The following is a 265,160-nucleotide window of genomic DNA, read 5'->3' on the forward strand; positions in this document are numbered from 1 at the left end:
CTGGGGTAATGGTTGGACTTGATGATCTTAAAGACCTTTTCCAACCTAGCTGATTCTATGATTCTGTAATTTGGTAGCAAGTCCTATCCTGGACAAATCACACTAATCCAAAATTCCTCTGATTCCTTTCTTGGTGTCCTTGTACAGCTCACAATGTAACACCCTTTGCATCGGTATGCTTTTCACCACCTCTCCTATACACCAGACAGCCACTTGCAGCAAGACGGTGTCAGGGGTACACATCGGAGCAACACCCTTCTGCAGCGAGGGAGCGGGGTGTTCACATCCTGTCTGTTTGCAGTAGGTACAGCTGGGATGGTGCTAAGCCGTAAACCTGTTAGAAAAGGAGAATGAAGGAAAAAGCAGGAGCTCAGCCGGTAGAGAGGAGACATGATTTAAATGGTATGTCAAGATGAAATTATTATTGGACACCTTTAACCATTCTTTGTGGTCATCTTTGTGTATGAGCACACAGGCAAAAGAGACAGATTCACAAGCATAATTTTTTAAAATTTCTTTGAGGTATGATTAGGAATATTGTATTCATGCAATTCTAAGGCAAAAAGTTTGTGGAGCTTTGCTATGCAAATTACTCATCTCTATCTAATATCTTGCAAGGGTTTTTCCCCCACATTTTGCACTATAAGTTTTTCATAGGAAGTAGGGACGTTTGGGGAGATCAGTACCAAATTTGCTATTGTCAAGGCAACCTGAGTATATAATTTTATCCTGCTAAAAGTGCTATAAGCCTTTTGTACCAAACAGTGATTTTCATAAGTAATAGTGCCCTCTGTCATTACAACAAAATTATTAGCTAACTGAACAGGGTGTAATATGTTGAATCAACCATATTTCCTCACGATGCATACTGGAATTATTTGAAGGTTTTCAGTGGGAACGCCATCTCAGTAATTTACCTCTACAGCACTTGAAAAGAAGCAAAGAATAAAGAAAAAACATGTAGTTACTTTTATAATAACAACCTCAGTCAGCAAGGCACTTATGGGTCCTAAAACAAAGAAATGAGAATGCATTCACCAGGAGGCTAACACATATCACAGCTGTCTGCTGAGACTGAAGTGAACAAATTCTTTTGTGAGCCTGTGCAAACCTGAAGTCAAAAGCCCCTCTCACTGATGTAGTGCACAGCACTGTACATTGACATTAGCTATTGTTTGCTCAATAAACTGCCTTGCAATAACATGTTTTTACAGAGGCCTTACATAAGCGAACATTTTGATGAGTGATACAGTGGTGCTTACAGTGGTGCAATCCAAGATGGATTGCAAATATTTATTTCAGTGTCTCCTAAGAAATGCATTGGAAAAAGAACCTCTCTTCAAAATTGCACAGTGGCTTCATTGACCTTTCTCTAATATATTTCTAGAAAGTGTGGCACTCAGCTAAAAATAAAATACCTTCAAATTACAGTTGTACTGTAGGTAAAGTCATCTCTTCCAACTGATGAGAAGGTTATTTCATATCACACACCTATTGCAGGTAATACTTTGGGGTTATCTCTTTATGATGCTACCTCAAATTTTGATACCACTTCAGAGTTCTTTAAATATATGGCCCAGAAAACCAGAGTAAAATATGTTAATAAGGTTGAGGCAATTGCAAGCCCATATGCAAATGGATGGATATATGCAGTTATGCCAAAGATGGTGTTAGAAGAAAGATAACTGTGAGGCTAAACACATCTACAAATCTAAAAAGTAGCAGCGCTGATAAACAAACCTCACTGGTCCAAAACTACATCAATAGCTATAGCATTGCTTGAGGTTAAATTAATGCATGCTGGATGTAACCATTCTGCAGCCCTTACACGGGAGTTTCTTTAATTATCTGAGAGAGATGAGCACGTTTTACATATCACCTTGAAACACAAACTTACAGCAGACTTGGCTGCCACAGCAAGGATGGCTTTCCCAGTTCAGTAACTGAACCAGCTGTAATCTTTTTCTGTCAATACTGCCTAGACAAAGGTGATGCCCTTTCAAGCAAAATGCCAAAGTCTGATCCACTTACCTCACTCCCATCTCAAGTTCAATAAGCATTGCCTGCTTCTCCAAAGTATGTAACTATTTGGGATGCCAAAGTCATATGATTTTGAAGGTTATTTCTTGTGACAGCCCTTGCCTTTCTTCCCCAGCCGGAATACACAAGGCACATCTACACGATACAAAACAGTGTGATGCATGCATCCCTGAACCAGCCCCAGCTTCAGAAGAAATGCAGTAACGACCTCACAGCATGCTCCCAGACTAACTAGCTTTGTCGTGATGGCTAAACAGCACAGAAACAGCCACCATAATGTGGGTACAACACTTCCAGAAATCAGGTAGGCACCTTTGCATAGACAGGTAGACACCAGTTTACTTAGAACCTAGTTCAAGTCTTTCCAGATCCAGTCTGGCTGCAAAGAGGAGTCGTGCAGACAGGAGACATGCATCTGTGGTAAATGCTTCTCAGGTAAATAGAAGACTCATAACTTCCTATTCTTACCTCTTTTTGGAAGGGTTAGTAAAAGCATTGAATATTTTTAATCTTGGTATGCAAACTTTAATAATTACAGGAGGTTGTCTCTCTACAACCAGCTTGGCAATTGCACAGTTCTTTGTTGCACAGTGTGGATTCATTCACATTATTATTTTCACAAAATAGGGAGAATTCCCTTCATGTTAAATCATAACAAGCTTTGTTAGGGAGTTTGGGGGATTTTTTTCCTTATCTGGGTCTTCATATACCTGCAAATCCCAACAGATATCCTTCTAAGTAACATCCAGATTATTAGCATGTAACAATTTATGCTTCATAAACATTACTTTTCAATTTAACAATGTTAAATGTGAATCAGAGTGATTTTCTTGTCTTTTCTAGCATTACCTGAATTATTCTGATACCAGTTCCCAGTACCCTGTTATACTGGATACAATTGGCTGTAGCAACTTCATGTCTAAACCTCTATTCTTCCACCAATTTACTGCATTTGGTCTCAGCAAACTCTATGCCTGTTGTTAGAGATCACTGCATCTGAAGAATAGGTAACATATGGCAAGAAAAAAAACACCCAAACAATTACTAAGCATTATCACTTATTTAGATGCAACATTCTCTGATGAGTTTATCTCAATTAAATAAACACTATATAGAAATTATAGAAATCATTGAATAGTTTAGGGTGGAAGGGCTCTTCAAAGGTCATTGAGTCCGACTCCCTGCAATGAGCAATCTTCAACTCTCAGGTTGCTCAGAAGCTCATCCAGCCTGGCCTTCACAGCAAGTATGTCACCTGTGGTCTTTTTTCCCTTCTCTGCAAAGGGAAAAAAAAAATATATATATATATATGTATGTATGTGTGTGTGTGTATACGTATATATCTGCCTACATTATTGCTGGCAACATTTTTTCACTGTAGCACCAAACGTGGTATATTTTATTTCATCTGTATTTTTGGCTTGTGTGAAAGTCTAAAGAATCTTTTCAATGCCACAATTAGCCTTAACCTGATATAATTCTGGCCTCTTGATTAAATTTTCCAATCCCCAAATAACCTTTCTATACCATTCACCATGCTGTCCTTGGCAGGGGCAGGCAACCTGTACAGATACATGGCTGCCCCCTGCTGAACATGCAAGGAGTGATACTTACATTCAGCATTGTTTATAGTAAAAAAACTAAGTTCCTTTACTCATACTTTTAAATACTCAACTTACGTTTCCCTAATAATTTCATGTGGTTCCTCAGCTATCACCTTAACAATCACAGGACACCTTTTGTGTCAGGATTTTTTGGTGTGGGGTTTGGAGTTTTTTTTGGTCAGATAGGTATCTAGCTTTGAAACTTATTCCAGTGGCCTTTTGTTAACTCCTTGTTAACCACTTTTTTTCTCTAAGGTTCACGTTCCCCTTACAAATCATGTCTGCAACTGGAAAAAATAATTTGCCTACCTTGGGGGAGGCAAAATTCACTCATTCTTCAAAACATTTCTTATTTCTTTCTTTTTACATAACAAATAGGACTTCGGAGCCTTTGTAATTCACTGCTGCTAAACCCACTGCTAAATTTGACTGTTAACAGTTGGGAAGACTAAATGGCTTAAAGCCAGCTGTTGTTAAAATAAAGCCATCCAACAATCTTCTTATTTTGTAGATATAAGTACTTACAACTCCTCCTCCTGTTGTTCCCCACCAGATTCTGGTGAATCTCAACACAGCAGAAATTTTAGCTGCGCCATTTTCACGTCCTTGAACTTTCCTTGTTCTCTTCATGTTCCAGTGTCACGTAGTGCTCAGTCAGTGGAGATCAGCTTCTCTGGTGATAGTAGAGAAACAATCTTTCAGTGTAGGGGAGGGCGCTATTGGAAATAATGAGAAAAAAAAGTGTATGATCATATGAAAATATGAACTTAATTAGTAGGTATCTGAAATAATTAACTTGAAGGCAGCGTTATCAGCACGGAAAGTAATTCATATTACCTAAAATAAGCACTTAGTTTAGCTGATCTAATGTCTTTCTGTAGTCAGAAAATCTGAAAGAAAGAAAGAAAGTCCTTCCTTGTGCAATTCAGAGCATTTAAGTGTGACACACTATAAATCACCCACCAAGTTAGCCTTTTTCTGCACAATGAAGGCAGAGAGAACAGTGTTAATTTAACTGTCAGCAGCTGGTAGCACTGAGACATCCTTTGCTTCCACTGCAAGGATACTGAAGAGGAGGTGGATTATGGAACTTAATGGTGGAACAGGATTCATAGATTAAAGATGCTTGAGGTGATACTACTGGTTGTTTAAAAGAATTGTTCATGGATATGCCCGTTAAAGTATAGACTGCTTTACATTACCAGTGGCAATGCGCCATTATTGGCACATATAGGGAGCAGTCCCTACTATGACTGTGTTTTCATATTATGTGGGAGAACCCAAATGCATTTGGATGGTCTCTACTGATTTTGCAAGCCCTGAAAGGTTCAGAATGACTAGGTGTATTCCAGGTAGGTCCAGGGACCACAGAGTAGCAGTGACATTTAGGTACAGTGAATAATTGTTGACTTGTTTAGCCACACACCAACTGGGTACTGCTGCTCCCTGTCATCTCTGTAAGGTCTGAGAGCTGGATTTCATAACAAATACAGATATTTAATATTTTATCTCACTGTCTGTGTTACTGCAGAATTTGTCAGCAGCCACTGTTCTAAGCTTTTGTTCTTACTCTTCTAGACTTGCAGCATGTTGGTCCTTTATTTAGATATGATTTACTTGTGTAAAGCGTTTGACACTGTCCCACACAACATCCTTGTCTCTAAATTGAAGAGACATCAATTTGATGGATGGACCACTCAGTGGATAAAGAACTGGCTGGATGCTGCATGCAAAGAGTTGTCGTCAATGGCTCAATGTCCAGCTGGAGACCAGTAATGAGTTGTGTCCCTCAGGGACCGGTGTTGGGACTGGTCTTCATCGCTGACATTGACAGTGGGATTGAGTGTGCCCTCAGCAAGTCTGCTGATGACACCAAGCTGTGTGGTTTGGTTGATACACTGGAGGGAAGGAATGCCATCCAGAGGGACCCTGACATGCTTGTGAGGTGGGCTGATGCCAACCTCATGAAGTTTAACCATACCAAGTGCAAGGTCCTGCACCTGGGTCAGAGCAATCCCAGGCAGAGCTACAGGTTTGGTAAAGAAGAGATTCAGAGCAGCCATGCGGAGAAAGACTTGGGGGTGTTGGTTGATGAGAAAATGAACATGAGCCAGCAGTGTGCGCTTGCAGCCCAGAAAGCCAACCATATCCTGGGCTGCATCAAAAGGAGCGTGACCAGCAGGTCGAAGGAGGTGATCCTGCCCCTCTACTCTGTTCTTGTGAGACCTCACCTGTCGTATTGTGTGCAGTTCTGGTGTCCTCAACATAAAAAGGACATGGAACTGTTGGAACAAGTCCAGAGAAGGGCCACAAGGATTATCAGGGGACTGGAGTATGAAGATAGGCTGAGAAAGTTGGGGCTGTTTAGCCTGGAGAAGAGAAGGCTGCATGGAGACCTCATAGCAGCCTTCCAGTATCTGAAGGGAGCCTATAGGGATGCTGGGGAGGGACTCTTCATTAGAGACTGTAGTGATAGGACAAGGGGTAACGGGTTAAAACTTAAAACAGGGAAAGTTTAGACTGGGTATAAGGAGGACATTCTTTCCTGTTAGGGTGGTGAGGCACTGGAATAGCTTGCCCAAGGAGGTTGTGAATTCTCTATCACTGGCAATGTTCAAGACCAGGCTGGACAAAGCCTTGGGTGATATGGTTTAGTGTGAGGTGTCCCTGCCCATGGCAGGGGGGTTGGAACTTGATGATCTTAAGGTCCTTTCCAACCCTAACTATTCTATGATTCTATGATTCTAGGTATCTGTGGAAATAGGTATTATACTCTATACTGACACATTGCAGGAATCAATACATAGAATCATAAAATCAAAGAAGTGTAACATCTCTCAGATACTCATTTTTAATATAACTTATAGTAAATGTATGCCTTCAGTCATAACTACAATTTCCTATTATGCTATAATGACATTCTTGCTAGTAACACAGAAGATACTATTAATATATTGTAATTGTGTCACAGAATATCATTCATGTGCAAATCAGTTTGCTTGAATCCAGTGAAAAAGAAAGAAAACAAACATTAGGATTTGCTGATTGAACATTGAATGCATATGTAAAATCTTTCAAAAAAATATAAAAAAAAATTAATGTCTAATTTTCTTGTAGAAACAGCAGGGACTACTGATTAACTACAAACAGTAGTTTATGCTACCATATACACTACTTTAAACCCTTTCATGAGTGCTTTCATTTGAGATGAGGAGGCACTGCTGAATTCAAAAAGAGTGTTTGACAAGGGTCCTGTTTCCCACTCCATATACCTCCCCTGCCTTCCACTCCAACTTCAAGCTTCATGCTAGTTACCTATACCAGTTTCAGGTGAGCTCACATTTTATCAAACGCTGTTGTAGCTGTCTACTATCTATGACAACACTTTGTAGAGTCACAACCTACCAATGGCACATGACAGCATGTGGCAGCATGATGCTGTAGACTACTAGGAAGCACTGTAGGCAAATAGGATATATTTGTAATGAAAAATACTTGATCCTGAGGACCTGACATCTACACCAGACATGGTTAGGGTTTGTCTCTTTATTCAAGTTGGACTAGCTTGTCTTCTTCCCCATTAACAAAACACCAATCTGTGGCTGATGAGCATTAAGTGACTCTGGAGCATTTCTGCTAATGTTTTGCCCCAGAAGAATCCAGTTCACTAACTTGGATACTGCTCCAGAATGCAAACCAAAGAATAGTGGATGGGGACAGTCAGCAGGTGAATTTAAAAAGCACACCCCGATATGCACTAACACACTAACATCAGCTTGACACTTTAATGCTGAACTTCCTCTTACTCAGATGCATTTATTCTTCTGCCAACTAACTTTTGTTTAAGTCCAGAACTCAATATTAAATTCCCTTTCAGTCAGGCATTTTTATAACAATACGAGCTACAAAGGAGCCCTTTTTGAATTGGGTCTTTGGGATGCTGGCATGTGATAAATACTAGATAATAAGCATTTAGCAATTTCACTCTAGAGATCCTTTTTCAAAAGGGAAATCTAAGTTAAATCACTGCCAGTCAATGATGATTCATGACAGCATAAGGATACTTATGCCATTTTTCAATGGAATGTTATGCTTGCATAACTCAGGAAAATGTATGTCTATATTAATAGCCTGCATGTGCAATCAACTCAGTCTCTGTCTACAGAAACACTATTTCCCTGCAGTCAATCATTCTTTCCAATGCAGCACACCTGGGCTGTTCAGATCAGTTATTTAGCTCAGTTATCAAAGGTTTCTAGGTCACCTTGGGCACATCATGCAGTAAAGCCTGTGGAAACAGTGGAACTTGTAGTGTTCTAATATTGTAGCAACAGAGCTCAGCCAGCGTAGCATTTGGTATTTTAGTATTTTAAAATCAAGACTTAGAATATCAGAACAGACATAACAAAAACTCAGTCAGGAAAGGTTTCTTGGCTGGAAGGAATAATTTCAGAAAGGACCAGAAAAAGAAAGAAAGAGGTTAATGTCACAGAACAGCTGGTATTTGAGGCAGCTATTTTGGATGGAAAAATTTTTAGAACTCAGTTTAATAGCCCCTACCTTGTGTCCAGAGATAGCCTACACATGCTCATTGCAGTGCCAGACACCTATCTTAGATCCATGCCATTTTGGAGGCCAGATAGACTATCCTATGGCACCTCCAACAAATACTGATGCATGCACAGCTGAGCTGAGAACCTGTCTTGCGGACAGGGGTCCTGAACATAGGTTAGCTGTCTAAGCTTACATCCTAGTTCTAAGCTTACATAGTTCCCTAAAGGTTAGCTTGCTAAGCTTCCATTATTGAAAACAGGGGCTTGAATCAACTGTCTGAATGAAGAGCAGACACAGGCAATTAATTACTCAGGAAACAATAATGTTAATAGTGAATAACCTAATCTCCATAGTTAACTATTTGGAGTTTAGATATACCATTATTTTATAGTAAAACTCAAATAATGCATTGACACCATCTCTGTGAGGAATGTGAGCCTGTGATCCTGTAATATTATCGCCCCATTAGATAATATAGAGTAAAAATAACCTAAAACTAGATGAGATTTATTTTAAACTTAGCTCAAAAAGAGCTAGAGATGTATGCTCCATGTTAAGTGAAGGTAAAGTTTAGATTGCATAAGTAGTAATCTATAGAACAGCACACTCCTTGAATACGCATCCTTAAACTATATTTGGATTGTAGCAGTTTCTGCACCTAAATTTGTCAGCAGTTGATCTGCAGTTCTTCCAAGTCACCACTCTGGGGAGACTGTTAACCACCAGCACTCTCACGACAAAGCGGCTGCTAACAGGCAGAGCAGCTAGAGAAGAATTTAACTGAAGCCTTAGAGAAACTGAAAGAAAAATAAACCAGCTTTCTCAATCATCATCACCACATTCCTATAACATGTCATTAAGCTTCAAATTCTGAAACCAAAAAGCGGCACTCCTCCTCTTGGGGTAGTCAAAACCGATAGAAAACAATGGGCCAGAACTGCTTCCAAATACAGTTTTCAGACTTGAATTCTGGCTCTGTTTATACTACAAACATTACTAAGTTTCATATGCCAAGAAGAACTGTTAACACTATATTAGCTGGTTTTAAAAGCGAGCTTGTGTGTTGTGGTTCATTTGTGTTGCAGTAAAAAAATTCCTCATTCTGCCGAAAAGGATTTATTTTTATATAAAGATAACAAACCCAAGCATTTTAGGGCTGAATTACTTGCAATATTAGAGGAGACATGTTAGTTAAGCTCAGACTTGGAATTCATATACACATTTGTACATACATACATAGGTACACACACAGATAGAAAAAAAACATTGTAACTTCACCTTTTGAAAACTCAAAGGCTCTATTGAAGGATAATAAATTTCAACAGTACACATATCCAGCTCAGAAGCATTAAATTCTTCATCCTTCCTAGTTCAGGCAACCACAATGTTAAGTGTTAGAAAAGTAGCCTGTTCCTACCATAGCACTTCTGTAAAATACTAAATCTGGTTATTACCTGCCTCGCTCTAGCATAACTGCAACAATCCCTCAGCTGAATCTCCTTAGGTCCAGCAAAATAAAATGCAGATCCTCCACCTTGAACTTGGAGGCCTGGGCCTGGGAACAGGGCAGAAAACTGCACAAGGTGGCAGGACCAGTGAAGTGCTGCACATTTCCATACGTAAGGAATGCAGCCAACACCTTACAAAGGTAACAGAAGCTGGGATGATAAGGAATTACAGAATGAGTAAAGGCTGCAGCTGCCAAAATGGGATCATTCTGTTCTGCACAGCTCCCCTTCCTGGCCACATGTTGCTTTTTCTTCTTTTATGCCACTACTTGCTCCGGGAAGCTGATCCAACTACATTTTTTTTCCCCTGAACTTGTTTCCAGTCATATCAGTTTCTGTATCTGGCATATCAAGCTCTGTGCTAACACAAAGTGGGAACAGCTTGCCAGAGGGGGCTGCCCATTTCAAAGGCAGCTGATGCTTGAATCGGCTTCAGTAACACTGTAAAGCTGTCCATTGGGGGTGGGAAGGGGAATGCAGACAGAAGGAAGCAGAGAAACATAATTTTGCTAATGAAAAAGAAACTCACATGTTTTCTATTTAAAACGTCTACAACTGCAGAAAGAGTGCGCTGCTTTAAGCACTACTTTGGATGTGTGAAACTTGTCATCTGAGAAGTCCTTTCTTCTTAACATAGACCAATTTCTCTTCAATTATTCAATACCCTCATATTTAAGGGTTGAAGATGTACTATTACACTATCCAAGATTAAGATGATGACTATAGGAAGGATATTGTTTGAAGACAGAAGCTTTCTCAGGTTTGTGAATGAATCTGCTAATACGCGTCACTTTGAAACAGAACTACAGCCCTTTTTTTAAACCTAGATGCGGCAGTTTTGCAGCTGCACACATTCTCAGTTTCCATGTATACATCCCAAGCTGTGCACATGATGGGACGTACAATGTGTGCTGAAGACACTTGAAATTTGGCTGACGTTATTCCACAAATCTATTCCTTGGATATATGCCCAAACAATTATCAGTTTGCAATTCTAAGAAAATGCATGATAATAAAATTCCTGACTAAATTGTAGGAATACAGATGAGGAGAAAAACCCAGACTTAGAGAGAGAGGACCAAAGAAAAACATCTCATCTTCTCAGAACATTCCTTATGGATAGCTATCTCACTAAGATAAATTATATTTTTCTATTCTTAAAGTAGGTTATAGTCAACTGATACAAGTACATGAAATTTCCTATTACACAATGAATCTGTTGAGATAATAAGTACCAGCTGGATTTATCCCCAACAGCAATAACAGCATGTAGAGAATGATTATAATGTAACAGATTGTGAAACAGAAGAGATGATTTCACTTGTAATAAGGCCCTTATGTTAATACAGTGACAGAAGTGAGAGTTTTGCTTGTACACAATGCTTGTAGCAAGGCCCTCATGTTAATAACTTATTTCAAAGGTAAATTCTCTGAAAACATTGCCTATGAACATTTTTAGGAGCTTGATTACACATGCAAATGTGGGAAAATGTGGGCCCAGTGCTGAATGAAGCGGGGCCCCTGGTGACACAGGACAGGCTGAGGTACCAAATGTCTTCTACACCTCAGCATTTTCTCTTAAGTCCATCCTTCAAAAACCATAAGGTCCAAGAAACCAAGGGGGGAAATCTGGAGTGAGGAAGATGTACCTTTGGTAGAAGAGAATCAGATCAGAGAATACTTAGGTAAACTGGACTTAAGTCCCTGAGCCCTGACGGGATGCACCCACAAGTGCTGAGGGAGCAGGCACATGTCATCATGAGGCCACTACGGGCAATCTCTGATTGATCATGGCAACTGGGAGAAATGCTGGAAGACTGAAGGAAAGCAAATACCCCTCCTGTCTTCAAGAAGGAGGACCCAGAGAGCTATAGGCTGGCCACCCTTACCTCAGTCCCTGGGAAAGAGATAGAGTAGCTAATCCTGGAAAGTGAACAGAAGCATACCCTCAGAAAGTTTGCTCATGTCACAGAACTGTGAGGACTAGGTGATACGTCAGTGGGTAATGCTGCCATTCAGAAGGACCTTGACAGGCTGGAGAAATGGGGTGACAGGAGCTTTATGAAATTTATTAAAGGTAAGTGTGAAGTCCTGCACTTGGGCGCGAACAACCACATGCACCAATATATGCTAAGGGCTACACAGGTGGGAAGCAGCTTTGCAGAAAAGAGCCTGGAGGACACCAAGTAGACCATGAGCAAGCAGTGTGTACTTGCAGTAGAGAAGGATAACAGATTCCTGGGATGCATTAAAGGTGTTGTGATTTTGCCCTCTGCTCAGCACTGGTGAGGCCACACATGGAGCATTGTGTCTACTTCTGGGCTTCCCAGCACAAGAGAGGCATGGACGTACTGGAGAAAGTCCAGTGAAGGGTCACTAAGATGATTAAGGGAATGGAGCATCTTTCCGGTGAAGAATGGATGAGAGAGCTTGGCCAGGTTTTTATGATTCTGCGATTCAACCTGGAGAAGAGAAGGCTTAGGGTGGATCTTATTCATGTGTACATGCCTGGAGGGAGGGTGCAAACATGAGATGAGAAGCCAGGCTCTTTCTGGTGTTGCCCAGTCACAGGACCAGAGGCAATGGGCACACATAGAAACACAGGAGGCTCCATCTGAGCACAGAGAAATGTTTTTTTACTGTGAGCATGACTAAGCACTGGCAGAGGTTGCCCTCCTTGTAGATATTCAGAAGCTGGCTGGACACAGTCCTGGGCACCTGGCTGTAGGTGACCCTGCTTGAGCAGGGAGTTCTACCAGAGGACCTCCAGAGGTCCCTTCCAACCTCAGCCATTTTGTGATTCTGTGAAAACTTAGACAAGCTGTGCCTTGAAAATGCTACATACTTTTAGCAGGCAAGAACATGCGCACAGACAAAGCTAAACATCATGCACAAGGAGTTGGCGAGCAGAGCTGCAGAAACCCACTCCAAATGTCAAGCAGCTTAGAGGCAGATCTGTGTTCAGCAATGAGCATAAATGCAAACAGTTTAAATTATTTGTCAAGGAAAGTTTTTGTTTAAATCCCTGAGCTGAATTTATTTCATCTCTAAGCTTTCCAAAAGCCATTCTGCTGAGCAGCATTTACACTCGATTTTGAGACCTTCAGAGCTATTTTAGGTTTTTGACAGATTTTGAAGTTGCCTGTTTAACCATAGCTGTTGGTCCCTTCTGGAGCAAAGTGGGTTTTGTCTTGCTATTGGCAATACTTAACAGGTCACTGTTCCTGTGTGTCTCCTACTAATGAAAAGTATTTGCAAATTGAATTTTTACTTCTAAAGTCAATGTCCAAGTAGTCAAGTGGAACACCAGCTTGGGAGCAAAACTGGTGGGAACATTGGCCTGTTTGCCAAAAGTCTGCATACCAGCTTTCATCCAAGATAGCCTGCTGACCACCAAGAAACTGCCAAGAATTCAGTGACACACTTGTTGCTGATAGATCAAGTTCAAAACAGTCACCTGCTGTCAGCTTGCATGATTTGTTTTCCTAAACAAGGCTTGCAGCATTTGGTGCGTGTTTTTTCCAAAAAGCTTCAGTACCCAGATTTTGCTTCCCTGTTCTGGATACTATAATAAAGCAGCTTGAAACAGGCTTCTTAACAACATGTTTTGCAGAAGGCAACCTCTCCCCCAAGCATTTAGTTAGTACTGAAGAAAATCCATAAATTTTGATAATCCTAAGAATGTGTTTAAGATACTACTCTACAGTCCTCAATAACCGGGATTTTCTGTGCTCCACTGTACTCACATACAGCTTCTGCCTCTTTGAAATGTGACAGCATCCCTCAGATGTGTAATTAGTGTTCTTCTGAGCTGTCCCGTTTTTAGGTTGTCTTTTGATACTAGCGCAGCAACAGCACTTGACGTACTTCCCTGCCATGACCAAAAAAGGTCAAACTGCATATGGCTTGCAATGGCACACTAATGAATCCATAATGGAAAGTCAATATAACTGGTATATGATTAGAGAGACAAGTACTTTGTTCTAGAAAAAAGACCTCAATTGTAGAGATTACTTATAAGCTAGTGGCTATGTTTTCCTGTGATAGGAGTGCATTGTTGATGCAGTAAGGTTTGGACACACAGACACATGTTCCTTTAAACCCTTATAAAGAGCAATTTCACTAACTCATCTCAGGTCATGGGCTCTATCTTCAGAGTAACAATCTCCAAAAGTAAACAGGATACATATGCTTTCAAAACCTGGGCTTGAAGGCACACTACTCCAAATAGAATAATAAAGATGCTAACATTGGATTAATTATTTATAACAGCTTAAGTAGGAATACACAGTTTAGAGCATCTCATTCCTAACTCTTCCATTCTCCCTGGACATGTAAACCACTGCCAAGAGCTCAGAGCTGGCTCATGATCACCACTTTAAGGAAAAAACAACCCAACAGGAACAAAGAAAAAAGATACCAAAACATCCACTGCAATTCTAGCATCTCTGAAATTTACACTACAGTAAATGGTACCTCTTTAACACACAAGCGCTCACCATGTGTGGATAACATACCATTTTCAAAAATCCAGATGGATCCTAGCCTTTTTTCCTACCTTAGGAGAAGATTCAAATTTCTTTAAGAAAATATTAATTTAAAATCGTAGAATTTTGCAGCAGCACCTTTAGGGGAAAAAGAAACAAAAACAAAAACAAAACAAAAATGCCAAGAAGTCATCTCAGGATTCTTAGGCAGACGTATGAGACACTTACAAAGTAGAGAAAGTAAAATAAAGCTTTTCAGTTATCCCCAGAAGTGCAGTACCGCACAGTCAGCACAGGAGGTCTCTAGCACACCCAGAAACTAATCGTTCGTCCTTGCCTTGTACATCGTTCGCTAAGAATAGCATTTCCGAGGTTAGCTTTGAAGTCTCGGACCTCTCCCCAAAACAGCTAGGCCCACATAAGCAAGATGTCTCGACCTGCTGGCCACACTTCTTTTGATGCAGCCCAGGATGCGGTTGGCCTTCTTGACTGTGAGCGTGCATTGCTAGCTCATGTCCAGCTTTTCATCCATCAGTACCCCCAAGTCTTTCTCTGCAGGGCAGCTCTCAACACTGTAATACCCTTGCCTTTATTGATACCAGGCATAGCCCTAACCCAGGTGCAGGACCTTGTACTGGGCCTCGTTGAACCTCTTGATTTTCACATGGGCCCACTTCTCAGTTCATGCAGGTCCTTCTGCATGGCATCCCTTCCCTCAGGCATGTCAGCCATGCTGTTCAGCTTTGTGCCTGCACACTTACTGAGTATGCGCTCAATCCCAGTCTTGCTCGTCAGTGGGGATACACTTTCTTTGACCTTCCTTTTCCAGCTTACATACCTAATAGAGGCCCTTGTTATTAATCTTTGCATCCCTTGCCAAGTTCAGCTCCATCCATGCCTTGGCTCTTCAGACCCCATTCCTACCTCACTGGGCAGCTTCCCTGTAGTTTTCCCAGGATACCTGTTCCTGCTTCCAATGTCCGTGCGTCTCCTTCTTGCCCTTTAGTTTGACCAGCATGTCTCTACTCAGCCATGATGACCTCTTGCCTTCCTTTCCCAATTTTTTACATGTAGGGATTGAGAGCTCTTGTGTTTTATTGAAAGCATCCTTAAAGATCTGCCAGCTCTGTTCTGCTTCCTTGACCCTGAGGGCAGTTTCCCAGGGTCCTATTGACTAATTTCTTGAACAGCTGGAAGTTTGCTTTCCTAAAATTCAGGGTCCTGACTTTACTCTTTGCTTGACCCATATCCCTCAGGACCGCAAACTCAATCAGTGCATGATCACTGCAGACCAGGCAGCCTCCAATTTTGACATCACCAGTTAGCTCATTTGCATTGGTGACCATCAGGTCCAAGATTTCATCCCTTCTGATAGGGCTATTGCCTGGCTTAAGAATTTATCCTTGGTGCATTCTACGAGACCCCTAGATAGCCTACAGCTCACTATGCTACTTTTCCAGCAGATGTCAAGGTGGTTGAAGTCTCCCCACAGGACAAAAACCTGTGAGCATGATGCCAGGACTAAGGCAGCTTTGTCAATAGGCTCTCCTTAATCAAGCAGCCTTTAGTAGACACTAACCACATGGTTCCCTTTTGTTGCCTAGGTCTCTACTTCTTATCTGTAAACATTTAATCTGCTCAATGGCTATTCTTCAGAGGTGGGTCTTAATATTCTATTTCTTGCTGTAGAAGGCAACCCCTCCACCTCTCCTTCCTCACCTGCCCCTTCTGAACAGCTTGCAGTCACTGATAGCCTCACTCCAATCATGGAATTTGTCCTACCAAGTTTCAACAATGGCCTTTCTGAGCCTGGCAACACCTCTGGTGTAAATTACAGAGGAGGCAACAAACATGTCAAACATACTGAGCTTGGCTTGAGTCTTGTTTGTCCTGAACTCTAGTCACCTGTAAACATGTCGTAGACATAGATGGATTATTACTTACTGCCTTTTTAGATGAAAGGGAGACCCAAAAAGAGCAATGATCGGAAGGCAGAATTAGTCTATCAAACTATACACATAAGTCAGCTTTATGAATGCAGGTAATTTGATTTTAAAGCACAATATTTCACAACTGTTTTCTTCAGGTATTAATTCCCATGGCACATTTTGAAGCAGTATTTTTCTCACAGTATTTTTTTACACCCTGTTCTCTGAATTGTATTTTGTTCATTGTTTGGATTCCTTTTATCACTGATTCATGACAAGAAATGAGATCTGTAAACTAAAGAGAACCAATCTCATCTGATGGATGTTTCTAATACTAATGGCCAGCAAAAGAACTGTTGCCACCCTGTCTTGCAAACCTAAGTGCCTTCAAGGTTTTTTTTGCATGCATTACCCATGCTCTGCACGCTTGTGGTTTGGCCAGAATGTGAGTGTACCTAGAAAGGCTCCTGAGAGAAGGTCAGATCAGTGTGATGTCCGTTCTGTGGTTTGGACTAATTACCTTCCTTGTACACTTTTCTCCTTGGAATGAAACATGTTATTTTGCAATGAAAAGTTGGAAGCACTAAGGTCACTGTTTGTGACAGGTAAATAGTAAAGACTGAAATAAGTATTACATTTGTTCATATTCTCCAGGCCATTATAACAATACCAGTCTTAGTCATTCCATCACTGTTTTTCTTCCTGGATGAAGAGGTCAATAAATTTAACTGAACTCTCATCTTTGAAGAACACAGTTCATTGTAGCACAAATAAATGCTATGTCATCAACATGCAGCATTCTGTAAGCACATCTTTTTAGCAGATTTATGAAAGGTATTGATTTGGTGCATCTGGCCAATTCCATGTTTCTAAAATCCCAGCACATTTCATTTATAAAATAATATTTCAGGTGAAAGAAGGTGACCTTCACTGAACAAGCAGTGGTTTTAAAACTGTTTAAGTGTGCATGCATAATTTAAGAAATCTGCAGAGAAATGAGCTTTCTTTTTCTTTTTAACCTTGGCAATGCAGAGTAAGCTTTGACAAAGAAAAAAAAGTCGTTAGGAAACAAGAGTTACCCACTGGTATTATTTTATAAACACATGCTGGCTTTCTCAGAGGGTCTCCAGTCTAAATTAAGCATCCAAATTTGACGTAGTAAGCAAAGGTAAAAGCAAAGAGGGACTGGAAGGAAGGGCAGATTCTGCTGCTACAAAACAGTGAAAGCTCAAATGTGAAACAAATATTGCTATAGGTTAAATTTACAAAGATTGCAAAATACACAGCTGAAGGGAGGAGGAAAGCAGTAAAATAATGTATAAGCCATTAACCTACAAACCCCAAACTCCCAAACAGCAGCAACAGCAATTTATTTGACAATCGTAGGTGAATAATCAAAAGGACACCACTGACCAGACAGCTAAGTCAGCTTTATGCCCTTGTCTCCACAAGGACACAAGGCAGGGAGGGATACAACAAGGCTCTGAAAGTGGGCCAGCCCACAGCAGAGCCTTCAGCCCATCATGCCACAGGAACTTGAACTACAGCTCATTTGGATAAAAGGGGGACATGACCGCTTTCAGCAATTTGCATTCTTTCCCTTATATTTATGTGTGCCTTTCATTTGTGCACACTTTTAGAGAATCAGAAACCTGCAGAAGCTCGTGCTTCAACCACAGTGCTGTTTTGTAGTGGCTCATGCCAATAGGAAACCTTCATAAGTGCTTATAGGAACTGGGGGCACGGCCTTCTCAGCTACAGAGCGCAGGTTGTTCTGGAGTGAACTGGGAATTTCTGATGTGGAAAAAAAACTGTAGCAAATCATGTAGCCATTGGGATAGCTCACTAGAACGAAGTATGGTACAGGCCTACACCTTAATAAAACAGTGCTTCAGTTCTGAAGCTATCGCTTATATAGCTGCAATTTCAGGGAGCAGAAAGGGAGAATCAAAGGAAGATTAACTAACAGAAAAGAATTAAACTTCTGCTTGTAGAGATCTTGTTAAAAACATAGCATTATTGGTTTTCCACTGATTAGAAATAAGCATGTTTCTTCAAGGTTTGAAGCGCTGAGAATGCAAACTACATACTAGATAGTTATGCACTTCTCCGTTTGGCAAAGACTGGAAATCAGGACTAAGCATGCCCTGGTAGCAGAAACATCTGTAAATCTGCTACGCAGTTTCCAAACCACAAAAATTATTTGTTTATGAACATCTTGTCAGGACACCCAGTATCATTAGACAGTAAGGAAGATCGTTTTAAGAATATAATCAGCAAACAAGACATTACAGTACAAGCTACCATGAGAAATCATAAGTTCTTCAGGCGCCTGTGAATTGGTTGAAGAATTAAGAGTTCTATCAGTACAAGCTAGGACTTCTCAGGATACAGAAAAATCAACATTTTCATTCACAGCCATCTGTCTGCATGCTGAGATGCATCCTTAAGACAAAATGTCCTGCTTGCTGGCCAAAGACACTAACTTGTGCAAATGAAAGTCTGCCCAAGGAAAGCTCATCTTAAGGGTCAAGTGTGTCTTGTGCATACAGAATTAATGTGCTTCAAAACAAGAGAAAGAGATGGTGATGCCTGAACTAGCACCAGATGCAAAGAGGGACTTAATATTAGCCCATTAGCAGGAGCAAATGCATTGAACTGCAGTGATTTCTTTAGCAATATGTAGAGGAAGAAAGTGAAATTTCAGCCAAAGCTATTAAAATTATGAGGCCACAATCATCAGGACAAAACCACAACTAAGGACAAGTTTACAGCTTAGGAAGGAAGAAAGGCCAACACTGCAGGTAGTATAAAAGCACCTTATACTCCTGATTTCAGTTCAGAAACCACAATGACCCTAAATCTGAAACAAAAAAATCAAAAGAGTAGTTAGGCAAGTAAAAAAACCCCAACCTGTGTCATGCCAGTTCCCATGAAAAGCATGGAAAAGATCAAACACAAAACTACACCAAAAAAGTGTGCTTATGCTCACCACTCTGAAAAGCCACCTGTTTGAAGAGCAAGCGCCAGAATGGAGATGTCCCAACTAACCAAATGTTTAATACAGAAAGTAGATGTAGTTCAGTCCTGTACAGGTCATTAATGACATTATTTTGGAAAGAAACATGTTTTCATGAAGAACTGGTCAAATGTGATTAAAAGCAACAGAAATGTGAAGTCAGAAAAACTAGACCCTTTTAATTACACACCAGATGCCTCTACCTTGTAAGACAGTTTGGATTTGAGAAGACAAGCCAGAACCAGCATCCGTGGCAAGTCCCTTGCTTCCTGGCCCCCCCAACTCCCTGTGCTGGTGCCACACTCTGTTTGTGCCTAACAAAAGATTTCAGCAAATTAAAAAACCATTCTGTATTCATCAGATCACATCTATTGCAAGTACACCAAAGTAAGCGGTATGCTACAGATACACAGAGGGTACTACATAGAAACCTGAACAAACCAGCTTTCAGGAAACAATTGAGAAAAGGGCTATGCATATGCAGACAAAGAACTGAAGTCTGAATTTGCCCTGCCTGGGTACACTCCTTTCAAGCTTTTTGAGCACTGAAGTGCTGCCTCCTTCCATTGTTTCTGAAGACTGCATACAAAACACACTTCGGGAGGAAGGAAATGGGTGGTACTGTGTTCTACAAAGGAGCAAAGAGAAGCTGTGTGAGAAACCAGCTAATACAAGCAACAGGAAGAGGTTAACAGGGAGGGAGAATTGTGCATCTAAAGAACAGCAACTGAGGCATGAGAAGGAGGAAAAGCACATATATGCCGAGAAAAGAAGCAGCTAAGTACACTCTTTCTTAGTCAATAAAGCACTTGAAACATGAATTATTTCTTGAATCATGTTCAAGAGCAATAAGTACATAAGCCTTATTAACGTGAATTTGCTATGAGTTTTTCACCAATGACTGACTTGCCAAATGAACTTCCCATGGACTGAGACACACAGAGCATGCAAAATTTCAGTTTTGTGATTTTGCCAAACACAAAAAATATTTCAAAATTCTTCAGAAACTTTTATGTTCAGCCTTAACCACAGAGGAGCCTCCATCAGTTTTCAGGTCTGTTTGTTAGGTTTAAACAGTTGCACTGTGCTAATATCTCCACTTACAGCATACAGATTCAGAGGCATTATGCAGAGCCATGGGACAGCCAAGCTTTTTATCTCAGGGAGTCATAGGAAACAGGACTCCAGTTTTCCTTGGAAGTTTTGTTTCACAGACCTTTGAGCTTTCTTATTCTCCTGTAACCTTTTCTAAAAGGCACAGACTTTCTCAAAGCACAAAGCCCTGAATAAAATTCTTCAGCCAAGGTCCCAGCTAACATTACATAGGGTGAAAGATTCACTTATATCGTAAGTTACCCAAGATACAAAAAGTGTCCAGAATGTGCGTTATCAACAAGGGGAAGAAACATGTGGGACAAAGTTACAGGATAACAGAATAACAGAACGAAACAATTTTTTAGACTAACTAGAAAAACCTAATCCTCTAACCCAAAACAAAATTAGGAAAGTAAACAAAGATTAACACAGCAGTATTTTCAAGGATGGAGATGAAAATCAAAATTGACAGAAGTCAGGCTGAATTAGACATTATCACTGACACAAAAAGCAAAAGATTCTTCAACCAAATAAATACCTCAAAACCAAAATGAGTCATCAAGGCCGCTGTGTGGCCAGGAAAGAACAGAGCTCAGGAATAATTCATCTATAGCTACCTAACAAAGTGAAACATTCTCCTTCAATATGGAAAATGTCATTAAATACAGAGACTAACAAAAACGGTCAGAGTATGCTGGCCAAAAGTTTTGACAGAATAAGCACTATCACAGATTGAATAATAAGATCCGGTGAAGCTACCATGCGAGGAGCTATAGCAGGTGACTGAAGACTGACAAACATAAGAGAAGTGGGGTGAACAACCTGTCAGCCTGACCTCATAAAACCTTGAGAACAAGTCTCAGAACAGAAAACTCTTTACAGATCCTGGACTAAACACACAAAGGAATAAAATGAAGGTAGAGATGGTATCAAGTAAAAGAAACTACATACCTGCATGGGAGGTGGGAAAAACCTGTGCTTAAACTGTGCTGTAAGAAGAGGAAGTAGCAGTTTGGAAAGGGGCTACTGCTGGAGTTCTTGATGACCAAGTTGGGACTAAATTTACTAATTAATAATGATCATCATAGCGCACAGAGTCTTGACACAAACAGAACGCTTTCAGGGTTTTTTGTTTTGTTTTGAAATAGCACCACAGTCCCCCACTTTAGGTGCACCAAATATTTTAAGCTTAGATATACAGATGTAAAACATGCATGCTTCTCCAGATGACCACAGTTAAACCATTAAAGCAGTACCTTCAGTACCTCAGTTTTTATGTTGATTCCAGTGTGTAATATACTTCATAAAGAAGCAGCCTTTGCCTCAACAAGATTTATTAAAAAAATACTTCATAAAAGAGTATAGATATTGAATGATATAGATATAGTATTGAATGATGTTTCTTCAAACAAAAAAAGAAACTTCCTTAGGTTTCAGTTTTCCATGTGATTTTGTCAAATGCAACACTAAATCCCAGGAACTAGTAGTTTGTCTGCATCTTGCTGCAGCCACACAGTAAGTACAAAATTCATATTACATGTGCTAGAACAACTATCAAATCTATTTCACAAGAAGACATACCTTAGCAGGCCTTTATTTCAACTGAATCTGTTGCTGCATGAAGTGTTCTTCATCTCCCAATCCACAATGAGCTACACGTATTAGATCATTAGTGTTGTGGATGTCTGTCCATAATGTGTTCAGAAGGGAGGCATGAACGGGAGGATAGGGAATCAAGTACTGTATCAAGTATATTGAAAAAATATTTACAAATTTGCAAACAGTTCATAAGGGGAATTACCTTTATTATTACCAAAGGACAAACTTGCAGGTAAGACAAGTAAAAATGTACTTTCACTCTACTAATGTCAGCCACTAGTAACGCTGGTTCTCTAGCCTGTTAAAACATACTCAACAAGTACAACCACAGATTCGCAGAAAGTAGTTCCACTCACAAGAACACCATGAAAATCTGCATCTCCATAACTTATTTCCGTACCCTCCTAGAGATTCCAGTGACAGAGAATCTTAACAAGTCCTGTATTTTCAATGCTTTTTAACTTTCTTCTGATTGTATTCAGTGTGGACTGTTTCTAGGGTTATGTTAGGAAGACTTAAATCTAAACAGAGCATTTTGTTGCTTCTCTTTGCAATGAACCAATTTTAGATTTGGAAACACCTGTCAAGCACTTGAAAGCTAAATGGGATACAGCTGATAATAGCTTTAGCAGTGACATTTTGACCCGGTCTTCTGCATTCTACTGAAAATAAGGACTTTAACCCCTGGAAAAAAAAAAAAATAAATCTACAGATTTGACACTGAATTAATGTCAACTTTTATTACTGGGGATGGTACTGGGTGATCTTCATTGCTTGAAATACCTTGTTAGGTAAAAAAATCAAATGGATCATTTCGAAATGTTGAAACATGTATTCCTTACTTTCACACCATTCAGAACATAAAATCACCACAATCATTCCTTTAATACTGTTTACATTCAATATATACCTAAGACCATAACTACAGTCCTCTCTTGGCACCTCAAATGTTCCTGCTGGGGACACATAACACGTAAGTCATTCTCATTCAGCAGTACACACACCAAACTTTCCAGGAGTTATCAGCAGCACAAGTATATATCAAGAAAAACTCCACACCAATGGTTTGCCCACATCACTTGGCAATTTCCCTTTAATATTAATACACAGAGAAGTAAATTTTTTTCATAAATTTGTTCAAGTATGTGGAACATGTAAAATGCATAAGAATCAATATGGACTTCATTAATGTTATATTTATTTATTTTCCAGCTTCATACAAACTGGATGTAGAAGCATAAACATAGTACATTTCTACCATTTTCAACAAAAATATAACCAATATGTACAATTATTGTATTAAAAATACAAAAGGGATACAGACTCCACCAATGTCTTTCTAAAAGACATACAGGTACAAGTAGTATCAAAAGTATGAGGAAATCACCAGTTAATTGTACATTCTGCACTTGACATCACAGAGCGAACTGAGATTAGCAGTCCTATGGTCTACAATTACTTAATGCTTATATAACATTTGTGCAACTTGTGATAGAGCTAGGATTTTGTATTTCTATATGCACATGAGGTCCATAGCCTTGAGAATAAAACTGGCAAATAATGCATATTACATGTAAAATTACAAATGCATAATTGACAATGGGATATATAAGCAAATAGACAAAAGCTATGATTACAGGAGAGAGAATTAAATAAAGCACTGACATTTGTTTGATACAGTGAAAAAACACTGCAATTTGATCTTTAAAAGTTGAAGCTATTTACGTTTATCTACTGATCAATATGATCAGCTGAGTTCAATGGAAAAAAAAAAATATCCAAGACCAGCAGTTCCTCACATTTGAGTACTACTCGGATTGGCAGCCTTCACTTCTCCGGAGTCTGTGCAAAAACAACACAAAAATAGAGGGGAGGGTCATTTCAGTCATTATAGGGTTAATAGCAGCTGTGAGCAGGTGGTTGCTACACATTGGCCTTCTCTACACATGCAGTGTTCCATGAAGCCATTAACAGTTGTGACTATTTCTGCATTGCAAAGGCTGGGAAATCTAACCATGTTATTTTTCATTACTTAAAGGCTCGTTTATCCCCTAATGCCAAAGTCAATAGATGGAGGTTATTAGATCAGTGTTAACAGCTGACATGAGCTGTGACATCCCAACTTCCTTCACTGCAATGTTATCCAGTTAATTTTTCTTTCAATATACTACTACCTCGTAAAAATAAAAATAATATATAACTTAAAGGTGGGGTTGCCATCTGTCTCATTAGAATGGGACACTTTCTTTTCTAGTCTGCCATCCTGTATTCCACAAGGCACAGGTATGAGACACACAGTGTCCTCTTTCCATCACCAGCCAGTTGCAAGAACCTGTTTCTACATTTAGACCTAGCTGAGGGTGCCATTCCCGCTAGCATGTCCAAACTTCTGAAGATTCCAGGGTGGGGCACACTAAGAGTGAAGTGAGATGGTCAAGGAACGGTAGCATCCTATAACCTTTGCCTTCCCTTCTGCCCTGCTCAGCCATGTGACAGCAACATTTTTTCCAGGAGCTCAGGCTGGCAACCCTACTTACAGGTATAAAATAATACTGTAATCACTATGCAGATGCAGTAGCTGATTTCCAAAATGCAAACATACAAAACCGTAACAAAGGCATTGTAAACAAGCAAATAAGCACTGCTCCTTGAAGGATTTCAATGCATCTCTCTCTTTGTAGGTTAAAGGCCAATTGTAATTTGACAACTAGCTTATCTCATTATCCCAATGAGGCTAAGTGCTAGGATTGTAATTGAAATCTACATGGAAGATTTAAAAAAGAAACCCTTCCAGGCATTGGGAAGTGCAGCCAGAGTTAATCATCCTGATGTGATGATCTTGGAATTTGGAATGATACTGTGTGATGTGGCAGACAGCGACAGTGGTAGCTTGGAGATTGCCGCACTGTGCATTTCAAGCAACACAGTTTGAAAAGTGCCAGGGCGATTTCTTCACAGTATTTCACATGCAAGGGGAGAGGGGACAGAAGGGGGAGGGGCAGAGGAAGAAGCCCCATGCTGCTTTAAGGCAGGGAAGGAGGCAAATAGGTCCACCATCCTTTAACTATAGTTCCAAGGCTCCTATTCTAGGGACGTCTTCTTGTGCTCTCCTTTAAGGTGGCTCACTCTGGATCCAGAAAAGCCCAAGTCTTAGACAGCAGAAACTTGTTCATCTTCTGCAAACACAACAGGATAGGGGAAAATAGAATTTAGTTCATACAGAACAAGACTGCTACCGAATGAAAAAAACCCTGTATGGTGCTTATGTTTTTTCCATTTTGTTGTATTAGGTATATAATTCAAACCAATCTAAATATCTGTACATTTCAGGTCTCATGAGAAGTATTCCTTCATAATTTTGTCCTCAAAGGAAATAAGACAATTGTTATAACTGAGCTAGGTGCAGTTCCTCAGCCTGAGGAACATAAGAGCTATGCCTAGATATCCAATAGCTTCATAAAGCTATCTTACATTTTTCCCTGAATATATATCTGTGATTTCTTTAAATTAAGATTGCATCAAACCTGAGAACAGCTTTAGTCAGCATTTGTAGGAACAATTAAATGCCTCTGACATGGTAATTTTCAAAGTTTGTGGCAATTCGATTAAGGTAGACTTTACTTTTTCCATCAGGTTCCACTGCAGAGTTCATTCTACATATAAAGCCTTACTAACTAAGCATTAAGGAGGGAAGGGGAATGTTAGCCTTTCTTTCATTAGCAAAACAAAGCATTCAAATGTGTAATTTGGGCACTGCCTGCCTAAATTTTGAGCACTTAGCCCTAAAGATGTAATCTACCTATGCTTGCACTCTGTAGAAAAACAGAAAGACTATGTCTATATAGTCTTTCTATCATTATAGCTGAGCTGAAGCATAAAGAAGCAGACAAACTTGGGCAAGCGAGGGAGCAAACGAGTAGTGGGCTCATTATATGAAGCAGTTGGTATAGAAGAGCCAGTGTCCACAGCGTAAGAGTTTCAGATAGAATGTGAGTGATTATCCAAATAAGCCTGACCAGCAATGCTCTATGGGACAGACAGGCAGATATTCTACAGACCAGGATAATTTTTGACCATTAAATATATGGCTAGTGTCAAACACTAGGTATGCTGGAAGCCTGAAGGGCAGGCAGGCCTGTACCTGGTGAACAGAGGCACTGCCAGAGAAGTTGCCTAAGCCAACTGCTTGGTTGACCAAAATGCAGGTGGACCTACATTCCAAATATGAAATTGTATTAAGAATTAACTGAATTCCTCCCCTTTCAAAAAGTTAATAGCAAGTTTTGAAAGATGAAAGAGAGCCAGATTATGGCAAGAATTTCAATGTATGAACGCATTTGTGTAATTTGCTTTGTGTTTGTGAAAGCATTGACCGGTTTTGCATGCAGGTCACTCAAAATCTAACAATTAGAAATTTACCATCTTCCTCTGCAGAAAACCCTTGAGATGGATAGTGAGCAAGACGTGGATCTGACTCATTTGGTTTATGCCACTGAGGTTTGTTCACAGGCCTGTTAGTTGAATGGCCATGTGACTGCTGCTGCGGAGTTGATGTCCCATGAGTCTCACATGTCCGTGCCACCATTCTAGACCTCTGAAGTGCTATGTTGTAATCTGGAGGCTTTCTGGTTGGATGGGAACCACCTTCTGCAAACTCAGCAATAGGTATTCCAACATATCCAGGAGGAGTTGGAGGTGGTTCCCGGTATCGACCCTCTTTTCGTGCTGCAGGAAAAGTGACAGATTATTATGAGTGATAGTAAGAGGAAAACTGCTCAAAGGAAAACAAACAGCGAAAGTTAAATAAACATCAATGAACTCAACACCCCAGGAGGTGAAAATCTGAAGAACAAAAGTTAACTAATACACAGTAGACAATAAGGTCTTGAAAAATAAACCATGCAAGAAAGTATCGAATAAACAACACAGACAGGGTTTAGCTATTCTTCCAGTAGTGAAGCACTAGTCTAATAAAATTCACCAAATTACACAGGGAATTTGCTCAAACTTAGAAACTGAAGCTGTTCTATGAACCATATAGAGTAAAACATACACTGATCTAAGTAATGTGCAAGACTCAGGAGTCCACATAAGTGGCAAACATCAGGAATACTGACATGTCCCCAGACACAAGACTATCTTAATCCTGAAGCTGGGCTTTGTACCTAACATCTCTTTTGTTTTTAGCATCTTGCAGGGGGAGGGAAGGCACCTGGTAAATTATTTTTTTCTACAAATCTTACTACTTAATGAGACATAAGCTACGGTTCCAAAATGTAAGGAAGTGCATACTTCCCCTATACACTACTGCCCACTGCTCTTATGTTAGTATTATCTCCAAAATTAAAACTTGAAAGTATGCCTTTAAGAACAATGATTAAATATGATTTTATATAAGTGATGGAAAGATCACCATGTAGTTTCTGGATCTCATACAGGCATAACTGTTTACCTGAATAAGGCTTAACTCTGGGCATACTTAGAAGTTCTACCTTGCAGAGAACTTCTAGGGAGGAAACAGTGATTAAGAAAGTTAAGCATCTGCAGGGATGAACAGCAAATAGGTGTGACTATTTTGGAGTTACGTTTGGTTAAAGAAGTCAGCTGGGACTTTGATACTGAACACTGTGTGGGTCTGGCCCTTCAGTACATGACCACTTAACTCAAAGTGCAAAGGCAAACATGGCATGAAAAAACACTGACATAGACAATTTACACTCCACAGCTTGTCATACACTGTATATTCTTGCACAAGTGGTGATGACAACATCACCCTGCATTAGGCAGCATGGAACTGACTGAAAGTATGAGTTTCAAATGGACCAGTGCTACTTGGATGCAAGTTTTAATAGACTAAAAATAAAGCCTTGGTATTGTAACAAAGCCAAGTAATTTCGAATTGGATATAAATATTTTTCTTGGACAACCTGTTTTAATGGAACAAAGCAGTATGAAGACGTTTCTGAGAAACTGTATTCAAATATTTCTGAAATGCAACTGATGCAGAAGAAATTCTGTAGAAAAATTTTATTGAAATACTCAAGAGATAAATGTCTATTCAATGCAAAAGAATCGTGAAAACAGTGGCTTATGTTGGGACAGTGACAAGCAGTTATATTTGCAGTATAATTAATTAATAGTACTGAAGTGCATGGAATGAGTGGCTTAAATTTTCAGATCTTCCATTCTTTCAAGTCTCTAAAAATGTGGCAAGCACTGCCTTGAGAGGCAAAGTTTGGAAGCATGCTTGTTCCACATTCTGGTGGGAACCAGGGGTATCAGTGAGTAAAATTAGTGAGTAAAATTAGTGAGTGGTGTGAATCTGAACCTAAAGTCTTGAACTGAATAGCTTTCTTCTCTTCATAGTTCAAGGATTCAGATCTGTACCCAAGCTCTGAGGCAATGGGCTTTTGCTAAGCAATATACTGTGACAGAAAATGGAAAAGCAGTTTATCACAGTGGTCTCAGCATGCCTTCAATTTGGCAGACTTTTTCAGCTGTGTCAGTGCAAAATGGATTTAAATAGTTCTTCATATTAACCTGAAGAAAGGCAAGCTGAAGCGGAATGAAAGGAAGGCAAGAGACAAAAATGTAGAGCGCTTGCATGGCCTAAGGACTGGGATGTGCAGAAGGAACAGTATGAGAAAAATGTTAACCACTGCCAAAGACACCTTCATATATTAATTTATATATTATTTGATCTTTCTTTTGCTAAATGATTATAAATCATTCAACAGCTCTAACTCCTTAGGAACCTCTTCGGATTCAGCAGTCCAAAGAAACACTTCTGTTGGTATTTAAACACAAAGTGATCCCATTTTCAGAAATAAGGTTATTCACAATTATTAGGCAAGTCATACAGATGTATAAAGTAAAACACTTCTAAAAAAAAAAAAAAAAAGAGGCCACATTTATTAAGATTTCCAAATATAGAATGTGGAGTCTTACTGTGAAGAAAAATTCACATTGCAGAACAGACATCTAAATACATCAGCTATCAGCCTCTCAATACACTGTCCAGCAGCTGAGCTGGCTTTTTGATGTATGGCAGGCTCTCTAGAAACACAAAGGTGCTGAGACTTAACAGTAAGTGATATTTTCCCTAGCAATAAATGCACACTTAGAGGTAAAAATCTGAGAGAGACTGAAAAATGTTCAGTTTTGCCTTGAAAATTAAATAAAAAAAAATCCAGGCAAAACAAATGCAGTTTTAGAACAATATGAAGAACCGTAAGCAAATTAATTAAAATACTTCATGATAAACAAAACTTAACTTACCAATAAGCCCCTTTGTACTACTTGACGATACTGCTATATGAGTGGGCATTGGAGCTGGCTTTGACTCCTCTGCTGGTACAGATGTTAGGCTACTGGTTTCAGCTTCACTTGAAACATCCTTCCCACCCCTCCGCTTTATGGTACCTGTATCACCTTCCGAGTCCTCTCCCCAGTATCCTGTTGAGGATGCCCAGCTTGCTCTGGACTGTGCTTGATCAAGGCCCTCCCTGCCTTGGCTCTGCCTGCCATACTTTGTGGCATGATCAGGGAACATCAGCTGGTCCATATGACTGCCTGAGGCCCACAGTCCTGCCCCATCGCCTGAACTATCGAAATGAGCATGTCCAAAAGGCAGAGTCTCCCAGCTTCTCTGGTGCTGTATTGTTTGTATGTTGTCATGAGAACCACTCGAACAAGAAGTCCAACTACCACGGCCACTGTCAGCTGCATCAAGTGAAGCTCTGTCCCCCTGATCCTGTGACAGCTCTTCTGTACTAGGAGAAGAAAGCACAGTTGCTCCAGCATACAGGCCTCTAGTCTCTGACAGTGGTGCATATGAGCTAGACGCACATTGACAAGGGGGAAAAATAATAAAAATAAATAAATCCAGCATTGGAATTGGAGATCATTTACAACACATGAAGAATTCAACAATCAAGAGAAAAGCAAACATACTCGGGGGAAGGCGAGGGTTGGAATAGATGACCTTTAAAAGGTCCCTTCAACCCAAACTATTCTACAATTCTATGATTGAAGATTATGATGCAATTCATAGTATTATTTACATACATTAATGACTAATTCCATTTTGAGAACAGAACACTTCCCTCTCAATTTTGTCCTCAACAAAACAGTTACTGGACAGATAACCTGACTTCACTGGAGTAATTTCAAAAGGTAAAAACCCAACTTTGCAGCAGCCCTTTGGGGGACAGACTGATAGATAGGTTCCTTCTGTTTTCCCAGCCATGGGAAGCAAAGGGTCATAACTTAAAGAGTTTTAGCAGGAGGCAGCTGATACTCAGGTTTAAGTTTCAGCTTTTCAGAATTTATTTTCTGCTTAGGAAACTATGAAAACCAACTTTTAAACAGTTCTTGCAAATGGAAACTTATTTTAACCTTCATTTGGAAACATATGCGACTTCATGGAGCAAGTATGCTCTTTATAGCCTTTCAGGAAGTAAAAAAGCCTGACACTATCACTTTACATAGTAAGAGAGAAAACCAATAGTGTCACTTTTGTTCAGCAGCTATCCAGGCTCCTGGGATTTGTCCTTCCAGGGCAGCTTGCTATGCAGATTAGAAGCCTGCTCTTCCACATATTTAAGACAGCTGATTAAAGAGGTTGTATAGCCTGGTATTCCCAAAACTGAACTATACCATTCTTAGAACAGCCTTACCATGCACAAGACCCCACAGGGTTAAAAACTCTGAAATCATTTAGAGGATTGAAGCATCCAAATAACAGGTCAGAAAAGTAAATGGAGACTAAATAGGATCCAGACCTCCAGTTATTTTCAGACCAAGGCTCACTGCTAGACAGATTCAGAGAACTCCTCACAGCACTAGCCTCCCCACCATTACAGAAGCTAATTACCTAGAAAATTACCTAAAAATCCAGCAGCCTAATGTAAATTTTAGCTTCCAATTATTGTTGACTAGAAGAGATATTCAGGGTAAAACATTTTTGAGTTAGATAAATACATACTTTTGTATGAAATAAACTGCAAAATTACTAGCTTGATCACTGAATAACTGTATGAATAATTTCTCACCTAATTCAGTTGATTCCCCATCTAGAAAACAGGCTATGATATTAGTCTGCCATAAAGAGGATAATCTACAGCGCTACTAAATACTCAGATGATAAGGTCTACTGAGATAAACTCTTACTTCTATAGACCTCATCACATACTCAAGAGTGCAAAACTTTCTCTTCTCAGAAAAAGGAACATTACCACAAAACATGGCATTGAAATATTAATTTTTTAAATCAGTGGAGAAAAAAATAGTATTTGAGAGAGATACAGGGAAAGGTACATGAAAAAATATAGACATACATGCCACATAAGTATGAAAGTATAAAGTAAGTAAGCACAAATAAAATTCCTACCCTAAGCTGTATTGATCTGGTTCAATCATGATTCTTCTATCAATCCTTCCCACACCAAGATTTGTCTCCACAATGCTGACAGAATGCCTCTGTCTCCTCTCATCATGCAGAGAGACTGGCATAGAGTCAAAAGAGGAATTGCTGACAATACTAGATCTGGAAGAAATTTCGCTGTGACCAGAATCTGAGAAGTTATCCACCGTGCTGCTAGGAGCCAAAGTATAGCCTGCAAAGGGAATGTCACGTTAGTCATACTCTCCGAGAAGACTACTCAGTCCTTGCCAGGCAGCTGGCAGTACTGCTACCATAGTAAATCAAAATTACAATTACATTTACACAGAAGCAGAAGATATAGATAGATAGCAGAACTATGTAACACTGTGTATTCTGTCTCTTATGAAGAGATTTAAGATTGTGGGAACAAGCACTACTTACTGAGAAACCAACAGCTCACCTTCCTCCTTCTCTGCCCTCCTCTCCCAAATAATTTTCAAATGAATCATTATACTGTATGCCCACATTATGAGATCTCACTTCTCAAACAACTGCCTGCATGTAAACATTGCCTCCAAGACTGGAATGAAAGAGGTGCCCTGGACAATATTACTGCTTAAAGTACTGCAAGGGATCTTCTTACACAGTTTTTTCTGTTCTGCAAAGCTACACTTCAGAGATGAAGAGCAGGTACAACATAAAGCCCAGATGTCAGGGCTGATTGCTTGTTATGTTTCTTGGCTAAGATGTGCCAGATTTTCAAGCTTTCTTTGTGGCTCTTTGCTAACTAATTGCATTCCAAATAGCATATATTACCAGAATTATACTATAATTTGGAGGTAGCACTGACACTGCCAGACTGAGATACAATCTGCAAACCATGTCAGAGACAAATTCAGCAAATTCAGCTTTTGTTTTAGTATTAAACAAAGTTGTGCTGAATGCTCTTGCCAGTTAAGTTAAAGATCATTAACCAACATACTTCCAACAAGTAACTGCAGTTTTCATTTTCCGCTTTGTCTACAAGTGTCAAGATGACTTCAACTGAGCCATCCCAATTCATTTGCTAAGAACATGGAATTAATACTGGCATTTTTGTCTGAAAGAACACACCAATAGCTTCACATCACCACCAAACCAAGGTTGTTTTGTTTTTTTTTCCATAATCATGTTTAAGATTTGTGTTTTGCAAAAAATAACTACTTTTCCCACTATGAGCAAAGTACAGAATCCCAAATCCTTTTTCAAGGAATGCACAGGCATTACCATATTTATAGATATTCACTATTTGTTCATGTAGTATCTGAGAGAAATCATGATACTAGCTTACAAGGACTGGAGGTGATAATCTATGTCTTCTCTACATAACATCCACCTCCGTTTGATCTTACTAAAAATCACTTCAGTAGAGATTTTGGATAGGTATTCATATTTTCTTGCGATATTCATCTCTCCTATTTTCAGATCTCTGCTAATCCAGTTGGACTTATTTTTTCCCTTTTGTTTCCGTAAGTCCTTATATTTTCCCCCTTTTGTTTCCGTAAGTCCCACCTATCCCAGAGGCCATTGATGAATTGTTATCCTTGTTACTGTTCTCACTTCCAAGAAATGAGGGGAACTAGTTAGGTCCATCAGTCTGGAGCCGTAAGGCCTCAACTGCCATCTACCATCTTAAAAACAGGGCTTAGCTATCCATTTGATATGAAAGTAGGAAAAGCAGTATATATGAGTTCCAAATCCTTAAGATCCCTGTGCAGTTTAGGGACAGTTATTGCTACACGAAAGTCTCCAACACATCTCTAGCATTCTGAACTTCTATTATGAGAACTCAACCTCAATATATGTCTTTTACCATAACTTTATATCATTCAACTATTAAACTGGACTTTTATTATAATCTTAAACAATAATTTAAAGTTATGTGCAATACAACTACGTTATCATACTTTCATGGAGACTTGTTGTTTGAACTACAGGAAAATATCTCTGTTCTCTGTTTTGTCTATTCATAACCAGAACATGTACAATGAAAAAACAGGCTTAAAAAACAAGAAGAAAAAAACAACAAAACCTTTTAAAGACCTAAATTCAATTTAAAAAAAATACCTGATGAAGCCACTTAAAAAAACCATAATCAAGAAACCTGCAATGTGTAATAACATTCCTCAAATACTCAAATTTAGAACCTGGGACTTGATTTTAGAACATGGGACTCAATCTGGGAGGCCAGGTCTACTGGGTGCTGGTGAAGCTGGTCTAGGGGAAGGGTAGTTTTGGTAGAAGGCTTTCCAGGCTGGTCAAGAAAGCTTTAAACTAGATGTGTTGAGGGAGGGGGGCATCATTCCATCCCAACACACCCAGTCAGTTGACAGCACCTATAATAAATGCTTGGAGCAATGTAGAGATATTCCAGCTGCTCCAGTCAATGAGCCGGCTTCATTTGGAGCTCGGCTCAGACGCCTCTATACAAATGTCTGTAGAATGGGGAACAAACAAGAGGAATTAGAGATGTGTGCACGTCTACAGGGGTATGATATAACAGGCATCACAGAAACATGGTGGGATGGCTCCTATGACTGGAGTGTTGGAATGGAAGGTTACAGGCTCTTTAGAAAAGACAGGCCTGGCAGACAGGGAGGAGGAGTTGCTATTTATGTTGGGGACAGGCTGGAGAGTATGGAACTCTGTCTGGGGACAGGTGAGCAGTCCACAGAGAGTTTGTGGGTCAGGGTTAAAGGGAATATAGCTATGGGAGACATTGCTGTGGGGATCAAGGAGAACCTGTGGATGAAGCACTCCATAGACATATAGGAAAAGCCTCATGCTCACAGGCCCTTGTTCTCATGGGTGACTTCAACCATCCTGATACCTGTTGGAGTGACAGTACGGCCCAGCACAAGCAGTGCAGGGGGTTCCTCAATAGCGTGAAAGACAACTTCCTTCTGCAAGTAATAGAGGAGCCGACAGGAGAGGTGCCATGCTTGACCTCGTGCTCACCAACAGGGAAGGGCTTGTTGGAAATGTGATGCTCCAGGGCAGCCTTGGTTGCAGCGACCATGAGATGGTCAAATTCGAGATCCTCAGGACAGTGAGAAGAGCGTGCAGCAAGCTCACTGCCCTGGTCTTCAAGAGAGCAGACTTTGGCCTCTTCAGGAACCTGCTTAGTAAGGTTCCATGTGATACAGCCCTAGAGGGCAGGGGGGCCCAAGACTGTTGGTTGATATTCAAGGATCACCTGCTGCAAGCTCAGGAGTGTTGCATCCCAACTAGAAGGAAGTGCAGCAGAAGGGACCTCCTTGGATGGATAAGGAGCTGCTGAGGCAAATTTGAAGGACAAGAGAGGCATATAAAAGGTGGAAGCATGGACAGCAGGCCTGGGAAGAGTACAGAGATGTTGTCCAGGAAGCTAGGGACCAGGTTAGGAAAGCTAAGGCCCAGTTAGAATTAAACTTAGCTAGGGGTGTGAAAGGTAAGAGGAAGGGAATCTTTAGTTACATTGCAAATAAAAGACAGACTAGGGGCAACATGGGCCCTCTCCGCAAGCTATCAGTAGAACTGGCTACCCTGGATTTGGAGAAGGCTGAGGTTCTTAATGACTTCGTTGCCTCGGACTTCACTGGCAAACGCTCTGACCACACCACCCAAGTCTTAGAAGGCAGATGCAGCGACTGTGAGAATGAAGACCTTTGGCCCACTGTAGGAGAGGAGCTGGTTCAAGACCATCTTAAGAAGCTGAACATGCACAAGTCCATGGGACCTGGTGAAATCCAACCACCTGAAGGAGCTGGTGAATGAAGTTCCTAAGCCACTGGCCATCATATTTCAAAACTCATGGCAGTCAGGTGAAGTTCCCGATGACTGGAAAAAGGGAAATATAACCCCCATTTTCAAGAAGGGGAAAATGGATGACCCAGGGAATTACAGACCAGTCAGTCTCACCTCTGTGCCTGGCAAAATCTTGGAGCAGATTCTCCTGGAAGGCATGCTAAGGCACATGAAAATCAACAAGGTGCTTGGTGACAGCCAGCATGGCTTCACTAAGGGGAAATCCTGCCTGATCAATTTGGTGGCCTTCTGTGATGGGGCTACAGAACTGATGGACAGGGGTAGAGCAGTTGATGTCATCTACCGGGACTTGTGTAAAGCGTTCGACACTGTCCCACACGACATCCTTGTCTCTAAATTGGAGAGACATCAATTTGATGGATGGACCACTCAGTGGATAAAGAACTGGCTGGATGGCCACACACTGAGTTGTGGTCAATGGCTCAATGTCCAGCTGGAGACCAGTAACAAGTGGTGTCCCTCATGGATTGGTGCTGGGACCGGTCTTGTTTAACATCTTTGTCGGTGACATGGACAGTGGGATTGAGTGCGCCCTCAGCAAGTTTGCTGATAACACCAAGCTGTGTGGTTCGGTTGATACCCTGGAGGGAAGGAATGCCATCCAGAGGGACCTTGACACACTTGTGAGGTAGGCTGATGCCAATCTCATGAAGTTTAACCATGACAAGTGCAAGGTCCTACACCTGGGTCGGAGCAATCCCAGGCACAGCTACAGGTTGGGCAGAGAAGAGATTCAGAGCAGTCCTGCGGAGAAGGACTTGGGGATGTTGGTTGACAATAAAATGAACATGAGACGGCAGTGTGGGCTTGCAGCTCAGAAAGCCAACCATATCCTGGGCTGCATCAAAATGAGCGTGACCAGCAGGTCGAAGGAGGTGATCCTACCCCTCTACTCTGCTCTCGTGAGACCTCACCTGGAGTATTGTGTGCAGTTCTGGTGTCCTCAACATAAAAAGGACATGGAACTGTTGGAACAAGTGCAGAGGAGGGCCACGAGGATGATCAGTGGACTGGAGCACCTCCTGTATGAAGATAGGCTGAGAAGGTTGGGGCTGTTCAGGCTGGAGAAGAGAAGGCTGTGTGGAGACCTCATAGAAGCCCTCCAGTATCTGAAGGGGGCTTATAAGGATGCTGGGGAGGGACTCTCCATTAGGGACTGTAGTGACAGGACAGGGCCATGGGTGACATGGTTTAGTGTGAGGTGTCCCTGCCCATGGCAGGGGGCTTAGAACTAGATGATCTTAAGGTCCTTTCCAACCCTAACTATTCTATGATTCTATGATTCTAAATATCCAGTGTTTGAATAATGAGGCTGCTAGTACAATGTTGTGTATTAGTTATTTGAATCCTGAATATCTGAAACCCGCCTTTTATATACAGGTCACATCCCATCCAGATGCATGACACAGCAAATAATTCCTCTAATAGGCTAGTATGCTGTACAAAGATCTTTCAGTCCACTCATCCTTCCACTGGCAGGAAATATTGATGATGAGGATATTTTTGTCAGAAGCAGCTGCAGTGGGAGTGAACTTCTGCATCAAATCCTGTATCACATCAAGATATCTTTCATGGCTTTTGTTAACCATGGGCTTTCAGGTATCCCTGAAATCAGGTTCCCAGGTATCCTTTCACATATCTCACTCTGCACTGAACTTCCTGCACTGTCGCTGACTATATGTGACAAAAATAGGAGCGTCAGCAATAATTTATCCTGAGCGTCCAAATGCTTTCTCAGAAGTTTCCAAAGTCTATGAGCTTCAAAAGGAAACAGAATGAAAAATATTGAATGCCTAATACCTTTCCTTGGAGAGCTCTGTGGTGAAGTAGGAGGTGAAGACAGCTGTGAAGATGCACTTGAGACTGTGTCTTCTGATTGTTTCTTGTTACGTTCCAAACTTCCTTCTTCAGATAATGAAAGAATTTTCTTTAAAGCTTGTGGGGAGTTAATGCCTTTAAATAGAATTAATGTAGGTAGATATGAAGCCCAGTAGAAATACATCTTTCTGTTTCACAATGCATTTATAGAGCAGACAGCACACACGAAAAAAAACTTTTTTTTTTTCCTGGATATTTGTGAGTTTCTGACACCAGATTAAATTAAGCAAAATGTCTAAACCTATTCCTGGTTTAATATAGTAATTTATAGTGCTGCATATTAGTGCAGCTGGTCTTTCATTCTGGCCACCTGAAAGAAATACTTTGTCAGAGAAAACACAATGCAGATTTGGTGTTTCAGGATGCTGCCTATATAATTATACAAAACAAGGATATGTATAGTAATGGTTACTGAGGAACTTGAACTAAATTATGTTGAATACAGACACACATACAAATCTCACTGTTTAGTGAAGGTTTATATAGTAAGAATTGAAACTGTTCTCTTGTTTCTTTTCTATTCAGAGTAGCCTACAAGGTCAAAAAAAGATGGAAAGACGATTAATAAGACCAGGTTTACAAAACAAGGCCATCCTACAGCTGCCCTTCTGCCTTTCATTTTTGAGAACTATCTCTGCAGCAGCTTATTTTGGGAAACTAAAGAGTAAAAACATTCTAAAGATGAATTATGATGTAGAGATCTAGGGCATCAAGAATTGTTTTCCCTCAGGCAACATGTATCCTTTTTTCTTTTTCCTTCCCCTCGAAAATTCACCCTGGGACAGTCTTTAGAGTGAAGATGGAGCTTCCCTGACAGTTTTTGAGGTAGAGGTTATTTTCAGGAATTCTACAGAATTTATCTTTGATCTGCTGGATCAGAATCCTGCTAGCAATAATTTACAGCTGCTTCATCAACATAACCTAGCAGTTTTCCAAAACACTCCCACCATGAGTAATAACAAAGTCTATGGAGGTTCAAAGTCCTTTTAAGATTAAAGTTTAATGTTAAAATCAACAAGAGCTAGATGAATAATGAATTGTTTCTTACTTATTTTGCTGCTTCCAATGTTTCACTAGCAGCCTAAGCAGAGCACAAGTAAAACTAATAAAAAGGGAAATCAGAATTAAGCTTTTCTGAAATCACCACCATCCTGAAATTACCTTGCCAATAGGAGGGGCCACTTATGCTACATATACTTATTAGGAATATTATCGTACTACAAGTGATATGTAAGAAGTTCTTTAATAATGTATGTATCCTCTGTACACATGCTGGGACAGATTTGGAAATCAGATTAGAAAAAATTCCTATAGTCCAGTACCTACGATCAACATACAGGTAGCAATGACTGAATAACAACAATTTAAAAAGCACTAGGAAGCAGAAGCCAAAGGGACAATTCTCAACGTGAATCTTCAGGCCTACCAGTTTCAGCAAGCCTGAATTTCACATTAAATGTTCAGGTTCTGAAAGAAACACCAAAACTTCTGACGCATCTCAGATGGACAACTCAAAAGCTCCAATTCACTAATCCCTTTGGAAAGGTTAAGCAAAATGCCAGGGTGGGCAGTCAGAAACATTCATTCCTTCCAGCTGCTAGTAATGGGTAAATACTTACACTGATTAGACTGACAGGGTGCTTTCCTCAATTTCTTTCTTTCCATTTTTAAAGAAAAGAATTATGCATACACACTGCATGAAGTGGCATAACCTGCTTATAAACCTACCAGAAATAAATGTCTGAACCTTATTTGATTCAAAAGGCCTCCCTGACATAAACAAACAAACTTCAGAGTATTAAACCGAATGCTTCATTGTTCCACTTACCAAATGGTGGGAGGTCTTTGACTGGCACTTTCTTGCGGGAAGGATAGAGAGATACAGCAGGGACCTGCAATGCTTGGTTTACTTTATGTTGCTGCTGTTGCTGCACTTTCTGCTGGATGCCTGCCCGGGGAGCCACTGGTGATGTTTCAGATTTTCCAGATCGCTTGTCTCCTGTATTCTTTGGCACTTGGCAAGAAAAGGGAGAAAGCGCAGAATGAACAGCAGTTAAAATATTGTGGGAGTTTCAATCTGAGCAGTGTAAAGCACTCAACTAATAATTAAAAGGTGCTTAAATTGTACAATTAATGCAGCAGGACAGCTTTACAGAGAAAAGATGAAGAGGGAAAGAGGTGGAGATTTAAATCCTTTCCCTCTTAATGTTCATATTTTAAATATGTACATTATCAAATGTATTCAACTCTCTTTCTCAGAATAAAACTCTCATAAATGACTACTGTTATAGTTACCAAAAGCGGAAGTTATACTGGGCTATCATAAGGACTCCAATTACTACTTTTTGCTACCCTGAAGGAAGAGAAGGGCATAAGATACAGCATTCCCTCAATCAAAATGAAACCAATATCCAGGATAAGGTCCCTCTCTGCTGCAGCCAGGTGCAGCCCTTCAAGTGTTTCTGAAACATTTGGACATAAAGAAATCCCCTGTTCCCTCCCAAGACCAAGATATCCTGGATGACCAACTCTATTCACACCAATAGCCTGGGTACATCAGAACTGTGTGGGTCCTCCATACCCTCTGTATGGAAAAATCTAAAGAATCCTTTTGCACCTCATCATGACATCATCTGAAAGCCTCATCTCCTATATAAATGCTATGCTTCTGTATTATTAATCTCCAAGATGATTTCCTTAAGATTTAGAGATGTTTAGTACTTCAAAATAACTAGACACATCATTTCCCACCTCATTGTCTACTTACTGTTCCCAATTACTTCCTTAGAGAATACGTAACAAATGACAATGCTCACATGTGTTGGTGGCTGGCTCACACTGCAGAGACAGTGTCTGGAGGCTCTCTTCATCCATTTCCAGATCCAAGTTTGAGAGATACTGCTTTACTTTCCGGGCCATCTGAGCATCCTCATACAGTTTTTTAGCATTAAGGAAGGAGCTGCGACGGACCCGCTTTTTATGACCCCCTGTTTGTGCGACATCCAGCACAGCTGCATTCGTACTGCCCTGGCTGAGAGATCTGGAGTGAAGGGGTGCAGGAGAGAAGACAAAAGAGGGGAAAAGTATGACTTAGTCCAACACAGTATCACTTGGTAAGCATGAAACGTGCAAAAGATTGCATGAATGTCAGTCTACGGTCAAAGCTTACATGCCTCATTCCAGTAAGTCAAACAGCTATAACAGACAGAAAGATGAGGGTCAAGAAATTGTTTTACTTGGTTACAGGCACTATTTTAATTACACAAATATTTTAACCTATTCTGCTCCAACTAGGCAATATCACTTCACACATCTAGAAAAGCATTCAAGCTAGCTCTCACGTAAGCCAGCTACTGAGAAGACTGGAGCATTAGAAAAAGCTCATGCAGAGAGGCAATGCTGACAGAAGACTATAGCCGAGGTTTGAATTTCAATACGTATACAGAAGGCATTTTGAAAACTCTCTAAATACTTTTAAAATCAGACTGTATACAAAATATGCAGCCCAGTTTTACAGAACCAAACTTCCTTGTGACTTGCAAGACTGAAGACAGCTTTTTGTTAAATAAAATGATCAGCTAGTTTATGATGAAACAAATGTCATGCACATTTCAATGTATGTATGCCTATATGAAAGCTATACATTGTTCCTGAATTGTTAAAAGTGATGGCTGAATTGTAACATGAAAATAATTTAATTTAGCAGATACTGTAAGTTTTAACTTTTGTATTTGTGACAGTTGCTTATTAGGGATAAGAAAGTTTAAAAGCAATTTTCAGCTGTTGCAACCTTGCCATTTTACAACTTCTCTTTTACCAAAAGTCACTTCCTTTGGGAATTTACACTGGAGGTGTGAAAGGAGAGCACCCCACTCCTACCTACAATCACTTATAATTTACAATGTTTGTTTTTTAATGTCAAAAGCAAAAGCACTCCTGGATGAAAATGTATTGTCAGTAAAAAAGGGTTAACAAAAGAAAAAAATATCAAAGCACCAGAAAATTAGGTAGCAAGTAGGAACCAATGCAAATGGTAAGGGAAGAATGAATGTCTGTGCACGTTGTCTCCAACCACTTACCCCAAACTCCTCCATTTCTTCTTCCTGCAAGTGAGAGCCAGGAAGAGTAAAGCATGGGTTTAAGAAGAGACAGAGAAAGATCACAAGCTCAGAAAGAAAAAGACCAGATCTCAGGACAAGCAGTTCTGGAAGCCCACAAACATTAAAAAGAGCCTTGATTTGGGCATACAGTCAGATATTACAAACTCTTCCAGCTCAAATTAAGAAAAAGAGTATGCAATAAGCTGGTCTAACATGAAGCCAAAGAGCATTCACTCCCACATTTTCTAACACTGTTTCAGATACATTCCCACTTCTACTAAAGCCTTATAGCTGGCACACATCAATGTTAACATTTCAAACAGATTAATATGTGGCGTTCAAGACAGTATCTCCCCCTCCTTCCCACTAATAGAATCTCATTTTCATGAAGTAACTGGCAGCTAAGGAATAATATAAAACATCTTAATATACACTGATAAACACAAAATGTAATTGTTTCTCCAGTTTCAGAACACCACATAATTTCAGTAAATTGTTTACAAGAAGCAAAACAACTCATACTGCTCCAGTATAACAAGGGACACTTGAAAAGCACCTCTTGTTGATACCTAGCCTTCTGTCAGTTGGGAAAAGCTCTAAGGAATCCCACTTACCTCGTTCTGAACATTAAAGCAGGATCCATGTTCACAGACGCCATACGACCGACATGGCGTATCTCCTTCGCAATCATTCTCAGCTTCTCAAAATTGACCAAGCCCTCCACTTTTGAATCATTTCCTACAATTAGCAATTAACAACATCAGTTATCACGTAGCAAAGCCAGTTAGTCAGCTGGTAAAAGATGACATACTTGTGCATTTACCTTCATGAAGGAATGTAAGGTCTTTTTTGATAACAGGAAACAGGGGGATAATGGGGGGCTGTAGATTTTGGCTGTTAAGGACATTACGATATTTTGCCATATTCCTAGATGGATCAAACAAGTCCTGTAGATCTTGAAACAGTTTTTCATACTTGCTTGGAAGCTTTTCCCAAGTAGTTCGGAGCCTCGCAACTGGTGCCAAATTCAGGCCACTTGAAACAAACAAACAATGCAAAAAAGTTCAACAATTGAAAGAAAAAATACATAGAAAACAACATGTTAAATTTTGTATGGGATAAATATCATATAGCCAGAATAGCGTAGCACAACAATGTCAGTAAAGGAACAGAAAGTGAAAACTTCCTTTTGCCAGCATACATCATAGAACAGTGAAGATTATTTTTATAAAAGCTAACAATACTGGAGATATCTGCATGGATGAGTAACTATAGAGAGCATGTATTCACTCTTACTACTTCGGAACAATGTTTTAAATTGATAATGATATTATAACCTAGGAGCACCTCAGGATCACCACTTATTTCCAAATTACCAGACTGGAAGAAAAAACATCTTCCACCTACATGACATTTAGGTGGTGACAGCACAGTGATCCACCTTCTTGCTTCAATAATCCACCTGACTTTGCTGTGTCTAGATCAAATTGTTACAACAGATTCTATATATTTGAGGTTATTTTGAAGCTGTAGCTGGTACAAACTTCCCCATCACCACCTTTCATGGCATTGCCTGTATTGCTATGCATTTCTACCTATGGGAAAGTTTGGTTTGTAGAATCTTTCCCTCGCGTTTTTCCTAGCAGGCAGGCTGCTTTTATTTATGAAAAAACAGAGCTAAATCTTGAGATTTTCATGTCTCAGAGAGACTGACTGATTATCAGCATATTTCCTTGACTTTGGAACCTGCCACATTTGATTGAATGGGTCAAAATTTGAGGTCTTCAGAAAAAAAATAATCACATTCAATCTGCCGACTAAATGTGACACAGGCTTGTACCAGAGACAGTGATACAATTGTCATTTTAATGCAACTTACTCAAGCTTTTTCAGAAGAGGCAATATTTAGTGGTGTGTTTTGGGGTGATGTTTGGCTGGTTTTGGTTTTTTGGTAGGTTCTTTCTGCCTAATTTAGAAGGCTGTTAAAGGGAATGTGAATGTTTTAAAAAATGCGCATAAACACACATTATCCTCCTTTTCGTTCCACAACTAAGAAAGGTTTTCTGCCTGAAATTGGCAGTGTTTTTTATATTCTTATCAAAAGAGCTTTATTTACAGCTTATTATAGGGCATCATAGTCTGCTGCTATCAGAGTTCCATCCAAGAAACTACTGATACAAAGAAAACCAAGGCCAACATATCATGGCTCAATGAATTCAAGATACTGGGAACTATGCATACAATGATGAGCTCTGTTTAGGAAATTAACCCACTCATTTATGACAATGTTAGAATTTTTCTTCATATAACTGCTGTTTCTTTATCTTATCTTTAAATAAGTGCAGTAGTTTCTCTAATGCCATGTTCACCAATGACTCTTGCTTCAACACCTTCAGTGATAAGTACATAATAGTAGCATTCCAAATAATATTTCAGCAAACATTTTGATGTCACGTTCAGATTACTGATAACTGCCATCTTTACTGGATTGCCAAGTGTTGACGTTAGCAGTATTAATTGGTTTACTCTGTTAAATACACATTTTGGTTTAGACTAACATAAGTAAGACTTTGCTTTTCACTCAGAAGTAAAGTTATTAAGGGGCAGTACCTAATGATGGCAAACATCGAGTTGAAGTTCTTGCATTCTCTGCAGTGTAGTGCTATCTTAATGAAATGCTTTATGATCTTCATCCTTTTCAGCTGGTTAGTTTCTCTTAGAATCTCAGAAGCTACCCAGAATGTTTCTTGATTTATCACCTCTTCAAACTTTTTTAGATTAGTGCAACCTGTTTTTGATTTCAGTTTAAACAAGTCATCTATGTATTCCGTGGGTTCAATATTACGGAATAGCTCAAAGTTTCTCATGGACAGTTGGGTAGCCACCTCAACAGTACTGAGCTGTAGTAGGGAAATTTGACTTTCCCTTAGTAACTCTTGAGCATCTTCATCTGAACAAAGAGTTTCTGTTTCCATGTTGTTCTTCAGGTAATACCTGTAAAAACAAAAATCAAAAAGATGCTAGATATAATATATTCAAATACTAGTGAAAGTCATAGTAATGATCAAGTTGGAATCATAGAATAAATGGAATTTCACCATGCCTAGATATTAATAAGAAGTTGCATAAAGAGCAATTTCTTTTAAAGTAACAGAATGTTAATAATTAAATAACATTTCTATTAACAGAATTTTGACTTAATAAACTGGAGCTCACAGTCTCCAGTCTCACCTGCCACTCAGTTGTATCCTGTCAGCAAGCTTGGATAACTGATCCGGAAGCCTCCTTTGCTTGATTACACCCTCAGGTGTGACAGAAACTTCGCATAGTGAATATGCATCAGGAGTTGCAGTGAGAGCAAATTCCCTGATAGCCTGGATGACCACTTCTTTTGCTGTTGTGTCTTTACTGATCATGATGTAGCGACTTTGCTGATCTGCCTTGAAAACCCTCAGAACTTGATCTGGCAAGTCTGGGAAAAAAAATTACATTCAAGGTATGCAATTTAGTAAAGCACAAAGGAAAAAACAGTTGTAACAAGAAGAAGCAACACTATCAGTTACGTTGAGTCTAGTTAAGTCTAATTACTAGTGCTATCAGTTTTTACTTCGGTATCATTGTTTCACATCTCTCCTCATAAAACATCTTTTTCGATTAATTGTTTTTTTTTTAATTAAAGACTAGTTCTATTAACAAACAGGAAAATAAATTAGGCTATTCATGGGGCAAAACAAAAATATGTTAATGTTTACAAAGTTTGGACAGAAACACTCACGAGTACTCTGATTTTCACACGTATTGAGTCCTGGTAAATTCCATTTTAGTCTGAGGAAAATCAAGGACTCTACCCTATAGACTGACACGTAAGAACCTTAAGGAAATCAGGTGATAGGAGTGTCAATCTTCCTAAGGGTGTTCTTAAGACAATAGACTCATTTGCCTAAATATGACACTCAACCCTGGTGCCACATACAAAGGGAAGGTGTGTACATGTAAGTAGCTAGAAAGGTGCATGTATAATGGCCAGCATGCATGTATACACAGATAAACTGCAACAGTATTACTGCATGCAAGTATTTAATCATCAAAAATATTCTATCCTTGATACACCTTTATTATTATGATTTCAATGTAAGTAACAGACTGAAAACTTGCTCTTTATTTCTCAAAGTGTCTGATGACAAGAAACTTTCAGTGAATACCTACAAGGCAGCTGCTTTTAGGAAGTCTGGGAAATTAACAGCCTAACTCCACCTGTTGGATTTGGCATTTCGATAACCTATAAGGAAATATCAAATCCACATATATTTTGATATTTCCGTTAGTGTATGGAAATCAAGACCCATTAGCCAACTGAAGTTGATATAATTGTATTATTTAATAAATAAATAAATACAGCTAAAATTGTACAGCTACCCACCACTGGATTTTTTACAATAAAGTATTTTTAACTGACAAATACTTTCAATTAATTCAATTTCTTCCCTCTGGTACAAATAACCTTTTCTAGTTTTGTGTGGCATGACATCTATTCTTTCTTTAATAAATATATTTTGAAAAAAAAATTCCTTTTTTTTGAGATCATAAAGGTCACACAAACAAGAAAATAGGGAAGAATAGAAAGTCTTCTGAATCTACAGCCAAAGAATTATCATTATGAAAAAAAAAACACTGAAAAAAACAACTGCCAGATGAAAACATGCTCTCTGATACAACCACAGTCTTTTCTTACAAGACCTGACTGTGCATAACATGTATTCAAGTTACTACAGAAAATCTATTCAGAAACAGAAATCTTGTGACAAAAGAACAAAAATTAGCATCTTCCCACTGCTGCTGCATGTCTCCAAAATAATCATTTGGAAACCATTAAAATTAATTTCTCAGATAGGAATTGATTTACATGCCACAACGGCTGCTTAAGTTTAAATATATCAGTTTACACATTTCACACAACTAAGCCTGTAACTTTTAAGCTTACAGTCGTATTTTTGCAGCTTGAGAAGCAGTAATACTGAAACACATTAGAATTACATTGATGACTTAATCATCAGCTACAGATAACAGGTATCAATACAGGCGAGTTTTTAGTCTTTTTGTAAGTTTTTGAGTCAATTGTGCAAATAGCTTATAACCAGCAAGCTAATTTTGCCTTTTATCACCAACTCTACATTGACCCATCTTCCTTCAGTAATTGGTCGAAGAGAGATACAAAGCAGCACCTGAAATAATTTCTACATTCTTTGACATCTTGAAGAAGGCAGACTCCAAAGACACAGCCTTTCAGAGATGTTAATAAAAGCCAGAGAAACCACTCTCCAGTGGTCTCTTATTGCCTCTTGCTGTTACCAAAATACTTGCCACTCAAAGAAATGCTATGAAGGTGGGAAGCTACTGTAAACAATACCAAGGTGAGAACTTGCTTAACACTCCCAAGAAACAAATGCTTTCTATAAGGAGAAAATAACCTGCTCTGCTGGATCACTGAAGTTAGCATGAAGAAACGCAGAGAACAGCAAATAGAAAAGTATTATCTTTGCACTGTATTTTACCATCCAATTTCTCAGGCTGCGTACCTATCAGAGCTGGTAGCAAAAGCATTACAGAGAACACAGAGAAGTCTGCTAGCAGTTGAAATGATTACAGCTATAGCAATGGTAGCAAGAAATTCAGCACAATAATTCTAAAATAAAACAGCACTTTAGAATTGTAATCACCTCCCTTCACTACTTTTCAAAGAAGGAAACTGGAGTGGCAGGCTGAATAATGCAATGCTGTATCAAAAGCATCTAGTCCCTCAGAAAGCTTGGGGGGGGGGGAACCCAAAAAAGTAACAGTGACAGGCTGCTCATCATTACTCTATTATTTTGACTTCCAATCGAACAGCAAAGACAGCACAAGAGAAATCAAAGTGCTATTGACTTTATGAGCATTTAAAAATAAACCCTAAAAAGTATATTTGAAAAAGCCTGAGCAAATCAGAAGAGAAACTAAAATGACTTTTTGCATATTTCAAGCTGTTTTTATTTTCTCCTCATAAAATACCCCTTCAAACTGCCAAGTTGTATTTTGTCCTGAGGGATATCCCCTAAAGCCTCGAAGGACAGCTGTTATACCACTTCTCCCTTTCTTCTCCAGTGCATTCAATTTCTTACAAGCTGCCTCCACCTTTCATTTAGAGCAAAGTAATAAAAGAAATTAAAATTGAAGGCTTTAATTTTTTTCCAAGTTGTGAAGTATACAAAGTTGAATATATAATTCAACTCTGCTATCTACAATGCAACCATCCCTAAGGCATGTTAAGGTATATGTCTTTTATTTTAGTCCCGCTTTCCCCTCCTTAAGGAAAAATTATACTTGTGAATTGCTTTAAAAATATTCAGTGTGTGGAAATTTGCCAAATTTTTAGCAAAATTAAAAAAAAATAAAACTTTTTTTTATAAATGATAAAGCTCAAATTACTTAATATGTTTTCTATAAAGACAATGTGAAAGCAGTTATTAACACTGGAGCAACAGCATTACACCATTATTTATCTCCTTTCCTCAAAGCAAACAGTAGAACATCATTCATTTGTTAAATTTATCCAAACTCCATCTGTGACTGAAGGACCTTCAGACCTGTAATGGCTTTCCTTCTCAATTAACGGAGTTTGTTCAAGCTGTGGGAGACAGTGATGCCCACAGCTCTGGAAATTAGCTGTAGTGTTGTACTCAGTATTAGGGGTACATTAATTACCTAGAACTGTCTGGTCTAGGTAAATGGCAAGCTGGAGAAAAGAATCTTCACTCATTAATAGCTAAAGTGACGAAAAGAAGTTAGACTTATTGATAAAGAATATGGACACAAGGTTAGATAAAATAGGAAAAAAAAAAACAATCTTTCCACTCTCTCAGGATCAATCTTAGGCACTAGCACAAAAATCATACATCACCTTCTTGTAGTGTTCTCTAGCCCTATATAAAAACGGAGGTGATAGTGTCAAAGTTTTGAGAATGATGATTGCACCAACTTGGCAAGCATGTAGGATGATGTTTAAGTACTGTCACTTTAGGTAAGGTTTGAAAACCCTCAGGCTCAGGAGGGCACTAAATTTTCAGCTCTACTTTTGAGTAATACTTTAAAGATTAGACTAAAATAACCAAGTATCGGTACAGCTACCACCACCATATCCTCGTCCAGCAGCTACATTTTAACAGCAAAGATTTGGATACTTAACTCAGAGGTTTCCCACTAAGAACCTTCCTGCAGTCAGATAAGAGCCCAAATCCTAACCCCACCAGGATCTCCAGCTAAATCCTTCTCACATGATAAGGCTCTCAAGTTTCTTGAATTCTCCCCCCTTTTTCTCCATCACTCTCCCCCATGCTTTGTTCCTGTCTGCTAAATGTGTTCATTTTTAATCCATTTCTGAATGGGATTTTAAATCACTTTATATAGAAAAAAAATGAGCATAAAGATGTAAGGCAGGGTGACTAACAGGGAACTTTGAAATTCTGCCCCTTATAGATGTGGTACAAGACCATGTAAGTCTGTTCAGAAAAAGACTGAAATGCAGGTCCTGTGTCCCAGTCCAGTGCCCTCTTCTTTACTGTAAGCTAATGATCTACTGCGCTTTTTGAGAATACTGCACTCTTGCAAAGACTGATCTACCAGGGAAATAATACCAAGCAAAGCAAGTTTTATGGCCAAGAGTATTCAATCAGTAAGAGGCACTCTGTATGCAACATACTTAAGTAACAGACGTCTAATATATTTGGGTAAAGTATATTGGAACAAATGCAATAAACCCTAATGCATTATTATCTATCTGGCTAATCAGGGGGGGTTACAGCATACAGTTCATAAAAACTCACATGCATCTTTAGACTCTGGAAGTCCATTAAAAAAAACCCAAACAATGAGATCAATGAAAGGAAATTATAAGGTCAAGGGCAACAACAGAAACAGATCTTTACCTGGAGTAGTATTGAAGTCTAAGATACGATGATGAGACTGCAGTAGATCAGGATTACTGGATGACAGGGTTCCGCTGACAGGTAAAGCAGGAGGAATGTGCTTTGTTTGCCTCAGTCCCACAATGCTGTCATCTTGAGACTGGCCAATTCCAATGTCACTGTGTCCAGAAAGAAATACAGTCAAGATTTACAGACGTCCAGAGCTTGGGCTATACTAGAGATGTAGGGACTCTATATCACTACATTTTCACACTTCCAATTATCAGTACAGTAATCACTATTTAGAAGTTAAAATACTTCAGACAACAGTGCTTGCTGTCTCACTTTGCCAGTAGCACCTGAATGTCCAAAGTGATGAGATGTGCCTGCTCACACTGCCAGAAGATCCTCATGTTCACCACTAAACTCTGAGGAGCTGTTAGGCTTATTATTTTTTGACAATTACAAAATGTACACTCCAAGCCCCGAGAGTGATAAACACTCAAGTCCACTGAAAAAAGGTTCCTGGATTCATTCTCAATCAGAGGTTAAGTTGAATCTGAACATCTGTATTTTTGTACTTCCACATAAAGCACAAAATACTGTGACAAGCAGTGATTATCAGCTCAGCACACAGCACTTTTATTTTAAGCCACAAGCAGATAAGTCTTCTCTACAACTATAAGCATTCCCAGAAACTGAAATACTGTCTTTCAAGTAGGAACTCCACATGCGAAAAAAAAAAACCAAGTAAACAAAACCTCCCAAAGCCCCTGAACCTCAAAGTGCTTTCTGGTGGCTCTAGACAGCTTTATTGCATATTTCATAAATGTGCCAACACCAGAATTTTCTCTAAATTAAAATTAAATTAAGACAATGTGACCCTCCCCCCTTATAGTAATAGTTTCATTTGCATTATGTATTCCTCTCACTGTTTGTCAGTTTGATATGACCTTATCTCTATCCTGTGCATCATTACCAAGGCAGCCTCAGTAAAGTGGATCAACTGACAAATGCTAGTTTAAAAAAGAAAGCAATTTTCCTAAAGTTCTTCTTGATTCTAAACATTCTTATACTAAATTGGAACATATTTACCTTACACTCACTTTACACTATTTTAAAAACTTAAATCAGAATCTGAGCAAGTTCTAACTTATGCAAACAAGAAATGAACCCCAAAACTTTCAGACACAAATAGCAACAATAGAAAACCTCAAGTCCCATAACGATCAACTGCCCCTGCTGTTAGGTAAAATATTTTATTATGCTGGTGACAGGAGATTGTGGTTTAAAAGGAAAGGCATTTCTATTCCTTCCTGCATGCATTTCCTATGCAGGGAGATAGCATTAACTAAGAACTAACTTTCCTGCAAAAGGACAGAAGAGATAACAGAGAGGCAGAGGTCACTGAATGCTTATTCCTTCAAAATGCAGTATACTGTGCATCCCACTGCAGGGCTGCAAACAGGGGAGAGGGAGGCTGCTGCTTTGTCTGGGATGCGGCACTATAGACCAGGGACTCTGCTGGAGATGGAGGTGGGGGTTGTGTTTAATCCTTATTTGGAGCAACTGAGCCTACAGCCCACAAAACCACTCTGGATTAAAAGAGTAAAGAATGAAGAGAGCTCAAGTGGAGTCTGTAACCAGAATAACACTTCAAGAGCTGCCTCATAGCTGGTGGAGTGAAGATTTCCCAGTAGATGCAGAGTAAATGGTGCTCTTTGCTCAGGTCAGGAAGTTACTTGACATTATTTGACTAAAAAGCAAGACTGAAGGAATGGATTACATCCTGCTCAAACTGATTCACCCGATACTGATTTAGTGTCTCACAAAGAGACAAGCTCCATCTAAGAGTGACCTAATTCCATTTTAAAGATTGGTTTTATCTGGATACATTCTGAAGGCACTGGAGACCCACAGTATTCACATTCAAGAAAAGGTGGACAGTTTCATGAGTCAGCTAGCTTATGAGATGAAGTCTTTAAATTCCTACTTTAATTAATGAGTAAATCAGCTTTTTTATCCCTCTTGATTTTGGTATTTAAATGCATGTGAGAATAGGTGATATCCCTTAATATATGCAATACCATTAAATATTAGGGAAAATGAGATAGAATTTTCTACACAATAGGGGAAAAAAAAGCATAAACACGACAGTCTACATACAGCTACACATCTCTATGCAGAAACCATAGACACAAACAACTGAATGTCAACAGGCTTTGCAGACAAATTGCTATATGTAACGCATGCAGTAAAGCTAGCAAAAGGAGAAGAAAATAGGTCAAGTGTACTGCTTTTCTAAGTCTTACCCAAAGAGGTCCCTGCACAGAAAAAGTGCAGAAATGAGGGGAATCAGAGAAAAAAAAAAAAACAAACCAAAAAAAAACAACAAGAGAATTTTATGCCAAAGTTGTGCACAATGGTGAACAAAGAAAAAAAAAAAAAAATCACACCTAACAGTATGCATGGCTCATCAGAGGAACAAACATATAAGACCACTGAAATAAAACGTTCTAAAAACAAACAATATAAAGAGAAGATTCACATGTTCTCCTCTACTGAAAGGTATCTCTGTCAATTTAAGAAATATCCATTACTTGGATATAATAATGCATATTCAATTTAACCTTTTTATTACTAGTATTCTATTCATAATGTTTCAGAACAGTATTGCTTTAGTTGAGAATACCTAACATTACCTTAGTTAAGCAAACTTTTATTTAAAGTAATACCAGGAAAAAGTCCTAGATTTTCAGCACAAGTGTCTTTCAGTGAATTTACATAGAACAGATTTCTTCCTCAATGGGACATGAAAAAGAAAACATAAATTTACACATCAACTACCCTCTACAATTAACTTTTCCAATTGATGCCATCTGCCTTGGCCAAGAATCAGATTCCCATAAAATCATAAAACTCTTTCTTCTATGATTTTCAACAATCCTTATCAGAATACAATTTCTAAAATGTGTTCATAGAATAAAAGATACCAGATACCGTATTTAGCTTTCATTAAAAAAATACTCAAATCTATCAACGAATCCAAGTTAAACTTCAGTCTCCCTTATGGCAGTACTCAAAATTCTGACAAATCACTGGAATGTGGATAAATTGAAGTAATTTCTCCTATCAACCACTTGCAAGTAAACCTGTTTGCAGAGTTACTTTGAAATTAATTGCCTGGTAAGCTTCCAGTCCCCTTAAAAGAAAACAGTAAATTACATTAAAAGGTATTTGTCTTATCGCTTTATAAGAAGCAAAATATGTCCATACTGATGTCAGGAGCTGCATTATTAGTTGTCTATGATCATTTAAATATTCAGACTAGTATCTTCTAGTGTATTTTTTTAGGTGTAAGCATGGTTTGCATTAATAAATTAAAAAGCATCATGACAAATTACAAGTATCATGAAATTATTAAAATTTAACACAAAACACATTTAAGAGGAAATATAAAACTCACTTGTATGGTTTCTGAGGCAGAATACTGATTCGAGTCTTGTCAAGTATCTTCTTTAATTTATTTCTTCCCCCAACAGTGTTGGCTTTACTTTTCTTATTTACTTTTTCTAATCCTATGACCTGCTCCACATCAACAGCAAGGTCTGGGATGGAATAACGACTCGCTTTTTTAATATCACCAATTTTAGGCAAGTGGGGAGCTCCATTTCTTTTTTCCTCTGACAACCGTGTTAAGAGTTCTTTAAAAACTACACAATACAGAAAAAGGGCAGAAAGAAAAAGAACAAAAATGTAAAAGAAAGCTCTGCACAACAGACCAGTTCAATATTAAACATTACAAAAAAAAAATCAATTAGGATATTCTGTCAATTCAAGCATTAAATTAATTTTGACGCAAGACTTTAAAAAACATTTAGATTTTTAAAAGGACATTCATTTTCTGTAGTATGAATCAGTATATCAATAAATCAGCCCAGCCCAGAATAGAAATATACGAGATGACCACATGGTTGCATGGATGGTGCCAACAGAAGGACTGACTTTTCAAGCTAAGGATGTTGTCTTCTACAGAATAGTAGCACAGGTAAAAAGAGCACACTAGATCAAAATGAGATAGGGAATTATCTGTTTAAGGCAGCCTTAAACAGCTAACTAGCAACAAAGTAAGTTATTAAGGACCAAAAGAAAAAAAAATATCAGAAATCAGAGGGGAAACTTCAATAGTCATAAGGAAAATATGAGAAAGTATGAGACTACTGAGACACTCTGCACATTTGATAGGGCTGTTGTGTCCATTTGCCAGATAGGCAAAAATCCCTCTCAGGCTCCCCTCAGCTTCCTACCAAAAAGGCATCTCTGAAGCAGAATACCTGAGGAATTTGTGAAGTATTTTTTCTACTGAAACTTTTAGCTTCAGAGAAGCGCTGATATATTTAAATAAATCACACAACACTCAGCTGGAGATCGAGTCTCCATATATCAATGGAAAAATCATCTGATGATTTGTAATAATAAATGAAAACTGATAATTAAACCCATGGAATTGCAGAAGTGAGGAACAAGTGCAATCAGCTAAGGATGAGTATTATGGGCTAGGTTTTACTATGATGTGTTTATTAATTTTGTTCTTAATATTCCCTTATCTCTAAAGGTGAACAACAAATAACCATGAGAATTCAAAAGCTTCAAATATGACACACAAATAAAAGTGGAGGAGAGTAATCTGAGCCAATAACTACTGTCAAATAGGCTGGAGAGACAAATCAGACACAGACTCCTGTTAAAAGAAAACGAAACTCTGTTTAGGATTAAGGAATACTTTAAACACTGAAAGTTATCTGTTTTAATACTCTATTGTGTTGTGATTTCAGTATTTGCAGTAGAACAAGGTTAAAAACTTAGAAAAAAAAAACAACTTTTGAAGAAATTGTCATTTGTCTTAATATCTTTGTCCTGGGTTCATCAGTAGCAGTCATTTTTCTCCTCCTTGGTAGCTGGTGCAGTGCAGTGTTTTGACTTTCAGCCGGGGAACAGAGCTGATAACAATGATGTTTTGGTTTGGCCAGGGACTTTGTGAGCCTCATGCTCTGCCAGGGAGGAAGGGAAGCCAGGAGGAAGCAGAGACAGGACACCTGACCCAAGCTAGCCAAAGAGGTATTCCATACCACAGCACGTCATGCCCAGGATGTAACTGGGAGTTAGCCGGAAGGGGTGGGAGTATGCAGGGTTGGAGGAGGTATGGGTTGGTGCTTGGTCAGGCTGGGGGTGCAAGTTATCGGTTGGCTGGTGCTGAGGTGTTGTATTCTCTTCCGTTGTTATTTCCTTTATCATTGTTATTACTGGTGGTAGCAGTAGTGATTTGTGCGATACCTTAGTTACTAAAACTGTTCTTATCTCAACCCATGGGAGCTGCATTCTTTCGATTCTCCTCTCCGTCCCTCCGGGAGTAGGGGGAGGGCAAGATGTGTGGGGAGTGAACAAGTTACCTGACTGGGTTTAAACCACGACAATCTTAAATATACTAAAGCAACAAAAGCAGCATAAGATTCAAAAATCTAGTGTGTGAAGGATGCTAACACAGAACTTACACATAGAGAAACAAGCATGGCTAAACAAGTGTATACAGATATATGAAGATATGCCTTAATCATTGAAGACAATTGAAATATTAGAATCTTTAATGCAAAGAAAAAAAAAAAAATCCCAGGAAAAAACTTTGACAAATGACTTTCAGAAATAGCCTAAGCATATTTAATCATCAGTTAGTGAAGTGACATCCTGTGGTAATGTTCTGCCCTACTTACTTGCAATGAAGAACCTTATCCTGAAAAAGATATTTGGGGAACAAATCACTAAATTATACAAATAAACTCAAGTATTCTGTGGTAAAAAGCGAAGAAAACCCACAAACTATTACTTATTTATGATGCTGAGGTCCTGACCTCCTTAAAGGTTCCTTCATGACTGCTTTAGTACTTGTTAGAGGGAGAAGTGAAGCGAATAAAGTCAGAGGGTAGCAAGATTGTTTTCACCTAGCTAACAAGAAAGTTTTTATTAATCTTGTGGCATAGACTGAAAAACTATGAGCAAATTCAGCAGACAGATTGAGATCACTGATAAGCTGAAATTCCAAGAGGCTTCTTTCTTGGGAAAGGACTGTTCCATCCATAAGCATGTTTTATAAATTTGAGCTAAATGGTCACAATAGTTTCTCTTAATCCAGAAACATGCACTTGTGAGAGTTAGGTCACTTCTTCTCAGACCCTATTTATAATTTTTTTCCTCTTCAATTATGAATTAAGGACCTGCAAGCTGCTTTTTTTCTGTTCTCCCCAGTACAGATGTGTCTCAAACAAAACTATTTTAAACTGTTAAAAATAATAATTTAAGACTCCATCTAAATTAGAACAGAAATTAGAATAAAAAGTGCTCACAAACTTACCAAATAAATTGGTTTTCACAGTGATAGACAGATGAGTGTTATTTCTAAGGATTTCCATGGCTTTCGACAGCTGAATGTTTTCAAAGTTTTGACCATTCACTTCCAGTATCTAAAAATACAGAGGTAATGTTACTTTTATTGAGTGAAGAGAAGGGGGGGTGGGACGGAAGACATTTGAAAATACTACATACCTGGTCTCCACGTTTCAAGCCTGCTTCTGTAGCTTTGCTGCCAAAATCTACACTGTCAACAAAGATTCCAAATCCCTTTTCCGACCCTCCCAGCAAGATAAAAGGCAAAGGGGCTTCTCGAGATGGCTTTGTTAAGGTTATCAATCTTCTCTTAGCTTTAGCAGCACAAGCAATGTTTAACAGCCTCAAATGTCCACCCATTTTCTACAAGAGAAAAGCAAATTGAGTTATATATAACAACAGCGTGTCCACTCTTGCCATTCCACACTGTCAGGAAAAAAAACCCTCACTTACCTCCCTCTCCAAATTGTTCTCAAATTCTTCCAGAAATCGAGTCATAGCAGGATCTCCTTCAAAATCATTGAAGTGATTGTTCACCCACAACAATACTACCCGTGTAACCTGGAAATTAATCAAGAATATAAATATTCTCTAGGAATAACCAGAACAGCACTAGTGTCAAGATTTTTTTATACTGCTCCTTAAAGTCCCTGTAAATTTCCATTGGAATCCTAAATATTTTTTATGTATACACACACCCTCCTCCCACCCCAACTTAACTTTACTAATATGCAATGGAGGGCAGAATGAATTAAAGTTGCTTTCACTTCTATAAGCAATTGAATATTGTACTTCATAAAGAATACTGTGAGTTAGAAAATTAACACTAGCTGTATCAAATCTGATTACGGAACAGGACACACAGGTACAAGGCCACAAGTTTGATCAATTTCTGACTTATTACAACAATTTCCTGTTCATGTATATTTCCAAATCTGCTTAATTCTTCAAGCACGTGATCATAAAGCTTCTGATGCTGCTTTATATTGGCTTCTGAATCTCACAAATCTTTAGATAAGCCACTGTTAACCTTATTAAGCAGTTATCTTTGTAAAAGAGCTATTGTATGTTTAGAAACAGGAAAAAGAAGCTATAGTGAGAAGCAGAAAAGAAGTTTTAACAACGAATAAATGCAATTATTTTCCTTACAGTCAATCTTTCAGTTCACTACTCTTCCCTTCTCTCCACCCTTACTACCTCCCAAGCAACTATGATTACCAAGTTCAGAAGGATCTTAGCTGGTATTTTACAGTTTGTTAGGAAAACACCCTAAAAGAATACTATCAATTGAAGGTAAAGCCACAAAATGAGAGGTGTATTTTTAAAAACTACATGCTTGCACCATTAAATTATAGCTTTATATGAAATTTGACCTGGAATATCAGCAGCACTTGTCCTGACAAAATACAGATTTTTATATCTTGAATTAATACTGATTCACACTATTCTTAAAATGAATCCAAAGCAGTTGTGCCACTCAAAGTTATCTCTAAAAATACAGCTGCATTTCTTCTGTTATGCTGGGAAAGCAAATTAGCAGGGGAAAACCTCTAAACATTTTAAAAAAGAGCTTAAGAACAAGATCTCATGCAAATTTTAATCAGCTAAAGCTAACCCCTCTCTGTTCTTTTCGTCTGCACAAAATCTAAACCTCTGCAGCCTCTTATTCTAAAGGTCTGACAATAGGCATCCAAAACCAAACCCTGCCACCCTCATATACGCCCTCATATACAGTTTCCAAGTAGTTTGCCTTTTACCCCAGAAAAGCAAGTGAATTCAGATGAAATATCAAATTTATTGACCAAACTAATCAAGCACTCCCAGAGTTCAGATCTCTAACAGGAGCAGCTGCACAGCACTACACGCTGCAGTTCCCAGCCACAAGGATGTAGGCTAGGGGTAGCATTTCTGACATATTTGAGATTTTTCCACCTCTGAAATTGAAGATGAACTTCCTTTCTGTTAAACATCTGTGGCGTTTTTCATTCATGTGGATGACCCTGGAAAATCCAGGCACTGACTGGCTAAATTTAGGCTCATATCTAAAATTGGCTGGGAAGTTATAAGCTGTACTATGTAATATATTTTAAATCACTACAGAGATGGCTTCAGTATCAATGCTGCTTTCAAAGTTGGAATTCACTGAGGTACACACAAACAACACTGCACTGGAAAGGCTTGAATGGTGATTTACAGAAGAATGCTACTATGTCACAACCAGGAACAGCATTAGAAGAGGATTAAAGCTGTAAAATACCCTGCTGCTGGGCAAAACAATCAGTAAGGGTGGGTCTCAAATGTCCCAGTCTGATTACTGATCATTCTCAGGTAGTTTTACCCTTTCCCTCTCCTCACTGCCTATCAGCCCCTAACATAAAGGAGCAAAAATTTTCCAGATTCTTTGCTCCCCACTTGCTTATCTGCACTTGTCCCAAGCTGTTCTCCAACTCTTGCCTTTCTGTCAGTGCTAGTGGATGACAGAAAGGGTTGGTTATTGAGATGGGAGAACAAAGAGTCGCTCTTTGTTGCAGGTTTTCAGACCTGATGCCAGCAACTGTGATGGCACATGGTTTTACAGAGGCTGGGGAGATTATCCATTGGAGGGCAAGAAAAATAAGTTAAAGATGAACTACAATATTACAGCTCTGAGTACCGTGCTAAACAATATTAGCAGCAAAGCCCATCCTCTCTGCCAAATGTAAAAGCCTTCCTCCAAGGCGCAGCAGATATACCAGCATTTCTAGAATAAATACTCAGATTTAAATAAAAGTTGATTTTTTTTAAACTTATTGACATATTTCCATTTGTTTCAAATTTTAAAAAAGTATCTGGAAATTGAAATTTTTACTAGGGTTTTTTTTTACATGTGAGAAAGTTGCATATGAGTGAAAATAAAAAATTTGCAGTGCAAAACTGAAGCCCAGCACAGCCTCAACAGACAGTGTGCCAAAACTGGGTATACAAGGCCTTATTCTTCCATCATGGCAGTTCTGCTTAGGGAAGATTGCTTTGTTGTATCTGGGTTGTGTTTGGGGTTTTTTAATGCTCTATAAAGCTCAACACATTCTTAACAATACATTAACTATATTTTCTTGTCTCTTTTTATAAAAGGTCACAAAGTATTTGCCAAATTGCATCATGTGGTATTATATACGGAAAACACAGAACTTAAGTTAGATGCTCAAATTTGAAGACACAAAAAGGGATACAAATAGCCTATATTTCAATGCAAATGGTAACAAGTATGTAATTCAGGGGATTTCAACCTTATCCCTGAGGCTGGGGTCATTGAACCACTCCAACAACTTTTTGCCCACTTCCATTGGGCTGGAAAGAAAGGTCCGATATGTCAACAGGAAGTCTTCTATAAATGTTGGGTCTACCACAGAGTGCTCTTCCACCAAATGCATTGTTAACCTTTCAGCTGTTCCCTAGTTAAAAAAAAAAAAAAAAAATCTTAGTTATTAAAGCAGATTTTCAACAAATGCAAATTTGGTTTCTTATACTGAAGAGGTATTACACTAGAAAGAATACTGGCATACGCTGACCTATGAGATAAGCAAATGTAACAGCCTAACCATTCTGATAAGAAATGTAAAAAATTTATGTAATTAATTTCTATAGAAATCATGTAGTTATCAGTGTGCATAATTCTAAAGAGAAAACTAGAAATATTAACTATTTTTAAATATATATCTTACAATATACATATATATGACCAAATCCTGAACCTAACTTGCCAAGTTAAGCTTCTAGAACACAGACTTTTGCAAGACACTCTCTCCTTTGCTTTTACCTTGATGACAATGTGACCTTTTCTTGTTCCAGTGCGATCAAGCTCCCTGTGCTCCTTCACCATCACAATCTCCCCTTCCTCTTCTACCTTCTGCATATTCTTCTCCACTTGATTGAGGATGCGACAATAATCTTGCTGGGCTATACAAACAAACTGGAAAGAATCATCGCGCACCAGTATTAAAATGTAAAATCTTCCAAAAAGCATTTAGACTTAAGATGCAAGTACTCTATTAATAGACAAGATAAAGTACTTTCAGTGAGCCAAATTTGTTACAGCAGTTCAGCTGTAGTAAGCAGATAAATACACAATCACAGTACTTCCACTACAATCTTCCAGTTAGAAGAGACCAAGATTCATCAGAGCAGAATGATTTAGCATTATCAGCCATTTTTGTTTGGCAGCTTTGACCTCCCCTCTGCTGGAGATGAAGCTCAATATCCTAGCTGGTATTTTTTTTCTCCATGCAAGCTTTCATGTGGTATTTAGAAGGGTTAAAGAGATTGAAGGGAAAACCTATATTTTATTTATTGCATTTATTGCTATTGTAAATTATTTCCATTTTTCATGTAAAGTCAGTCATTAAGAAAACTAACACTTAACTACATAAGTGCAGGCACACAGAAACAAATTATTTCTGGATTAAAGCATATAGCAGGAAAAATATTTTCTATGATCATCTGTTCAGCCAAGAAAAAGTGCAAAAATAAATGAATATTCTTGGCACCTGCACTGTGCAGCTATAATTAAAAGCACCCACTAGAATGTAGAAAAAGAAAATACTGTACAAACTATGCATTGACTTCTATAACTTATTAAAATTTTACACCTTTGTCTCCTTTTTTGGGCAACAGTGAACTGTCTTTTTATATGAACTTAGATATTTAACTGAAAGGAAATAACAGTGTTTCTTCTGACTGAATATGTATGTATGCACCAGGCTTCTGGGCCTCAAGTTCTGGAGAAAGCATGTTGACAAACCTCTTCAACCAAAATGATCCTTGTCCAGATAAAGAGAATTCAATTTCCCAGACTGGGTATTCAGGTGCCATACTTCCAGCTGTTGTTCAGGGTTACATACCAGAGATTTCACATATATGCAGTTTAAAACAAAACTGCATCTGGATATCAAATTGCATTATGCCTATATGTTTGTGATTTTGCACATATTACAGCACGACACTCTACCTGGCAGTCATCCACTTTGGTTCTCATCACTCCTTTCATATATTCCTTTTCCATGGTAGGGGAAACACCAAAACTGTTCCCCATGCAGAGTATCTCTGTTCTTCCATCAGGGTATGTCACCTCCACAGAGCCATTCAAAATGACTGACCAGGAATCCAGCTACAAATTAAATGTCACAGGATACATGAAAACTGAACCATTTAACATTGTAGTACTGCAGTATATAGATACTACCCTCACGATTTTTCCAAAGGAAAAGTTACTTTTTAGTACCTATTAAAAACATTTATAAGCTAGTTTGCCTAAAATGTGCAGCTATTTCCAGTTTACGAAAATTGGGATCTTAAGTTTACCTTTAAGAGTTTATGTAAGACTGTAAAACAAGAAAAGTTTTAAAACACCACTTGAACAATGAAATAATAAACTCCCAAAATCAGCTCCATTAGGCAGGAAGCATTTTTTACATTATAAGGAATATTTTCTCATGCTCTTACTGTATAAGAAATGTTGTGTGAGTGCTTAAACAAAAGCTTTCAAAATAATCCAGAATAAAACCAGATTTAATTTACCTGCTCAATGTTACCTTTTTTTTTTTTTTTTTTTTTTTTGGCAACGAAAGGGGACCTTAACCTTGTGGAATCTGGGATGTCTGGTATAATAGGAGAGTCAAAAGCCACTTCTACTGACCTCTTCCCCATCGTTTAGTACAATAGTTCCTGCTCTCTCCACGACTGCAAACACCATTACAGCACAGAGCTCTCTCCTCACTGACATTGTCATGTTGGCAAAAGCAGGCAATTGATGCATGAATTCCAGTAGTTGTTCTGAAGGAGAAAAAGCCCACTGAGTCATGCATGTCAAAACAACAAAGAGCAGTAAAGACAGTTCTTCAGCAAGATGCCTGAGGCTACTTAAGCTAAAATGCTGCACAATCGTTTCTGTATACTAATAAATCATATACAGTGGCCTGTTGTAATTACTGGGTATTCTGTAGACACAGACTGGCTGGTCATATCATCAATAGAAGCTCTGAAAAGTAAAAGTCAGCATAATGGAAGAACTGTAATGCAACTGAGAGCTCTGAATACAACCAATGATATTTGTAATACTCCAGCCACAGCAATAACTCCCTTAAGACTACGACAGGCCTAAATAAAACACAGACATTAAGAAGGAAAATTTCACAAAACAGCAAGTTCCTTGGTAAAGCCATCCCCTCCTTCCTAGGCTTGACTTAACAGTAAATTGCACCCATCATCCAGCAGATTCACAAAATTCCCTTTCGATGAACCAGACAGTATTACTGTCTTAAAGGTGACTACTGCTGCCCTGTCTTCTGTGTGCACTGGGGTTGCACTTGTACTCAGCAGTGAACTTCTCCCTTATTTTCATTTTTTAATGTGGTCCAAAACTACAGAACTCAATTTTTCTTGGTAGTCCTGCTGATGGATTATATGCCCTAAATGGCAGGCAGTTTTGCATTCAGTTTGATCTGAAAGTATTTTTTTCCTAAGTCTTTGTTTATGCAAAATCACGGAATAGTTGAGGTTGGAAGGAACCTCTGGAGGTCATCTGGTCAAACCCACCTGCTCAGGCAGGGCCACCTATAGCCAATCGCATGCCCAGGACTGTGTCCAGACAGCTTCTGAATATCTCGAAGAAAGAAGACCTTTCTACCACCTAATTCTGTGCGCTTTCCTCCTCTTTGGCTGTATTCAGTCCACTGGCTGAATTTATCGCATTTATGAATCACCTTACAGAATAAACACTAAACTTACTGACTACAAAAGCCAATGATTAAAATAAAACCTCAAGCTCAGAAAGTTTTCAGGTTTTGATTTTTTTTTTTGCTGGAGAACAAGTTTGACAGTATTTTACTACATTGCAATACTTACCAATGTCATCATCTGTCCTGTCAATTGGGTCTTTCTCCAAGCAGTCTCTAACAATATCTCTACTCATCAAAGGATCCGATGCCCTTTCAATGTCTTCTTCATCATCATCATCCTCAGAATCCACTGCTGTCTCTGGCAACCCACTGAGATCCATATCACCAGCCTCACTTTCTGTAGCCTAAATTAACGTATAAACAATAAAAAAACAATGAAAACATTCCAATGTGTTCTCCACTGCTACAGTTTTCTAGTTAAGTTTATAAAAATGAATTCTATCACCTAACACATCACTCAAATTCATGCTTTTTTTATATTGCTTTCTTTTTTGCATATGTTTTAAAAAACACCTAATAATTAATCAACTCAAAACCATTGTTTAAACAGTACTTCTAACATTTGTTTCAATCAATCAGCCACACATAAATAGGATTCAACAGACATTGTTTAATCAGTAGGTCTTGGGAGAACTGAAGGCAGTTACATTTCAAGGAACAATTTCTTGGAATATTAGCTAAATGTAATTTTTTTTTAAATCAACAGTTCATTTAAAACAGTTTCTGTTCCTGCCCCAACTTTTTATTTTCAGACACTTAGAAATGCAATGTAGTTTTAAGCAAACAGTTTTGGGAAATAAGTACAGCATCAAAATACTACAGGAATTTTGTTATCTCCCAGTAACCTGTGACTGTATTTTTCTTTTGTATGCATGTTAAATATGGCTTTCATTTCCTGATAAATTGTATAAAAATTTACAGATACAGAAAAAATATGAAGTAACTGCTTAAGCACCACAAATGGACTACAGAGAATATCTGCCAAACTTAACCTCCTTTAAACTGTATTAAAAGAAAGGAAAACCTGGTCCATATATAGCCTGAGATCATTAACATTGCACCTATAGATAAATACATTTTAGTAATTCAGTTTTAAGGCCAAACACTTAATAAATCCCACAAACATGTGTCTGTCACGGCTGATAAAGATCATTTTTCTTGGAACCTGATTTAATACCACAGCAGCTGCCAAGACTCAGCTACAACCATTTTTAAGGAAATGTAGGTTTCTAATGAGCAAGATTTAAGCCATGGCTTGAGAAATCAAGTTTCACGTGCCTTATAGGGATGGTTTGTTTCTGAGACTCTGGAAACACACAATGTATTCTACTTTTAAAATGCTACATGGGGCAAACACAGCTACTAAAGCCTGTTTTATTGGTCTGTCTCTCACACTGGCAGAAAAAAAAAAAACAAACAATCACACAAAACTAAGTCAACCTCCAAACACAGAGAAGATAAGACAAATTACTTTGGTATTTTCATAGAATCATCTTCCCTATGCCGCCTCACTAGATGTGGCTGACATCTGTTACTTTAATGCCATCATATACAGCCACCTTATGAATAGTACCATATGGCTGGAGATGGATCAGGGCAGCTAGTGTCATCCTTAGATCCTTCTGTCCTACAGCACAACACGAGCTTTGTAACAGGGTCTTGTCAATACAGAAAGCACCTTCACAGTATTCAAATCATTCTCACTTTGTGTTGCTTGGTCTTTTATTGGTGTTGCTTGGGATTTTTTGTTTTGTCTTTTTAAGAAAAAAATGCTAGGTGCTTCCTAAGCAGGATAAAGAAAGATGTTAGTGACATACAAACAAATCACAAAAGTGATAGCACTGACAGCAGTATTTTCATTACCAGTCTTATTGTGTTTAACATGCATGCTCCCTATGATGCATTTGAAAGAGCTGCTGTAACTACTCTTTCAAAATAGCCTTCATCAAAAGTGACTGGTGGAAAATTTGGTGACTATAAGACAGTAGACACACAGCTTATGACACCAATCTGTCAGAATCAGAAGTCTCCAACAGCGACAATTCCAATGAAGTGGGACTGACTAATTCACAGTCAATATTGCAAACCTTCCCAGATCAAGCTCTCTCAAAAGCACATTAGTAAAATGAATGCAGAACTAAATTTAGTCATAAAATGCTATTATGCATAAGAAAATTCCACATACTGTACAAAATCTGCTTATTAGAAGTTATTTGGCTTTCTTTAAATCATAAAATGGGACAGAAGTTGAAGCTCTATTTTCCAGAAAAGTTGATGCTATTTTAAAAACAATTCTTAAACTTGAATTAAATTCAACTTTGTATTCAGAAAATAAAAATACTACTAAAGGCTACAATCATTTCCTGAAGATGAACACTTTTTATAGAGCTAATTAGATCTTTTCAACAACTGAAGTTATTAGTAGAAACCTGAATGATAAAGCAACTACTTCTAACTTACATATCAAAAAATACAAACCGCTGCAACATAGGAACTCAGACTTCAATGCAACAATCCACAGAGTGATAAGAAAAGTTATAATGTAGGACACCTTTAAAAATACACCTTATCTTTTGGGGGGAAAAAGTAAATTCAAGGAGCTTTCTCAAAATGTTATGATTATGCAAAAGTTAGCAAAGAAACACAAATATAGCTTTTCCACTTAGTATGCATTTATAGCAGTGAAGAATCCAACAGTTCATCCCACAAGGACTCCTTTTGATAACACATGCAAAAGGTTTTGCATCAGCTTTGTTACATTATTAAGAATAATTGGATCTGTCTTTATGGTAAAAGCACACACCAATTTATCTACATAACCATTGCAAAAAGCTTCTTTAGGATTAGTAGCATCAAGTATGACAGTAAGTATTCAAGGTCATCTTGCTGACATGTTAAACTTCATAACCCACCCAGTTTGAGTACTTTTGTACTTCTTCATGTTGGAAAAATCAAGCATGTCCACAAAGGAACCCTTAGTTATAAAGCAATAGCCATGCATTGTGTAACACTAAAAGGAAAACCTCAATTAGCTCCTTTGAGCATAGGGGATTCCTTCTAAACCTCAGAGTGGAAAATCCCGAACACAAGATGAATACCCAACAGAATTTGTACAACAATCAATCATGAGGCTCAGAGCTTCTCAGGGCATGTAATTAAGGATTAAATAAACCTCAGAAATCAGTGCTTTCATAGGTGCGTGTTGTCTTTGTTTCTTGAGTAATAAGAGAAATTAGCTTCACTTAAATAAACCTAAAGAGACTGCATGTAAGAAAAACGCTGGATGCAGCTTGAAGTACAAAACAATGTCTCTCCAGAGTCTGAATACCAGCTGCGATAAAAATTTTCTTCACAGTTGGAGAGATGGCAAGAGAAATTTGCTGAAGCTTCAAAGGAACCACGTAATAGTGGCAGCCTAATTTTTTATTTGTCACATCACTAACAAGAAAGTCAGGAGACTAAGACAGACATTTCCAAGCCTGAGGTGAAGATTTATTTCACATTTGGTACCTAAGGAGAACCTGCCCAATTTTAAGCAGTGTCTATAAAGGCTAATATTGTACTAATATAAAAATGGATGCTCCAACTGCTAAGGATCTCTAAGTCCAAAATCACTTCTAGATTTGAGTGAAGACAGCTAATCAAGAAAATACAGTGAAATAACTAGGCAAGGATGTAAAGGAGCCTTCTGTAAGTTCTTAGTTAGCCTTTGGCTCCATGACTGATTTATTAGCTTGAAATATTTCCTCCTGTCATACAGAAACATCAGACCCAGTGTCTTCACAGGCTGAAATAATGTCTGGGGGTTTGTTTTATATTAGCTTTCAACCCACTGGATAAAATTTACAGTATCAGTAAATTACCATGAAATTCAATCCATGTAATTATGTATTTATTTATTAAATATTTATACTACAATCCATTATAGTTATTATATATACAAATAATAAATCTAAGGTAGTAAAATAATTTTTCATACTCTGCTGATATGAGTGCAAATGGCCATGAAATATCTTAAAACAACTCCTTTAGTCTAAGATCTTTACTGCACTCTCTCCTCATATTTGTTCTTTCCTAATCTACAACAAAATTTACAACACGGCAACCCACATCTCACAGGAGTCAGCCTGAGCAGTTTTCCTCCCTAGAGATGGAAAGATGTAACAAATCCAGACAATGCACACCAGGAACAGCATCCTCCCCTATCACCAACTAACTGCTGCTTTCACTAAGCAGAGCGATGTTTGCTGACACCACAAACATACAGAACAAGGACTCTGGAAGTTACTCATAGGCTACATAAACTACAGAACAGATTAGAGGACCTGAACTCACCAGCAGTATTAAGGTACAGCACAGGACTTGGCCAAAACTGTGGAAGGAGTTCAGTAGGACACAGTTTACCTGAGACATTTCAGATGGTCCTGTGTTACCAAGAGCCCTGCACTGCAGAGGCTGCTACAGTCAAAAAGGATGACTTAATCCTAAGGTAATAAAAAATAATCTCTTTATTTTGCATACAGTGACTTAGGGGCAGGCTGCATAGACGCCCTGGTTTGAGAGATAAAAGTCTGGGCTCTCTCAGGAAGGCTTTCTGGATGGTGGACCCTATCAGACCCGTGAGAAAACAAAGCTGACATACTGAAAATTTCCAAGCAATACACACATCCTGGGAGGGTCTCAGAAAGGATGTTCCCAGTTTCCTGCACCACCAGGAGTATCTGGGCAGACACCAGAGGGCAAGTAGGACTGGCAGGAAGCCATCAGGCTGAGGACAGGATAAAGCAAAGAAAGGCTAGCAAAGGAAAGAGCTGAGCCAACACAACACCACCTTCCCAAAACAAGGAAGGGGAATAACACACATTCACAGGCTTAAATCTCCTTGCTCTCAAACTGGGTTCATCATCTGGTAATATATAGGACAGGTATAGGAAGCATTTAGGAGCATATAGGAACAGGTATATGCTTCCATATAGGAAGCATTAATTAAGCGTGAGAAGCAAGAGCAAGCAGTCATACATGAGGAATGATTTGCTCTGCCAAGTCAACACAAGACAAAAGCAAAGTATTGTTCTTGGCAAAACAAGCCAGCACACAATCTATTAACATTCAGCATCCCCTTCCTCTACAGTTACATTACAGAGTTAGTCACTTTGTCAACTTATTTCCTAAAATAAAAGTAACAACACTTAAGGACCTTACTAATTGGCACCTGAAATATTTTTGAAACTTGGGTGGGGTAAACATCAAGGCTTATTTTGCTAAATTGTTCCTATCCTAAAAGGAGTTCTTTCATGTGCAACATTTGATAAACAAATATAGTTACAGCATTAATATTTAAAGGAAATATTCTCAGCTCAATGCTGAAAGCATCTGAAGATTCAGCTTCATGATTTATTCAAAAAAATCTTAAAAGGCCATGAACACAGTTTCACTGCAAACAGCTGTTTTTAAGGCTACAGAATTAAAACTTACTAGGCTGCAAAACGTGACATTACCTCAGATTTCACCAGTAAAGATCTAATTAATAGTATAACTTAAAAAAAATATATTTTATTTATCAACTGCAAGATAAGATGGCAATCTTTCTAAATCCTTGTTGCCTACTTAGCCATAATGAACAGAAGTCCACTGTACTGAACAGAAAAATACTATTATATACAGATCATAAGAATCAGAGGAAAAACTGACAATGAGCTTTGCCTAAGTTTTACTAAATTTGAAGTAAAAAAAAATGACTTGTAGATGACTGGGTTATAGCTTACTGTTTCTCAATGAACATGTGCAAGAGAATTAGAAGGCAAACAACTGAGAGAGAATGACTGAATCAATCTCTTGGTTTCAAAAAGTCTTTCTGTTTATTTAATCCTTGACTTGAATTCAAACTGCAGCCACTGTATTTTGTTGCTGGCTTTTTTGGCACTACTTTAACCTAACTTAATGTTGTTACATTACATTCCCCAATGACTGAAACTGAAGTCAGAAATTAATGATTTACCACAGTAACAGAAATCATTACGTCAAACAACACTTGGTACTATTTGGTTAAATTCAATAATTTAAGAACCTTATCAGTTTCCACACATGCACTTGTCAATTAATCTTCTTTAAATATGTGTACTAACACAAAAACATGGGGCTACATTCCACAATACATTCTCATATTTCCTGATGTTGATATGGGCATTGGCTATTTAACAATTATTTTGACATTGTACAATTACACAGCTGTCAATACATCTTCAAGAGGTCTTTAAATGAGGTATTAATTGTAGATAAATTGCAGAACCCAGATAATACTTAAGATTGACAGGAATGGAATATTTTTAAATTAAATTCATATACCAGGTTGAACGTATTTCTCTGAAGTTTCGGTACAAATGTACAGAACTGTACAACTGTTTAGTTTTACTTTCCCAGAAATTTAGTGATCTTTTTCCACAGTTATGAAAGTTTTGCTGAAAATCTTTGCAAAAAAACTATTTTCAACTTATCTAGCGAGTAGCTGTATAACTATAACTATATGCCACCTACAACTGTGTCTCTAGAGATACCTGTTATTTTTATGTTAAGGTCTTTGGAATGAAAGGTATGAAAATCTGTAACACTTGAAGAACAAAGCTGATTTTACATCTTCTTCACCCTCACAGTATAAACCTGACTCCAGCTTCAAAGTAATCGTCCCCTCTTTAGAACAAATTCTGACAAACATACTTGACTGGCATACGCTATGTCTAAAGTATTCAATTACTTTGACATTTTTCACAAAAATAAACCTTTGCATTACTGCAATTACTGTCTAAATTGAACTGGGGCTTTTTTATAGCCTCTTTTCTTCCACAGAAAAGCCTACAAGCTTATTCCCTGAAGCAAGCTGCATGCTACAAATATGCTTACAACTGAACTTGTACGTATTCATATAAATGCTTTCCCCATTGTTAAAATGGCTATTTGCCATTAAATTTGCATTTTTTTAAGTACCCCAAACAAACATTACTCCTCTTTTAGTAAACAGTACTTCATGTAGGAGCGGTCTTGTTAATTTTTTATTAGCATTTTGATAGAACAACATTTTAATTAGATTTGATTCCTTTTTTTTCAGAATAACAGATTGCTTTATTTCCTATCAGGGCAAATGCTCCTCTGACATGGCAAAAACTGTGTACATTAAGTGCAAGATGGAGACTTCCTCATTTTATTTCATTTTGATTTTTTTTCCAGTTTATATTTAGAGGAAGCACACATACCTCCAAGTGCTCCAGGGACACCCTCTGGATCAGTTTCACGGTAAACCTCCAAACTCAAGCTGCTCCAAATGAAGAGCACAGAACTTTAACAACAAGAAGCCCCCTCAGAAAAACCATTTAACCTAAGTGTCACCAGTTCAATGTCCCCATCTTTCCCAGAACAGCCAGGGGAGAAATCACTACTGAGGGCTGGCACCAGACCTCTATGTGGTGGGGAAACTGGAATATGCCCCTCAAAAGTCAGATCAGCACAAGCTGCTCACTGTGTATTGCTTTCTCCTTGGCTCTGAAGAGGTTCTCTATTTTGAAGCCAACACATCTAAGAACTGTAAAATACAGGATCAGGAAGAAAAGTCCCTGACATGACAAGGTCCCAAACCTATAGTTTTGAAATTCTGACCTGTAAACACCACAGCTGCTGTTATATGTATGGCAAATCAGACAGAGAAAGACAAATTGAAGTGCTAGAGTCAGGAACCGAACCACTTCGCCTCCTAGGTCCCACCACAGACATCTGCTGGAGAGGCCACACTGGCTGTTTATGCTAATATTCAGGAAGATTTCCTCATCCAAATATCACAAATTACAAAAAAAAAATAAAAATCATCAAGCACAGTCTTGATAGGTTGCAAAATGCTATCTCTCTACACTGTCAACTCATATCCTGACAAACTATGGCAACACAAACCATGTCATTGTGCTGCAGATTACTTGTCAAGTTTTCAAACCTAGAATCATAGAGTGGTTTGGGTTGAAAAGGACCTTAAAGGTCATGTAGTTGCAACCCCCCTGCCATGGTCAGGGACACCTTCCACTAGACCAGGTTGCTCAAAACCCCATCCAACCTGGCCTTGAACACTCCCAGAGATGGGGCAGACACAACTTCTCTGGGCAACCTGTTCTACTGTCTCACCACCCTCATAATAAAGGATTTCTTCCTAATATCTAATCTAAATCTTCCCTCTTTCAGTTTAAAGCCAGGACCTGACCAGACTGCCAAGACTTCTCAAATATGATGGATAGTGACTTAGGAACTTTATCCACCAGTTCCCTCAGGACCCATGGATAATAAAATCCTGAAATTATTACGATTCAGATAAAAATTAGATCTTTTTAAGTCTCTTGAGTGGTTCTTCAGACAAAAACTGAGAATAGACAATAGCACAGGGTTTGGCTATAAACGTCAAAACTGTTGGCATTTGCACTTCACATCAATATCCATTCCAGTCTTACCTGGTAGATATCAGAAAGGCTGCTGCTTCCTGAATCACTAGTGATGCTACATCCTGAGTGACTAGATGAAACGTGGGTCACCTGTGGGTGGAGACTGTCAGTAAGGTGCAGCTTTGTGAAATCTGCAGGAAGCTATAGGTGGAGCAGAAAAAGCATCATTACAATTTGAGGTAAATAACACAACAAAAGGAATTAATATAAATTTATATCACACTTTATTCTGTGCCAATACCAAATGAATTAAGAAAACTAATGGGGCTTGAGAATGCTGCGTAAAATTTTGAGTTTTGCAGGTTTTTTAATTCATGCAGAGGTCAGCAAAATACCACCAAATTGCTGCAAATACAAGATTTTTAAAAAACATGTCTCTGAGGACAAACAACAGTGAAGCAACCACCCTTATACCAAAACTCTTCAGTATCTTGCTATGGGGTTTCACAGAATTAAAGCGCAGATTAATATTATACTAGTTTCAATATCAATGGCTTCCAGTAAGGGGGTTAACAGCAAGTAAACAAGCACTGTTCTGGGCTTGGCTAACTCCTTTGCCTCTGATGTTAAAGTAGAGTCAAGTAAAATCCAAGCCACTGACCTATCTGTTATACTTCAAGTGAAATAATAGGATGCCAAATGGGAAATGTGGGAAGACTGACACAATTGCAAAGAGCTACAATCCTGAAATGCGTTTGCTTACACACAGTGCTGCAGGATAAATTGAGACAATCTATTTGATGCACCAAGATTTGTGATGTGTATTTTTACTACTGCTTTATGCATACAGCTGCCAGGAAAGTGTTTTAAGTAAACACTGTCAGACTGCAAAGTGAATTTTGATAAAGTAAGGTATTTTCTGTCTGAATAAATATTTAAATGCTATTTAAGGGGCAAATTGCTCCTCTTCCTAAGAGCTTCCCTAAGAAGCTTGCATCTCACCACTAGTTAATAAAAGTATATTAATGTATCAAGTTTGGAATGCAATAAAGGCTTCAATAATTAAAAAAAACTTTTCTCATTAATTTCTTTTTTATTTCTTTCAGTTCAGGAAAGATAGATACTCTCTACAGAGTGTGTTTGTACCAGGAATGTCACACAAAGTGTATTCACCCATGTCAGTTACAAATGCTACCTTAGCACTATTACCATTCTCCCTGGATGGAAATGAAAATAACACCTCATTCAGCATTAAGATGTAAGTTGTCGATTGGTATAAAAGGTTATGAGAAAAGAAATCTGCAACTCACAAGACAGTGTGCTTGAGGAAATTATTAGCTCTATACAAATAAAGATACTGAATGATTTTACTGCTGTTTGCCTGGTTTACATTTGTTTGGTTATGGAACATGCCCTAAAAGAACCTTGGCTTTAGGATTTGTGGTGAAAGCAGACAATTGGAAACCTTAGTCTTATTTAAACTGACTGGCATTTCCTACATTCTAACACACCTTCCTTATTACACTGCACCGGTGTAGTAATGACTGCAACAGTGACAGCAAAACTGGCTACATTTTAAACAATTCTTTCTTAGGATTTCACAAAAGAGGAGCTAAAACCAGGAACCAGACATTAATAACTCTAAAAAAGCTTCAGTAGGCAAAGAGCTAGAGTTGACCTTCATATACTAATCAACAAAGGGTGGGCAATTAACAAAAGCAATAGTCTAACACATGCAGCCATGGATGCTGCCTCCAGAAAAATCTGGTTATGCTCACCACTGATGATGATATACCAAAAGGAGAAAATACAGCATTAAGGAGTGTATTATTCACAGTACCTGTTTAGAATAGTATCTGCATTAGGATAGTAGCAGACTACTAATGCTACTTCCTTTTCCAACCCGTAAATTTGAATTATCCCCAAAATGAAAAGTACATACTGATATTCAAGCCACTACATCAATTTTTTATCATTATTTGAGCCATTTTACAAATAAGTGTACATTTTGTAGGCAGAATGCATAGTAAGTGAACCACCACAGCTTTTGCAATGTGTCAATGACTAATCCCAGAAGTACAATCTCTTAAAGCACTCCAGGCTAATTTCCAAGTAGAAATCCTACACATTATTTTAAGATACATATACAAATCAATTAAGATTCACACATTTAATGGTAGCTTGCACAGTATTTCAAGGGGTTTACATTTTATAAAGTAATTACTTTATAATCACAAATAAATATTAACTCCATAGGGAGGTGCATGTCAAGACAGTCTTGCACCAAGCCAATTTTTTCATAGTGCCCTGCAAATATCTCCATGTCATTAACAATTACATTTATTTTTTGTCAATGCAATAACAATTCTTAAGAACCTCACATCAAAGCAAATCCAAAAACTCAAGTCAAATGACATTTAAAATAATGACTGCAATTAGTGTTTTAAATGAACAGCAAAGATTTAGGCTTCGTTATTACACAGGCAATAGCAAGGGGCAGGAGATTCCGCAAAAGCAAGACTTCTATTTTTCTTTTTTTGGCTGTAGACAATCAGCTGAATGTTTGGTTATTATTGGTTTTAGAATAACTCCTCAAGTCAAAGCCATGCTGCATGAGCTGGACTTGCCAAGTGGTGACAGCACAAAATCAGAAGCAGGCATTTTACTTAAGGCAACTTAACTAGCCACTTTGATCCTAATCAAATAGGACTATGTACAAGCAGAAAGCACATGCTCACATCTTTGCAGAATACTACGTCTCTGTGCTACATGCCCGAAAGCAGCATCCACTTCGACTGCCCCACCCCCAGTAAGTTAAGGTGAGAATTTGCGTGAGGAAAAGAAAAAGTACAAAAATTAAGTAAGCTGAAACAGTTAAACGATGAGCTTAGTGAAAAGTGTGTGTGAGAAATACACACATTTCTATCTTAGTCACAAACTGCTATTTAAAACATTTCACATACAGAGCTGTACACAACAGGGAAAAAATGTAAAGCATGGATGACACGACAAACCACATGTGCTTAAGTCTTCTGTGTAAGTGTGGTGGATTGACCCTGGCTGGATGCTGCATGCCCACTAAAGCTGCACTCTCTCTCCTCTACTCAGCTGGACAGGGGAGAGAATACATAACAAAAGGCTCATAGGTCAAGATAAGGACAGGGAAAGATCACTCACCAATTACCCTCAGGCAAAAAGGACTTGGGAAATTAGTTTAATTTGTTACTAATCAAATCAGAGTAAGATAATGAGAAATAAAACCAAACCTTATGAAAACCCTTTCATCAACCCTTCTCTTCTACCTGGGCTTATCTTCACTTCCAATTTTTTCTACCTCCTTTCCCCGAGCAGTGCAGTGGAACAGGGAATGGGGGTTTGTTCAGTTCATTACAGATTGCCTATGCTGCCCCTTCCTCCTAAGGGGGAGGACTCCTCATGCTCTCCCCTGCTTTAACATGGGGTCCCTCCCACAAGCAACAGTTCTTCATGAACTTCTCCAGTGTGGATCCTTCCCACAGGATGTAGCTCTTCATGAACTGCTCCAGCATTCCAACAAACTGTCTGTCTTGGAGCCGGCTGGCATTAGCTCTATCAGACACAGGGGAAACTTCTGGCAGCTTCCCACAGAAGCTACCCCTTGTATCCTCTGTTATCAAAACCTTGCCAGGCAAACCCAATATAGGCTACACTGGTCACTCAAGGAACACAATGTTTGGTAAATGGTTTTAGGTATGCAGAGCAAGAATAAAATGCAACATTCAACAACCTCAGTAGTGCCAGCAACCACCACAAAGGTGTCTACCCCAAACCATGATATTTACATCCTATTCCTTACTTGCAGTGGAACACAATTAAAAAAAAAATACCATAATGAAATCACATGACTGTACCCACTGAAAAAATGGCTAGGAACAATAAGCTCTACTTTCAAGAAACATATTACAGTTAATTTCACCACAACAGGTATATCGGCATTGCTACTGAATTTCACTTTGTTACAAAATTTTCTGTGCCTATATTCAGCTATCATGCCATTTAACAGTTCAGCACTAACTTTAGTATTTATAAAAACAAAACCAAGGGTTTTCTTGCATATAGGCTAAATCTGCACATCCTTTATCCTCTACACCATGCAGCAATATGAGAAAGTCTAAGGACATACCCGTTGCCTCAGCAACATCCCCTATCACCAACTGAAGACAACACAAATGGCATCAGAACTGAAGAGCCATGTTAAACTCTTTTACCATTTTCATTAAATGATGACTGGTTTTAAGGAGTCATTCAAAGTACTAAGGATCAAAGGCAGCTTGTACTTTTCACATAACAAGCATTTAGTTTTCTGCAACAATAAACTACAGCTTTGCCGAAGCCAGAAGCAACTACAGTATTTCTTAACTTTATGACTGAACACTTGGGAGTCACAGCATCAGAAAGGACTGAGACACAGTAAAAACACAGAAAGGTAATTCAGACAAATTAATGCATGATTTGTTCTTAAGAAAACAGTTTCAAAATACATTATATGTACATTGCATTAAATAATTAGTCATTATAAAGGTCAGATAGCTGTCCTGATAACCTGTTTTCAGGATAACCTTCATAAGTGAGAAACATTACAGCTGCATATGCATAGATCTAATGAAGTATAACATGGGAACAGAAGTTTTTAATACAAAACACAAGCTGATAAAATGGATAACACCAAAGACCTAACTTTAATTTGACAGAGGTCAAAACAGCATTTTTATAGAAATACATGTAGCTCTTATTAAGTAAGCAGCACATGTGTATACACACATTCAAACAGTTTACACACATGGATAGAAACAAAGGGAAAAAGAGTACATCTCAGAACTCCAAGTTTTTACTTCTTGAAAACCCTGAAACAAATGAAAACTTAAACAATTATGTGAAACTAAAGGACAAAGAGTTATCTCCATTTTGAACTGTACAATACCTTAAGTTTTATCACATCTTCCTATCTTAAAAGCAGCATTTTATTACTTCCACCCTCAAAGTGAGTCACCACTTTATGCATGCAAAGTTAACAATTACTTTGCTCTGAATATGTTCCTCCTATTTTAAGAACATCATCATTTTCTCCTGCCCTACAGTGTGTCTTTCTGTACAACAAAAGACAGTCTCTACTGCAACTCAAGAAATTCTTCGGCTTCTCCTCCTCTAACAGCATTTTAAAAACAGAATATATTTTCTGCATATTTACTGGACAAGAAATTAAATATAATAAAAGCATTAAAAGCTATGAAAACTGAAAAAAAAATATCAGCAAAATGATGCCAAAACTTTTCTTCATTTAAATAGTATTCCTCTGTAGTTAGGCTTTATTTTTGTTTGTTGTGAAGGGGTTTGTTTTTTAAATGCAGTTAAAATGTGAAAACAAGTATAAGAGCAACGATGGGAAAGATGGACACAATAATTGAATTCTAAAATACAAGAGGAACTCTGGTTGGAGAGCTCCAATATACCACTAATTTTAGAGCGAACAATAAGCATTTTACAAACAACATTTTCTACCGAAGGCCAGTCAGCACTTTATGAAATATTAATCAAGCCTGCAAAGCGACTGAAGTATAGCTGCAGAAAGATGTAATTAAAGAGAACAAAGGTGTAACATTTCCCAACGAATGATCATGTAAGTAACCAAGTGCCACTGAAACAGGCCAAGGAAGTACAGTAGACTTAGGGCAACACAAAATATCACCTTTATAGCCTCTATTTCCACATTCTGAAATTAAAGAAATGCAAGCAAACACTGATTCTTCAGCCTCTAACTACATGCATCCAAGTGCATAACCTATAGTACCTCTCCACTAATATGACAGAAGCTACCATAAACCAAAAGTTATTTCTTTTATAGATGACAGTCCAACAAATCTAAATAAGTAAGTTAGAACAGTTATTTTGCCATTTTGTATGTTTTCGTAGGAAGAGTAACAGCAGCCAAATAAAATAAATACTATGCCTTAGTCTTCTTCCCCAAGACAGTAATTGTAATTTTTTTTAATTTGCACTATAAGAGGGTTGATAACCAACCTAGTATTCTTCAGTATCCTATAAATTCAGTAACATCTTATTTCACTATTTTATATACATGTTCATTTTTATATTAAATGTCTGCAAGTCTGTTGTATGTGCTTTAAGAATACACCCAGATTTATGTTATTTAATGACTGAAGGAAGAAATACTTCTAATAATGGTGGGTATTTATCAACATGTTATTTCAACATAATTCTTTTGCTAACCAAGAGAGACATCAAGGAAAGCATTTTCATGGTTCACTGATTTAAAACACAACAGTCAATGTAAGTAATTAAGAATAATAAAGTAATTTCTATCGATTCTGTCTACAGACATGATGCAGTCTGACATGTTCAATGAAGAGTTAAATTTCAAATAAAAGTTTGAACTATATACAGTTCAACTTAGAATGCAATTCCCATGGAAGTAGGATTTCCTTGTACTTAGGGGTGGGATGGAAAACATCAGGAGTATCTATGTATTTTCTCTGAAAACTCAAGCAAGAGTGAAATAAAAACCTTCCAACTTGAATTATGTCTTCTCTATATCACTCACTTTATACAATAGTATCTTATTTTGAATCTCCAAATTTTCCTCAAATAGACATGCTTATGAGAAACCATGGCTCAAATTTCATGAAGACATACTCTTAAAAACATTCTTCATCTTGCGTACAAAACAAAGCACAACCCATATTCTGAAAATAGTGCAGTCGGGTACTATTGCTTTTACAACAGTTGTTTATATACAAAGCCCACAGCAGAATACCTTTAGCAAAAATACAAATGATAAGGATCTTTTCTGCAAGCTCTTCATATTTTCTTCCGCCTATACTTTGCTATAGGTAGCCCCTCAAAAAACTATTTAGAGGTTTAAGCTAACACAATGTGCGCTGTTGGTCTCAGGGAAAGACTGAGATAGAGCGAGCACACAGTTAACTTCATTTTGTTTCTCAAAACACACAACAACTGCCACTTACTGGACATCTCATAGCTCTCAGCAGTTAATCCTATGAGCATTTCATGCATCGAACATAATTATCCTTTGCTTGAAGGATTATTGACTTCTGCAGAGGGACAGAGGTGGGGAAATTTAAATGGGTGTCTGGGGAATTAACAAAAGCTCTCAGGGGCAATCCTTTTCAATGGAAACGTATGAAATGCACTCCTGACACAAACCCATCGTTATTTAACCTCTCTATTGTAAGACCAGATCTGTTAGCTGCTCTTTCTTTGACAACGTTTATGTCACAGGTTCAATGCAGCATTTTATATTCAAAATTGTCTTCTTCAGGAAATCTGCCATAAACATTATTCCTTGAGCAAACACAGATGCCAATGTATTGGCAACAACTCAAATTATGTATAAAAATTAAAAAAGGGAGTTGGGAATTGCATCATACAGGTATTTACCGTGCCTATGAACCAAGAATAGAAATGAAAAAAATGCAGAATAGATTTGAACTAAATCACACTAAACTGAACTAAATCCTCCTAAACAATTTTCCAAAGCTCTTCTCAGTTGTTCGAAATTCTGAACTCAAACCATTATAACATATTTACAATGAACAGAACAAACACACAAGATCAGAATATTTTTATTTAGAACTTTACTCAGAAATCTACCTCAGTCAGAAAACACCTGGTGAAAGTATAACTTCTTCGCTGGGCAACAAAGGACAATTTAGTAATTTTAAAACATGGGATCTGTGATGGCTTTAAAGTTAGAGCAGTTCTGCTCCAGGGATCAAACTAAAGAGACTGTTCTACAACTGGTTTGTCGGTAGGTAAGCATCTAAGTACTGACAAATCTCTGATGACATTCACCACATGGAGAACCACAGTCTGCTAAAAAAATTCCCAAACAGTGCAGCAGAAGTGAAACCTTGCAGAAGGGAGCATGCAGGATTTTCAGGTCTTCCTCCTCTTTTTTCATTAAGTATCTGGTATTTTACATTAATCAGTTTGGTTTGTTTCAAAAGTGATCAGATTTAGATCAGACCCCATTCTTCCTCACTTTCAACTACTATGAAAAGCAGAATCTCTATTCCAGTGTATTACATCTGCACATTTACAAGAGCCTAACATATCACTCTTGGTAGATTGCCGCTGGCCCACCAAGCACTTGCATTTAGAGCTTTAACAGAGCCTGCACAGCCTACACCAGCATACAAATTAACAACTTCCCAAAGATACTGAATAAAATTGGGAAGGGAATTAGTATTGTGGAAATATACATGATGAAAACTGACAACTAGGGACAGGCACACAATGACCACTGCCATGCAGGCTGAAGGAAATACCATTCTGAGGCATTTCAATTGACTTCTGGAATATCTCTAGGGTAGGAGTGCAGAAAATTGAGCTCAACCACTGAACTTCAGTAAAAGCTCCCCATTATTTAATACCAACAGACTTGGAGGACAAAAAAAATAAAAAAATAAAGCCTGATTTTGCAGAGATTTCTCTTGGGAATAACTGATTTTCATATTAACATAATGCATGTTCTAGTTGATGTTTTTCCCACAGTTAGATATTTCTAAATACTTCCTCTTGTGGCTATTCGGGTGTTTAGTATGCTGAGAACTACTGCTGGGTTGGAAACTGACTGTTCTAATTTCAGGACTTCTGGAGGCTTATAAGGTTAAATTTTGAACTCTTTGGCCTGTTACAAGAAACTGTGAAAGAGGAAGGAACAGAGAACCTGGTCAGAAGCTTTGCTTCCACAGGAAACCAGACAAAAGATTTATGTCTAAGGATGTAAAAGCAAAAAAAGTTCAAGAACACTTTATGCACACACGTATGTTTACAGGAAACGTGAATTGAGACATTTTAAGTGAGATGTTTTAAATCCTGCATAACATTTAAACAAAGAGGTATGCTCACGCATACCTCATGTACAGACTCATTTTGGGTTTAGACAAATCTGCCAGGGGGACATAAGAGATGCTGAAGAGCAATTACACCAGCAGGGATAAAACTGATAGCACCTGCATCCCCATTTTATTTTCAGCTTTAAAGCAGCACTCAGGATTGAAAACCACTACAGACAAGTAAAGAGTCTAGCCCAAACATGAAAACATCTATCCCGGGCACATTTTAAATGGTTACACCAAATACCTATGATATGTATACAATTCAAAGTGTTGAAGCCTCCAACAGTAGGGTGCTTTTACACCATGTGTTGCCTTTTTGTTTTATACCCAATCATGGAATATTTCATTTCATGAGTACAGCACTCTAGCCAATCTAACTGAGCTTACTTAAGTTTTTCAGACACTCATGAGGGGATGGATATTCTCAGTTTTGAACTGCAGCTGTTTAAACTGAATTACTGCAGTGTACTACTAAACTGGAGCACTGAATTTTACTGCACTAACTTATAATAGTAAAAGGAATTAAAAAAAAAATAAGTGCTACCAAGTGATGTTTATTTTTTAAAGATGGTATATGAAAAATGATAGGTACAGGAAAGATCTTAAAATTCCCCTCTTGCAAAGTGGAGGGAAAAAAAAAAACCAAAAGAAAACCACAATGTGATGGTAAATCCTGCTTGTATCACTGTTAGTACAAGGGATGAGCAGGACACTCTTCTGTTAGCATACATTCACTGCTACTTGCAGTTAAAGAAATACGGTACAGTATGTGAAGATGTGAGATCATGCATTTTGAAACAAAAACCAAGAACCTGGGAACTTATCTGTCAGAAATTACTGCTATAAGACTTTCAGTGTATCAGCTTATCAGAAAGTGACTGAACTGTTCAGGTGATGCAGCAGAAGGATAACCCAATGAGATCACAGCACTCATCATACAGAAATTCTGTGCTCTTCTCCATGGCCGCAGCAGAGACCTTATTTGGAAATGTTAAACACATTCCCAGCTTCATGTTTTCAATAAAGATGGACTTAAAGCCATGAGGACAGAGTCAGAGAACTATCAGGATTAACAGAAGAAAAACTAGTATTTGATAAAGTGCAAGAAAAGCACAGCTTATTTAGCCTGAGCTGAGAGAGGGTATGATCAGTATCAAGAAATAGGAAGGAGGAAAAAAGTATTTCTAATAAAAGGCAATGAATGTCAAATCAGTGTCAAGCTGAAAGAACCCTGCTACCTAATAAACCACAGAGAGTCTCAAAAGCAGACTCCACAATAGCTGTGTTGGAGAAGGCTTTCAAACCAAAGCTAAATGAAGCTATGAATGTGCTGTACAACAGTGTTTAATGGCACTGACCCAGAAAATCACTTCCAGATCCACGTCAGTCCTTCAAACAGATAAATCTGGTATCATTCAGAAGCAGACTAACCAAAGGAGTTAAAAAAAAAGACAAAAATCAACATGATTAACATAGTAACATTTTAGAGTTTCTTATTGGTAGCTTCTTAGTAAAGACCTAAGTATTCTGTATACTTCCCAGGAAAATGCTTTTAAAAGATATCAATACACAGGGAGTTTCCGTGGACAGATGCAAAACCTAGCGATTTCTTTTTTTATACTCAGTCTTACCACTACAAAGCACCAGGCTAACTGAAAGAAATGTGATGAAAATTTATAAAAACATGACTATTCAGAAGCAATTGATCAAAAATTTTGTTTGAAGTCTGATGGTTGCAGCCAAGTCAATGCCACCCTTGGAGCTTTAACTAAAGGATTATCTTTGCGTTATAGTTTCAAGGAATAGTTAATGAGAAAAGTGGTTGGTTTGTTCCCAATACGATGACTTTGGTTTTCAGTAACTTAAGCAGTAGGAGAGAAATGCATAATTCTCAGCTAATAACTAGCTCCAAATATGAAATTGTGTACTTGATCTATTTGCTTGCTCTACAATGGAAATTCCCTCCTTTTTCCTTGTCTGACAATGAAAGATGCACACTCTGCTTCATCCCAAACAAAAAAAAAATAAATTGAAGAACTTCAATATTATAAGATGTGTATCTCAACACACAAGGAGATATCAGGGCACTTGCTAAACCTTGTTTTAAAGAATGTTCTGACTGTAGCATTCTTTAATACAAGTCCAAAATTGTATTACCATAATCATTGGTTTCCGATTGCTAATTGCATAATAGTGAGCAATTAAAAACAATGAAAATTTTAAAGTGCTGGTCCAAAGAAGAGGCAAATAATTTTGCTTAAACATTGGGACGTTATTTTTGAAATAAGGCAAACTTTAAAAGAAGTGCTACTTAAGAACATCTTAAAGTTTAGAAATAGTACTTCTGAGACAAATGCTAGAAGGCTTTGTGTTTGCAGTATAGCGTAATGAAGGTAATATCTCACTGTTTTTCTAGATAATGTAAAAATAGCACGGCAAGGCAACTCAAAATATTTTAAAATGACAGGTATTTCCCTTTATAAGTAACCAATGTTGCAAAATCTTAAAATAGTATGATTTTACCTTATCTATTTTTAACGTTGTACTAACATGCTAGCAGCCAAACAGCTCTATTACTTATTTTATGAGTTTTGAAAGTGCAACTGTACTCATGTCATGGCACTATAACAGCAGCGGATGTTGCTGTAAAACTCCTCAGCTTTGCTTGCTCAGTATTTCACATTTTCCCTCATATGGTAGCCAAAGAAAATTAATGATGATTTTTCACACTGACACAAGCTTTTAAAACTCTATGTGGTATCATGCATTCCTAATACCTCCAGAGTTTCTATTCTGTCACACAGAACAAGATTCCAACTTCTTTGAACTACTACATATTTACTAGTTTAGGCAAATGACCTACTTGTGTGTGCTCACTGTGATCATAGCAAGGGAAAATGTAAAGGACCATTTTTTGCCATTTCATCGGAGTCTCTAGGAAGCACAAAGATGTCCCCTAAATTCTGGAGCACAGTGCAGCAACACCTGTGCAAAGCCACTTAAAATTACTGACACTGATCAACACAGAACCATCTTTTATATTAATAAAATTTCTATTTAATTCTAAAATAACCTGCACAACTTTTCTCTGTAGTCTATGTGGCAGTTATTCAAAACTGTAATATCAAATGTTAAGCTCAATGAGCCCTCCCTTCCTCACCCCCTTTTCTAAATCACCTAATTGCTACAAATGTCCACAACAATATATTCAAAAGATAAGTAAAACAGGACCTGATATGGAGCCAGCTAAAACCAAGGCTGCTTTAGAGCAAGGAGACATCGTCAACTGAACCACATTATTCTGCTTAAAATGCTGACATTCAGATGTGATTTCCCACAACGTATCTGTGTCTTTGCAGGTGTGCACATAAGAGTTTAAATCATCCCTCATTTTCCTGCCTTTGGTCAACAGCATACTACTAAAAAACACAATCCATGTAGCAACTTCTACATTCTACTGACACCATGAAACATATTTAGGAAGAGATTTTACATCACAGATTGCAAAACTGCAGAAAAACAAATAGCACAGAAATCTAGGACCAACACTGGAAGCCTGTTCTACAGATACAATTAGTGAACTTCATCTTTTTTTCTCCCACCTACCAGAATATAAGCTATGGAGACCCAGGATGTGTGCACGTGCATCACCGACTGCACAAGGTCACCTTGCAATAACCAGAAAATTTGAGAGTCAAAACTTAACTGCTGATTTATGACAGCACTAGAACAGTCTTTGCTATAACACTCCATGCTGCCAGAGATTAAGAAGGTTAACTTCTTTTATATAAGGGGTAGACGGTTTAGTTATTTACTGCATTAAACATGCTATCTCTGTGTGCTTAATGAATAAAACCCCAGCTGGAACACTGAACCTCCACTTAAAAACAAAACAATCATATTACTCTAACTCAGGAATTCCTAAATTTAGTTTTCCCTGGGTACCATCATCAGAGAAAGAATAGGAACGTACAACACTAGTGGAAGTGGCAGGTGTAGGAGTGACATTTAGCTGTCTAAACAACCTCTTCCTTCAACAGGAAAGAGGCAGATAACTAGATTTTCTGTATACTACTGCTGACATGCATACCACTGTTTGTGAAAATGTGCTTTAGTATCCATTTATTTAGGAATAGCAGCTGTAGTTGGGGACCTTGGACCTCTGCTGAACAGAAATATCTGAAATCCTTTTCACTGAATTGCAAGAAATCACTCGTGTTCCCATGAAGCTTAATAAAAACCATTATCAACTAAAAGAACTGACTGTTTTGAGAACAAGCAAGACTGAACAGGACAGAAACTGGAATCAGACCGCATAAGTCACACGCCAACAGGTAAGGAGGGGAACACTTAGGGTACTGACTTCTACAGTTATTAACAGAAAGTAACAATGCTTTAATTTTGTTTGCTTTTCATTCTGCTCCTACAGCTGTGAACAGCTTCACTTCTAAAAGAATCAGTACGAGTCTTCCCTGTTGCCTTAAAAAAATCCAGTGGACCACCACTTCCAGATGCAAATTTAATTATTTAAGTAGGACACTTTATAAAGGCTCTGAAATCCATAAATTCATGCATTTCCTTTTCCTCATAGCTCCTTAAAAGCAAGGACAATGGAAAAAAAAGATCTTCTATATTATTTATGGATCTTTCAAACAAAATCCCTCTACAGTCAGCTGCTAATTCAAAGGCCAAAAAACCTAACTAAAAAATCCACGGGTGATGTGGGTCAAAACTGAAAAGGCAAGCACACCAGGGAGATACATCCAAATCTGACATCTGGCTCTTTCCTGAGCAATCTAGAAGAGTAAAGAGCTACTGCCTGCCAAGTATTTCGAATATTTTATTTTCCTAGCTTGTTATCATGAATACATTAAGATTTAGAGGTCAAGCTATACCTTGAATGGGGAAGCAGCAGAGGCAGACAATGTACAATGAAAGCTTTGAAGAACTTTTAACTACTTACATACAAGAAAAAAAAAGTTAAGAGCAGAGAAAATGTAGTTGTGTTAAAATGAGAACAGCAATGATGGTTCAGCAAAGCCAGGATACAGCTAACTAAGAAATAATTCCCACAATTCAGTTTAAATTTCCCAAAAATCTGTAATGGATTCTCCCTCCCTCTCTCTCCTCCCCCCCCCCCCCCCCCCCAACCCCCACGAAGGTACAACGTCCTTCATCACCCCATTTTCAAGCCATCAATCCCACTACCAATATTAAATTTATGGTCTAATTCTGCAGCCACGTTCTCTCTCTCACGCATTTCCATGCCCTTTCAAATCATCCCACATTAGATGTTCTGATCCACCTTCCTGACACTAATGTAACTCCAAGGTATTCGTTAGGTTGGCTGGCATGCAACAGCAGATAGGCATTTAAGAAACAATGCTGTGGATGGAGTCCTAAGTGCACAACCCAGCTCCCATTCTCCTGGCTCTGCAGGGATAACAGCAGCACAGAACAGTAAAAGCCTATTTTTAACTATAAAGCAAGCCAACATGACTAAATACACAAAGGGAGCAGACCTACAAAATAGCACAACGTCATTTTTATGAAATCATTCTTCAGAGGAGAAAAAAGAAGCAGCTTTAATCCATTTTTCTTACTTGCAAAGTCACAGTTTGGAGTCAAGCTTTACACTAATAAATCCTACCCAGCTGGTGTGTCCAAATGACCCAGCGCACAGCGCCTGTGCTTGTCAGCAAGCAAGCTGACAGGCTGCACTCAGATAAAATGAGGCAATATTTATAGACTGAGTGAAAGAAATCACAGGTTGAGGAATTTGACCACTGGGCTATTGTCTGGGTTTACAATGTGGCTCCTGGTTGTCCATACAGCTCTGAAGATCAGGTAACTGTAGTTACCATGAGATGCATTACCACTACCGAACATCAGCATGTTGGTCTCCAGCCAACTCTGGGTCAGTTGAAACAAGTTATCTGCAGGTAGAAAGTTACAAGTGCCACATGGAGCTCCATTTTATGATTGCCGTAGCACTTGTTAGCTTATTAATAGACACTAAAGGCAGCTCTAACATAATACTTAGCATTTCTTTGCATCCTAACTCACATGCTTTTGTTCTATTTTTTTAATGCAATTGGCTCTTGATTCAAGCTAAAAAGCTGGGACTGAAAGAGAAGGCTGAAGAGAAGTTTTCATATTCCTGGTCCAAAGGAGAAGTGTCATCTCCCTTACAAGCTGCAAATGCTATGGAGGTATGCATATATTTGACTGTACAGAGTCACAACCATCTTCATATTCAAGGCAAAAAAACTTCACTCTATGTCAAATTGTTGTTTACAGTTGTCACTAACTGGAACTTGGGCAACATGTAAGGAAAAATCAGAAAGCCCTTCTGATTTGAAGGAGGGGCACTCACACCCCCATCCACCAACCAGCACAGGGACTGCAAAGCACAGGAACTATGGAACTTGCAGTAGGTCAAACTACTGTATGCCTCTTTAAGGCACTCCAGACAGGCTTTTGTAGAAATGGCGTATTATATGAGACACCAATCTGCCTGCCTAAACACAGGATTCAGGAAAGGCCAGAAAACTAGCCAGTCCAACCTGTATGATCAGACTACTCCCCCAGTAAGGAAAATCTTTCACTTTTCATGGAAAGTGAACTAAACATGCTTGCATTTTGTGCTCCAACATTTGCAATGGAGACCATGGATCACAAGAAGACTGCTGCCCTTATTTTTATCTTTTTGACCAGCTTAAGGTTAGGCTAAATAGAGAATGCCAGGTTAGCTAAACACGTCACATCTGCAGTGATACCAACTGTGAGTTTAAACCACGACACCAACCCAAAAAAGACAGGTAAGGGCATTCTGCCAAAGGCTGGACCCACATTCTTGCACACTTCCATATTGCACCAGCCTAAGAAGCAAGTCCCAGCATCACAAGTGTAAATTACAAGCAACAGTTACACAAAATTTCATCCTATCTTCCAGTTACTTCACCAAATGCAATTGACTGTAATCCTTCATCTTTTCCAAGAAAAAAAAAGAAAAAAAAAAAGTGAATAGCTCATCTCCACCGCTGTATCTCAGCTGTATTAGGGACTAAGTAGCAGCACTATTTGGGTCAGGTGCTATATTAACATAAGGCTATTTACCTTCAGCATCACCCACAGAAAAGCACTGCAATCTGTTGTCCTTTATCTGCCCTTCTAGCATCACCATACAAATACAGGTTTGGGAAGGAATGACAAACACAAATTCCAGCTCCTGGGCATACGATCAACTTTCACAAGCAACCCACTGAGCAGGGACCCCTTCAGTAGAGTTTATTTTCCCTGTGGTTCTCAGCTGAATCATCATCACCTCAAAACGAACAGCAAAAAAGACTACTGGCAAGCCGACAAAACTGGAAGAACTACCAACCAGCCAGCACTGGGATACCGTAACGAGTGTAGTTAAATTTCAGTAGCAGATTGACAGATTAAGCATGCAGAGGTTAGAATCCTAAACTCCTGCAGGGAGTCATCCCACCCTTCTCTAGCACCACAGCTACCAAGCTTTCTTAATTACAATATGAAAATAAAGTGTGGCAGGTGTATGGTTCTTTCATCAAGGGTAAATCTTGAGAAATTAATGTGTCATTTTTCTCAAATCTTTAACATTAACTATACTTATCATGTAGGGTCTTCACAGTCAGTAGTACTTTTCATCCACTGGCAATAAGAACACTGGAAATGCTGCTTCAGTATTACCCTCACCTGCATGAATTCCTGAAATACCCTACAATCAAGGGATATTTTTTTTTTCTTTCTACTAGTATCACTCCTATTTATTTTTAAATGCATAGAATGCTAACAAGAATACATTCGTAATAGTAAGTGAGAAGAATTAATAGTCTGGTTATGCATCTGCTGTTGCAACTAAGGTATCAAAAATCTAAATTGGACTTTAATAAAATAATCCTGAGATCCTGAAAAGTATGTATTTATTTCATTCAGACGAAAATCACACCACTGTGTATTCATGAAAGGGTTAATAAAATTAGTTCAGCTTTTCAAACATCAAGGATGCTGTTAAGAACCAATTTGTAGCAATTTAAAGCCTAGAATACACTAAGGAATAAAAAAATACCTAAGATAGCTGAAGAAAAACAAATAAGCTTTAAATAAGCTTAAATGAATTATACTTAAGAGTTTCCAGTGCCAACATCATTCATTATCACAGAGAGCTGATGGTCTGAACATAGTTTGTTTATCAAGTTCTAGTTTAGAAATTAGAAATCATGGTTCCTAATGCTCATATTGTTAAATCATGTGCAGTTATCTTTTGATATTTCACTGATTTTACAGACAACCTGTAAACCTATCAAGTATAGAAGTATTTCACAGATGAGCTTCAGGTCATTTCAGCAGAAGATACAGAACATGAGACACTTCCCCTTGCTTTTGCATACTGGAGTAGTACCAGCAGCAACAACCACAACTGCAAAACCAAGCAAGACTACCGACAGTGGTTTCTAATTCGCTGATAAGCCACAGATATTTCTTTGCATATCACTGAGAATTCCTGCCTTAAATAACTAAAAATGAAGTTTCCAAAAACCTAATTTACTTCATCTTACTGGGATATTTTTAGAGGTCCATTTGCTAAACTGACGGGTTTATGTCACTTGGAAATTGCTTAAAGCTCAAGCATATGTACCACTGTTAAAATTCCTGAGCTAGTATTCTACAAGGGAGCGCAAATATTTTGCAGGTGAAAGAATCAGCTTTAGATACTGAGGCACAGGATTTCCTTACGTGACTCTGCTTGCTTCCAGTTACAATGGACTTCATGTTACTCTATGCACACATTGCTAATTCCCTGATTTTTTTAACCTATGCTACTTAGCACAACACAATCCATTATCTTCTGCTTTTTTATAGCTTCTATTCTTCCTGTGTTTTTATTAATTTGTATGATCAGGAGCAAATCAACAGCACCTTAAAGCACTTATGATTTTTTTGTTTGTTTGTTTCTTTTGATGTTTGGCTTTTTGATTGCATGTATTTTATTTTTATATTTTGGGGGTCTTCATTTGTTTTTTTTTACTTGTTGGGTATCAGCAGCTCTCAATTTCAGCTGGATTTTCAGCTGAAGATGAGGAAGGAGTGCCAAGAACTCAGTAATGATAAACAGCGTTTGTCTGCTGGTCTCAAAATAGCATTTTGGAAAAAGCTGACTCTCCTTTTCAGGTTCACACCTGTATTGTGACTGCAAATGACACGTTTCCAGGTGCTCCATCATAAATACCACTCCAATACCACCACTAGATTTGGGCACTTTATTATGTAAACCAGAACCAACAATACTGATTATGTTAGTCAAAATTCTCATTATGGGGCCTGAATTTTTCCTACTTCATAAACTTGCTGAACAAATGCCCTACTGTGAGATCATCTACACCAACTACCTATGTTGACCTGAAAAAAATTCAGGTACTTCTTAGGAAGGTAGAGGAAGCACTTTTGCGCACACGCACACAATATACATAGAGGTGGTAGCTTTTTTTGATATGGTTTCTTTTTTTTCATTCTTTTCCTCCTTTCTCTTAAATATGCTGAGCAATCCCCAGGCCTTGAAACAGTAACAGAAAGATGGCAGGACATGTCCTATGAGCCAAGGATGCTTTCATTGCCATCTCTGCAGGCAGCTAATGCTTTCACTGTCATTCCTATGAAATGACCCAAATTTTGCCATTTATAAGCTTTTGAGAAAAATCTGCAGTTAAATGTTGTCTTGGAGAACAGGAATTTAGCCAGGCTCCACCACAGATCTCTGGTAGGATGCCAGGCAAGCCACTTAAAATCAGCCTTTCAAATAATCATTAGGCCATGGGTGCCTGAACTGGGCCAATACACAGAAATTAAACTAATATAATCCATACTTTTAACACTTACTTAGGCCTAGCTATGCTGAGGAATAAGCATCTTAAGTTCTCAGAATTCTGTCCTTAATTTTTGCCAAATATTTGCTTCAGCAGAGCTATCTGAAAAATTAAGACAATGCCACCCCTGCACTACTTTAATGAATCACATTAACACTGTGGTGACAAACACTTTAAAAAGGCACAAAAGTAAAAAGAAAAGATAATACTTTCATCTTCCGAGTAGAACTTGACTAGTATGCCAAAACCACAACCTGGCCTGTTGAGCAATGAAGCTAGCCGGAAGTATCAAACAGCTGCTCATTAAACCAGAGCTATCCATCTTGAAAAGAATCTTATGGAAGATACATGGTTATGTAATTAAAGACTGTATCATAATGCACCTATGAAGAGGTGAAACACTACTCCTAATCATATGAAAAATCCACAACTCCTTTATTGGCCTTCAGAGAGGATACTTCTTTTGAAATATATAAATTAAAAGGAAAGGAATAATCAGAAGGGGCCAAACCAGAAATCTGGTTTCAATAAATGATAAAATAAAGGTGCCTAACAAAATCAGAAAAAAACCTGTATCAAGTCCCAGGGCAATGTAATTCATTAAAATGAACAAAATCACCATCATCAGCAGCTGCAGTAGCTAACAGGTTACTACCTAGTTGAAATTCTTTTTTTTATATCTATTCTTTTCCGGATATATATATATAAACACATAAAAGACTACCAAGTACAGCCACCTGATCACAAAATCACACCTCTTTCCCATGTGTTATTCGTGCTGTGCAAAGCTCATTCAAAGGACAAGTAACTATCCCTAGCTACACTTATTGTCTGAGCTATAAAATAACACTGATGATCTCTTCCAGTAACATAAAATTATGCTTATTCTGTATAGTCCTAGATTTCTTAGGAAAGCAAGCTAGCCAGTACCTTACTACACATCAAACTAGAACAAGTTTATTTGAACAATTCCCACTCAAGACTGTTCCTCAAAATACCACTCCCTTCTCATTCCTGGGAGTGAGGGAGCACCTAGCACTGTGCCACAAATCTTCATGAACTAAAATAGAATAACAAGCCAAGGATTTGACTTGCCACTTTTAATATTTTTCAGCAATTCAAAACAGGTCAACTACACCAAAAGACTGTAGCACCTACATGATCGCTAAAGGACAGTCACTGGGCTGGCAGTGAAAAATATCCTTTATTAGCAAACTTCATTTCAATAACACTCAGAGTAAAAATGTAACTTAAACTTTCTTAAAGGCTGTGCGTAAGTCACTCCAAAGTACTCTGCAATTCATGAGTTGTTAATCATTACACAGTCATGAAAGAACTACACATCTCAAGTCACATTTTAAAAAACCATTATACCTGTCAATTTTATTTCTTTGAAGACCTTGACTAAAGTTCCTATGAACACCATATGCAAGGAAGGGCACAGGAGAAATGAGATAGAAAGATAACATTTTAGAAGGCCCAAACCTACAGTGGGAACCTTCTTGCGCTAGACTTTCATGTGATTTTTTTTTCACATAATAAAGCAGGTATAAGAGGCAATGTGTGAAACTTTTCAAGGGATAGTTGTTTCAACGTCTACAAAGCAACTTTTTTTTTTTTTTTTTGAAACATCACTCAGCCTCCTAACATCTAAGTAATGAAAATTATAATGAAAGCACTACAAAGCTTGCTGAGAAGACTCTAAAAACCAGCAAGGACACAGGCAAACAGAACGAACCTAGTGAAATACACAAAATCTAGTTAAGTACACTAAATACAAGAACTAAGCAGAAAAACTTTTGCAACAATCCAGCTTACAATACTTTGCCATCTTTCACCGAAAGCATAATCCCTGTCTAGATGACAACAGTTGTGTATGAAGGAACACCACCTATAGATCAACATAACCTTCAAATAGGTGTCTGTAACACTGCTTCAGACTCTTCCCATTTATAAAACATGAGGCATGTAGGACCAGCACACTTGACTGATGCTGTTGATTTTATTTCTTATATTAAATAATGTAGGAAACACAACACAATTTCTTACTTTTCCTCTCTTCATTTTCACCACGATGAACATAATGGCCAGCTTGCATTCCATTTTCACAGAACAGTAGATTTAAGCTACAACCCTCATTCCCTAACTAAACTAATGTGAAATTAAGATTTAACAGCATTAACTAAAATTAATTCACAGAATTTTGTGAAGCCTTGCACAAGAGATTTTTGCATCCAATTCCAGATTGTCCCAGCAAATCAAGCCGTGCGACTCTAGGTGGGGATGTCACAGAAGTAATTAAGGCTTTCTCCTTGAAATAAATCAGATACCAAGAAAAGATTTAGGATTCTGGGAACATACTAAAATGAAAATAACATCACCAAAAAGTACTAATTCAGTAAGTTTACCTTTTAGACAAAGCTAGATAAAGTCTGTATACACTGAAACTCCAAGGTTGCCTTTCCTCTCTATCAAAAATTCACATCTTTTGGTCCCATTTTCCAAGCAAAATAACTTCTACCTGGAGAACAAGCATGGAAAGTTTCATTGCCAAAATGGTGTTTTTCACTGAGCTATGTTGTGTTCTAACAGTTTCATCTTAAACTTCTATATAAACTCTAAACTATGCCTTTTGTTCATGCAAATTCTGCAATTGCATGCCAGCCCTGTGTCAACTCTTTCTCTTACATATATGTGGACATTTCTAAGGTAAACTAATTTTCTTGTAAAGCAATACTTTGATCTTTTCCCTTTTATTAATCCTGCATCTCTACAATTTAATTAACTCAAAGTAATACAACTAAAATATGACAGAGCATGCAACATAGTGTCTCTAAAATGCCAGGTTAATATTTTTCCTCTATCTATAAGCAATTCTTTTACATCAGTTAGACTTGCTGGCTTATCAGAATCAATCTAGAACTTTTCATCAACATTCTTTGGAGAGTACAAAGAGAAGGAAAACCCAACAATTATGCAGCTTTCTCATTTTATTCCTATTTGCAAATTCAAGGTATCCTATCCTATTTCAGGTTCTTCAATAAGTTCAGGAGGAAATTAATTTTATTTATTTATTTTTTAGATTCAGTTCTAAATATTTCATGAGCAGCAAATGATTTGGTAACATGAACTCCTTTTATACTCAGAATGTAATTAAGAAAGGGGAGGAAGGAACAGTCTACAAGAAAATGTGATATGTCTGTTGCATGCATAAGAAAAATCCACTAGACACATTCTGAAATGTTTCTAGGTTAGTTTCCATATTTCTACACAATCTAACTGAATTCTTGGAGAAAATGTTCCTCCTTTAAAAAGTTCCTGCTATCACATCTTCCCAATATTTACAATTCTTAGCTGTATACGCTGAACATACTGTACACACTCCCTGCACATTCTAAACACACGCAGTATGCACATAACATATATAAAAATATCTTTCCAAGAAACAAATTGTAAGATTGAAAATTATATTGAACCATGTAAAATCTGGCATGAAGATTTAAGTGTGCTAACTGAGCAGTAAGAATCTACACTTCTACAATCTTTTTATCGTGTAAAACCTAAATATCTAATTCCTGACACCTGAGGCCTTTTTAAATAATGTTTGCTCTTCTGCTTATGAATGCATTTTTCCCAAACAATAAACACAGGCAGCCTATGGGATTAAAGCATGACAAAGGTGTAGCTGACTCATGGGATCAATTAGAAAGCAGCAGTACTTACGCCTTTTGTTCATTCCATGTTTTACTAACAGTTTCTGCATTTTCAGCATAAGTGTATCACAGATGTTAAACGCCATGCTACAAGGCAACAGCACACAAGTACCATACACTAGGCAGGATAAATCTATTCTTATCACCACCTACAATTATATCACTTGTTATACAGTTTGCATATTTCTTTAAAGTTTTAACAAATGCATACTGATTTTAACAGAATGCTCATAGCTTCTTGCCCCATTAAGGTATGCCAGCATTTTTTCAATCAATTTTTAACATTCAAAATGAACCTACAGACTTCCCTTTTCTAAGCTAAAAATAATCTTAAATACAACCACCGACTCTAATGCCACAGCAGGTACAGCTTTCCCTCAAAACCCACTGTTAAACTCACAAGCAGAAAAGCCCGCAAGCAGGACGACAAGCAGTTTCAACCTCCATGCAGTTTGCCAATGACAGGTTATTGATAGAACAAGCAGAATTTGCAATACTTACTGAGTGTTTCTCCTGCTGGCCCATAACTCCATGGTTAGCTGGGATTGCAAGTGGTTTCATAATGAAGAAACATAAACTGAACTGAATTTACACATCATGTACCAATTTCTTATGGATGGCAAGTCACCCTCTACAGCATTAAATTAAAAAGAGGAGGAGGGGGTGAAACCAAGCTGGAGCTAAAAGTGTCACTACTGGTAAGCTCAAAACCCCCCTCACACTTGTAGTGCAGAGCAGCAATCCAAACGACAGCGTTAGTCTCCATTTTTGTAACACAAAGTCTAAGCGTGTCAGGACATACAGAGCCTGATGAAACCCTACATTATCCAGCATTCATCCAGGGGAACAAAACCATTCCCTAAGCCTGAGGAATGGAAAGAAAAGAAAAAGGAGGAAAAAAGCTAAAATGGCTGACTGCACAGAGACTCCCTCAAAAAGGCTTAATACAGTATTATATTAGTCAGGGTGCAGGAACCAGCCTCCAGCATTCAGCCAAGCATTGTTAATACTCCTGTTTCATTTGCAATCACACACACTCACACACGCTGCCTCCCCCCGCTCCACCACTACCCTCCGCTCCACCACTATCCTCCACTCCCCCAAAATCTGGGCAGAGCACGCAAATAGGGACCTCCTCCCCTGGCTGCTAATGATGCTGACAGAGTAGTGACCAGTGATCTCTGTTCCACTCAGCTAACCAAGTTTGCACAATTAATCTCAGCAGCATGACATTGATGGACATTTAATTTTATGATGCCTGTTCCCCGCAATCAAGACAAGCATGTCTACTGCCCAAAGAGTCGGCAACAAAAATACAACACAGTTACACACACACAAAAACCCAGAGAATCATGAGTCTGAATGCAATACGCCAATATAATTACGTTATTGTGCTTACTTTGGAAGACCATGGCTGCAGGCAGTTGGCATAGCAACGCACAAGGAAAGCCATTTCCTGGGTAGAAAGAATGCTTCCTTTTCTAAATAAAAAATTCCTCTTAGGATACAAACGGCATTGCTGCTTCCTGCAGAAAGCAAAGACACTGTAGTCTGTCTCTTAACCTGCACACAGGCACACACTCAATGCAGTTCGAGTGATGTAAATGGATTTCTCTCTCTCTCTCTCTCCTCTCCCTCCCTCACCCTTTATCCACCGAAATATTCAAGTCAAATGGAAGACACATTCCTTGAGGCTCACCCACTCGTATACTTAACCATTTCACTCATTAAGGTAGGGATGGAAAATGCAGATAAAACAGCAAGCTCTTGCCTGTATCTGGTATCAGCCTCTGAAGATCAAGGCAGCCCCATAGGGGAGGGATCCGTTCCCTGCTGGCTCCTAAGAATATTACTGAAGTCAGGGTGGGAATAAAGACCCACCTTTACCTCGCCAAATCCTGAGCTGAACACGACTTTTCATGAAGATGAGGATAAAGCAGAGGGTTTGACATCACCTCCTTTTTCCCCACACCCAAAAGAGTGTTGCTGCAGAGCTGTAAACATTGTTATCAAGTATTTATAAACAGTGCACTTGAGCTCTCAGATTTTCAGCAGCTTTGCCACTATGCAGGCCAGAGATACCCATGGGCTGTGGCAGATAAAAGTCCAAAACCCTTTAACACATCATTTGAAGTCTTTCTGAATATAGCTCCTGCTTCTCTCTGCACACTGAATACACAAATTCCACTAAAAACAAACGGGGAAGCAAGAGCTGGAAGAGATAGACATACATAGGGCTTTTATAATTTCCTTTACTGATTGTACTTGAACTCAGAAATTTTCCCAGTCACTCCCATTTACACTATACCACTTTCCATGTTATACCAGCAACCACATACTGCAGAGGAGCTGAACCATGCTCAAGCAATAAACTAACTTTCAGCCCTATAGAATGTACATCTTAAATGCCATGAATTCCAGTCACTTGACACAGGGGAAACCACACCAGGGTATACAGGGACATGTCAATCTTCCATTAGGCTGCCACTTCAGGACAGCTGTTTGTAACACATTCTTTAAAATCAGAGATCATCTGTGCTTTAAGTAACTTCAAAGTCGGGGTTGGTTTGTTTGTTGTTTTTTTTCTTTTAAGAACGCACAGAAAAAAAAAAAAGACTGAGCAGTTGTTACACAGGCATAAACACGCAGGAAAAAAAATGAATACTACAGAATACTATGCCATACAATCTGCACCTGCCTTCCACCAGAATAGCCTGTCCACTGATACTGAGTTTAGTTTGTTGCACAGTGATTTCTTTTGGTACTAGCAATGACTGCTAGTAAATGAGGCCATAAAAATTAATGGAAATGATCTAGTAAGGCAAGAAAAGATCATGAAATATCTGGTCTATTTTTTGCACAGCTATTCTAAGGACATCATTTCGTACACACCACATTTGAAATGTAATATATTTAAACTTATGAGAGTTTAATGACACTTGTGCCCTTGGTCTTCTAGTATATGCTAAATGATAAGTTACTCTTCAAACAATTGAATTACAAAAATTACTTTAGAATTGCTGCAATTGTATTGTGCCAGGGCAACCAACAGCTGATTTAAAAATGTTAAATTATGCTTAAGCCTTGTAAAACAGTCTAATACTGAGCACAATCAATTTTCTGATGAAGCGCTGACCAGAAGCAGCGGAAGTTATTCATTCTAGGAAGTTCAGACAAACCCTCTCCAGTACAAAATTAAAAAATAATACTTGTTGACAAAGCAATTAAAACCCTCTTGAGTCTGATTTGGTGGCCTTGCGGTTAACACCATAAGCAGAGTTTGAGCGTGGTGTTTTACGCTCATGTCAGGAAAAATTAAGTTCTGCCAAGACAGAAACTCCCCACAGCACACCACTTTCTGAACTTCATTACTATCAACATGCATCTTACTCTGCATCAGCTTGTGTTGTTCTGCATCATTTAACCAAAATCTAGCCCTGGTTTCTGTGGGATAAGTCTTGAAGAGTAACACAAAACCATAAATAAAACCACTAAAACAATACTAAAAGTCAAAACTTCTAGATGACAATGCCATGAAATACTTCCTTACTATTTATGCTGGTCACTACTATACACCCCTACTTGGTGTCAGGAAATTAAGTCAGAATGTCATACATTAATACAAAATTTAAATTAAGCTCAAAGCCTTGGTGGCTTCCAAAATAGAAAAAAGCCTCTTTATGCCAAAAAAGTAAAAAGTGCTATTTATATAATTAGGTGATGAAAACACAACTCACAGGCAATCTGTGAATCAAAATAATTGCAAGAAATAATGGTTGATTCCATTTCCCTATTCCTTCCTCCTCAAATGCCACCACCTTCCAGGTTCAGTGGCGCATTGTGATACTACATACTGTCCATTCTCAGTACAGAAAATAATTCCATATAAATTATATTTCATAGAAAGATAATTAAAACAAAAGTTCAGTGAACTGTTAGATGTTTCAGTGAAGAACGAATGGAATTTAAATCAGTGTAAGATACCAGAACAACGTATCCTGGAAAATTTCTATCATAAACAAGTATGAATAGTTTCTATACAACTTAACTACAACTTTGCGTTCATGTGTATTTCAAAACCCATGTAAGGACTCCGTGCTTAGACTTAAATTTTGAGAAAAAAGCAAGAAATTTTTGGAAATGTTTTTAGGCCATTAATGTGAGATGTTAATAAACCTGATGTGCAACAATTGGACATGATGGACTATACCCAACTGCTTTCAAAATAATGTACTTAGAAGAAAGCTGGCAGCTCTTGGTAAGTCACACTTAAGAAGGTTAAAAATTACCTTTCAAAAGTAACTATGAATGTTAGGACATCCTTGGACTACCCACAGGATTCAGGATTCATAAACTGTAATTCTGAATTCCAGGTAAGAAATGGCAGAGATCTCAGCACCATGTATCATCTCACTGCAATGCCTCTCAACTATTTCATGCGCTAGAACATAATCTCCCCCGATACTATTTTCCTAAATAGTGTCAACACCGACTGGAGCATTAAACCTTTTTAGGTTAACGACAAATACTGCAACAACAGATTACCTCAAATCTTCAACTTTAAGCAGTCACCTTAACTCATAACTATTTACAGGAGTACTTTAAATTTTATAAAGATTACATACACAAAACCCATTCTTTTCCAAAAGTACTTCAAAACCAGAAGTTATCAGCACATTTTCCCCTTCCCTTTAAGCACATTCTAAAGTATCATTTCCTTCATGTTCAAAAACTTAGACAAAAAGCAACAGAACACTGTAGGGTCACCAAATTTACTGCCACTTCATGACTCCAGTAGCTAGAAAACTGGGGGGTGGCAGGAAGTCAAAGAAATAGAAAAAAAGATGGAAGAATAAGGCAAAAACCCCACAACCACTACATGTCCCAAAACCATTCACAGCAAAGGGACTATTACATGAATATTACACAGTTGCGCAGGTGGAATACGCTTCTAAATTTTATCATTTTATCTGTCTCCCACTGGCCTTGTGAGAGAGTTTGCTAAATAGGATCTGATGCTCACATCAGCTTTAAAAACACCAACTGAAACCACGAAAAATCTGGAACAATAATTCACTCCAAACGCTACAATACATTTATATGTCCCATACAATCCAAAAGTTTTATTCTCATGAATTTAGGCAAATTTACTGCCAGTAATTAAAATCTCTGTCCATATGACCCAATCACATGCAAGCAATTTCCTATTTATCAGGGTAACACAGAAAGGGGATGGTCCACACACACCTGTCATATTTTCATTTTCTCAAGAACTTTGAGAAACTATGTTGAATAAAGGGAAATTACCACATCTGCTCTCCAAGGTGAATTTCAATGACTAAAATACCACTTTGGCCAAAACGCGTGGATAAAGCAATAGTATTTGCCAGTTTAATTTTATTCATAATTCTGTGGCATTATCATTATAGTAATATTGCACCATGAGCAACACCAAAGCAACAGTTACAATGGAGTGGTGTGCGCAGTTTTGATAACACATTCACTAATGTTACAGACCATTTGAACAAATGCCCTTCTGTTGATCTGATGCTGCAAATGAATCTATAATACAGATCTTTAAAATAATGACAAGCCCAGAGCAGTCATGCTGTTGCCTCAGCTGGGTGGATGTGCCATAGGCTGCCAATCTTTCCTTTGACGGCAGACTCATTTGTCACCTTCTGTGCACAGCTCTGTTTTCAGTACAGCTAACTTTCTGTTTGCCTGCCATCCAACTTAAAATAGGAGCAAATTATAGTATTCATTTAAAATACTTGCCATTGAATTATCTTTAAATTATGTTAGAACAGACATGAAGAAAACCTATAACTGATGGATACTCATCCCAAATGTGACAAGATGTCCCATTCCTAGTGGATCTAATTTAGCTTGAGCAACTTCAGCAAAGGCTCACTACTATAGCAGAGCACACAAACTTCTCTCTGGACAATGTATTTATTTATGCTTTAAACATAACATTGCTTTTAATATAAACAAAGACAATATATTTATTTATGCTTTAAATATAACATTGCTTTTAATATAAACAAACTATTAAAGATCAACACAACTTTTGTGTTCCTGCAACACTTATAAGGTGTTACTTATTAAATTTTACTTGCAAGATCAAAATCATGTTTAATGTGTATGGTTGTGAAGTCATTTCATGTGATGTTTAGCTGATTTACCTGAGATTTTAGAAAAAGCGAAGGGTTATTACTTACATAAGCCTAAACCTTAACACATATAACATGGCTTTAAAAATGTAATTTCATTATTAAATGTATTTTCATTATTAAATATTAAAAATTAGACATTAAAATTTGAGATCTTAATGACTTCAATTGGCAGAACAGTCAGAGATTAATTTCTTTAACTGTTTCAAGTACTGCAGGAGTGGAAAAACTACAGACTGTCAAGACAGATGAAGTTTTCCCCAATCTTCGTAGCATTTTCTCATTCTGGTGTAAGGACAAGAGATAAAGATAACATCCTAATTAATCAGAGAGCATGAGAATGTGGTTTCTGCTTTTAAAATGTGAAGGAAAGCCTGAAAGCAAAAAACTGAACACTCCTTCAAGGTCAAGAACGAAGATACTGGGCATAAAGGACAAGCAAGGCTGCTTTACCAGATGTAGATGATACCTTGACATCCATACCTGCTGGGATGAGGTTCACTACTGAGATACAAATCACCTCACTATCTTGGAGGAAAAGCAAAACAAAAAAATACTCACAAAATACCCCACTTATCATTGTGTCCATAATAATTTCACAACAGGAATCCAGAGACACGAGTTCTTCACTTATGCGAGGCATCCCAAAATAATGCATAATAATGCAGGAAAACTTCATGGAAGCTGGATAAATGAATACCTCTTTCATGTGTATTCTACTGCTGCACTGTTAAAGGCAAGAATTTACCTCAGAAAACTCCCTGACTTTTATCAACTGTCCACGTTCTAGACTGTTACATTCTTTACCAGCCCCACAGAATCGTGTTACCTGAAATAATCAAACATGTTTGAATTGCAAGGATGATTGTTCTGGTAAGGAACTGAATGAATCTGAGACCCAAAGCAGGGGAACAAATATTTAATGTTTCATTTTTAAACATTAATGGATTAAAACCAAACAAAAAAAAACAGATTTTTCCAAGCTTCTCTAAATGCTAGCTGTTTTTCTGTTGCTTTGTATTGCTTATTTGTTCACTGGGAGATTTTGGCAGCAGTGGAGGGGGAGTATTTATTTGAAGAGAATACAATATACTTTCTAACAGCTTTTCTTGAACTTATTTAGAAACTTCAAGGAGTATCTGAAACTCATCACTATGTTCAAGGTGCAGACATAGACAGGACTGACAGGAAGCCTCCAGTCTGCCAGTTAGGTTTCCAGATTCCCCAAACAATGGTGGAAATTGTATGTTATTTTTACTACCATATTTGATGTTGAGACCTTTCTGTCTATCTTTTTGAATGTTTATTTGGACATGTCCTGGGGTAACTAGCTACTTATCTCCAGTATTTTGGGGAAGTTTAACTTAGAAAAGGCCAGTTGCTGTTACAGAGGATTTTCATTCAATTCAATCATATGTTGTAAGGAAGTAACTTTTGTTTTTGTCTCCAGCCACAGTCTTATCCAAGGAGACTCTCCAAAGAGCATACTCTAGGGGCTGCAAATTAAACTCAACACTAAAACAGTTTACCAGTATAAGATCATTTTCTTTTTGGAGAACTCTTACCTCATGCACTGCATATCCTCCCTTGTGTAATGCACCATTCACTAATACACCTTGAGAGCTTTGTGCTCTGGCTCTAGCAACTGTATAGAAATCATTTATCCAGACTTTCTGCTTTTATCAGTAACAAACCCCATGCAACTTCACTTGTCTTTTGTTTTTAGAAATAATTAGGAAGCAAAATGAGCCAATTTTTTTTAGATAGGAAAAAAAGTCAGAACACAACATCACAACATTCAGGTAGAGAGACCTTAATACAAAATTCTAAGAAACGCTTTTTCCCTCTCCTCTTCCCCAGTCAAATAAATTAGGGAGCCAAGTACCAGCAATTAATGGATGTCCCGTTCTGTAAATTTAACACTACATTTTCCCCTTGCATTTACAAGATCAGTTACCTAGGTATAGACGTGCTAAATAAAAGTCTGTGGAAATGCACCTCCTAGATTGAGTTTCCCTAATACTTTGATTTTACACTGTTTTGTATTCCAAGTTTACTACTCAAAAAGCTGTCAGTGTGCTTACTTTGAAGATGATCTTTAGCATACCATGGATCATTTGCAGACTTTAAAACCAGTTAGCTACAGGCCTTTATACTCTCCAAATTGCAACATTCAAGAGTGACACAGAGAATGTAGTTTAGTGATATGAAAAGGAAAAATATTTTACATTTTAGCACTGCGTGCATAAATACACAGAAGCAGATACAAACAATGCAAAACAGAGCAAACAAGAGTTTTTATGCCAGCCACATGAACAACACCCATAACATCTGTCGGCTGTTCCAGGTGCCTGTAGAAACTTTTCTATCTGAAAAATCAAAGATAATTAAGGCTAATAGTTCAAAACTGAAGCCCAGTTCCCCATACCCATTACTCATACAACAGAATGCTAACACTTTGACTACATCTTACATAAAACAACAAAAGCCTTTTTTATGAAAAAAGGAAACAAAATCTTCCTATCAGAGATGTGCAAATACCACAAATTTTAAAAGTGCTCCAGAATTCTTAACCTCACATCCAAGAACAACTTTGCTTCACAGCAACCTGAGTATGGCTAAATAAGCATCTTAACAGGGCAGTGAAAGAGAGGGAAAGAATTTACATACAAACGTTGTGGTAAATCCAAGGTAACTACCTTCCTTTACTCGGGACTTGATAGCTTCCCTGAACCTGTCACCTACTGCAAGACACAAGCATGGACAATGGCACTCACACTTAACAGGACTAGCCAGGGCACTGTAATATATACATCTACCCAATAAAGTAAAAAGGGTCTACACATTTGAAGGGTTTATCTCAGATTACTTAGTGTTTACATAAAACAAATCATTCCACCGTTTTTCCTAACCAGCACCTTTAGCCAAGACAAATCTCTGTTTAAATTTTAAGACTAAAACTACCTGAACAGTGTGATGGATATTGCCGCATCTTCATTGACAGCTCTGAAAGCACTTTGAGAGAAGCCTGGTATATGCAACTTGGGCTACCGAGTCTCAACTAAAAGCTTAAAAGCAGAACCATGTCGAATGTGCAATTACCATTGTAACAAATGCATTTCCTTCACTTTAAACAAACACAGCTATGAAAGAAACCAAAGAACCTCATTCGCTTTCACCTCAAGAAACCCACCACCACTAAATTAGCATTCCAGACACAACCTCAAAGATTTATCTCTGAGACCCTGGTCAACACCCTTACTCCTTAAGCATGTTTTCAATATCTAAAATGTTTAGTCTTAAGGAATTGGGGCACCTTTAAAAAAAAATTATAAAAAAAGAATTCACAAATAGGAATTATGCCATTATTTCCACATAGAAAAAGTTACAAGTGGCACAAAGCTTCTAACAAATGAAAATCCAAGCTATGTTAAACTAAGTTTATACAATTTACTTTTAATTTACTATTACCATTCTAATTACTTCCACAATTTACTGTTTAAGATCATGACATCAGACTAGAAGCCAGGAGTTTCAGGTTACAATTCTTGTGTTATTACTAAACACTTGCATTGCCTCTAATCATCTCCTTCCTTATATCAAACTAATTTGATACTCATGCATTAAAACTCATCATGGAAGGGTCATGTTTAAACGTGTTGGAACAGGTTCCAGTTTTTACTAGAACCATCATGCATAACATCAACATATCAAAATACATAGGAAACAGTCTTGTCTTTCTCCCTTCCACTTCACCCCTTCATAAGTGATAACTACAACAGTAAGGAACAAACATATGTCGGCTGTCCAAGGGAAAAAAAAAAGTATTTGCAAATACAAAATCAAAAATGCAAGAATAGCCTTCTGGACCTAGAATCATAGAATCATTTAGGTTGGAAAAGACCTTTAAGATCTTGAAGTCCAACTATTAACCTAGCAGTGACAAGTCCACGAAGAAACTGTGTCCTAAGCACTACATATACAACACATCCTTTAAATACCTCCAGGGATGGTAACTCCATCTCTTCCTTGAGCAGCCCATTCCAATGCTTGACAACCCTTTATGTGAAGAAATGTTTCCCAATATCCAGTCTCAGCCTCCCCTGGCACAACTTGAAGCCATTTCCTCTTGTCCTATGCTTGTTACTCAGGAGAACAGACAAACACCCACCTCACCACAACGTCCTTTCAGGTAGTTGTTGAGTGGTAAGGTCCCCCCTTGAGCCTTCTCTTCTTCAGGCTAAACAATCCCAGGTTCTTCAGCTGTTCCTCATCAAACTTGTGCTCTAGACCCTTCATCAGCTTCTTTGCTCTTCATTGGACATGCCCCAGAATCTCAGTGTCTTTCTTGTGGTGAGGGGCCCAAAACTGAACACAGTATTCCAAGGTGTGGCCTCACCAGTGCTGAGTACAGGGAGGGGACAATCACCTCCCTAGTCCTGCTCGTCATATTATTTCTGATGCAAGCCAGGATGCTGTTTGTCTTCTCCAGACATTCCACCTTTCCACGTTTTAATTCTATACATACTTCCCTAGTTGCTCAGGATATTTAAAGTACTACTTAATTAATTTTTTAGAGCTTTGCAATTCGCTCAGCAAAATAATCATTTAAATGATTCAAATGAAATACAAAAGCACTATTAAAATTAATGAAAACCTTTTGTGGAAAGATTGACACCTAATGCTAATGATTTTATCTTTAAGTCAGTATATCAAGCACAGCTTACAAAAGAGTGGCTCAGATGCTTGGGAAAAACGAACTGACAGCTTCTTTATATGCTTTAGCGGGCAAATGTCTACATCAGGACTATCTCTCATGATGCTTATCTGTATAGAAATGCCAATGTTGAAAGGACCTTTATTGGTATTTCACAAACATACTGCATAGGCAGATCCCTTTTTCCATATGCACTTTATAGGCAAACACTGTGTCTAAATGAACAACCTTACACTAATGAGCATATCCTTTTTTTAAAAAAAATTTAAGAACACGAGTGTGTGACTTTTAATCTTCCTCAAGAAGTTCAAGTGGTAGAAATCCAATATTTGTATTTAGTTACATTATACAACAATCAGTTTAGAAAAGAGTTATGAAAAATTCATTTTTCTTCTGCATGAATAACTCTGCTTTGATGACAAGCCTCACATTTAGTTTTATGCCCTACATCTCTGAAAAGCAATCTTTTATATAATATTAAAAAAGTACATCACAAGTCAGTAACAGCAAAAAAATTATGCTACTCTGGAAAATCTATGCTATCATTAACCAAAGTTTCACATATGTGTGGTCATAAAGTACTAGCAACCCTACAAGCTGTAAACAGGACCAAGTGCTAGTAGTATATCTAAAATCAAGAAACTTGGTAGTATTACTGACACTTCAGTAGCAGAAAATACTGCATAGATTCAATGTTTCTCTTTGAATTTTCAAATCTAATCACAATTACAAATACAGTTATGACATCAATGTGAGCACTTCCAAAGGGAATGGAAGAACAGTAAATCCCAATGGATATATAAGTTCTGCAGCAGGGATGATGTAATAGATAAAAATAGACATCCTCTGACAGAAGCTGCAAGTTGAGTAAATAACACACTGCATGTCATTAATTTTGCATTAGCTTGCCAGAAGACATTACTGAAAGGATTATGAACTAACAATTTTGTTTTGCTTCGGGTGCTACACAAAATAAAATGATAGCATTGCTCATATATTAACTATAATACATAACATAATGCATAACTTTAAACAGTACAACACAGCTGAAAGAAGAAGGCTGAAAGGTTGTTTTTGCCACAGAACACAGGGGTGGGAATTGTGTACTGACATTATTACATTAACAGTGGATGTTCCCACACAGAAACACCCAACTTCTATGCAAAAAAAAAAGGTTAATGGGAACCGTCCAAGTCATCTCAGGAATTTCATATTTCAGACAAAATTACCCCACAATTCTTGCAGTGCCTCACTTCAAAATATACCAGTTTTATGTAATATAACATAGTTACACACTTCAGGAATTAGCATTACTGCGTCTGTTCAAATATTATATACACAGCCTACGTATATTTAGTATTTTGTACCACTCCCTAGTATGATGCATGCACCAATCTCATTCCACATCATGAATATATTATCACCATCACGCAACAATAAAAACAGTCGCTTTTGAAACTGCAGACTGAATTTTGTAAATTAACAAAAGCAACTAAACAAATATTCCTGGTAAAAGGACACTATTTTTTATTAATGATACAATCAGTACAGTATATTTTATTTCAAATATAAACACTAGAAATAAATAATAGATAAATTATTTTATACTGAATTTGTTATCACTAAAGAAATCTGTTTGAGCAAAGAGACATACATTATTTGTGTAAAAGTGTGATTAAAACACCCTGGCATACCATGCTACTTCCCATACAATACAATGTAAATTTAGGTGTGTGTACAATTATGTTTTGAATTACCATTTCTTTTGCTTACATTAATTTGTTTCAGAAACAAGAACAGAATGCAAGCAAGATGACCTTTTTGCTTTCATTCTGCATATGCCACTTAACAGATACTTTTTGGCTTTCTTTCTCTTTGTTATTCATACTTTTCCCCTCTCCTGAGGGGGACTAAAGGGACTATCTGAGGGAACGCTAAATTAGCATTGCATTTAAAAATTAGATATATTTGAATAGGTTCAGCTGCTACAACTCATGTGAGCCTCTAAAGCAAAACCCCTTAAACATCCTGCTTCCCCAAACGTTTTTGATGACCAAGTGTACCTGACTGGGATACCCGATAGTTTTTCTGTTTGTAGTTTTCCTTTGTAACTTAATACTTTCAAGATCAAGGATTTTTAAAAAATTGGTCTTTTTCCCCATGATCTCTTCATATTCTTTACATCCTTGTATAAAGTCAGGCTTTCAGTGTGTCCGCACTTCCTTTTTCATTGCCCTATCAAATAATTTTCCTGGAGTTGGCAAATTAACTCAGATTTGATTCTTTCTTCCCAAAAGAAAGCTTGCTTTTTTTTTTTTTGCTTTTTTTTTTTTTTTAATGTGAATATTCATGATTGATTCTGTGGGTTGCTTTTGTTTTATCAAGTGAAGTTATATTGGAATGAAAGTTCTAGATAATCCTAATAATCATCAGGAACATTAAAAGCTGCAGCTATTTACAGGTTTGAAAGATTGACGGTATTCTTTTAAACTGATTTCTTGTAGATTGAGTATCTGACAACTGTTCCTACTGATCCAAACTAAAATAACTGAAATTCTATATGTAATAAAGATGACTAAGTACACTACTCTCTTGGCAGCAGTTTACTGTGTAGAATACAATGCACTAACAAGAACACATTTTATCCTAGAATTATAGAATAGTCAGGGTTGGAAAGGCCTTTAAGATCACCTAATTCCAAACCCCTGCTATGGGCAGGGATGCCTCACCCTAGACCGTGTCGCTCAAGGCTCTGTCCAACCTGGCCTTGAACACTGCAAAGGGATGGAGCATTCACCAGTTCTTCGGACAACCTGTTCCATTGCCTCGCCACCCTCACAGTAAAGAGCTTCTTCCTTATTTCTAACCTGAACTTCCCCTCTTTAAGTTTGACCCATCACCCCTTTTCCTGTCGCTACAGTCCCCAGTGAAGAATCCCTCTTAAGCATTCTTGTAGGCCCCCCTCAGATATTAGAAGGCTGCTACCAAGATATAACAAAAAACTGTGAAGTCTACATGGTCGAGAAGCAAGCACATATAAGGTATTTCATGATCATTTGTAGTGGTCCATGGGAATACATCCAGTAATACATATTTTACAACAAACATAAATATACATGCAGAGAAGCAATTGTATTGAGCTTAATGTTTTCAACATTAAGTGTCATTGGAAATTACACTGGACATATATAAAAGTATAAAATAGAATCAGCTTTTTTGAATTCTCATCAACTATATTAGCCACAAGAAACCACTTCTTTTCCTCTTGTAAACTTCCACATCGCTTCAGTAGCCTCACCCACTGAATAAAGGAAAACAACTAAGTTTTGGCATGAAATTCAGGCAGAAAAAATTAAAATTCAGATTTTTTTAAATCCTTCTTAAATGTTATATGATATATAACAGCTTTGTTGATTGTTGAAATGTAATTTTGCAGACAAAGGAAAAGGCAAATTTGTTTCATAAAAGAGAACATTCTGAACACAAATTTTCGATCCTGGAATTTTAGACTCTCAGCAGACAATGTGAATGCAAATTTTACTAGGAAAAAAAGGATACTTTGCCAATGCTTTGCTCTAACTATTAGCTATAAGAGAAAATTGAGTCAGCAAGCAAGGTTTCTACAGTTTAGTACTACATGAGCAGGGTCAAATACTTTTTAAAACATAATATAAAAAAAAAGCTAGAAAAAAATCTTTTTTTTTTCAGGAAGTCATGGCTGCAGATGAGACCTGACTCAGCAACATTAGACATGGTTTCATTTCCACCCTCTTCTTATGCAAGTTTTCAGTCACGCCCCTCAAATAAAGTCCAGGACAATACTTGTCTGCCCTTTACACATCAGCGTGATGACTGGCTCTATAGCACAGTGTGCGAGGATAAAATAATTACATGCTTGTAACTTGGGGAAGAAGCTGGAGTTATTGACGGCTCCATACCCACTGCTCTTTTCCTTCCAACACCAGATAAACGGATTGTCACCTCATGTGAATCTCAAGCTAAATAGGATAAAAAAAAGGCTACTAAAAGGCAGAAAGACCTTCTGCAAGGATTTCAGCAGCTGGCTTTAAAAAGACCGGCTGAGGATGCACTAGCAGCAATTTTCATAAGCCTGTTAACTAATTCAAATCTGGAAAGATTCTCAATAATTCAGATCTGGATAGAGTAAAGCACCACACACTATACTTCTTGTTCAGGGCTGTTCACTGGTGCTTCAGTGTTTTATTTACAGACCTACCTGCATCTCTATAAATATTCCCCAGTAAGCTTTGATATTTTGCCTTTAGCAAAGAAAAGGCTATGGTACAGACTAGTAAAAGCTCGCATATCAGTTTACATACCAAGTCTAAGGCACAGGAGATACAGACTATAACAAAACAGGGAGTTACAAATTACTACTCACAACCTCTATGCTACTAAAGAACAGCATCTTATTTTCGACAAACTTATTTTTCCTTTATGAACTTTTGCAATTTACACTAAATATGTCATGCATTATATACACAACAACCAGCTCACCAGCACTCAGGCTGGGTATGACCATTCCGCGCAGAGGCACTGAAACAGCCACAAAGTTTATTAGCACAAAGATACTACAAGGAAGTCTATCCTTATTTAAATTCACTCCATTGATGAATATGCTACTTTACGGTTTAAAAAACAAAACAAAACAAAACAAAAAAAGCACAAGCAGCCTAAAGTAGAAGAAAAGCCATGTAGGTACTCAGAAAAAAAGTGTGGACCCAGAAAAATGGGTCCGCACTCTTTCAGTCAAGTCACTCAAAACAAGGGCTTTTCATTAAAAACTTTTAAGTAGCCTCAAGTATAGACACACACTGAAAGAAAATCCACATTCAGAAGTTAAATCCTATTTCTATTATTAAGTAAGGTGTTAACATTAATATTGTTAAAGGCAGTTTCTGACACAGCAGAAGCAGAGGTAAAAATTTGCTATCACAAAAACCTAAACAAGGTTTTCCAGATTCAAGCAACAGCTCAACCTAAACTTAACAGGATTTTTTTTTTCTTCCCTGAAAAATAACAGATCCATTTTACCAAAATACGAATGGTGGCAAAAAGGATGCAATTTTATCAGCACACTAATTTTATTCCCATACATTAACTTCCTATTTTCCTCACCCTAGAAATCAGCAACACTTGTTCCAAAAGTAATATGCCTAAGTACAATACATATCTAAATGCTACAAAGTATTTCAAATTCCTATCAGAATTTGAGAAGCACATTATTACTCTTAGACATAATGTTTTAGTAACCATAGGTTACTTGGGATCATTCCATTGAAAAACTGGTGAGCACTGATCTGAAGATAATGAACTGGATTCCTAGAACAACTAACTGTACCATACACATTGAAGAAAGGGAGAACTTCAGCACAGAAGTCACTTGCCTGTGATAGTGGAACCATGCTGAAATTTCAACCCTCTAAGTCTTTTATATAAAGAAGTGAACAGCACAATGTGATACAGAAGGAACTTTTAAAATAAACACATTTCTTGATAAAATATCAGAATTGACCAAAATAATGTTTGAGAAAAGGAAGAATTTTGAAGCTAAACAATAGTTTTGTTTTCAGTTCTATCACAAGAGATTTCTCAGACATAAGAGTGTGGGCACTTAACAGCTTGACAAGACACATTCTTACCAAACATTGTATTTGGTGGATGTTCAGTAGTGGCAGTGACAAATGCAACTACAAATACAAGTTAACTTTAAAAGATGCCACTCAGATCTTCAGATTACTTTGCATTTGAGATCAGATGTCAGGGAAAACTTCTCTATTTTGTTTGGTTTGATACCATTCAAAAGACACTCAGGCACACTTTCCTCCCTAGCTTGACAAGCAGGCTTCAAATAATGGCCAATTACACATACTTTGTTAGGGTCTACAAAATCCAGCTACTTTATGCACATAATCATAATGGAAGACAAACTAGAAGCACTCTTACAAGTTTTCAACTAACAGAATCTTTCTGTTGCTACTTTGGTGCTCATCTTGTCACACTATAATTTGCCTGTTCTACTGACATCAAGGTAACTAAACAACAACAGGGGGACTACTTTTAAAATCAAAATCAAAAATTAAGTCCTTTGTGTCATGGAAGAGATGCTTGAGTAAAGTGTCTGACAAACACTAAGTATTTTAAATATACCCTTTGCTTATTGTTCTGCATTTTCTCTAAATCACAGACATCAAAGCAAGGATCAATCAAGCTGGGCAAGGGATACTGAGCTGTCACCAAATTCCACATTTGCATTAGTATTTTTATATCACAGTGAGACTGCTGAAGTATCAATGCAAAGGCTAGGAGGCAATTTTAGTCATAACATTGCATCAGAATTATGATATCACACCGCAAACCCACAAGTAAATTGTTAGTGGACCATACACAGTAAGTTACAATACCTGAGGTTTAGTGCATTCCTGTGAGCCAAAATGAAATGAATGCCATATAGGAGGAAAGGAAAAGATGAACATTATCAGACATGCCATAGTACATTCCACCACTATGAAGATAATGTTAAAATTATGTTAATGAAGGTCCATCATCCTCCCTACAAGTTGACTCTGTTGCAGAAAGCCATGCCACAACTGAGAGCACTGCATTTAACTCTTGAAAAGCACAGCCATGCATCTTCATGTAAGTTCTATGTTATGCTCTACGTTTTCATAAAAATATAGAAAACTTTCTTCAGAAAAGACTGTCTGAACTTTCTGAAGGAAAGCATTCAGAGACCACTGCAAAAAAAGCATGAACAATTTATCAAATTAAAAAAAAATCATTCTACCCAGTAGCTATGGATTTAGAGAAAATAAAAGAAAATATGTGAAGATTTTGAGAATGCTATCAAAGCAGCTTTACTACTTTGAATCTCATGTACCTAACACTAAACCAAAACACATCCACACGGAAGAGCAAACTTGAAAACAAATGCATCATATTAATTCTTTTTCCATTTTACTTTAGCACATTATTCACTGCAATATCTGAACATCTGCATGGTTTTAGAAGCTTCTTTCCTTATCCAAAATTAAGAAGTAGAACCAAAAGTGAGACCTTTACAGATACTGACCAAAGAATGGATGGGCAAAAAGTCCACAAGATCTGCGCTATATAATATGTTTGGAATAGCTATTTGTTTCAAAAAACCTGCTTTCTTCAGTGAATTTTTAAGAAAACAAGATTAAAAAAAATGAGGTCAAGGGACATAAACTAGGAAAGGCAAACAGACAATGCAGCCTTTAACATGTATGGTTAAAACAGTAGAAATATTACTACTTGTGTATGAAAGAACAATGTAAAAAAGATCACCAAATACTGTAAAAAATATGAGGGAATGGACCAGAGACTCTTGACTACATTGTAAAACTCATTTGAGAATATTTGACTCAATTTCCTTTGGGACAGGGGAAATTTAGTCATATGCATTATATTACATTTTTTTAAGCAGCATTTGTCTGTAATTATTGCAAATTTTACAGTTTATTTGGCAATCTCTTCAAACTCAATATGAAATCTTGCTTGCAATGAACTTCCCAACACATACATAAAATCATTATGAACTCACACAACAGAATGGCACACAATGGACTTTTGCTCTTAGTACCAGTTAAGCTTACAAAAACTCATTAAGCATACCTAAAGTGAAATTTATACAACAGGCAAGGACCTACAAATGCAAATGGCACTGTCTGTAATCTAAATATTGCCCTTCTAGAGCTAGATCAAAATCACACTAGAGCTGTTTGCTAAGCACAACATACACATATAAATAATATGAATTAAAGTAATTCTTCCTGTAATTCCTACAAAGTACAGTACAGCATATTTACTTTTTCAAAAAAACAGACAAGTGTTTCATCTTCAAACCAAGTGAACTGGCTCAATCCGTTTTAAATTTAGAGGCAATTAAAACCGCACTGAAAATTAAATTATTAAAATCTGTTGTATAAACAAAAACAAATTGTTGGCATAAAATGTAATTATTCAGCTCATGAGGAAAAGCCTGTATAATTAACAGATGTAATCAAACATCTACACACTTAGAGACACACATTGAATATACAGGGAACTGGCAAACAAGTCAAGGAATACCGATAAAGAAGGAAAAATGGAGAAAACCTACAACTGCATTGGATCAAAGACAGTATTTTAAGAACACTAAAGTTCTAATACTGCAAATTTACATGCATGTGGCTTACACTGTGCAAAATTTCAGCCCAACAAACTCAATTAGATTAAATATGCACAAAGTTATTTATGCGCATGCCTTTATGGTTCTAGGTTTGTGGCCCTAAACGAATAAACTAGAGCCAGAGACAAACAGCCTTTCTAGTCTTTGGCTTACGGTTGAAATCAATACCAAACAAACATGTTAATCTAATAGAGCTTTTCTCAATTTAAAAGCTATATAAAATGTTTCATAGAATAAATTTTAATTAGCAATTTATTTTAATCTCAAGAGAAAGCCTGAAAACTTTCAACACTGAAGATTACGCCAAAAGAAGATATCAAGTGAAATGACCAAATGATCTCCCTGATGATGGGCAACCTATGCAGCTCACGGAAACCAAGTGAAAAAGGCTCTTGAGGCAGACACCAGTAAAAGTAATTTGACATTTAAATTCTGAATTCCAGAAAGAAAAGACATATTTAATCCAAACTTTTGGCCTGCTGCAATGCAGCACAGTCGTTTTCAGGCAACAACTGTTATATGCCAAAGAATGCTTCACTGACATTTTAACACTGTACACTAAACTATTTGTACTGTAACTTCATAGCAAAAGGAAATGAGAACATAGTTTCTTTCACAATTTCAAATAATGACTGGAACATTAAGAAATCATACATGACATTCACACTCTAAGAAACTGTAGTTCAACTCTGTAGTTGAACTGTAGTTCAACTCTGAACTAAGATTTAAGGTGCACACATGTTCATGTGTGTTCATCTATTCTATGATTCTATGTACTGATGAAGTCAAACTTGCACCATTTTAAGGGGAAACCTCCCTACAGAAGCACACTTACTTAAAGATACCAGCAAGTTTAGCCATTCTGCTTGTTTCATTTTAGGTAATTTTCCTATTTATATTCTGGGAAACCATAAATACAGACAGCTTACCGTATGGTAGCCTCTAGGTAGAGGTGGCTTCCCCACGGGATAAGGGTCAACAGTATCAATAATGGTTTGTCGCTCTCCTTTTTGGTTGATTTTCCTAAATCTTCTTCGAGACTGCCTATGAGAAGCTTGACGTTGAAAATACTCCTCATTTTCATCCATGTAATCAACCTACAATAGATGCAAGAGAGTGTCATTTCCCCAAAGAAATGTTTCTTCTTGTAAAAAACACAAGAGGAGAGGGACTATACATCAGGGACTGTAAGGGGTAATGTGTTTAAACTTAAACAGGGGAGATTAAGGTTGAATATAAGGAAGAAGTTCTTTACTGTGAGGGTGGTGAGGCACTGCCCAAGGAAGCTCCAAGTTCTCCATCCCAGAGAGTGTTCAAGGCCAGGCTGGACAAGGCCTTCAGCAGCCTGATATAGTGGGGGGTGTTCCTGCCCATTGCCTGGGGGTTGGAACTAGTGATCTTAAGGTCCTTCCTAACCCAAACCATTCTATGAGGCTGAATCCTATTTTTCAAAACACAACAGTTAGCTTTGAATTTCCTGCATTTTTAGCACTAAGAGTGAAGCCACAACTATAAATAAATAAATAAATAAATAGATAAATAAATAAACATTAGTATGAACTGCACCACTGAATCATTTAATACAACCACTTTTCAAAATTATCCCGTCCTTCCATTCTTACTCTTTAAAAATACAAACATTTCACCACTCATTGCAAAAAGAAAACTGGTATGAGAAAGTATTTGGTAGCTTTCATACTAATCCCTATTTGTCACTTGGTCTCTTCCCTAACCAACCTATAGAAAAGGCTTCACTCTTCAATAAGCAGCATTGGTATTGTTATTCACTTCAAATATTCTGAAAGCATAAAAGAAAGATTTCTAATAATAATAATTTCTAATGGATTTGCCTGAAAACAAATCACTTTAAAGCAACTTTGGCTACATGGGATTTGGAGAAGGCTGAGGTTCTGAATGATTTCTTTGCCTCAGTCTTCACTGGCAAAGGCTCTGACCAAACCACCCAAGTCTTGGAAGGCAGATGCAGGGACTGTGAGAATGAAGACCTTGGGCCCAGAGTAGGAGAGGATCTGGTTCGAGACCATATTAAAAATCTGAACGTGCACAAGTCCATGGGTCCTGATGAGATCCCTCCGCGGAACCTGAAGGAGCTGGCAAATGAAGTTGCAAAGCTGCTGGCCATCATATTTGAGAAATCGTGGCAGTCAGGTGAAGTTCCCGACGACTGGAAAAAGGGAAATATAACCCCCATTTTCAAGAAGGGGAAAATGGATGACCCAGGGAATTACAGACCAGTCAGTCTCACCTCTGTGCCTGGCAAAATCTTGGAACAGGTTCTCCTGGAAGGCATGCTAAGGAACATGAAAATCAACAAGGTGCTTGGTGACAGCCAGCATGGCTTCACTAAGGGGAAATCCTGCCTGACCAATTTGGTGGCCTTCTATGATGGGGCTACAGAACTGATGGACAGGGGTAGGGCAGTTGATGTCATCTACCTGGACTTGTGTAAAGCGTTTGACACTGTCCCACATGACATCCTTGTCTCTAAATTAGAGAGATATCGATTTGATGGATGGACCACTCGGTGGATAAAGAACTGACTGGATGGCCGCACACAAAGAGTTGTGGTGAATGGCTCAATGTCCGGCTGGAGACCAGGAACGAGTGGTGTCCCTCAGGGATCGGTGTTGGGACCGGTCTTGTTCAACATCTTCGTCGCTGACATGGACAGTGGGATTGAGTGCGCCCCCTCAGCAAGTTTGCTGATGACACCAAGCTCTGTGGTTCGGTTGATACACTGGAGGGAAGGAATGCCATCCAGAGGGACCTTGACACACTTGTGAGGTGGGCTGATGCCAACCTCATGAAGTTTAACCATGACAAGTGCAAGGTCCTACACCTGGGTCGGAGCAATCCCAGGCACAGCCACAGGTTGGGCAGAAAAGAGATTCAAAGCAGCCCTGTGGAGAAGGACTTGGGGGTGTTGGTTGATGAGAAAATGAACATGATCTGGCAGAGTGCACTTGCAGCCCAGAAAGCCAACCATATCCTGGGCTGCATCAAAAGGAGCGTGACCAGCAGGTCGAAGGAGGTGATCCTGCCCCTCTACTCTGCTCTTGTGAGACCTCACTTGGAGTATTGTGTGCAGTTCTGGTGTCCTCAACATAAAAAGGACATGGAACTGTTGGAACAAGTCCAGAGAAGGGCCACGAGGATGATCAGGGGACTGGAGCACCTCCTGTATGAAGACAGGCTGAGAAAGTTGGGGCTGTTCAGCCTGGAGAAGAGAAGGCTGTGTGGAGACCTCATAGCAGCCTTCCAGTATCTGAAGGGGGCCTACAAGGATGCTGGGGAGCGACTCTTCATCGGGGACTGTAGTGATAAGACAAAGGGTAAAGGGTTAAAACTTAAACAGGGGAAGTTTAGATAGGATATAAGGAGGAAATTCTTTCCTGTAAGGGTGGTGAGGCACTGGAATGGATTGCCCAGGGAGGTTGTGAATGCTCCATCCCTGGCAGTGTTCAAGGCCAGGCTGGACAAGGCCTTGGGTGAGATGGTTTAGCGTAAGGTGTCCCTGCCCACGGCAGGGGGTTGGAACTTGATGATCTTAAGGTCCTTTCCAACCCTAACGATTCTATGATTCTATGAATCTAACAACAAGAAGAATAAAAAGTACCTATTAGGCACATCCCAATATAAAAATAGTTTCCTCAGTTTCAGAGTCTTCAAAGTAATAGTCCTAAACTACTACACAACAGTATACTGCAATGAAAATATCTGAAGTAGAAATTCTGGTTTTCCTGAAAAAGAACAATCTTTTTAAACTAATTTGGCTGAAAAGCAACATCTCTTCTATATTGACACTAGTAATAGAAACCTTACTCCAGACTGAAAGCGGGGAGAAGAAAACAAAAGACCAACTTTCAGCATTTGCTCTATATTGGAATTCAGTTAACTTCAATTCCACCCCCCAGGGATAAACAGTATTTCTGAAGACATACAGAAGACCTTATAAGGCACCCTGCAAGGTTCCTCCATATTTTTCAACAAGGAAAAGAAATATTAGACAAAAGACTCCTAAGAGTTTGCAGCATATCTGTGTCAGAAGTGTCACATCCTCATCAGCTCATGTCACTAAATACAACTTCCAGTGTACTAATACAAGGGGATGAGCACAGTTCCTGGTTCACCAGGCAATCTGGTAACATTTACTCCATCACCACTGAGTATCTATTTCACAGTCACATGCACACCCTACATCTTTCCCGCTTCCCCTCCCCACAGAGGGACCCATGCAGCCCCGAGACGGAAAGTTACTGTGCCTGACAAACACCGGGCATGGGATTCTTTCTATTCAAGGTACATTTATTCCTTTGACAGGCTGAAGTTTTTCATTTCAGCTTTCCCAAAACTCCAGAGGTAGTTTTTGCAGTTTTTTTTAAGACTGAGGCAGCACATGTGGGTGTACCTGGCCCTGACCCAACATTATCCATCAGTCCAGATGTAAACGAAGTAAAGTTACAGAAAGCTTTAGTTAGTGATAGTAAAAAAGGCAACTGGCATTTCTCACATATACCTTCTCTGTCTCCTACTGTGTAGTATTAGCTCTGTAAAATGACTTTTTTACTTAGAATTGGAAGGGGGAGATATATCATCAAACATCCCACAGAAAAAGCTACCATTACACAACCATCTTTTTTGTTTACAGTGAAATCACAAAGAGCTTAAAACCCGCAAAAGCAAGCTTTGTATTTGCATGAAGGTAAGTTAAACAGCTACTATTTTTTTACCAATCAACTTTAAACAAGCAACCTGATCTCTTCCACAAGCCTAAAGCTGTGCCACAATTTCCTGCGCTTCTGCAAGTTTTACAGAAACAGTCACTTTTTAGGAAAAAAAGTGTTTAGTGTCACAGCCTATATCTGAACTATAACCTATAATACAGACATGACAATTATCTAAGCTGTATATGAGCTGATTGCTATCTCAATGACAGAGGAAAAACCAAACCGAAGTTTTAGTTTTGTAGTTAGAGATCAAGATCAGAGACGATGATGTTCTGCCACTGGACTACAGCAGATACTGCTAACAAAATAACCTTCACCCAGAAGACAGGTAGAATTTTAAAATGTTCAAAGCGCTTCCTAAACCTCAGGCAGCTGAGAATAATTCAATTCAATCAAACATTTATTACTTAAGGTAACCTGAGGTTAATACTTTAAAGCACCTATGCCTACCTTTAACAATAAAGCAGCTTTAAGAAAACAAAAACAAAACAAAAAACCCCACAAACTGTTCTGCTATTCTCCTAGCACAAGAAAGCTTCAGTTTTACAAGAAATACTGTAAATATTACAAAACACCTTTATCACTCAAATAATGCAAGTATGTGTGCAAAGAATGCCAGAAAGGTACGTATGACATCTTGGATTTATAAAAAGATAATGTGCAAAACTGAAGACTCCAAGTTTTTTTGGAAGTTGAAATGTTACCAAAGCTGGTCTGTAAAATTTGAAAGCAACTGAAGGAAATTCTTACCACAATCATTTCAGATGGCTCCAAAACAATGCATTCACAGCCACGCCTGAAGCTTCCTGCAGAACGCTTGCCAAAGCTGAAGAAGAAAAATACTTGAATCAGAAAAAAACCCAGACTATAACACAACCCGTGAGCATATTTACATCTTCTCCTGATACTGTAAAGCATAGAAAAAATGTACATACCTCTGAACAATATAAGTTTCATATGTCCTTCAACAAGCAAATGATACCTGAGGACACCAAGAGCTGTGCAATTTGTATTTACATACTTTTCTAAGAATATTTGCTAAATAATTCTATTAACACTAAAATAAGTGTCAATCAAGTGCCGTCTACTGACGATGCACGGTTGATTCTGAACTACATTACAGAGTTTGATCAAGTATCTTCTGACATTACAGTATTAAGTTTCCTAAGCTATCTGCATTTCTATAACGAAAGCTAACTAGCATACGAAGGAAAGAATGAAAAGGCTGATCAACTATAATTACTCCAATAAATTAATAAAATAAGGATGCTTAACATTACAGTATTCCCAAATTGAACTGATGAGGACAAAAGTTTGTTCTGCCTTTCATGACACATTCCCACCTCGGTGCTGTAATTAAGCTTGATACTAATTTGCTTCATGTGCTATAAAATAGAAAGCTATTTTAGTTTCAGTTTCTGAAGTGCTCTGCCTGTATTAAATGAATGTGTCTCCACAAGTTAACTGCAAAGAATCCTCAAAATGCCAGCAGTAAGGGTGGAATGCAGAGAACCAGTACATAATTCAGTGAAATACAAGACCTTATGGTTATTAGATCCTTAATTGTACACTGTCTGAGTGAAAGAAAAGACAACCAGCTGAAGTTTGTTTCTGGTTATGTGTGTCCACCTCCAGGTAGCTCATATTTAAGCCAGTCTGGTCAATGCCATACTTCTCCCATTACAGAGAGGAAGGCAGGACAGATTAAATAGCTGGAACCCCAGGACCCCTCTTGTAGCCTGCCTGAAAATTTGCCAAAGGCCAATGTAACTATCTAGTCTTTCCCTGTCTTCAACCTAGCACTTTGAAATAGGCATGTGAAACCTTCATATCTGAAGGTCACAGGGCAACAGCTATTAAATCAGTTTATGAAAAACAAACCAGACCCCTTAAAATTGTAAAATCTGAATTGAATCCTGTAATGCATAGTAACAGTGACATGCTTAAGCTTTGATGCCTGTGGAAGTAACTTTTTTAAGCTGTATTTCATAACAAGCAAACTGAAGAAGTTCATACACCATTTCGAACAGTCTGTCTAACCAGTTTATCTCTATTCTCCCATCCTGTCTGGCGATTAGTAGAAATGAGCAATTTAACTTGCTACCCAAACGGCTAATCTCTTGACAACAGCACGTTTACAGCTCAAAAAGGCAGCAATCAGATATTGAAAAGAAATGCCAGCTGTGCTTATTCATCAAAATAATAATCGCATTTAATGGTACATGGGAGTTCCACAATAGAAAAAAATCTCCAGAATACTAGGCCTCTTGAAAAGAAACATTCAATGAAGAAGTCTCTTGGCAAAATGCTTATTTTCCTAGAGGCAAACACATGCTTCTTCCTATAGTCCAGCAACAAAACACAGAGTGCTTTACTCTACAATGCCATCTTGAATTTTATACAATTTCAACTACTCTTAAAGATACTATAAAATGAAACCATTATCTTGATTCCCTAGACTGTTACAAAAGTGACTTTTATTAGCCTGATCCATGCACACAGTTTTTCCGTAAGGAAAGGTGGGAGAGACAAGAGAAAGTAAATCAATTCATTGATTGAAAAATAACAATGTAAAAAATGTTTAGGAAGTCAACTTATTTGATATTCTAATTGAAAACAAAAACAGAAATCCTTATCCCCTCTTTGTAACCACTGGTTTTGGTCTAGAACATATTATTGCTGTATTTTTTTGCCAGCCCATTTTCTAGCCTCACAGCAAGCGCTAATTTCAACAGAAATTGCATATACACTTTACACTCCACCATTCTTTTCTTCCTCTATTACTGTCTGCAAGTATCAACTTTGAACTTCTGCCCATTTCAAATTGCTGCTGACATCCAAAAGTTTCAAGTTTAGCAAGCACAGTAAAATCTAAAAACTGTGTTTTGGATGTGCCTTTCTATTCTTGCATAACTCATTTGGATTCAGCACAAAGGAAAAGGTAGTCAACATAATAAGACAAAAGGCATGTACTAAATTACTATAAAAACAACTCTTTATTTCTGATCCTACTAACACACTGGTTCTCACAGCAAATAACCATGTCATTGCTGCACTGCTCGGATTCCTACAACAGCAAGGAATTTATTGGGGCAGACAGCACATCACACGTATATATTATCTTTGACCAAAGATTGCAAGGCACTTCAGGCTGCAAAGAAACTCTCTTATCTTTGTGAAGCATTGTAGACAACAAGACAAGTAAATCAAGACAGAAGAAAGTTAAATGACCTTTCAGATGTTGCAGTTCTTTTCTGAAATATGCCATATCAGCTAAACTTCCTAACTTCCAATCTGCTGCTGAAAATTCATCATCAGTAAGGAATTCATGCAACCAGAGAAAATTAGAAAACTCTTGTGACTGTCCACTCTGTTTCGACACTTCAGAAGTGTCCAGCTCTGACTATGGTAGAACAACCACCATGTTATTGCATACTATCTGTTGCAGAACCACACTTTGATACCTAGACAGTCATACATGCAACTTTGAGAAAGTACTGTGAGCTTAGGGCACTGTCAATCCTATGGTTTCAGTTCAGAAGACTGATATCAAAGTCAGTAAGCTTTATCAAAATTAATTTCTCAGAGCTTTGCCCAAGAGCAAAAACCATCAAAAAAAAAGAAAAATAAGGACTTCAATGACACTCTTGTCTACCCGAAATCCCTAGCTGCAGTAATCAGACATTGGGTAGAAGAAGCCACCAAACACACTTGATTTAAATGAAAGCAAGTTATTTAAAACACCAGTAAGCAGTAAAAAGAAGCAAATACCCAACACATAATACAGTTTGTTTGCAGAGCTGATCAAAAGCCCAAGCTGTAAAGCCTTTTATAAAATAGCAGGAGAGGAACTTCATACAAGGGACCACAAGCTGGCATGCAAGCTGGCTTGAGGGATGCTAAGTATCACACACAAACAGTAGCAGCAAATAAAGTTTCAGTAGAAGGGCTGACATATCTTCATAATACCAGCTCTATTTCAGTAACTTTTGTTAAGACACTGTTCTTTCCGAATTTTGATGACAGCTTTCCTATAGAAAATTGGTTTGCCTACCCAGATTTGTCACAAAATACAGTCTACATGAGCACTGGTTAGCTAAAGTAAAATGTATGAGCGTGTTTCAATGTATGAAGGATTTGATAAACTTATTTCCTCCCTTACTATAGCGTGAAGTAAGCCTGTGGATATATGATTTCAGTATGGAGCTTAAGGTTAAACCACATTTTTTATTTTAAAACGCAGTAGAGAATTTTACATAATAGACACTTCATGCTTGGTTGTACCATATCATTCCTTAATAATTTTAATTAAAATTATCTTAGCACATTAAGATACAAATCTTCTTTTCCTACATAAGCCTTATTAATTTCAACTCCTAAAAATAGCTCATTTGCAACTATTAAGTCAGTGACACACCTGAGGATCCCAGCTTTGCAACTATTTTCTCTAAAACAATGATGTGCAGGAAATTCCACCAAAGGAAACTAAGGTAGTTTAAAGTTATCTTTGCAACAGTGGCTGTCAATATGAGATGTAGAGGTTATAGCAGTAATTTAGATAGCCAGAAGGCTGCCAGGTTAGGATATTGCTGCCTCACCTAAAATCCCCAAAGAACCTTGTTTTGCAGCAGCTTTTCCAACACTTGTTTTTTCTGGCTACCACATAAGCTCTGACTTGAGGTTCCCTGAGTATTAAACTTCACAGATGCTCTCCTCAGCACCTGTCCTAAAGGCATTTCACTTCTGGAGTTATTTTCTATCACAGTAACATTTATTCCCCATAAACCTACTGAACCTATGATGTGCATATAAAATGACTTAAAAAACCCACAACCTTAAAGATACACAAAGCAATTTGATTTGCAGGAATCCACTTTACAGTAGCAATTTTGAAAGCCAATGATAAATAAAAATCCACTCTTGGAAGGTTATGTGTTCTCCCCAAGCAACTGTTCCATAACTGTACCATTCCCTAAAGCAACTGACAAAAGTCTAATTTCCCACTTCACTATTCAAAAGCATTATTTCCAAATAAATTCATTAGTAGTAGGAAAACCTTTTGCTCACAATGTGTTTTCAATATAGGTATTTTAACCTATATAAGTAATTTACAACTTCATTTTCATTCTAATACATTCTAAAATTCAGTTTACACTGACTAGTTAATAGAAGACAAGTTTTAAGTGAAAGCTAAGGGTTTCCATGTTTCCCCAAGTTTACACTTTCAGTTTTCATCAGAAAACCCTTTGCAATTATAAAACTACAATCAGTAGTATGTCAGTAGCTCACAGACATCATAATGAGAATACTTTTACGACTCTTCAAATTTAATAGATGCACTAATAAAACAAAACAACAAAGTACCTCAATCAAATGAAACACCTAAAGCTACAAGCAACACATTAATTTTTATGAGCACTTACGCACAGAGACAGCCAAAAACTTTCAGGTATTGAAGGTGACTTGTTCTACCCTTTCTATTATCATCATGACACTGGAGGACAACTCAGTTTTCTCCAGACATGACCCATCCATTTCCCCAGGTCCCCAGACATACTCATACATGCGCACATAGATGCTCTTTCCAAAGCTCTCAGGAAAGGTGGCAGCTACTGAGGACAGAATATTTCCCTGTCAGCATTCAGCCCTGTCCCCTTCCCTTGGGCCTGCACATTCCTGTTTTCACGTCAGCCCACCTCCCAGATGGAAAGCTATTTCTCAGCACTGGAATGTGAATGAATTCATCAAAAGTGATGCAGAATCTGAAGTCAGCTCCACTGACAATGAAAACTGAGAAAAGGTTTCTCAGTAAGAAGCCCTTTTATTCCTTCCTCAAAGATCTCTCACAGAAAGCCCAATTTCACTTGTGACAGCTATTTTTCAAAAAGGACATACAAAATTTAGGGGTTTCCTCTATAATGTGATTTTAGCCTTTATTTCTTTTGTTATTCACTACCTTGATTAGCTTAAAGTGATAATTAATTCACCATTGAATTACAAGTCTACATAATAAAGTCTATAATTAAATTACAAGTCTATAATAAAACTACATCTAAGTCTCACAAAAAAACTTCCACAAATTATGGTCATCTATAGGATGCACATTCTTCAGCCCGTTTTAAAATGCAAGATACTGTTACAGTTTTATGTATTTTTTTAATGCCATAATTGCAACAAAGTTTAGTTTAGAATAAACTATTTAACTGGCACTTCCTCTAAGTCAAAAAGCATGTTGCATTTTCACATGCTGTAACACAAGAAACAATAAAAGTAACACAGTTTCTTGTTTCGCAAGTTCTTAGAGTTTTCTGTGGTACATTTCTACAGGAAAATAAATTCCATGTAAATTTTGCTTAAAAAAAATAAATCAAACTACAATATATTAAAAGTAGAAATATTATGGATGAGAATTGCAATGATTTATGTCAAAACACTAGAAAATCAGATACTCAAAAACATTTTGTTCTGAAATTTTCATATGGGACATGCAATGGGCTTAACGTCACCACTGGAATATTTGCCAATGCATAAACCAAATATTCCAAACTCTTTTTGTAAAAATTACACTGCTTCAGTTGACATCTACATTTAGGAGAATCACAGAAACTACCAAAATGAAATACAGAGGTACTGCATTAAGCGTATTTAGAATGCAAAGTTATGTAAGCCAGTGAGTCTTCATTTGCTTTTAGATAGCCCTCACCTTGCAAATACTATTACTACCATCACTACTTATATTCAAGTGCTCTCTAATGCGTTTCCCCATCTTCCCTCTATCCTCCACTTTCAAATCGTGCTTCCCAAACTTGGAGCACAGTGAAGCCACCATTCCTCTGGACAGTGCTGCATGGCACTACTTCCTCCTTACAGTTCCATGACCTCAGCCATGACTAGCAGCTGCTCTCCATCACTGCATCAATTATTCTCCGATGATACAGAAACAAATATGAGCAGAATGTCTGGTCTCTCACAAATCCCAAAGTCAAATCTTAATGCAGTATTCAACATTTAACTTGCAACAACGCTAAAAAATGTTAGCTTTAGTTCTAAAGCAAGCCAGTCATGCTGAATTCCCAAATGAAATACTATAGAGCAGTAGTTAGTAGATGTCTAGATGGACAAAAAATGGGGACTATCTTCTATCTGCCACTTCCAGAGATAGTAAGGGATTCAGTCAAGTTCTTCCTCCTCTATCTTTCTCACTAAAACCTATCACATTTCATTGGTACCTCCACATCAGAACGAAAATCAATCCCTCTTAATGGCTTATTCTAACCAAGCTAGGTTTAGCAGGGTTTCACAGGAATAGGCTGTGAGAGCCAGACTCTTCATCCACCCAACTTGCCCTTGCCAGGTATTTTTAAAAGAAAGTTACCATTCAGTAGTGTGTATACATGCACAAGCCATCCCTAGGGGGAGGCTTAAGCGTTCTGATGAAAACTAAGTTTGGCATGGCCATTTTCTGACCCCTCAATAAAAAACAGACAGAGCCCTTCATGTATAGAGAGCAGCTCTGACGCAAACAGCCCTCCGCTGGGGATGATGCAAGGAGGTAGCAGCAGACCTCCCCACACTTAGAGCTGTACACTGGGAACTATGAAAGCAAGGGTTTGTCAGCTAAAAGACAGAGGATCATTATGATTTATCTTCTGCAAAATATAGGCTGGCTTCTTCAATTCTCACTGAATTAGTGCCTGTCTTTTAGGAAAAGTAGGCAAATATTCAAGTGAAGCCCAAGATGCTTCTGACATGTATTAAATATTACTTTTAATTAAAATTGGAGGTCATCTGCAAATCAAAATAATCAGTAAATTCACCTTTTTTTCCTTTTAATATATTGAATTTTCACAATGTTATTACAGATACCACCTTTTTCCCTTTTTTTTTTTTTTTCAGCAAGAGCAAATAGCTACTTTATAGAAACGCTCTTCAGCTGAAAGGAAAACTGAAATGCTGGCAACTGGAATCTGAGTTGAAGAGGCATTTGCAGACCTGTCACTGTTTGCAAATCCTGGAGACATGAGCTGACTACATACCATGGATAAGGATGATTAGATTTATCCAGTGTCGTATGATAGCTTAGATGTTTACAGTCTCAGATACGACAGCTCATGTGTCAGGGAAGGGACTCACTTGCAATATCACAGCTAAGTACATGCCACTTAATAATACTTCGGGAGGCATGTTTCTCAAGATTGAAAAAAAAAAAAAAACTTCAATGGTCACTGCAGCTCCTTGCTTGACCTGGGACGCAACTACCCTCTGCCAGAACAGGGATCACAGTGTCAAGGACAATAACCTCACTGCTCCAGCAGGAAGAACCCAGCACGCTAAGACAGAATACCTGACAACTAACCAGTCCATGTGAAGGACACAAAAATTACATGATAAGCACATTTACAGTATATTAATGCTTTAAATAATTCCTGCTAAAAATGTGTGAAACTTAATTTACACTCCAGCTGAAAGCTTTAGTAAACTTCTTCAGTATTTTGAACATGTTTAGTTAGCATCCTTAGAGAGGACAGACTGGAGTACTTTATCTACACAATACTTGTAGGGATTTCTTTATTTCTTATGTAAATGCAACCCAGATCAGATGTTGCATTAATCTGGTAATCTACAGCTGACTACTGAAAGCACTTCAAAAGAAGTTCCTGAAAACCCCCAGCGAATAATTTGAAATTGGGTAGATTCTGGAGGTTTGCTTCCAGAGAAGGTCCCATCAGTCAGCCCCTGAAGCATATGCCTTGTGATCTTCGTTTTCTCTTAGTAGAGACTACTGTTTTGAAAAGTGTCATTAACATCCTAGTGAGTTGCAAGACTGAGTATGGCAGAACTTATGACCCTTTCATAAACAAGAGAAATGCATTTATGAAAATCAAGATCTGCATCTGTAAACTATACACACATACATAAACAAAGCTGGATGTAGCAGTTAACTTTGCAGCCTCCCTAGTACAGAAAGCTAGAAAACAGGTACCTCATTGGAACAACTGACAGAAAAGATCCTTACTTGGAAAAAACAAAAAACACAAAAATCTCCTTATTTTTAAATTCAAAGTTCTCATTTTACTTTGGAAAATACTCAAAGGTGAAAGCTTTTTCCCTAACTTTTTTTTTAATATTCCTTCTTTTTAAAAAAAGAAATCTGTTTTCATAAATGGTTTCAATAAAGACAGCTTTGCTTATGCTTCATCTTAATGATGTCTGTGTTGCCATGGAAATTACTCTGACATCACAAGATCTACATAATGGTCTCAAAGAACGAGAAGTAGTAGGAAAACATTACTTAAGAGGCAAGACCTTGTCTGAACACAGTGTGGCTTATTAACATTCATGAAATTCATTAAAACAGAGGAGTATTTTTCCAACCTCATATAAAGCCTTTAGATGTTAAATCTTAAATGAAGACTTTTTTCCTCTCCTGAAAAATATATAGTAAGCTTTTTAAAATCCTCCTATAGATTTTCATAATTAGAAATTGACACCTTTTTTTACAAATATTAAAAATTAATGACATATCAACCAGGGTTGTAGTAGTAAAATAAGACCATATATATTGACATTTTCCACCCTACTTACACTCCTAACTCATTCAATACAAGCAGTTCATTCACCTGGAGGGTTAAACACGCCCTCAATAACTACTTTCCATAAATCTTATTAGTACATGTATTCAAGATATCTTTGTAACAATTTCCCTATAACTGTAAAGGAATTAAAAAAAAAAACAACAGTGAAGTAATAGTTATAATTTTTAGCTATTTAGATTATAATGTTAAAATAAGTTATCCCTCATTTAACGTGCTGTTTTTTATCTAGTGTCCCTGGATTTATCTTTCAGAAACATTTAAAAATTGTAGTGTCACCCAAAAAAAAAAAAAAACCTCTCAGGCATTTTAGTCTTCTACAGTATGGAAAAATATTTTGTTAAAAACACCATTTGTTGAAGAATTATACTAGCAGAATCATGCTAACAATCAAAACAATAATTTTGATTTTTGCACATAGTTCATTTTGTTGTTATTTTGGGGTAAGCAATGACCAGAATTTCTCAGTTCATTAGACTCATAAAACTTGGCCCAGAGACCCTGACACTATGTAAAACAAACACGATCTTTCTTTTGCCCTCAGCAGGAATCTCATAATGTAGTTTTCTAAGGTAACCGAGGAGTTTTTTGACATTCTGCAGAGTTGTACAAAAGCTGTAAACCTTCAATACTAATAATCAGAAGGAACCTTAAATCAGAACAGATTGCAGAACAGATTATCTCACCAACTGCAGTATCAACTGTGAAAGAGCAAGCTTTCTTCTGACAGATATTTTAAATTAAACATGTAAGTAGTAGTGAATATCCACGTATAACAGGTCTCACATTTAACTTGGAAACAGCCATGAAATTCATTACAGAGAATTTTCCCCTCAACTTCTCAGAAACAGCTCTCATTTTTTTTCCACACCCTCATAATATTCAAGTAATTTATTATCATTTCAGATAACAGGTTTGCAATACTAAACTCAAGCCTGAAATTTTAGAAGAAAGATACCAGTATAAGTGAGAACTGTTGAAATTAAATAAATATCACAATTATAATGTACAGAGGAACAATAACAGCAAAAAGCAAAGATTAACAGTGCTTACAAGACTGATTACTTGCTGTTCTCAATTACTTGAAATTGTGACATGCTCCATTTGAAACTCTAATGTTGGGATTAGAAAGGTGTCTCTAATCAATGAAAAACAAAATACGTTAAAGAGTGGAGTCAGCAATAAAAGAAACATATGTTTTTAAGGACAGCTTTTGTTTGAGCACATTTTAAAAACGTATCAGCTAAGCAGCACAAAAATTTTCATTACGAATATCTTTAGGAAAAACACGTTTCAGTGGAATGAACGTGTTTCCCATCCTGTCGATCCTAGAGAGCATTCTAAAACATTCCTAGGAAAAAAGAAACCAACAGAACTCACCCCTCCAGAAAAAAGCAACCTTCCCCTCCATCTCAATTTCAGCACTTTTTTCAACACTAATTAGCTACAATTTTAACCCTCGCTTTTTAACATTTAAAAAGCTGGAATGCAAGAGTTGGTATTATTCATAGATGTCACAGATTCCTCTATCAGCTACCTTAATGGATTCTTTCCTTTCTCTTGTTTCTTTCTCCTAAAAGATTAATCCCCATGAACCTAGTCTGTTAAACCATTCTGCTTAATTTCAATTTTTCCTTAAGGTCTTTTTCAGTTACTCTGAGCTATTAAGATATATTCATGCTTACATATAAAAATTCTACTATCCATGTTTACACAGCTTTTGTTTTCCTTTAGCATTGGCTCTATCCCATACTTACACCATATTGAAAATTTTTGAGTATACTTAATCTGTACAGCAAATACAAAAAATTACTTAAGTTGGTTCACAGGCAAGACTTGTCATAAAAGCAGTGATTTGGATTTATAGTTAGATTGGTTTTATATTTCTAAACATAATTTTGTCATTAAAATACATGCATTCAGCTTTTTAGTATTTTTAGACAACTGCAGTTTCAATAGGGAAGATACTGACTTGAATAAAGCACAATATAAGAACAGCCAATGTATGAAGTTTTTCTGAATATTCTACCAACACACCTGAGCATCAGAAGATGATCCAGACCATATCAAGTCCATCATCAGGTCTTCCATATGGAAAGAGAAATCTGTAACTCTGGGATATACACCTACAAACTAGCACAATGCTTGCATTTGTGAGGGCTTCTTAAGTTGACTTTTCTTCTACCATGAGTATTTCCATCCCTGAAAACCTCCCCCACCTTCAGAGGGATAGAAATATTCAGGCTCACTCAGAAGTTATTCAGGTCATTTGACACTTTCTGCTTTGTTGTTACCCTCTATCTCCTATTACAAACTTGGAAGAAAGCCTGGTAGCACTAGACCCACTACACTAGATTTCTATTTTTATTTTCAAAAGATGCCAGCGTAATAGATTAAGCCCCTTAACATTTTATCAGCTGGGTAAGAGGAAAATTCCAATAGTGTTGAAATAATTGTTTTGACAGGAACAATGCCAGACACAACCCAATCTCATCATTCAGGAGCTGTGTCCTCTTCTATTTCCCAATACCCCAGATACTGGCAGCACACATGGAAGATGATTAAATTCAAACCCCAATGAACTTTTATATTATTCAGCAGAAGACAAACTGGGTGGGATAAAGCAAAATGTATGTAATGCCAAATTCATTTAGCTGTAAAAGTAACTATTCATATTTTTAAAAACCTGTATACCAACTTCTTAGCAAACAGTTAAAAAAGTTTCAGATGACATTACTGGTACAAGTAGCATGTGCTCTGCATCATGAACTTTACTGTAACAGCAGGTGATGTGACAAGACAACGACCTGTTAATTTATGGCTCACCTAATTCAGCTACAGCCAGAGCTGTCTAACTGTCTAAGTGAGGAAGCCAGACTCGGAGATCTTGAAACCCTCCCTGCTAGCCAGCCCTCAGGGAGCTGAGGTCAGGGATAGACCCATGGCAGCTCCAGTTCCTCCAGTACCTCGCAAAGAAGGTGGCAATGCCACCTATCAGTGAGCTCCAGGCCTCACTAGTAACACTGGCCACAATACCATCAGGAGATGAACAAGTTCAAAGCAGATGGCCAGATCAGGCACTCCCAATAGAACGGTCAATCTTGCAAACAAGATTTCTCCAGGAGTTTAAGTCTAAAAAATTAATCACAGTTGCATGCACTGTGATAGTATGATTTTGTGCTTGCAGGTAAAAGGAAACATTTCTACCCAAGAGGACATACACAGTCTTTAGGCAGATTCAGATGGTACAAAGCAATTAGTGTTACTTTCTCAATGTCTATTTAAAATCCATTAGAAGTTCATGGTAGACATACACTCAGTCATAAATGGACTGACATCTCCACTACTTCTCCCAACTCCCCTCTTCAGTTTATGATCTCAGTCTTTCCCAGATTAGACTGTGACATCACATTCCATGCTTCAGCTTCAACTGACTGACTGTAATGCTTAACTGAGGCATTCAAAGCAGACAGAAGAAAAGACAGCACCAGGGGTCAGCCCACAACAGTACCATCATACCGTGGCAACAGTGGTGAGCATGGCTTCAGAACAGCACTAGCTGGATATAGAAATAAAAAGCAACATATAGGTCATGGTAAAATCCAGCAGCAGCAGCTAGCTAAATAAATAAATAAATAAATAAATAAATAAATAAATGAAGTTCTATATTAAAGAGCAAGAGTTGAAACCATAGCCTGGGAAGTTATTGTTCTTCACAAAGATCCCACGTATGGTCTTCATGTTTCCATAATGATGATGTTAATCCTTATCCAGAAGCAAAATTAGGAAACAGGGGAAAGTTGAATAAGCTTAGCACAGCTCTTGATCAACTCCCTCTGCAACTTAAATAACTCAGCTAGCAACTCCCAAAAATACAATCCTAAGTCTCTTTCAGATCATTGTTCTAAAACTCTCAGTTTCCTGCTTGGGGGGAAAAAACAAAACCAAAAAACTTTCTATGGTATTTTGCTTTAAATGCTTGTATACGTTGGTTACACTAGGTTTGCTCTAAGTTTCAGCCAAGAATAGCCATTATTAATAAACACTAACTTGCAAATATATTAGGGTCATACACTGAGAAATGTTTTTTCTCATTGTAATTAAAGCTATCAATATAACTTTACTTACTGAAAGATCAAGCAAAGACAGTTCTCTATTAAAAATATAAACATATCATTAGTTACATATATGTAAACTACACCAAACAGCATGTCCCAGGCATCAGAAAAAAATAGGATGTCTGTTTCAGGATATAAAACTGTACAAATGCATGTACATAGCCAAAAGCTCTGCTCCTGCACCATTATACTCACATGCATTACCTGTCAAAATGTAAAACAAACAAAAAAAAAAACAACAAAAGCATAAAAACAAACCAAACACCACCACCAAAAAAGAAACATACCCAAGCCAAAATCGTTAAGCTTTCTTCTGAGAGAAGTTACTTTAAGTTAATTGGACACACTTGGACAAGGACAAATAATTTCTGCACAAATTGAATTCTGTTATTGCTTTATATGCATTCAAAACAAGTTCATAATTTCTTCAATGGCTCTCCAAGAGAATTTGATATTCCATTCCATTTTTCAAGTTGTTTCAGTATAGGAAAGACCAGAGGGCTAAATCATCAATATTTAAAGAGACACATCCCTTTTAATTTTGAAGACAGAAAAAACAGATGCTCTCTTAACTTCAAAGCTCAATCTTTAATTAGAGGAAAAAGCTTAAATAATTGCTCCTGTATGTAATATTTGTGAACTTGCTAAAGGGAGCACAGCTCTCCATCACCACATGAAGTGGTGAGGGGAGAACTGGTTGGGTGTGGCAGTAAGGAAGGAAAAGAAGAGCCTACAGGAAGGAAAGAGTATAGATGAGTGAGTAAAGACAAGAGCAAAACCAGGTTTGCACATGGCAAGTTGGTACCGCAGTATGCCTGAGCAGCACAGTACACACCACCCAGACAGCCTGGGAAGAATTCTATGAGAAAAGCAAAAAAAATGGGTACTTTTCAGAGCCCACCAGTCTCACAAAAACTGCCCAGCAATTCTGTATTTTATTGCTGTTAAGAGTTAGTTACATCCTCCAGTCGTGGAGGCCACAGACAAGCAGAAAGTTTGCTGTGGGAGATCTAGGAGATGTTTTTGTAGTGCAGCTCCAAGTCAAAGAAGATGAAAGACCATGGTAAAATTTACACTGGAAGCAAAGTCCTGGAACTAAAACCACACAGAAAGTCCGAGCAGCTGAGCAAGTGTGATGAGAGTATGGAGCAGACCAAGAGATGCTGGAGGCAATTCCAGAAGATATTTTGAGGAACTGTCACATTACTGCTGTTAGTGACCACATGAAAACACAGGAGAGCCAGGACAACCTTCTGGGAGTTGCATTTTCTACTAATTTATTTTCTAGACTTCATAAATAAACCTCATTTTACCATGTGAACTGCTTCAGGGTACAGATACTCAAGGGAAACAGCAGTGGGAGCAAGAGTTAATTTGTGCTAGCTTGTTGGTTGTGGTGGGAGTGGGGAAGTAAGGAATGTTTAGTTTCATCTTAATATGTGCCTGATACGTTAAAGAAAAGGAATAAGTATGGAAATTGTTAATAGTAAGATAATGGGGGTAGAAGAAAATCTTCCTCACATTAAACTGTCAGAACAAATTTCACTGTTGCAATCCACAAAAATTAAATAGAACAAGATTAAGCTTTACTCGATGTCTCAAAAAAAGTTAGCTTTAATTGTTCAGGTCAAAATTCTTTAAAACTCTGAATTCCAAGTTTTCCAAAAACAATAAGTTAACTGAATAAAATCAAGCCTTACCTTTGGAACACTATTTGCTAGCTGATGGCTTGGCATTTAAACAAATTCTATCTAGACTAAACTATATTTCAGAAGGGAAATAAAACAACACTCATGCTATTTTCACAAAACAGACATGGTTTAGATGTTAAAGTTTCCAAAGCAAGATACTCAATTTAGGACTTCATTTATTCCAATATTTCATCTTGAACACTTTTAAATTTTTTTTAGTTTTGACTTAAAGACTTGTCAAGTAACTAGTTAAAAGCAGTTCTACAAGTCACTCAGTAGATTATGTAACGTTGGCAAAATTGACAGCTATGGCACTCATTTCAAACTATTGCAACTACCAACTATTTGACTCTACATAGTACATTACAAAGCTGATTAGTTTTTGACAGCTATACTATTATTTATTTCTGTCTGAGTGGGAAGGCAGGAGAGTGGTCATTTCTTATGCTTTCAGACAGCTTGGTTGTTTGGGGCTGCTTTGTTATTTTAAGACATTCTTCTTCTCCAACTATATATTATCTGTCTGCCAAACCTAGTCATCACTGCCTCTCTGCAAAGAATTTTAAATGGTATCTAACACTTGGAATCAAAGATGTGGAGACAGTGGATTTGGGAAAAAGAATAAAAGTTTACCTGACATAATACATAACAAAGGAGCATTTACAGTGTTATCCACCAACTAGAGGATGCTGTATCTGAAACTAATGCAACTAAATTAGCCAACAGAGGCTAATACAATACCCAGATACAAGTAATATGTTGAACATTCGCAGTCAAATGCACTAAAGTACTTCTACATTTCAGCTATAAATCTGGTAATAGCACTCCATCCTTTTCCTTATAGGCTCACATGCCAACAGTCATGAAGTTTCGAGTAGGACAGAAATCGGCACAGGACTGTGAAAACACCTCCGAGGTTGCAGGCAGATTTATTCACTAAGGCTATCTGAATTGCCCTAACTAGGTACTACTTTTACCCTGCCTTGTACAGACATAGATTTTAAAAGAGTGAAATCCAACAAAGAACAGCAAATGCTCTTGAAATTCAGAGGGGCGAGGGGAGAAAAGAACATATATTTTAAATTTCGCCAGCTACTGCCCAGCCATCATTCAATGAAGCTGAGCTGGACAAAGCCATAAGGACAGGCAAAGGGAAGACTGCAGTCTGAGCAGCACCAGCAGCTCCCTAAGTCCCACTGGGAGGGCTGGATGCAGCTCAGAGAGCCTGTGCAAAAGCATTTACTGCGGGTACATGGGGTAGGCTGCCAGAAAAGCAAGAATAATTTTAAGGTAGGGAAAAAAAATTCGGAGTTTTGGATGGTAAGATGTTTGGGAATAGGAAGGTTGAATTACTTAAAAGCTCTGGGAAAAGAAAAGTGAGGGAAACAAGAATTTTCTGAGTCACGCAGACTTGGAGAAAGCAACATACTTCTTGCTTTCTGCTCCTACACAGACTTTGCAGCTCCATCCTGCTCTCTTACTCACAAGCTTTACAAGTGGCAAAATTATTTTCTAGTGGTGCTCTAGATGGGCAAAATAAAATGGATTAAAGTGGAAAAAAACCCAAAACAAACTACCACTAAAATAGTGTAAATATAAATTTACAATAAGCTTCCTCAAATGACAATGTTTTGGCCAAACAAGATCAAAATTAGATGATCTCTACCTGGCAATGTTTAGGTATCTTCCAATTACCTGAAGTTAATGATGCATCAGGATATTGCTCCATTTGCTGAAGCACAGTAAATTCATTTTAACAGCAATAAGCCATCAAGACTCCCAAATTATGCAATGCTCAAAAAGGCTCTTAAAATTATTACTCCCTGTAATGTAAATACTCAGTTTAAGCAGTTATCTAGTAACTGCCTTTTGCCCACTTCTGACTCTACTCTCTAGATTTCAAAATACCACTATCAGTTCTTTCCAGACCGCAGCTTTTCACAAGATCTTACTGCCTTTTTAATAGGGCACTGTAAAATTTTACATTAGTATTGCTGCTAATCGGTCTCAGCAACAAAAAAAAAACCCACAGTAAAAAAGGTCACTGAATCATACAATGGATTGCACTGGAAGGGGCCTTAAAGATCATCTAGTTCCAATCCCCTTGGCTATCATTTATTACCCACCAGAGGTCCAAATCAGAAATTCAGCCTGGGTGCCCTCTCACTTTTCCCAGGTTTCCTATTTGTAGATGAGCCCAAGGCCCAGATATTGCAGCTTTCTCATTTACAAAGTAAAACTCCTTATTAGCCTTGCCTTAAATTTAAATAAGATCCTCAACTACCTTTCAATAACTATAGATTTTGAGCATAAAGCCTCTCATTAGAATGACTCTGGGTTTGATCTCCAGAAAAACTTGCATCTTTAAATTAAACTTTCTTCATTTTGCTTTCACGGACTTATGTTATCTTTGTTAATTAACAGATTGCCTCTCTTGCGTTCGGTTGCCAAGCTACCAGATTTGACAGCTGTTTGTCTCCATCCACAACTATGAAACTTTTTCTAATTCGACACTTGCAGTTCACCAAGATCTCAGACACTGTCGCAGATATTATTTCTGAATATCTCCAGGTGAACAGCCCTGAAATGCTCTGCTTAAAGTCACAGAAAATGCAATTTTCTGTTCATTCTTCCAGGAAGAATCTCAAGCTCATCATTTATCTTATTAAATCTCACTTCTCATCAAGTGTCAAAAGATGTCTGAAGCACAACCACTGTTGCAATTCAAAGGAACAGAATATTCCTGCCACAGACTATATACAATCACCCTACATTAATTCAGATATCATACATTCCCTCCCCTGGCATCTCAAGATAGAACTTTCTGCCAGCTTTTTTTCCTGACATGTTGCCTGTTTATGGATGACATACGGGACAATTTTCTTCCATCTGCCAGCAGCAGGGATCCTATAATCTGTTGTTGTTCTACTTTTTACAATAACCAGTTTTGCACCTTTAGCATATACTGTTTGAAGGTGCATCAAACATACCATTTTATCAGCAGTGCCTGCCCTCTTACAGACACAAGACACTCACACCAAGAACATGCCACCATCAAACAGAAGTCACAGGACCAGCATTGCCCTCCCACTGAAAGGCATATCTGAACATCTAATTTTTCATATGCCCATCAACACTAGCTCTGAAGTGGTTTCCCACTGTTTAAAACTGTAAGGAAGTTTCTACTACTTTCATTCCCATCATACCATACAGAGACAGGTCATTCTTTCATTCCGCCTTTCACAAATTGTATTACATGCCATTTACTTCAAAGGAGCCTTTTATAGCAGTCTGAATGAATATGCATGTAACCAACATTTTAAAGTGATTCTGCTCTGCTTCCACTAAAATGAGCAAGCTCAGCCACCTTAGTCTGAAATCCTTGCAGTCATTTGTATTTACTCCATAGCACAAAATATAATTTTTTTTTACTGTAGCAATATAAATTTTGAGCATCTCGTACTCAAACTTATCATGTAAAATATCACTCTTTGTTGCAAATCCATTCACGTGAAGCACAACCTTAAGCAGAAGTAGCAAAATTTACGCATACGCTAAAAAAAAGTATTGAAGACTTTTACACAGTAAGTAAAGCCTCATGAAAGCATCACAAGCTCTATTACATCCTACGATTCAAAGTTTGATTACTTACAGGAGCAGATTACTTGGTACTTCACTCCATTTGTTAGGTATTTGGTGGTTTTATTTTTAAACTGACAGTTTCTGCATGACACTTTGGATGTTTGTACACTGTCCACAATGATGTGCTTCCAGTTCTAGCTATGGGCATAAAACTATTACCACAACCAGCTAGTAAAGGTAAGCAAAGCATGTTTATGTGTGTCCTTTTCTGTTTCATTAAGCACAAGATATTGCCTTTCAATTCTAAAAATTCTCTACATTTCATGATTTATATTTAAAATACAGAATACAGTACATTCATAACTGACATACCTGCTTCGTGGAAGAAACATAGATTCTTTAATGAAGACTGAACCAGAGAGCAGGATATACCAACAGGTACCAATATCATCAGGGCTGGAATAAAAAAAAAAAAAAAAAAAAGAGCACACAATTTAAGATATTTGATTTAAGTTACCCACAACACTCTCAAATTTGCTGTATTAGGAACAAAGAAGCAAAAACGCTCAACATTATGGAAGAAAGTCACAGTTCAATCATTTGCAAAGCAATTCTGTCAAACTATCCTGATTTCCACCTAAAAATATATACAGTATTAGAATGCCTCATTCATTTCCTTCACTTTTGTAAAAGCATATATCTATCCATTTGGTAACAGCACAAATCCAATTAAATATGATTGAAAGTGATTAAAATGAAGTCAAGCTACAGTAAATATACTATATTATATTCTGTTGAATACATTACTTTCCTCTTGCTGAAGAGACTGCAGCATCTTCCCCACTACAATTGAGGCTTCCTTTCCCAATTCTAGCCATCTCATTCACCCTTTCTTCAAGACAGAAACTTGCCTTTCAGCATCAGTTTGCCTTCTCATAAGTTAAGACAGCACTGGCTGCACCTGCAGATGGTAAACCTAGACTAAACCTAGACTTGTTAGTTAAGTTTATCTTCTGCTGCTATGCACTGCCCCTTTCATGGCTTTTCCTGGCACAAGAATAAATTCCCAATAAAAGAGAGAAAGAGTTTCTTTCCCCTCTTTTTATCTTATAGAGGAACTAGATGAGGACTTCATCAACTAGACCCAGTTAATTCCACTGTAGATTCAGATCTTGCTCCTTGAGTAACACAAAGTCATTTTCATAGACTTAGACTGTTCTTGGATAAGTTCAAGCAATGTTTAGACAGGAAAATAAAATGGTTTAAGGTTACTAGAAATAGCTGCAATAGAAGTCTTGTGCCATTTCGACAGTCAACACTATGAAATCTGTACTTTATTTCAATTTTTACTACTCCTACTTCTTCCAAAGAAACTCACTAATTGGATTCAAGTACGCTGTTATGAACTGCACAAGCATTCTTATCTGAAAACCACATCCCTAGCAACGCTAAGAGTTGCAGATTACTTAATTAATCTGTAGCACCTTCATTTTTAAAATTACATGTCTCAAGTCTTTAACAACAATTAGTTTAACTTCAAGCAAGAACAGCCCACACCTTTTAATGACAATGACAGCATAGTATTAAAACCCAATCTTAAATCTAAGTACGCTATGTACATGCTAGCAGTGTGGTTTTCATTTGAAGAACTTCAATTTAAGAAGTACCTACACAGCGGGGCCCTCAAAACAAAGAGTGCGATTTCCTCAGCACTCAGTGCATTATGCTTTCTAAAAGAAAAGCTGAAGTTAGGAAGAAAGGGAGGGAGCTGGCCTAAAAGAGCTGAGAGCAAAGCAGCAAACCAGTTAAGTCTAAAAACATGCTCCATTTCCATTTTACACTATGTAATATAACCATGAGAGAAAGGACAAGCATCAGAAACATGAAGAATTAACAGAGGAAATTGAGGACACTACCTAAGACCAAGAACACAAGAACTGATTAAGATAATACACCCCATATTTCTTTTCTACCAGCCTGTGACCTGACCAGCGAAGCCACACTGGTCAGCCAGAGCCACCAGTATAGAATTAGCATCTTCAAAAGGAAGTCATCAGGAAATACTCCTTTATACTGATATACACTGTCACAGCTAAAACAACAAACCATTTTGATGTACATACTTGTGCACTAAGCTGCCGTTTCTGAAGTGCACTTCACATGCTTGCTTCTCACATGGACCTATATACTCTTAAATCTGTTAGTCTAGAAAAATCAACACTGTACGTTAGTACAGAGGACCCAGTTAAAGCAGATGAACTCAAGAAAACCATCACTTCAAAAGCATAAACATGCACCTAAGTTACACATCTACAATTCTATAATCTACTAAACACTCCTCCCCCCCCCAAAGTGAGTACTAAATTGATAGGCATACCACCAGCATTGCTACTGAGCTGAAGTCTACTGGATTTTTTACCGTTACTGGTTTTTAATAGGTGCCATTCTAAATACAAATAAATATGCATTAATTAGCAGAGTTGAAAGGTTTTAAAATAGATGTTTTCAGCAATGGCTATACACTTCGTGGTTTCCCATATTGCTGGAAAGTAACTCTATTAGGATGTCAATGGTATTTTTCCCATGTGGATTACACCATATTGTATTATTACATAAGTTTTGTGGGTGTGGGGTTTTTTGCGGCTTTGGTGTTTTCTGCTGGTTCTTGAGGGGTTTTCCCAAAAAAAAACCTGGTAATTTGATTAAGTACGTAAGCGTAGGTTGACAGAAAAGAACCTCATCTGGGGTCAGAGGGTTTATAACTTTAAAGCAAAAATAATCTAGAAGAGATGTTTATACTTTTACAAAAAGCCATTTCCATGCATAACTGAAGCAAATATTAAAAAAAAATATTTAATCAATAGAAAATATTTTAAAAACTTGCACATTACTAGATTTGCAAAATTTGCCTCCTTTCTTTAAGAGCTAATCAACACTGTCAAATCGCCTATTTGTAAAGGCACTGAGGTTGCTTTTCCCGTTGGAGATCTTTTATCTCCAAAGAGAAAGGCAGCCACTGGCTTTCACAGGCACCAGTCAATATGCTTAATATTCAAATTCTTAATGCTACCTTTGAATGCACCTTTGAATCATTTAACAAACAACTATAATGATTATACATTTAATTGCAATAGTTTAGTTTTGTTCTTATTTGATCACACACAGCATGACTTTTCACTCAGTTTAATCTTTTTTTTTGCCAGTTCACAGGTTTATCCACTTTCTCTGCAAGTTAGCTCTTTAACAGTTGCTCCTTCTCACTTATCTGTCATGAACATCATATTTTACCCACTTTGTATATAATCAACAGGCATCTGTTCATTTCACAGCTGAAAGTGCTGATTAAAAAAAAATAAATCAGACTTTAGGAATACTATCTTATTTTCTTATAACAAAATAATAATATTATACTTATCCTTATTTTCCTTTTGCTTATGTGTACTTTGATAATTGTTTTTGGTTTTACAGTCATATTAGAGAATTTCTAAGGTACTTGCATCATGCATCTGAACACTGAACTCAATTCCTTAATTATCCAAAACCCCACTTCAATATTGCTGTGTCACAATAGCATAATGTTACTACAAAATATGTCTGTATTCAAGGTATCTTCCCCAAAACACACTGTGTGTTCTTTTAAGCTTTCATTGGCAACCAAAACATTGTATTTCCAAAACAGTCTTCAAGAATAAATAATGTGCATAGATTTTCATTCTCTTTGTTTCTTACAACTACCAGTATTTAAATATAGTCTTGAACAAAACATCTGAAAAAAAAAACCCCACACCACAAATATAGCAAACACATTCCTTCCTCAAGAACACACGTGATTCCCTCAAAAAAAAACCACAAACAAATGAAAGACTGATCTATTCCTTTCATATGAAAATATATTTAACTCCTGCACTTCTCAACACTTGCTACACTTTCAGTTGTTTAGAACTAAGGCTCAACAAAACCATTTGGCAGCCAGCTTTTGCTAGACAGTGCTGTTACAAAAAACACGTGCAATTCTTTCATTTTAAGGATCCTGGCTTTCCACAATCCTATTTAAACATCAGGTGGCTTTCAATCAAATTCCCATGTTTTCTGTACTACGCTTGACATTTGTTCATCAACAACGCATTTGCATTCTTCAGTACTTTTGTGCCTGTAATGAACAACAGAAGGAACTACAGAAGTCTATACTGAACTACAAAGCATTTCTTTAAGCCACGTGAGCATTAACTAATGCAAATACTATTTTACCCAATGTAGAATACTCGCATTTGAAAGGTTTTCTTTGCAATCCCATTTTACACTTTGTTTTTAAACATCAAAATTGAGTTCTAGAGAATAAACTGAAGCCTAATTATGGAGTTTTCTTTCACTGCTAGAATACTGCCGATCTCTGGCAGCCCACAGAGCTATCTAGAAACAATATTTGTCCTCCTAAAGATACTTCTGTCAAAGAGACAACAGCAAATTGTGCTTAAAAGGGTTCTTTTGTGGACAGGACACAGCCCTGACTGGGTCCGCAGAAGGGTATTAAGTCCATGCAAGCACTTCATCCAGAATTAGCTGCAGTAGGACAGATATTATGACTTTCCCCCAAAGGCATCCTTAGAGGTAGATTGGGGTTTTTTTGGCCTAGCAACAGTTGAGGTGAGGGGTCAGTAGCACCTGTCAGTCAATTTGATGTAGAAAGTAAATAAATTTGGTTTTGGCTTGGTTTATCCATGTTCTGGATATTCATCTGGATAAAACTCAGGACTGTTAAAGTTATATTGCATACCGAATGCAGCACAGCTATCCACTTCCCCAAGTTACAGAAAGCAAGATTTATTACGAAGAAAGTAAGATGACACAGGGAATTTATCCTGCAAGGAATCAGAACTAAGTCAACCCTGAAGTCACACATTAAGAGGCAGTCAGAAGACCAAAAAAAAAATTAATACATGTAGTCATTTGTCCTAGATATATGAAAGCCAGTGAAATCTTGGTGACGCAAACTTCCACCCATCCTTTACAGGGCCTACAGGACCATGACCAGATTCAAGACACTGGCTGCACTACAGTGTAACTTGTGTTAGTGCACTAGGTCTAGATTAATGCCTGTGTGTCTATGTGCACTCAAAGCATTTGACTGCAGTGCAAAGGAAAGAGCCCAAATCTTAAGAAAAGCAAGAGATTGTAAACAGAAGATAGGATTTGTATTCTGTGAAGACAACAACAAAAGGACTTGGGTATCAAGATTTAACATTTAAGATTTCTTACTGCTACTATGGTAGAGCTACCCAGGTTCTAGCAGCAGCCTTAATGTGGTACAAAACTGAAAGCCAATTCCAAAACAGCAACCAATGTGCTGACCTTATTCATAACTGCACTGAAATTAGTTGCGTAAGATTTTAAGAAAGCTACTATAAATCTTGACTCTTGTGTTATCACACCTTTGAGAGCAGGGGATTTCCTGGGGAATCTATATTTAATTTCCCAGAATGCAAGAGATCTTGATTTACGGGAATTCAGGAGCTAGAAACAGAAGTCCAGAGACTGGATTGCAATGCCTTCCCATCATGTTTCCCTCCCCAGCTTCCTTGATGTAGTCCTTTTACGCAACTACAACTTGCATCCAGACAGCACACCTCTCCACTTAGAAAATGACACAAACAGCTGAAGGCAGAACTTAGCAAAGTAACTTCATTCACTGATTGTTTTGTTTGGAAAATTCAGTTACATAATTATGGAGTGGCCTCTGATGACATCACTAGGCTGTCACTGCTGATAAGGGTAGACAGTATTTTCAGACTTAAGGCTTCATATTTTCTAGCATATTTCTGACTGTTCTTTGATACTTCAGAGGTATTCAAAGTTCAAACATCAGGAAGCATTTATAAGTCTCCGGACTGCCAAGATCCAGTGAGTTTGCGGGTTTTCTCAGAGTCTTCAGCAGTTGTATTAAAATCTTCATGCTATTTATTCCACTAGAAGGAGCAGCTTCCTATTCCTAGATCCCCAAGTAACTACACACATGCTACTTAAAACTGAAGTTTTATTTTCTGAAAATAACTATTTTATTTTGATTTAAAGCAATCTGCAGGCCTTGTACACAATGTTGGTAACTATAAAACTGAATCAATATTAACAGCATATCAAAGAAAACATGCATGAAAAATAACTTGTTTCTATACATGTCTCTCACACATACTGGTTCTTCACAGCATTTGTCTACAGTAGCCCAGGTGTTCCAATTTTACATTTCAAATTTCCTGATCACATAAGATGCTCAAAAACCTTCCAAAATATTCAGCTACAAGACAGATTTAAGTTCATCTGCTAAAAGACCCAATAAATATCAAATATCTACACCATCTCTGGTGTCTCCCTCTATTCTATTCTCTACCAAAAGGAGCATGACCAGCAGGTCAAAGGAGGTGATCCTGCCCCTCTACTCTGCTCTCATGAGACCTCACCTGGAGTATTGTGTGCAGTTCTGGTGTCCTCAGCAGAAAGAGGACATGGAGCTGTTGAAACAAGTCCAGAGGAGGGCCATGAGTATGTTCAGAGGACTGGAGCACCTCCCATAGGCTGAGAAAGTTGGGGCTGTTCAGCCTGGAGAAGAGAAGGCTGTGTGGAGACCTCATAGCAGCCTTCCAGTATCTGAAGAGGGCTCATAAGGATGCTGGGGAGGGACTATTCGCTAGGGATTGTAGTGGTAGGACAAGGGGTAACGGGTTGAAACTTAAACAGGGGAAGTTTAGACTGGATATGGAAGTTCTTTACTGTGAGGGTGGTGAGGCACTGGAATGGGTTGCCCAAGGAAAATGTGAATGCTCCATCCCTGGCAGTGTTCAAGACCAGGTTGGACAAAGCCTTGTGTGACATGATTTAGTGTGAGGTGTCCCTGCTCATAGCAAGCAGGCTAGAACTAGATGATCTTAAGGTCCTTTCCAACCCTAACTATTTTACGATTCTATTCTAACAAGCCATAATGTATCATTTTTCTTTAAAACATCTTCAGAAATAGCCTCATTTTAATGAAAGCAATCTGTTTAATTCTCAATCTCCATCAAAATGAGATGTAGCACTACTAAAACCTCTGGAATAATGAATCACATCCAGCACATGCCTACTTGTGTGCATTTGGTTCAACTGAGATAAGAAACGTAAGTATGTACAGTGGCAGGAATTTGCAGGTCTTTGTGATGACTACTGTCCAACATGTTTTAATTGTGTCAAATAACTCAGTGCAAAATGCAGCACCTGGACTTGAAAGCACATACTCAACTGAAGTCTCTGCTGCCCTGACCACCTTCTTGTCATTGGTTTCTCGGCTGTCTCCGTTAGATAGCACTTGAAAGGAAATAAGCTATAAAGCACTATGCAAGTCTCAATAGAAGCAAACATGGAAATGGCTTCCATATAATTACTGATTAATATTTCTTTTAAAGGAAATATTTACCGTAAGACCTAAACAACAGAGGTGGTGTTCTCCCTCCAGCTCTGGACTCAGTAGCCTAGCAACACCAGGTGCTGAAAGGACTCCTAACAAGTCAAACATCAGAGCGCAAAAATACTTTCCAACTCAGAGATATTTTCCAAGCTACTTCATAAAAAGGTCATGAAACTGGCAAGAACAGATTCTTCATTGTGAAAGAGCTAGTTTGAATTATTCTCTCCATAAATCATTAAAATTCTGACTACTACAGTATTCATTCAAGTACTATTCCTACAAGCTCTAACATTTGTAACAGTTGTGATAAAAACTTACATTACAATCCAAGATGCACCTAGCAAATTACATTTTCATGAAATCATACTCAATGTTATTGAAATCTGTATAAATTTCAGAAAGTAAACACAGAGTAACTCAGAACAGAGAGGAACACAATGAAAATTTGACAGGTTAGAACTGGGATCTCATTCAGGCACTTAAGCACTACACAAGAAGAAATTGGAAAGAACAGTGCTCTCCAAGTTTATGCTCCACAGGATGTTATTTCAGCAGATTAATCTGTCCCCCTTTGCTTATTTTGATTATCACCTGTATGCAAAAAGCTATAGGCAGTTTATTGTTTTAATTGTCGCAATTACACATTAGCCCTGAAGTACCTTGGGATGTCAAACATGTCTAAGTTTAATGATTCTCTCAGGTAGACATCTCATTGCCTGAAGATCCTGCCCACTAGTACTGTTCTGTTGTAACACTCAGAATAATCAGGAGCTTGCTTACTTACATTGTCAGCACTGTCTATAACCCTGCTTAATAACCTAGTTAAGCAGTCACCAGACATCTGCCAGAGCATTTTAGATGCTCGTAACAAGCTTTAGATGCTCTCAATTAAGAGGTATATCCCAAACACAGAAGTAAAACGGACTGGGTACTTACTGAACCAGCCACACACAATTTTCAATACCTGAACATTTATTCTTACTCCAATATTATCTTTTATGAATGGACACAAGATGAAAATCGGTGTCTTATCTTTTGGTACTGAGAGTGGGAAATAAAGAATGAACCACAAGAAACAAATCTTCAGTATTCATGAAAACAAATAATCAGAAGTATATTTTTCTTTAGAGCACTTGATTTATTTGAATTTTTTCACTTCTGAAATAAAATCAGTAAAATAAAAACAGAAAAATCAGTCAAACCAGATATCAGAAATTACAGCAGTGTTGGTAATGTGTGCCAGTCTAAGACAGCTGGTTAAAAAGACAATCAGTAAATACATCATGCAAATATTCACAGGCAAGCTAATTGACCTAATGTCATTGAAGTCTTGGTATTAAACTTGCACAGTGAATTAGCCCTTAATATAAGAAGAGAAATTTGGAACACAAGAAAAATCATAGTCTCCTAAATCATCAGGAAAACAAAGTATTAGTAAAGTAAAATTATCTCACATGCAAACCACTCTGAGGACAATCAAGACAGAAAATTCTGCTATTATATCTTATACCTTTCTAACATTTCTCCAACATCAAAGCCTTTATTCTCAAAATTACAACAAAGACATGATAGGTTTTTAATGAAACATTTACAGTAAAAAAGGTGCAAATTAAAACCTCCTCAAGTAAACCTTACTTCAGTCTTCATTCCAAAAAGCCTCAAAACCAGGTAAAGTACAACACAGAAATTTAGAATTGGCTATGCAAAGCCAACAAACTATAACACGGATCACTGACACAAGAGGAATTAAAGATGTCTGCACGTCTACAGGGATTATGATATAATAGGCATCACAGACACATGGTGGGATGGCTCCTGTGACTGGGGTGTTGGAACGGAAGGTTACAGGCTCTTTAGAAAAGACAGGCCTGGCAGACAGGAAGGAGGAGTTGCTATTTATGTTAGGGATAGGCTGGAGACAGGTGAGCAGTCCACAGAGAGTTTGTGGGTCAGGGTTAAAGGGAATATAGCTATGGGAGACATTACTGTGGGGATCTGTTACAGACCGCCTGATCAAGAGGAATCTGTCCATGAAGCACTCTACAGACAGACAGGAAAAGCCTCACGCTCACAGGCCCTTGTTCTCATGGGGGACTTCAACCACCCTGACATCTGTTGGAAGGACGGTACGGCCCGGCACAAGCAATCCAGGAGGTTCCTCGATTGCGTAGAAGACAACTTCCTTCTGCAAGTAATAGAGGAGCCGACTAGGAGAGGTGCCATGCTTGACCTCGTGCTCACCAACAGGGATGGGCTTGTTGGAAATGTGATGCTCCAGGGCAGCCTTGGATGCAGTGATCATGAGATGGTTGGATTTGAGATCCTCAGGACAGTGAGAAGAGCGTGCAGCAAGCTCACTGCCCTGGACTTCAAGAGAGCAGACTTTGGCCTCTTCAGGAACCTGGTTACTAAGGTTCCATGGGATACAGCGGCAGAGGGCAGGGGGGCCCAAGACTGTTGGTTGATATTCAAGGATCACCTGCTGCAAGCTCAGGAGTGTTGAATCCCAACCAGAAGGAAGTGCAGCAGGAGGGCCAGGAGACCTCCTTGGATGGATAAGGAGCTCCTGAGGAAAATTCAGTTGAAAAACGAGGCTTATAAAAGGTGGAAGCAAGGACAGGCGGCCTGGGAAGAGTACAGGGATGTTGTCCGGGAAGCTAGGGACCAGGTTAGGAAAGCTAAGGCCCAGTTAGAATTAAACTTGGTTAAGGATATTAAGGGTAACAGGAAGGGATTCTACAGGTACACAGCAAATAAAAAACAGACTAGGGAGAACATAGGCCGCCTCTGGAAGCTATCAGTAGAACTGGCTACCCTGGATTTGGAGAAGGCTGAGGTTCTGAATGACTTCTTTGCCTCAGTCTTTACTGGCAAAGGCTCTGACCAAACCACCCAAGTCTTAGAAGGCAGATGCAGCGACTGTGAGAATGAAGACCTTGGGCCCACTGCAGGAGAGGATCTGGTTTGAGACCATCTTAAAAATCTGAATGTGCACAAGTCCATGGGTCCTGATGAAATCCATCCGTGGATCCTGAAGGAGCTGGTGAATGAAGTTGCAAAGCTGCTGGCCATCATATTTCAAAAATCATGGCAGTCAGGTGAAGTTCCCGACAACTGGAAAAAGGGAAATATAACCCCCATTTTCAAGAAGGGGAAATGGATGACCCAGGGAATTACAGACCAGTCAGTCTCACCTCTGTGCCTGGCAAAATCTTGGAGCAGATTCTCCTGGAAAGGATGCTAAGGAACATGAAAATCAACAAGGTGCTTGGTGACAGCCAGCATGGCTTCACTAAGGGGAAATCCTGCCTGACCAATTTGGTGGCCTTCTATGATGGGGCTACAGACCTGATGGACAGGGGTAGAGCAGCTGATGTCATCTACCTGGACTTGTGCAAAGCGTTCAACACTGTCCCACATGACATCCTTGTCTCTAAATTGGAGAGACATCAATTTGATGGATGGACCACTCAGTGGATAAAGAACTGGCTGAACAGCCGCACACAAGAGTTGTGGTCAATGGCTCAATGTCCGGCTGGAGACCAGTAACGAGTGGTGTCCCTCAGGGATCGGTGTTGGGACCGGTCTTGTTTAACTCGGTGTTGGGACCGGTCTTGTTCAACATCTTCGTCGCTGACATGGACAGTGGGATTGAGTGCGCCCTCAGCAAGTATGCTGATGACACCAAGCTGTGTGGTTCGGTTGATACCCTGGAGGGAAGGAATGCCATCCAGAGGGACCTTGACACACTTGTGAGGTGGGCTGATGCCAACCTCATGAAGCTTAACCATGACAAGTGCAAGGTCCTACACCTGGGTCGGAGCAATCCCAGGCACAGCCACAGGTTTGGTAAAGAAGAGATTCAGAGCAGCCCTGTGGAGAAGGACTTGGGGGTGTTGGTTGATGAGAAAATGAACATGAGACGGCAGTGTGCTCTTGCAGCCCAGAAAGCCAACCGTATCCTGGGCTGCATTAAAAGGAGCGTGACCAGCAGGTCGAAGGAGGTGATCCTGCCCCTTTGCTCTTGTGAGACCTCACCTGGAGTATTGTGTGCAGTTCTGGTGTCCTCAACATAAAAAGGACATGGAACTGTTGGAACAAGTCCAGAGAAGGGCCACGAGGATGATCAGGGGACTGGAGCACCTCCTGTATGAAGACAGGCTGAGGAAGTTGGGGCTGTTTAGCCTGGAGAAGAGAAGGCTGCATGGAGACCTCATAGCAGCCTTCCAGTATCTGAAGGGAGCCTATAGGGACGCTGGGGAAGGATTGTTCATTAGGGACTGTAGTGACAGGACAAGGGGTAACAGGTTAAAACTTAAACAGGGGAAGTTTAGATTGGATATAAGGAGGAAATTCTTTCCTGTTAGGGTGGTGAGGCACTGGAATAGGTTGCTCAGGGAGGCTGTGAATGCTCCATCCATGGCAGTGTTCAAGACCAGGCTGGACAAGGCCTTGGGTGAGATGGTTTAGTGTGAAGTTTCCCTGCCCATGGCAGGGGGGTTGGAACTAGATGACCTTAAGGTCCTTTCCAACCCTAACTATTCTATGATTCTATGACACTATTAAGAATCTCTGATTCAGTGTCTGCTTATATAGAGCTGTCTGCCAAATCCTTCAATGTATTTGTTTTAATGATACACATTGCTTAAGAAACTCCCCATGGAACATGTACCCACAACACAACATAGGAATTCAGATTTCTGATCTACTGCAGCGCAGAACTGGCAGTACCCCAACACTAGAGTGGCAACTGTCCAACTATCAGAAGGTGGAATACACCCTTAGGAATACTTTAAGACAAAAAAAAAAACAAACAAAAAACAAAACAAAACAAACAAAAAACCAGCCCTAATGCAGCAGGTCTTTGCATTATTAAATATACTGCTGCATGACTTCCACAAAAACCTATGGATGCACAAGCAGAATGAATATATATTGCCTGAAGAGGTCTACCTGACAATCTGGATTCTGACCCAGAGAGAAAATAGAATCATTTAGGTTGGAAGAGACCTTTAAGATCATCAAGTCCTACCAGGTGTCTGTAAGAAAGATGGGGAAAGACTTCCACAGGGCCTATTACAACAGAATAAGAGCTGATGGTTTTAGACTAAGAGGGGAGATTCAGGCTGCATGTGAGGAAAAAATTCTTTACAATGAGGGTGCTAAAACACTGGCACAGTTTGCCCAGGGAGGTGATGGATGCTCCATCCCTGGAGACACTCAGGGCCAGGCTGGATGTTGTTCTGGGCAACCTTATCTAGATGAAGATGTCCCTGCTCATTGCAGGGGGTTAGACTAAATGACCTTTGAAGGTCCCTTCCGACCCAAACTTTTCTAAGATGATCTGCTTCATAATCCTGCCCAGCAGTGAGGTCAGCCTCGCTGATAGTTCTTATGGGCTCTGGCTCTTCTAATTTTTCTCCCTGCATAATTCCATGACACCCCTGTAGTCCTCTTAAGTGGCCTGCCCCTTCTTCTAAAGGTCATAAACTCTTTTCTTTCCTGAGTTCCAGCCAAAGCTCTCTGTTCAGCCAGGCCAGTTACCTCACCCCTGGCTCATCTTTTGGCATATGGGGATGATGTGCTCCCTGTGCCTTTAAAATTCTCTTCTTCAAGAATGTTCAGCCTTCCTGGACTCCTTTGCCCTTCAGGACTGCCTCCCAAGGGACTCTGTCAAACAGGCTCCTAAACAGGCTAAAGTCTGCCCTACACAAGTCCAAGGTAGCAGTGCTGTTGACCTCCCTCCTTACTTTTCTGAGAATCAGAAATTCTACCATTTCATGATCACTGTTCCAAGACAGCCTCCAACCATCAGATCACCCTCAAGTTCTTCTCTGTTCACAAACAGCAGGCCCAGCACATACCTTCCCTAGTCAACTCACTCACCAGCTGTGTTAGGAAGTATCTTACACACACACCACAAACCTCCTGGACTGTTTTCTCTCTGTTGTATTGTATTTCCAGATGCTTCCAGCAGACATGTTCAGAATTTACTGTGTATTCAGAGCATTTCCATTAATTTTCAGTGTCTCAGATTTCTATAAGACCAAGGAAGCAATCTTTTATAAGGGCTCTCTGAAATCAAAAGCATCCAGTAAACAAGGACAGTAAATATAAAAATGTGACCCAAATCTCCACAAACAGATGTATTCTGTCTAAAACACAGAAATTCTGATTGAAAGTATTAAAGCACACAAGAGAATAATTTTACTGATAACTCCGAACATCACTAGTGGAAACATCAGCTTGATCTTCAGACACTCTTATATCAATTCCTTTCTGTAGTGTTTTAGGTTTTAAGTTTTACGTCTATAAGATACAAACATATATACCTATAGATCGCATATATTGTATCCATATCGAATAACTTGTTTTTATGATACCACCATCATAGAACTTCTTGAGCACATACAGAACATAAAAGCACTTCTTCACAACACAAATGTATGCATCATAAGACAAATTTCAGCGAAGTGGTCTCAGCAGAGCCGAAGAAGAATCTTTTAGCTCATTTTTGCCACATTTCATTGCACAGTTAAACCAGGCGATGCAGAAATGTGCAGCAACTTTGGCATCACTATTTGTTGTTTTGTATGAACTGCTCCTATCTTCCTACGGGTGTTCAGGGCAATATTCTACTGTGAAAGAACACTGAATTCACTAAATGTCATATTTATTATAGGACTTAAAGTTTGACCCTTAGATACCCATTCTTAAAGACTACTCATAGATAGATCTACTTCTCACCTGTCCTTGTGCAGAACTACTGTACATTAATTGCATAGACCTGAAGCTGCAAATAAAACTACAGCTTAGTCATAGACACACCCAGATGCTTTACAGCTACATCCAAAATGCCTACTTGACTTTGTATAATACACAATATCTGCACTTATGAGAGCACATCTCCTTCCTGGAAAGAGCATCCTCCTGAGGAAGCTCTGCAAGGACCCTGCCAATCGCTGTCCCAGGCCCACTTCCCCAGTGCCTTTAGGTAATCCTTTAATGCAAAATGTCCCAAAGCTATGCAAAGCTGATGCCCTCCAGCATTTTTCAGACATTCTACTCTAGCTCACAAAAGGCACTAACATTTTCATCTAGGAGAACTGTAAGCATCTGAGTAGCACCCAAAAAGTCATATTCCCTTATTTCCTTTCCAGATTTCGCTTCAGGCTTTGACAGCTGGGACAAGCCAGCTCTGGAGCAGGCCACATGGATAGCCCAAACCAAATGGGTTTGGGTCTTGTGATTTGCTATGGCGATGTAATTCAGAAACCTTGGCTAAGACTGAATAGTGATATTACAGCTACGAGGCCCAAGAATTTAGTTCTAAACTTGGACACATAAAAGAAGACCAGCTGAAATTATCTATCTTTATCCTTTTTACAGCCTTCTCCACTTCTCATCACCTATTCTCTCCTCACCACCCATCCCCATACAAGCACTACAGTCTTAACACGGGTGGAAGTTTTTCATCAGATTGTATGACAAGCAGGGAATGGGGAAAAAAGGCAAAACAAAACATAATTGTACAAATACATCTATTTGTTACACATCCTGCCTATCATAGCCAGTAATTTGGAAACTACAGGTATTACGATTTCTCAATTCAGCTGTGGACATTCTCTGTAGGAATAAATCTTATTTTACACTGAACTTTTTCCTCTCCAATCTCCAGTTTATATGTACAACTTTTTTTTTTTTTAAATACAGTCCTCTGAAAGCACTGAATTTCATTAAAGCACTGAACACTGTGCAACTGAATGAAATAAAAGCACACAAACATGTTGATGTTAGACAAGAGCTTTTTCCAGCCATAGACACTAACACTACGATTCACTTCAAGATGTCCAAGAGATAACTAATTATTCTTTAAACACTTGTCCTTTTCTAAGAATCAATGCAATCAAAACGAGTTACAGTGCTACAGATTGAGAAATTTATTACTGGTAAGAGCTTAAATCCAAAATACACATCTTGCAATCTTCTCATTAAGAACATGTGGGAGGTAGAACTATATATCCTATCAGGCTTTTATTAGAAGGAACTCCAAAATCTAAACCACACTTTACTTCACAATAACCTGAGTTGGAGTTTGCTTTGTCTTAAAAAAAACAAAACAAAACAAAAAACACAAAAAAAAAGAAAACCACCAAAAAAAAAAACCACACAAAAAAACTATGTTATAAACAACAACGAAGTTGGTTCCAGGTTCAGCTGCTCAGAAACTAAAAGGAATGCAGTCACAAAAACATGTTGTGCTACATCATGGCATTCAGAAACACATGAAACTTTATTACCGAATTACTCTGGACAGCAGGTCATCAAAACCTAAAATTTTTAATGCCAAATCCAGTATCTTTAGAAAAGAAAGTAAGAGAAGCTTAAGGACATACAAGACTTTCTTACAGAAATAGTAAGACAAACACCACTGATGCACAGAGACAGGAATCACATACAGCCCCTGCATGACAGTGTAAGAGAAAAAAGGGGGTGCTTCTTTTAAAGGAGGCATATTCATTTTATTAGATGCAAAATGTTTAGTGCTAAAGATTCCTCTCTGCCATCATAGCAAACATTTCAATTTTGATCTGAAAAATTTTGTCCAACTCTCAAGAGGTATACGCACTCTCTACAAATCTGCTAAAACTTTGGTTTCCAAAGAAAATGCTAATTAGAAACTTACTGTTGGAAATGTCAACAATTACTATTATGCAGATATGAAAAAATTACCGTATTTCTTCTTTGGACCACTGATTATACATATATATGTATGCACATATTGATTGATTAATGGCTTGGCTTCGCGAGCAAAGATTTGGCAAGGGCTTTAACCACGCTTACTGCAAGCACGATGACCAAGGGCAAGTGGGATACGCAAATCTGGTTGGAAAAAAGGGTGCTTCAGCAATCAGGAAGTGTCCGACCAGGACCTTCATCTCCTGCACAATCTCGAGCTACCCATGTGCTGGTCCGCCCGCATGCAAGGTTGGATCTGCAGCTTCTCATGCACCTTGTCACCTACCGTTTAGATCCTTACCCATCCATACAGACAGGTGAGAGTGAGCCCTTCCAGCCAGCCCAGTGGACTTCTTAGGTGAGGCGCAGCTTGCGCAGAACTGGCCCCACCCTTTACACCTGAGGTTTAACTGAACATATATATATCTCAAGCGACTGAACTAAGTATTTTTTTAAATGGTATCTTTAAATAGATTTGAATAAAAGGTAGCAGGTAAAAAAAAAATAAAATCAAATAAAATATCAGGTATGTGTGTCAAGTAAAACTCAATTCAGAAATTTTTCCAGGCAGATTTTAATACCTGTTATCATTAACTTCACATCAAATTAAAGTAGTATGACGACTGGCAAATGAAGAATAACTCAAGCTGAACTGCCACTTTTAATAACCCAGTTTCCATTTAAACAGTGAGATGGCCGTAGGGTTTGAGAATTTGTCACTACCATGTACACCCGCTGATAGTAAAGTAAAGGCAGATGAGATGAGCTCATTTTAAACAACGTGCTCTATTTATTTTATCCCTTTGGTCATAAAAAAAAATCCATAGAGATATTATGAAAATTAAAAACTCCTTTTAAAAAATAGAAGAAAAAAAAACACTGTGTCTGTACAGAGCACAGATAATTCTTTTCAGCATTTCATACATGCATTAGAAAATCAGCTTTTTATAAGTACAGCTGACAGGGCAGATATGCACAAAATTTTCACAATGAAAAAGTTTTGATCAAATAAACAGCATCTATGTTAGTTTTTATGTTAGTACATAGGGATGAAGTTTTAGCTTATCCACATTGAGACATTAAGTTCTGCCACAGGGATGACAGGACAGGTCAATTAACAGCTTCAACAGTTGCAGCTATTTTAATAGATTTTTCTATTGAACACAAGATTAGCACCCAATTTCAGATTTCAAGGAAAGTCATGGGGGGGGGAGAAAAGGAAAAGTTGTAACTTAGAGACCAAATGTAATGCTTTTTAACACCTTAGCGTTCATGATTAAAATAAGAGATTCAAGTGATAAATGCTGCATGTTCAATAAAAAAAACCACTAAGTTGTATGCTATAAGTTTATTTCCTATAGCTCATAACAGAGTGGATTGATTCTAAACTATCATACTGCTTATCTCCTGTAGCGCTCAAAGAATTTTTCCAGTGTGTGTACTATAAAACTGGAATTCTAGGGTTTTTTTAGGGAAATACATCTTCACACATGTTGAATTTGTGAGACAAAACAAAGGATTCCTCCAAGTTCATTATCCTAAGAAAATAGAACAATGAAATTAGGCTCCAGGTTCCATGGGATTTTCTTACCAAGTAGATCTCAAATTTTTTATTAGAATAAAATGTAAAGCTGTAACTCAAGAGTAACAGAACATATATTTCTGGCTTCAACATACTGGTTTTTTTTTTTAACTCAATGTCAACTTTCAGGTTTAGTCCATTAAACATTAAATCAGAAATGTGAAATGCTAGAACAAGCACATTTTGCATTAGCATCAATATCCAGAAACTGCTAAACTGCCCATTAAATATACTGAATAAATCATGGGGAAAAAAATGTCAAGAAGTGAGTAAATAGGAATGACAGGCAAACAACCAAAGTGAAGATGAAGTCACATGAAAGGAGTGACAAAGGAAATCAGTGCAAAAGAATTGCAAAAAGCACTTCAAGTTAACCCAGATTTCACAATTTTCTATTAGTGCATTTTATTTCCTGGCAACTTTTGCCTGCCTTGAGTATATGCACAACTAGCAGCCTTGATCCTTTCAGCATGTAATTTAAATTAAGTCAAGAGTTAGAATAAGCCAAGATACCAGGTTTAAACAAAAATTCTAGTACACATAATGGACACAAATCACCTGCTTAGAAAAGGACAAACCAGCACAATTGTCACTAGCAAATTAGTCTGCAAAATGAGCGAATATTACATTGGTCTAAATGAATTTATCTATAGATTTTGACCCTGTACAATTTCCATACATGAATGATTACTGGGTTTCATTAGAGATTAGTTTCACTTTGCTGAATGGTCAAGGTTTAGCATTAAAATTTGTTCAATCACACCTTCCTTCTGATGTCAGTGTAGGAAAAAATACACATGTATAAAAGAAGGCACACAGGTGCATTCTTTGTACAATTAAATGTTCAAATAATGCCAGATAACACAGACAAACCTGCATGACTAGGGGCAGTAAGTGAAAGTCTGATTAACCTTTTGTTTCAGTAAGTGGCTTTCATAAATGCAGCAATTGCAGTCCTCAGATCTCTACTGTAAATCTGGGCTGACATTAGATCCCATCCCTGTTAATTATAAGCCATGTTAGATATGTCAATTTGGCACTTCTGGCACGAAAAGCTGGTCGCTACTAGTTTGACAAAATTGAAGCGAGACTAAATGACAACATATTCTAATGAGAAGACATCCCATGTACTATAATTCTATATAGGCTCACTGGTTAAAAAAATTAACACAACACACATCACCAAGAAAGAGTCACTCCTAGCTCCCTTCTCTGGCACCAGCAAATTTCTGCACTGACAGTGAAAACAAAGTGGTTCGTTTATGTTTACAACTGTGAGCTGGGTGAGAGAGTTGGCATTAAACACTGTCCTTAGCACAGCTGAAATGAATTAATCCTTTGAACATTATACAAAAGGAAGCAAAAATACTTACTAGTATAGAACTTCATTTGCTTCATGCCTTTCATATCTAACAGTTTCACACATCAGTCTGAAAGAGAAGAAAAGAAGTCATTTTTAATTATGATTCCTGTAAGTGTCACAAAGACTTCACTTTCTGAAGTTGGTCAGCATTTCCATCATGCCTCCAGCTCTTGAAGGAACTAACCACCAATTTAAAGCTAAGCTGACTTTTAACTTAAGAGAACAAATCATTAAATCTAAGCATTTAATTTATTAGGTCATCCAAGATCAGATTTGTTTTAAGACTCTAGATGTAATTGCTCCCATAAAAAAAAAAAAAGTCTGGAAAATAGGTAAAGTGATAATGGTCTCATTTTATAAAGTGATCTGACAAAATTCAGTTGCTGTATAAGGAAACTATTCAGAATTTTAGAAAATGGATGGAAATCTATGATATGTGACACTAATCAGATATAATAGGATATAAAAACTGCTCCCTTTTTCAAGTCAGATAAATCTGACTATTTATCAATAAGATGAAACAAGGTATTATGTTGCAAGGTAAACTGATGCTTCTCATTTTGCAAAAATTCAGCAACTTAAAAAGTTTCCATGAGATTTTAATGCTGAAACCCCAGAGGGTTCAAAGCGGAGAGAATTTCCTGCAGGAAAATCCTCTGTCTACAGGGGAGGATTAAAGAACTTTTGCATTCATGGTCTGCCTGAAAAATGTGCCATAACAGACAGCAACTATAACAGAACTTACCAATATTAGGAAATACATGTTACTTTGGGACAAAAAAAAAAAAAAAAAAATCAACATGCCATTTCTGTCTACTAAGGAAATGGAGCCTGTAAATTGCTGGGGAAGACGGGTGGGAAGGAAACAACACCCCCCCACCCCCCACCCCCCCCCCGCTTCCCTTGGACTTTCTCTGGCTCTAAAACAGGCTGCAAACATCAAGGCTATTTGACAGTCAGACAGAGATTTGCCTCAGAGGCTCATGTGAACATTCAAATGAGGAATTGTATTTAAATTTGGGAAAGAAGTTCTCATTCCTCACAGGATCAATCATCAGAACCTCAGCACACCAATGAATAGTTGCCTGCAATGATATTCTAAGCAGACAAATGTGCTCAAGAATTCCTGCTCAGGCAAAAATCCCAAAAACGTTTATCTGAGGCCTGGAAGAGTTGGTCTGGGTTTGATGCGACTTTTAAAAGGCTTCTTACTGCTATCTCTCATCATTTCCTAGATCATGCATTTCAATAGCCAAGAGGCTCCAATAAAAGTTACCTTAGCACTCATTTGTTTCATGATTTTGCTTATTAATTCAGCCCAAGTAATAATGTTTTTTCTGTCTAGAAGTGGCAGGCTTATTTGATTTAAAAAAACCTACCATGGCCTTTCCCCTGTCTCCGTATTTTAGATCTACTCTTTAGACTATCTGTGAGATCCTTTCTTATAGGCAATGTCTATACTGTATGTAATTATGTATTATGATTTGTAGATCAATTTCACTTAATGAAACATCTTGCATCCTGGCACAGCAAAAAAAACTTTCTGAACCACAGAATCTTTTCTTATTCAGACACTGGTCCCCGCCATAAAATCAGGTCTTGACAAAATTCTTTACAGACACCAAAAGCTACTGCCTACTTCCACCTCCTGGATTCTCATCATCTCTCTCTGATCCTGCATTTTGAGACAGAACGGGGGATGGTCATGACGTTACTGGTGAGACAATAGCAGAAGAAAAGTCACTGCTAGAAGTAAGATTTAAAAATCAAAATGCTGCTGAAGGCCAGTTTGTGCTCTGCTGGTCTGAAACGATACTGGGCAATAGGCCATGTAAGAGTAGGAGTTACAGGAAACAGAGTCACTTTAACAAGCAAGTTTTGTCCCCCTCGAATCCAGAATGAAGGAAGTACATTCTTGATAAAGTCATGCAAGTTGACCACTGACACTGCCCCAGTTTGGTCCCATTATGAGGGCAGTAATAGGGGAGAAAATTCCTCTTACAGAATGTAGCCAAGTGTTTCAATTCTTGTGTTAAAAGTTACATATAACAGTGACCAAGTAGTACAAACTAAATTGCTTCCTCAAATACTTGAAAAATTTAATTAGTTCTGGTTAATACTGGTGTCTGATTTTTGCTCAAACATGATCTTTGTCTGCTTCCTAAACAAACCTAATAAATTCAAGATGAGATCATCAGCAAGCTTTAAGTTATTCACTACTAGAGGCTATATTTAATACATTAGTTTTTAGTGCATCTCAGAGGGTTTTGTGGCATCCCACCCCCAAAGGAAATGTTGTATCCTAAAGGGTACTATAAAAGCTGTCTGTCCCACATCTGCTGAGAGCCCAGCCTTTTCCATGTATGGTACTGTAAACAGAAGCTCTCTTCTAGGAATTCACTGTGCTGCGAGAATGAGTTCCACACATTCCTCAGCAAGAACCTCATTCTGCACAGGAAGCCAAGAAGCAAATACCATGCAACCATATGTGCGCACTTTGATCTTTGTAAACAAGCTAACATCAGTTCAACTCCAGCTACGCAAAACTTGATGTGCTAAAAGACTTGCATACAATTGCATGGCACAAAATACTTTAACTGAATGGGATTGTGGCCTCCTTCCAAAGCAAAAGTAATTACAGAAACTCCTTTGAAGTCAACAATTCACATTTCACGTTGCAATGTCTTGAGCACTTTGAGGAAAAATAAAACCTCGCCTTATATTTTCTCCAAATTACAGAATACTGGCTGGGGAATGTGCACTCTGACAGAATGACGAAGCAAGAGATCAGAAATTGGAACCTAAACCAGCATTAGTCAAAGTTCCTTCAGCATCTTCAGATGTGGCAAATGTTGGCAAATTCTAGGATGCAAAATAACAGTAATTCATCCTCTTTCCCTGTAGAGCATACAGGAGATGCACTGGCCTTCTCCTCTACCTGCCAGCCTCACACCAATCTCCCAGTACCCTTAGAAACCTCTGCTGTAGATGTCTACGTGACAACAACTGAAACAGTAACTTAAAAATCAAGCAAACACAAGTCTTTACAAAAAACCAGGAAGTCCATCTGGAAGTTCTTACTTCAATTTATGAAGCATTTCAATTAAACAAAGTGGTGACATTTATTAGTAATCTTTTACTAAGTATCATTTGTATACATAATTTGTCAAAACATCCACATGAAAGCAAATATAAACTGCACAGAAGCTGAATAACAGACCCTGTTCTTGCGATTATTATGTTACATAAACAATTTGGACTATGTATGGACTTTCATTCAGGATTGGAACTTGTACCCTTTATGTAAAGCATTTACTTCTAGCCCAGAAGTTTGGAAAAAAAAAACACATCCACAATAGAAATCAAAAGAAACAAATAAGCATACACATATGCACACATACAAGGACAAAGTCTTAGGACAATAAAGAACGGAAGAATTTGATGCAGTGATAGCCAGCTTTTCAGTTTGAGGTAGCATACACAAGAGTAGTGCATAGTTACCAAAGCTACTGTTCCTTTGATTTGTTAGTGCATTAATATACATATATGTGCGCGTGCATTCAGTGATAAAGTACCATACCTTAGCTGATGCTCCCTCAGATTAGACAAAGCTTCCATTCCATGTAAATAGGAATATACGATCTCCAAATCCTACAAACATAAAGAAAACATTATTAGGATTCTCAATTTGGTACAGGCTGTTAAAATAGTTTCTGCAGAGCATTCAGAGCTCTCCTAATAGGGGCAGCAGAAATATTTGAAATAACACATTTACAAGAGATTAAAGACAAGTTGCAGGAATACCTCTGATTCTACTTTGGAACCTGACATTGAGAAGAATGATGGTATGTCCACATCAGAAAATACAAACATAGAAACCTTTCTGCTTTTGCTGTCATTACATCCAGGAAACAAGCCTGGTCCATAATTCCAGTGAGCTACTTTGCAACTACCACTGTCCTGCTTCTCAATGCCAACATACCCAAAAACCTTATTTTATAAAGCAAACTCATAGAAACTTGTCTTTTCATGTTCAGAAGAAAAGAAGTACAAAATAGTCTAACAAAATACCACATTTACATAAACATTTATAAAATTGTATCCTCTTCAAATAGAAGGTAAACCACAAGCTTCACCAAGAAGAAAAGTTGGCATGAACAGAAAATTCTTGGCATGAGATAATAAGAAAATCATAAAGACAATCATGGTTCCATGAAGTGTTACATTCAACCATTGCAAGCTTCCAATATCCACCTCACAAAACAACATTAATAAAGACATGAAAACAACACCCAAGACTAAAACTTCCTAAGATGCGGCTATGGAAACACTAATGTCAGTCTAGAGGCTTTGCTAATGTTATACAGCACTTAAGAGAAAACTTCAGTAGAGCCCACAACTTCTAGAGTGATTCCACTTTTGCTTATGGATTTCATGCTGTTTCATCATCAGTTTTTTAAAACTTGCTAGTTAAGAGACAATGTATTATCCCTAATTCACTGAAAATCAGAGCAGTAGCTTGCAACCAGTAGTCGATGCTGACAAAGTTGAGAATAAGCTAACAGCACTCTCAGTAACAATACCACTCTCATAACCTACAGTAAGATGATGTTTTCACAGTATCACAGTATGTTAGAGATTGGAAGGGACCTCGAAAGATCATCTAGTCCAATCCCCCTGCCGGAGCAGGAACACCTAGATAATGTTACACAGGAATGCGTCCAGGCGGGTTTTGAATGTCTCCAGGGAAGGAGACTCCACAACCTCCCTGGGCAGCCTGTTCCAGTGTTCCGTCACCCTCACTGAGAAGAAGTTTCTTCTCAAGTTTAAGTGGAACCTCTTGTGTTCCAGTTTGTACCCATTACCCCTTGTCCTATCATTGTTTGCCACTGAGTAGAGCCTGGCTCCATCCTCGTGACACTCCCCCTTTATATATTTATAGACACTTATAAGGTCACCCCTCAGTCTCCTCTTCTCCAAGCTATAGAGACCCAGCTCCCTCAGTCTTTCCTCATAAGGGAGATGTTCCACTCCCTTAATCATCTTCGTTGCCCTGCGCTGGACTCTCTCCAGCAGCTCCCTGTCCTTCTTGAACTGAGGGGCCCAGAACTGGACACAATACTCCAGATGCGGTCTCACCAGGGCAGAGTAGAGGGGAAGGAGGACCTCTCTCGACCTACTAACCACCGCCCTTCTAATACACCCCAGGATGCCATTGGCCTTCTTAGCCACAAGGGCACAGTGTTGGCTCATGGTCATCCTGTCGTCCACTAGGACCCCCAGGTCCCTCTCCCCTACACTGCTCTCTAGCAGGTCGTTCCCCAACCTATACTGGAACCTGGGGTTGTTCCTGCCCAGATGCAGGACTCTACACTTTCCCTTGTTATATTTCATCAAGTTACTCCCTGCCCAACTCTCCAGCCTATCCAGGTCTCGCTGGATGGCAGCACAGCCTTCTGGCGTATCAGCCACTCCTCCCAGCTTAGTGTCATCAGCAAACTTGCTGATAGTACACTCAATTCCCTCATCTAAATCATTGATGAATATATTAAATAATACCGGTAATTCATGTTTTCAAGTAATGGAATATATCAAAGCTATAAATTTAAAAAGATTTGGTCATTGGGAAATATTTGCATATATAAAATTGATCATGAAGTACAGAAATACTGTTTTCAGACACAATGAAACGATGCTAGATGTGGTATTTGGGCAAAAATGTTAGGAATGGAGTTGCACAGAGAACTTGAATTTAAGTAAGAAAAATAAAAATAAAATCTAGTTAAATACTGTGCTTGTTTAAATCATGATACAGCTCAGAAAAGATACCAGGAGTTACACTCAATGGTTAAGACTAAATAGGTGTCTTTCATTCAGTATTGAAAAGAACATCTTTCACTTGCACTGAAAAAAAACACAAATACTCAGTTTGAAAAGTAGAAGAAAAGCACAAGCCAAAACACTGATTGCACTTCTATTCTGGTCCTTCTGTGCCCTTGCTCTCTGGAGGCTTTGGTCCTCCTGTGAGGAGCAGAGGACACATCGAGGATAAAAGTAACTATGCATGGTTTGGGATGGAGGGAACTTGCACACAGAAGGCTTAGAAGAGAAAATACAGTAGTTGCTTGCCTTCTGCCCATGCACTCTACATGCACACATCCCCTTTTTTGTTAAATACTAATGAAAGCATGCGAAAGGACTCATCTGCCACAGTCCGTGACCTGCTCATTTGTCACACAGGCTGGGGGTGAGCAGAGGCTCCCAGGAGCAGCATCAGGGAAGATGCACCCCAACAGACCCCATGCACCGCTGCTGCTCACCAGACGTGCCAGACTGTGAGGCACAAGCCATCAGCTGCCATGGGAAGCTGGGTGTGGATCACTGAGGATCAGATCCCTATAGCAGTGGATTACGTGGAAAAGGTCTGGCCACAAGGTACTACTGTAATTCATTTCCAACAAGCAGACAGAAGACTAGGAGAGTAACCTTCTGCCACTAGCTTGCACGGCAGCTTTAGCTGCAGTGAAGGTTTCACAGACGGATGAAGAACCATTAAGGATGCTGGGTTACAGGGATTCACAGACCTAAAAGTGGAAGTGCGTCGTAAAAGGCGCCCATGAACATCTGGTTTCCAAAACCTAGTGACCAACCTTGCAGATGTACAAAGCCATCAAGAACACAGGTTATGAGTGCTCTAGAGAAATGCAGCTGAACTGACACAGAACAGGCAGGACGCATGAAATCACTGAAGGGAGTCATTCTGACCAGTTTCACAAGCAATTGGCAAGGTAACATTAGTGACCACTTCTTAAAAAATAATCTTTATTCAGAATACAAGCATACTTATCAAATACTGGCAAACACAACATTCCACAGGTGTCCACAACAGGAACTGCAGGTAGTGGAGATACTTGAGTTAAAAAAAAAAGCAAAAAATCTTTTAAAGAAAGAAATCCAGAGAGATCTGAAAAAAACAGAAGGTAAGAGAAAAAAAAAATTTTAAAAACCCAAACCAAAGTACAGCTCTGCCACTGCTTCCATCAGGGTTACTGGCTGCACCCACACTGGGATGATAAATTTGAAGACATCTTATCACAGAGAAAATTAAAGTGGGGACTTTGGTTTGCAAAAAAAAAGCAGCAAGAAAACAAGAGCCCAGACAATGGGGTCCTACCAAAACAAAATCATTGCAGCTGATGTGCACTGGCTGTTCCTGAAAAGTGCTGCAGGCCGTTCTTTAAGCCGTATCTTTCGAGAAGGTGTCTAGCAGGGAACAGCACCCCCTAGCATCAAAAGTATGGCACTGAAATGTAAGTAACAACCAGCATTATTCCTTTCAGTTAAATTCTCTGTAACACTGCAATGTACAGAAAACTAGAGTGACAGTCAAAAGAGCTGAATATGTTTTCATACATTGTCAGTAGACAATGCATGCTTCTTGTCAGTCTGTAGCACTGAAGAGCAGGAAAGCGATTTGATGAAAAGTAATCATAGTATCAAGTCATCGTCATTAGGTCACCACTGTGTTCCGTTTATCTCAGGAAAACCTATGCTTTGCTTACTTAACAAGCACTCAATATCAAACATAAGTAGCTTTTTCAATTTCTTAATTACAAGTGAATTAATGGAATGTGAGAGTCCTTCCGAAATATTTGCCCCAAATGTTGTAAAATCCTGAAGATTCCAAATGCTTGAAATGATGGTTTAATGAAAGCTATTTCGCAAAAATAACACACACACATAAAACTAAGGCATGTAAGCTATGACAGTTTGTTAATTTTGATATTCTATCCACTTGACAAAAAGCTACACTTTTGAAATTCTCAGGAAAAGAAGTTTGCCTTTTGAGAAGGATATGGCCTGTCTGTGGGATTTATGCCAGCTAGCTGAGCAAATTCAACCGCATTATGACTTACACAAACATTTCTGCTAGCACGCAGTGTTCCTGAAAGCTGCCTCTAACTAATCCAAGGAGTACATAAAAGCATGCAAGTGATAGCAGCAGTTTGATGGGGTTTTGTACTCAACACGTGGACTCAAATTGCCACAAGGTGGCAGACTGAGACATCAGAACTTCAGAGAGCTATTCTTTAGTTTTTCCCTTTATCCTTTAAAATACAACTTTATAACAGTTTATGAATGTCAAGAGGAACAAAGCTAAACCTCATGCTACAGCTGGTTAAATGTTCTGCTCCGGGAAGGACTATTTATACAAAAGCACAGAGGAACCACCAGCTTCTTGCTTTCTTGTTCTATCCAACTAGCAGAACTTAAAAACCCAATAAATTTACCAAAAGCAATGCAAAGTAGCTGGTCTTGCTACAAGAATCAAGTTCTACCCATAGGCTGTGGCAACAGATTGAAAAAACATCTCAATGGAAACTCCAGAACCAAAAATTAAATGCAAAGCACAAATAATTAGTGCAGGTTTCAAAGCATGTTTTCATTTAAATTAAGGCTAGAAGACTGAAATCTAATCTACGCTTAAATTTGTCCTGCAGCCAGAGTCGTATGCTTGGGTTGCTGTGTATGAAGCAGCCTGAAATTTGTTTAATTCACTGTTATTTCTTAATTTGTTTGTTTCTGTGGTGTCAGCTGCCCCAGTTTAAAGTTTCAACTGTACTTTGAAACAAGATGGAGAGACTCAAGTTTTAACACAGCTCAACTTCAATTAGAGCTGCAGAAACACATAGGTCTGCAACCTTACCTCTGCTCTCCAGTCTAATAAAAGTCTGAGTATTTATGCCCAGACATTGCTATCCATTTCATTTGTGCTTCAAACGTATTTGGCAATGCCAGTTGCACAAACCAGACAAACACAAACCAGAATGTTGGCCTCAAATTCATACTAGCTTAATGAAGAATTTTTTTACTTTAATAAAGTGATAGAAATGTGAAAATTTACTTCTTTGGACTGAAAAAGTTAAGCCTCTAAAAATCGCAGACTTACACTGGTTTCAGTCCTGGTTTGCATTAAGGTGTGAAACTACAGGCCTAATTCAACTATTCATCCTTGCCACAGTTAAAAAGCAAAATGCTGAGCTGAGAAATTCACTGCTCTCTCAGAAATTCACTCATTTCTGTGAAGCAGCAAACAAGTGAAGAGAAGCTTTCATCTTACAATAGTTTGGTGTATTATAAATCAAAGGGTAAAAATAAAATACAAGCTAATTCTTTAATTCACTGCCTTGGAGGATGAAAAAAAGGACCTTTTCAAAGCAGCTAATATTCACCTTAGGCTCAAAAAGATCTGCCTGCTGAGTCTAAAGCAGGTTTTGAAAGGCTGATCTTTGGTAACTAACTCATTCTTTACGTCCCCTGCAGCCACCCATCAGTGGCACAAGGCTGGGTGAAGAGGTGGTCCACAGCCACTCCTCACCACGCCTGGCAGCTCCAGACACCAGCCCAAGCCCAGGTTTCACTGCTGTGAAAACAGGAGGTCCCACCCTGTCCCTCCCCGCTGCGCCCCTGCCACCTTCCCTGGCCCCAGGACAAATACCTGCTCACAGGGACCAAACTTCAAGCCTCTCTGTTGGCAGCATCTGACCCATGAGGTCCAGCATCAGGGTCATGGAGGTAACAGCTCATGCAATGGGGAGAAGGTGGGACCTTAAAGTCCTTGATGGGTTTAAACAGACCGTGAAACCGCTGGCAGAAAGGGAGGCATTTGTCATTTCTATATGGCTGACTAAACAGTTAGCTCCAAGTGAAACCTCCCTTTTCTCATCAAGTATTTTAATGTTTTTTGCCCCAAATCATAATATACTAAGAACAACAATGGCATTTTTTTCTTCCTAGTGAGCAATGAAGCCACAATCCAAACCCAGGCTGCTGAAGTCCTGCCTCTCTTTCCTTGTGGCCACAGTATCCTTTTTAAATCCTTTTCTTCTCATATACAGCAACTGAAATAATTTGACTCTCAGCCACTTAGGAAGCTGTACCAAGCATTTATATTTTCTTTTTTTATCCTCTAGCATTGATTTAGCACCTGTCCATCTGGCTGCCTGCACTAAGGCCAAAGCAATGCCCGCATCGCCAAAAGAAAGAGACTGGACTACAGCAACATCAATCTCATCTGGCTTAAACAGAAATTTGTGTGTCCTCAGAAGAGCTGTGCCTGCTCCCGTGTGGGTTTGTTCACATCTGATTCACACTAATATGCCAGGCTGTCATCAACAGCAACTCGGGAGACATGCAAGTTACTGCTTTCAGAGACAGCAACCTCCAAAGGAAAGGCAGGGCAGCAAGGGGGGGGACGGGAGGGAAGCTATGTCAGTTATACCAGTCAGACCTATCTCCCAAGGCAATACTTTGCCCCAGGGGTGCGCTCTCAACTTGCAAATATTAACCTGCGAAAGGACAGCAGCAAAACCACAAAAACTGACTTAGACTATGACAAATAAATCCAGTATTGCAGATACCAAAATCCCTGCCACGCACACATGAAGTATTCATCTTCACCTCCAGTTTCCCAGCACTGAGAAAACAACAACAAAGCAAACTCTCAACTGCTGTGCAGGAGCATGCCCAGGTATGTGCAGACTTATCAGTGAGCCATACTAAGGCTAATTTGTTGAAGAGATTAAAATGAAGTATTTGTCATGTACTACAAATTTTTGACATTCTTTTTCTCACATCAGCACCTTCATGTTCGGGTGGAGGGTGCTGCCACACAGGAATCCTGCCAGAATCCAACCTATTAACATTATAATTTAAGATAAATTATTCTTTCTAACTTCACTGTAAGCTACCACAACATTTTCCTGCAAGCCATTCTTACCAGTTTACATACAGATCTGTGGCTTAACAACACTAAGGCAAAGTATATAGGAAACTATTTATTGACTCAATGCTGAACTGGCAGCTACACAGATATATATGAAATATTTAAGCATGTGAAATTACATGTCAAATGACCCAAATTGGTACTTCTATGAATGAAATCCCATGGGCCATATTTTAAGGATGAATACAGATTATGTAATACACTTTTGTAAATTTACCTGAAACAACTATTTCCTTTAAATCAGCCTATTTTGTAGCACATAAAAAACTGTAAGCTATCAAAGACTAGAAGCTCATTCCAGAACACAGAAAAAACTCCCAAATCTTAATACATTCAGTTTCTAAGCATAGTCTAAGGTGTAAAGCTAGGTCTGTCAGTTTTGCATACTATCAACTGGTATTTCCTTTAGCCAAGCTTGGCATTTTTTAGAAATGACAGAAAACTTTCAGAATCAACCCTTTCTAATGATCTCATGGAAGGGTTGAAGAAGTTCCTATCCTGTTCATCAACAACACTTAGCAATTTCAGATGTGATTTGCTCTTCTCTACTGCTGTGGAACTCCTGTTTTCCTGCCAAGGGCAAGCCAGACCTATCCAGTCACCACCCATCCCAACACAGCCCTCCCTTTCCCAAGGAGAAAAACCATCAGCTCCTAGACAAGCTGCAAGCCTGGAAACTCAAAATTCATGACACAGATTCAAGAGGACTCAGCTCAGCAGAGTTGTTCTGATAGGCACCATCTATCACACCACGTTGCCATTATCATTGCTTCCTTTTGCCTGGCACATGAAAAATGTAAGAAGTGAAAGGGTGGGAAGCAATAACGAGTAATGTTCAAGACAGGTGGGGAGCAAGGCCAGGTACATGGGTAGGAAGACAACTATTGTAGTAGAGTAGCTTTGCTATCGCCAGTTTGCCATCCACTAGCCTAGTCTACCTTTCCATCAACTTCCTGTTCCAGGCTTGGCTTACCTCAAAACCGCAGCTTTCCATGAAAATGTTGAGACAATTTGGAACTGAGGAGTTTCTAAAAACAAATACCTTCTTACTCATACTCCAAATAGATAACTAGGATTTAAAGGCAATTTTTGAACCTGAAGGCCTGTTCAAGTCCTCAAACGCCAAACTGGTTACCTGAACTTCAGCCAAATGTATTAGTGGCCACTAAGGTTCTGAAAAAAAATACCATCTTAAACCTATATGAATTCGTCTTGACTAACATGCATTATATTTCAGGAAATTCATGACAAAACATTACTCCACAGTAACCAAGCATTTAGTTGCTTCGGAATCAGCCTTCATCAGAAGGGGAATTTACAGGTTACCAAACCAATCCAAGTCTTCCATCCTCTGCTTCAGCTTGTATCGATCTTGTTAAGACTTGCTGACACACACAAATCATTATTTTTAGCTCCACTGTGGGAAGGGGATAGGGACATTTGTGCTGGGTTATGGGTGGAATTTTAAAACTTCATTAGAAACAGGAGGAACAAGCAATTTTAGTCTGGAACTGAAGTATCTGCACATGAAGCTAATCAGGATCAACTCCAAAACCTTGTAAAGAAAAAGGAGAAAACCCATTTTCCTGGTTTGTCTCAGTACAGACAAAAATCTGCTTCTCCAAAGACTTCAACTGCATTACTGCCTTAAAGTCAGAGCCTGGAGAAACAACACAGGATCACAGTAAAATAGCTGTAGAGAAACAAGATGTTTCAATGTGATCCTTAAATCAGCCTTCCTGTCTTTCAAACAGACTTTGTTTTGTGAATTTAAAAGAAAAAAAAAAAACTCCCTCAAAAGAAAATTATATTTTACACTCACATTACATGTTTATTTTTGCATTTTAGATTCTTTTTCTAATTGGAAGAGGGTTTAAAACCTCTACTTCCCTGTAATGCCTCACAGATTCACCTGTAATAATAAACCAGGCTTTGGTTTTCAATCTTGCCAGGAGAACCTGCTCAAAGGTATAAAAATGAGTGGGAAGGTTCAATGACCCACCCACACTAACAGACTTTTAACACTGGCTCAAGATTAGTACAACTGATCCAACATATCCTGCTAGTCATAAAGCTTTTAGCCGAATAAAGAAATTAAGACATTCATGAATCATCCCATAAGATGGGGATAAACGTGGAAACGGTAGATGGGAAATTAAAGCCTGCCATCTTGTAGGAGTCAGTGAACAAACTAATGAGCATAGGAAATTACAGGGTAGTGCCATGCATTTCTTTTCTGCTTTCCAGACTCTCAGAAGTCAGACAATTAAATGCTTAACACAAAAGCCCAAGTTCTGTAGTCAAAAATCCAAAAGATGGTCGCATATCCAAATGCAAACAAAATGGTTTCACTACAAAAGATCTCTCCTACTGACTGCAGAGTCCATAATTATGAAAGGCACTTAAGTTACCCACCATTAAAAATATGTAATTGCCTTTTCAATATTTATAGCCAACAGTTGGAAGCTTGTATTAAATCTGTTCTACCCATTTTCACATTCATTTCGCAAACATTCACATCTTTTGTTGCAGAGCATGCCAGTTCCTAGGGCTTTTCCTTGTCTTTTTATTGGTAATGCTGAGGAGAATCTCGAATTGTTCTGAGGCAGCATGTTATTTTTCCCATGTTGTCCACTAGCTATATAAAATAAGACTCAATATCCCACTATATGAAAATCAATCTTGTGCTAACAAATATATCAGTTACTGAATACAGTGGGACTTATTTTTAAACAACTACATGTAGCAGAGATGAGTTTTATGTAAATTTATCCAAATACAGAGGACCATAACGATTGGCAGCTTTTAAATAACAAAATTCGTTTAAAATAAATAAATAAATTGGAAAAAATAAAGTGACACACAAAGCACTTTAAAGGACCTCAGGAGAACATCAGCAAGAGCAATCAGGTTGGCAAGGAGAAGGAGACCACAGTATATCAGGTAGGGCTGCCTACTAAAAATAGGGTTAGCAGTTAGCTGTGCTTGGGGGATTCCCCAAGAGCTGTCAGAGCAAGATTAAGATATGACAACTCTCAGATACTTTTGCTGGGGGTGAGGTTTTTAAAGTGCTTATTAGTCTACAGGTTTTAAAGCAGCCAGGGTTAATACCCATAATACCAGTCTAAGCACAAGGACTGTAGCCTAGACAATCTAAGCATAACTGAGCCAGCCAAACTGCCATGAAGGAAGTACATCACTCCAGACTTGGCCTAAATGAAATCTTCATACAATTTTCCTTATAGTGGGCAAGAGCAATCTATTGTCTGAAAAAAAAAAAACATTCATTTCTGGAAAGCCTGGGTCCTGGTACTTCAAAATCATAGCCAAGTAGTAACCACAGCTTCAAGTATTCCTTCTTCAAATGCATGATTTGGACCAGACTGGTCAAGGGCTATTGGACTGGAAATGGGCTATTTGGACTACAGGGTTGGATTAGACCTGAGAGGTCCCTTCCAACCCTAACAATTCTGTGATTCTGTGATCATTAAAATACTCCCAATGATATATGTTTTGCAGTATACTGACTGGTATTCACAGCATACCAGATTTGTTAAATGTGGCAGGTATTCCAAATCACAAGCAAATAAGTCACAGTGAGATTAAAGCGCTGTCTTTTGTCAACTAATCTGCAGTAACTGCTCATATGAACAATTTAAGTTTCCACTGCAAAGAAACTTTGTGAATTTCACAATGGGCTAAGCCAGCAGTGTTGTTCAGTTGATGGAGGGGTATCCCAGTAAGCCACCACTGCACAATCACCTGCGTCCATCTGTCTGCACCTGAACTTGTAACAGGCCCCACTGCTCACATTTCATCTGACTTTTCAGGCATACTGGCATTTTACCTTGCTGTTAAAACAAGACCTTGGAATGGACCTCCTTGTGCCACTGGGACCAAGTAGCTGAGCAATGAACAGGGGGTTTCAGCACTGTCCCAAGTGCTGAATATCATCACACTCCACCCTCTGCTCATTGCATTTTTCCCTTGTCAAGAAAAAAAAAAAAAAAAACAAGAAAAAGAACACACAAAACAACAAAAAAAAAACCAAACAGACCCAGACGCACAAACCTCACGCTCTGTTTGAGAAAAAACCCAGCCAGCCACATGCTCATTTCCAGAATCACCCAGAGCATTACAGGTACCTCCAGTTTGCAAACTGAAGTCTTCCAGAAGCCCCCAGTGCAGGGGAGACCCTGACCACCCCTCCCGAGGGATTACTTGTTGCAAATGACCACCACCAACCCAGGGTTGAGCGGGTCAGGAGCTCCTGCAGCTCACTGGCTTATTACCATGACAGCTTGTAACCAGAAACAAAAGGAACCAGCACGCGCCTGCCAGGATTTGAAACAGAAATATCTCGGTAGTACTATAATCAACAGAAAATACAGTGAGTTATTTTCTGTGGCTGGCCTACAACCATTTTCTATTGCTGGCTTACAGCCAACCAAAGCAAAAACACAAAACAAAACAAAAATAAGTTTGCCTTTCCAACCACTGAGGCAACAGCGGTATTTGCTGAAGTAAAACTGCACTGCTCCTTTTTGCTTTGGACAGTTTTGGTTTTGATTAAGAAAAACCATGTTGCTCAACTTCTTTATCAATTAAAAAAAAAAAAAACAACTGATACAATAAAAGCATGGGGGGGGGATATTATACTACAACTAATTACAAAGGTTTATACCCTGACATACATCTTTTATATTCATGTGTTTGAATAAAGCATTAAGATTCACTTAGACAGACCCAACTTTCCTAACATTCAAACATGCGACTCTTCTTAGTTCAGCTCACACTTTAAACAAAAGCTTTGTCATTTGGTTTCATGTTTTAAAAGTTATTAGCAAAATATCACATTAATTTATTTTTTTGGAGCAGCTGAACTTACAGCAGCATAACTCAGAGCATTTCTTGCAACAGACACTAATCTTAATTGAAGTATCAGCAGTAGGTCACGTGAAAATTATTCCCAGGCTATCAGGCAACTGATCACACTGAAGTATGTATTTGCATGGCAAATCAATCCTCACCCAAAAAATTCATCTCAAAAGCTGCTGGTGGTCACATCCTCCCAGAGCTGGGATGCCTCTTCTGTGCAAAGGAGGCAAACATTAGAAAAAAGCTAAAATACTTTCCACAGAATAATCTCCAAGCCTGAATTTATTTCTTAGCCTAGGTATCTCCCAAAATAGAGGTTGCATTTAAGTATCTCCAAATGTTTATATTCTGGGTTTGGTTTGGTGGGGTTTTTCCTCCTCTTCCTATGAGCAGTGTTGTTTTGTGGGGTTTTTCAAACACCTGGGGATGAATCAACTTCCACCTCTCAGATGGGCCTACCAGGGAACCCTGCTCTGATCCAATTTGAGCAAATTTTTGCACTCTTAGGAGCAGAATCAGCTAAGAAGTTTTCATATCAAATGGGTAAAACACCCATACATGTCAAGCATCTGTAGTGTTATGGTGATTGTGAAGTATGGCCTCTCTCAGGTGACCCCCTCTGCAACCTAAATGCAGCTCTGAGTATCATAAAACAAGACAGAAAAAACAAGCTAACAGATTTCCATTGCCAAATGGGATGGACCTTATCTCAGGCCCTGGGAGAGCATCTGATGCCTCAGTGAGCCAGCCCCACTTGCCAAAGCCACCTTTCTCTCTGACTCGGGCTAATGCACCAACCCTTTAATGGTCCAAATCCAACAAGCAGAGGCTATGCATGCCCCCGCAGCCAGCCCATGTGAGGCTGCCCTGGCACGAAGGGCACGTGGGACCACCCTGGCTTGGTGGCAGAGCAGGCAGATGAGCTGGGTTAAGCCCATCTGTTCCGCCTTTAAGATGAAGTGACACAGCAGCTTCAGCTGATGTAACGGATCACTGCCCTTACAGGGAAGGACTTGACTCTCTTGATTCAGTCCTTACCCAGCACTGCACCCGCAAGGAAAAACCATCAGACACAGCACAGAAAGCTTAAAGTAAGACAGAAGTCACATGGTGAAACTTGACTGGAACACTCTGCCAGCCCCTAAAACCCTTCTGGAGCAAACAAGCCATTGAAACTGGGTTGGCTGAACTGTTAAACAGTACTTGAGGCAATCTAGAAACACCCTTCTCTTTAACATCCTCCATTAGCAGCTCTAGATAGCTCTCTCTCAGCACTTTGAAATCCCTTTCATCTCATCACACCTGTTGAAGGGATCTATTAGACTTAAATCCACTTCCAGATATCAGACAGCTCAACACAAAGACCTAACACCTATATTGTTCGTGAAATCTCCACCTCAGTGGCTTAAAACACTGAATTTGTACCACGGGTTACAGAAGTGGTCATAGGAACATGATTTCCACTCTATCGCAGTTATACAAGACCCTGAAAAGGCTAGAAATTGTGAATTTAAAGCATCTATTGCTTGCTCTGTTCTCTCACTTGGCTGGCTCTGTATTTTTTGTTCAATTACCCCACCAACAACTGTGAAGAGACAGATACTGCCAACTATTTCTTTTCAACCAGGGGCTTCATAGTTAAGAACACTAGGCAACCCAAATAGCAGTGACTGCTTGCAGCTGGTCCACAAACTGCCTGCTGAACTACAGTTTAATTTCCATTAACTGCTAACAAGGTATCTGTCACATCACAGCTGATTATTTATTTATTTATTTACTTACTGACGTTCAAGAATGTCCTTCCATTTGTCAGACTAGTTTCTCCCCCTCACTGGCCCCAACAAAGATATTTACAAGTCGGTTTGTGGTGCAGCTGCCAAATGACCAACAGCAAGTGTTGTGGTATGGAGAAACCAAACACAGGGACACATGAAAAGCCTGTCCGAAGGACAACAGCAGGCAGTCTCAGAATCTTAATCCAACCCATATTAAAGGGAAACGGGTTTTTCAACCTCCACAGGCTTTCCAGAGTGGTACCATGTCACATGCGTTGCTCAGTGTAACTTAAGAGATGTAACACTGAATTCTGTGTGCATAATAAAGTACATACCTTTGGTTTCCTAACAAGAGTATTTTGGCCCAGATGTTAAGAATCATTATTTACAAACTTTTAAACTCAATCTTAATATGGAAAAGTTTACAGGTTGTTTTGCAAACTAATTTAGACTGAGCATATGAGAGCCACCAATCTACCAAATCTTAACAAGATACCGCTTATCAGCTGATGAGCAATCAACACTTGCTCTTAAACACTGAATGCATACCTTCACAGCAATTTAAAATCATGTGTTTGAACTCTAAACTTGGACATTAAAAGCATGCACATTCCTCCTTAGAAATTACTGCTTATCTCCTGAATTAGTAATTTACTGCTGAGTCTGGTGATTCACTTTTAACACTAAAAGCAACTCCAGAGCTCAGTAAAAGCACAGCAGTGAAACATCACACCCTTCCCCAAAGCACTCTGACTGACAATAGGTGTGATCTGTCCCATCAGTGTCCCACAAAAGCCCTTGCAATGCTATTAGAAACCCAACTGTAAACAGGATTGAGCACCACATCAGTATCTAAGCATTCCTAATATCATACTAAGAAATATGACCAACATTAATTACCTGCTTGCACAGACCTAAAACATCCTAAAACATGGAAAAGGCACAAGCACGTTTCCACTCCTTTTCCTGAGCCTGGCACGAGAACATAGGAATGACAAACATGATTTCAAACAGCAGCAAACATTTCCTAAAGATACAATGGCCTTGGATGATACTGGATGACAAGAAATGAGAGACCTGTGCAGAAGCACTGTAGATGCACTCCTGGAAGGTCTCCAGGAGCGAAGTGGTAGCCTGGGGCCTTATTCCAGAAGCGGCTGCACAGACTTGTGGCTGTAGCATGCTCACCATGAGCTCTGGGCACAGAGGAAGACGGATTATTAGTGACAGTGTGACTAAAAACAGAGGACTCCGACAAAGACTGGGCATGGTGACTGAGATAAATCGGCTCCCAGGCTGCAAAGGGCTAGGAAGGAAAGGCACAAGGACACCACGCCCGTGGCACAAGGAACCTAGATCCAGACAACCTTGTTATTAGCTTTGGCCTCCACTGGCCTTCTGCTGGTACCGGTAGAGCTAATTACTGTTTCTGCTCTCTGCTCTCCAACCCCGATGGGAAGGGCTCATTAAGTCAGGGAGCTTGACAATAGCCACCACAGTCACAGTACATACAGACATTCTCTGCTGCCGAAATAAGCAACAGAAACCCTGGAGAGTGAGGTGCAGAAGGCAGATACACAGGGAATCAGCTCAGAAAAAATACGGCTGGATGGAAACTAGCACTGTGGAAGCCCAAGGTGTCTCTGCATCCTGTTCACTGCCCCCAGGTCTAGAAACATAGTTCAGGAGTTACTCACATGGTTCCTGCATCATGACAAACTTTCCCCAAAGCACGCCTGCTGCCTCCAGACAGTGCTGCGTCTCGACTAAAGCATCTAGTGGGACCTGGCTTCTCTTTGAAAGACCATCACAGCATGCGTAATCCAGATAACAACAATCCAGAGAAGCCTGTAAACTTTGAGACCTTCTCAACCAAACAACATCCTGAGTTACATTTGACACAGATTATGATTATTATTTCTAGTGTCCAGCATATCAAAGGATGGTTTTGTCTGTCAGATTTTATCTATTTAATCTGCAGGTGGTCAGTAGTCTCAGGTAAATTGTCCAGTTCAAGAAAAAAGTACTCAGACTGTAAACTTTTCATCCACAATGAGAGATACAACTACAGTGCTTTCAGGTTACGAAGTCATTGCTTCTACATGCAGGACTCATGCATTACAACCAAGGGCTTCTGACAAAAAAAGCAAGCAAAAAAAAAAAGGCTTCTACCTTATCACATTAGCTCCTTCACCTTCCTTCCTTCACCAGCATTTTTAACCCATTTCACCAGTTCTACTTTTTCAGAAAGATCTGAGGCTTTTTGCTCCTTCACGAGCCTAGCAATTGCTGTGGACTGGCAAATGCATCTACCATTTGGCTTTTTCCTCATCTGTAATTCAAAGAAATTGATTAAATTTCTATTACATTCCCTTCTGTAGTTTCATTAATACTAACATTTAGCCACCATGGGAAGATACATGCTTGATGGCCGGCACAAAAATGAATTAGAGGTATCAAAGCAGCTGCTACAGGGCCAACAGCCCTAAAAAACTACCAGGGGAAGAAAGAACTTGTCACCTCTCTTGGCAGTCTCAGATGCTAGAAAAAGACTGAATGAATGCAGCAGCAGCTCCAAGACCCCACACATTTTATGGCCAGCCAAATCCTGCAAAATCTGGTAAAAGTTCTATGCAGGTTCCAACTGTACTTTCAACTAAAGCTTTTTGGCAATCATGAATGTATGGGAAGCAGCCAGAAGCTCTAGAACAAGCACATCAGCTGAATATATCTATGAAAATAATCAGAAATGCAAGCATTTTCTTCAAAGTTTTGTATATGATTTATGGCTGTTCTCAAATAGGGGATACCACAGCCTCCTTCCCTTCCTCACTCTGAGTGCAGCACACCAAGACTTCACTGCATACCCTTGTTATTTATTCTCTCACAACTGAACAGACTAGAATTAAAGCCAGATTTGGCTGTGGATCACTGTCACAAGCAACAGATTCCAGCAATCCGCAGTTCATGTAACACCTTGACTCCACTTTGGCCAAATCCTAATTGCTCACTTCCATTTAGTACACAGAGTGGCCCAAAACTTGCCTTGAAAAAGCATACCCTTTGGGGGAACCTGCATTCTAGTGCCCTGCTAAAATGGAATTCTGCCCTGGAGGACTGGGAATGCCTTTTTGCAACTTCCCAGAGACTGCTTTACGATCACAAGCTATGTACTGATACAGCACATGTACTATGTGCTCCCTCCTGCCAGCTCTGCTCGCGTGGGTACTGCAGAGATGAAAGACCACACTGACAGACAGAGACAGTTGCTCCTCAAGTTTCCACAGCAAGTCTTGCCAGAGGAGATTCTCCAACGTTACAGTCATGATTTAGCTGGCTCTGCAGTTGTCTCACCCAGGGGTCAGTTCTGCACTTGCACTCCCTCTTAGTTTGGTGTTTGGTTTTTTTTTTGGAACGCTTATGAATGAATTTAAAAGTCAAGAACAGCAAATGCTCTGTTTTGTCAGAGGGTTTCTTGGTGTTTTATTGTTTTGAGTGGTCTTTTGTTTGTCTTTCTTTGTTGCTGTTGTTTGGTTGTTTGTTAAGCATTGAAATACTACATTTTCACTTTACAGTATCAAGAAATCATGGATTTCTACCCAAATTACTTGAAATGACAGAGCAGATATCTTTATTTTCTTTCCAATGGCACATGAAAAAGTCTAAGCTCAGGATTGAATGCAAGAACACATACTCTCTGAAATTATTAACTTGCACTGTGAACTTACAGAAGGTACAAGCTGAGTAAGAAGTAAGGGGTTGGCTATTAGAGGTTAGCTATTTACTAGATTAAGGTTACAGTCACACACAGTGCACATATGGGCCACAGCTGGCCACAAGAGTATATGCAAAGACTATTTGCCCTTCAGTGAACTAGCTGATAACTCCAGGTAGTTTAGGGTCAACAACATGTCCTTAACTCTACCACGGGGATGGTGGAGGTGTCGGGCATTTGCAGGAATGGTCACAACAGTGAGGGTGCAAGGACACAACACTATGCTCAGGCTACTGCAAGGAACTCTACAGTTAACTTTCTACTGTGCTATGTAATAGAGCTTTCTGGAATTACTTTAAAAAATAGTAAGTGCTTTGAGAATTAATGATACCATTTTCATATTTTAAACAGTGGACTAAAGGTTTTTTTTTTCAGCAGCAATGTTGTATCCTTAAACATTTCTTCTTTTTAGGCTTTGGCTCTAGCTGAGCATCTTGTGGCATTGGTATGGTCTCACTTGGTAACTACTGGATTTTATGAAAGGCCAACCAGTCTTACTTGTGCTGCAAACGAACTAGAATTTCCAAGCGACAGGGGAAGGGGAACAAATACCATATTCAGCACTGATTCCAGGGACATACCTGAAAAAGAAAGCTCAAGTTCCAGCAATAAACTAATCGAATTGCAGCAGGCCTGATTTCACAGACAAGTTTTCAAAAGTTACTTAACATTTTCTTTCTCATTCAATTAAACCTAAGAAGTCTTAAAAAAATCATTTTAGAGAAGTAATTTTATGGAATTATAAACATTTATCAGAACAAAACCTGGTTTTAAGCTTGATTCTATGTCGTGGCAGAAAAAAATCAGCAGTATGCTAACAGCTTTACAGAAACTGATTAAACTTGCAAGCATGATCAAAAAAACATGAAAGATAATTAAAAGAAAAGAGATAGCAACAGCTAAGATGGACACAAAGGCCTTGTTTTTCAAAGGTACACACCAAACAAGTGAGTCAAGGGCACCATCTTTTATTTCAATACATTTATTCTTTTATTTGAAGAGGCTTTTGCACACAACCTGTATGTGCCTTAATTTTTGCCACTTTTGAGCCTGCTAGCTAGTTTTAAACATATTCTATGATACGAAAGATTTGTAACAGGAAGGGAAGAAATCAAGAAACGCAAAGAAATTGGAAGCAACGAGCTAAAGTACTTGGAAGCACACAGAAGGCACAACTAGGGAACATCAACCACTTGAAAACACAAATATTTACACACATTCTTATGCTCACAGAATATCTTCTTTTTAAAAATTAAAAAACCTGTCAAGTACTTCATACCAACACAAGTGACCTGAAACAAAAGTTCAGCTTTTCCAGGCTTTCTACATTAAAGTTAATATTTAATACCGAGTTTTCCTTAGTTCTGTTCTTAAAAGTGAGCTCTATGCTAGCAAATCAGAGCACTCTACTCACTTTCAAGTTATAAAATATGCTTTTATAATCAGTTACAAATAAAAGGTGACATCAAGAAAAAAGGAGCTTTATTAATTTTTAAGTAAACACAGCTTATCCAGATTTTCAGATCTTGTAAAAAAGCGACACTTAGATCTCTGATAGGTAACATTTTGCCTAAAAGACAAGGAAAGAAGTAGCCCAGGCTTTTACTCTTGGCTCTCATGGCAAGAGCTGGCAGAGGGCTCAGGGGGTGAGCTGGAGAAGCTCAAGCATTTGGAAATGGAAGACCAAGAAGTCAATATCTGGCTGTGTGACAAGACAATTTTCTGGCTGTAATCTCATTCTCTTAAGCAAATTAAAACAAAGGAAAAAAAAAAGCTCTTATTGCCCTTCTGGCTAAAGGCATTTCATTCACTTGAAGAGCCTGCTGTTTGAGTACTTAATATGACTATTACCAAGAATAAGTTTTATTTCTGACTTCAAGCCAGCAGAGGAAAGTTTAAGAATGCACTCACAATGCTGAGATACCTCACATATGTCCAGGTTGACTCCTGGAGTGTGCTTTGTTGGCAAGTTCAAGCTTTACTAAAAACAACAACATACACTGCATACAGAAAAAAAAGTTATGGGTAGACTGTTTACCCAAAGAATGCAGAAATCCTGACCAAGCAGCATGATGTGAAACAAAAGAACCCTGTATTCACTATTCACTTGATACTAAAAAGCAACCTAAAACAGTTGGAAGCAACAGAAAAATGCTGAAAATTAAATAATTGGAAGCAATATACTGAAACAGACTTGCACAAAACATGCAAAGATTTCCTCACCAGAGATATTCCACTGCCTGTTAGTACCTGGCATTTTTCTCCAGAATGTTCTATCAATAAAAGGCACGAGGAGGCAAATCAAACAAGATCTTTTGATAAGTACAAATTTTTCAGCAAGAAGTGATATCATGTGCTTGTCCAAAGACCTATGTGCCATTCAAGAAGAACCACACTACTGTAGAATACATTTTGCTCTTGATTTAGCCTGGCAATAGTTCACAGCTTACAAGCACACATAGAGAAGTATCAGAAGATGCAATAAAGTACCTGCACTGTTTAAAAGTCTGCCTTTTTCTTTTAACATCTTCTACATGAACACATCAACACCAAATCCCACAGTTTATATGGCTTTAGAAGGTACTGTTTCAGGACAGTATCTTGCTAAAACTACTTATAAATATGTATAAGCTTTTTATGCAACATGAAAAGCAAAAGTAACCAAATAACTTCTTACTGCTAATACAGTGGTTATCTCCACTGTTTCCTATTTCACCATTAGAAACCTTGGGAAAACAATAACTGTTTTGAGACTAAGCACAAAGATGTCCTAATTATCAGAAATCCCTCAACAAACCTAAACACCAGAGCAAGATTAATACGGTCACAAGACCCAGAGATTAATCTATTTACCAAAGACCCCATGCAACAAAGCAGTCTAATACTAAAAGACTACTGAAGCTAGATTTTCAACAAGATAAGAAGGGTCAAGAGACCTAAACAATGCAAAACACCTCCTAATAATGGCTTATTCTAAAAATAAAAATATGTTGCAGAGGAAAAAGATATTACCTTGCTCACTTTTAATAACAATAATTAAAAAAAAATTCTCATTTAAAAAAAATCCCAAACTCTCTCAATGGGCTAAATCAAGAGCCAAACTTACTATAAACACATTACAACATGAGGCAAGTAACAAGCCAACCAGAAAAATAAGTTCTTTGTTTTCCATTACCTTTAAAGTTCAAGAATGGATTAAAAAAAAAAAAAAAAAATGCCATACCCAACTTCCCCACCACTCCACTCCCCTCCAGATCCCCTATTTTGGAGCAGCATTGTTTCAAATCAGTAAATGAAAGCGGAGGGACGGGAGGGAGAAAAAAAAACCAAACCTCTAATTGTAAAAACATTATCTATTTAGTATATTCTACTATTCAGATATGGAATTCTCTCCAAAAACTATTATAACCACTTCATAAGGAAAGAAAAACTACCAGTGTTAGAACATAAACTTTTTACTAAGCTCAAGGAAAAAAAAAACTGATCAGCTCAAGCTAGCTGAAGAAAAGGCGGCTCTGAGGTACCCTGACTTGATAACCACCTGCAAGTAAACATCACATGTCAGACTTCCAAATCCCAGTTCAACAGAAGGCGGTACAGTGAAATTTCATAACCCAGAACCTGGAACAAGACCATAGAAATTTCAAGGGCTATTGGAGCCTTCCTTCTTTTTCTTGTCGATCAGTAAAAAACAAACATTCAGCCAGCTTACCCATAGGATTCAGGAAATTGGATCACTGACACCAAGACCAGATAGCTTTCAAAAGATGCATTTCATTGTAAGTCACAGGTATGATACAGAAGACACCCAGAGGAGCTCCTGTATGTTGACTGATCTTAACACGCACTTCATTATTTAGTCAAAGGCTTCTACTTGCACAAATTTTAAATGTATGGTCTTAAGAAAAAGAGTACTTCACATGAAAGACTTTAAACCAACCTAGTGCTGTTATCACTTGAGGTTGCACTGAAAAACAAATGCTCACTCTTAATACTCCTGTCCTCTCATATTTTCCATTTAGCAATTATTATTTCTTTTTTATTTACACAGCATGAGCTAGATGAGAAACACCACACAGCTCCTAAGAGCACACGCTACACAAGGCACAAGGGGGGCGTACGCTGCACTGAGCTGTATTCTGTGCTTCACAGGCTGTGGTCTTTAAACTGACACCACTGAACGCCTGACTGAAACAGGATGGGGAAAGAGATCCTGGATGCTCATCCACAGACTTTCAGGGACCTGTAACGAAGCTCAAGATGCTCTCCTAAGCCTGGGAGAGCACTCCCATGAAGGCAGAAATCTTCCTTCCTTCTAGGGCATCCAACAGAGAGGAAAAATGAGGATGACAACAGAGGGATTAGCAACCTATTACAGTCCCAAATTCCATGCTCCAGTTTCAGAGGCCAGCCAGCTGGTCACAGATCCCAGAGGAGCATTTCCTAAAGAGAACTGTACCACCAGACAGTGCCGCCCACTCCCTGCTGCGTCCTCAGCAATCCCCTGCCCCAGTGACCCGGTGAAGACAGTGCAAAGTACCTGCTGATAGACCACACTGCACATCAGGGCACCCCCAGGCAGATAATGCGCCTGAGGGGAGTGTGCAAGTATAAAGGTTTCAGTGGTGGAAGAGGAGTATAACAGGGCAGGGACATTTCCCTACATACCGAACTAATGTTCAGTCCTCAGTCGTCAGAAATTAGAGGCATGTGGAAACAGATCTTTGTAATGAAGCAAAACACTAAACGCAATACAAGAATCCACGAGTAAACTCAAGGCTATACTATAGCTTAAATTGTCAGCACTGGTAACTTCTACATGTACACCACATCTAACACAAGTTTAAGAGCAGGTTGTACCAGCCACATACTCCCTTCCTTTTAGTGTTAAATAATTATCTTTAATAATGCTTTTGTAGTTGGCCTTTGTTTTCCCACAGTCTCATTAACCTGGTGATTTGAAAACAATAGAACTTCTTGCATGGGAAGACAGAGGATGCAGCTGCTTCCATCTATAAATAAGATGTTGTTGTATCAGATGTGACTGCTATTGTTTCAGCAGTCCGTTGGTTACATGAGAAGATTAGAAGTAAGGGTCAAGGTGTAATTTTTCTTCCCCTCCTCTCTCTGAATTGAGAGGACCACTATCTTAAAAAAGTACCAAAAAGGTGAAGAGAAATACAATAGTGTGAGTCACCTACATGCACTCGAGCTTCTTGACACATGACAAACCCAAACAGTAATGACAGAAACCACTAAATAGTGGAACTGGTTCTGTATTTTAATATTCATTTATCAGATTATGGAGCTGTCATACTCTGCACAACCAACAGTACTTTAAAACACCTCTGGGGAAAAAAAAAAAAGTAAATCTGAGCTTTCATTAAGATTTTATATCCAGAAGGTCTATCAGTACATATTTACTTGTGTTTTAAACATACCTCTGATTTTCAAGGAGGACATACAAACAAAATAGTACAAAAGCCTGTATTACCAGCCGACAGAAGATACGAGTACACTTTATTAGGAACATGAGTTTAGGAAGCATTTAACATATATAACACTCCAAAGGAATCCGTAGGTACCCAGTACTTTGAACTCACCCCTCAGTGACCAAAAGAACACAGGAGACTTGAGTAAGAAAAGATGAGGAAATCCAAGTGCCTTCAGCACTGGTTTGTGAACCTGCACCTCAAGGAGGCAAAGACGGATCCCAGTATCATGAGCAGTAGGGCATCCACAAAAAAGGAAAGCCACTACACTAACCTTCATCAGATACTAAAACTTCACTGAACCACATTAAAATTTCCTCTCTGATGTACTTTTTCTCCTGATGACACCAATTACATTAAGTTATACCATTTACTAATCCAAATTAGCACTATTATCAGTTAAATTACATTAAAAATACTTAGATACTTCATCAGGACCTTTAGTTCATTGAAGTTAAATTTAAGTTTTCCTTGAGAAAGTGTATTAAGACAACACTATTGCAATGGCTATATAGTAAGTCCACTACTGGGACCCAGATACTCAACAGCTCCTGGTGGCAGAGGACTGTTCTGCTGTTGGAGAAGAGCATGTTTTCCTTCTCCAAAGACTCTCAGACTCTGTGCACCAAGGTGTCTTGTAGTCCTTTTTCCCCAGCAGCTCCTATCAGCCAGGCTGCTACAAGAAGGGGTGTACCCCGAGCCTATGGAGAAACTGCACCCTGCAGAAGAAGCATTTCTGTCTCTCAAGGTTGCACATCTAGACAACACACGGTCTGCCAGACTGGCAAAGTCATTCCAACAGGCTCCAAATTCAGAGATACCCAAGCTGAAAAAAAACCTGTGTCCTACACAGCCTAAAAGATATATATTATATGTATTTTTATATATGTATATAAGGAAGATACATACACAGATACTACTGACAATCTTTGGTGGTTTGTCTGTACTGAGCTTCATACCACTATGACAAAAAAAGACAAAAAAAAATGGGAGGGGGGGTTAGGGAGAAGAATTGCCAGAAGCACTTCAAAAGGAAACAAGTTGCAGTCAGAATGGAAACCACAAACATTTCTGACAAAAGCACAGTAAAAGCACAACCCAACAGAAACTAGAATGTGCTTAAAATTTAGTGGAGTTGTTATAAATAAATGAAGAACAGTTAAGTACACAACTCTGTTTCACTTTTTAATCTCAGAAGTTTACATGCGTTACGTTGGAGGAAACTTTCTCCCTAGCTGGAAACCCCTATTTTTATACTCAATACTGCCACAAGCTTCCAGCATCAATTAGTGTCTCTTTCTTTGTGTCTAGCAGAAGAATGTGACTTCCATCAAGGGTAACAAAGTGAAACTCAGTATTCACCAAGTGCCTCTCACTGTTCTTCAGATAACTAACTTGCATGTTTTTATTAAAGAAAACCATTAGAGACCATTTACAGCAACCTGTGCTGCCTCAATGCACATTCATCCCTCTGACAGATGCTCAAATTAAGAAACAAGCCTAGATTCAAAGTTAAATAAACTCTGCACCAATTCACATGGCCCCAGACTACTGATAATCTAGTTCCCTTTTTCTCACAGCCAGAATCACTTGAAACTCATTTCTGTGTCAAAACACATAAGTCTACAAACATCTGGAACTATAATAAAAAAATCCCATTTGAAAACTGGCTAAGTCACTTACTAGCTTGTAAAAGGACATGCTATATACATTTATATGATGCAACAAGGAATTAAGTTCTCAAACCACGTTACAGAAATAACTATTTTTCTCCAATTCTTCTTAAAAAAAAAATAAAAATACAGAGCACCAATCAATCAAAGGATTTCAATTACCTGGAATAGGTTCCAGACATATTAAAAACTAGCATACAGTAGCTGTACAAGCTCGTTAGAGAGACAACTGTATAGTCAAACATATTAACTTTTACAGCAATGTGTCAAGAGTCTTGACATTAAAAAGTTACCTTAATGTGATACTTATCTCCCACTTTTTTTTTCCTGGAGAAAAAAAAAAAAATCTTATTTGTAGAAAAAAAACCTTGGACAAAAAGTTTCAAAATGGCATTCTTTTAGTCTAATAACATTGGTTTTTCTCTAGCTGCCGTTTGCACACATTTCACCAACTAAAAAAACAATGCTATGAAGTTTATGAAGCATCATACACCATACAACAAAAAAAGAGGTATTTTTCTAGTTTATGATCGAGTTGACAGAAGTTGTATTAGAACAAAGGAAAAAAAAACCCAACAACATTATTTCTTTAGCATATGCTTAAAGCACAGTAACAGTATACTAGGTCTACTTAAACTGAATACCAGATAAGCCATAGCAGCACACAATTTATTATCTGTATTAGGTACCATATATGACTGAGCCGAATATCTAGATGTCTTTTTGTATGACTGTTCCCTGCAATGAGGCAATGCACCACATTCTCATTAGAAAGAAATATTATCTGCTGTCCAAAACTAAAGCTGCCAGGTGACTCCTGAAAAGATTTAATGTAGGTATTTCGCATGCCCCAGCACAAAGCAGCTCCTTCTCCAGTTTTGATTTTTTTCTAATACAACCAATATTTGAGTAAAATAGGCAAAACTATACATCACATGCATTGAAGAAGCATTGTTAAGTATGAGCTACTGACAACAGAAAGCATTGCCATATTAGTAAAAAAAAGAGCTACTGAAAATAGGAGAGGAATTTAAGCAAATCAGCTGCAGCACAAAGACACAGGAGTAAAAGGAAGCACCTTCCTTTCTGCATAAGGAAATATCCCCTTCTTCCTAGCAAAACAAACTCTCTGTAAGAACACCTATAGCAGTACAACCCGTCTGAGCATTTCCGGCACGGCAAAGATCTGATCAGGAAAGGTCATGACCTATACTGTTCTCTCTGCTTTTTATTTCCCAAAGGTATAACAGTGCCAGCAAATTATGGGAGCCACAGCTTTCCTTCCTTCTCTCTTCTGCATGGCTTCCAGCCCCCAGGCACTTGCTATCCAAATGTTTACGTGCAATCAGCCTTCTGCATGTATATATTGTTACTGCTTCAACTTTTTTGTTGTTGTTGTTTTTGTTTTGTTTTAAGAAGTCACCACTTCATAGACTTTCAGATAGCACCAGCATTTAAGATGAAGTTTACTTTGTACATGCATCTGAGATTTGGATGCCAAAACAATGCACAGAACATACAGATGGTTACTAGTCCCACAACCTTTCACTGTATTTGTGGTGAATAAATAAGCATTTGTAATTTCTATATTTTTTTGTACACTTAACATTTAACAGCAGCTGCACAGTGAATAGCCACAGCCTCCTAAGATGAAAAAGAAAACCTGTTATTCCAGAATGAGAATAAAACCCACTACTTGCATTCCTTGTCTATAAAACTAATTCATTTTCTTTATTTATTTTTGAGCAGAAAAGATTATCTCCTGAGCAGACTTGCACATCTTCATATTTTGCTCCTTCAACTCAACTGCAATACAGATTTGCAAGTACAGACTATTAGGATTTAATATTTGCTATTATTTTGCAGGACCGCACTCTGAGGAAAGGGGGTTGGACAAAAGTGATCGACGTGCTCAATGGTGATCAACTCAGTGCTCAAAGGTGATCAATATGATCAATATAAAGGAAATCAGCCTGCTCAACTAATTCAAGGTTTTGCAATGAGCCTGGAACCCTAAAAATTACAGATGCATTACATTCACATGAAATGTGGTTAATCATAATTTTTCAGCATGAAAGGTTTAAATGTTTTTCAATTTCTCCAAGAATAATCACAATTTTAACAATTCTCATACTGTTGTTTTTACCTACCCAGCCAGAAACTGGACATTTAACAGATTAATTAATCAGAAATCATTTTACACTAAACCCAGTACTTGTGTGAACAAGTCTACACTTTTCTCCTTATCTGGCACCACCTATGCTTAGCCTACAGCATTTGTTATGTGACGCTGGCATCACTTTGCCTATATGTTCTAGATAACAATAGTTTGGGGAAAAAGAATTCTGATATAATCAGTGGAGCCCATTGAAAAATTTGGTCTGCAATCACCCAAAGAGCATACAGATGCAGACTGATCATTTATTTATCCCTCAGGCAAAAGGAGAGAGTTTGCTGGATACCAAGAATAAAATGAGACACCACACTTTTGCTCCCGTCTTTTGGCAGAATTTTTTTAGACTTTACTTACAGACTGCATGTGTTTATATCCATTTACAGATGTTTTGCTGCTCAGATGTTACCAATACAGTTTAAGAACTCATTCTGCTATAGCAATGTCTTAAAAACAGCAACAACAAACCTTCACAGATATTTTTGAAAACTGTGTATCTTTACTACCCCACCATATTTATCTCCTCTCTCTTTGCTGAGCAGCAGCCTGCATGTATTCTCCATACTGCGTTACTTGCTCCGTAACAGCAGTCTGTTATATGTGCTGCAACAGAAAGTAGAATCATCACAAATCAAACAGAGCTGAAGCTCACAAGGCAAATTAAACATCCAAAGCTTCTTCAAGCACCTTAGATGAGAGCGAACAAAGAAACTGAGCTATTCTCCAATGTGCAATGGGAGATTCTTCAGAATCAACTGTATTTTTTACAAATATCTGAGGAAAAAAACAACAGCACAAGGGGCAAAACAAGAGTCATTACAGGGAGGCGGGGGAGGGAGGAATATGGAAGTGTAAACTACCATACACAAAATGCAAGGAGAAGGCAAAAAGGTTAATCCACTAAATCTAAGGGCTGGATCACTTTCAGCCTGTAACATGAGCTTGCCCATGCTACGCTTCCCTGTGTATCTGTCAGGTGATGGGCACGTACACACAAGGCAACAGAGTACACGCAGTAACTTCATTTAAACAGGACATGTAATTCTCTCAATTGTTATTATCATATCCAAGCATACACGGATTTTGACCAAATTTAGATGTCACAGACAGAAAAATATAAGCCATTACAACACTCTGGCAACAATATAACCAAAACCATTTTTGTTACTTTTTGGTTACATTTGGTTAGATATATTTTTATTTTTTCTTAGACAGGATCCAAAAAGATTAGATAGTTTTAATGAACACCACATTGAATACAGTGCCATAGAGAAAACTTTTAAAGCTGAAGAACCTGGTATTTATAGAGGACCACAAAACCAAAGGATTTAGTTAAAATGGAATATGGCAAAGTAATGTAGAAAGGTATTACTACAATACCTTTGTGAGCTGATTTTAAAGCCAATCTTTTAACTATTAATGTTCTTTTCCAAATTTATGCCTATGACAAAAAACATATAGAAAGGTACAAAACTGGGAGGATACAGTCAGGGGACAAACAAAGCATACATAAACAGCTCTTTATCACTTAAAAAAAAAAAATTAGTCATATATGATGCAAAACCACTTATGAACTAATAGAAAACATTTGCATGCTACTTAATAACATGACAATTTTAAGATGCCATAATGTAACCATAAGAGAGGTAAGTTATATGATAGCAGAACTATTTAAGGCTTTCTGCAAAGTGCTCTCAAGACCCCATGTAGCCATTTCCTTCAAATTCATTCAAAACCAGGAGAGCTGCAGAAAAGAGACTGTTCTACAAGACAGTACTCCCAAAAATCTGGCCATTAAGACACAGAATGGGTCACATGCAACTGCAGCTCTAGAAATAAAGTTAACTAGAACATACAGAAGATGATTAAAAGACAAACCCAACCTAGTAACATAAGCACCACCACAATGGGAATTTGGGAAGGAATACAAACAGTTTATGCAATACTCTGATATATTACAGCCTGTAACTGCAAATGAGAGATTCAGTCACCCAGGAGATTCTTCAGTTTCAGTCCTAAAACAAGGCTGAAGTGTATCAAGTTAGAAAAACAAAGCAAACTCTCTTCTCATTTCATTAATAAGCCAGTTTCATAGTTGAGGCCCACTATGTAATTTCTGATTGCTTAGATTTAGTAATACTTACACTAAAAATTATGTATATAAACTATAATAATTTACACATGCTTACCCACATAAACAATTCCTAAAGACCTGTAACTTAAACAGCAAGATCAAAATTCTGTATTTTTCTTAATTTTCCTTTTAATAAAAACTACATAAACTATTAAAAGTTTCTAGCAAGGACAGAAAGATGGAAAAACCTTTAAAAGAATAAAATTACATACATCCAACCTATTTTCTAGAAGCAGTAAGCAATATCTGCCTTCCCCTAATTTGCTGTCCCTAAGGAGTCAGTAACATATGAGCCATCTGCCCTTTATAAGAAAACACCTGTAGGAGACAGTACAAAGACTCTGCATCACTGAGTTATGGCTCCTTCAACCATTTATTACCTCAATAATTAGGATGCTTAGCTTTTAAGATGATGATTATTCTCACCGTGAAATAAAAAGGAAGGTAGGTAGCATGTGTGCATTTTACCAAGTCAAAGAGTAGCAAGCACAGTGAATTCAACTCCTATGGTCACCAAGAAATGTTATTCAACTCTCTGTAGTACTGAGGAGCATTACTTCAATCTTACAAAACACATAAAAAAGCCACAACTGAAATACTAGCAAGGCTTTTTTCCTTCAAGTTTAATGTTCCAGCCCACTTTAGAAATGCAATTTAGGGGGGGGGGGGGGAGGGAGGAGGAATCTAGTCAGTTCCTATTAGCAGGCAGATTAGTGCCCTGCTTTACATGGGGCAGTTTAACAGGTGAGGTTTATGGTTGCATACTTTACTGTTTGGAACCGTAATCAGAATTTTACAGACAGGAAGTCTGTATAACTCACCCAGGGTAATACCACCTACCAGTGAGTGATACCACTCACTCTTCACAAGTCCCTGCCCACCGTCTGTCCCAAGCTAAGCTATTTGTATCAGCTTAAGAAATAGGACAGGCAGATGAATGAGTGACAGACACTTAGGATTACATTCAAGTGTGTCAGTTTGACACGTATGAAGTCAATATTATTAAGGGTGGTATTCCCAGTTCCTCATTCTTTAGTACCAGCCCAGACACGGTAATTGGTTTCAGGACTCTCAAACCAGTAAGTTGAGTTACCTTGAATCTGCCTTTGATATTCATCTCGGCTCTGGCACACATCCTTCCCTATTATCTTTCCCACCTTTTGGCACCTAAATTAGGAGAATGAAGGTGACAAGATTAACCGTAAATCATTTCCTTCCACAAGTTGAGTCAGGGAAATTGTAGGTCTTGCATACCTCTGAGTCTTTTTTCAGCCTTCTTTATACCCTGATACCCACAAATTACAAATAGGTGAATGATCTCTTCTTGCCATTAATTAAAATGCCCCATTTTAAATAAATTGTGCCTACCCAATGCTGTCAACATAAACAGAGTTACAAAGACTACACTGAATTAAAACAGTTGAAAGAAGCAAAAACTTGACTGCATGAAGCAGAGCTGTCAACACTAAAGCTGATAAGTGGGGTGGTTTTTTTTTTTTTCCACTTTACAACGCTGATTAGAAGATTCTTCTAATGAGTGTAATTTCAAGCTTAAAATGCCCTTCCCCACTCCCCCTCCCAGTACTCATCAACTGCCAGCGTCAAGATTCACTCTGTCTGGGTGGCAAGCATTATTCTCCTTTTCCTACAACTCTGAACTACCACCGATTCTACAAGATATTTAATATAAAAATTCACTCACATTAGTGAAAGAAGAGCATGCTCTTTTGGTTCAAATTGGAATAATGCCGGACAGAAAACCCTGACCAGAATTTTTAAAAAATAAGTAAGGCCAAGCATTATCTGAGGGTATAATTAAAGCTCTATGTTCTGGAGACCAACACAATTTTTATTTCTCAGAAACCACACGCAGCGATAACTTATTGCTCAATTTGGGTGGTACAAACTATTGTTTCTCCTGGTTTCTCTCCCTCTCACCAGCACTGGGCTTCTTTAAGGTGACTCAGAAGAGTTTAGAAAAGTGACAGTTGTACTTAACTCATGTTTGCTAGCTTAATGCACACTGAAAACAGCTTCGTCAAGAAAACTGAAAGTTAGAGGACTGGAACAGGAAAAAACTAAGTATCTGGGCAGGCCTCCAATCCTGAGAAAAAAATTAAGCTGCCCCAGTAGCAATTACCTTTCTCAGACACAGAAGAATAACACTTGGTATCAACCTGTTCATAAACATTACTTAGCAACATTAGTTCAAAACTAAATCAAACCCAACTTATATCCTTAGTTGCATCCTTTTTGATCAGCACCCAAGGTAACGGGGAAGCACGGTTGTCTCACACAACTACAGCACAGTTTAACATTCAATGAACCACCCACAATCAACAAGACAGGAAAAGCCTCAATTCTTCTTTTAAAGATGAAAACTTACATCCCCAGTTTATCCTTTAATTTTTTTGCTATTGAATATACTTACTGTAAATTAAGCTTTCAATTTAGTCCTCTCATTCATAAGAGGTGAATGAGAAGGGAAAAAACAATTAAACTTATGAGAATAGCCACTTTAAGCATTTTTTTCAGCTCCTCAGAATCATAGAATAGTCACCCAAGGCTCTGTCCAACCTGGCCTTGAACACTGCCAGGGATGGAGCATTCACAACTTCTTTGGGCAACCCATTCTAGTGCCTCACCACCCTTACAGTAAAGAACTTCCTCCTTATATCCAATCTAAACTTAAGTTTTAACCCGTTACCCCTTGTCCTATTGCTACAGTCCCTAATGATGAGTCCCTCCCCAGCATCCTTATAAGCCCCCTTCAGATACTGAAAGGCTGCTATGAGGTCTCCACGTAGCCTTCTCTTCTCCAGCCTGAACAGCTCCAGCTTTCTCAGCCTGTCTTCATACAGGAGGTGCTCCAGTCCCCTGATCATCCTCGTGGCCCTCCTCTGCACTTGTTCCAACAGTTCCATGTCCTTTTTATGTTGAGGACACCAGAACTGCACACAATACTGCAGGTGAGGTCTCATGAGAGCAGAGTAGAGGGGCAGGATCACCTCCTTCAACCTGCTGGTCACGCTCCTTATGATGCAGCCCAAGGTATGGTTGGCTTTCTGAGCTGCGAGTGCACACTGCCAACTCATGTTAAGTTCTCATGCTTCACAGCAGCATTCAATTCAAAAGAAATCAACATGGCAAGTTGTTTGCTTTGTTGAAAGAATAGAGATGGGGAGATGGAGCTACAAACTCATAGCTCTGTGCCTAGAAATGAGTATAGGCACACAATGATAAACTTAGGAAAGCTAACGTAAAGTTATATTTAAATACTAAGCTGCTAATAAAAGCTCTGATTTGTTATAAGCACTCAGTCTATTGATCCAAAGTTAATAATTTAGAAGCAATATAATTCAGCCATATAAGTCAGCCACTACATCCAGATGCCAGCTGATGCAGACAAGTTTAGAGATCCTACTAATTTATGAAATTCTTTAAACTAGAGAACATCAAAATATTCTACACCAAGTACAAATTGCCCATCTTCATTACACATTTTAATGACAAAAAGCTGGACTGCAATTAAATCATGCCAACTACCTCAAAGCATTCCAGAAAAGAGTAATAGCTGGAATTTGCAGTGTACTTGCCGTTCATCAGAACCACCAGTCCAATCTCCCATAGGCAGCAGATCACATACCACCACATGCAGCATACTTACTTCTACGCCTACTAATCCAGAAGAGTACTCAACCTAGGATTTCAAGCCAGAGAATCTACTTGGACCTCAAGAGTCCCTGCCTCGAGCACTCACGACAATTAACATTTTCATGGTTATTCAGATTATGAATTTCTTCCATTTCACTTGTGGTCTCCTTGTACTCAATGTACTAGAACACAGGCTTCTGTTAATCAGGGATCTCACCTGAAAGTAAATGTTTAGGGGAAAAAACAAAATCCCAGTCTCTTAACGGAGTTCAAATCATTCAGGTGGCTCCCTTGAATGCCTTTTGGGTAGTCTTTTTCAGGCCTGTATGTCAGACATGCAGTATACTCCAGCATAATTTCAACAGAACTTCAGCTTCCTCCATATGTTTTCTTCATATGCCCCAATTAATGTACGAAATCACTCCCTGGCCTGAGTACAGAGAGGAAAATGCCAGCTCAAAATTGTCCAATGACATTACTCTAATTTCATAAGAGTCTACGATCTGGAATGTAAAGGGGCAATTCCATAAATGTGCTGTGACGCTCCAATTAAAGACGGTATTCAAAAAGAAGAAAGCCAATACAAGACAGGTAACAGGAAAACAGCAGCCACAACATTAAGAAAAAAAAAAACAAACAAACAACCCAGACAGCCAAAGCTATCAATGTCTGCCAATAGGGCTCAAAACCAGCTCTTGGTTCTGACAAATAAGTTTGTTTCTGAAATACATTCCTTTGTCATCCTCCCAGTGGCACCCAAACAGGATTTCCTGTATTAAACTCATTTTTCAGCAGTCGAGAAGTCTGCACAGTGAAACCAGCTTTAAAAATACTGACATAAAGAGCAATAGTGTTTATCCTTCGCATAGCTATTGAGTGGCAAATACAGCACTACCCAGAATTAGTGCTTCTAAAAGAAATGTATTATCCAATTTTTTCCCAAGCTTCACTAAAATCTGAAAAAATCCCGTGTTTTTGTTTGATTCATTTAAAAATAACAAGACCTACTAGAAGCACAAACTTCACTAGCCTCACTAGCTGGGAGGCCAGTATTCTCTGCTATCACACTTCCCACCTTCCCAGCTCCAGCTTTAGGTAAGGACAAAATCCATTTAGAGAACTGAATGAGATCATACTTGAACAGATTTATTCAATGTTAGGATAATTTCTGTGCATTCTTTTTTTCTTGTACATAAAAGTTCTCATTTGCTATAGGAAACAAAAGACTACAACTGCTTAAAAGAAAAGCATAGCTTGAGCTCATTTGAGAAGTGACACCTCTCTCATTACCAAACAATTACCATTTATTATCTCTAACCTGCCTTGCCACAAACAAAGACAAATCCTATTCATTTGCACTTCATAAATACTGCAACAGTCACATGTAGGAGCTGGTACCACACAGCAGCTGTGCTGCAAAACTGAATCAGAGAAATTAAGAGCCAAAAAGATTACCACCCTATCAACTGGCACATCCTCTGCCAGCACATGGACAGCAGTTTCCTCTAATAGCACATCCTTGGCTACTTTGTGCAACCAAGCAGCACCTGACTCAGTGTGGTTTCTGATGTCCTTCTGGAGGAAATTTTCTCTGTGCAGTATCTCGCTGGAAACATGCTTTCTGAATATTCTGATTCCATTTTGTCTCCCCCCTTTTTTTATTACTTCTATAAACACCTTTCTCCCCACCACTGCCCTGTCTAGGGCTTTCTGAATTCCAGGCCAAAACACTTGCAAGTCATCACAACCATTTTTTCTTTCCCTCCCAGCACTAACTTATGCAAATGTAACAGTTTAAGCACCCTCCTTTAATTTCAACCTCAATAGGAGGGGTTTATGGACGTGTTATAAGAACTATCAGCTAGATTATAGCACATGTTAAGTTATGGAGTCAAAGCAAGTGAGGGATCATCATAAGAAGGTGAGAAGCAGAAAAACTGTTAGAGAAGCTAGGTGAAAAAGAGCTAGACAAATCCCTGAAGGATAACTCCAAGAAGGGTTACACATCAGCAGAACTATCTTCGATAGCAACTTATTCAAGTGAGACAAAAACGAGTGGTCATTTTTGGTTTACTCCATAGAAATTCATTTCTTTCCACCCATGCTGATCCCACATACTGTAAGAGATATGGTTTGATATACCAAAATATACTGTTGGAAGTGCTCATTTCACATTCTTTACTACTCTACCACACATACTGATGGTTTTCTAATACTTGGATATTTCAGTGCAAATCTAACATCTCATTACAACCCTGTGCCCATCCTGATGCTACAGTCGAGTTTTCCATAAAATTTCAGGCTTACATCTTTTGCCAACGCTCATGCCTCAATCTTAATGTATATTTGATAGTCAATTCTTGACAGTACCATTATTTGGATTATTTATTCCTTGGGAAAAAATCAATCCATCCGTCTATATTTTCTGTAAGACTCATTGTTGTCAAGTACAAGTTAACCCCTTTTATTCCTAAAAAAGTCAAGTCATACAAGAAATCAGCCTTTATAAAATAAAATTAACACCACCCCCCCCCAAAAAAAAACCAAGTATCCCTGGTATAATAAACTTGTAGCTTTGGGTTTAGTTTTGGATCAAAAATAATATGATTTCAGCAAAGATGAAGCCCTAAGTATAAGATTGAGCATAAACGTACCCTAAAGCAAGTTACAGCGTCTTGAATAGCCACATTTCTGTAATAAGCTGCAATTTGTCTAAGCACATTAGATTCCTGGACTGTTGGGTTTCTCCTGAGAAAGGGCAAGCGTGCAACATTTCTGTTTGTTTTGAGATAGAAAGCACCATGAGAAAATGTCTTCCATCATATTATTCTCCATTTGGATTGTGTAGCATCCTAAGGCTCATATAAACTTTAAGAACAGAATAAAAGAATTCACCCTTCTTGAAAGATAGGTCTTTGTTCCCAAAAAACTTGAGTTTCCATTTGCAAACATCTCTTCCTGCTCAGTGACCCCACCCTTAGTCTTCAAGAAAAAACACAGCTCTTCTTTTAAAGTAGATATCCACTGGATATTTTTTACATGACCAACAGGATGTATTTTTGTTTGAAACTGCACAAAAATATGGGGATATGGTCACTATTTTTAGACACATCACAGCAACATGGAAATATTTTCATGACAGCAAAAGCCAAGGAGTTAGACATTTGACTAATGACCTTTAATGAACTCTAAGTTCCCTTGGACAGCGCAAATTACTTACATATTTTCTTTGGGGTAAAATACCTCACTTTCTCTTTCAGTGCAAATCAAATCTATGTTTTTATAACATCTAGTATAAAGCAAGGCCATGAAATCAAGCTACAGGCTTTAACCAACTCGTTATAACTTCTCATGGCCCACAGTATCCACAACGGACTACTAAAGCAGAGGGAAAACATACTCCACACAAAAAGGTTTTGGGAAAAGAGCAGCTCAGAGGTTAAGGTGATTGATGGTAAATGCCAACCACTACACATACAACATATACATACAACAAAATATTTCAGTACTACAGAAATTTCAACTAAGCCTCCTAAAACTATAAAATAAGGAAGTTGCCATAAGAAGGGCTTTTCTCATCAGGTCAGTGTCAGCAAGGACAGCGCCAAATCTTTAAACTTTGCAGGCAAGTAGTACTTTGTCTTCCACTGAGACATGTGTTAACTTGATATTTAATTACAGTATGATATTAAACTTTTACTAATTTTTCTCCCACAATATCATTACCCTCTAGATTCTTTATGAGTTGAGACAATGGAAGAATTGCCAAAAAACTCTGTCTCAATGAAATCACTAGGATTGATAACTTTGTTATTACTAGGCAGTACCATAAAGACATCATAGAAAGTTAATAAGCCTAGAACACAAGAATATATCTGCATATTTATTTTACAGTGTTTACTTCCCTCCTATTTGTCTCACAAGTGAGCTGGCATTAGTTCTTTCAATTAAATCCCGCATTTTAAATAACGACATAATATTGCATATATTCCTCTCAACACAAATCAGGCCCCTTTCAAAGCCACAAAGACCATTTTTTTCCTTTCACTCACTGTCCAAAATGCAAAGCATAGCTGTCAATCAGTTAGCATCCCTGACAGTATAATTGCTGAACAGAACATGAAAAACGTGAGGAGAGTCAGGACTAAAGATATACCAGCCACACTGCTCCTTGCTCATCTTAGTACTAATTTAGGATTCTCCTTGATTAAGATTCCCCTCCAGCCACTGTTGCAGCAAAACAAGCAAACTGTAGAATGTTGAGGAGGCCTTGAAAGCCAGTGCTGTCATATAAGTTAGTTTTGTACCATTCCTACTCATTTAAAAAACAAGCAGTAGCATCATTCACTAATAGGGTCCTCTTCTTTCAAGAACAGGTTTATCTTTTCCACTAGCTCCAAGATCCATTTTCTAACTTCTTATCTGATCCACACTCCCCTCCCTCAACCTAAACACATGTGCAGGTTTTCCTCTGTGGATGCTTAACAAAACTACATCTCACCGAAGGAATGTTATCTTCTCATTTTGCTGCTGCCAAGTCATTTTTCTCTTATGCTGTGAGAGTTTATGCAGCAGCAGAAATGCTGAGGCTGTGACAACACAGAATAATAATAAAAACCCCTTATCTTGTCAAGCATTACTAGTTACCTTCAAAAACACAAGCCTGAAATTTCCTTTTTGTAGACCACTTTTAAGATACCGTAGTAATAACTGGAAAACTCTGACTTAGAATCACAGAATCATAGAATAGTTAGGGTTGGAAAGGACCTTAAGACCATCTCATTCCAAACCCCGTGCCATAAGCAGGGATGCCTCACGCTAGACCATGCTGCCCAAGACTTCTTCCAAATTAGCAGCAGTATGCAATACCTGTAATCAGGTTTATTTTCACATTGAGGGCACACTTTAGAAAAAGTTTAGGTAGAAAACCAGAAGCATCAGTATTCTAGCTACAAAATTTGAGAAATTTTAAGGTGTATGTCTCATTTGAAATAATACCACCCGTTGTAGCACTCAAGCAAATATGTAAGCACATGTAAGTGATTCAACAGCTGCACACCACAGCATAATAGGTATTTTTCTGAAGCTGTGATCTGTATCGCAGATCCAGAGAATTCTTTAAATCATGATGCAACAGAAGTGACATTTTGACTACTGAGCGGCAGCCAGCCATTCCTTACAGCACCCAAGAGTAGCTTTAATCTTCTATCTACACCGAATGGTTTTATGAGAAAAAAAAAAATAAAATCAAGCTTTACCAACAAAAATATGACTAAGAAATACTGTGCCTATTAGGCCATTTGCCATGTTTTTTTTTTAATAGCTTTATTCCCTGCTCCAAATCCCCAATTCAGGATTTTAAAAAAGGAAACCAAAACAGAGACTTGGTATAGTTACATCCATCTCCAATCTCAGCAACTATTTTTGCATTAGGGAACTAGAAAAACATTAGACAGTAGAAAAGTTATTTTGAAAGCTACACAAATACTAGTGACTTTCATTTGATTAATTCTGGACCTTGAAAATATCAGTGATCTAACATCTACTATTTCAATTTTATATTAACTAAAGACTTTTTGATCTTCTTACAAACAGATATTTATATTCCACTTCCTGAAATGGAAATTCAGTTTCCTGAGAGAAAAAAAGTTTGTGACTCACTGTGGGGGTTTTGCCAGATACATCCCTTTAAATCTCAGCAAGTCAGGCGGTATGGGTAGCTTATATAAATCTGAAAGAAAACATTTGCTTCGGGTTCCACCAACGTACCTGTTTCGAGAGCTCTACTTTCAATCCAGCACAACTCATGCTCTGTTAGTGACAGCACACAAGTAGAGGATGTTGTCTCAGTAATTTTCCATGTTGCACAATTTAGAAATACTACAGCATTATCCTCTAGATATAAGGAAGAAACTTTTTTTATGATGAGGGTAGTGAAACACTGGAAGAGGTTGACTTAAGAGGTTGTTAGATGCCTGCTTTGCCTGAAAGCAGCAGCAGAAGCAGTTTAGGTTCATGTCAGCCCTTCTCTGTTCTGCTCAACACAGAAAGAGACTTTAACAGATGAAATCTTTGCAGCTTTGTTTGAAAGATAATCAATTAATCCTGACTGTGTCAGCTGAATTTTCAGAAAAACCTTTTATTAGCACATTTGCAACAAAAGAACTCACAAAAGTGAAACATGGTTTAAAGGCAACTCTGCTAGTTCAGACAACTTAAGAAGCTGCTGTATGACTAAATAAAGTATAATTCTCTGTTTAGCAGAGTGAAGGAATTTCCCCTCCCAATGCCCTGAAGGCTTTTGATGCAGTTTTTTTCCTGTTCATAGCAGAACTGATTAATAGTTATGGCTTAAATCCAGTGTACAGTTTTGGCAGCTGCTGAAGGACCACTCCATCTACTTGCTGCTCCCTCTTTGCTACCCACAACATGTGCTGTTAAATGTACTCTGTCAAAAATGCTAAAATGATTCACTTTTGAGTTTGGTAAATCTAGATTATGACTACTTAAAGAAGTTCTTTCTTAACTTCAGACATGGAAAACAAGCAAACATACAAAGCACACTGTCAATTTTCCTGTCAGATTTGGAGCGCCAGTTTTCAAAGGACATAAAAAGAATCATCAGGGAAAAAAAAAGTGATACCTTTTTCCACTGTTTGCAGAGGAAGCTTTAAACAAACAAATTGAAAACCTTCCTACGAGCAACAATGCATCTATGAAAAACAATCAAGTCTTACAACTACTGGAAGTCTATTTTTTACCACTATAGTTTACACAAGCAGCATTGTCTCTAAAATTACTGTTTAGCTATGATGGAAACAGATCTGTTTTCAGATTACCAAAATACAACCTCTCTCTCCAGTACAGTTTGGAACCAAGAATTAAGAAAACTTCATTTAAGGTATTTATGAACTTCGTGCCATGACTTTTATTCAACCCCTTGTATACAATACAGTCTTTGAGAAAACAAGAGCACCCCAAACACAAATACAGATCCTACTCTTAACATTTCAAGATCATATAAAGGCAGAGAAATCCTTGGCTGTCCCAAATGTATGAAGTTGTTTCATTTCTAATGGTAACAAGAGGTCGAGTCTTTGTCCGGTTTTAGACTATGTTTCTATACAGAAATAAGAAACTATAAGCGTTACTGTAAAAGAATAAATTGGGAGTTGAGATCTTGAAGTGTTATTTACTGTCTTCACACTTTCAAGTTTTCTTTCATGTATTAATTTTGGATGTTGCTTCTGTTTTGAAGCAGTGCTAGCAGTGTATCCACCAATGCCAGCGTGGATAACTTCCATCCTTTTTCTTTGCTTGTTTTTAAGCAAAGAAAGAACAAACATAGGTCTTCATATAAGGATGCTGCATTAAAATTTTAAGCTGTTGCTTGTTTTAATTGACATTAGCAGTGTTGCTTTCAATTCCAAATTGTCCCAGCCAATTTTTTAAGCAACAAAAAACTGAAGTATCAGACTTGTATTTACAGAGACTGTATCACCAATGAAAAGTGACAAAAAGGTTAACTAGTTCCTGATTTTTCCCATGTAAGCACTGCTTTGTAGCCAAGCATAAAAGTACAGAAAGTTTGCTCATCTCATTCATTTAGTAAAAGTATATCTGGTCTCCCCACAGGAAAATTTTATCTTCCCCCTCAAACCACACAACCACAAACATATGGGTTCCTCCCCACCTTTACAATAATAGCACTTTATTTTTGAAAGATATGCTAGACTAGTGAAATCAGAAATGCTACAAAAGACTCAGCCATCCCATGCCCCTGCTCACCGTCCTGAAATAGGAAATAGTCAGTAGTCCAACCTTTAGTTTTAAGTCAATCTGCCCAATGGCTTCATACAGCAGTGTTTATTATCTTAGCATTTTTCTCTCACCATTTTTGCTCTGCAAATAGGTTAGTAATGAGTTGCACCCTATTTTTTCAATCTATTGGAAAAAGGTCTGTCTCAATTTGTTATGAATAGCAGCACAGTGAAACGACACACACCTATCTACATCAGACATCCAAAAATTTAGGAACACCTGCAGATCAGTTAGCTCAGCTGTCATTTAATTCATTGGTGAAGTAATTCTTGCACAGGAAGGTATCAGGGAGACTGCAAACACTTCACTAAATTTCATGAAAATGAAAGCTGTTATTATCACTCCTACACTCCCTCTCTCCCCAGACAGGTCTATAAAAAGAACAGCCGGCAAAGGCAGTCAATCGTAGCTGACACGAGCAGAGACAACTGCAAAAGCTGCTTTGCTAGTACAGTTTATGCCACTGCTCAGAACAAAATGAGTATTTGACAGGATCAAAAGCATTTTTGTGGTGCAAAAACTGATCATAGGTTAGGCTGGTAGCGCTGTAAAGGAAAGCATCGCTGACATTAAACTTCCTTCTGAGTATCCCAGTCCAGACATGGGAAACTCCTGCACACACAGAACTGCATGGAATTTATGTATGACATTAGAGTCATAAGTCAGTGGATGAACAGCTTGGCCAAAGCAGTTCATTTAAATCAAGAAGGTGCTAAAATCTGATTCCAGTTAAAGCATATTTTTACCCAAATCTGAATGAAAGCAACAAATAGTGGAGGGGAAGATTTTTAAAAAAAACAACAAAAAAGTGGAAGTTAAAAACCTGGTCACACTGAAAAAGCACTTCATGCTATTTAGCAATAAAAGACAGTCACATACTTGCTTCTGTAAATTATAATTAATGAGCTTACCTTAAAACTTATCTCAGTTGTATTCAAGCCAAAAAAAAAACAACAATGGTTTGAGTTTCTAAAAGCTCAAGTCCACCAGTTTCTCCTTATATAACCTTCCTCTGAAAGTTACTTTCTCCAGCCACTATGGTAAATGAAACAATATGTTTTCTAAAGAACCACAAATCAAGTGCCAAGTGGCTGGAGGGGACAGTTAACAGTGGGGAAAAAAGTAGCTACCTGGAAACATGCACCACATACTCTGACCTCCTATCCTCTTCTATTTCATTCCTTTTCCTGTATTACCCATCTGGGGCTTAGCCTTTTAAAAAAAACTACCAAGCTCTTAGAAAGGCATTATTCTGGTAAAGTGGTTAATGCTCATCTACTACATGTTAAAATGTCACACAAAGTAGTACCTACTCTGTTGGCTATTAGGCTGCTTCTGGTGAACATCACTGCACTTCATTATTTAACAGCTCCCTCAGCCTTCAGGAACCGTCTGGACTAGTGGGCTGAAGGTTATTAACATTTCAAAATGCCTGCAGCTAATACTTCCAAGTTGTCCAAGACAGTAATTATTGCCCATATTATTCTTAACTATTAGCACCTGTTCATAAGATATGATCTAAAGTACACTTTCAAGCAGGCCATTACATTTCGTTTGCATATGAACACTTCTTGCCCCCCAGTAAAGCAACATTAAGTTTCTTTTAAGAGAAACAGGACAAAATACTGATACCAAATTGTCCTTCTTGGGTTTGGATATTGGAGGATATTCCATTAGAAAGAAAAAGTTATATTAACAAGGAAAAACATTAATTGTACACAAAATGTATTCTACAGAGTTTGGGGATGCTGTCTTCATTTTGAAGGAAAACAAATAAAACACAGATGTTTCTTTCAATAAAAGCCTTACACAGCAGCAGTGTTCACTTGGCACAAAGCATCTCATCTGGGAAAGACAAAAAACATCCACTTCTATTAGCAATATCCAAGTCTACAAGCACACCTTGACTCAACCAGCCTAACCATGACAACGACTCTCCTAACCACAGGAGGAGAAAGTTAAATGACTAGAAACTGTAGCAGGATCCCTAACAAAAGTCTGCTTAAGTCTTCCAGATTGCAAAGACAGTTTCAGTAATAACCATTTTTGTCACTATTCAGTTTGACTGGTGAAAGCTTTTATCACATCTTTGTAATTTTGAATATTTTCATAAGCTAATTATGGAGACCTAAGAACCAACATAAGGATGCATTCTAACTGAATTAGCTACTGAAGATTGCATGATGCTTACACATTCATGTACCAAGTCAACTGCAGGGTATCAGAAACAGCTTTTGTCATCCATAAATAACTGGAAGATACACAAAAAACATTCTTTCCTGAGAGATAAAGCTATTGTGGTAAAATTAACTTTTTAATGACCCAGCTAATTTAAATGCTTCTCAGGTCCCTCCAAACAGCAGCCTACCACCAATCCTATCAACAGAAAGGCCTTAAAAACCTGCCGTGTGAAAAAGGCAATGTCTTTCAGCTGTCCACAGGGTAGCAATTACAGATGTGCAGTACAGTCATAAAACACCGTAAAGGTTTTTGCTCTACATTACTATCATTGGAAGGACTGTAACCTCCAGTGCTGCTCAAAGAAACTGGACACAAAAATCCATGCCAGAAAGTTTATTTATAAGAAGTTAAATTGGCTGGGAAAAAAGGCACTCGTGTCTTCTGCTTGTTGTCCCAGCTCTAATGACAATAGAGAGCAAATAGTCTTGCATTAAAATAGTCACTTACACATGTGAAAATATACCTCTGACTCTTACTCTAAGTTTATATTGACTGTAAAAGTATTCTTTGTATCCAGACCCACAATTTTTCCCACCACTACTTTGTCAAGTGCTAAACAAGCAGCAGCTAATGAAAAATGCATGAGAAAGTTTATTTCTCAAAACTATTTAAAAATTCAACCAAACACCTTCAGGGTTCCACTAAAAGTTATTAATTAGTACTTAATTCTGGATGACATCAGTATTTTTAAAGGTGGCTTAACATTTGAATAATGTACTTGCCAGCTGATTTTCCAGATTACATTTTAACAGACCAGAGGAAAAACTGACAACTGGCTACCCACAACCCTAAATATGAAATATACTGATTTGGAAAGTACATCTCCATTCGTACACTCATTTACAGTATTTTACAGTCCTCCTACACACAAAGTTGAGAAGTTTTGTCTCCTTTTTCCTTATTTGTTGAAACTGAGGATAACTATGAAATGTTAATCTAAATTAAATCACTGCAACTCACGTTAACTGGAGAACGACATCAAAATGAGAACAAAATAACAAAAAAAACCACTCCACAACTGAACATTTGGAGCATATTCCTTTTGTTTCAAACATTTCATGCTACCAATCAATACAATTTCTGTGTAGCTAGGCTGGTTTCAGTTGCCATAAATCATTTATCCTTAACGTAAAGTAAAACAAAACCAAAGAAACCGCATACACCCCACAGGAGAGCAAGGACATTTTCTTGATTTTATCCAACTGTAAACAGATGTTTGAATAGAATTTTTTCAACATAAACACAGTCAGAAACCATTTCTAATGCATGCCATTTTGGTATCAGGTTGTTGTTATTGGGAACTCAATTTTTTAATAAAAAGCAAATGTAAATCATAGACTATTGATTAAAATAGAAATTTTGTAACTAAAAAGGAAAAAAAATAATCCTAGTGCTTTGCGTTTTTTTTTAAATTTCAGCATACTAAGAGATGTCAGGGCAACTGATGAACAAAATCCTTCGGATTTTGACACTATATGGGATTTATAACAGGGCTTTTTTTTGAGGTTGCGGAAGGAATCTGTCCATAAACAGCAAGGACACTTTAGTGCTTATGACAAAGTGAATTCCCTTTTACCCCTAAAGCATTTTTCTCCTATTATGCATTACCAAAGTGAATAGTTTTGGAATTTCAGAAAGCTGAATCCTAGCAGCACAAACCAATCAAAATAAAGATCCACACACAGAAAAGCCCTAAATTGCAAAGAGAATGAGAAGAACAAGGAGAATAAACAGCAGAATAAGAAGAGCAGCCAAAACAAAAAAAAAACACACATACCGCCCCCCCCCCCCCCCCCCCAAAAAAAAAATAAAAAGGGGCGGAGGGAGAAACACAAATAAAATCACAGTTGACACTAATCAGGATATTCTCAAATGGAGAAAGGGAAAAAGCCTCCTGCTCATCCAGGAAACAGAATTAGATGACGGCAGTATAATATGGAAGTCCAATGTATTTTCTGTATTTGGCTTTTTATCAGGTCACTATCTTGCCCCTACCTAGAAGCATCTCACTTAATCTTCTGTATTTATCTCAGATCAAAAGACAATATTCTGGTTAGCAGGTGCTCTCACACTTGACTTATTTACTCACCCTCACCTTCTCCTTTCTTTTCCTCCCCTGTATTACAGGAAAAGCCTTTAACAAGTTCTTCACAGATCTCAGGAGATTAACTAAAATGGTGAATTAAATCTCCGGGAATAATTTCCTTTAAATATTCTCAAATTAAACAATCATAAGTGAATTAAGTTGGAATCTGTTTGAAAAGCTACTGTATGTGAATGTATGCTCCTGAACTAAAATTTTCTAAATGACTCATGACTGCAGCATCTGCAAGTTTTGCAAGCATACTCTGAGCAGGTTATCCTTCCAGAGCAGCTGCAATGCAGGTAGCACAAGGGCCATGCTATCCCTAAAGTTGGAATTGGCTGAAATGCCTCAACATCAAGAAGCAGCTGCTGCACACCATTATGCTGCCTGCAGAACACCATGTTTGATGGCCTGTCACTGAAAGCAGTCACGGCTCACCTACACAACAACTAGATCTTGCTTTTATAACTTCTTACAGCCTCTACTTTGTCATTTTCTCCTGAAGAAAAAAAAAATATTAAAAAAAATCCAAGACAAAACAAAAAACCACATCCATCTTGAAAGGTACATGTCCGTTGTGACATTTAGAGGGCATTCATATACTAAACTAAGAAACTGAGTTAGTGGATGCAAAAAAGGATCATCTTCGCACTCAACACATGTCCTCTTTCCTTACCTTACAGCTACCAATTCCACTCATTCAGCTAAGCACAAAACTACTCATTTTAACATGCAACACAATTCCAAAGGTTTCACAGCTAGCTTTCAGCAGACAGCAAAGCACCCAAAAAGATGCTTAGCACCCCTTTACATTTCACCACTGGAAGACACAGAAGTCAGTAGATGTTAAAGGCTTTTTCTGTCTTAACTGTAGGTCCCTGTTACTTTACAGAGTAAGCAGTCAGGAAGAAAAGCAAAACATAAAAGAAAACTAATTATTATGGTGACTGTTTGAAAGCAAATGAAAAGTTCTGCAAACATACAAGCTACTCTCCATCTGCAGAGTTTATGGAAGATTTTGGCCAAGGAAAAATGAGCAAGGCCCCAACACTTCACAAGCCTTCTAAGCACTGGGACTCACCTCAAAATGACACTTGGGTTTTTGTCCCATCTCTCAGTTAAATACAGAATTAAAAGTTGATAACCAATTATCAGGGCACCAAGAAGGTTAGAAAGAAGGTGAACATAGAAAAAGATTTTGTTTGTAATTGTTTCTTAACAAATGCCACGCTACTTTTTGGAAGAAATTTAAAACAGTCTGGTCAGTACTTTGAATTTCAACAGCTAAGAAAATATCAGACATACAGAGCTGGTTTCATAAGCCTCTTTCAACTGACACTGCACACTGAGGATGAGATCGTTAAACAGTGACAATTAAACTCACAATCTGTTTTCTTGAAACACGTTCAAGACAACAGATTGCAAAGTCTCTCAAACTAAATGCGAAGTACTAAACACAAATCAGACCCATTATAAAAAGTTATACAACAGCCAGATACACGAATCTGAAGTTAAACAAAATGTTCAACTACTGTTGATAGTCCTAATTCTAAATGCAATTTAGTTTACTGCATATAGCTATTCCTCAAAAGTACTTGCTCTAAGTGGTCATAGCACAAGCATACAAGTTCAGTTGCTCTGCTGTATAAACAATACTGTGAACTTTAATAACTAAACAAGGCTATTTATGAGAGATCAATCCTGAATTTAAAACCTTGCACTGAACCCCGACTACTAGAAAACCACTTATTTAGCCAAAAGCACCCACTGACTCCCACATTTTTGCTGCCCTCAAAATTGCCATGCTTTCTCAGAGGACTGATTTAAGTAATTGCCTTTTGTTTGCCAGCTGGGGAGAACCTCTTCCACACACCAGAACTCTCAAAAAATATGATGCATTTCATGACCATGTGCATGTTATTCTTAGCACCTCCAAGGTCTGAGAGACCTTTCACATTTAAGGTCCTCCATGACCTTAAACGGTTGGTGGAAGCACAGGGAATGGATGAATATCTCCTCAACATGCGTTAGTACTCCTGTCTGAAACAGTCACTAAGGTCATCTAAAAATCCACATGGGAAGTAAGTCAAACCAAATCGGATGCAGCCTACGTTCCTCTGCCTCCATATTCCAACCCACACAGACTCTATTCAAAGTAGTAATAATTCAAACTAAAGTGGTTACTGGCTTTTGCATATTAAACAGTTGTATACCTGATATAAACATCGAGAGATGATTTAAAGGTTCCATTTTGTAGAGGTGAAGCAGCCAGAGTATGAAATCTGCAGAGCTGAGGATCTGTGTTTCATTGTGGAAAAATACTTTCTGTACAGTGCCTTTTGGGAAGGAGAGGGGAGACAACATGCCAGAAAACCACAACAAGTAGCATTTTTGGAGGACAGCACTTCCTGACCTTAGCTTTCAGATAAATCCCAAACTCAAGGCATCTATAAATAGAAGAAACAGGAAAAGAAATCAAGTAAGGTATCAGATGTCACTTGTCTAAAGCAGAACTTTCCTTCTTCTTTAAAAGAAATCCTGATATTGTTTTCCCAAAGCAACGCGGAGTGTGTAAGTAGCCATGTCTTACCAGCCCAGATGGTGGTCCTGCTATTTCTTCGTTATGTCCTGGCTCATTTTACAACTTATTTAGAAATATTCTTCACTAATATTCATAAATAGCACTCAAACCTTTTGATACACTCGGGCAACTTACCACAGAGTCTCAAAACCATTTTAGCACATTCATTGAGTTTAAAATATTATGCTATGATTGCAATGCTTAATAAGAGAGTCTAATTTTTTTCCAACACTTTCCTTATGAGTTTTGCAAAGTTGGCAAGTTCTAGATGCCTTATTTACTACTGAAACTAAGACTACCCTGGAACAAAGAGGATATGTACTAATCCATTACATGTAGTTTAAAAGAGTCATCTAGGGAACAGCACTTCATCAGCTAACAGCAGAGATGACAGGCCAGTTTTTGGCTGACAAATTGTGACAACCACACTCTAAAAATAAACAGCAACATAAGAGGCAGTAAACATCATGAAGCTATAGCCAAGACGGCACTTTTTTTAACAGAAACCTCACATAATAAACTAAGATGCTAACACAAGTAATACTTCACCTAAAAGCTATGCATGAAGGCTGGAGTAACCATTAGAGCACCTGCTTCAAACAAACCTCCTTTGTTCAAAAGAAATGTAAGGTAACTAGTACGCTGGAATGTGGGCCAATGTCAACAGCAAATCCAACTGGGTTTATGTAGGTTGTGTCACTATAAGCCACATTACTCTCGTCATGGCTAAATGTTCGTTAACTATCAAGCCAAAATGGACTGTAAGAAAGCGCCATTATTTTCTTTTTACATTTGAATTCACATAGCATATTCATCCACATAAGAACATTAGACCTTAAACAGCAATGCTAATTCATTGACCTAAAAGTTAGAAATTTGACGTGCATCAACTCCAGTGAGGATATACTGAGAGTATTTGTACTTTTTGTTTTGTAAGTGGACAATAACTTGTATAACATAAACCGCACTGCAATTTATAAATTAAGAGTTTACTTCTTCATTTGTATGAAGAAATCAATATATGTGAATGAAAGTATTAGCCAAAACCACCCTGCTATTTTTTTCCAAGTGCTTTCCTAGTAAGAAAAATACCTGAAGATATTACTTTAAGGCACAAAATTCAAAAAGCACTACCAATGGAAGTTTAGAAAGGAGAAATTACAAGACATCAAATTAGTAAAACAAAGGTTAAACAACAACACAAGGCTAGGTACAAAAATAAACAAGAAAGGAGGAATGCTAAGAGGATTAATAATTCACCTGGGCATTCAGAAAAGCACCATCTTCCCACATGGATCAAAAAGAAGCATCCTACCTCAAACCTCAGATTTCCTTACTCCAGGTACTTGGAACTGCTTTACAAAGCTAACAAAGCATTTACACACCACCATGTCACATACACAATCATATTTTCTAGCAATATCCAATAGTCTAGAAGTTTTCTGACTACTAAAGCAATATTCAGAAAGTCATCTTAAATAAGAGAGCCTTATAAGCTTCTTAAAAGAGTATTTAGGAACAGTGGAGACCAGCTATCCATCAATACTCAGTTAATACAATCTAATAGCACTAAAAAAGACAGCTACCTGAAATATGGCTGAAATGGATTACACTCCTCTCCTCCACCTTGGCAAATATCTGCAACAACAATAACAACTATTATCTTTCCCTTGATGTTGTTACCTCAGATCATTTTTAATAGCTGAGCTGGAGTTGTGTTGCCATCTGACAGTTGTTCAGTGGCCTATGACTAAGGAGTTGGCATTTTTTAACTAAATCATCGTGAATTAAAACAAGGCATCAGCACCAATTAGCAGCTTTCAACAGTAACAGGGAAGCCGTGACAAAGATGGAAACTCAATTACCCTTGTTCCTGGTCAGCATGTATGTAGCTTGCAAAGCCACTTGTATTTCCATACCTATGGTGCATGTGAAATACTTCAGTCTTCAGATCAGACCACTGTGTGCTATTCACCCAGAGGTCCAGTTTTTTGTGCTTTATGCAATAAATACATTGTAGACCCCCAATTAATTTGATGTACTATCTAGTAATGCGTACCACAGATTGACAGAGAACATGAAATGCAACTCAGACTGAGACCTTCACAAGTACCTTTCCATAATTCAGAGTGAAAACTGCCTCACTGTGTTTACTTTCTGCTCATTAATACCTCCTTAGCAGGGAATATATTCAAACTACTTAGCTACTGCACTAAGAAGGGTTTAGAGAGAGTCCACCTGACCAGGATTCATCATTAACCAGTGCAAAAATCTCACTTCTTGCTTCATACTCAGACAGAGAATCCTCCATGAACTATACCATTTGTTTTCCCAAGATACCACTTGTTCCTTTGAGGCTACAGCAAAAAAGGAACCTATACAATCAAACCGTATTTCATCCACAAGCTAAATTAGTGCTTTACAAGCAACAGTACTAATGTAATTTAAATTGATGGGCCACTTACTACCTTCACTAGAGAAGCTTCCAGTCCTTAACCACCCTCAACAGCACATCACAGCATGCATCAAGAATGACTATACCATTTCAGCTTTCAGCATCTTATGAGTTTAGCAAGTGGGATAAAAAGCCCAAAGACACAGAACATCTTTGTCACATGTTCTGCTTCAGCAGCACCTGCATCTGCATTTTTCTTCTAGTTTTTTAATCTTTTTGGACCCTGGCTCCTCCTGAGTCAAGGAACGATTCCACAGGCAGAGCTCTCCATCAGGACTGTCAGTAGGGGCACAGTCAGCCCCTTTCCTCTTATTTTTTAATAGCAAGAGTTTGTAATCTGCTGTCACAGAATCCAAAGATATTTTAATAGCATCATCTCCTCTGCTGCGGGGCCTGCTCGTCCTCAATACAACTTAATACATTTTAACAACACTCTGATTTTGCAGATGTTAACTTAGAAAGTTCAAAGCTATTTCAACACTATCACATGTACCATCCTACATAAAGGTAGTAAAATATCATGACTTCAACATATTGATGCAGCTATCAAAATAAAAGTGCACTTTTTTTATTATTATAGCTATGCCACCTTCAAAAACTGAAGGAGCTACAGCACACAAATGGGTAAGTGATTGGGTACTGTATCTGCCTCAGCATCACTGTTCTGCCCACTGCACAGTTGAGGGAGGACAGTTTAAACACCCATAGTAACACTGACAATAAGACACAAAGGAATCTGTAACATTGAACTCTCCCTTCAAAACGTATCTAAATATTTACTACTGCGTGTGTTGTGTATTCTGATATATCTTTTGACAAACAGTGGAAAGCCACACAGCCATTGAAGTGAGTGCTGCCTACTCACACAACTGCAGCATGCTACTGATTTCAGCAAGATTACGTGTTTTGAGAAAATGTTCTGTGCGGGTGAGGGAATGGTTTCCTGACAATATTAAGCACTTATCTCAGTCAAAACAAAAACATTTTAGGGTACATATTTTAGGTATGTCCCAATAGATTTCAGATACCTCAACAAGATTTGCATACCTCAGCAACATTAAATTTCACTTCCCATCCTTGCTTCCCCCAACCCCAAGGAAGACAGCCACCAGCATCCATTTTTCAGCTACCGTACAACAAAGCAACATAAATACAGTCAAGATTTTGTATTAGCAACACAAAAATACATCAGGCCTTATCATCTCTGATCCACCCACTTCAGTGCATGCAAAGGTAGTGTTACTACCCAGGTTTCTTACCATTACTATATTATAATGGAGAAAAAAAGTTTAGAGCTAGATACTTATTACAAGGTTTTCCTCTGATGCTAATCCTCAAAACAAACAAAAATGGAAGACTCCTCTCTCAAGAATCCTCATTTTAGGAAGTGCATTGGGGAAAAAAAAACCATCTAGAGTTTTGGGTTTTTTTTATACTTCAAGATAGTGTTTGAAAATGGAGCACCATATACTCTCTGGGGGAGGTTAAGCTGTTTCAAAAGTTCCTACACACAATCATAAGCATTTATTCTCTACAGTCTTGTAGCACAAGTCTTCACACCTTCAGCTGTACCGAGGCTGACATTTGGAGTCATAATCTAAACCAGATTGACTCACTTTGATTTTTAGAAAGAAAAAACTCTCACACACCACCTCTTGAAAATAAATCACTTTACTTTTGTTCAGCTAACAAGATTGTATCACTTATCCTGTTTACATTGTAGCCTCACAAACAGATAAGCCCGATGAGGCAGCAGAGAACATCAGCATAGGAAACAAAGCTGTCAAACGAGCTTTGCTGCTGGAAAAATACAATGTACCACGAAAGATTTAGCCTTCAGTTGCAGCAGGTCAAATCTCAAGAGAAGCTTCAACCAACTATATCGGTGGTACAGCTTTGTTTTCCCATCCCAGCTTACAAATCACATTTGCATAACATCCTATCTCACGCCTGTTTTGGTTAACAGGACAAGCAGTCCGAATGACTAACTTCAAATGGAAAAGACTTTACCAATATTTCCCCCCCCAGTTACAGAAAAAGTAAAATAAAGATGGGGGACAAGAGTACCCTTCAAAATACAGAACTGCAAATACAAACTAAAAAACACAAAACAACAAACCCAAAACCAAAACTAACAGATCGGAAAATTTTAAAGCACCATCCCGCAGGGAACATGATCCATCTTTCCCTTTGGAAACCTTGAATAACTGAAATAAATGTTTTTATTTATTAAGCCAAGTTTATTTTCATTTTAAGACATACAAAAAGCTAGCAAACAGAAACAAACAGCCTGATAAAGACAGCCAAAACAGGCATGCTTGACCAATGTGTCTTCCATGAAACTTAACACCCTTTCCCAGGCAATTTACACTGATATCAGATACAATTTCATAGTGTGGCTTGTGCTTATCAGAGTACATACAAATAAGAGAAAAACGGAGAAACCTTGCTATCCGTAGAAATAGTAATACAGGAAAATTCCTTCAATTTTTATCAGTGCTGAAAAGTAAGCCCATGCCTTTTTTTTTGTTTCCCTAAGAACTTCTACATGTTTTAACCTTATCTTATTCCTTCAGTGTTTTGATCAGGTAACAATATATATGCTGCTCATTATTGCTGGCCAGAATTCCTTAGAACTGCTCAAAATCAAATATCAATTCACTTTTACTCAGGTCAGACAAGACAGAGGTACACAAAGAAATACATCTACAGATATATGGGCATACCAGAGATACGCAGAGAGAACAAATAGCTAATTTTAACTCCAAACCAAAGCTGCAAGAAAAGCACTGCAGTAGGGCTCCTCTCTCTCCCTTTTCAAGAAAAGTGGTCAACTTCACCAACTTCGGAAAAAGGGAAGCAGAGACCACTTCCATTTCCAGACTTATTCAAATGTACCCCTTCAAGAAAAATATATCCAGCAAATTAAATCTGCAACACTGGCTGCAGTGAACAAGGCGCACAGGCTCAGCTGCCCTTCACAAAGAATCTTTGTAGAGCTATCTTTCTGCCAGCGCTCCTTTTCAATTCCCAAACAATACCTCGCAAAAATTAGATCTCCTACTGTGGGAAAGTTCCCAAAACACAAGCCAAAATATATTTTCTCATGAGGATACAAAAAAACCCTCAATGAGGAAGTCAAAGTTCTTACAATGACTGTTCAGTATACATATGGTTATTCTTGAAACATGCCAACAGATTAAGTAGCACATTCTGATTTAGGGGAAAAAAAAGTTACCAAACTCAGATCAGCAATTCATCAGAGTGAATTGGTAGCTACAACTCAATAAAATGCATAAGCATGAAGGCTTTTAAAGACTTTTAAGCATACATAAAAAACAATAGAATTTAAGAAACAATAACTGTTTTCACAAAACCTTTGCTAACCTGTATGGTAACAAGCATGACATAAATGAAACATCTTCAGATATTATATTTAAATATTTATTTATTTTTTTTTAGATACAAAATGTTTTCCGTGAATAACCTGAAAACATATGGAACACTGCATCCTCCTACTAAAGAAAAACATGACTTTGGGAAAATGCTTGTGTGTCATTTACATTTGCTGGTCTACACTTTCATATACAAGACAAGAACAAACTATCCATCTTTTTTGTATCAGAAGTTAAACAAATTATTTTGCTTATTACTGATATTAGTGTAAGCAAAAGCCTAGCCATGGCAATCAGTTTTGCCTTGCAATAACCCTCCTCTACTTTTGACTCCTCAGCAGCATCACTGGGTACCCCCTGGCTCAGAGGAGTGCATGAGGACAGGTGGGATGGTAATGTCCCCTCTGCACCACTGAGGGTAACAGGCACACACATCAGAACAGCACATTAAGAGGCAAGTAGATAAAAAACAAAAGCTTGGGCTGAGCAGAAGATCCCTGGACTTCAGGCTCAGCATTGCTCCCTTCAGCAACTTTCCTAGGCAAGACTGCCATGGCAAAGCAAGGTTCATTATGCTCCCAACTTTTAGGTGCAAGAGCATATGTCTACAAGGCTGTCAAAAGCACGCTCACAGCTCACAGGAACTTACCCACCCTGAACCTAGTGCAAACACTTCTGCAGCCACAGCAGAGCAGAAATCAAAAGCAAACTCTACCAAACAGATAATTAATCAAGTAGGAAATTACACAGAGCTTATCAGTGCTAAACCCTCACTTTCCAAGTTACCTAGTTTCAAATTGTCTCAGATACGTACAGCTAACCAAGTTGCAATGTTCTGACATCATGAGAAAGCAGGCAAGTGTTAAAGGCAAGGTTTCAAATCAGCTATTTCTACTCTATAGGTGAAGGCTTTCTGATCACACCAAGGTCTTTGCAAGTGTTGGTGAAACTCATATTACTAACAGTGGAGAAAGTACTAGCTCTATCACAGGGGAGAGCTACTGCAGAAAAAAAATTCAACGTTCTTTCCATTCTCATAGCTCTTGCTGACAAAGATATGAACAGCTATGGGAAAATGCACCCTCCAACAGAAAGACTGGGAAATAAACGTAGTTTCTTTCAAGAGAAACAGAATCCTGAGCAGCCCATTGTAGTAAATGCCCTTAGTTTCGGGAAGACAATGAAAATTGATGGTGGAAGTTCAGAATCTGACATTCCAGGGCTATTTCGACAGAGTAAGATTAGAGACGTTGCAAGAAAATCTGACCTACTCAAGGGGTTTTGGTTTTACTTATCAGCCACAAAAAGATATATTCATGCAATTAAGTTTGCTGGGCATGGAATTATGCTGCATAGTAATACCAGCTTGAGGAAAAACAATAAGAGCAAAAAAAAAAAGCATACTTACTTCAAAAATATATTCTCTAATATTTTTGTTCTAAACAAATACGTTACTTGCTTTGTCAGATAAAGGTCTCACCTTTTCCAAAGAGTTACTCTCATTTTTTATGCTCCCAGTTAAGGACAAACGGACTAACGTTTACATATACATGTCTATTAGAACTAGTTCTGTTGCATCTCCCCATTTACAGCCCAAGAGACCTCAAAAGACACCACAGTTCATCAGACACATCCTGGGGATGTTAACTATTCTGAGCAAGTTTCCAAAGCCCCAAAGCATCAGGATGGCTACTTTTGCTCAGACCAACTATCCTTACAGCTAACTTAATGGCAGCACTTTACTTCAAGCCAACTGCCAAGCAAGAGAAAACTGTCTGAACCAAGAACTTGCAACAGCCTTTCTTCATTAAGCTGTGTTACTAACCATGCTCACAATGCTAACACAAAACCTTAACAGGCTCATGCACCCACTCAGAATTACTTACAGCAGAAAGCCTGAACACCACCATGGGAAGTGCAGTTTGCAATCTCATTTCATTGGCCAAATAGGCTTTCCCCCAACAAAGAGAAAAATCAAACCTCGCAAACTAAAGCTACTCCTGAATAACCACATTACAAAGCCCTGAGATGCAGGATGGAAAGACCATTATAACCATGTAACACAGCCAAATACCAGGCATCAGCTGTCACAGTCCTTCACTTTTCAGGGCCATGGAGAACCAGCAGGAGAATTTAGCAACAGAAACACTTCTCAGCATTATACTGCTGTTAGAAGCACCATAGCAGGTGCTAGCTTCCCCTTTAAATACTAGTATCAAAAAGATGGTAACATGGTAGCATGCCAACAGTGAAGAAAATCTGAAAGCAAAACCCAAGCTCCAATATGTATTTGTTTTCTAAATGAAAGAAATCGCAAATAAGCTCTTTTGAAAGATAATTGTAGTCTTCTGGTTTATTTGATACACAAACACACAGTAAGCCTGAATTTAAAGACTAAGTATAAATCTTTACACACGAAAATGCTGATTTTCTATGATCCCATGAAAATAGACAGCCTGGTATTTATTTGCTAAGAGATCACTATAGCAAGAAGGAAATGTTAATTTCTGGCTTATCTGAAGACTGCACACAATCATGCCATCATTACAAGTATAAAAATAACACAACTGGGGAACAAGCTGAAAGTTTATTTGGAAAAAGCATAGGTACATCCTATAATTAAACCATTGTTCCTCTCAAGTGCTTGAGAAGGGAATATCTGCTCAACAGCAGCATCCTGTTTAGATGTGTTCTGACATTAAATGACGCATTAGTATCAAACTAAGGGCTACTGTACATTTCTCCCCTTAAGATGTGGTCCAACGCTGCTGCCTCTCCGCTACTCATTACTACCGAACTGAACTGCCTTGACGCACCACACCAGCAGTTTCCAGAAGAAAACCTTAGGCACATAACACATATAAAGCATACATTAAAAAAATTTCTTCCTGCAGACGTCACTACATGGCAGGAAAACAGTGAGCCAGTATGCGGAGTTTCTGAGGTAACTAGTTATTCACATACCATGCCATGCAAATGAGTTGTTAGGATAAAGAAAGAGATTAAGGCTCAGTTTCTCTTGTTTGAAAACAAAAACAGCCCTACTTTCTTTTTCCTCCCAGATTAAGCTACACCAGTATAAAACTGCACGCTTTCTAAAATGGCCTATGACACCAATAAGAACTTGTTTTGAAAAGACTTAAACTGTAACAGTTCATATAAAATGATGTTTGGAGGAAAAAAAAAAATACAATGCTATTAGTCACAGCTTAAGGGCATAAAACCATTTGTAATTTATGAACATACAGAAGTTAGATTCCCCAAAGTAGTTAAATTAACTTCCTAGTTCATGTCTTCAAAGAGAAAATGAATAGTTTAATAAAGCAATTAAAGAGCAGAGCTCTCTTACACAACAGGCATGTTAAAGTACAGGCCATATTCTTTTTTATTTTTGAGCTTCTTTAGTCGGTGGAATGTTGAGCTGTAATTCACAGAACTCAGAAAAACTCTGTAAGCCAGCACACACGAAAGAGATATGGAGCTGAAGATTTTCCAAGGCAACTGCAGAACACGCTGTTTACCTACCACCACCCCCCCAAGACATAAAAATCAGTCCAGCCCAAAATCACTGAGAGACTCTTGCACTGCAGAAATTCATGCAAAGCTAAGTTTGCTTTCTTTGACAATAAGCATCAGATCTGGCACTCCTCAAAGCTGTACATACAAATATGGGCTTGCTGTCCTACTGTCACTCCTCTTCTAGAGCCTGCAGTGAAGTCATTTTGCCAAATTTGCACCATGACAATCCAGGGTGAATAGTAATGTTAAATGCATATTCGCCTGCTTGTGATTTGGGAGAAGCTGAGCCACAATGACTCTGTTAACACAAGTAAACCAGCAAATACACTACTAACACACTTGTCTTGTTATCTCTTGTACTGACATGAATATGATAAATATATTTTCTCTTCCCAACTTTAAGTTGACTCTCTCAACTTTAAAGATACCTCATGACTTCACAAAAGCCAGAATTAAGAACTATTTTTATGAGATAGCATAGCAAAGAAAGGAAAATACAAGTAAAAAGACAATAAAAAGTTACTTTAAGGGAGGAAGGATAAACAAAGCCTTTGCGTCTTTCCACATAAACATCATTTTTAATTTTACTTAATGACTGAAAGCAGATATGCACAAGCATATTTCTTTCAAATTCCATTACTGTTGTAAAATGAAACTGAATTTCCAGAACAGAGAACCAGCATGTCAGAAAACTCCTGAATGCACACAATCCACCATGAGCAGTCCACAAAAACGCCAACCAAGTTCTCTGCTGCAAGCTCTGCTCTCCTAGCAGCAACAGGAAGGCAAGCCTGACCACTGGTTTCAAGTATTTCCAGTGCTAACAACATGCTATGTTTCCCACAGATCTGGTCTTATTTGCAAATTATTTTGGCCACTCTCTGTTTCGTGGATTTAAGGGTGGGTTTCTTTTCCTGTGGCGACTGCCACAGCAGGCTTCCAGTCTGCTGATTCTGGAAGTTTTAACAGCATTAAACTCAGCTCCCAGTGTTCCTGATTTAGCTCTCTGCTCCATGCCCTTCACACCGGCTTTATCCCTGCATTCGGGCCAGTTTCTTCACTGCGTCATTTCTTACTTTCTGCCCCCTTTCTCATTTTGTTATCCCTGCTAAAGAGCAGGGCCGACAGGCAAAGACAGGAGAAACTTTAACAGTTCACATGGCACAGTTCACGTCAGGGGGAAATCGTCATCCCCCTAAGCCCAGTCCGGTGGCCCCACTACCTGACCAACTGGTTCCTGAGCATCTGCCAGTGTCACTCCTCCCAAACCCCCAGCCATTCTTTGATAACCATCTCCGGAGGCCGGACACTGCTGGCAGGCTCCCCTGGTTGGAATTTACTGCTCTACCAAAGCAAGGCACCTAGCTACAAGTTTGCAGAGACTGTGCTTCCCAGGGGAGAACACTTGGCCTCCTTCAGCTTTCACAACACACAAAAGGGCTGGGTCCAGCACTGAAGGCAAACAGACACTTGGAAAGGGTCAAACAAGGACAGAGAAACAACTTTAGCACCACGAAAACACATTCCAGAAAGCAGCTTTTCTTTTTGTTTTTTTTTTTTTACATTTAAAAAATAAAAATAGAAAAAAGGCAAGAAATGCAAAAGACACACTAAAGACAATGCCTATGCAGTCAGTATATTTTTCCATGGGAGTTTTTATTGTCTCACATATATTCCATGAGCATGAGGATAAAAATAACATTACCACAATGACATATCCATAGTAGAAAGAATGACTTATGGGTGCCGACCGAAAGTCAAGGTTTCCTCTTTGCCCCCAATTTGAAAACGCCACCAGCCAATCAGCCGCCTGCCAAAATAATCAGTAATGCCATCTCTTCCCCAAAACCAGAACAGAGCCACTGCTCAGAGAGCAGGACAAGCCTTTAGAAAATAGGACAGATGGCATTACAACTCCAAGCAAAGTAACTCCTTGTATCATTAGCTATTGAACCGCGGCTTGATGCGGGGATCAGTGTAAAGCTTATTAGTCTTTAGACAGTTGGCAGCAGCAGCCACTGCAGCAACCATCCGGTAGCAGAAGGAACTCATTCAGTTTAGTTGTTTTTCAGGTCATGTTAAGTCAAAACGTTTCTGTACACACTCCAGTCCCCAATTTAACCTTTCTTAGTCCCTCAAAGCGCGATTACACTTACAAACTGCTTCGACTCATGCACTCCTCCGACAAAGAGGGCTCCAGGAGCCCAATGCAGGTATCTAAAAAATCCCTGCCTGGTGCCATTGTGTAAGGATTTCACCCTACTTTGAAGAGCAAGGACTTGCCAAGAATACCACTGACCTCAGCCCCAACATTATGAAACGGCGCTGCCAGCTCCAGCCAGCTATGTAAAAGTAAGGAGTGAATTCAAACCCAGAGCCGCAGCGTTCTGCGGGGTAATAACAAAACAACAACTAAAAAACCACCCCAAAAATCATACTCTGGGCACATTTTCCCTTTTACCGGAAGCAACCTTAAAAATCAACTCAGCTGGCGTTTCCCTCTCTCCCTTCCCCCCCAAAAAAAATTGGGAGCTAAAGGAAAGTTGTTGGCGTTACTGTCTTCCTCCCCTAAGCGGGAGCTTGCCACCCGGGAATTCAGCGCTGGGGGCTCTGCGGTGAAACCCGCGACGGGGCCGTTCTGCCCCCCAGGGCCACGGGGCTCCTGGGTTTAAACGCACACGCACCCCCCTGTCCGGAGGGCGCCGCGGGGTCCGGGGGAAGGGTCCGCCTACCTGGGGGCTCCTCTCCGCCGGGTTCTTCATCACCGCCTGGCGGAAGCTGTTATCCACGTAGGACGCCATCGCGCTCCTCCTGCCTCCCGCCGCCGCCTGCCCGGGCTTCGCAGTCGCCGCCCGGGGAGGTGATGGGGGAGGGCCGGCCGCGGCCTGGCGCTGCGGGCTGCGCGGCCGGAGCGCTGGGCGAAGGGGCGGCGAGGAGGCTCCGCGGGCTCAGCAGCGCCGCCGCCTGGACTAAGAGGCGGCGGCCGAGCCCCGCCGGTAGCAGCGGCGGAGGCGACAACAGCTCGGCGCTCCCTCTGTAACCGGCTCTACGCGCCCCGCCGGCCCACTCCGACGCATCCCCCCGGGCACCGTCGCCGCCTCTCGCCGCTTCCTCCTCCCATCCGGGCTGATGGGGGGCTCCGCGCCCACCTCGGCAACGGGGAAGTTGCTGGCTCGGGGAGGAGGAGCGGCGACGGGGCGGGGCGGGACGGGGGGGGCGGGTCGCTGGGGGACGCGGCCGGCGGGGCGACCCCCGCCGGCCGCGTCCCCCAGCGACCCGCCCCCCCCCCAGACAGCGATGCCTCAGCATCCTTCCCCACAAACCGAAGCCATCCCTGTCGTTGTTAAGCCCAAAATAAAGCAGACTGACCGGCTGTGGCCATCGCCCCGAGGGTCGCGCATCAGCACGGCTCCGGTGATGCACCCTGTGGGTATTGGTGAGGACGTGGAAAAAAAAACAAACCCAAACAATAAAGACTTGATCGGCTGGATCTAGTGCTTTGGGGAGGCCACCTGTTGTCCTCAAAAGTGATCGCCAGCAGCCGGCTGTCCCCTCGCTCGTTGCTATATGGGATGAAAATGAGGAAAGGAAGAGTGTGAAATCCTTAATTCAACACTATTCTGGGAGTGTAGAATGGACTAAACTAGACTAGAATAGAACAGAATCTAGTAAACTAGGTTGGAAAAAACCTTTAAGATCATCAAATCCAGCCATTACCACAGCACTGCCAAGTCCACCACTAAACCACGTCAGTAAGGGCAGCGTCTACATGGTTTGTGAACGCTTCCAGGGACAGTGATTCCACCACTTCCCTGGGCAGCCTGTTCCAATGCCTGATCACCCTTTTGGTGAAGAAATGTTTCCTAATATCCAATCTAAACCTCCCCTGGCGCAGCTTGAGGCCATTTCCTCTTGTCCCATCTCTTGTCACCTGGGAGAAGAGACTGACACTCACCTCACTATACCTCCTTTCAGGTAGCTGTAGAGAGCAATAAGGTCCCCTCTAAGCATTCTTCTCACATGAACTGAAGTTTGTAAAGGATAAAGGTCTTGCAACATGGCTGATTTTCTTTGTTTACGACCACAATGAGCATGTCTCAACAGCAGCTTGACAAATACGCATTATGGAAGTATTTTTAAATATGTCATTAACAGCCATGTAACACTACTAATGTATTTGCTTTTGCAAGCGATGTGTACCCTTTGCTGATACAGATCACACAATGTAAATAATGTCAACAGTAAGAAATCTGTTTGATTTCCAGTCACTAGCAGGGGGTTACGCGTTTTAATCACAATTAAGGTAGTGGAATTTTTGATTTGTATTTTTTATTTGTGAAAAGTCACGGGGATAACCATTTTTTCCCTCACAAAGCACATGCTGCTGGTCTCAGGAGACAAAATCTCATGCTTTTAGAGGCACATGGCTCTCAGGCTGTGCTGTCAGACAGTAATCTACTAAACCTACTGAATTTCTAGATATGGCTCATTAACAAAGATAACTCATTGGGCTAATCCCACTCATATGTGTCAGCAAAATATTTTTGTAGCTAATACCTATAATTCTGGGCAGACCATGGGAAAAGACTAGGGAGGGCTCTGCATCCTGGCTACATCTTGCTTGTTGGTGCTTATTAGTAGTCCTTATGAGGGAGGTTTTTTTTTTTAACTAACAGATTGAAAATGTACCCTCCTTTGCCCTAAAAAATAACAGTTTTAAATACACCTCACATTCATCATTCAGAGAGTATAATTTCTTCAAATTAATCAGGCCTGCAGCTATAGGGAAGTGCCAGCTTTTCTAAAGCTCAGTTTACCAACACAGAGTGCTAAAATTCCCTGATTTTTGTGGGGCATATGTATAGGGCAGTGCCGCAGGAATGCAAGGAATGCTTTCCTGGGCTCCACTCCTCGATCACTTCAGGGCACCCATTCCCTCCTGCTGCAGACTAGCTTGCCTGACATCTTTATATCTCTACATCAAAACAGAGCTACCCACTCTATTTTAATATGCAATTATCTTTCATTTCAGAGCTATTAGCTATAACAGCATCAAGTGAAGTGTTTCTTTCCAATTAATTTTTTATTGTGCTAGCTGGTAACACAATACCTGTGATTCACAGCTATGTTTCACTTCAGCCAATGGAATTTCAGGGGGCTCCAGTTGTATGCTGAGCACTGTAACAAATCTTGATGGTTATAGACATATGTCAAAGGCCTACCACACGCTATGTTAATTGTTAGAAATGGGAGTGAATGAAAGCTAGAGAACTCTGTACAAATACACTCATCAATTTCTTAGTAATATTTAAGGATATGTCACATCAAAACCTTTTTAGTGTCATAACTGTATAATGTAGATGCTTCTGATTGTTTATATTCTCCATGGTGGATACAAGTCTGTCCTTTATGCAATTTTTTTCTAGCTGAAATTACAATAGTTCTTACATCTGAATAGAAACAAAAAAAAAACAGCAAATAATCATCAACATACTGAGTAAGGACAATAATTATTACAGAACACATGAAATTAGCTCTGGAAACCTCTATTTTTCATGAAAATATTCAACAAAATAAAATTTACATTTTTGAAACTTTCACATTCTCTCAGTCTAGCTGAGTTTCCCATTTCCCAGCTTCAATAGTAAATCAGTATGGTTTAGAATACACACACACACCAGGACCTGCCATTCATTTTACATTTGCTTTTCAGTTATTCCTCAGTCTACATTATCCAGACTGATTTACAACGCAGTTTTGGAGGGGGTTATTTGCACTGGTCATCATATTGTTACATTAATGGGTTTCCTACCCCACATTACACTAGGAAACAAAGAGTTACGCGTATACATTACATGAAGTACATAGAATATTGATATTTCGGCAATATGAAAAGGCTGCAACTCCAAATATGACAGCTCAGCATAATATCTTTTCAGATAGCTGTAACTAAACACCATGTTAAAGTATTTTAGAAAAGTATTTTGCCTTAGAAATGCAGTTTCTGGCTTCCTGAATATCTCCACTTCTTTTAAGAGATAAATTGAAGTGGTCAGGTCAAACAGCTGCTAAAATGCCAAGGAAACAAATTCAGCATTTCTGGAAGCAGTTTGTTCAATTGCTAACCCTCATTTTTAGAAGGATACTCACACTTTGAAAGTCTTGCACTTGACTTAGCCACATGGCTTTTAGTTCATGACAACAGCTATCAGTCACCCACAATTAAACACTTGGTTTGCTCAGGCGAGGCCAGTCTGCCATGGTGGGGAAACAGGACATTGCCTCTTTGGGGAGTTTAGTAAATGAGATAAAGTCAGTATGGATATAAACCCATGGATGTCCTTTTATCCCTTCTTTGGATAAATACTTTTTCTCATCTATCTTCTGGAGACAGCATGGCAGATGAAGCAGATCCAAGCGGCTGAGCTCCAGCCCTCAAAACTGCCGATCTGCTTCCCAGCTCCTTCTCAGCAAGAAAGTTACTTACATAACCACTTGTGGTGGTGGACAGTAAAAGGGAGCAGAGATTCTGGCCTGGCAAACCACTCCAGAGCTGACCTTGAGAGCAGTAGCTATTCCCACTGGGCTGGGCAAAAGCCAATCTTGTTGGATTTTAAGTCAAAGATGAATGATTTCAGGTACAAGTAAGGCCACTACCAAGTGGAGACTATCTCCTTCAAACAAGCTTAGCCTCTATGCTCGTCTTTTGCAATGGCAACGTTTCCAAGAATGCTGCGTCTCACCTTCTGGGATTTATACACGGATGGGATTATTACCATTTGTAGCTCCAGCTTTTATCACCTTTTACAACACGATGAAGGGCATGTGGGGTTGTTTGTTTGCTTTGTTAGATTTTTTTACACAATATCCTCTAGTTATGTGGCAATTGTCAATTAGCTATCACTAATGTACAGACACAGCATATAACCATCATTCTGTGTCCCTGAACCAGAGGGTAGGATAGGAAGATGTCAGTGCCTTAACAAAGTCCATGCTAAAATAGTCCTTGAATATAGGAACCTTTACGTTTATGGTTTATGGTCCTTTTGTACTTGTAAGGCAATACAACATTCTGAAGGTTATAAAAGAGAACTTGGCCTGTGCCATAAAGCAAATTTGTGGGGCTTTTTGTCTTTTTTTGTCCTTTTTTTTTTTTTCTTACAGAAAACCAGGAAGAATTTGTGACTATATAATGCATTTCATACATTTGTTCAGAATTTGCTACTATTTGCATAGCCACGTTTGGGAATATTTATCATTCGACTCCTGCTGTAGTTGCAAATGTATGCAAACCGGCTTTAGCTAGTTGGTTTAATACTAACAGTGGCAGCCTAGGGAGCAGAATAAGCTAACTGTCCAAGTATTTACATGGTCTTTGAAGAGAAAGTCACAGCCCACACAGTATTGCCTTCAGCTACACTGATAAAGGTGCCCAGACAAAAGGAAAGGTGGCCAAAATTTGTATTGCTTCAGCAATCATCTGCTCCAGATTCTACTTCTGTGGAAAGAGGCACAAAGATATCGACGGAACTTCTTAGGTATTCTGAGATATAAGAAAAGCAATGTAAAGTGCACTTACATATAACACTAACAGCATTTTGAGTTTTTTAAAAAGAAAATTAATCACAGACATAGAAACAGTCAAATAGCATCTTCTGTCATTATCAGGAGGTTTAGTGAAAGAGGTTGTTACCGTGAAATGGTGCAAAGCTCACAGCAATAAGTCTGTGCTTCCATGCTGGTGCACTCTGAGACAGGCTGCCAACAAGGAGAGGTGCCCACTACACAGTGCAAAGTATCAGACAGACTAAAAACAAGGTCTTTGTAGATAGACAACACTTTCTGAATGATAAATAGGTTAAAACATGCACGCCACTCCTTTCCAAATAATCATGCATAATGTAATACAGGTAAAATATACATAGGAAAGAGTTCAACTGCCCAAAGTATATCATGACACAGTTTTGTGAACTATATATGCACTGTCACATATATTTCTAATATTCTATTTCAGAAAATATCATCCTAAATAAGGAAAAAATATTTCATCCTTATTATCTGCCTTTGAAGTTTTCATTATGGAACAGATTAAAGCCCAAATTTATATTTTGATGGTTTGCTTTTAAACCAATATATTTCCTAAAAGAAAATGCAAACCTCTACTAAAATAACTATAATTGACTTGTTTAAAATAATCTTTTGATTATTTTAACATAAAGTGATTTTGCCGAAGTATGAAAAAGGGAAATTGCCAAAAAGTCAGTCCAGACAGGATTATTATTTATTCAAAGCTGACCAAATCTTTAAAAGAATTTAACTCATATGTATTAATGATAAATAGCCAGATAATTATTAACATCCAGCAACAGGGCTTTTCATAAAACACTAGAAGATGATGAAGTTATCTAATAGACCATGCAGAATGATAAATAAAACATGTAAAGCTCTGCAAGGAAAATAAAACACATAGAAGGTAGGAATTTTATTCAAGCACAAAGATATGAAATATTTATAAGAGAAAAGATTGTTGTTAACATTGGTATTAAGACTTTTCATTCCAAATGTGCTATTTTCAGTATTAGGATTCTATACTGATTGACTAATTTTCACTGCCTACTATCAGAAACGCTTTTTTTTTTTTTTAAAGTGAGCTTTATTATATATGATTGAAGTGTTTGGCTTCAGTCTGTCCTAACTCTTTCAAAAAATATGACTATATTTATAACTTTCGGCATTACCGCAGGACATTATTCTACAAATTAAGTTTACAGCTGGTAGCATTTTTCTGTAATGAATTATTGATTAATTATTCCAGATATTGCCTGTTCTGGCTCAGCCACCACGCACTGCTTGCTGCACTGCTAAGTCAGCTCATGCTAGAACTATTCCTTGGACTGAGTTCCCGAATGCCACATTCCCGTCAGCTTCCACCTCTTTAGTCTTGTCACCATCTTCTGCAGAAATCACCCATGCTCTTTCCCACTTGCTTTAACACGCTATATACTGCATCACAAATATGTTCCAACATGATACTACTGGTGCTTATTAGAAGAGCATTTGCATTTACATTGCTTCCTAACAACCTTTATAAATTATTCCCTTGCTTTGAAATTAATAGTCATTGTGTATAATGTTTATGCGGTTCAGTCTTCTTTATCCTTCAGTCACCGTTTAGATCTGTTCAAAGCATATGGGGATGTGTGGGTGTGAACTGAAGTGAATGTTTCTGTGCTGTGCATACATATCCTGGCAAAGCATATTCACACCTATATCATAATGTGACAACTACTAGGTACCAATTTAAATGGCTAGAATCAACCTTAAGCTCAGAAAATGCTAGAAAAGTTAGTATTTTTATTACTTACAAATCAGTGATACCACACTCCATCAGTTTATGTTCCATTCATTTTCCAAGTAAAAAACATCCAGCATTAAAATCTAATTTTACCTTATCCCAAGAAAGCATATTCCAGACAGATCAACACTGAGGTAAGCTACCAGTCAGTTTATCATAGATTCGGCCATGTTTGTTCTGGACAATTTAACGACAATATTCCTAAAGTTGTGTATGCAGAACTGGTCACTGCATCCCTAGTCCAAGAATACTCCTATTAGAAAGATCACAGAAAACATATATATAGTTTGTGTTCAAAACATTATTATGACCAAGCTTGTTTCACACAGACATCATGACACCCTACAATCACCATTAATGTCAGCAGTGAAAATTAAGACTTCTATTCCTTTTTATTTGCAAAGAACAAACTACAAAGAGATCTCTATTTTCACTAGGACCTTCAGCTTCTGTACAAATACACGATGATAAATTCAAGCATTAAATTAAGTTGAAGCAAGAAATCCTTGACTAATACAAAAACAGATGCATGAAGGAACAGACAAAAATAAGCAGTACTGCATAGCTAGGAAGTCACTAACTGTGTGGTAGAAATTTCCACAAAGTATTCCTTGTGTTACCTCCATTTAAGACAGACAGTAATAAATTATCCTTTTCCCTCATTATTTTTGTGTTAATTTTGCTATTCATTTCATTTATGAAGCAGATACTTACAGTACTTTTAAAAAATTCAGCAGCTAGCTGTGATAAACACTATTTTCCTAGCTTGTAACAACTGATTTCTGCTGAGAGCATCAACCATTGCCTTGTTGTACCACTGCTGGAAAAGCATGGAAACCTGCTGTCTGGCTCACTTTTCCAGAACAAATTAAGCAAAAGAATATTAAAAATGAACTCTCTTATTGTTGCTGTGCTTAGCAGAGCAACTACCACAGGGAAGTTGCCAGTGAAGATCTGTAGCCAGCCAAGTGTATTTGCAAATGTGTTTTCTAAGTCAGGAAGAGAAACTGAAAGGTAAGAAGCAATTATACAGATTGTACAGAATTGTACAGAATGAGATTAGTGTTTTGTGGGAAAACAAGTGACTCTTTGGAAAATTTACATTTTTGAAACATAGGAACTCTTAAGCATTTTGTCAGGGGGAAGCTCTTGGTAGAAATTTTCCCTTTTTTGTACTATTAGCAACTTAAAAGACTGCAAACATATGCTGGCATCTGACTGGCATGATGAGATCCCTGAATACCGCCACAATAAGCACACTCTTGTTATCCATATTTAATTTTCATTTCTCTTCTTTCGGCTCAAGCTAGCTGGAATGGAGACAGCTCAGTGTATTTAGTCCTTGGAATAAGGAAGTCTTGAAATACTTCAGAAGCACCCTCCTGCAAATAAACTGGAGGGTGGGGATTGGCACCCACATACACTTGTTCATGTGCAAATAGGATCCACGTGAGGAAGCAGATTCTTCAGCAGGAGAAGAGCTAAGTTGGATCATTTCTCCTGCTTCAGTATATCCTCATGCTACAGCCCAGGTCCTCAGCTGATTAAAAACCATGTATTTCATTGAGATCAACAAAATTCTTCCAGTTTAAAACAGCTAAGGACCTGCTTCTGTCTCTGATCCCTGTCAGGGTTGCAGGGAGCTCTTGCAGTGCTGAGGCAGAGGATGGATATGCCCCTTTTGGTCTCTAGCTGAAAACCTGATGCGCTGTTCTAAACCCCCAGAAAAAGAGACCTCTCTAACATGCGCTCAGCTGTGACCCTGGGAAAGAGGTGCATGACAATTAGCAAAATTATCTTGTCCCTGTTTGCCCAATGGCAACATCTGTGTCTTGTTAGGAACACACCAACTTTTAAAATGGATCTCCTCTCAGGTGGAAGTGAGCTGTATAACTTCATTCCATTGATGTGAACAGCTAACAATTTTGCCTCGAGCCTTCCCATTACCATTGCGTTCAGGTATGAAGTTAGATTCCTCTTCTGTGGAAGGGAGTAGTTGGAAGTAGAAGAGAAAATTTCATCTTTAATTAATTTATCTTGGTCCCTTGTGTTCCAAAAATAATGCCAATGCTCCAGAAGTTAAGTTTTTGCATGGATGTTTTGATATATTCAAGTAGACTTTCTGAAGTTATATTTGAAGTATCTGTAATTCTTATACCACACTCATCACTAACACTCTTTCAGTAAGGGTCCCGCTCACCATATATGTAAATCTCTGAGCCAGATAGTGAGTTGATAATCCTGGGCAATGTAAATACGATCATTTAAAACCACACATCAACACATCTTCAAAGTGCAAAGACGGGCCTTTCAGGTAAAAAACATCACTTTTTTTCTTTGAAGCCAGCAATACCAGTGCAGATATTCAGTTGATTTGAACTTGGAGATGAGCACTGAAGTGAGGGAAAGTATTTTCCTACTGTGGCTAGGTCTTAAAAGATCTGTACATGTGGGAGTCAAGTTGTACTCGACAGGAGCTTCAAACCCAACAGTTCCAAGGGTAGTTTTGTGGGAAATAAAAACAGGATTTGTAGGTGGATGGAGATGTGATGGCATTTGAAAAAATCTGGTAAACAGGTGGCATGAACCCATTCTACAGTGCTTGAAAATCTTTGGTTTCTAAATTCTTAAACCAGAAAAGAACACATTTCCCTTTTCTCAGGAGTAATTTGTGGTGCCAGATACCTTTTCTAGAGCAGGAAGAGGTAGCTTAGATTTATTAATGTAGAATTAATACGGAAAAAAGATAGGATCGGTTTCTGGGGGTTAAAGAAGCATGATTAGTTTATACCAGTCCACTGGTTCACCCTCCTCTGTGCAGCATGAGCATGCAGTCCTCTCTGCCACACCTGGAAGTTCAGTAACTAATTGTCAACATTTTTCCTGAGAAGCTGCAGAGTCCTTTTTTTGCCTGGACATAACTATGTGATTATTTACTCCCTGGAGGAGGAAAAAAAAAAAAAGAAAGAAAATAGGGAAGATGGAGCAGAACTAAAATAAACACTTGCTTTAGCCTATCTAGCTTTTACCCTCCTTGTGACTTGAGCAAGACAGGCTATTCTCAACTTATTTACACAGAAAGCATAAAGAAGGTGTATGTCTGTCAAGCAAATCCTTGTGCTTATAGTCTCCTTCCAGCCAGCCCCTGCTCGTTTATTCAGGACAAGTGTCTCACTGTCTTGCATCCTTAGTAACTATCCCTTATGGGGCTAAATTGAATATTGTCTTCCAAACCAATTTCCTCCAGCTACCTACACAGGCCCTGAGGTTCACCAAGGCTACAAAGACCCTTAATGCCGATTATTAGACACCCTTCAAGGGTTTGCCAACCTGGTAGAGAAACCACATCTCACAGAGTGATCTTGGCCCTAACCAGATTATGCATGCTGGTCAACACTTGAAACTTTTCGTTGGCTCATCTCTGCGAGGCAAAACATGCCAGAATAGTCATGCCAGTAAATGCTCAGTGAGAACACGCAATTATAAAGATGCCTTTCACAGCTACAGCTTATTTCAGCCCTCCTCACTAAGATGAGATGATACAATATTACAAGAACTTTCAATAGAAGAGATTTCATCCTGGGACTCTTGCTGTTACTGTAGCTGTTTTAATCATAACCGTGCAGTTAAGGCAGAGGGTTAAAAATCTTGCACTGTCCTTTCAAATAAGATGGGCATTTTTCATCACTCCACCTGAAATAATTTCACCATGTTTTAAGTATGGTTTGAGGCAAGCTCTCCAAACCTTCCATCAAACTTAGGTCTCTTTTGATAATCCCCATAGGCTCCTGTTCCACTGTATTAATTTTAGCTTAGTGCAGGAGGAAGTTTGACCTCAAATAAATTTTAGAAATGCTGCATATTCATCTAGTAGCACTTTAACCTGAGATGCATTTTAATTTTTGAAGTCACTAATCACTTCTTTTGTATGGAAAAACGTGTTGCCATGGTGAAATCTTACGATTTTTATTTCTTTCTTTTTTTTTTTTTTGTAGACAGGAAAACATCACAAAAGAACATTAGGAAAGTGTAAAGATTTCCTTCCCTTATAATGCTTGCTGTGTGACACATCTTTGAACAAGTCACTAACATGTGTCCCTTCTTGTTGCAAAGCACATAACAAAGCGCACATACCTACCTCTCAGGGACTGGTGCTTTTAAACCCTCTTTGAGGATGAAAAGCATTATATGAGTATTGAGCACTAATCTCGGGCATGTGGACAAGCCGTGCACATTTGAAATAAAAACCTTTCTAATAACATCCATCTGCATCTTGAATACAAGAAAGAAATTGTAAGACAGCCTGTCAATGATCAAGGCTTTTTCATGCAGCTCACCCTACTGTTTGGCAGCTGGCCAGTTCAGAAAGCCTACAGAGGAAAATGGCTCTGAAGGAAAAAATGTGCATGTTAAGCAGAGGACAGCCTTTGTGAAGGGTGAGAAAAAACAAGACAAATACCCTCAACTGCCAAAGTGCTCTCTGGTACACGGAGGAATGAAGTGAGACGAAAGGGAAGGAAGAAACTGCAGTAGCCAGGAGTCTCTTCATTAAAGATAACTTTAGCCTGTATGCTCTATAGTGCTGAAACAAAACATGTTTCTACTTCAGGACCAGGCCTGCTTTACATTAAGGATGTTCCTCTGTGGAGAGGATGGGAGGATTTATGTGGAACTGTGGCACCTAAGCCATTCAAGAATGCGTGCCAACCTTCAAAACCGTATTAATGAGACCACAAAATCCTTCAAAAAACTTTGTGGGGCAATGCAGTATAACCCGAGCATGCTGAGCAGATCTGAGTGGCTCTTCTTCAGATGGAGTGATGCTGACCTTTTTATTCAATGGGACTTATCTTGCTGTCAAAGGCACTTCAACTAGTACTGCTGACACGCACATCATGGGCTCCTTGAGTCCTCTCCTACTACTACAAGCCCCTGTGCAGAATCATCAGCAAAGTCTTTGCCTGATATATATACACATATATATATCTCCAGTGTCAGAACTAGCCCCCTTACTTCCTCTCACCAGTCATCTACAGATTCATTTCAGTCAAGCTGTGCTCCAGCTGTACAGCATTGCAATGCTGCAGCATACTTACAGAGTTTCAGCCAATAGTCCTCCTTCGCTTCCTACAGGCTTTCAGTCTCTCTCTCTCTCCCTACAGTGTCTCATGCACTACCTCGGATACAGAAGGTTTAATTACAGTGAAGTATGCAGGAATTGAACCAATAACAAGAAAATCCTCATCTATCATCTTATATTTAGAGAATTTCATCTGGAAAACTTTCCAGTCCTCCATTACAATGTTTACATGCAAGAAAATTCTCCTGTAATAAATCATGATTTACATTTAGATAGTACATTTTATTCTGGGAGCTTGTCTTTACTGAAAAGTTGATTCCAGTCATGACTCATGTGTAGCCTTTCATTCAAATTCCTGCCATATAGAAAGAGCCTGGAATTAAATATTTAAGCAGCTTTTAATTCACGATACCTTACTGCAGATCAATTTAGCACAGCTCATCAACTGCTAACATGATCAATAATTAATATGGCTTCAGGTTATCTACTCCAGAGTTCCGTTAGTCCTCTTAACATCTTTCTGCAGTTCATTTCACAAGCCCAAGGGAGAGCACGCAAGCTCTGCCCTGGCTCAGTGGAGGAAAACTCACAAAGGAGCTCAGTCAACTGAAATAATACTAGTACTACTAATACTAATAATAGAAGTAAAAGCAAAGCAAAACACAAACAATCTCGAGGACTCAAAACCCCACACCAAAGCAAAAGACTTTGAATATGCTCTCAGGAGTGTTCAGGATCCAGTAGATGAGCCCTGGTGAATTTTCCTACCATGGTGTATCATGTTACTAATCCCAGCATTTGATTTTCTTACCTCTCCCACTCCACAGCAGGGATGGCAGAAGAGCATTTGTCTGTGCCTCAGTTGTTCCAGTCCACAGCCTGGCATCCTAAGCCAAAGCCTTTGCAGCTGAAACTGAGATGCCACACTGTGGACTGAAGCAAACGCTATTCACCTAAGTGGGGATATGTGGCATCCAGTCACTATAGGGATGGCAACCTGCAGCAGAGAGGCCGGCAACTGGAAACAGTGGTTTTGGAGGTCTGTATAATGCAAAAGAGAACTTAGTACTAACGTTCAAATGGCTGTTATTTTGGATGTGTTTTGTAGTGTAGTTGCCCTAATTTGACCTAGAGAGAAGTGATTCAAATGTAGACAAAGCTAATAAATGCTCCAGTGAAACAATAACTTGGCTGAGATCTCCAGGGCATTTTTTAACCAAATTCAGACCTGCCATAAGCACCAACAAACATATTCTTTGTTGTAGCAAAAAATCCAAAACCAACAAAACAAAACAAAAACAGAGTGACGGACAAAGCACAAGCCTTAGACTCAAACCTTGGGAAGCATGAAAATCACGTGCTAAGAGTGAAGTCTTTACCACATCTTATATCTTCACACCACCTACAATGCCATTGCTACCAAATAAATAACATAATTAATACTGCTACAAATAAATGCCAAGCAAAACATAAGTTTTTGGTTGTTTTTTTTCCTCAGCCTTTCAGAAAAACTTGGCAGTATGTTCCTATGTTCTTGCATTCATAATTTGGTGCACCGAGCTATCGAAGCTGTTCATTTAGAAACCGTGTTTTAAAATAAAATAAGCTACCAGGCCTAAGCAGGTAGATAAAAAACAGAGCATGTATTGCAGCTGCAGTGTTGCTTCTTATCTCCATCCATCTCAAAAAGAGCCTCCCCTGGCAAGACAGCTTGTTTGCAAGGCCCGAGGAGCTCCTGATGTCCACCATGTGGCTGCTTCAAAACTGGATGTGCTTTTGCGAACTTTTTTAACAACATTACTGTTCTTGTCGCTGCTGAAAATGTCAAAACCACACCATTTGATCTGTAACCCAATGACACTGCAGTCATATCTTCCCATCTTTAATCTTTCTGTAACTTACTAGGCTTTTTCTGCACAAAACATAACCATGCCAGTTAAAAGAGTGTTTCATAATTAGACAATGTACCATTAATTGTGGAAGAACTTTGTGTAATGTAAGAATAGGCAAGAAAAATAAAGCTCATTCTCTTTCCTGTATGAAAATCAATACATAAGCACATCTAACAAGCACTACCTACGTAACACCTTTTCAGATACACTGGCAATTCCAAACAGCCACACTTTTCCATGAAGTCAATGCGTAAGGATGAAGCCAGTCTCTGAGCCTGCCTGTGTGAGCTGCCTCCTAGTTGCAAGGTAGCATGTCACACCATTGCAGATGACAACAGCAAGAGACTGTGCCCAGGCCATGGAGATGCCTGGCAGAGGCTGGGTGTGCTCCCACACCGGCATGACAGGGCACAAAACAATCTAGCTGAAAGTCTGTTGGGAAAGACAAGGGAGGAGGAGTGAGAAACGGGATTCCAGACTGGGAAAGGGAAGAGAGATGGTGACAAGTCACACTGGGAGGAGCAGCTGGCAGGTCAAGAGGAGGAGCCAGGAGCAAAATGTTGTTGAACAAGTAACCCTTGGTGATTCAGAGCCAGTGTCCACCGGCTCAGTTCTTACTCAGAAGATCAGCATGCACCAGCGAGCATGCACAGGCAAGCATCTTCAATCAGACACTCAGATACTCGCTTTAGGGGATGGTTGGGAAAAAGAATACTATTAAAGTGACAATAGAAAGAGCCTCAGTACACAAATCAGAGCTGCCACATGTGTTTAACCAGAGTGTTAATGAACACTGCGCCCCCCTTGATTCTTCATTAATTAGAAGTTTCTTTCAGATGTGGTTGGAAATGTACAGAAACCTCTTGCTGAGCATTTTTAATATTGTATGTTTTGCTGAAGCACTGAGGATTTGCATTGCGCCATACTGGTCCCCCAGGATTCGCACACGTAGAAATGGCTTGTGCCCTAAGGTGTTTACAAGTGACAGAAAAAGCAGGAGACAGCAGATGGAACCAGCAGCTGGAGGATCCGCAGAAATCAAGACAGCTCCAACAGGCCCACCAGTCAGACTTTTGTCTGGGGCTCCCTTATTCTGTATCTTTTGCCAGCACCAAAAATACCCACAAAATCTCAACAAAATTACTGGGTGAACAGCAGAAAAAGTAACTCTCCAAAAAGACCTGCATGTCCTCAGATGACTTCCATGGACTGAAAGACCCTGAAGGCCTACAAGTGTTTGCCAGAAGCTGCCTTTTTGGATAAAGACCCCTTGAAGCAGCAAACAGCATCTGAAACCCAAAAAGTGAGGGGGTCTACAACTCTAGTTTCCTAAAGACAAATCATCTACTTGTCAATGGGCAGTCTCCCGCAGACTTACTGCACCCATGGAAACAGATGTGGGCCTCACTTGGAGTCAGGTCTCCAGGGACTGCTTCCTAGGGCTACCTCCCTGCTGGTGAGGGATCAGGCCAGAGCCAGGGGGACAACAGGTCACAGTGCATCAATCCTCAGCACCTGGGGAGGGCAGAACAGCCCGCAGCCACCATGGTGACGGGCACAGGAGCCCAGGTACAGCAGGGGCTGGACCCTTCCCCAGGCAAGGAGAGCCTGCACCATGCCCTCCTCACACCACAGATGCACTCATGAAGGCAAGGGTAATACTCTTGAGTAGGTGATGGCGCTGGAGTCTCAGGGTCCCTTGCACAACAAGGATGATGCTTCAGCCTGGAGCAGGACTGCAGTTCCTAAAGGGACAGGGAAAGGGCAGCCATTGTGTATCTGCACTGCTGGTGTCTGTCCAGTGAACCCTTGTTTAACATGATAGATTGGTGACTGGAGTACAAGCAGCTTGGATAAGAAAGATTAAGTAGCAGCAAAGAAGAAAAAAGCACGCCAAATGGTACCACAGTTTTTGTTTCATTGCACAGTTTGATGCCTGTATAGGAAAAAAAACAACTACTTCCATTGTTTACATGTTTCATACCAAGTATCTAGGTATTTTTCAATCACAAAGGATTATTTATTGTGTGCTAGGTGCCCAATAAATACTCCCAGAGACAGTAACATGAGCTAGGTACTTTTCAATTTGGAAGCTTTTGTGCCCTGCTCAGCAATTCTCATTCATTCCTTAAGAAGTGTGTCCTACACCTGCATATTGAAGAAAAAACCCTGGCACTATTCAAGGGGAGAATAAGGTTCTGGTCCAGGGGATGAATGAAAACCTCCTGCTGAGTGACAGCAAGGATTTCTCGGTGTTTCTAGTTAACAGCAGTTACAGAGATGTAATTCTACTACAGCTCCATTTGAATTTCAAATGCACCAGTATAAAAAAGCAGACTCAAAAATAAAATTGATGGACTAAAATCTATGTACCTGCATTAAATGAATCGGAATTTGTCTTGAAGCCTGCTTTTAAATTATAGTGATGGTCTGTATATAGATTTACACTAATAATGATTTTTTTTAATAGTACTGATTTAGAGGCGGATATATTTCAGTGCACTTGTATCTTGCAATAATTAAACAAGATTTGTACAAAATGCATTTCAATATTCTATTTTTTACTTAAATGCCAAGATACCAGTAACAATATCTGGATGTTATAAATCATGTTACAGTACAATATATGCACTCCAGTAGCACTGAATATATGAGGATGTGCTCTGCAAGTTACATGCAGCAGTACTTTCTGCTGTTGGGGTACAAGTCACAGGAACATGAAAATTGCCTTTTGGGATCAGATTGAGGATTCATGTCTTCTAATATCCTTGCCAGAATTGCTCTTAAATCTCATTCACAGTTTTGCCATGCAACTTCTTTGCAGCAAAAAAGTGATTAAATTTATCTATGAATTGCATGAAAAAGAATTTCCTTTGATGTTTTATATCTTCTTCTAGCAATTTAATTCCAGGTTTTGACTTACAAAGTGTTGCGACTGCTCCTTATTCATCTTCTTCAGAAAAGTAATTGTTTCACAGCTCTCTCCTATAGCCTCTTCAGTAATTTCAGAAAGACAGTACACAAAATTATTTAGAATTCCTAAAAAAAATAAGTCAAATATATTGACTTTAATTCCAGATTACTGCTAGCTTTCAGCTGCTAAGATTAACAGAATGGCATAGGTAGATAAGTACATTCACATGAACGACTTTCAGTATCTTTTCTCATTTTAACAGATCATTTTATGAAATTGGTAAGAATAACAGAAGAGCACACAGTATTCAAGATACAGGTGCAGCACCAACGTATTCAGTGGCATAATATCTGGAGGCCTGTTTAGTTGCCTGTTCTCTATGAGCCAGCATGTTACCATCCCCAGTCCTTGTCAGGAGGAGCACACAATGGTAAAACTGCATGGTGTAAGTTGTATAAGTAGCAGTCAGTGGGAATACCAGCCTGTCAGTTTACCTACTCAACTCTTCTGCAGCGCTGTTAATACCATTAAAAAATAGAGCAAGTCTCAGAAAAATGTCAAGTTGGATAAACCCATTTTGATCCAACTACTGTGCTGCATGCTGTCCTAAGAGGTTTTTCTACCAAAAAGCTTTTCAACCCTGTCTTTTAACTAATATCACAGTAAGATTGCTGTTACTCTCAGTAGATGGTGTATTACATTCTCTTAGGAGAGTAGGTTTTCTGGTGAAAGCACTTTTCCTGAGAAACTAATCTTGGAAAGTGCTTTGGATTCTTCCTCCTGACTGTCCTTAATCCAGCAACGTTGTAATGGTATTGTGTGACACAGGCATTGCTCCTGTGAATGATATCTGCATGACAATTCTGAGACAAGAGGAATAGCCAAGGTTATTTTTAAAGCACCAGAAGTAACTTAATCGCAGCAACATAATCGCTAATCAAGAATGAACAGCTTGCTATTAGTGACACTGATATCTTGTAAAGGGAAAAGTAAAATTCACCTGATTATTTATAGAGTTCTGTTGCATGTAATGGAGCAAGTGTGCTATTGCAGATTTACAAGTTAGCAGATTGGTTCACAATTAGCATATTATTCATATGCATTCCAGGATTCTTAAGATAAAGAGCTAAGCATTTTTGTTTCAATTTCATAATATCTTAGATAGGCCTATGATTACAGCTCCATTTCCAGTGGTTTAAAGATTAGATTATTCTTCTTTTAAATCTCTTAGGTTCCTTAAAAATAAAATAGGATTTATTTATTTATGTAATAGTATCTGTAAGCTTCTTGGTTCCGATTTCAAGAATATATATTACTCTATTTTCATGATCCAATTTTCTTAAAGATAGTGCACTCACATACTTCTACAGCTGCATCCTAGAATTTCTGCCTATCTCCTGATCCAACTGGCAAAAGGTCAAAAGGGGGGTTGACCTTCTTATGTAGACTCAGAAACCACCTTCTCAAGGAAGCAAAGATGATAAACTGAATTATAAACCTGACCTAGCAGGACTTCTTTACTATACCATTTCAGTTATTCTCACAGACGATCCTGATTAGCTGCTTGAATGACTGTTAGCAGATGACAGCAAGGTAGAGCTTGCTTTTATTTCTTCTGCTTTCTTCCAGCCTCAGGCTCTTCATCAAACGTAGGAGAAAAAGCTAAGCAAATAAAAACAGAGTTAAATACTATTGTGTAGGTGATACGTGTTACCTTTTGAAGATAGCTAAGGTACTCAAATGAAACTTCTTGTGTCTATGGACCCTGTTATCTCCGTCTTCATAACATATACGTAAAGAAGGAAAATGACAAAGGAGAACCATGACTATACAAGAGTCTGAACTTCCATGGCTTATGCAAGTTCCTCAACTCATGGGCTTTTTGTGATTTCAGAGCCTCTAGGAGGCTCTGATTGAAAGACTTAGACCATCTTTCTGCACCAGCCTTCATCTGCTGGTTGCTGCACCCCTAGTTTGCATGCAATCCCCTTAGGTACCCAAAGGCATTTACATTGGTATGTGTGCCAGTGTGGAAACACCACTCCAGGGGTAGTTCTCAGGATGATGCCAGTTCAGCGGTTCTGACCTTCAGCCCCTTGTTTCCATCTAACACTGCTTGTTTTAGCATGACTATTTCTCATCAAGGGTGGCTTGGCAAACGAGATCAGTGAACTGATCCAGGTCAAAAATAACCAGGAACAAAACTAAAACTTTTTACCATGGGGTTAAGAAGCAGCTATTTTAGTGCCATGGGCAGCCCTGGGCAGGTAGGCACAGGTGCTGGAGCTCACGGGGCTGAAAGGAAATGGCGTGAGGCATCCCACCCAGTGCTGGTGGCTCCTATTAGATGGTGATCTCAGGGTGATTCTCAGAAGGTGGATTCCTGCACCAAGCAGGTAAAGGTCACGATTGCCATTTGCGTGGGTATACACAGGAGGTTGAGATATCCAAGACCACCTTTTCTCTAAAAGTAGGCAGGAAAAGAGAGCAAAAAACTAGCAGTGAGATGCAGGAACTGCTGACAAGTGGTTCCCTTTGTTTACTGACTGCCATTTGGTGTTTTTCAAGAGCAGATATAGTTAATGGATGAAAAGTGGAAAGCAGTTTCTGGTGCTGAAACTCTGCCTCCATCTTTCGAAGGAAATAGCAGAAGTAAAATAAGCCAGAGAGAAATACTTGCATTTGGAGTGATGTTTGAAATCATAGACTGTAGCAGAGCTTAAGCCTATCATTATTTCTCCATTTCTCATTCCCGAATTAATATTTAGCGCTTGGTCTGGCTTGATTTATCAGTTATAAAACAGAATAGAAAACCTTCTTATGGCTGATTTAGAATCATGTGGCCTGGGGCTCTGTTTTCTGAGCAGCTCACTCCTGCAAATCACAAAATACCTCAAGCTCATGTGAAAATTAATAGGTTCTGTGGTAAATACACATCTTGCTTCTGCTTATGCTTTTCATTAAGCCATCATGAAATAGCTATTCCTAGATAACGCCAGCTGTGGCCATTTTATACCGGAAAGCAATTGGGATGTTCCAGTTAAACTGGAACCAGGAACTCCAGGAAAAAAAACAAACAAACAAACAAACAAAAAAAAAAACCCCAAAAAACACCGAAGTCCACACATGGAATTCATTTGAAAAGAATTAATCTGAGCAACACCAAGCACAACTCATAGCATTTGCTATGGGTTTATACAGTTTATACAGTTTAAGTTAAAGATGTTCATCACACAGACAACAAGGCCAATTTTGGTCTTGATTCTCTGAAACCTTACATAAAATATACATTACCATACCCACCACGAGTAGTGATCGCAACCAACAGCCTCAGCTGGTCAAATTATTGTCATCTGGAAGTTACTGTTTGGCCAGTAGGATGAGCTATTTCTGCTGTTGTTGAGGGAGTGGGAGGACACTGATTCCCTAAATGGTGCTGTAAATTCGAGCAATGTTTCTGTATTTAGCAGTGATTTGGTTCTGTGCTTTTAAATATACCTTACTAGCTCATGTGCTTTCTGGGGAATAAGACTGATAGGATTTATGTAATTATTTATTTACACTAGTATAAATAAAATTTAATGCTCTGGCTTATAATTAATATTTTAGCAGTAACAGTGAAACAAAAGGAAAACCAGTCTCAGTGTTATTTAAATAATTGTCATTCTTACCGTAATCTCTTCCCCAATTCATCATTCTGGGAATATACCCACAGCTTTCTCCAAAACCTTGATCAAATAAATATGTCTTTTACTGTGCTAGAGAATCAGTGCATCTGAACCAAACCAGGAAGCATACTGCAGAGATTTCAAGTCTCCACAGAGTGTGCACTGCCAGCAGTGCCTCTCTTTATCTGACCAAGAATAGCCTGCTCAAACGCCTTTGCTAAGCCAAAACTGTTGAGAGGCAGCCCTTTGGGAACCAAGCCAGGGTTTTTCCCAGTGACAGATATATTCCATCTTCATCCGTATTAATGGAACATTTATAATTGATTTTCTTTGTTTACCCTTTCCTTTATTCTTCAAGGAATAAAGAAAGTCTAAACTTTGCTTTCTGTATGACATACCTGAAGGCATTCCTTACAGAATATCAATCACACAGTGGGAAGCACTGAGAGACCGCTTGACTTTCTGTTAAATTACAATTCAATTTTTACTGATTATTCAAATACATTGTTTCTTCTGGAGCCCAGACAGAACAATAATGCATGTAATTAGTGAAGATTCTTTTCTGGAAAAGGGAATGAACAGTGACATGAAAGTCCGTAATATGGAGCTGAAAAATAATAAACCCGACGGAAAAATCAGGACATAGTTCCAAGCCATATTTTCTCTGGCAGCAAAGTTGATTTAAGAGTCTTTTTACATTTTTGCACCTATGGTGCAGTCCCCTGCTTCTGCAGCTGTGCTGATGAGACTTTCTTGAGTCTGTGTGGTAAACTGGATTAGTGAAATAATCTTAGGAAAATTTCCCTCTTCACTTGTAATTAACAATCAAAAATGTTATAAACTAGTAGGACCCCATCATGCAGAGGTCTTTGAGCCATACTGTGCAAGAGGTATTAACTCAGAGAAGCAGGCTCAGTTACTACCTGCTCCTCAGAGCTCAGATGCTGATTACAGGATACTGGAAATACAGATATGATGTTAAAGAAAGCACTGCATGGGCTACCCACATTTAAAATGTAGCCCCATGCTGAATAGGACTGAACCCAGTTTTAAAGGGTTAATGGAATCCAGTAAAAAAATAATCACTAGCCTTTACTGAGAGGTTAACCTCACTTTGAACTGAACTGGAATCAACTTTGTTTTAATTGTATTTTTACATAATGATCCATTTTCTGTTAATATAGATAATGAGAAGACAAATGGATTGGAAATAAAACCTTTGCCTAGGAACAGGAATAGTCAAGTATCATCTACACTTAAAAGTTCAGTTAGATTAACATTTAATCCAAGTGTTTCACAGAGTTCCTTTCTGTTCCTGTTTTGCTTAACCATTTTCCAAGAGCTGCTGTACGTGAAAACACCCTCCTGTTTGGAACTTTAGTTTTTATTTTCTGATAACTATGATAATTTTGAAGGATGATTTATTTTTCCTCAGTCTGGATCAATATAGCTGTACTGGCTAAAGTAATAGCATAAATATTAGTAGACCAGCAGAGAATTGATTTAAATCCATACCAGCAATGAAGTTGTCTGGCATCATCAGCTGCTGCTCCAGTAGGAGACTTTGTCAGCACACTTCTAATGGTTTGTCCTTTTAACTAAAAATACGGCTTGTGGATTTTCCAGAGGCCTGAACACACCCTATGCTTTATAATGTTCCTGCATGACAAAGCTCTAGGGCTGAGCCTGGTGCAGAAGGAACTCTGGTTGATGCCCAAAGACTTGTCTTCCACTATAATGATGAAATATTTCTGGAGTTTTACTTTTTTAATTTCCTTCCCACAAATGTGGACCACAGATATTACCTGGTCCACTGGAAACCTGTGTGGGGTTTGTTGGGCTAAATAATATTCAATGGCTGAATACATACAACTTAACTCCCAGTTACAGGGGTGATGACAGAAATGGTAACAAGACTGTCCATCTCAGGCAACTGTGATCTTAACAATTTAGTCATACTAAATTTGGGATATCATTTTTGAAGCTATTATCCAAGTGCCTTGGAATAACCATTAAGGCAAAATCTGACTTCATATGCTGTCAAGCTCTAACAACTCTCAGTTTTGGCAGTAAAAATATCAATATTAATCTCAAGCTGTAAATTGATGCTACAGAGACTTTGGTGATTCATGAGTTCTCATAACACTCTTGCCCTGTCTGCACAGATGAGAGACACAGCTTGCAATTACGAGCCCTCAGGTTTAAGCTTCCAGCTGTCTGTGTTGCTAAGGCAGTTTTCTGAAGACTTGATTTACTTATTTACATATGGTCCATACAGACCACAGCAGCACAGGGCTCCTTGCAGAGAACACCATTGCCTGTGGTTTACTGACTGTGAAACAGCAGTGTGGAGCCTACTGGTGAACCTCAGCGTGAGTGAAACTGAGATTAGCTCTGTGCCTTAGCTTCCACCTTCCACCATCTTGCACTTCAACCAACGAAAACTCAGGTGCCTAGGCTGGATGGGAGCTGCAAGGCTTTCCAGCCAGATGTCCTACCTGAAGGCTCAGTAGACCAGCAATAGGGAGTATGGCTTCACTCTGCTGTTCTTGCACTGTGCCTTCGGGGTGTGTACCTGATCAGCTGGAACAGTGTCTTATCCCGTAAACCCAGACCCTTGTGTAATTCTGTACTAAAATTTCTTCTAGACACATTCAGGTCTGAATGACCTGAAAAGTCTCTCAAAATCACTAGACTGTTATTTCAAGTGACTCTGCATTCAACAATATTTTAATTTGACATTGAAATCAAGTAAAATGTATGAGAGAAATTTTAATTCTGGATTAGAATACCTATATTGACTTAAATTAGTAAATCAAAGCCACTTTAAATTCATGTCTTTGGTTAATATGTGTTCATTTCTTGAACACGTTTATATAAACAAAACTGAAAGCACCATTTTAACAGGTAGGCACCCAATCAAAAATAAAGAGATTGCTTTCTACCAGAAGAAGGTGGCTAATTTTGATTCATGTCATGCTGCTTATTCAATAGCCAGATTTTCAGAGCAGGAAAAAGGAACATTTCCATGAAAAAATCCAACTCCGGGAGACACACTCCAACAAAAGGCAGAACAAGTACAATGTTCTTGCAAAGTGGAACAGCTATATAAAATTGTTGCATTATAAGTAAGGTAAAAGGAAATAAAGAGCACTAAAATAGGTCAGTAGCAAAAATAATTTAAATAATGAGTTTCTGTCTTTTCTGTCTATAAGGCCCAGATGCTATACATGGTTATAGAACAAGGAAGCCTGAACGTACTCCCTACACAGGAGCGGCAGAGGTAGGGGTTACCTATGATGATCACTACTTGTGGCACCCAGACCCCCGTCCTTCATACGTATCACCTCGCAGACCTCACTTCCCTGGTGAAATAAGGTGGAGTGTGAGAGAGCTCAGCCATTTCACCAGGAAACATCTCCCGAGTGGAGTGCAGATTAAGGTGAGGAAGATTTCATATATGAAATTACCTGAGTTGCAGAAGGCAGAAGACAGTTGTGCTCTGCTTTGCACTTTCATTCTCAGTTATCATTAGGCTCCAGATTAATCATGGACTAAGGAAGGAACAAGAGAATACAGATGTTAGATTAAAGACTATGATAAAAAACATCAGCCCAGGTTAGAGAAGTTTCAAGAAATATTTGTTTAGTATTTTGCCAGAAGTCAGGCTCTCAGGTGGATGAAGCTGCCTGAAAAATAACGTGACTAAAGGAGCTTACCTTAACATAGAATCATGGAATAGTTAGGGGTGGAAAGGACCTTAAGATCATCTAGTTCCAACCCCCCTGACATGGGCAGGGAAACCTGACCATGATACATAATACAACAGCTGCCTTTTAAGAACTGAGTGGCTGTGGGCTGGATTTTCCCACATGATTAGGAGTAGACAGAGATGCTGGAGGAGCTGTTTGAGGGAGTGAGGCCTAACGTGACATAAGCCATCAAGTGATCAAAGCCATCAAGCGATCAAAGCCATCAAGCCTCCTGCCCAATTCCCACATGCTGCAGAAAGACCCAAAGCATCAGGTTGGCAGCCTCTGTGTGACCAGAACCCAGCAAGGTTTATGCACTCACAAATGCTTTAAGACTCACTGAAATTCTGTAAACCTTCATGTTTCTTAGTCTCATGCAATGCATGGGTGCAGAAGTAGGTAACAAGCTTCAGACATTTGAATTTGCCCCTCTTTCCACTTGTTCTAAGGCCTCATTTTGAACCTCTTACTTACACATCACTTACTGCTGAATTTGTATTTGCATTACATTATAATAAAAAGTCATAGGGCTGGATTCATGATACAGTTTATATTTATATATGTAGATTTGATATACGTCACATTTTTCTTATACATACAAATGCAAATTCACATGTGATGATATAGGTATATTTAACATTGCTATGTTTATTGCATAGTAGTTTTAGGAAGCCCCAAATAGACAAGGGTGTTGATTTTTTTAGGGTTCTATGAAAAAATACTACAATCTGTTTTTTTCCTAAAATAAGATTTTTCAATAGTGAAGGTGCTCTTGTGGTGTGCTGCAGTGTGTCTACATTGAATGCTGTATATCTGTCCAAGTACACCCTTCTTGAACCACCAAAAATAGAGAAAGTATGTAAATTACTCCTGGGTTTTGTCTGTTATACACCATGTTGAAAATAGATGTAACTCATCAAGTGGACACACTAAGGGGAAGGGAGATTGGTCCCTCCTGGGAGCAAATGAGCCTGTTTGGCTGGGAGGAAGCTTCCCAAGGACAGAGCAAGACAGCTAGAAAAAACGAGAACTCTTGGGAACTGGAAAGCTGTGGCATAATTGGGATTAGAAAAATGCTGGGAATAGCAGATGCACAGGCTCCTGAAGGGAAGAAAATTAACTTGAGGGAGCTAAAAGACAGTGCACAACATTTGCTGTAACCTAGGAAGCTGGTGAAAGGTTATTGGAGCGGGAGTGAACTTAGAAGAGAGGAGCCATGCCTCATGGCCCAAGTGAGCAGGGTTAGGTGTGTGTGTGCAGACCTTCGAGGGTCTGGATTCAGGCCCAATTTTCTGCAGTTATAAAATTTGACTTAATATCTGCTCATGTGAAGCCAGCTTTTGAGCTTAAGGGGCCTTTTGTGCTTTTTGAGGAAAAGTTGTAGGGCTACCTCTAATCTGCAGCTAACTGGGAGTCCCCTCAAGAAGAAAAGACCAGCCCCTGGGTTATCAGCTCCGAGCAGTTGCCCTTTTTGGTCCTGGGGATCTGGTGTTCTCTTCCCAAATACACAATATGCTATTTCCCTCTTCTCCAGGGGTGAGAAAAGCAAGACAGAGGGATAAACCTTCCTATTTGATCCTCCCTCCTGGATGCGGAGAAGAGGAAAAGAAAGAACTGTTTGTTTTCCCCTACTGATCACTATTCACAAGCAAAGGAATATATTCAGTTTCACAGTAAGAAAGTAGTTGCAGGTGGAAGTGTAATTAGTGGATGGAGCTCCTTGTCTGAGTTAACTAGCCCTTGGAAAATAAGAATCCTAACTGTATCAGATCTATCTGAAAGGAACTGATATCTGGTACAAAACTTATAAATCTTTAGTTTCTGGCAGCTGATCCTTTGTGACAATGTGATGCAGGAAGATAAAAGTCAGTAACATTCAGACACTCTGCAAGCCTCATTTGACCCCTGAGGACATGCTTTCTCTTTCCCAATATACACCACCTTTCTAGGTCAAACTCTGAATCTTCATAGATCATTTCTCTGCAAAATCTGAATAGAATGTGGTCCTGGAAAGAATTGTATTGACCAACATCTCCTGCCATTACTCAAAAAAACCCTCTTCTGCAGAAACAAATCTGGTATAAGTCCAAACTTGTGAAAACACAAATAAGGTTGTGCATACATATTACACATATAGATAACCTCCATGTATAAGGGGGTGCGTGTTATACCTATACACTAGATTTGCAATACTGCTTCTTTGAATTTCACGACGTGCACCTGAATTCGTTTCCCTCTTAACAAAAAAGCACCAATGTTCAGTACTAAGGGGCACTTCAGTACATTTGCGCAGAGCTGTGTGTTCATAGGAAGCAGCAGTCATTTGGGAAAGACTTGTCCAATGTGAGCAGATACAAAAATCCCAGGGGCACTGAAATGTGCCAACGCATACTCCAAACCTAACGAGATGTTAGGTCTCTGTCAATTGCAGAAGCAGCTGCTGTGTAAAATGTGCTATCACCACCTGGCATGTTCTGCAGCTCCTGCCAGCAAAAGCTGAGCGCTTTGTAGGTGACCAGAGGTTCTCCTGCCTTGCCCCTGGTCCCCTGTGTGGCAAAGGGCAGTTAAATTTAGCATAATACAACAGGTTTCTTTCCATGATGAGCTATCTAGTCATAAATGAACTCTCTGATATAGAATGAACGTTCAGTATCCAATGGGGTTTCTTTTTTACAGTCTACAGATTTAATGGTCTACTTTGTATTTCTAAGTAAGCTATTTCTGGTACTAAAATGGATCTGAACCATTTTCTTCATGTGAAATCAATAGCAGACATGGATTCCAAGTCTCTCTCTTAAACATCTAAGCATCAACAAATAATTCCACTGTTCCCATTTCTGATCTGCAGGTATTGCTCTCAACACAGATTAAAATAAAAGCAATTTAAGCTGCTTCATGAAATTAAACTGAATAGCTTTTAGAACAATTTATTAGAAAAATAAAGCTTTTCACTCATAATTTATCATACGATTTTAACAAGTTATAGGCTAAATAAAACACAGTGCTTTTATTTACTCTCTTTTACACCATAAATACACTGTTGAGATAGTCTAACCAAGCGTGTTTAAGACATCCAGATTTATTAGAATAATGCTTTCAAACACATTGTACAAAGTGGTGATCCTTAACTCACAGTGTTTCTGCCACCGTTAACACCCCCAAATTTCTGAAAGTGAAAGCACATTGCACGCTGAAAAAGGGCCTTAATGCTGTCACCATAGAGATGACACTTCGCAACCCTTATTTATGTCTCCTTGATTGCACCAAAAAAACGCACTCTCTCTAGAGACAAATGCTTTTGATTTCTTGAGGATGATTTCTCTAGATGAGGTTTTAAATAATGCCTTGGTGGAGACATAAATACTATTTTGTAGTATGATGAATTTTTCTTGGAAAAGAATACAGTAACCCTTCAGATAGAAGAAAGACAACAATCAGTTTGAAGATTCCTTAGTTAAAATGACAGACAGACAGAACAGACACTCTTTGTCTCCACAGAAAAGGATGAAAGAATCTGTTCTTTGCATTTGGCCAATGAACTTGAAAACGCAGGAAAGAAAAATATTTTGGGTAAACCAAAACAAAAATATTTTTCTAGGATTGGAAAACCCAAACCATTTATTTTTCCTTCAAAATAATAAAAAACAAACAAACAAACAAACAAACTGGTTTTATAACATTTTTCTATTTTTCTCCAATAGAAAGTTTTGCAAAATTGAGCTCAAATTCATAAATACAGTTAGCTGCTTTCCAGTAAATAAACTAATTACAAAAATAACTACCCAACCCTATTTTGCAATAGCTAAAGAGTGAAAATCAATGCAATGCAGAAGGGCTGAAACTCTGAAGCTAGCTGCCTTTCGTGCTATGCAATCTTACCACAAGAAGACCTTGCCCCCACTCCCTGTTGAGCAATCACTGCAGGGAAGCAATTTCCCTGATTAGTGAAGTGCCATGCACATTCATAGATCTGCATAAGTGCTTACTAAGAGCAAGGAAAATCATATATGACAGCAAAGGCCATACTTTATTTTAGTACAAAAAGGGACTTCAACACAAAGTTCATTTCTCTGGACTGAACGCATTTGAGCCTGAGCAGGTTGTTCACTGTGGGACACCTCTGCTTGTCAGCAACATGTGAGTGGAGTTTGGCTTGCTGTGTGTAAGCGCAGTTGGCTTCCCCAGCCTTACTCCTGACAAACCCCACACTAGACCCAAGGAGCAGCATTTCCTGAGTTAGTCATCAAAACAGTTTTGCCTCTTTTTTCTGGCTTTTACTCTAGGCTATTCTTTCTTAATTGCACTTGTTTCAATGACAGCTAGGCCATAAAAACAAAACCCCTTAAAATACCAATTTGATTAACTTATTATCAAATGATAGCAATCTGAGTGCTTCTGCAGTGATAAGCCCTCTCCTAACACAGAAACCTTTGCCCTGTAACCTGTGGTCCAAATCCAACCCAGAGGAAAATCCACCACCCTGCCACCCCTAATGACCATGCAGCAGCAGAGGGACTGAAGACGGATCATCTGCTCTTCCCAAAGACTGCCTGTATTTGGAGCAAGTTGCTGCTGGCTCAGCTAATAGAACCTCAACATCAACACTGCTACGTGCCAATCACCATGATGTCTGGGCTGCATATGCTTAATAGCCACTGATTTGAGAAACTGATTATCTAATTGCTCAGTCATGTTGGCTTTGACCTCGTGCTTGCCCTAAATCACTCAGACCTTGATGTTGCTTGCACTCTCTAGAAATAGCCAGGCTGCCTGTCCACACAAGGAAGAGCAAGCACAGTGTAAGTGGTGTCAGGGACTTGTGCTTTTGACCCTGAAGGCAATATGGATTCACTTGAGTCTGTAAAATGGAGCCTGAATACATACAGCTGCTGCAGAGGGGGAGTTCTGTTTCTCGAGCTGTACTAGCGACAATACACTGCAAAAGTGACCTGGGAGCTTAAAACTCTCCAAAGCAGGAATCATCTCCCTTCTGTGCAAACGGTACAGTGGAGTCAAACCCAATTAACGTTTTTAGGAGCAATTTGCTACTGCTGCTTTTGCTAGAGCTCATACACTGAATTGCTCATGTCTGCCAGAGAAAACCACAGAAAAACCACAGAACTTCAGTTTATCTCCTCTGACATCTCTGAGAAACAGAGCTGCTATGTGCTCCCTGATCTCTCAACATGCCTTATCAGGACAAAAACCAAACACAAAACATAACTCTTGGTGACTGCTGTGATGGATGTCCCCATGCGGGCTGTCCCCAAGGATGTCGGCAGAGACAGCTCAGGGGGCTGCTGGGGGGGAGCCACCTGCAGCCTGCCCCAGCCCAGCCTGCAGTGCCCAGGGCAAGAAGGAGTGTCTGTGTCCCCTTCTGTGCTGTGACAGCCACAAGAATGCTAGCAAGACCTTCTCTATCTAAGAAAAAAGGGTAAACCCATGTGCCTGAATCCAAGCACTGATCTCTACCTAGGGGCCTCCTCATAATGCCTCTGACTAACTGGGCTGTGACACCCACATGAGAGAAATCCATTTTTCCCTTGGAGCAGTTGTTCGCCAATGCTCAGACTTACTAATACTGCAACTGAAGCACAGGTTAGGATGTAAAATGCCCTTTTCAGCCCTTGGCTGGGAATGAGGATGCTTATTTTTTCAAGTTCATGTCTTAAATTCTTCAGCAGTTGAAGGAGGCCACAAGACAGACACAGTTGGTTTAGTACAGTCCTAAGGAAGACAAAGAGAATGGGGAACAGAACAGCGATGTTGAAGAGAAGGACAGCTGTGAGTGAGGAGGCAAACTGGAGGACAGGGGCCAGTTCAAAGCCTTTGTCCGGCTTTGAACCAATCCAAGTATAGCTCAGACAAATCATGAGCTACTGCAGCACTACTTGGATATTCTATAGGCTAAGGACAAAGACATTGCCTAAGCAACACTCACCACTTAATCTGTCTGATATTTTTGCTTTTCGATTGCACAGGACCTGGACAATTGCATTGAGCAAATAGGATGAAGCAACAAAGAAACTGGGGAGGCCAATTAAGCTGCTCTATTTTGCTGATCCTCGGAGGAGCTCTGGTTCAGCTATTTGTATCAATATCTTTCCCAACATATGGTCCAAGTCTTGCCTGCAGAGCAGCATGACAGGATTTCAACTAAAGACTACTCAGGGTGTAGGTGTTGCTGACAAACATACGCCACGCCGTTGCTTCTCTCCCCAAGACAAATGTAATATACGTGGTTATCTCACTGAGGCAAGTTAAGATTGAAAACCAGCCTACTACTGAAGGCTGAATCTTGATTTATTTACAGTGATATTTGCTATCCTGGCTGCATTCGTGTCACATGATCTCAGAATTGCAGTCTGTCACGGACTTCGGGTTTATCCTTTTTCTCTTTTCCATCTGTGACCTTTAGATGCGTTGTAAATAAACTCTTACCTTCCAACAACTCTTCCTCTGCTTGAAACATCTGCAAGACAGTGTTTCTGTAAGTGGCATTTTATTACCTCCTTAGATAATTTTAAAGGAGTAAAAGAGCTGCCGAGCCTACTGTCTCTGCAACCCTTGCATGATGTGGATGCAAGTAGAGATTGTTATTTTTCACATTTTCTGGATTCAGTGTTGTATCTCCACCTAAATCTTCCGGGTGGAAAGAAACCTACTCTTCCTTCCCAGTACTATTTGAGAGTCGCACATATGCCTTAAGGTTAACCTTGTACCATGGTTTGTTTCTGTTTCTCTTTAACAGAGAGGACCAATTCAATAGGCTGCTTAAGATGAAGCAACACATTGGTATCTAAGTCCATGCTAAACACTTACTTACTAATTCTTCTAACTTGTTTTAATCAGTGCCCTATGAGGATGTTCTCTGAGGATTCCTGGAATAGGGAAATTATTGGCACAACAGATCTAATAAAAGCCTGTTAAAGACCTAATGAATGGCACCCACTGCTGGCACTCACTGCTGCAGAAAACCATTGAGAATAGAATATTTAGCTGTTATTTTGTCATAAATCAGTAGAAGTACTCCAGAGTTAAACTTCAATGCTTTTCAAGCAGCTAAAAGACTTCTCTAGGGAATATTTAATCCCCTTTGAAGAGAGCCCTGTTTCACAGAACCCCATTTAGTTTTCAGTGAGAATTTTCTCAGTTATTTTGATTAATGTATCTTGAAAGAAATTTTTGGTTTATAAAGCAACAATTACCAATAATCATCTTCAGCTTGGAATGTGTTACAGAAGTTGGAGAGTGACAGTAGAAAAAGCCCTTATGAGACTGATAGAGCTCTTCCAGCAAAACTGTATATGTGAAAAGGACCATACCAGCAATATGAGACATGAAGAGGTTCACGACAACCAGGAGCTCTGACTACATAGGCATTCATTATGGAAACACAGGTAAAAGAGAAAGCAGTGGAAAGGGTTAAGGGCATTTATGGAGAAAGACCATCCAAGGAGTTTTGTTGTACCTCCTCCCCTTCTCCCAGGAACAGCCACTAGGAAATAAAGTATATTAATGAGTATATATAATGACCTCCCCTGGAAAATGGAAATGCCTAAATTCCCTAGAACTCGCCTGGGAAGCAGCAGGTGATGACTGAATTGCATTCACAGTCACAGTGGGTATCCAAACATGCCCACCTGCTCCCAGGTCTGTCTCCGGCCCATGCTTAGCAGATGTAACCACATCCCTGCATTGCCTCAGATGTGCTGCAGGAGGGCAAGGCCATGCAGACAAGGACACAGCTCTGCTCAGCTGCTTCCTCCCTTCCTTTTGCTCTCGCCTCCATGCGCTGCAAACAGGAGCTGCTGCTCTTTAGACACTGCTTCCCTGCACAGCACCCCGTAGTTCAAGGAGCTCTCACAGCTTATTTGGTAGCTTCTTTCTTTCCCTTTGCCTGTTTGTACAGCCTGGAGCAGCAGAAGTGCTGTTGCAGCTGCTGAGGGCTCAACTGAGTGCAATAGACCCATGAAAAGCCTGAGGAGCTCCTCCAGGCTGAACTCTACAGTGTTGGTAGTAGCAACAGTACAGGGAACAGATGGGCCAGCTGGTCTTCAAAAACTACAGTCGCACTCTAAACTACGGCACGGGTATGCTTCCTAGTGTGCCGGGAGTCAGAAGTCATTATCAGCTTAGTGCTTATTTTGGTTATTGCAGCAGTGTGTTGTTGAGACTTCTGTAGCCTGGTGACAAGTTACAACATAAAGAATTCCTTTCACAAAACCTGTGATCCCGTGGTGTCCTCAGTCCATCGCTGGAAGGCAGCCAGCACCATCAGGCAGCGCTACAGCTTTGTCATTTCTGTAAAGCATCCATAAAACATGCACCTTATTAAGTGCTTGGAAACTAATCCTAGTTTAAATTTAAATTGATTGTTGAACAAAGAAGCAGCAATTTGCTGTTGGGGACTGTTTTATTTTCTTTTCACCATAGGAAGATGGGGGTAGGAAAACATTCACCCAAGTTGTAACCAAGTAAATGAAATGCATTCAATTAGCTAATGGAGTGTCTCACAAAAGCTTGCACTATTAGAAAATTAAATTAGTTCTTCCTAATATGCTGAGATTCTTTAAGCCATTAACACTTTTTTTTTTTTAGAAACTGAAATATTCAGGGGATTAGTTTTCACTCAAGGCTTTTTGCTTTCTCTACCATACCTTTCAGTCCCGATTCTCTTCAGTCCTATAATCAGTGCTAATTTGTGAAAAGCCTTTCTAAGCTAAATAACTCTGGTGCAGCTCATGAGTACAAAGAACATATTTCAGATTTTTTCTAATAGAACACGGTGTTCTCAGAGGTCAGTTTCACAGGCTATTATATGATTTAGTACCGCTGGTTACAAAAGACTAGACTCAAGCATGTTCACTGGTGGCTTCTTAAGACTTTTTACAGCAAAACAACGGAAAATGTAAGTATTTTGAATTTGTGGTTCTGCCCTTGCAATGTTATTCTGGATGAGCCCCATCCAGCTTACATTCGATTATTTAACAGCAGTATGGGGGCAGCTACACAGTGGCCAGACGTACCTCCTTGGTGCACTACCACAGCGGTGTACTCCGTGTGGTGTGGTGGCAGAGACTTTCCATTCCCTTCATGCTGTCCTGGTTCAGGCGCTGCAGGGTCTGTGGTTAGGAAATGCAGAACAAGATCAGTCATGACTTCATAACCCCACCTAGACCTTGCTGAAGAGACAGCAGGGGCAGGGACAAGGACTTTTCCTGTGAGTACGTACCTATTAGTACACATACTTTCAGAGTGTCCTCCTTCCTCTTTACAAGTGTATCTGATCTCACCCAAATCACGAGGTGGAGGGTTCAAGGTGCCCCCCAGCTGAGCTAAAGCTGAGGCTGGAGGAAAGATCAGTGCCCCGTTCTGCCTGTTCTCAGTGGAGAGGAACCAATCTGTCCCATGGAAAAACCCAGAGTATGCGTTAAAGATAGCTTAACAGTAGAAAGCACAAAGATCCTGGGCAGGAGGGTCAGGTTTGAAAGAGAATCAGCTACAGACATAAAGGCACTTTTCAACAAAAGTATTTCTTTTCCAGGCAAGCAAAAGAGTCAGGTACATATGGAGATCCATTATATTGATAGTCATGTGCTTAAAACTGAGCGCTTTGCTGGATGAGATCTGACATGCCCTTATGTAAGCAAATTATTTTTATCTGCTTCTAGCCTAATAGAGACTTGAATATTTTGAGAACTCATAGGTCTCATTGCTATGGAAACTAACTCTGTATCTTTAGGTCAGTCTTGTTATTTCTGATTTGCAGAGTTCACATCTAACCTTACAAAAATAAAAATTAAGAAAAAAAAAACAAAGAAAAAGAAAAAAAAAGGAAAGAAAGAAGGAAAGAAAGGTGTATTTGCTCTTTCAGTCCCACTGCCAACTATGCTTTGTCTCACTTCTGCAGCCAAAAGCAGAGTCCAACACATGTTGCAATAGCAGCAGTCCAAAGCCAGGTTACTGGTTAAAATGAGGCAATGAGAAGTGAGGGGATTTACACAGATAGTACTGACAATCAACACAGGAGCATCAGCAGGCAAGCCAGCCTCATCCGGGGGTAGACCACCCCACAGGGAAAGTCGGCCTCATACAGCTGTCCTCTCGTTTCTCTCTTGATTGGGTGAGTGAGCCAAAATGCTCACCAATGCTCTAAATGTGAACAACTCTTTTCTGACCCATGGATTGACAAGTGGAAGGATTTACCACTGCACGGACAAGGAGCACTGCTGCCACAGGAGTGACGGATCTGGTACCATCTCAGTAAAACAGACTGGCCTCATCTTATGTCAGGACATCTGCCTTATTGCAAAATTTGGGGTTTTTCCTCTCCCTCCCAACTTTTCTCCTTCTCCACATCTTCAGTGGATCAGTGACATTCCCAGGATAATACGAGAGAGGCAGACATCCCTGTAAGGAAACTGGTTGACACACCTCGGTTTCTTCATAGCACTGATAGACCTATGAGGTAACTGCATTTCTTTGGTATGCTTTTTCTCAGTCACTTTGTATATTGGAAGAAAAAACTTTAACTTTTTCAGAGGCAGTTCAAGGACCAATAGCTGTCTGTAATTCCTGGCCTCCAAAGACTTTAGTGCGTAATTAAAGTCACAGAGACTTCACATCCAGAATTTCTTTAAATTACTGGAATTTTACTGCTTTAGTAACAGAAGAAGTTTTTCTGTTTTTCTTATCCTAACAAAAAGTTGTCTTTTCACTGACAGAAAGGCTGTTTACCCCCCCCCCCAAAAAAAAAGAATTATTTAAGTTGTAATATGTACCTACACTTTTGCTCAGAAAATGTAGTACTGTACAGGATGTATTGTAAATTCTGCTGCAAAAATATAGTCTTTTGGCACAAACGGTAAATCTACCAGGAAGGCAGTGCCTGCCAGTAAAAAGGAAACATTTTCCTTCAAAATGCTAACACCTATTTTTTTTTTCCCAGAAAATTAAGCTTGTATTCCTATTAAACTGGTGCAGCTCCTTTTTCTGGATGTTTCCCGCAATGAGTGAAATCACTATCTTGCTGTGCTCCCTTTTTATGCAATCCAAATGTTAAATATATAAGATCATAGTCAAGCACTGAAACTTTTGGAGATTGAGGATTGTGTAATAGTGGAAAATGAGGAGAAGAAAGCGTCTTTTAAAGGTGGAAGGGAATTCAGCTTCAACCAACTGGAAAAATCCCACACGTTTAATTCTTCTGTGTGGCAGTGACACACGCTCTGCTCTCTGCCATATTACCCCATAAAGGAATGCAACATGAACCAGTAGCTAAACTAGGACAGATGTTGCTGGAAATATTTAAAAGATGTTTACTTTATAGTATTAGTGATCAAATATGCAATGTTCTTGGATATGTCATCCTCATGACTTCCCACAAGACATAATATTTCCCTTGCTGGAAAAAGCAAATAATTAAGTTGTAGTCAGCTTTTAGTAACTGAGATATTTTGGACTGGTGATGTTGGTGCTTAAATATCCACCATCACCACCATCCCACAGACAAACCCCTTCTCCGGGCTTGCTCCCCTTATTTCCTCAACACCGTAAAAATGCTTCCCCCAACTCCCAGTCATGCTTTCTCAGCCCAGCACTGGTATTTTTCCCAGTGATTTTCCAATGAAGAACTTCCATACGCAGCTCCTTGGAGCAAGCTGTCCCTTCCTCCCACAGCCACCACTCAGAATAACTTGTTTCTTGCTGTCATTTACTGGGTGAGTCTCACTGGGCTTAAGAAGTTAAAAGGGACTTTCCTGAGTGGGGTGTGGAACCGACCAACACAGAGTTTTCCTTCATAAAGGTTTCAGCCACTGCAGTAAAACTGCTGGAACCTTCTCTGAGGGCATGCTTGTAGTGATACATATATAAAATAAAACTAAAAATCACTGCGGTTAATATGCCCCTGTAAAGTTAAAGCTGATTTAAGACTTCCTACAGTCAAAGTTGCATTAATATAATGACCTTTAACTAATCAGCTGTCAGTTGGCTGTGGAATGTACTCAAATCCTCTTCAATAGAAATAAAAATAGTGACCAGCTGCAAACAAAGGGATATGTGAACTCTGCCTTCTTTTTTTTTTACTCTCTCAAACCTCCCACCCCTTCAGAACCAAAACAGACCCTACTGCACTAAAGCACAGCCAGCATAGAAGAATCCAAGAATACTTTAGGCTGGAAAAGACCCTTAAAATCCTCCAGTCCAACCGCTAACCTACCACTGCCAAGTCCACCACTAAACCATGTCCCTAAGTGCCATATCTACATGTCTTTTAAATACCCCCAAGGTTGGTGACTCAAACACTTCACCGGCCAGCCTGTTCCGGTGCTTGACAAATCTTTACATGAATAAATTTTCCTAACATCCAAACTAAACCTCCCCTGGCACAACTTGAGGTCATTTCCTCTTGTCCTATCGCTTCCTATCTGAGAGAAGAGACTAACCGTCACCTCACTATAACCTCCTTCCAGGTAGCTGCCGAGAGTGGTAAGTTCTCCCCTCAGCCTATTTTCTCCAGACTAAACAACCCCAGTTCCCTCAGCCATTCCTCATCAGACTTGTGCTCTAGGTAAGAGAACACCCACAGCCTTTCCCTCACCCACTAAGCAGGTCACCTTGTCAAGGACATAAGGTTAGTCAAGCAGTTCGTGTCTTTCATAAGCCCATGCTGACTGAGTCTGATCACCTGGCTGTTCTGTATGTGCTGCAAACCTTTCTTCATGGTCTCCTTACTGCTTTCCCCCACTGCCCACCCTGTGCTTCATCACTTGCCTGACACAAGCATCATCCTGGTTGCTCCTAGTGAACTGTGGCTTCTTCAGTTCCTCTGAATAGCCACAGCCATGTCTCCCTGGGGAAGCTGGATCAAATCCCTTTTTTTGTAAGGAATAATGACACACACCACATTCTTGAAGCCAAGAAAGCAAAAAATTATCTTCCCCATTTCATCCTTATCACATAGCCCCAAGTTATTGAACGATTCTTTGGTTTCTCAGCTTCCATCTACCCTCATTTTGGTTCCCTACCCATTGCTCAATCACCTCCAGCTGCTGGGCCACCAGAGCTGGTGCTGCAGAGCAGGAGTGTCATGGTGGAAGGTCACCATGTGGGGCTGTGGCTGCAGGGAGGGGAAGTTCATGGGCCACAGCTGGACCTCGTGAGTTTACTGTATGAGGGAATCACCCTCTGTCACAGCAATTGGTTTTGTTCCTCAGTTCCTCAACCTTCTTCCTCTTTTTCCTCCCACTTTTGGTCTGCCTTCCCACACTGGCATGAAACTGGAGTAGCCAGAAAGACAGCTGCTCACATTTCCCAGCTACCTCTCCCGCACATCCATCTTTTATGGGGATTGAACATTTTTGCCTTGTTGTGGGGTATTTTGGGCCCTCAGTGATGGCTGGTGAAGCAGGCTTGCTTTTAGAAGAGCTAAAGCTCTTCTTGCTGAGGTGGGAAGGTAAAATACTGGGGAGAGCTCTGTACACTGGCCAAGCAGCAAACCTTCCATAGGCTCCTACTTTTTAAATGCTCCTCTGCTAAATAGGTTGCTTTTAGATCATTTACAGAATGTTTCCCTGCCCTGAGGCTGTGGTATGGTCATACATTATTTTTCTCATCAGCCTGAGGGCACAGAAATTGATACAGCTCTTACACCACTGCAGTACCATTGCCTTCAGGGGAATTACTTCCCATTAGAGCAGGTGAAATCAGAATGAATAAGTATGCCATTTCTCTGCTATTCACCGTTAGTGCTATAAAGCCTGCTGAAGTAGTCAGAGGAAACGGGAGATGGACTCTTGCTTTGCTCTTGTTTGGCACTGTTCTCAAGGTTATGACAGGATAAACTGTTCAGATACACCTAAAGAGCAAGGTAAGAACTTTTATGCGTATACTGCTTTCTGACTCAGATCTCGCTGGCGCATAAATCAGCGCCTGCTTGCTTCTCCATGCAGTAGACCAGCTGTGGCAAACTGGCTGTGAGATGGACAGTGCAGGGCATCCTCTTCCTCACTGGGGACCACAAATGTTCTGACAGAGAGGAGAGGGGCCTGTAACAGAATAATTATCTGCTAGTTATTGCTACTATCATTTTGGAAATCCTCTTTTTTTAATTTTCTCTAGCTTTTTCTGCTGGGAATCAAAGCATTCAAGTCTTTCAGTCACCCACAGAGGGCTTTCATCTTCATCCTCATCAATGGGAAAACCCTGACACCCAGAAACCTTAAATTATTTGTCCTTTGTTATAAATGTGGTGAAGCTAGAGATAGTTCCTGGTTCCGCTTGAATATGTTTAACCACAACACCATCCTCCTTCCTTATTCCTTCCTCAATGTTCAATTTAGATGCAGACATAAGAAGGCAACAAATCAAAAGAAAACCTCAGGCCCAGATCCACCGTGAGTCAGCCACACAAAGCTGCCAAACTGTATCCAACCATCACACGGTTGCTTGTTGTAGGAAATGCTGGCAGTTGCCTCGCTATGCAGAGGTCAGTTATGACTGCATGCTCCCCGGATGGGCTGTGAGTTATTCTGGAAAAGGAAGAGAAAGGGTCTGTCAAAGCCAGGCACATTCTGGAGACACATCCTCATAAGCAGGCCCAGGAACCACCAACCCAAGCTATCTCCTCAGTGGATCTGAAGTCATAAACACCTTGGGGAGCCCCTGCTGGGTCCGTCTCGCTTTCAGTTTTCCTCCGCATATACTAAGAGAATGATTACCTCAGTTTTTTAATCCAGAAGTTACTAATGACAGTCCTTATCCTCCCAGTGTTTGTTAATATATTTTTCCTGGTATAGTCCTTTTACGTAAGAAGGAATAACAAACATCTCAATTATTAACATCTCACAGTTCTTTGTAATGAAGAGGTCATGTACATTCTCAGCAGCTTCTCCCTCCATGGATTCAAGCAAGGCTAGTGATAAGGCTATGGTGATACTCTTCTGAGATCTCCCTATGTATTTAGCTATATCTATCAAAGTGAGCAGCAGCAAAATAGTCTAAAACACAGACATGTTCAGAGATGAAGGTGGTAGTTCCAGCTCGTAACTGTCATGTCTCACTGTACATAGTGCTGTTCCCAATGGAGAAGTTAGTTTTCCTACCTTCACACTGTCAGCTGCACACTGATTAAATCTGGAAGGTTTTCTTTATGTACCAGACCTTGAATATATTATTGTTTTAAGAGATAAACTACAATTATTTCCTTGTCTGTGCCCCCTTGCTGATACCTTCTCAGTGATGAACATATCTGCTATTTCTTTCCAAAATACATAGATTTTCTCTACCCTTCTCACTCCCCTCCTCCAAGTTAGAAATGTCAGGAATTACAATTGCTGACACTGTGCTTGCTGCAGGAGTACTGGGAAGTGGGGCTTTGGTATAGGCAGAAATTTGACCTGCCGTTTTCTCAGCTGAGGGAAAGAGGATGTTGTCCCTTGCATAAAGGGGCTTCACAAAGAACTCACATAACCTGTTCAGCCGCTGCTGGTCTGTAGTTAGAGTTAAAATCACAAGCAAATGAGTAAGGATTTGCTTGGCTTGACTAGATGTTTCTACTTTAAAGGAAAAAAATGGAAACACTGCAGTTCGAGTTTCTCTCATTTCTCCTGTCACTAACTCATGGCTTCAGGCTACCCTGCAGCAAAACTGGAAGTTGCCATCTAATATTTGCAGCAACTGATTTGCTCAGGCTACAAAAAAAATCCTTTCACAGGTTTGCAGAGGAGAATAAAGTCAAAATCAGCTCAGTCCCTTTGTTCCCACTGCTGTTTTCACTGTTGCAAAAGGCAGTTCAATTTCACATAATCACAACAGCAAGCAGCTATAACAAAATACATTAAAACCACATTTGTTCAATAGAAGAATGCCATTTCACAAAAGGTCATGCTTTCAGTTTTGAGGAGACTGCTAGTCACAAGCAAAATGCCAATATATCATATCACAAAGCATTGACTTGTCTGTTCCCTAGTTGCCTTTGCTATAAAAATGAGAAAAATAGTATTTACCTACCTTCTCAGGTGATGAAATATTTGGTCATAAACTAAAAATACATACTACTGAATATTTATAACGAGGCACATGTGAAATAAGACATACAGTTCCATAAAGTGGATAACATATGGGAAATGCACTGTTAAGAGTCTTGCTGTGAAAAACAGTAATCTTGGAAAAACCAGGAACTATGGGGTTTAGCAGTTTACATAATTGTGCAAGTGTTCCACAGCATTTATTTAGAAGACAGCTACTTGATACTAAATTTTAAATACTTAAAGACAAACTGCCATTTCAGGGAGTTTCTCCTCTCCACCTAAATGACTGCAGTCATAGCAGTCAATCCAGCGATGCTGTAAAGGATACTGCCATAGATACACACCACTTTGGCATTATCTCATCCATAGCTCTGAAGTGCTATTTCCTATCATTTTAGTCTGCATCCTGTAAAGTTTCCAGCATCTTTGAAAGGTGATTTTTATGTTAGAGGAAAATTCACTTTTAACTCAGGGCTAAATTTATTGCATTATTTAATCTGCAACCTCCTTTTGAATAGCAAAGCCTCAGTCTTTGTCCATTTGTCTCTTGGACACTTAGTTAATGGAAGAGGAAAATTTTGCTGATTGTATTGGCTAAATTTTGTCTTTTTAAAATGTTGTCCAATTAAAAAGATGAATACTCATCAGCCCAGACAGATGGGGAGAAATATAGTACTGCCTATTTTACCCATTCTTTCTTTGTCTGAAATGATATTCTAAAGTAAGTCAGGTTTCGGTATGTCAAGTGTCACAGGCAGAAGCACCTGTAATTATTATTCCTTTTTAAGGAACTGTTTTTTTTTGGTGGTTTATGTATTTTCCATAGAAACCAATCAATTAAAATGGCTGATGGGGAACAGGCTGTCTCTTTTTTTAAAAGATTCAGCTATAATGGGAATGAAAAAGTACATTGCTTTCCTCTTATTATAAAAAAACAAATAAGAGGAATGGGTTTTGTTAGTTCTTACACCTAGTAATTCCAGAAAGGACATTTGAAATTCCTCAAGTTTGCCAACTGACGAGTTCTGCAGTTTCCACCTGACCAAGCCTTACAGGTTGGGGCGAGCAGTTCATCATGCTCAGAAGCAATCTACAAGAATTTGTCACCTACTTTCAGTGAATATCCCCAGCACTGCATGTGCTACATGCCTTTTGAACGGAGAAAAGACAGAAAAGATAAGAAGGTATGAAAATAACATGAAGTAAGAGAAGTTGGCTATGAAGATGGGAAAAGGTAAGAGCAGAGGATCCCAAAACCAACAAGAAGAGCAGAAGATGGGGAGAAGTCAGCAAGCCACAAGGAGACAAAGGCAGAGATGGGAGCTGAAGAAGTCTTTAGTCAGTCCTTTCACACTTTGTTTCAGAATTTGACAATGAACAGGTAACTCTTAGGCCTCAACATACCTCTGCTGTCTAGCAAACAGCTACAAAACCCAGTGGAGAAAACCATGCTTGCTCATTCCCCTCACGTCCTACCTTTCAATGTTGCCATCTGCAACACTGAATTTCTTTTTTTTTTCAATGTAATAAAAAATCCTAACATTAGCAGCATTAAAAGAGAATCAGATTTGACTGTTGGCCAAAGCACAGGAGGAACGCAAATAACCAACAAAAAGTCGACAACCTAGAAATTCTGGTCCCCTTACAGAATAACCGCAGTGTGGATATAAAATCTTCCTCCTATCAGTTACATACAGACTTTTTTGCCTATATAAATCTTAAACACCAATTATCCATGAAACTTAAACCTATCATAATTGGTGCTCTCTTAGTCAAGGCAAGTTCTCAGAGAAAATTAGTGCTCAAATTGGCAAAATGTTCAAATACAAGCACCGATTATAACTCTGTTATTGAGATGAGCTTTTAGATGGCATATGACACATCCAGATTGGTTCAGTAAGAAAACAGGTTCAGGGTTGGATAGTAGCTGAGATTTTTTTATTTTTTTTTTTTTTGGTTTTATGGCTAAGGATAGCCAGATGGATAAGGATTTTATTATAGGTATTGGCAAGTTAATGCTGCTGAAATCCTGACACATGACGTGTTGACTCAAAGTTGGAACATCAGATTTTCATCTACATCAAACTCAAGCAATTTTTGTGAGGCTGCAGCCTGGATGCGCCACCGCAGCATGTGCATTGCCTATCTCAGAGGAAGAAAACCCACAAACATCGGGGATCTTTCTGTCTGAAGTGATAAAGGTGAATGAAGAGCATCCACCACAGGAGAAGAGTCAGAATCCGTGACAGCTTTAGCGTGCACACACGTATGCTAAGCTTATCTGCATGCCCTGCTCACAGGCAGGTCACAGAGCACACTGCCCTTTCCACATCATCCAGCCTGCAAAACTAGATTTTACTGTCAGTGCTCTTCTGTCTTCCAGCCCAGCCTCCTGACCAGGGAGAAGCACTCCAGTAATCCCTGAACCTTGTACTGTAGATTAACCCCAAATGCATACGTGATTTGTTGAAAATACCTGCATCGCATTCAGCAGTTAAGTTCCCGGTTTCCTAATTCAGGCATGAAAGCAGTGTTGGTTTGGAATGCCTGAACCAAAGCAATCTGGCTGAACTTGAGTAGTCTCCAACAGGGTCAGCCGCGGGTAACATTTATCTTTGTTTTTCATTTGTAGCATAGACAAAGGGAGCCATTTACATTCCTGTGAGATCTTGTCTCAGCAGTTTCCCTTTTGAGACTGTACAGTAAGGGAAAGAGCTAACTAATCTATTTGTGGCCTTCAAAAACTACACCAGAAACTTCATGAGCATGGACAGGTGTCTGCCTGGGAAAGCTGGTCATCTAATTTTAGATATGCCAAGATGAACAGGAGGGCAGAAAAAAAAAGTTATAGAGAAAGGAGGATTAGCAAAGAAAGAATTCTGGCCAGTAAGAGAACTGAGTAACTCAAATCAGCACACATCCAAGCAGCATGACATTTGGATACAAACCCAAAAGATGAAGAACTTTACTACTAATATCACTTGATCTGCAGTGATTCAACATCTCCTTGGGGTTTGTCCTCTCATCAGAACAGGAATTCTTCCTAAATTTGGCCCTTCTTTCTTAGCCAGCCTCACATTAGACCTTTTCCAACAATATAGATTGCAGTTGCAGCAGCGGCCACCAACTCTGAGTCACCACAGAAAGGTTGCCTGAGCCGAGCCAACTGCAGCAGTCAGCAAGGGAGGGGGGTGGGGGTGTGTGTGCTCAGAAAAATGAACAGAAAGCTGCTGCTTTTGAGCTATAGGAGAAAAGGTCAATGTTTTCCTGTCTAATCAGGAATCTGGGTCAGGAGACGCTGGAAATGAGGAAGGTTTTGGATGCTGCTTCCACCCGAAACAGGGATCAGCTTGGCTCGTGGTGCCTCCCAGCACTCAGCAGCCCAGCTGGAAGCCATAAGCAGCTATCAGCCCGGGGCTCATGACATCACTGTGGCACCAAGCACATTTTTCACATACTAAGACAGCACGGGAGTTTATTAAAGAGCCAAACTGCCGGCTGCAGACACTTCATTTCTGCAGGTTAAGCTTCTCGCTTTGTTAGAGGTTCACATTTTTCATCTGCAGGGAGTTTATTAAAAAGGGCCATTGACATTAGCATCAGTTACACTTGCGTGTCAGAACACCTGAAAAATGATTTTTGAAATGCATACAATGCCTCGCAACTCCTCTTGGGTTTTCTAAAGGGAACAACGTTTCTGATTGTAAATTTTACTCACCAGTAACTCAACTGTCTTGTGAAACGTGCAGGAATCACAGAAAGCAGTTTGATAAAGGAGGCATGTCTTTAACTTCAGCAAGCCCAGCCCCTGGGAATAACACAGTTTCTTATTTTGGCACAGGCAGTCTAGTGAAAGAGAAATTAATCCACCACGTACTCTGCCCTGTAGCCTCACAGAAGCTATGTTGAACCACAGATCAGCTTTTCACCTTATTATACCTTTGGGAAAGAGGAATTACTATTGTGAGGAATTTTGCAGTGTGCTAAGAGGTTTCACAATCCCAGGGCAGCCAGAGATGGTGAAAGAGCCTGGATCTGTCAAGTTAACAGAGTAAATCACTGCTCTGGTCACGTGCCTCTGGCAGCCGCTTCTGGCAGCCACCACCTGCTTGCCTGCAGTTGGGTTGCCTTTTTCTATGCTATGAGAGCAGTGTTGCAAATGAGAGAGCAGGATTCATCTAGGGCCTCAGAGAGGGGAAACACACACACCCTTACAACAGGCCATGCGCTGGTAGCCACAGTCTGGTTTTAGACCTGAGGGGGAAAGACTCAGCCTAATCCCAGAGCTCTGTTGAAACCCTGCAGACACAAACACAGCATGGAGGAGAAAACTGTGTCCTACCGGATGCAGAGGCTGTGGTTGGGCATTTGCTCCTCAAAAGGAGCTGATATAGAAGAGTCCTGTCTTTTGATTTCAGAGCCTGTGAGTTCCAGTCTCACTCATGACCTCTAGAGTGAGAAATGAATTAATCTTTAAGTTCTGCTAGGTCTTAAAGACCTAGTCTTAAAGGTCTACTTAAGTCTACTTCATGTTGGCCAGGTAAAAGTCAGCTGCTCAGCAAAACACTTTTGCCAGGTTCTGTGGGCTATTTCTGAAGACTGCACAGTATCAGAGCCATGTTAACAAAATGTTTTTAATTCAAAGTTTTACTGTTTCAAAGTTCAGTTGGTCACATTTACAGGTAATTTTAAGTTGAATTTTTACTGCACCAGGAAGCATTGGGTCCCAGCAAGAGTGAAAAACAGAAGGCAACTTTATTTCTGCTGCTGGTTTTAGAGCAAGTTTTCAATAGCTTCCAGTTAGCTTGGGCAAAGGAAGCTAGCTGTAAAGTAAATTACAGAAACTTCAGGTTTGCTACACTTAATGTATAACTGAAATAATGCACTGCAAAAGGTACAAATAGCACTATAGCGGTCACAGGTACTGAGCTGGAGGCACACAAAGTAACTGAGGACAAGCCACACAGAAGTACGAGTTTGAAAAGCCATTTAACAGTTGATATTGTTAATATGCCAGTTCCAGTGGGACTCCGAACACAATACAGCTTGTGGTTACTAATACACTGGGGTTCCCTAGTGACTTTTTTAATAGGATGCCTAGTGTGAAGTCCCATCCTCGTGTGAGCACAAAGCTTTGAAAGAGGAAACCAATGTTTTCTTATTCGCTGTTGGCAGCATACAGCCATTTTTCCTTGCACAAGATGCGACTTTAGAAAGAGATACGAACTCTTGTGTTCTACCCAGTCACGATTGTTAGGTCTGATTTAAGATGTCTGAACTCCTGTCTGTACTCTTAGAGATTAAGGCATGATTTGACCTTGATTTCCGAGCAACCACTGCTCAAAGCCTTTCCATTTTTCTTTGAGTTGTTCCACCTCGTCATGGATTTTTCCAGCTGACCCTTTTGATCTTATTTGGAGAAGCTGACTGGGGGTGGTTCATTCTGTGCAGCAATATTAGGCTTGAAGAACAACAGGGATAGCTCCAGCAGAAGCTAGAAAACCTTTTATACGGTGTTGTGTTCCTTATAATGCCTTCAAAAATGCCTTTTGAGTGCAAAATATGCTTAGCAGTTCATCATAATTCTCTGATAACTTTGCCTTTCCCCAGCAGGCAGGACAGTGATTTTGCAGCTGCTGCTTCTGCACCTAATTTATCTGCAGCTGCCTTTGCTGGTGCTCAGAGCAGTGACAATCGTGGTCGTAATTCACACAAAACCAGGACTCCACTCTTGAAGGGAACAGGAACTACACAATGCCCTTCTACAGCTTTCACAGCTGTGGGACATGCTCAGCTGGATTACCCACTGATGCCCACCACCAGCCCCATGTCTGTGCCAATGCTCTGTAATGGTCAGGGGGCAGAGTCACAAACAGGAAACAGACTGAATATATTCTGCATTTCCCCAGGAGTTACTTCTCTTCTTAGAGCAGTACTAAGGTCAGAAATAATATCAGCTACCCTCACACTGGGCTTTAGCAGTGAGGAAGGAAACAATTAGGATATATTTCAATAGGTTACCTTAGTGTCTGGCGGAACAGCAATCGGGTCCAATAGGACGTAATGTGAAGGGTAATAGGGTCTGCAGAGCTGAGCTATTTGATGTCAATCTAGAGCCAGGCAAGCCATCTGAAAACAGCTTTTACACTAGCTGCAGCTGGGGAAAAGGAGAACTGAACTGGCATCGGTCCCACGGAACACGTGTTTTGGCATTATAGCCAGCTGTAGCTTTGTTAGCTCCACCAGTCCTTCAGGGTGCAGTTTTTATGTTACAGCTCAGCTGAAGTAATGGGTAGGCAACGCCGGAAAGGGGAGTTGTGCTTCTTATCCTCCACACGTGGCTATGGATTCTCAAGGTATCAGTAGCAGCTCTCATCTGACCCCTACTGAAAGCAGGTAGGTAAGGGTAGCTTTCCACCAGCAAGCACAAGTGATCAGATTGGCTTAAATAATGTGAAACCCACTGCCCCGAATGCCCATTTCATCTTTGCTTTAAAGCAAACTATCCTGAAAGGGACAGACCTCTTGTCCTCTCGCTTCACCTGTCACAGCCACTTCCCTTGCACTGGCAGCAGCACCCGCACACTTGTGTGACCCAACCTTATCCGATGAGCACAACAATCAAAATAAATGTGCTTATTTGGTTGGACAGGGCTCTGAGCAACCTGATCTAGATGAAGATGTCCCTGCTCACTGCAGGGGGTTGGACTGGTTGGCTTTTAGAGGTCACTTCCAACCCTAAATATTTTGTGATTCTATAAACAGTATCCCTTCCCATAGCAGGTGCCCAGCCTTCTCTTGCTGTCAAATCTTGCATTTCTTCCCCCTGGCATGCAGCAAAAACTCAGGCTCCAGCTGGATTTTGCATTTGCCTCTCAATCACTCATTTTTACACTAAGAGCCTCTTCTAAATCTCAAGCAGCAGTTTCATTTAATATATTTTGAGACACAGTTTATACATTTATCTAATTACCCAAAAGGCACCTTATCCCAAAGGGGACCCACCAT

At 38.9% G+C, this 265,160-nt stretch overlaps 1 protein-coding gene across 8 annotated transcripts; it reads right to left on the reverse strand.

Annotated features, from left to right (window-relative positions):
* Nucleotides 1-23,019: 23,019 nt before the first annotated feature.
* On the reverse strand, nt 23,020-218,623 carry RAPGEF2 (Rap guanine nucleotide exchange factor 2). 8 transcript variants are annotated; one of them, XM_061475731.1, is made up of 30 exons: nt 218,190-218,623; nt 158,600-158,670; nt 155,030-155,086; nt 136,276-136,359; nt 117,670-117,745; nt 113,101-113,268; nt 110,382-110,399; nt 70,612-70,743; nt 62,298-62,475; nt 61,090-61,226; nt 60,403-60,561; nt 59,215-59,367; nt 58,685-58,849; nt 55,872-55,979; nt 55,578-55,781; nt 55,387-55,495; nt 52,447-52,693; nt 49,002-49,159; nt 44,275-44,515; nt 43,654-44,037; nt 41,867-42,078; nt 41,658-41,781; nt 41,023-41,046; nt 39,760-39,983; nt 38,772-38,957; nt 36,866-37,018; nt 31,226-31,451; nt 29,113-29,606; nt 26,254-26,559; nt 23,020-25,010 (listed from the first exon to the last, which is right to left on the reverse strand). In XM_061475731.1, exons 1-30 carry the CDS (start codon nt 218,256-218,258, stop codon nt 24,985-24,987), a joined length of 4,893 nt encoding a protein of 1,630 aa, XP_061331715.1. In that variant the 5' UTR covers nt 218,259-218,623; the 3' UTR covers nt 23,020-24,984. The 8 variants fall into 8 exon arrangements, with proteins under 8 accessions (XP_061331715.1, XP_061331690.1, XP_061331706.1 ...); XM_061475706.1 differs by having other exon boundaries at nt 29,113-29,672; nt 218,190-218,622; XM_061475722.1 differs by lacking the exon at nt 41,023-41,046 and having other exon boundaries at nt 29,113-29,672; nt 218,190-218,622.
* Nucleotides 218,624-265,160: the final 46,537 nt, after the last annotated feature.

Source organism: Pezoporus flaviventris, unplaced genomic scaffold (genome assembly GCF_033815535.1).
Source record: "Pezoporus flaviventris isolate CSIRO_AGI_PZ_B2104156 unplaced genomic scaffold, CSIRO_AGI_Pfla_v1 ptg000002l, whole genome shotgun sequence".
NCBI lineage: Eukaryota > Metazoa > Chordata > Aves > Psittaciformes > Psittacidae > Pezoporus > Pezoporus flaviventris.

Excerpts from the sequence above, each read along its gene's own strand:
- RAPGEF2 (XM_061475706.1), bottom strand. The coding sequence starts at position 218,258 with ATGGCGTCCTACGTGGATAACAGCTTCCGCCAGGCGGTGATGAAGAAC. Across the intron at positions 158,671-218,189 it reads CGGCGGAGAGGAGCCCCCAG|GATTTGGAGATCGTATATTC; the intron begins GTAGGCGGACCC and ends TTATGTTTGTAG. Across the intron at positions 41,047-41,657 it reads GCTTTAATGTTCAGAACGAG|GAAGAAGAAATGGAGGAGTT; the intron begins GTAAGTGGGATT and ends TCTCACTTGCAG.